The 288,358-nt window shown below is 36.2% G+C and overlaps 16 protein-coding genes across 21 annotated transcripts; 8 read left to right on the forward strand and 8 right to left on the reverse strand.

Annotated features, from left to right (window-relative positions):
- The first annotated feature begins 1,600 nt into the window (after positions 1-1,600).
- LOC137026797 (dynein light chain 1, cytoplasmic) lies at positions 1,601-5,390 on the forward strand. Its single transcript, XM_067394309.1, has 3 exons — positions 1,601-1,734; positions 2,436-2,580; positions 4,514-5,390. The coding sequence occupies exons 2-3, from the start codon at positions 2,449-2,451 to the stop codon at positions 4,649-4,651; spliced, it is 270 nt and encodes an 89-aa protein (XP_067250410.1). The 5' UTR covers positions 1,601-1,734; positions 2,436-2,448; the 3' UTR covers positions 4,652-5,390.
- A 262-nt stretch (positions 5,391-5,652) lies between these two features.
- On the reverse strand, positions 5,653-10,845 carry rpl6 (ribosomal protein L6). The gene is made up of 6 exons (XM_067394308.1): positions 10,683-10,845; positions 10,502-10,600; positions 7,676-7,819; positions 7,268-7,316; positions 5,914-6,098; positions 5,653-5,835 (listed from the first exon to the last, which is right to left on the reverse strand). Exons 1-6 carry the CDS (start codon positions 10,827-10,829, stop codon positions 5,683-5,685), a joined length of 777 nt encoding a protein of 258 aa, XP_067250409.1. The 5' UTR covers positions 10,830-10,845; the 3' UTR covers positions 5,653-5,682.
- A 2,306-nt stretch (positions 10,846-13,151) lies between these two features.
- acaa2 (acetyl-CoA acyltransferase 2) lies at positions 13,152-22,806 on the reverse strand. Its single transcript, XM_067393458.1, has 10 exons — positions 22,714-22,806; positions 22,018-22,184; positions 19,522-19,650; positions 19,328-19,444; positions 17,745-17,892; positions 17,496-17,671; positions 16,149-16,278; positions 15,993-16,063; positions 15,678-15,832; positions 13,152-13,734 (listed from the first exon to the last, which is right to left on the reverse strand). The coding sequence occupies exons 1-10, from the start codon at positions 22,727-22,729 to the stop codon at positions 13,650-13,652; spliced, it is 1,194 nt and encodes a 397-aa protein (XP_067249559.1). The 5' UTR covers positions 22,730-22,806; the 3' UTR covers positions 13,152-13,649.
- A 199-nt stretch (positions 22,807-23,005) lies between these two features.
- On the forward strand, positions 23,006-26,512 carry mrpl40 (mitochondrial ribosomal protein L40). Of its 2 annotated transcripts, none has more exons than XM_067393460.1 (4): positions 23,006-23,150; positions 23,249-23,323; positions 23,536-23,691; positions 26,047-26,512. In XM_067393460.1, exons 1-4 carry the CDS (start codon positions 23,095-23,097, stop codon positions 26,354-26,356), a joined length of 597 nt encoding a protein of 198 aa, XP_067249561.1. In that variant the 5' UTR covers positions 23,006-23,094; the 3' UTR covers positions 26,357-26,512. The 2 variants fall into 2 exon arrangements, with proteins under 2 accessions (XP_067249561.1, XP_067249560.1); XM_067393459.1 differs by having other exon boundaries at positions 23,246-23,323; positions 26,047-26,510.
- A 196-nt stretch (positions 26,513-26,708) lies between these two features.
- Positions 26,709-29,525, reverse strand: c9h22orf39 (chromosome 9 C22orf39 homolog). Its single transcript, XM_067393461.1, has 3 exons — positions 29,451-29,525; positions 27,837-28,004; positions 26,709-27,181 (listed from the first exon to the last, which is right to left on the reverse strand). The coding sequence occupies exons 1-3, from the start codon at positions 29,475-29,477 to the stop codon at positions 27,050-27,052; spliced, it is 327 nt and encodes a 108-aa protein (XP_067249562.1). The 5' UTR covers positions 29,478-29,525; the 3' UTR covers positions 26,709-27,049.
- Positions 29,526-29,722: 197 nt separating this feature from the next.
- gle1 (GLE1 RNA export mediator) lies at positions 29,723-48,798 on the forward strand. The gene is made up of 16 exons (XM_067393462.1): positions 29,723-29,888; positions 30,478-30,720; positions 32,394-32,546; positions 32,760-32,908; positions 33,007-33,067; positions 34,469-34,723; positions 36,100-36,328; positions 37,731-37,843; positions 37,953-38,022; positions 39,349-39,491; positions 39,569-39,759; positions 43,936-44,065; positions 44,362-44,466; positions 44,722-44,804; positions 46,742-46,805; positions 48,052-48,798. The coding sequence occupies exons 1-16, from the start codon at positions 29,790-29,792 to the stop codon at positions 48,118-48,120; spliced, it is 2,157 nt and encodes a 718-aa protein (XP_067249563.1). The 5' UTR covers positions 29,723-29,789; the 3' UTR covers positions 48,121-48,798.
- Positions 48,799-50,150: 1,352 nt separating this feature from the next.
- si:ch211-51h9.7 (uncharacterized protein LOC558400 homolog) lies at positions 50,151-53,136 on the forward strand. Its single transcript, XM_067394311.1, has 2 exons — positions 50,151-50,635; positions 52,957-53,136. The coding sequence occupies exons 1-2, from the start codon at positions 50,275-50,277 to the stop codon at positions 53,109-53,111; spliced, it is 516 nt and encodes a 171-aa protein (XP_067250412.1). The 5' UTR covers positions 50,151-50,274; the 3' UTR covers positions 53,112-53,136.
- A 94-nt stretch (positions 53,137-53,230) lies between these two features.
- Positions 53,231-57,573, reverse strand: seta (SET nuclear proto-oncogene a). The gene is made up of 8 exons (XM_067394310.1): positions 57,286-57,573; positions 56,393-56,450; positions 55,941-56,083; positions 55,766-55,869; positions 55,573-55,686; positions 55,325-55,495; positions 54,356-54,478; positions 53,231-54,056 (listed from the first exon to the last, which is right to left on the reverse strand). Exons 1-8 carry the CDS (start codon positions 57,356-57,358, stop codon positions 54,033-54,035), a joined length of 810 nt encoding a protein of 269 aa, XP_067250411.1. The 5' UTR covers positions 57,359-57,573; the 3' UTR covers positions 53,231-54,032.
- A 1,549-nt stretch (positions 57,574-59,122) lies between these two features.
- On the reverse strand, positions 59,123-63,332 carry zdhhc12a (zinc finger DHHC-type palmitoyltransferase 12a). The gene is made up of 5 exons (XM_067394313.1): positions 63,081-63,332; positions 62,768-62,904; positions 62,595-62,690; positions 62,339-62,505; positions 59,123-60,831 (listed from the first exon to the last, which is right to left on the reverse strand). The coding sequence occupies exons 1-5, from the start codon at positions 63,175-63,177 to the stop codon at positions 60,516-60,518; spliced, it is 813 nt and encodes a 270-aa protein (XP_067250414.1). The 5' UTR covers positions 63,178-63,332; the 3' UTR covers positions 59,123-60,515.
- Positions 63,333-64,818: 1,486 nt separating this feature from the next.
- Positions 64,819-72,376, reverse strand: slc25a25a (solute carrier family 25 member 25a). The gene is made up of 10 exons (XM_067394312.1): positions 72,121-72,376; positions 71,182-71,308; positions 71,011-71,098; positions 70,633-70,744; positions 69,081-69,239; positions 68,265-68,417; positions 66,856-66,963; positions 66,494-66,661; positions 66,115-66,265; positions 64,819-66,033 (listed from the first exon to the last, which is right to left on the reverse strand). The coding sequence occupies exons 1-10, from the start codon at positions 72,277-72,279 to the stop codon at positions 65,849-65,851; spliced, it is 1,410 nt and encodes a 469-aa protein (XP_067250413.1). The 5' UTR covers positions 72,280-72,376; the 3' UTR covers positions 64,819-65,848.
- A 10,157-nt stretch (positions 72,377-82,533) lies between these two features.
- On the forward strand, positions 82,534-91,583 carry naif1 (nuclear apoptosis inducing factor 1). The gene is made up of 3 exons (XM_067393464.1): positions 82,534-83,154; positions 86,611-86,658; positions 90,658-91,583. Exons 1-3 carry the CDS (start codon positions 82,557-82,559, stop codon positions 91,128-91,130), a joined length of 1,119 nt encoding a protein of 372 aa, XP_067249565.1. The 5' UTR covers positions 82,534-82,556; the 3' UTR covers positions 91,131-91,583.
- Positions 91,584-93,784: 2,201 nt separating this feature from the next.
- Positions 93,785-127,250, forward strand: eeig1a (estrogen-induced osteoclastogenesis regulator 1a). 3 transcript variants are annotated; one of them, XM_067394314.1, is made up of 12 exons: positions 93,785-93,890; positions 94,153-94,416; positions 116,381-116,501; positions 116,784-116,813; positions 120,391-120,507; positions 121,463-121,509; positions 121,639-121,790; positions 121,959-122,060; positions 124,504-124,672; positions 124,823-124,944; positions 125,223-125,292; positions 125,382-127,250. In XM_067394314.1, exons 2-12 carry the CDS (start codon positions 94,271-94,273, stop codon positions 125,425-125,427), a joined length of 1,122 nt encoding a protein of 373 aa, XP_067250415.1. In that variant the 5' UTR covers positions 93,785-93,890; positions 94,153-94,270; the 3' UTR covers positions 125,428-127,250. The 3 variants fall into 3 exon arrangements, with proteins under 3 accessions (XP_067250415.1, XP_067250417.1, XP_067250416.1); XM_067394316.1 differs by having other exon boundaries at positions 121,639-121,769; XM_067394315.1 differs by having other exon boundaries at positions 93,865-94,004.
- Positions 127,251-127,442: 192 nt separating this feature from the next.
- Positions 127,443-135,291, reverse strand: LOC137026804 (uncharacterized). Its single transcript, XM_067394318.1, has 4 exons — positions 134,472-135,291; positions 134,195-134,304; positions 130,858-131,073; positions 127,443-129,194 (listed from the first exon to the last, which is right to left on the reverse strand). Exons 1-4 carry the CDS (start codon positions 134,789-134,791, stop codon positions 129,061-129,063), a joined length of 780 nt encoding a protein of 259 aa, XP_067250419.1. The 5' UTR covers positions 134,792-135,291; the 3' UTR covers positions 127,443-129,060.
- Positions 135,292-138,072: 2,781 nt separating this feature from the next.
- sh3glb2a (SH3-domain GRB2-like endophilin B2a) lies at positions 138,073-163,055 on the forward strand. Of its 3 annotated transcripts, XM_067394319.1 has the most exons (12): positions 138,073-138,213; positions 138,470-138,611; positions 139,897-140,025; positions 148,970-149,103; positions 150,157-150,249; positions 155,388-155,450; positions 155,759-155,782; positions 156,813-156,902; positions 158,085-158,185; positions 160,066-160,080; positions 160,160-160,370; positions 160,866-163,055. In XM_067394319.1, the coding sequence occupies exons 1-12, from the start codon at positions 138,151-138,153 to the stop codon at positions 160,971-160,973; spliced, it is 1,173 nt and encodes a 390-aa protein (XP_067250420.1). In that variant the 5' UTR covers positions 138,073-138,150; the 3' UTR covers positions 160,974-163,055. The 3 variants fall into 3 exon arrangements, with proteins under 3 accessions (XP_067250420.1, XP_067250422.1, XP_067250421.1); XM_067394321.1 differs by lacking the exon at positions 160,066-160,080 and having other exon boundaries at positions 160,163-160,370; XM_067394320.1 differs by lacking the exon at positions 160,066-160,080 and having other exon boundaries at positions 160,866-163,054.
- Positions 163,056-163,193: 138 nt separating this feature from the next.
- Positions 163,194-172,141, reverse strand: prrt1b (proline rich transmembrane protein 1B). Its single transcript, XM_067394323.1, has 4 exons — positions 171,997-172,141; positions 169,450-170,015; positions 164,507-164,635; positions 163,194-164,424 (listed from the first exon to the last, which is right to left on the reverse strand). Exons 1-4 carry the CDS (start codon positions 172,004-172,006, stop codon positions 164,278-164,280), a joined length of 852 nt encoding a protein of 283 aa, XP_067250424.1. The 5' UTR covers positions 172,007-172,141; the 3' UTR covers positions 163,194-164,277.
- A 10,358-nt stretch (positions 172,142-182,499) lies between these two features.
- On the forward strand, positions 182,500-220,766 carry crb2b (crumbs cell polarity complex component 2b). Its single transcript, XM_067393465.1, has 13 exons — positions 182,500-182,630; positions 192,839-193,534; positions 197,259-197,454; positions 197,795-197,934; positions 198,571-198,753; positions 198,826-198,939; positions 205,980-206,906; positions 208,270-208,823; positions 210,296-210,461; positions 216,255-217,122; positions 218,355-218,471; positions 218,686-218,812; positions 219,961-220,766. Exons 1-13 carry the CDS (start codon positions 182,564-182,566, stop codon positions 220,180-220,182), a joined length of 4,377 nt encoding a protein of 1,458 aa, XP_067249566.1. The 5' UTR covers positions 182,500-182,563; the 3' UTR covers positions 220,183-220,766.
- The last annotated feature ends 67,592 nt before the right edge of the window (positions 220,767-288,358 follow it).

Here is a 288,358-nt window from a genome sequence, read left to right on the forward strand (position 1 = left end):
ATATATTTAAAAGCATGCCTTTAAAAAAAAATATTTTGTCTAAAGATACAATAAATTTTCAAATTTTCAGTTTTCTGACTATTATTTCAGGTCAGGTTTTACAGCAGTGTTTTCCTGTATTTTGGATGATATAAATACAGCCTTGTTGAGCAGAAGAGACTTTCTTCAAAAACATGATAAAGTCTTACAGACCTAAACTTTTGTTAATTTTACTCCACACTTGTGGTATTAAAGTTTGGTCTCATCTGATAATAGTGTCATGGACCAACAATTCCTGATCATAAATGGCAGTAGCTGGATTTCATGATGAAGAGTTGTTCACAAAAAGATCTCCAGGTTCTGTCCTGTTTATTTCACACTTGCTCATTAAAATAAACTCTGTGTTTACAGATCAACCATGCCGAAGATTGAGGTCCATGATTCAGAGATGAGTGCTGAGATGCAGCGTGAGGCTCTTCAGGTCGCTCTTCTGGCTGTGAATACGTACGAAGAGGGAAATGACATTGCTAACTACATCAAGAAGGTTGGTTCTACACTGTAAAAAAAAATCCCAGTAAAATATACGGTAAAAAAGCTGTGGTTGCCAGAACTTTACCGTAAAAAATACAGTAGCAACTTAAAAAAGAATCTGTTAAATTTACGGTAAAATAATGCATTTCATTAACTGATATGTTAATTTACCAACCTAATGAAGTACTAATATCTGTTTTGTACCTTTATAATACACTGACAGTCACCAAAAACAGTGGTGATAAGAGTCACATGATGAATCAAAGCTCATCGCAAGCAGTTTTTCCACAAGCTGAGGAAGACAATACTAATATATAGAAGGTGCACACAGTGTCATTCACACACACACTAAACACCATCATGGTAACATGCATGACATTTTAAAAATGCAATAAACATTAATTTAACAACATTAGATGTAACATAAAAACCTAATGTACTTAATTGATTAGAAAAAAACTAAGAAGAAACAGAGTTATTTCAACAAAAATATATCAAATGTGAAGTGTCACGCAGGGAATTGTGGGAATGTCAATTTACGTTTTTTTCACTGTAAATTTTACAATGAATTGATATTTTTCACTTCCAAAAACTGTGAATTTTACGGTAAAGTTACATTAAATGTACCGTTAGATCTATTACAGTTATTCACCGTATATAGTACTGAAACTTTCTGTAAACCAATTGATTGGTTAATTTTTTAAAGTAAATGTAGGAATAACTTTGACATTGTTAGTCAAATCTGAAGGTGAACGCTATTTGATTGTCCAATCAAAGTTTATTCTTTTTTGGCTTATAATACCTTTTTCCAGATTCATTTGTCTGCTGTGAATAAATTTTCACCTCAGTTTTGTTTTTTCAATATTTATGTACTTATTAAAACCTTTTTTAAGAATAAACATCTCCGCGATCACGTTTCCACACTTCTCCCGCCCTTCTTCCGGAGAATTCCCTCTCTGTTGCTATGGAGACCAGCGAAGCGTCTTGAACGCAATGCATGACGGTCTGAAATAAAATGCAGGGATACATTGCAGCGAGACTCTCGCAGAGCGGACCAATCACAGAGCCGGGCCTGGCAGCGACAGTCAATGGGAAATCAGAGTGGGAGGAGCCAACAGCAGTTACACACCTACATTACTTTGGTCAAGCACACAGCGGGAGCATCACAGGCGCTGCGAGCGACTCTATCTTCTCTCTGTGTCCAGAAATCTGCACATAAATAAGGTAAAACTTTTATATTTATCAATTTCTACTGCATATTAGCCTGTACAACTAAATATCTGGTGTTTTTTTTTTCGTTCAGAGTAAGCAATATTGTACCTAGTTGACTGCACACCTATATTTAATTCAGCTACGGACTTAAACATAAATTAAATAATAATAATAAAGATTTATCAGAATTTAAATAAAAAGATGCAAAAGTCTTTCACCTAACATAAAAAAGGTGTGAAGTCGTTCTCATTTCTAAAAATAACCATTAATTTATATTCTACTAATAAATATACGTATCATGTGATTTTATAAAACCATTAAAAAAATCAAATTACATTAACATTATTTCAAAATGAGCATAAGTTTGGTGAAATCTGTGTTGCTGAGTACAGGCTTTAGTTCAGGTGTCCATGGCAACAGTAACCTGGCAAAATATGCCACGTGATGTTATGCAATAAAGATGGAATAATGGCAGTGGAGCATCTCATGTGCTGATATTATATAACGCCCATCGTCCGCCCGGCTGGTGCGCCCTGACTCTGATGGCTGGTCATCTTTAACCAGTTTCACCAGCAGATGCTTGAGAATTGTGGGATTGGGGCAGGGCAGAAAGCATTATGGGCACTTAAGAGGGTGCGTCAGATGGTGTTGTTTGGGCGTTCTCAGATTTAATTAATTCATTCCTCATGAAATGGCTCTCTCTCTGTTTTTAGCTACAGAACAACCATGTCTGACAGAAAGGCCGTGATCAAAAATGCGGACATGTCCGAGGAGATGCAGCAGGACGCTGTGGAGTGCGCCACACAGGCGCTGGAGAAGTACAACATTGAGAAGGACATCGCTGCCTATATCAAGAAGGTAAACACCGGTTTGTTGGACTTGAGTGTTGTCGCGATACTGGAATTTACAAATTCGATACGATACCTTAATAAATATCGATTTTCGATAAGTGCCATATATACTGCCATACAGATATTTTTATTAATTCTTTTGATAATTTTGTTGAAATAGCTTTCATACAGCACAGGGAGTGGGGATGTACCGATGTGAACATTTTGGCAGATAACCGATAATTATTTATATTTGAAAGCCGATAACCGATATATATTGGCTGATAAATCTAAATCCAGATTTTTATATAATTTTTTAATTACAAAAACAAAAGTCTCAGCATTAAAAGCCATGTCCCAAACACACAATTATAATATTAGGTAGCCTATATTACAGGCATGCGCTGTACATGTTGCACTTAAATGTATTTTACATTCTGAAGTGATTTCCATTATATTTTAAGCAATTCAAAACCATAATTACAAACAGTGTGCATCCATCCATTATTTATTGGCTTTAATATACCGGCCAAATTTTCTTTCCTGGCCGATAACGATAACATTAAAAATGAACATATGATACCGATATTGTGGCCGATATATCGTGCATCCCTAACAAGGAGGCTTTATTTGAATCTTTGAACCAAATTTACACAAAAAAGGCAAGTAAACAGTCAGTAATAAAATAAGAACAAATAAACAAATTGCAAATGATAACACAAATAAATACAATAGAATAAAAAGAGAAATTATGAAATAAATACATTTTTAAGAGTCAGTAGTATTTAGGTTAGAAATACTAGTGTAATCGGATGTAAAATAACACTAGTTAGTCTAAATATTAAATACATATTAATGCTTAAAATTAAGTGGGAGTTTACACAACACTGTTTTCACCTAAAAACGTCAATATTTTTGTGTTTTGGCCATTCATTTACATGAAAATGGCATTTTGGGGAAAACAGGTTTCACAATGCAAGATTTTGAGAACAATATGGTATCAAATTTGTGAAAACTGTGACGTCATGCACATGTGTAGTGTTTCTTTACAAAGTGACATCGCCATCTACTGGCCTGACAGCAGAATACAGCGTTTTTAGTTGTTTTAGCCGATCCGTTTTAACGATTGTGTCATCTGTACATGAAAAATGCGAAGGGAAAACTTTTCCATTTTTAGTATTATTGTCATGTAAACATAACCCTAAGATTACAATAGTTATTCAGTCAAGAGCAGCAAGTGATTTTCTCTTTGTCTTTTGTTCTTTGATTAACATTAATGACAGACAGCAGAAGGTTTATTAGGCTGCTGTCACTTTAAGAGCTTATGCGCAGATCCAATATACTGTTTTTTTCTTCACTATTTACATTCCAAAATGGACTAATTACCTGAATTCACGACAAGACGGGCATTTCTGACATAATTTTGTGCATTTGACCATATTTGAAGCACAATAAACCACAAAAAATAATTAAATTTGGTACTGGCGAGCTGTTTGAGAGGCAGCTTTATTTGCATGACACTTATAGATCAGTGGTGCGCGCACCTTTGGCGTGAGTGCGAAACCTGCGTAAAGTAAAATTATGCACAATACAAGCCTTATTTAATCGGAGCGAATGAGATGAGTGAGAGGAGAAGGTGTCCCTTCGCTGTCTAAAAGAAGAGAGTGAGAACACAGCTGGTATTTGTGTATCGACACTGCAGAAAATGAGCACTGGGACAGTTTCAGTATTATTGCCTATCCAAATATAGATATTTTTGACACTAAGGCTTATATTTAGCAGTGAACAAGTGGTTGTGAACACTTTATTCAGGTTATTGGTGATGTCAACCCAAAATCAATGTTTTTGGTCTTATTGTGCATGCTTCCTTGGTTATAAATCCCAAATATTCTTCATGTCTTTGAGTAAATGGGTTGTGAACAGCATTTCATATTGACTTTAAATGTATTCTTTCCAAACAGGAGTTTGACAAAAAGTACAACCCCACCTGGCATTGCATCGTGGGAAGGAACTTCGGCAGTTATGTGACCCACGAGACCAAACATTTCATCTACTTCTACCTGGGTCAGGTGGCCATCCTGCTCTTCAAATCGGGCTGAGCGACGGCAACATGATTTAACAGACCATTAACGAACTGACTGTACTGACGAGGCTAACCATTCCTGTACTGGGACCTGCCTTCTCTCGGCTGCTTCTCCTTTCATTCTGATTATTGTTTAGAAAACGGCCATGTGAGAGGGAAATGCCATAAAGAAACAATTGTATTTATTTTTGTTTTCTATACGCGGTTTGAACGTTTTATGTCACCTCCGTTTTTTTAATTAAAGCAAAATGGTTTGGCTGTTCGCCTGGAGTTTCGTGTCTGAAGGTTTATGGGGCAAAATCTTAAGATGGAGTCAGATGGGACTGGTGTTGAATCATTGGTTCTCAGCCGTTTTGAGTCCATTACCCAACATGATTCAGTTTTCTTAAAACAGAAATAGGAACAATTGTTACTGAGGGGAAAAGAGAAATATAAATTCTTGAATTTTGTTTTTAACACTAAGTTAATATAGATTTTGAGTTATTATTCACTTGAATAATTTAAATAATGTGCTACTGCACATAACTCTTCTAAATACAGATCTCCACTTAAGTCTAAAAATCACATCTTTGTAATCTGCGGTGGATGGATTTGCTTATCAAGTCCAACACTTACATTAAACTTAAGCTTGAAAAGTTACATTTGTGCATCTTATGGGACATGAACAATTATACAAGCTAGGCATAACTTGTTAGGAAACATTGACTTGTACATTCATGTCAACATATACATTATATGCATAAGATTTTACCTAGTGTGCATGCATCATAAAACCTAAAAATAGCCACTAAAGATGAATGCTCAAAAGCAGACTGATGTAGAAACTCAAAAGTGCCACTGCTCATAACAATTTACTCATTTTAAGCTGACTGCAATGGAACATTTGCAAAGCTATTTTTAGAATAATAAATTACATGCAAACTTCAAAACATGGTGTTCCAGCAAAGCTGCTTTCACACAAACTGACTAATGCAGAATGATTTCTTATGAAAAACAAAATAATACAAGGAACAGAGATTGATCTGGGTTGAGGTTTTATTTAGCATTTTAGAAAACCAGTTTGTGTGGATAGACTCCATTAGTTAGGGAGAATGTGGAGTGCAGGTATTCCCTGAGGTGAGGAACCTGCTTGATCAGCGGAAGCAGCTGAGAATCCACTGCCTTCTGGTCTGTCTTGCGCTGCTCCGTCAACTGGTATTTCTGCAAAAACCACAAAACAAAAACATCAGAACAATTCTCAGACACCTCAGTCAAAAGCAGCCGGACAGAGCGTTTTACCTCCTTCTCTGTGTCAAAGATTTCCCCCTCCTGGTGCTTGGGCTTCCTCAACTTCTTCTTCTTGAAGTAAGAATCGGTCAGCGTTCTGGGGACCTTGACGCCAGAGATGTCCACCTTGGTGTTTGTGGCGATGCAGAACTTCTGGTGAGCTCTACGCAGAGGCACTCGGTTCACGGCCAGAGGACCTGAGAGAGACAAGAGCCGGCGATCAATTATTCACACCCTCAAACTCAACAGAGCTGCACAACATGGATACAGAACAACAGTCCTGGTCCGCTTAGCGTTCACATTTTAACACTAAAGGCATAGAGATGCATTCACAACCTGATTAGTCAGATTTTGACATTTTTTGTGATGGAACTTAACATCCAAAACAATACTGTGTGCTCGATGCATGCGTGTTGCCAACAGATGGTATTTTCACCAGCTGAGAACTTGTGAAGAGCTTAAAATGTGTTAAGTGACAATGACAAGAAAAAACAAGTATGCTTGAGCATTTTGGGGTTGCATGTTTTGTTTACACATCTTTGGTCTGTGTTGCATTCATATTTTAGTCGAACCGCACCAGAGTTCATTTGAAAGTGGAATGAGAAAGATGGGTCTCAGTCCGGTTTTAAACAAACTCTGGTGCGGGTTCGAATGCACACCAGGAGGCAATGTTCACACTCATTCAAGTGAACTGCACTAACAGAGGAATCACACAAGGGTTTGTTTTAATCAAACCAAACAAGAGAGAAATCCCTTTAGTGTTTGGGAAATAAACTTTGGATGTTCATACTAGGCCACATTCACACTTTTGGACCAATTCATTATATAGAACCGATAAGAAATGCATTGTTATACTAATCGTACTGTAAAGTTTTACTGTAGAATACTAGTAATTTTACCAATTACAATATTAAGTGTGATATACTAGTATTTCTTCCATACTATTATATTCAAACCATAAAGCATCAAGCTTTTATTTTGATATAAATAAATGTGCTGCTCAGGGTTGCCAGGTTCACACAACAAAACCAGCGCAATTGCTACTTAAAACTAGCCTAATCATGTTTTAGGAGGATCCCCAGGTAAAAATCCTGTTCCGGGGGGTAAAATCTTTATTTTTGGCAGGTTTCCCCTGCATTCGAGGCTAAATATCACGTTATTTGGGGTCACTTCGACCTGAAGACATGAAAAACAACCTGCAGTAAAAGTAGCCCAGTTCCATGCATGTAAATGACGCACTTCACTCTAAAACCTGAAAACTGCAGCCTGCATGATTTAATAATCACACCAAGCCATATTGGATTTTATTTCGCTATATGGTGCAGCACAACCCCACATCTACAGAAAATCAACTCAATCCACTCACCAGTGACGAGGAGGAGGCCGCTGTCCAGCTGCTTGAGGAAGACCACACGCTGCAGAAGAAGAAACATTCACAGTTAACAGGCTGCTGACGTCTGCTGCAGTCCACATCTGAACCTCTTTTGCAATTCAAATATCAAGTGCGACTTGTCACCCCAATTCAGCAGAGTAAAGCGAACAGGAGTGTTTGTGTGGGAGCAGAGCATCTGCGCAGGTCGCGGTGTTTTGCATGTAGGCGTTTCGCCCCTTGATTTGCTATACATGTATGCATGTGAACAACAATGGCTGTGTTTGGATGATAAATTCTGAGATTTGTGTGCTGATATTGAAGACAGATTTCCATGCTTGGAGAGGGAAACAAGGGACTAGTTAAATTCCACAATACTGATGTTTATAGATTGAGAACCTGTACCTTTCCACGGTGGCGTCCGGTCAGCAGGATCAGGACCGTTCCAGGGGTGATGGATTTGCGCAGTTTCCTCCGGTGCTGACTGAAGGGCTTGATGCCGTGACTCCGCAGCTTACGGCGCACATCTTCTGTGGGGTAGTAACGGGGCTGGACACAGAACACAGGAAAGAGACGTGAACATGTGTTGAATGCAATAGACCTTAGTCAGGTTAGACACCATAAATTGCCAAACAACAGTACAATCTATAGAACACACTGTATTCTCTCCTTCACAGCCTCATTTTCATTCCTGTCAAAAAAAGAAATATGGTGCCATTTCAGCTGCTATGACTGAATTGGCCAAAGCCTCCGAATCTGCATATTTTTGCATTAAGAAAAGGATCAGAAAGTAATATTTTTGTAAGTAAAATCATGTATCTGATTATTAACTTCAAGGAGATAATACACAAAATTTAAAAACACAAAGTGAGGAAATCAACACTTAATTCAAGAGAAATTTTAATTGAATATATCATATGAAATTTATTAGAGCATATAATCTGAAAATTACTAACATCAACTCTTTAAAATCATTGGAGGGAATTAAATTCCTTTGAACATTACCAAACTTTGAACTTAATTTATGAAACGTATATATTCAATTTCAACAATTCAACTTTCTTGCTGCAATAGTACATCAATGGATGTGCATTTAACAAAATTCAGTCCTAAAGGTTTGTGAGATTTGTTTTTTTTTTTAACACCATGCCAGCTTCTGTGGCCATTTTCATGGCAAGAAAAATGATAAAACTATATCAAGTGTTAATTTTTTGACAAAAACTCCAACTATTTGGTTTAAAAACATTGTCAAAAGCTTTAACTGAAAACAAGTGTCTCACAGGCTTAATAAAACATGTTTCAATGACAGAGTTTTGACAACATTTTGGTAGATCTTCTGGTATTAAAAACTTGTCTCATCCAGGAATGGTCTATTCTGCAACAGGTATAAACAATCTGGTGTGTGACATACAGAAAAATACTATATGGAAGCTTGTTTCCACCACAGAATGAAAGTTTAAAAAGTAATTGTGACTATTGCGCAATTCAGATTTTTCTCAGAATTGAGAAACTCACAATTTTTCCACCCTCAGAACTGTTTATATCTCACAATTCTGACTTTATAACTCTCAAATCTGAGGAAAAAAGTCAGAATTGTGAGATATAATCTCGCAATTCTGAGGAAATAAAGCTGAAAAAAGTAGCAATTACCTTTTTTATCTTTTTAATTGCGAGGAGGAAACAATCTTCCATAAAGACTAAACGTAAGACAATTATAACTCGTATATAATAAACGGCATTTATTTAACAAAATTGAGTTTCCACCTAAATCAGTATTGTATCTGGTCAGTATTGAAAAGTCGATTTCTGTCATGTTTTCTCCCTTTCTTTCCAAAACACAGAACGCAATATCCGCTCAACCAATCACAGCGTACCATTCCACGCGCTGTAAACAGTAATGGCGGTGCTCTGAATACAGCCGGCTTCCTAGTTTTCCTTATCTGCTTTGTACTTTATGGTCAACAAAAACAGAAAAATTAACAATTTTGACAGAATTGATGAACCTGTAGGGGTTTTTGCGGTGGGGAAAAAACGCAAGTCGCTGAAATGTAATCATGTACGTGAGGAGATTAAGAAGATGAGGCACTCGGTCAAGATGTTGCTTGTTCCACGACAGCATCAAACTTCGGTCACGGTCCCCAAAACTGAATCATGAACAGTTTTTAAAAGCCATTTTTAATACCAATGTACTCAGTAAATATGTTTATTTAACCACGCAGTGGCGCCAGACACTCTTTAATCGGTAATGACAAATAATTAATTTATATAACATTAACAAGAATTCATTTTGGGAGTGACGAGTGAATGTATTTTTAGTCAAATGCATGTATATAAGATTAGTATTGACAAAGTTCAGACGCTGTCATATGTGAATCAACTCTGTTGTGTATTTTCAATATGAAAAATAACATATTGATGGATTAATTAAAAAAATGTTTGAAAATCAATCTAAATTTGAATGTTTAATGTTTTTATAACCAAAAGATGCTATATGAAAGGTATTGGTAAAGAATACATTTATACTCAAATTAATCCAAATGGATTTATAGTGTTTTGGAACCAAACTCTTCATATACGCTACCCTCCAAAAGTTTGGAAATGTCCTAGAAAAGTGGGGTTTGATAATATTGGCATGAATCCTTTTTAATTTGTGATAATTTTGCACTGATAAGGGACAACACAAACTATGAAAACATTTTATTACATAAACAGTTTATACATAGAAAAAAAAAAAATATTTTAGATTAAAAATATCCACCATTAGCAGCTCACTGACCTAATCGAATTGGTTCATTGTATTCTAAACTTAATTGGCAATCAATTGTTGAAGCTATTAAGGTGTGCTGACCCAAAAATCTTTAACAAACCTGGGTCAAGTTTAAACCAGTAACCAGCATCACAGCTGGCAAAGGGGCATGTCTGACTTGGACATGTATATATTGCCATTATTATGTAATCAAAATTAAATTATTGCTGGTCTTCAATGATAATGTCAAGTTACTGTAATGTATTTGCACCAAAAAATGAGGATTTATGCTGATATCGTCCAAAACCACACGTGTTTCCAAACTTTTGGAGGGCAGTTTATATTAAAAAAAAACCTGATCATCATCAGCCCTCAGGATCAAAATGGATGAATACAAAAACATTAAAATTGTTGCGCTCACATTAAAAACAAAAAACAACCAATCCAGACCCCAACTCTTAGGGATTTGGTCATAAAGGTCTCACCATTTTGCGCAGTTTGACAACACGGCTGCCTCCATTTTTATCCCCACCAACAGTCTTGACCACAGTGCTGGGTGCCTTTTCCTTTATTTTCTTTTCAACCTGAAACATCAAGACAGAGCTTTAGAAAACAGCTGATGACGGGGCGAAACTGATCCTTGAGCAGAGATCAGCAAACTCTCACCTTCGTCACAGGAGCTTTAGTCTTCTTCTTGTACATGGCTCGCCGAGCGTACATGGCAGAGCGGGAATAGCGGCCGATGCCCCTGACCAGCACAGGGTTACGGCTGCAGTGTTTACGGGCAACCTTCTTCTTATCGCCCTCTGCCATCTGAGAAAATGAGAGATGTTAAAATATGCATGCATAAAAAAGAGATTTTAAAAATTAATAACATACATCAGACAATAGTTGTGCTCTGAAATGACTGTCAATTTAGTTATATAGTATTTTTCACATGACATCTCAACATAAGCACAGCCATTTACTAATTCTTCTCACAAATATAGTGAAGTTTATCTGAACTGCTGCATTTAGACTGTTAATCATGCAACTTGTTAAATCTATGGACACCCTCATTTTATATATATATATATATATATATATATATATATATATATATATATATTATATATACATATATATATATATATATTTTCAGCATGGTGTTCCTGCAGTAACTCAACGTGACCTGTTGTAGCAATGCTAACATGCTAAAGTACACACATAAACACATTTATAAACTAACAAGCGTCATTATGGAGTCGGTTTAACGCTTTGTTCATATGACAACCCGTAACATATGACTTTATGGTCTTTAATAATAATATAAACACATAAATCCCGTTTCTGTTCGCGTGCACCCGGTTTCAGGCCTTAGCGCGCGCCGATCATTCATAACAATCGTTAAAACATACATCACATCCACTAATATTCGCAGTTACTCGCGTTATATGTATGTTAAAACATTCATATATGGTCCAGAGTGAAATATCACGCGCTGATTAATAAGATTAATGCAGATTGTATTTGGACAAAACAGACACGAAAGCCACAATTACCTTCAGCTAGAAAAAAAGACCGACATCCGGGCATTTGACGTATTTATAGTCGTGACGTGTTACGCTCGGCGTGCTTCTTCTGGTCTTAAAGGCGCACGCGCTTCTGTGGAGACATGACGGGCGCGCGAGTGACGCTCATCGGGCGAGAATGTAAATACAGTAAAACATTTGTAATATTCTTGTGTCTTTTGTGAAATAGGAGCAGATTTGTATGTTGTAGAAGTGAATTAAAGCAATAAAGCAGCTTTAGAATCAGAAGGTCAAGTTAAGTGATATAGTGATTTATGATTTTAATTAAATAAATGTAGCCTTGGTGAGCAGACGAAACTTCTTTTAAAAACATTAAAAATCTTAGTGGTTCCAAACTTTTGGACTGTACTGTATATATATTTATATATATGGTTGATCATATATATACATATTTATCAGCGCATATATATATATATATATATATATATATATATATATATATATATATATATATATATATATATATATATATATTTAATTTATTTCATAATAAATACAGAAAATACAATAATATTGTGAAATATTATTACAATTTAAAATTATAGTTTTCTATTTTAACATACTTTAAAATATAATTTATTTCTGTGATCAAAGCTGAATTTTCAGCATCATTACTCCAGTCTTCAGTGTCACATGATCCTTCAGAAATCATTCTAATATGATGATTTGATGCTCAGTTATTATCAATGCTGGAAACAGTTGTGTTGATTAATATTTTTTGAAACCTGTGATACTTTTTCAGGATTCTTCGATGAATAAAAGGTTAAAAAGAACAGCATTTATTCAAAATATAAATCTTTTCTAACAATATAAATCTTTACTATCACTTTTTATCAATTTAACACATCTGTGCTGAGTAAAAGTATTAATTTCCTTCAAAAAAAAAAAAGAAGAAAAGAAAAAATTACTGACCCCAAACTTTTGAACGGTTGTGTATATTGTTACAAAATATTTCTATTTTAAATAAATGCCGATATTTTTTCACATTTTATTCATCAAAGAATCCTGAAAAAGTATCACAGGTTATAAAATAATATTAAGCAGCGCAACTGTTTCCAACACTGATAATAAATCGTCATATTAGAATGATTTCTGAAGGATCATGTGACACTGAAGACTGGAGTAATGATGCTGAAAATTCAGCTTTGATCACAGGATATAAATTATATTTTAAAGTATGTTAAAATAGAAAACCATAATTTTAAATTGTAATAATATTTCACAATATTTTATTTTTTTCTGTATTAATTATTAAATAAATGCAGCCTTAATGAGCATAAGAGACTTTTTTCAAAAACATTAAAAATAGTAATGTTTCCAAGCTTTTGACTGGTAAGTGTATATATAAGACAACGCTGAATTAATGAACTCAAACTGAATCAGAAAACTGATTTAGAATAAGAATATCCTTTAATCTCCTCAAAGTCAGTTATTTAAAGACTGGTTGTGCATCCAAAGGTCATCTGAATCCATGTGCCTTGGCTAATCCACCTTTGTGATTGTAGTATGTAAAACTCCACCTATGTATTAATAAATCTGCATGCCAAGAGGGAAAAAGTAAAGGCTGAGCATTACACATGTCGTATTATACAGCTCATTCTTTATTGATATGAACAGTCAGGGTTCGGGTGGGTGAATATGAAAAGATTTCACTCACAACATGTTTAGTAAACATTCTATACAAAACCATCTAGTGAAGTCCATAATCAAGAGTTTATTTGAAGTTGAGTGAATATATTACATTTCTGGAAAACAGCAGAAGTGCATGGAGATGGTTAATCCAGCAGGATGTTGAATTAGGCACAAAGACAAAACTCCAGCAAGGCACATTGCTTCCGGCATCACTGAACTGTAACCAAACATTCAGGAACCGCTGCATCACTGCTTCACGTGGACATGCCAATCATATGATCCTGGAGACATTTTACAAGAACAATAATAAACTTTTTATTCCACATTTGTGGACAGATTTTCCTTTACAGATTTTGGGACGGTGTGAATTAGGTTTTGAATTTGACTTGATTTGCTCGCAGTGAGTATCCTCAACATGTTTGTAATGTTCTCAGTTTGTGTTTTCCAGGACAATTGCGATTCCCTGACCGCCACCAATGCAGGCAGAGCCGATTGCATACTTTCCACCACGTCTCCTGTGATAGAGAATAGAACACATCACATGACTTCATGCAGTATAGATACAGCAATGCATGATCAGGATTACACATCCTAAAAATAATACACTCAAAACCCTTTTTACTGCCATGATGTGACTACTTCGGAGCTATTTCTAAACTTAAAGGGTTAGTTGATTCAAAAATTAAATTTCTGTCATTAATTACTCACCCTCATGTCGTTCCACACACGTAAGAACACAAATTAAGATATTTTTTATGAAATCCGAGAGGTTAATGACTCTTCCATCAATATAATCAACACTTTCAAGGTCCAGAAAGGTACTAAAGACATCGTTAAAACAGTCATGTGACTGCAGTGGTTCAACATTAATGTTATGAAGCGGCGAGAATACTTTTTGTGCACAAAAACAAAACAAAAATAACTTTATTCAACAATCTCTTCTTTTCTGTCATTCTCATATGTTGTTTACGTCCAGCACTTCCGGGTTCTGCGTCAGAACGCCGACTCATCATTGTCCGTCAGCATCACACGCATGCGTCGTGCTGATCACGTGATCAGCTTTGGCCAATACTGAGCCGGCATTCAGACATAAACACGGAAGCGCAGTTGCACCTTCATACGGATAATGACAGGGAAGGGAAGATATTGTTGAATAAAGTCGTTATTTTTGTTTTGTTTTTGCACACAAAAAGTATTCTCGTCGCTTCATAACATTAAGGTTGAACCACTGCAGTCACATGACTGTTTTAACGATGTCTTTAGTACCTTTCTGGACCTTAAATGTGGTCATATACCTCTCAGATTTCATCAAAAATATCTTAATTTGTGTTCTGAAGATGAACGAAGGTCTTACGGGTGTGGAACGACATGAGGGTGAGTAATTTAATTTTTGGGTGAACTAACCCTTTAAAACCTACGTATTTAATTTTGCTTATTAACTATAAACACTCTTATTGTATTATTATTCTTTTCTGATTTTTAATATAAGGTCTGATGCGTTTAATGTATGTTTTTGTTGTCTTTGATGTACTCTTTGATGTACTCTAGCATTAAATTGTGGTGTTAACCACTTGCAAGTAGCATTGCATAAACAATTGCTAAAATATCTTTTTGATAAGTAATTTCAGAGGCAAATTGCATTACATTTTACAAAGGTTATCATAATAATATGCCAAATTGCATTACATTTTAAAAAGATTTCTTCATAACAACATGCATCAGTGAATGATGCACATTTAGACCAATAAGTTCATGTTGACATTTAACAGTGTCCATGTAAATATGTGTCACACTAGCTATGTATCTATCCACCTATTTTTATGCAAATTTTGAGATATTGCATTAAAAAAAAGGATAGATGGAAATGCCAAGATGCACATAAATTCTAAAAAAATAATCATAAAATAAAAAGTATGCACTCAATTGAGGCGGATTATTTTTTATCCGATAAGAAAACGTGCACAAACTACAATAGAAACATATTTACTGAATAAATCCATAAACGTGCGACAGCAACAAAAAAAACCTCCTGTGCCTTCAACAGAGGCTGTGATTGGATAACTGGACTAACCAGCGGACCAATCGCATCACAGCCTCTCAAACGTTAATTTGATCAATCTGAAACGCCTGAGCCAAAGTCTGTGACCAAAATGATCTGGTTTAATCCCCCCCAGAAGCGTCTCTCACGATTGCGACCAGCATCCGAATGCAAGAAAACACGACAGCATTTATTGTGTTTCATCTGCCGCTCTGAGACAAACTCATTTATGATTGAGGAAATAAAGAGTCACGTTGGCTTGCAGCATCTCCCATTTTTATTACAGATTTCTTGCACCAAATTCCCATCAAGTGATAATTTTGCGATGGAAACATAGCTTTATTCGCAAACGTTTTATGCCATATTCCACATCAAATTCACCACTTTAAAATGAAACACCGCTATTGTGAGCGTCTTTACCTGAGCTCATGAACGAGATGCGCAGTGATTCTTGCCCCAGAGGCTCCGAGCGGGTGTCCAATAGCGATGGCTCCTCCGTTAACGTTGGTCTTCTCGGGGTCCAAGCCCAAAGCTTTAGCCACTGCCAGATACTGAGGAGCAAACGCTTCATTGACCTGACAGACAGATATATGAAACCCTGGATTAAATCTGCGTGATCATCGCCAACTAAATCCACTCTAGTTAACATTTAAGTGGCCGTTATATGGAGTTAAAAGAGATATCAACACATGCATAGTGTGATGAGCCTATTTAAAGTATGTTATTATATCATACCTCCACCAGGTCCATGTCTTTGAGTGAAAGACCAGCCTTCTTCAGGGCTTCAGTGATGGCAGGTACAGGCCCTGTTGCATTTACAAATCATTATACAGTTATTTATTTTCTTCCCCACTGAGTATATAAGAATATGTTGGTGGATATTGCACTCACCAATTCCCATGATGCTGGGATCACAGCCTGAGACATGATAGGCCACAATTCTAGCCAATGGGGTGAGTTTGTGAGCCTTCAGAGCGTCCTCACTGGCTATGACAACAGCAGCAGCTCCATCAGACACGCCCTGTGGGTGGAGCCAACGACATCATAAAAGACATGCAAATACACACTGCAAAACACAGAATGACTACAGTGGCACTGTTTAGTTACATTATTTATATATATTATATATATATATATATATATATATATATATATATATATATATATATATATATATATATATATATATATATATACACATATATACACACATATATATATATATATATATATATATATATACAAGGTTGGTAAAAGGTTGTTTTTTTAAGTTTTTCTCATCAAGCCTGCATTTATTTGATCATAAATACAGTAAAAACATTAATATTGTGAAATATTATTACAATTTAATATAACGTTTTTGATGGAAGCTTGTTTCCACCATAAAATAAAAATATAAAAATTAATTGCGACTTTTTCTCTCACAATTCTGACTTTTTTTTTGCAATTACGAGATGTAAACTCACAATTGCGAGTTATGAAGTCAGAATTTCGTGATATAAAGTCAGAATTGCGATCGCAATTCTGCGAAAAAAAAGTTTAAATCTCACAATTCTGACTTTATTCCTCACAATTGTTAGATATAAAAAGTCTGAAGTAGGACTTGTGAGATATAGTCAGAACTGCGTGATAAAAACTTACAATTGCGAGAAAAAAAAGTCAGAATTGTGAGAAAAAAATTTGCAATTATTTGCTTTATTATTTTTTATTTAGTGGCAGAAACAAGCTTCCATAGTTTTTTATGTTACTATATGTTAAAATGTAATTTATTTCTGTGATCAAATCTGAATTTTCAGCATCATTACTCCAGTCTTCAGTGTCACATGATCCTTCAGAAATCATTCTAATATGATGATTTCATAGTTATTATCAATGTTGAAAACAGTTCTGCTGCTTCATATTTTTGTATACCTATACACAATCAAAGTTTGAGGTTAAGATTGAGAAAAAAAGAAAAATAAATAAAATAAATACTTATATTCAGCAAGGACCAATTTGACCATTAAATTGATCAAAAGTAATATTAAACATTTTTAATACTTCAAAAATAAAATAAATTCTGTAATTTTTAACTTTCTATTCATCAAAAAATCCTGAAAAAAATAAATAAATCACAGTTCCCACAAAAATATGAACTGTTTTCAACATTGATAATAATTAGAAATGTTTCTTGAGCATCAAATCACAAAATTAAAATGCCGTTTAGAAGCACACTGGTGTTTGTTCAGTTCCACCCACCGAAGCATTGGCCGCAGTGACGGTTCCTCCTTTCTTAAAGACGGTCGGCAGCTTCGCCATCTGCTCCAGTGTGGTCTGTGGACGGGGGTGTTCGTCAGTTGTCATGGCCACTTTCCCTTTCTTGGCTTTCACATCGATGGGTGCGATCTCAGCGTTGTAATAGCCAGCCTCATGAGCTGCAGCAGAGAGAGAGATGTGTGTGAGTGTGTGTGAACCGGCGCAGGGCCGCTGTGAGGTCGATACGCTCACCTGCTTTCCACCTCTGCTGCGTCCGATAGGCGTACTGGTCACAGTCGTCGCGTGTGATCTGGTATTTCTCTGCCAGGTTTTCTGCCGTGATGCCCATGGGGAGCTTGATGTTCAGATCGGTGAGTCCAGCCCACAGCGTGTCTTCCAGCTGATTCACACACACACACACACACACACACACACACACAGACACACACACACATACACACACACGTTATTAAGTCTCAGAAGAGCTCCCAAAGAAGTCCACTTTAAAATCTGACACTAAATATAAACACAAATTGTTTTTCACTTCCTACTATCTGACATTTTTTGATTGAGGCAGACTCACTTCTCAAATCTCTTTAACTAGTAATAAAAAATGTGATTACTGAAGAAATATGAGAGATTTTGAATGATTAATAAGGTTTAGTCTGCTTTCCTCTGCTTATTTTATTAATGTCGTCCATTTTATTTTATTTATTTTTTTTTAAATCATGTCTATTTACAATTTTATTTTTTATTTTATTCATTTATTTATTTTGCTTATGTATGGGTGTTTTTCCACTTCTTGCATGTGTGTTTTCTTATTATTTTTACAGTTTTCTGTAGATGCTCTTTAATGTTCGTTTAAAGGTGTTTGCACAGTAAAACTAAAATTAACGATATTAAGGTTTTCAACATCTTTTGACCAATGAATTTCCATGACTCATCGTCATTTGTCAATACTAGATAGTAATTTTTAAAAATCATTTTATTGCACTCACTAAAAGCCGATTTAAATTCATTATTGGAGCCTCAATATTAAAGTGGTCATGATATCAAATACGTCAATCAAATATATTTGCATATGACCGCCTCCACAGCAAGACTTCAACCAATAGTTATACATCATCTCACCATAGGCCTGCCCACTGGCATTCGGTCACATTTTAAACAGCTTGTTTGCATATTTGACTTCAGAAGGATCCCAGCATCGGAAAGAATTGGTCGGAAATTGGTCAGAGGATTATATGTTTGCTCGGAGCATTTTGTGCAATGCACAGCAAAATCCCCAGAGTTAAATCAACTCTGCTCTGAGTACATATAGTCTCTAAATAGTGTTAAAGTAACACTGAAGCAGAGCTAAAGTTAATGAGATAATTATACAATTAATTAAGTGATGATTGAACATTAGTGATGAACACCTGCTGTTAACAAGCAGAATCACTGAAGAAAAGAGAAAAACAAAAACTTTAACTCTGCTTCACCGTTACTTTAACACTATTTAGAGAGGGACCATATGTACTGTAAGCAGAGCTGATTTAACTCTGGGGATTTTGCTGTGTAGCAAGTGGGCTTTAATTCTGTTTCCTATGCAATTATGTTAGCCAATCATAACATTGCCTGTTTACTGACAAGCCTTAAAGGAGCCGTGCCTTAAAAAACAATCGTTTCAGACAGAGGGTCAGAATGAGGGTTGAAAATAATATTTTTTTCCCAAATATATATATATATATATATATATATATATATATATATATATATATATATATATATATATATAAAATCCATGACATGACCCTTAAATTCAGAATCAGTAAACTTCAAGTGATGATCCTTACCTTCAAATCAACTCCAAACTTGGTTCCGAAGCGGATGTTCCTGACGGCATAAGGAGCTTGGCTCATGCTCTCTGAGCCTCCACACAGGACAACCTCTGACTCTTTAAGGCAGATCTCCTACAGCACAACACACACTGATCAGCATCTCCTGTCAGGACATTATTGCACCGTTTCGGTTTCATATGGGCTCGTACCTGTGCTCCATTGATTATGGACTGGAATCCAGACCCGCAGAGGCGGTTGACAGTCAGCGCCGGCACTGGGATGGGAACACCAGCCCGCAGACCCACGTGACGCGCGATATAAGCGGCGTCAGCAGAGCTCTGAATGACAGAGAGAGAGAAAATGAACTTGAGAAGACCAGACCTTCTCCACTGTGTCATCAGTCTGATATGTGCAAACGTTATCATGGATCAGTGGTGTCATAATGCTGTGATCAAGCGTAAAATGCTGAGCTGTAATAAATTGGGATATATGATATATTGGTGAGCATATTGTCAAATTAGTCTGGATTAATAATAAATATGAATTGGCATGTTACAAAAGTATCAGTCATCCATCCCGTCATAATGTTTGATGCTTAATTTTACTTGTATGATTTGTCTATTTATGTATGTATGCACACACATATACATACATACATACACAGATTTTATCATATATATATATATATATATATATATTAGATGAATGACTGCTACTTTTGTTACAATTTTAATATTATATCAAATAAATATTATAAATAATAAAATAAAATTATAAATGTAAAATATATATGCAAATGAGGCATTATCTCATTAAATATGCATATATTTGCATATATTTTCAGAACAGAAATCTGAACACTGGATGAAGCCGGGTTCAAAATTCATGTTTTATTTTATTGACATAATAGAGTTAATGGTTTTTACAGATTTTGGATCTCTCTTTTTATGTCAACAGCCAGAAAAAATAAATACATTTTGACCACATTTTGCCTTCAGAATAAGAATAAAACTGTAAATTTTGTTGTATGTAAAGCTGCTGAAGAACACTTAAAGGCATAATATGTATGATTTTGGGATTAAAATATCCAAAAATCACTAGAACAATGTTATATATTTTGTTGACTAGTGTACTTTCATTATGTTTCCAACAATGTTTAAATCCAGAGAAAAGTCTGTCGCCTATCAATGACATCATACCTGCGTTACCCTCGTTACCTGCGTTATCAAAGACACTTTAATATATTTTAGATATATTTTATTAGACAGGTGACCAACTGTTTGGATACATTCATTGACAGAAAACTAATCATGTTTTATAACTTAGCATGTCAAAATTTTATTTAAAAGTGGACTAATCCTTTAAATCTCGTTTTCTTGATTTACCACGGCTAATATCGATCTATCTTACTGCAGTGTGCAACAAGTGTTTCATAGTAGCTGCCGAGCGAACGCATTAGCATTATAACAACTTTCAACAATCAAATGCATCTAATATGATAAAACAGAGCTCCATTACTCCACATACGCTTGAGCGGAAGAAGCGGAAGCTGCGTTTGCAGCATAATAAAAGCTCCACTGCTCTCGAGTTGTGTGTCACAATCGTCTCTCATTAGCAAAATGATTCCGCGAAAATCAAGGCGTCATCAAGCTACACCTTTGTTTTGAATAAGCGAATTGTGCCTTTAAAAAGGTGCAATATGTAATATTTTCTGTCCGCTAGAGGCCTGTTCAAAACAAAGGCGTAGTTTGATGACGCCAAGTTTGAGCGAGGAATCTTGGGACATGTGTTCTCCACCTCACAGCCGGTGGAAAACAATCGGGATAGGACTCGGGATGAAATCATGTTCATGGATTATTAACGTTACTGTAGTGTGAAGCAGAGCAGGAGTGAGTGTTGTGGAGCTGAACGAGGAGCTGGAGCGATTGATCAACACACTCCTCATGAGCAGCGGGACTTTTATTATGACACAGTCGCCGGCGCCGCTTCCGCTTTTCCGGTCATGAGTATGAGGAAACGCAGCTTTGTTTATCATATTAGATACATTTGAGAGTGTTGAAAATGATATTATAACGTTACTGTGTGCGTTCACTCGGCGGCTGCTGTGAGACACTGTTACACACTGCAGTAAGATAGATCCATTTTACAATATCAGATTAAATGCTGGATGATTGTGTTGATAAATGACATGCAATTAATTTTAAACGTATTGTATGATGGAGAAAATGCTGTATTACTGTTACTAAAAATAAAGCTGCATCTGATTATGCTATGTTAGCTACTTCACAAAATAGTGTTTTTCTCTGAAGCATGGTAAAGCATGAGACTCAAGAAAATTAGATTTAAACAATAAGACTAAACTTGTTGAGCTATATAACAATAATTAGTTTTCTGTCTATAAATGTAACCAAACAGTTGTTCCCTTGTCTATTAAAACATGTAAAACCTTGGTTAAAATTTAAATTTTCTCACGATTTACAAATCGTTGCAAACATTTGGGATATTGCAAGTACTCAAGTGAAGAAAATATATAACACTGGCCTAGTGGTTTTTGGATATTTTACAGCAAAAATCTTACATATTGCTCCTTTAAATGTGTATTTTGGATGTTTTCTTTCCACTAGTCTGAAAGAAGACAAGTTATTGAAGCAAAATAATCCAAAATTTCAAAATTGGCCAGTCTTAGAATACATATCATATCTCACCTGCATGACATTTCCTACGATGACACTGTTGACCAGCTCCGGAGCCACATTCCCAGCAGCCAGAGCAGCTTTTGCGGCATGTTCCGCCAGATCCGTAGCGCTGTGGTCCTTCAGAACTCCTCCATACGTGCCGAACGGTGTCCTCTTGGCCGAGACGATGAACACACCTAGAAGAGAGATGCAGTTTCCAGCAGTTCATATCAAGAAAATAAACACTTAACAATATACAAAAGATACTTTAAAATACCTCATGATAAAGAGTAAACAAGAGTTGTAATGTGTGTCACTCACCTCACCTTTAGCCTAATTCTGTCAGTTATGACTTTCATACACAGTTTGACTTTTCTATGACTTTTATACAGTTTGACTTTTTTATGACTTTTATACACAGAACAGGTCAATCTTTTTACTTGCTTATATTAAGCTATGATTTATAATGATGATTCAAAATTTAATCTTTGAATCTCTCAATAATTAGCTGAAGACAAAATTCCTTTAAATAAACAGAAACTTAGCTGCACTTCTATTAATATTTCAAAGAAAATAAAACGAGAAAATAAATTCCAATAGGAAACAGAAGGGAAAAGTGACATTGAAGTTCGTGTATAAGTGGAAAAGCGGATAAAACAAACAAATCATTCGAATAGTTTTAATATAACGCGTTAATTCAAAGTAAAACATATAAAGTTTGTTTACCTCTCAGGAGAGACATGTTAGTGATTGCAGTTGTGATGGTGCTTTTGATCGTTTGAGCGAAACACACCGCGCCGACCTTTCACCCAATAACCCTCAACATTCACTTCACAACATTCGACGAATCTATCAAATATTACATTACGCTAAAAAATGTATCATTTTACACATAAACTTACATTAAATTATCTATGTAATAAATATTATATTTAATATGCCAAATATCGTCCAAGGATTTTTTAAAAATGAAAATATAAGAATGTGGAAAGTGCGTATGTAAAACGGATGTGTTTTTACCATGACCTACAGATCCACATTGGACACCGGAAGGTGTAAAACGGTTTTAATTTCTCATATTTGATGTTTGTAAAGTCGATGTAAATTATGGCGGGGATTGTGTGTCGTACTGTAAGCCGGATTATATCGAGTCAAGCATCATGGTATGTATTTAACTGTAATGTATGTGCGCCTGATGATAATATTAGTATTTCTCTCATAGAGGTCATGATGATGATGATAAATCACTCTTTTACAGCAGCAGCTCTGTAGTTGCAGTCAGACAAAGTCACTGGTTCACATCAATGCTTTCCTTGAAAACATCTGTGCCATTAAGGTCAGTGCAGATACTAATATTAAACACTATTTCCTACTAAATCATCATATTTCTTCTCAAATATACTTGCTGAAGTTTCTTGCATACCATGTGACTGTCATATTTCATGTGTTTACTGTAGAAAATATAGCAGTTTGGCCTGGAAACTATGAATTTGCCATGTTATGGTGTTTAACTGTATGAAACATTGATCTTTCTGTCTGATCCAACAGAGCAGAGCCCAAGAAGAAGAAGAAGGTGGACCCGCGGCGAGAGATGATGATGAAAGAGCGTCTGAAGAAGAAGCTTAAACGGCTGGAGAAAGTTCCTCCAGAACTGATTCCCATTGAAGACTTCATTACATCAGCTAAGAGCTTCGACGAGACCAGGTAAAATACTGGGAATTTAAGGGAATTAATGGGAATTTACGGGAATTTATGAGAATTTATGGGACATTTTGGGAAATGTATATAAATGTATAATATTTATATAAAATGTATCGTATACAAACATAAATATAAACAATTTGTTTGGTCATAACATGAAATTTCTTTTTCGCATTCAATTAATTCTAATTTAGTAAATATGTAAAATAAATATTTTGCAGCAATTGTTATGTGTTATTTATTTCAGTGTCACATGATCCTTCAGAAATCATTCTAATATGCTGATCTGATTCTCTGTTATTATCATTGATGGAAACAATTGTGCTGCTTAATATTTTTTTGGGACCTGTAATACTATTTTCAGGATTCACTGATGAATAAAAAGTTAAAAAGAACAGCATTTATTCAAAATAGAAATCTATTCTAACAATATCACTTTAATATCACTTATCAATTATCAATTTCACACATCCTTGCTGAATAAAAGTATTAATTTCTTTAAAAAAAAAAAGAAGAAAAAAAAGGAAAAAATTACTGACCCCAAAATTTAACGGTAGTGTATAATGTTTCAAAAGATTTCTATTTTAAATAAATGCTGTCCTTTAAATTTTTATTCATCAAAGAATCCTGAAAAAAGTATCACAGGTTATAAAAAATATTAACCAGCACAAGAGTTTCCAACATTGATAATTGCGTATCAAATCATCATATCAGAATGATTTCTGAAGGATCATGTGACACTGAAGACTGGAGTAATGATGCTGATGTATATTAAAATAGAAAACCATTATTTTAAATTGTGGTTATATTTCACAATATTACAGTTTTTTTACTGTAGTGTGCTGTGTGAATGTCAGGGTAAAAATTTAACTAAAATTGCATTAAATATGGTTTTTTTAATCAAAATTATGCTGCAAGATGTTATTTCAACTACATTTAAGAACCCTGTTATAGGCTAACCTGCAATTTTGCCCATTAGTTTCTGAAAGTTTCTGGCTTTGAAAATTCCCGTAATTTTGCAACCCTAGTCAGAGTTCACCTTATGTTCACTATTATTTGATCAAAAATACAATGAAATACTTGTGAAATATTTAATGTCACCCCACTTTTTGCACATAGACGTGAAAATACACTATCCAGACTTAAATAGATGAATGCTTTGTAATACAGACTGAAGGTTGGTCTCTTTTTAAAGAAGACACTCTGTAGATTATTGAAGTGAAAGCACTTAAAAAATGAGAGTGTAAAAAAGTTTTAACAGTTTATTTTATACAAAAAAAATGCCATACAGTCAAAGCTAAAGCCATGACTAAGTTGTCCTCCAAATTTGAAGTTGGTATCACAAAAATTGAAGTTCCTATGAGATTTTGTTTAGGCAATAAAACACAGACAGTTAAGAAGTTAAAATAACTGATTTCTATTTTAATATATTTAAAAATATATATATTACATTTCTAATTTATGAAAATAAAATATGTAATAGGAAAAAAAGACAACAAAACAATGACAGTGAAAGGGTTAAAATAACTGATTTCTATTTTAAAATATATTTCTAATTTATGATAATAAAATATGTGATAGGAAAAAAGGGAATAAAACAATGTGTAAAAGAGGTTAAAATAACTGATTTCTATTTTAGTATATTTAAAAAAAATTATATATATATATATATATATATATATATATATATATATATATATATATATATATATATATATATATATATAATATAAAATTCTTATTTTATTATTGTAAATTATGTGACAGGATCAAAAGGCAATAAAATACTGACAGTGAAAGGGTTAAAATAACTGATTTCTATTTTAATATATTTAAAATTTATTTTATTTCTGTCCTGACAAAACCTGGAAAAAAGTATCATGATTTCCTTAAAATTATTAAGCAGCAAAAACTGTTTTCAACATTGATAATAACCATTATTAATAACTGAGCATCAAATCATCATATTAGAATGATTTCTGAAGGATCATGTGACACTGGAGTAATGATGCTGAAAATTCAGCTTTGATCACTGGATATAAATTACATTTTACTATATATTCACTCAGAAAAATTGCTATTTCAAATAGTAATAATCTTTCACAATATTACTGTTTTTACTGTATTTTTAATAAAATAAATGCAGTCTTGATGAGCAAAAGAGACTTCAAAAACATTTTTAAAAACTTTTGACCAGTAGTGTAGCCACCAAAATGTTAAATTTCTTATATTACTCACTTTTTAATTACTGATTTTTCAAGAAATAATGGGTATAAATAATAGACTAAAGGTTATATACATTCTGGAACTTGTGATTTGAATGAAGCTCAAACTAATCAGATTTCGTTCACACTCCAGGATCCGCGAGGCTCCCAAACTCTCTTTTGAGGAGAGCGAGCGCAGAGCCCATCTGCTGAAGGAGTGGTCCCGATTCAAGCGCACTCAGCATCAGACAGAGATGGACGTCATCCAGGAGGCTCTGGAGGCTCAGAGGCAAGCGCTGGACGAGCTGAAGCTGGAATCAGAAGAGCTTTATAAAGCAGCAGTCAGCCCAGATACAGACGTGTTCCCTTTCCAGCACGAGGGTCCCTGTTACACACCTCCAATTACAAACTATGAGGCTCCAGAGGGCAAATTCAATGACATTACGCGAGTGTACACGCAGTGAGGCTCTGTGTCACCTGAGAAGAGGATAAAAGTGTTGGTTTTTTGCAGAGAAACAGACTGTGAGAATGACTTTACTTCATCAGCTCCATTAAATCATGTTGCAAATGAACATTTGTCAACACACCTGGAACACAAGGACAGAAAAATAAAGTTTTTGCAAGACTTGATGTGTCTTTAAATCATTTGTTTCAATATTCATAGCTTTATTGGGATAATTAGCTTAATGCCAGTGATTTTGATGACTTTCAGGTGGTCAGTGTCACATAATTATCTATTTACATATTCATTTCAGGTCCACAGTGAAACAAACTCTTGTAAAAACATTTAATGTCTTCATTCATAAACACAATTATAGAATTAAATACTTGAACTGCAAAATTATGGCTTTTGGACTGAAAGAGTTCATGATAAAATTGGGATATATTGAGTTTAAATGGAAAATAATCAAAACATGTTGGACAATATCTAATATTTCCGTGCTACATTGACTCTTTCATTTTATTAATTCCATATTTAAGTGTTGCACTAACTCAACCGGGAAAATCAGATCTACAACAGAACAGACATGCGTCGGTCCAGGAGAGGTAGTGTGAGGAGATTCCCAGCCGGAAGTCCATACGACTCAAGTACTTGGTTCTTGCATCACAAACAGTCCCGTATGATCTGCATCGGTGCGCGGCGTGTGTGAATGTGTTTAAGAGTCCTGTGGTTTGTCCTGGTTGAGAGGGAGATGCCAGTCAGCCGGAGGGGTTTTCCGAAGCTCCCAGACCGGAGTGAACTTCCTCTGCTCGGCGACCCGTTTCCTCTCGCTCTCCTGGAGGGACTCCTAATGTTGCGTATGAGATGATGAACACAAAGTAAGAGAGAAGTGGCAGAATAAACAGCAATGTGACCCAAATGCATGATCCTTCAGAAATCATTCTAATATGATGATTTGCTGTTCAGTTATCAATTTTTTGCTTCTTAATATTTTTGTGGAAACCTTGAGACATTTTTATAGTATTCTTTGATGAACAGAAACAGTAGCATTTATTTGAAATAAAAATCTTTTGTAGCATTATTAATGTCTTTACTATCACTTTTGATCAATTTAAAGCAGCATAAAAGCATTAATTAAATCATACCCAAACTTTTGAATGATAGTGTATCACAATTTCCACAACAATATGAAACATTTTCAACATTGATAATAATCAGAAATGTTTCTTGAGCAGCAGATCATCATATTAGAATGATTTCTGAAGGATCATGTGACACTGAAGACTGGAGTAATGATGCTGAAAATTCAGCTTTGATCACAGGATATAAATTATAGTTTACAATATATTCATATAGAAAACAGTTATTTTAAATTGTAATAATATTTCACTATTTTTCCAGTATCAAATAAATACAGACTTGGTGAGCAGAAAAATCCTCTTTCAAGAACATTTAAACAATCGTAATAGCTCCATAAGTGCAAGTCAAACCCATCGCCTCACCTTGGCTTGTGTGCTGTGGTTTTTCTCCCACTCTTTGCAGGTGTAATAGTCTTGTTTCCACTGCTGGCAGTCTGGTGATTTGCCGTAGGTGTAGTATTCATGAAATCTGTTGAATAAACTCTTGCAGTGCTTGAATTCACTCCAGTAGACGTCACAGGAGCGTGGTGGCTGTGGCCAAGAATTAAAACACACTCATAAATATATATATACAGTCCAAAAGTTTGGAACCACTAAGATTTTTAATGTTTTTAAAATAAGTTTTGTCTGCTCACCAAGGCTACATTCATTTAATTAAAAATACAGTAATATTGTGAAATATTATTACAATTTAAAATAACTGTGTGCTACTTAAATATATTTGACAAAGTAATTTATTCCTGTGATCAAAGCTGAATTTTCAGCATCATTACTCCAGTCTTCAGTGTCACATGATCCATCAGAAATCATTCTAATATGATGATTTGCTGCTCAATAAACATTTAATGTGTACAATTGTACAAAATATTTGTGTACAATATTTTTTTTCAGGATTATTTGATGAATAGAAAGTTCAAAAGAACAGTGTTTATCTGAAATCTAATCTTCTGTAAGATTATAAATGTCTTTACTGCCACTTTTGATTGATTTAATGCATCCTTGCTGAATAAAAGTATTAATTTCTTTAATTTCTTTTCAAAAAAATCAAAATCAAAATTCTTACTGACCCCAAACTTTTGAACGGTAGTGTATAATGCTACAGAAGCTTTGGATTTCAGATAAATGCTGTTCTTTTGAACTTTCTATTCATCAAGGAATCCTGAAAAAAAAAGTACACAACTGTTTTCAACATTGAAAATAATCATAAATGTTTATTGAGCAGCAAATCATCATATTAGAATGATTTCTGAAGGATCATGTGACACTGAAGACTGGAGTAACGATGCTGAAAATTCAGCTTAGCATCACAGGAATAAATTACTTTGTCAAATATATTTAAATAGTACACAGTTATTTTAAATTGTAATAATATTTCACAATATTACTGTTTTTTACTGTATTTTTAATTAAATAAATGTAGCCTTGGTGAGCAGACGAAACTTCTTTTAAAAACATTACAAATATTAGTGGTTCCAAACTTTTGGACTGTACTGTATATATATATATATATATATATATATATATATATATAATATATATATATATATATATATATATATATATATATATATATATATATATATATATATGGGCCAAACAAAAGTCATATGGCAGAATAACAAAAGTACTGTAGTTGCACCATGCTAAAATTATGGCATTAAATATTAATTTGGTAATAATAATAAAGGTACTGAGTGATTACACTTACAAAATGAGCTATTTAGTGGTACTGCCACAGCAAAAGCATTTATTATTTATACAGAATAACATGGTAATTTACACCAAAAGCCATTGTATTTTTGTTGTTAGTGACAAACCTGCACCAATGACTTTACTAGGGTAGGGTTAAGTAGTGCACTTCATTATGCTATACACGTGTGATATTATAGAACATATACCATATTTATAAAGCAAACGCACTCAACATTAATCAACATTTCTATAGAAAATATAGACAAATATTGATGTTAGACTGACCCTCCACAGTGAGTGTGACCCTGCCATACTGCGCGCTCTTCTTCTCTGGTGACTTTTATCGGCGTTTTAGTTCTCCACTGCCATCTACTGACGATGTGAAATAAACTGATATTGGCTTTAAAATTAAATAAACATTTTATCCTGGTTATGCGTAAATATGTCTGTAATTATATGTTTGTACTTAAGGTGTAGTGTATGTTTAATTTTTGAATAGTTTATTTAATTTGTCATCCAGACTTTTATTTTGTAGTCGTCCGGCGGAAGCTGCGGTGACACCGGCGGTTTGTTTAGGCTAAATCGGTGAATTAGTGAATTATTGAGGGGTAAAACTCTCCTAAAATGCCTTCTGAAAATATGCGATGGGAAACTTTGGAGGCCTTGAAAAACTCTCCGAAGGGAAAGCTCAATTACAGCACAGACTGGGTGGAAAAAGGAGAGGTAAAACATGCTAACGAATTCATAATGTGTTATTTAGCTCATATTTTAGCATACTAACAAAAACCAACCATAATGCTTACTATTTTTGTATGCTAGTCTGTGAAATACCTTTTAAATATTATAATATAAATATATTAATCAGAATACCATGGTATTATTATATGATACTATCACTTTACCATGGTACGTCGTTGTAAAGGATCTAAATTTACTCTGTTGGAGCCGAAAATACATTATTTCATAATAATAATAATAAACTTAATTTATCCAGCTCTTTTCATATTATCATATTTCATATTATCATATTTCATACATCATATTTAAAAAAAAAAATGCTTTTACTTATTTCCACCATGGAATAACAAATAAAAAAGGTAATTGCGACACTTTATCTTACAATTCTGAAGAGATCACTTTCTAATTTCTAGAATTGTGAGATAAAATTAACTTCTTTTTATATCTTTAGCTTCCAACTAAAGAGAAAAGATTAATAATAAAAGCTTAAGTTGTTTAAAATATTCTCCAATCAATCATTAAAGTCTGTTTTGTCCTGTAATCTTATTTCTTTTCCCATCTTGTTGTTTTTCAGGATCTTCTGGCAGGTTGTATTGAAGTGTCCAGTCTGTCTCCTCTGTCAGGACAGATCCTAAAGAGACTGAGTCCTCGGCCGCTTCTCAGGACCTGCTCTCTGACCTCATGCGTTCGTGATACGAGTCCTGGGCTTTCTGAGGATGCTGCCGCCTGCGGTTCGCTTCCCATCAGCCCCAGACAGATTTCATCCCCCAGCTCTCCACCTCCGGTCTCCATCCACGCGGAGGAGGATGAGGAGAAGGTGACGTCCTCGCTTTCTTCTTCTAATGCATTTACATTCATTTATCAGGCTTACATAAGTGATTTCTCTTAAAGAGATGGTAATGTGCAAAAGTGTTAGAACCGGCGTCCAAATTTCAGTGAAAACTAAATGCAACTAAAACTAGTAGTTTTTTTAGGAATTGCAACATAAATTGTATTAATTAGTGACAGATTTGGTAATCGACCACACTTTTATCTGCCGGTGTGATTAGATTATGTCTATTGTTTAACCATTAGAAGTTTATCTAGGATTCCTAAAGGTTTTGTTTTTTTCTCCAGAACTCCATGTGCCAATATTTCTCAAATAAACTCACCAATATGAAAATATATGGAACAGAATCCATATATTTTTGTGACTGCTTCAAGCTCTGTCACTGCTTTACAAGGAAAAACAGCTAAATTAATTTGCTGTAGAGCTGTTTAATCCAGTTAATCCACTGCATCCAGAATAAAAGTTTCTGTTTATATAATATATATGTGTGTGTACTAGGGCTGCACAATGATTAATCGTGATTAATTGTATAATCGCAAAATAAAAGTCTGTGTTTACGTAATATATGTGTGTGTTCTGTGTATATTAATTATGTATATATAAATACACACACATACATATATATATTTAAGAAAAAAAATTATATTTATATATAAAATATTTATATTTAATATAATATATATGTATATTTATTTATACATGTATATATTTCTTAAATTTGTACATGTATGTGCAATGCATGTATTTATAAATACATAATTATTATACACAGAACACACACATATATTACGTAAACACAGACTTTTATTTTGCACATGATTAATCGCTGTGCAGCCCTAGTGTGTACTATGTATATTTATATGTATTTATTTTCTATTTATAAACACATACATGTATATATTTAAAATCAATTATACATATATAATTTAAATTAATATAAATGTATACATGTAAATGTTTCTTATATGTATATAAAGACAAAGTACACACACATACAGCATTATGTAAACACAAACCTTTATTTTGGATGCGAATAATTGTTAAAAAGTTTGTTGTCACAGGGAAAAAAATGCATTTTGTTGCAAATAGTAACTAAAATTAATAAACATGCAACAAACATGCGTGATATTTATTTCATTGGGGAAAAAAGCTGACATTATGCAATGAGTTTTTTGTCTTTGTTATACTCATTTACAGGTTCATAATTTAGTTTATGGGGTCTACTATAATGTTTACATCATTTAATGTTCAAATAATAGTTAATAAATGTTAGATCTTATTGTGAATGATTCATCCATGCATATGTTAACTTTTTTTTATTTTTTTTATCAAAATGTCATAACGGGATCTTCCAAGGAAAACAAACACACTTCTCTCTGCTGATGTATGCAGAATTTCTCCTATCATTTAGTCTGTTTAAACCCCGCCCACTCAAGCTCACTCTCATCTGCCTCTGTTTTAGAGTGCCACGCCCACATCTGAACATCCAATCAACAACTGATGCATAGAACCAAGACCCCGCCCTCTATTTTTTCTTTTTGATAATCCAATCCTCATGCATATCTTTTGTTCTGTTTCATACTTGACTTAGAGAGTATTTTGTACAGTTGCTGGTCATTTTTGAGATTGTAGGACTGATTGTTCCTTATTTTTCATGTTAGAAAGTGGAGCGAATAAAGGGGGCTCCTGTTGTGTGTCTCAGTCCGGACGCGAGCGTCAGCTCAACTCCAGCGATCTCCGTCCTGTCACCCAGAGCCACACAGATGGCCGGCTGCATCCGCATGTGTGAGCAGAAACACAAGGCCAAAGCAAAGGTACAATACACACTTGGGCTGCGTTAATGGTTTCTGAAGGATCATGTGACACTGAAGACTGGAGTAATGATGCTGAAAATTCAGCTTTGATCACAGAAATAAATTACACTATACTATATATTCACATAGAAAATGATAAAATGTATTCCCATAATCTTGCAGTAATTAAGGAGCCACTGATGGAGGTGTGTGTGTGTGTGTTTTCTCTCACAGACGGAGCTGAGCCTCAGACAGGAGCAGCAGGAGCGGCTGGTGGCCACAGTTACCAACCAGGAGTCTGAGCAACTCAAACGCTTCGAGGAGTTAATGGAGCTCAAACAGAGAAAGGAGTACCAGAGTATGAGGGACATGATGGAGAAAGAGTACGTGACCCCTGATCTGATGTTTGTTAGAGTGAATGCGTTTGAATCATGTACAGAATTAGTTGAAATAGATTGTAATTGTGTTTTGTGTTTTGAAGGACGCAGGAGAGTCTCGGCCGGCAGGAGAAGCTGCGAGAGGAACACAGACACCGAACGAAAGTGAGATTATTAGGATTTAATTAGGGCTTAAAATTCAAGATATGCATTAGTTTTTGTCTCATATTTATATCATGATATAGTAAAGCAATATCACACTAGTCCGGAATAGCATGAGTGCAAATGTGACACTGATTTTATACAACAGTTCAATAAATAAGAAGTTAATATTGTGTTATATTTTAACTGCTTTTGCTCAATTTTGCCAGCGAAAATGTTACCTTGAAAGCCAGAGCAGTTGTTGTGAGTCTCTAAACAACATTTATTGTCACTGCAAAATTTGTTTCTGAATTGATCCGTGTTTTGAGTGAATCAGTTGCGTTAATCAAGGATTCAATGACCTATTCATAAAGAGAGTCATTTACTTAATTCTGGACTGAATCAGCTGTTTGAACGAATAAAACGATTAAATGACTCACTCATTTGGACATTTACCGCCACCTACTGGCAATTTTAATTTCTTATTTAGAGTATAATTTAATTTCCATATTAATAAAAAACCTATTACAGGTATAGTTCACCCAAAAATCAAAATACACAAACTTTTAGTCCATTGAGGGCTAAAAGTTTATTTATGTGTAGTAAATTCTGTTGAATCAAATAAAAAATGTTTTCATAAAGCTACTTTTTATAATGTCTATGTGATGCTTTTGTCATTTAACGCAATTATGACTTTAAATGATCTTTTGGGGGTTATCGCCACATCATGAAATTAATTAGATAAAACATTTTATCGCTTGACAGCCCTAGATTTGATATTACAGAAATCTTCAAGATTCAGTTCAAGTTTAGCTCTATCATCAGCATCTGTGACATAAAGTCAATTACCACAGAAAATAATTCAGACTTCATTTTTCAAATAAACAAAAAGTATGATTAAAACAGTTTAAACCTGTCTAAAATCAGAAATGTGTAAAATTAGTAGTTTTGATATGAGTTATAGCAACATATGTTTTTCCATTACTTTAACAAGATTATTTAATTCCTTTTAACTTTATAAATATTCAACTTTCAACAAGATTTAAAAAGAAAATGAGTTGAAATAACTCATGCAACCAGTTTGATTATACGTAAACATTTAATACAGCAACTTAAGTTGAATTAGGTGGATATTTTTTACAGTGCACAACATGTTGATATTAAATATACTGAATTTATAAACAGCAGCTATAATGTATAGTGTATAATCTACATATCATAGCTTTCCCAGAAGCATCAATCCCTTATGTTTAACTGTACGTCGATTTGATTTAGACTGTAAAATTTTACATCCATTAGGTTTGGCTGCAGGTTTCACTGTAAAAAAATCTTGGTTTATATGGTAAATAAAGAGTAGTAAGTAAATAGCAACACCTGGAATATTACACCCATGTCGGTCTAAAAACCTTGTATTTTGTGTTACAGATCCTGAATCTGCGGCTGCGTGAGATGGAGCAGCAGCGCCTGCGGGAGGCGGAGCTTGAGCGCCAGCGGCAGGTGGAGGGCAGAGAGCGGCACAGAGCTATTAATGCAATACAGGAGGAAGTGCTACAGCTCAACCAGCTCTTACAGCCACGCCCATCCACACATACAGACCCCGCCCTTGACCACGCCCCCTACATCACCCGCGGCAACCAGCTCTGCTCGCAGGTGTCAGAGGTGGTGCCGGCCTCCGCAGACGTGAGTCGACATATACCTCTCTCTCTCTCTCTCTCTCTCTCTCTCTCTCTCTCTCTATATATATATATATATATATATATATATATATATATATATATATATATATATATATATATATATATACAGTTGCAAGAAAAAGTATGTGAACCACTTGCAGAATCTGTGAAAATGTGAATGATTTTAATAAAATAAGAGAGATCATACAAAATGCATGTTATTTTTTATTTATAAAAGATATAAAAGATGTTTGCATTTAGTTCACAAGACAAAAAAAATAGCTGAATTTATTAAAATAACTCCATTCATAAGTATGTGAACCATCGATTCTCAATACTGTGTGTGGTTACCTGATGATCCACGACTGTTTGTGTGTTTTGTGATGGTTGTTCATGAGTCTCTTGTTTGTCCTGAGCAGTTAAACTGAACTCTGTTCTTCAGAAAAATCCTCCAGATCCTGCAGATTCTTCAGTTTTCCAGCATCTTCTGCATATTTGAACCCTTTCCAGCAGTGACTGAATGATTTTGAGATCTGTCTTTTCACACTGAGGACAACTGAGGGACTCAAACTCAACTATTAAAAAAGGTTCAAACATTCACTGAAGCTTCAGAAGGAAACACGATGAGTTAAGAGTCGGGGTGTGAAAACTTTTGAATTGAAATATGAAGGTAAATTATACTTAATTTTTCTTCCGGGAAACATGCAAGTATCTTCTGTTGGTTCCGAAGGGCAGTACTAAATGAAAAACAAAGATAATTTAATAAAATAAGAAAAATTGTGACATCTTCATCCTGTTTAAAAGTTTTCACACCCCGACTCTTAATGCATCGTGTTTCCTTCTGGAGCATCAGTGAACGTTTGAACCTTTTTTAATAGTTTGAGTCTCTCAGTTGTCCTCAGTGTGAAAAGACAGATCTCAAAATCATTCAGTCACTGCTGGAAAGGGTTCAAATATGCAGAAGATGCTGGAAAACTGAAGAATCTGCAGGACCTGGAGGATTTTTCTGAAGAACAGAGCTCAGTTTAACTGCTCAGGACAAACAAGAGACTCATGAACAACCATCACAAAACACAAAACAGTCGTGGATCATCAGGTAACCACACACAGTGTTGAGAATCAGTGGTTCACAAACTTTTGAATGGGGTTATTTTAATAAATTCAGCTATTGTTTTGTCTTGTGAATTATATGTAAACATCTTTTATGTAAAATATCTTACTCAGAACAGAACTAAATAAAAATCTTATTTTATTAAAATCATTCACATTTTCACAGATTCTGCAAGTGGTTCACATACTTTTTCTTGCAACTGTATTTCAAGTCGCTTTGGATAAAAGTGTCTGCCAAGTGCATAAATGTAACATGTAAACTGTTCTCAGGGTCAGTTTCCCAGCGTGGAGGATTTGACTGTGGCGGAGCGAGCGCTACAGGAAATGAGGTCTTTGGTCAGAGGCCTGCAGAACGAGGTGGCACAGGCTGCTGAGAGGAAGAAGAGGGAACAGGAGGAAGAGGAGGAGGAGAAGAAGAGGCAGGCTGAGCTGAAAGCCCAGCAAGAGGAGCAAAAGAAAAATGTAGTGCTGTCCGCTAAAGAGAAAACCAAAAAAGAAGGTGAGGGAGCGAGTGAACATTTATGAAAGTTCATTCTCATGTCATTCCAAACCTGTATGAATTTCTTTCTTCTGTGGAGCGCATTAGATGTTTTGGTAAAACTTTGCAATAAGGTCTCAAAGTAAATTATTTAAAGGTGCAATATGTAATATTTTTGCAGTAAAATATCCAAAAACCACTAGGCCAGTGTTATATGTTTTGTTCACTTGAGTACTTACAATATCCCAAATGTTTCCAACTATTTGTAAATCGTTAGAAAATTGCAATTTTAACCAAGGCTGCGGGACGTGTGAGGAGTCGCCTGTCAGTTGCGTCATGCCCGCGTTACCCTCGGTTTCCGCTTTTATTTTGTAGAAACCATGGAAACACCAAAGACGCTTTAATATTTACATGTTTTAATAGACAAGGGAACAACTGTTTTGAAATATTTATAGACAGAAAACTAATTGTTATATAGCTCAACACGTTTAGTCTCACTGTTTAAATCTAATTTTCTTGATGTTTTGCGAGTAACATGCTTTACCATGTCTCAGAGAAAAACACTATTTTGTGAAGTAGCTAACATAGCATAATCAGATGCAGCTTTATTTTTAGTAACAGTAATACAGCATTTTCTCCATCATACAATACATTTTAAAATGAATTGCATGCCATATATCAACACAATCATCCAGCATTTAATATGATATTGTAAAATGGATCTATCTTACTGCAGTGTGTAACAGTGTCTCACAGCAGCCGCCGAGTGAACGCACAGAGTAACGTTATAACATCATTTTCAACACACTCAAATGTATCTGATATGATAAACAGAGCTGCGTTTCCTCATACTCATGACCGGAAAAGCAGAAGCGGCGCCGGCGACTGTGTCATAATAAAAGTCCTGCTGCTCGTGAGGCGTGTGTTGATCAATCGCTCCAGCTCCTCGTTCAGCTCCACAACACTCGCTCCTGCTCTGCTTCACACTACAGTAACGTTAATAATCACATCCATGAACATGATTTCTTCCCGAGTCCTATCCTGATTATTTTGCACCGGCTGTGAGGTGTAGACCACATGTCCCAAGATTCCGCGCTCAAACTTGCCGTCATCAAGCTACGCCTTTGTTTTGAATAGACCTCTAGCGGACAGAAATCTTACATAATGCACCTTTAAGTAACATGAACTAAAAGATGTTGTAAAGAATATCCTTTTGAATGCAGTGGCCGCAGGTTTGACGTCATGATGTTTGGATATGTAACACTGTAGAAGAAATTATGCTTTTGACGTCCATAAGCATGTGATTGGAGAGCCGCAGTGGATTATTATTTAGATTTGGTGACTTCAGAAGACTTGAAATATAGTGCACAAAGTGTAACGTTATCATGACATGAATTTGACTTGCTTTTCATCTCCTCTGCAGGTTTGCAGACAAGAGCAGATGAAAGCACTTTAAAATGGTACAACACACTGCAGGATTCGGCCAATCAGTGCGCTCAGGCTTTTGAAGACCTCGGCAAAGCCAAAGACACGCAGGTCAGACGCCCGTCAGCTCTGAGGAGATTTTACTGGATATTGTATGCTGTTGTACTGAATATTGAATAACTATCTTCCCCTTCTGTTTATATATTATGAACGTGTGCAGACGAAGAAATTAAAAATGGAGCTCCAAAAGGCTGCAGCCACACCTGTAAGCCAGATCGCAAACAGCTCAGGTGAGAAACACACTGATCACTTAATCAAACTGATTTAATAATCAACACTCTGACTTGTATACAAACATTTTAAGGCACTTTTATATTTTGAATGATGTTATGTTTCTGTTTGATGGCAGGTGCAATTCAAATAATGTTTAGTGAAGTTTTGTTCATACATCAACTGAAAACATTACATAATAAGATCGATATTGAGATTTAACTCTAAAAGTTTCCAGCCACCGTCAGCATTTTTGATCATTTTCACAATTTCATGTCCCCCATAATATTTTGTTGTATGAATGTCTGAACATGCAATTTATCGAAAGAAAGAACAGGTTTATTCTAGCTTCATGTATTATTTCTTTTAATCAGCACTTGAATGTAGGTAAATTTCATTAAAAAAAATGAAAATCGCTTTTTTGTTTCTGCTCCTGTTTGATCCAGAGCTTTGGTACCCTTTTAGAAGATGTATAATAGCGCCACCTACTGTATAACAGTGAAAACATGGAAATCAGAAAAATCTGTCAATGTCAGGGAAAGAATTAAAGTATTAGTGCTCTTCAGAATTAAAGGACACCAGAATAAAAATATTCATCAATCTGAAACTGATATTACAGAATTATTTTAGATGAATATATTTTCACTTTGTCACTGACTAGATATATTTAAAACAATGTATGCCACTTTTTACTGGTAACATAAGGCATTTGTCCTTATCAGGAACCACAAATATTCCCCCATTGCATTATTGTACATTATATTCAACATTATATATAGTAAACTAATGTAATACTGACACTAAAAACTTTGTAAACTTGAACTTTTTCTTCAGTCAAGAAAGAGATGCATTGTTTCAGGTTCATTGAAAGGATTAGTTCACTTCATAATTAAAATTTCCTGATAATTTACTCACCTCCATGTCATCCAAGATGTTCACGTCTGTCTTTCTTCAGTCAAAAAGAAATGAAGGTTTTTGAGGAAAACATTCCAGGATTTCTCTCCATATAGTGGACTTCACTGGGGTTCAACGGGTTGAAGGTCCAAATGTCAGTTTCAGTGCAGCTTCAAAGAGCTCTACATGATCCCAGACGAGGAATAAGAGTCTAATCTAGAGAAACCATCGCTCATTTTCTAAAAAAAAATATAATAATTTATATACATTTTAACCACAAATGCTCGTCCTGCACTGCTCTGCGATGCACCAGGCATTACGTAATCACTAATGTTAATCACTAATTAAACATCACTGTCTCACTCAATGATTTTTGGCCCCCCGAAACCATTTTTGCTGTTTCCTCTGACAATTTTACATGTTACTTTTCTTTAAACATGGTTTTCATGTAGGTTCCCCGCTGAAGGAGGCCTTTGAGAAGATCGATAAGCTGTTGTCAGGACGTCCAGTGACGTCCGCTGGAAAGACCGTGACGACGTCGCAGCATCCGCAGGGTCTGGAGTTTGTCCTTTATAGACTGGCAGAAAAGTTTGTGGTGAGGCAGATTTTCATGTGAACAAACAAGGAGATATTTGAAGGCAAATAAAGTTGATTGTAATAATGCATTCACAGAAACAAGGAGAAGAGGAGGTGGCGTCTAATCATGCGGCAGCGTTCCCCATCGCCGCTGTGGCGTCAGGCATATGGGAACTGCATCCTAAAATTGGAGACCTTATACTCGCCCACCTACACAAGAAGTGCCCGTATGCTGTGCCACACTACCCACAAATGGAAAGTGGCATGTCTGTGGAGGATTACCAGAAGTAAGAATAATGCTTGATCACTTGGATCTACTAAACGAGAGAAACTTGTGGCGTTTTACGATACAATTAAAGGGTTAGTTCACTCAAAAAAAGGAAATTCCTCACCCTCATGTCGTTCCACACCCGTAAGACCTTCATTCATCTTCAGAACACAAATTAAGATATTTTTGATAAAATCTGAGAGAAGAATAAGAAACAAAACAAAAATAATGACTTTATTCAACATTTTTTTGTAGCAGACTGACAGGGAAGAGAAAAAATGGTTGAATAAAGTCATTATTAAGACATTTGTAATTGTAAGGATTTTTATTATTTTTGTTCTCCCCTAAAACGAATCGTGCAGACCAAACCCTAAGTGCTAGAGACTTGAAACTTGGCGAAATGTTAGTCCTCAATTTGGGGAGAACCTCACAAGACATGACCCCAATTGGCCAATAGGGGGCACTACAGCAACCAAAAGTAACGTATCTCCTAGACCGTTTGTCCTAGAATCAAGTGTCTTCTATCATTGGAATCCTTGGCTCAAGACGGACAACACGTATTTACCCTTTGAGTCGCTATAACAGGGTCATTTAGAAAATGGGTGTGGCTAAATATACCCAAAAGCCTATAAAGCCTAAACGAAAACTCAGAACTTCACAAAAATTGGTGAGCACATGCAGCATATGACTCTGAAGAAGCACACCAATTTTTGTGTAGATCGCACCATAGGTGGCGCTATAACTGTTAAAAATCTTTAAAAAACATTTTTAATGGTTTTAGCTTAAAATGTATTTAACTGTGGGTGTGGTTGACTTATTTTCATGGGAGTCACATCTTTAGACTGCTGAAACCTTGCCAAGTAAAACGATACCAGACTTGCCAGGTTGGGATTTGGTGCTTAAAAAACTATTGTGAATATCTTTGAAACCGTTAATCCGATTGAGACGAAACCAGCTTAGGAAACATGGAACCTAAGTTGATTCACTTAAAGTATGTCAAAATTTTGATAGGAAGAGGCAAAAAATCCAATCAAAAACATTCTTGGGTCATTTTTTTGTTCCCTCATATATACAAATATCTGTAACTTCAACACGAAATTAGATATTTTCACCAAAATTAAGACGCAAATGTATGGGCACACTCTGAGGACACACAAAAAAGTGGTGGAGATCAGGCAATAGGAGGCGCTATAACTGTCAAAAAAACTTTTTTTTCCTTACTGGATTGCTTGAATTGGCTGTAATGATCTTTTCCATCTATGATCTAAGTGTTTACATGCTTGCTGAATAAAATATAATACCTTTTTATGAGCTTAAAGCCCTTAAAATGCTTGAACCCTGGTAAATGCTGCTTGCAGCTTTAATTTTTGTTGTTTTTGCGCACAAAAAGTATTCTCGTCGCTTTATAACATTAAGGTTGAACCACTGCAGTCACGTCGACTGTTTTAATGAAATGTCAAATGTGGTAATTTCGTTGCTTTCTATGGGAGATAAAAAAAAAAAAACTCTCAGATTTCATCAAAAATATCTCAATTTGTGTTATGAAGATGAACGAAGGTCTTACGGGTGTGGAACGACATGAGGGTGAGTAATTAATGACACAATTTTCATTTTTGGGTGAACTAACCCTTTAATGTGTTCTTGAATTCTGTCTGCACTGGTGTTAAGTTGTTTATCCATGCATCATGTACCCCCTTTTTTTAACCCACCTATATTACATAATCACCAATTGGACCAATAATTGGCCAAATGGTAATTCAAAGGTGTTTATCAGCCTTTTCTGGAAAGTTCTCTTTGGTGAGCTGTTTCAGACTCCCGGAACGGACTTCGTTTTGGCATAGCAACAGTTTGGCCCTGTTTCCACCAGGGTATTAAGATGCGTTTTGGTCGATCAGATCACATGTGGACGACTCTAAAAGTGTAAATGGGGCTTATCCACTTTTGAAAACTTCCAAAGGTAGTCAAAAATGCATTGCTTTCGTAGTGTAAACGCTCATGTGGTCGAATGTGTTCAAACAGCCATAAAAGACCGTCTACTGACCTAATGCGTAACATTATGGGAAGTGCGCTAGCCAGACGGGACTTAAACTTTGTCTGATCAGAAAAAGGCCATACATTTACCCTCCCCTTGAAGAAATCAGGACTGAAGTGGTTGAACGTAGACAAAAGAGGCACCAGGTGTAAACGGGTATGTCTCCCTCGTACACTTGTGATCCGATTGACCAAAAAGCATCTTAATACCAGGTGTAAATGGGGCCTTACAATCTTCTTTTATCCCTTTCTTGACCATGTGACTAAAAACCAAATGTGAGACATTCAAACTACCCAATCATCAGATTACAGCTTCCCCCAGCGTTCTAAAGGTGTGACAATTAGCAGCCTCTGATGTACACACATCTTCATCACCATCAGCACCTCTGTGCTTTTGGGAATCACAAATGGCCCTTTTGGTAAGAAAGAGGGGGTTGGAAGAGGAAAACAGATGTCTTTGTTGATTTTCAACCCTGTAATATAAAGTTTCCATCTATTTGGATTACACTATTTTAACATAAACAAACAAATAATCTTAATATGATGCAGATTTTTCAGTAATACTACATACATGAAACGATTAAGATTTCTGCACTCAGAAAAAAAATCATGCATTTGATTTTATTTAAATAATCATATTTTCAAAATACGTTTATTCAAATAGCGCAGAATCAGCATAAATCAGTTCATTGTGTAAAAATTGTTTAATTTATTCTATTAAAAAGTATTAACATGGTTAAAATATGGCTAGATGTTGAAGAAGCAATATTCAATAGTTAAACTAAGATTGAAACCATTTGGAATTATTAACCCTTATAGGGTCTTTAGGGTCTTTTTTGACTCCAAATGACATTTGCTCAAATAAAAAAAAAAAATGTTCTCTTTGTCCAAATGGCATGAAACTTTGTACGGTGGTCAACACTTTTTAGATCTATAAATAAATAAAGAAAATAGGAATGATATCTTGTTTTTATATTAGTGTAAAAAAGGTCTCCAGAGACCTAAGGCAACAAAATGTAATTTTGTAACAAAATAATTGTTGTTGTTTTTTTTTTTTAAAGAAATGTAATTTTACTATAAAGGACCCACATTTCTAACTTTCATTCATGGGGTTAACATGGATAATTTGACATGGTTTAGTGTAAGAATTTTGCCCATCTTTTGGAAAATGATGTTTTAAAATTAAAAAATGATCACTTTATCCAGTAGATGGCAGCAGAGCTCCACTATGTGCTGTTTGAATGACTGAAAGACATCTTTTCACAAGTATTTTCAGCTGGATTCATATCTAAATATTATGAAATCACTATTATGACAATAAAAATTACTTTGTGTTGAAATTTAGCATCTTTTTGTACTGAAAAAAATATTTTTTTCAATAATGTTGATTTTAAAGTGAATTTGTCCATTTTCTTATAATAACAATATTGAAAAACTGATTTTTTTTTTTTTAGTACAAAAAAAAATGCTAAACTTTGACAAAAAGTAACTCTTATTGTCATAATATTTAGATATGAATCCAGCTGAAAAAACTTGTGAAAAGATGTCTTTCAGTCAGTCAAATAGCAAATAGTGGAGCTCTGCTGCCATCTACTGGATAAAGTGATCATTTTTTACTTTTAAAACATCATTTTCCAAAAGATGGGCAAAAATCTAGATGGACACTAAACCATGTCAAACTATCCATGTTATCCCCATGAATTAAAGTTAGAAATGTGGGTCTTTTATAAAGTGAATTTTACATAAAAAGCTGTTTTTGTAGAAAAATAAATATTTTATTTATTTATATAAATTTAAAAGATATGTTAAATCCTTGAAAAACTGCACAAATGTGGAGTAAAAACATTAATAATCAGAGTAAAATTACATTTGTTTTAAACGATTATTTTGTTACAAAATCAAATTTTGTTGCCTGGGGTCTCTGGAGACACCAAAGACCCCAAACAAAGAACACACAAGGGTTAATGATAAATATAAACCTGGTTAATGTGCATTTAAAACACATTATTTACTAGCACTATTACAGAAATCTGACCTGTGAGACTGACAAATATGCATTACATTAAGTTTAACAGTGTGTTTATGTAAAAATGTATTTAAATCTTAAATCTAGGCCTAAATATTTTTGATGTGTAAAGCATTATGAATGTACCTTGCCCATCAGGATTCTGGGATACCGTGTGGAAGACTCCAAAGTGGAAGGGCAGGACAGCTTCCTGAAGAGAATGTCAGGAATGATTCGTCTCTATGCGGCAATAATCCAGATGAGATGGCCTTATACCGGCAAACAAGGGGTTCGTGATGGTCCTTGACATGCTTTAACCCTTTAAAGCCAATCAGTTTTAGTTTTTTGTTTTTAAATATACCTTTAGACAAAATATTTTTAAATATGTGTTTTTTGTTGAGTATCATTTTTGATACATCCGTTGTGAAATTACACTAAAAAAATCTAAACTATTAATCAGACAACAGAAGGCATGTCGTTGATTGTGTCTTAGAAATTTGCATATGCTATATAGGGTTAACATAGCGATTCATGAAACTGAATATCTAATATAAGCATACCTCTTCATCTTCTCTGGTCCGACAGCCTCATCCTCATGGGTTGAATCACGGCTGGCGCTGGCTGGCCCAAATTCTCAACATGGAGCCGATCGCTGACACCACAGCAACTATTCTCTTCGACTTCCTGGAGGTAAATTCATCTTCCTTTTGCAAACACTTTGTTTTAAGGTGGCGAAGTTACACGTTACTACATGTGTTTACTATAGTAATTACAGTAGATTATGCATAATTACAAGTAACTAACCCTAAATCAAACCCTAACCATAACTCTATAGTAAGTACATGTAGTTAATTAATATTACTTAGTACTAACATCACCTTAAAATAAAGTGATTGTTTTTGTGATTGTTCACACTCAATATTTTTGCTATCTGTGACTCTTCAGGTCTGTGGAAATGCCCTAATGAAACAATATCGCGGCCAGTTCTGGAAACTGATGTTGCTTATCAATGAAGAATTCTTCCCAAGGTATTTATACCTGTCTTGGTGAAGACATTTCCATATTATACTTTAACTGTGATGTTTTATTGCCTTCTAAATGCATAAAACACCCTTATTCTTTATATATCATTCATCCAGAAATGAACCTAAAGAAACAGGCCTCCAAATCTTCTTTTAGTGAACAGTAGCCAGCGGTGGTGTAGTCTACGTGATACGCAGTTATACGCCGTATACACACTAGGAATGTTCAAGGATTTCCGTATACCCACTTAAAAATCGAGAGGATACGTAACCATCCAATAAATCACAATACGAATTGTGGTTTGTTGTTTTTGACATGAAACAAAGTTTCATATTTCAAATTCTGCCCATTTTACACTGAAAAAAAACAAAACAAATACCGCTGTATCGCCTCATCAGTTCAAGAGAAGCGGCAGCATGAAGCGCACATGAACTGATTCTCTCCTCCGTTTTCATACTAGTTACAGCGCAAAATAAACATGAACGAACTTCTAAAAGGTATGTTAAAAGATACAGAACAACTTAATAAAATCCATATCATGTCTTGTGTATTAGCGTAATCAGGTGAAAACTGCGGAAAGACGCTTGTAAACAATGTCACGTAATGTCAGATTTAGGCTAACGTTACCTCAGAAGAGATTTCAATATTCAGTGAATAAACTCGTGACCAAAAAATTAACTCTAGAGAGGAGCATTTAGCTAAATATATGCCCCATATTACATATTAATTATATTTTTTAATGTCCTTTATTGATGTCCTATATAATGAATGTTTGAATAAATCCGTCAAGTTGACAGCCACCATTTAAATGTTTATATTTCAAAAAATAAATTTAAATTTTTTTTTTTTAAAGTAGGCCTATTATAACTTTAATATTACAAAAATGTCCTTTTGTAGTTTAAGTTTGTATACAAATCAGTTAATTTTACCTTCAATATGAATGTAGTACCAACTATATATTTTACAGCATTAGTTGAGAGATTTATTTTTTTTTTCTTGTGAAAATTTGCCATGAACTGTACCTGATATACAGTATATCCAAAATAACTGACACTAAATCGGCTGGAATATGGCTGGATTAAAATGAACCCAAAATATGTAACCCAGAATTTTGTAAAAATAGTTGCAACTTGAACTCTTAATTGTGCATTGAAACTTGCCAGCTGATAATGCTCCAGGGACCATATTCATAACATCTAAGGCTATCTTAACTGGCTGAGTTAGATGGTGATTGACATTAAACAGTAGAAAATCAGTCAAACGAAGCTCGGGCACACCGGATAACACGTCAGCAGCGTCACTGCGGAGTTGTGAACGCGGATTGACAACAGACCCGGAAGAGAAGACAATGCTAAATAAAGTCGTAGTTTTTGTTATTTTTGGACCTAAATGTATTTTCGATGCTTCAAGAAATTCTAACTAATCCACTGATGTCACATGGACTACTTTGATGATGTTTTTATTACCTTTCTGGACATGGACAGTATACCGTACGAGCGATGGGAATTTCACAGTATACTCACTACAAAAAACTGGACTACACCACTGGTAGCCAGCGGTTCTTAGAATGTGTAACACTCTCATGTGAAGTGTAAATGCTAGGGGTGTGACGAGATCGTGCCACGAGATCTCGTGAGATTAAAATGTGACATTGTCGAGGTGAAAAAAGTCAGCTCACAATTCTGACTTTATAACTTTTATAACCTGCAGTTCTGACTTTTTCCTCAGAAATGTGATACAAACTGGGAAAAAGTCAGAATTGCGAGATTTATTTTTTTATATATATAAAAGCATCGGATAAATGTATGCAGTAATGAATCATGTTTAATATCAGAATTGTAAACAGAAATGTGTCTCAGTGATTAAATCACCAAAAATAAATAGTAATACCAGGTGTAAACTGCTCTCTTACTGATTAAACTAAACCTTTTTACTCCCTCAGAATTGAAGCGGTCACCAGCACTGGTCAGATGGGCTCCGTCACCAGACTCAAACAGTTTCTAGAGGTGAGCGTCAGCTGATTCTTTAATAGAGTCATTCCACGAAACCCGTACGATTTCGACTTTAATACATTTTGGTAAAAAATCAAAAAATGTTTCGAGTTTTCTGAACACCACACAACATTAATGACATATTTAACTTCCATATTTTCCCATCTCGGGCATCAAATCCCTATTATTGTAGGTCAATATTTTAAGTTATGGACACTATGGGAGCTCTCTGAATATTATTATAAAATGTATTTGTGATTAAAATCAACATTTTCATATTAATCAGACGTCCCTCACACTAATTCAGTAATTGCAAATATAAAAGTTACATAAAATCTCACACACTTTTGCTACTAAAGCCTGAAATGGGCACTTTTTGTGTCACAAACCTCATCGTTTTTCAGAATTTGAACTAAAATCAGTATTCTTATGATTGCTCTGAACATTTCAGACAGAGTTCAACTAACTTTAAATTACTTTTTCATAAACTTAACAAGAAAATAATAATAAAAATGTAGGTGTGACGGGGTTGCGATTTTTTTTTTGCCCAAATTAGCCACTGCTCTAAATCTAGTGAATAAATAGAGACCACATGACATGCATGATATTAAGAAATCATGAATAATGTTGAAATAACAAGGATAGTTTTCACAAGTAATAGTTTTCTATCTTTAATTGATGTAACAGGGTTGAGTCGTTCAGCCTGACAAACACAATTTCACAACATAATTTAGTTGTAATTATTAAAGAAGGTGGTAACTTGCATGTGTCTGCTCACAGTAATGTTGTTCAGGAGACTTCTTTGATGTCACTTCCTATTGATGATAAGTATCAGTTCATTATGGTTTGTGTAACGGGGTTGAGGGGTTACTGAGGTACGGAGCTTAATGATGTGATTTTAATGAATAATCATGAATTTACAGCAAAAAAGCACAGATGGATATTTATGGGAATGGCAAAATTAATTTCTTATTTTATTATTCATATCCGAAGTACACTATCATAGAAGGCCTTTAGGGACGTGACAAAATAGGTGGTGTCAGCTGAAAAAACAAAATAATTTCTAATATGACAATAAAATGCATGTCATGTTTTTAAACATTATTAAAGGAGACATTTCAATTAATACAAAAAGCTTTTAAAAATATATTTTGGTGACCCAATAGATGAAATACACTGAAAAAAGGTCAGATGGACTCCGTTTCGTGGAATAACTGATGCACACTGAATACTCACTGCTTCTGTTCTTTCTCTTTCCTAGACGTCTTTAAGAACCAAGCAGATTTCCGCTCCTAAAAACGAGCTGGGCTCTGCCTTCTTCAGGTCCTGAGTCATGGAAATGTGTCAATATTCTAACCCAAAGTATACTAACTCTAAGACTGAAATGAAGTATAAGCCGTGGACGAATGTGTTCATGTGAGAGTTGAGGATTCATTTAATAGAGCATCATGCCATCTTAAGTTCAAGTTTGTTTCTTTTATCTGAGCATGTAATATGATCTCATATTTCTGAATTTGTTTTAATCCATGTGGGTGTCTTCCATCCATTCAATGTCAATCTCATGAAAACAATCCCCCGACCTAAGTTTATTTTTTAGTGTTTTAGACAAATGATTGTTAACTGTAATGAACTTCCCTAAAAGCATAAGCCTTATTTTTGGACTGTGATGATGGAGTGTAATCTAGGATGAAATGTACTGTATATTGATGCGGATATTTATGGTTTTATATGGCGTAAGGATTAAACAAGTACACCAAGTGTATTATGATATTTTTCATGTGTGTTTTCAAATCTAATGGATCAGAAAGTGGCTTTCTTTTGTATTTACTGTAGTAGAGAAAGTGCTGCTGTACTCGTTTCTGTTCTGCATAAACTTTTGAGCTCTGTGACCTTAAAAAGCCCATATTGTTGTTTAAGAAGCATTTCTATAAAAGGTTTCAGCATACTTTCTGAAATGTGCTCCTAAGATCATGAACTTTATTCATTATTATAACAAATATTATTTACAGAATGGCAGGAAAATGAACCGAATGGAAATGTTAGTTGTTTTTAGTCACACAAAACAATTAATACCACAAAACATAACAGAATTCATCAGATTAATTTATAATAGAAGACCGGGAATAAAAAAGGTAATTTTTTTTATCGCACAATTCTTCTTTTTTTTTTCAAAATTGCGAGTTTGTATCTCACTATTTTTTTTATTTTGGTAAGATACAAAACTCGCACTTGCAAGTTTTAAAGTCAGAATTGCAAAATTTCTGAGGAAAAAAGTCAGATTTGTGAGGTAAAAGTCGCAATTATTTTTTATTCCCTGGCAGAAATACGCTTTCATAGCTCAATTACTTAACAATATGACAACAAAAAAGGAAGAAAAAAACCATTATACACACACACACACACATGTATATATATATATATATATAGAGAGAGAGAGAGAGAGAGAGAGAGATTGATTGATTTGAATGCGTTTTTGGTTGCTTTGTTTTGGTTGTACTTATATTGTTTAAGTTTTCGTTTTATGTGTGTGTGTGTGTATGTGTAAATATATTATTAAAAAGGAAGAAAAAAAATTACATTAAAATAAAATTTAAAACTACAGATTGATTGATTTCAATCAATCAATCTGTATATATATATATATATATATATATATATATATATATATAATGTATATGTATATTTGTGTGTGTGTGTGTGTGTGTATGGTTTTTTTTTTCTTCCTTTTTGTTGTCATATTGTTAAGTAATTGAGCTATGAAAGAGTATTTCTGCCAGGGAATAAAAAATAAAGGTAATTGCGACTTTTACCTCACAAATCTGACTTTTTTCCTCGGAAAATTCGCAATTCTGACTTTAAAACTTGCAAGTGCGAGTTTTGTATCTTACCAAAATAAAAAATAAAAAAATTGAGATATAAACTCGAAATTTTGAAAAAAAAAAAAAAGTCAGAATTGTGCGATTTATTTTTTTTTTTTTACCTTTATTTCCTGTCTTCCATAATATAAATATTATAAATTAATATAATGAATTCTGTGATGTTTTGTGGTATTAATTGTTTTGTGTGATTAAAAAAAAACGACTAACATTTCCATTTTCTTGCCATTCTGTAAATAATATTTGTTATAATAATGAATAAAGTTCATGATCTTGACTGGAGCATTCAAAACAAAGAAATAATTTAAATTGAACCATACTTACTTCATTTACGTTTAAAAATAAAATGTAATATTTTATCCGTTGTATTTTATCAAGACACATGATCAGGTCCCCAAATAATTTGCATATGCATGTAATTAATTAATTCATCCCGCCTTTAGGGGGCGCTGTCATCATTCACGCAGTGATTTTGCGTGTTTATTTCAGCGGTAGGCAGTTGGAAACTGATTCGCTTTTTAAAAAACTCTTTTATTTTACTCCACGTGTTTTAAATCTTGTTATTTCCGTTACACGTCATTGGCGGGAAAGTGTTCCGTTCTCTCAGGATGGTTCTGATCAAGTTTCCCGCCGTGCTGTGTGTTGTGGCGCTGTTGTGTGAGCGGGTTCGGTTCGGGCTGGGGTGTTCGGGGCTGCTGCTCTGCCGCTCCTGCGGGCACGAGGTGGCGGAAGACACGGACCTGAGGTTCGTGCCCAGCCGCCTGGCACTGTCGCACCGGAACGACACGGTGATCGGAGGGAAGCGCGTCGCCGTTCAGCTGTTCGAGAATCCTCAAGGCTTCCAGTTTGAAGTCGTGACTTTTAAGAGAGCAGATGTGCTGAAGCACTGGCCGGCGGACAGTCACTTCACCTGGTATCCGGGTCACGCGTGGACCGTCGCCACCTGCCCGCGGTGCAAAACACACCTAGGTGCGTGTTTGTTTATATATATATATATATATATATATATATATATATATATATATATATATATATATATATATATATATATATATATATATATATATATATATATATATATATATATAATATATATAATATATATATAATATATATATATAATATATATATATATATATATATATAATATATATATATAATATATAATATATATATAATATATATGAGTGTTTACACTGATCAGACATAACATTATGAGCTCTGACTGAGTAACACTGATTCTCTCTTCATCACGGCACCTGATATATTAGGCAGCAAGTGAACATTTTGTCCTCAAAGTTTGTGTTAGAAGCAGGAAAAATGGTCAAGCTTAAGGATTTGAGAGTTTGACAAGAACCAAATTGTGATGGCTAGATGACTGGGTCAGAGCATCTCCAAAACTGCAGCTCTTGTGGGGTGTTCCCGGTCTGCAGTGGTCAGTATCTATCAAAAGTGCTCCAACAGTGTTGAACTGGGTCCAACAGATGAGCTCAAATTGCTCAAGAAGTTAATGCTGGTTCTGATAGAAAGGTGTCAGAATACACAGTGCATCAGTTTGTTGTGTATGGAGCTGCAGACCAGTCAGGGTGCCCATGCTGACCCCTGTCCACCGCCGAAAGAGCCAACAGTGAGCATCAGAACTGGACCACGGAGCAATGGAAGAAGGTGGCCTGGTCTGATGAATCACGTTTTCTTTCATGTGGATGTTACTTTGACACGCACCACCTATCTAAGCATTGTTGAGACCATGTACACCCTTTCATGGAAACGGTATTCCCTGGTGTCTGTGGCCTCTTTCAGCAGGATAATGCTCCTGACACAAAGCAAAACGTGTTCAGGAATGGTTTGAGGAGCACAACAACGAGTTTGAGACTTCAAATTCTCCAGATCTCAATCCAATCGAGCATCTGTGGGATGTGCTGAACAAACAAGTCCTCGCATCTTACAGGATCTGCTGCTAACATCTTGGTGTCAGATCCCACAGCACACCTTTAGGGGTCTAGACTAGAGGAGTCCATGCCTCGACGGGTCAGGGCTGTTTTGGCAGAAAAAGGGGGAACCAACACATTATTAGGAAGGTGCTCATAATGTTATGCCTGATGGGTGTATCATTTTAGCTTTGGGGAGATTAATTGCTAATTGTAGTCCATTACTGAATCTAAATTACATGACACAACTTGCAGCAAGTAACATAATCCATTACATTACACTTTTAAGGTAAAATAATCATACTTCTTTTTGACCTAACTTTTTTGTCACATTGTTTATTCTTTATTAACAATATGAAATGCATTAAATGTTACATCAGGGTTTCCCAGACTGGGGTTTGCGAGTTTAATTAAAAGCTATCAAATAATTAAATAATTCAAAAATAAAAATTATTTTATGGTCTTAAAGGGTTAGTTCACCCAAAAATGAAAATTCTGTCATTAATGACTCACCCTCATGCCGTTCCACACCCGTAAGACCTTCTTTCATCTTCAGAACACTTAAGATATTTTTGATGAAATCCGATGGCTCTGTGAGGCCTTCATAGCCAGCAATGACATTTCCTCTCTCAAGATCCATTAATGTACTAAAAACATTTTTAAATCAGTTCATGTGAGTACAGTGGATCAATATTAATATTATAAAGCCACGAGAATATTTTTGGTGCACCAAAAAAAACAAAATAACTTTTCAATAATATAGTAATGGGCTGATTTCAAAACGCTGCCCGAGAGCTTTATGAATCGAATCAGTGATTCAGAGCGCTAAAGTCACATGATTTCAGCAGTTTAGCCGTTTGATAGGAGATCCGAGTCATTGATTTGATCCGTAAAGCTCCGAAGCAGTGTTCTGAAATCGTCCATCACTAGATATTGTTGAATAAAGTCTTTTTTTTTTTTTTTTTGGCGCACAAAAAGTATTCTCGTTACTTCATAACATTAAGGTTAGTCACATGACCTGTTTTAAATACATCTTTAGTAGCTTTCTGGACATTGAAAGTGTTAATTGTCTTGCTGGCAATGGAGGCCTCACTGAGCCATCGGATTTCATCAAAAATATCTTAATTTGTGTCTTACGGGTGTGGAACAACATGAGGGTGAGTAATGACAGGATTTTCATTTTTGGGTGAACTAACCCTTTAAAAGCTATTAAATCATTCAAAAATAAAATTGTTTTATGATCTTAATTGAGACTACATGCATTATATTCTACTTGGAAAAAAATGTCACTACTTAAATTAACTTTAAAACAAGAATTAAACTCTGCAATTGATATAACACGGTTTCTTCTCTTCGATCAAGGTTGGGCGTTTCAGCCCAGTGATTGGCCCAGGACGGTGAACCGAGAAGAGTTCGAAGGTTCGGACCAGACATTTGTGGCGCTCATAGTTGACAGACTTCTGCAGGAACACTTTGCATCCACACTACTGATGACACCCAAATCTTTTAGAAGTTGACGATTAGCCAGGCCACATTTTAATAAAGATATTTTTATGGGAATTATTTTATATGACTAGAATGCCTTGTTTTTGCCTTGACCGACATGAAATTAAAACAGAAAACAACCTTTATTGCATTTTCTTTGCAACTGGATGAATCCCAAAACAGTGTTTTATTGAACAAAACCAACTGAACAGTTTAAAGTGTGTCTTACGGTAATACAACCACTACACAAAGTTTGTTGAGGCAGTAGGGGAAAAGTTACAAGCATGATTTCATTTTTTTTTTTTTTGGGAATATTTTATTTTATCAAAAATGTAATCCATTTCAAATCTGGTGAATGTCTGTAAAACAAGACGAGATAAAAATCAAAGACTCAATGATGGGGTCCACATACCCTCTCTTTCCTCAGCCCTCCTGAACAGACATGGTTACAAGAGAGACTACTGATGTCCAACCATGAAGGGTTTTAACACCAAGAAATAAAGTAACAAAACTGTGGAGAACGCTAGAGCTAGCAGATCACTGCGCACCATGGCTTCTGTTCAATTAACCACACAAAACTTTAACAGGAAGAAAATTATACATATTTGTACATATATATATTTATAAAAAACAAACAGAAAACACTATTCGCAAGTCTACTCCAGACGGCGTGCAGCCAATAACTACAGTGTTTTGCTTTTTACCTCGAAATGCATTTGGAAATTGAGATGGTAGATGCCATGTCGGCAAGATTTTGCAGTCAGTTTATTGTGAGTCTGTTCGGGGGGGACTTCAACATGGCAAGTTCAGGATAGAGGAAAGATGGAGCTCAAAACCAAAAACAATCTGAAGAGGAAAAAGAAGCATCTCGCTCCCCAAAAATAACAAAAAAGCCAAAGAAGCAATTTGGAAACAGGACTGGGAAATGTGGATAATTTTCCTCCAATTCATCTTCAGTCATCCTCACCATCATCATCCTGAAATAAAAGACAATTTAATTAGTAGAGGCACTTTTTTATATATTTTATTTTATATATATAGCGAGAGATTGCAGTTTCTTAAAGATGGTTTTAAACATTTAAATCGAAAACTTTTAAACATTCATTAGAAAATGGCCAACAAACTGATGTCACAAATATATAACATGGGAACATATTTCTGTCACTCTTGCAAATGAGCAAAAATATATATTCTTTAAAAAGAAGAATATCTATATAAATTATTATATATATATATATATATATATATATATATATATATTAAAAAAAAAAAGTACCTCTCCATCATCATCCTCCTCTTCCTCTCCGTCATCTTCTCCCTCTTCATCAATATCATCCAGACCTTCCTCATCTTCCTCCTCATCCTCACCCTCTCCTTCCTCATCCTCCATGTCTGGGACCTGCATAGAGTTGAAGAGATGAGTTTAGATTTGAATTGCAAATGAATTACTCATAATTTCCATTTAGCTCCATAAAAAGGAAGAATCGTCCAGCCACATCATTTAAAGGATTAGTTCACTTTCAAATTGAAATGTCCTGATAATTTAATGGACTTTACTGGACTTCAAACGGTTGAAGGTCAAAATTAGTTTCATTGCAGCTTCAAAGCATTAAACATGATCCCAGACGAGGAGTAAGAGTCTTATCTAAAGAAACCATCGCTCATTTTCTAAAAAAAAGTTACAATTTTATACATTTTAACCATAAATGCTCATCTTGAACAAGCTATCTTTTTTATTAGTATTCTAGCAGTGTAGACACTGCTAAGTGTGTTACTGCCCTCCTTAGGTCAAAGTTTGAACTAAATTGTCATATACAATATTCTAGTGCAAGTATATAACAATTAGTTCAAGATGAGCATTTATGGTTAAAATGTATAAAAAAAAAAAAAACTTTAGAAAATGAGTGATGTTTTCTCTAGATAAAACCCTTATTTCTCATCTGGGATCATGTAGATCTCTTTGAAGCTTAACTCTAATTTTGACCTTCATCCGTTTGGGCTCCATTGAAGTCCACTATATGGAGAATAATCCTGGAATGTTTTCATCAAAAACCTTAATTTCTTTTCGACTGAAGAAAGAAAGTCAGGAACATCTTGGATGACATGGGGGTGAGTAAATTATCAGGGAACTTTAATTTGAAAGTGAACTAATCCTTTAACCAACTGAAATGGAAACTTTAGAAGACAAAATAATGCGCATGATTTCAATCTCAACTTTTTATTTGCATGTGGCTGCAAATCTCACCAAATAGTACTGTAGGGGATTTGGCCAGATGTCGTCTTTAATGACTTCGCCCAACTCGTCCGCCCCTGAATCGGCGTGATCGGTAAACCAGGTGAAGAAACTCTCAGGTTCTTCATGTTGCCTCTTCTTGCCCGCTTTACTCTGTGTCTGACTGGCCCGACTTGTGAGATCCTGCAAAAGAATTAAAAGGTTTCAGAATTAAAAGCACAAGAGTTAAGAACTCTTTAACAAACAAACATCATCCATACTTTTCCGGGTTTCCATTTGATCTCTGTCGACTTTGAGGTTGGGTCTCCACTTTCGTTCAGGTGAATTTCTTTGGAGAGGACTTTGTTCTCGAAATACATGTTTTCATCGAAATACTAAAACGCAACAGAAGAGATGGTGAGTTATGAAAACAAAAGCTCTTAAGCTACAAAAATCACTTTTTCAACCACTTACAAAATCTATTCTGTAGCCGGATTTGATGTCTTCAAACTCTGTGACCTCTACTCTGGTCAGATAGTGAAGCGCCTCCTCGTCCTCCTCCCCAAGAAGAGCTGAGACTACAAAACCAAACAATATTACTCATTGAACACAGTGTAAAGCAAGTACAAGAGTTTGCACAGGATCTTACCTTGTGGGTGGTTGACAAATGTTGTGACCCAAAAGTTGGGGATTTTAGCGATGAGTTCCGACCTCTTCTGGAAAAACGGCTGGCGGAGTTTGTTGTATTTCTGTTCAACTTTGAGAATTTCCTCACTCGCCTGCTCATTCAGTCTGGACGAGATCAGAAATTAAAATTATATCCATTCACAAGCATTACCGCGGTAATGAATTGAAGACTTCAGATGCAAAAGCCATTGAAATTCTTATAAAAATGCACATTTTTATCAAGCTTGTATGTTTACGTTTAGTTATTTGACTTTAAAGGCAATGAAAAGGACCTATTAAAGTGAAACTACTGAACCTAAACATATGAGCTTGATAAAAAGACTCATTTTAGAAGAAAATTGTAGATCTCAAGTCTTCAATTTATACCGCGATACTGAATCTATACCGCGGTATAATTAATGCGTTCAATCATACCTGTCAATTTCATTCTGTACTTCATCAATGTGCTCGATGGCTTCTTGTTGTTCTTTTTCTAAACAAATAGAAAGGAATAAAAAAAAAATACAATTAAACGCAAAGCAGCACATTACATACGTTCCTCGTGTTTAAACCGTAATAAACTACTGCAAGACTACCAAATTCGCACGCGTTTCAACGCTTACAAAACACATCAATGCATAATTTCCTAAAAACAACCGTATTATTAACAATACATTTTCTGTGACGCGAATACAATCCGATGCATTGAACTCAGAGGGAGCCGCGCAGATGCCGCGTGGTTTAAATGTGCACCGAATCGCTCGCGCTGCACCTGCTTCCGTCGCGAGTCCAATATCACCTGAGCGTCTAAAGTCGCTTCAGCCTTAATTTCCATTATCATTCACCCTTTAAAGTGCATAAACAACCATTAGTTTGTGGTACATCATGGCGGAGACGTGGCTCGGCTAAGCTAAAGCTAAAGCACAACAACAATAAAGCAGCGCGCGGACGCTTCCGCTTCGCATGTTTCACGCTCTTTAACCGCATGCGTTTCTTCGAAAAATACATTTGGGAGCATTGTAAAACAAACTCTCGCGCTTTTAATTTTTTTCCCCCTTTTTAAAACAATGTTTTTTTGTTTGTGCTCAAATGGGGCTTTGTGGCGCGCTTACGGCCAGAAATCAAACATGGCCTCCGCCGCCGGCTGCTGCCGTCCCTCCGAGAACATCCAACCAGACCCACGGCCAATCACAAGCACTGCACACCGCCACTGTCTACATCAACGAGTCATACGCGAGCTGCTGCTAATTAACTAGCGAAAATAGCGAATAAAAGCTCTCTGGCGAGAGAAGAGAAAGTGAAAATGGCCGCCGATCGTTCTCGCTTACCCGAGGTCTCGTCCCCGCCGTCGTGGTTGGAGTTCAGTTCCTTTTTACTGACTTTAGCCGCTGAAGCAGACATGATTTCACTGATCACGAAGAGAGGAGTTTTCAGTGAGAATCAAGCGAATTTTAAACTCGTTGAGGTAGAAGATCGTCCTCCTTGAAGTCTGTTTCTGTAGACTGTGATAGGACAAGAACAGAAATGAGTGAGCCCGCGCTGCTCCACACACAAACTTACAGCAACGCAGATTCTCACGCGCTCTCTTTCGGACAGAACGCGCCCCACACGAGCTCGAAAAATCAACTCCGCCCCTTCCAGAACAACCCGCCGAGCTCGACGTTGGTCTCCGGAGCTGGCCTCTGATTGGGCGGTGGCATGGGAGGCGGGGCGGTGCGTGGAACCGCCACAAAAAGGGCGGGATTTTAACGAAGCTCTCATAACAGGTCATTTGAATGTAGTTAAAATGGTGCTAGACAACACAGGAGTGTGTTTAAAGGTGCAATATGTAAGATTTTTGCAGTAAAATATCCAAAAACCACTAGGACGGTGTTATATATTTTGTTCACTTCAGTATCCCAAATGTTTGCAACTATTGAGAGAAAATTCTAATTTTAAAGGGTTAGTTCGCCCAAAAATGAAAATTCTGTCATTGATTGCTCCCGCTCATGTCGTTCCACACTAATCTTCGGAACACAAATTAAGATATTTTTGATGAAATCTGATGGCTCAGTGAGGCCTGCAATGACATTTCCTCTCTCAAGATCCATTAATGTACTAAAAACATTTAAATCATTTCATGTGAGTACAGTGGTTCAATCTTAATATTATAAAGCGATGAGAATATTTTTGGTGCGCCAAAAAAACCAAAATAACGACTTATATAGTGATGGCTGATTAACAAAACACTGCTTCAGGAAGCTTCAGAGCGTTATGAATCAGCGTGTCGGTGGTTTGACACGCGATCCGAATCATGATTTGATAAGCTGATTCATAAAGCTTATTTTGGGTTTTTTGGCACACCAAAAATATTCTCATCACTTTATCTCCATCATACAATATGTTTTAAATGAATTGCATGCGATTTATCAACACAAGCACAATCCAGCATTTAATATGATATTGTAAAAGGGATCTATCTTACTGCAGTGTGTAACAGTGTCTCACAGCAGCCGCCGAGCGAACGCTCAGAGTAACGTTATAATATCATTTTCAACACACTCAAATGTATCTATTATGATAAACAGAGCTGCGTTTCCTCATACTCATGACCGGAAAAGCAGAAGCGGCGCCGGCGACTGTGTCAGAATAAAAGTCCCGCTGCTCGTGAGGCGTGTGTTGATCAATCGCTCCAGCTCCTCGTTCAGCTCCACAACACTCACTCCTGCTCTGCTTCACACTACAGTAACGTTAATAATCACATCCATGAACATGATTTCTTCCCGAGTCCTATCCCGATTGTTTCCACCAGCTGTGAAATTAAGAAATGGGCTACAAGCCACAAAATGGGTTCTTAACCTTTGACCCCAAGGCCCCCCATTGTCTACAATATTCAAAGTTTTATAGCTAAAAGAATTTAAAAAATATTTTTACTCACAATTTCTACTTAATAATGAGGGGAATTAAAATAAATGTCTGGATTTCTAGCTCATTTTAATGTGTTTTAAAATGTACCCTTTAATACTTAATTTTAAATCATCGTTAAGTCTCACAAATCCAAGTTTGTAGTTCATTTCAAGACAGACATGGCTGAAAGTGTTTTAGTAATCACTCACTTCGTTCAGTGAAGTATTTGTTCTAGCTTAGAAAATCATTAATTTGTGAGTCAATAAACATTGTGTGCAAAAGTTTATTTATTCACATATAAAAGTAACGTCACAAACCAATTAAAACTCTTGAGAACGATACAAACAGTCCCTCATTACGTGATCAGAACCATGTCACAGATGCACATTATGCAACTAATGAGTAGAAAATAGTTTAGAAAACTGACTTTATCTTAAAAACAAGGAAAACTAGAAAGTTTTAAAAGCTTCCTAACAAGTTTTATCATGTTGTTAGCATGTCTTAGCATTATTTTGCATTTTGTTAACATGTTATAGTACACTGCTTAGTACATGAATTAGCACGTCACAAACATTTTGACGTGTTGCTAGCATGAGTTAGCATATCTTACTGAATTGCTAACATGTTTTAACATTTTGCTAACATGAATAAACATGTTGTTAAAATGTTTTAAAATTTTGCTAACATGTTTGAACACATTGCTAATGTTTTAACATGTCGCGAGGATGAGTGTGTCGTTTTAACACACTGTTAACATAAATTAGCATGTTGCTAGCATGTTTTAACACTGCTAGCATATTTTAACACATTAATGTTTTTATATGTTGCAAACATGGAGTATGTTGCTAGCATCCTTTTTATCACATTGCTAACATGATTTAGCATTGGTGTTATCATGTTTTAACACATTGCTAACATGAATTAGCATGCTGGTAACATGATTTAACATGTTGCTAACATGTTTTAACACATTGCTAATGTTTTAACATGTTATTAACATGTTGCAAGCATGACGTTTTAACACAGTTAACATGAATTAGCATGTTTTAACACATTGTTAACATGAATTAGCATGTTGTTTGCATGTTTTAACACGCTGCTAATGTTTTAACCTGTTGTTAAAATGGTGCAAGCATGAAAGAGAACGTTGTAACATGATTTATAACATTGTTTACATGATTTAACATTGCTAGCATGACTTAGCATGTTTGAGCACTTTGTTAGTGTTTTAGCATTTTGCTAACATGAATTAGCATATTGCTAGCACGATTTAACACATTGCAAACATGAATTAACATGTTAACATGTTTTAACACATTGCTAATGTTTTAACATGTTGCTAGCATGATTTAGCATGTCGTTAACAAGTTTTAACACGCTGCTAACATGAATTAGCATGTTGTTAGCATGTTTTAACACATTGTTAGCATGTTTTAACACGTTGCTAACATGTTTTAGCACATTTTGTTTTAGCATGTTGGTAATGTGAAAGAACAACCAGTAACTGAGGCACATAATGATCAAAAGGCTAGTTAATCGATCAAGTAGACACTGTACATGTTCCCTGCAGGTTTACAACATCAAGTATATCACCATACACACATCACATTAGTTTTAGTAAAACACAATCAATGTTGAGCTCAATTAAACACATTTCCCTCATAAACATCAGTCATACAGTCGTGTGAGTGCGTCTGATGTAGATCCTCTCCCACGCTACGGTCCTACAGACGCAGAAGAAGTCCCACAGGTTGCAGATCACTCCTCTGTCGAACGGGTTCTCCTCCGAATCACAGTGTTTGAGGTACAGGATCCGGTGGCGGGACATGAACTCCCAGGTGGTGGTGTTAGCGGAGGCCAGGTACAGGTGAATGCAGAGCAGGATGAACACCACCACTGAAAACACCCCCGTCACGCCGATCGCCCCGAGCAGGAATCCGTTCTGAGAGAACCACTGCTGCCAGGTGGGTGCAAACACCACGCCAGACCTGAGACACACGCTTGAGGTTAATCCACAGTTGCACTGATGCTTTATAACTCTTCATTCTGCACTGTGAATTATTAGTATTTCACAGCATCTTGGTGTTAACTGATAAAACATCTTAATCTGATCAATAGAGTACAGTGTGTAATGAGGGGAAAGTGTTAATCAGCTTAATGAATTGATCAATAAACTAGTGCACGCTTTGCTGTTTGCTGTACAGTATATAATGCATAATTCAATCTTTTAAATGCCACAAACTGCCAAATATGATCATCCTCATGCGAAGTGAAATTTAAATGTATACATGAAATATATTTTAATATTGCGAAAAATTAATATTTTAAATATGTGCAAAAATGTATTTGGAAAATATTTTGTTTTTCCAATTATATTGCATCATTATGTATTTTTTTTCTACTCACTATAGTACTGCACTGTTATATGTATTATATTTATTTATTTAGATTTAGATCAAAATTTATTTTAATACAATTTTTTATTTTAATGTATTTTAATAATTCATGTATTTAAATCTTAAATTTTATTTTAGTTTTATTATTTATTCCTTATTTTTACTATATTTTTTACATATTTTATTTATTTAAATCAATTTGGATTTAATTATTTCAATAATTTTAAGTTATTTTAATCACATTTATTATTGATTTATTCATCGATTTATTCACTTAAAATTTGATTCATTTACTTGAATCGTATTTTTATTTTAATCAAATGTATTTAGTGCATTTAATCTGAGTTTTATTGTTTATTTTTACTTGATTTTTTTTTTACATATTTCATTTATTATTAATTTAAATAAATTTGGATTTGTTGCATTATTTTTAAGTTATTTTAAATATACTTATATTTATTCACATAAAATGTGATTTATTTACTTGAATATTTTTTTATTTTAATCAAATGTATTTAGTTAATCTATTTTTATTATTTAACCGTTCTGTAAATTTTTCTAATAATGTATATGAATCATTTTTAAAATGTATTTTAATCACATTTATCTAGTTAAGTCAAATTTGATTTATTTACTTGAATCAATTTCATTTATTTTAATAAAATGTGTTTAGTTAGTTTAATCTTATTTTTACTTTTTACAATTTTACACTGTTTTCTAATAATGCATACATCTATAAAAATTGCATTATTTATTTACTTGCGTAAAATGTTATTTAGCTTTGTGAATCTTTTTTATTTCAAAATGTATTTTTATTATTATTATATTAAACGTTTTCCTGGATTTTTTTTTGCTAATAATGCATAATAAAACCTATTCTTTAAATATGTGAAACTGTGCATTATGCAATGCAAAACATTTCAAACTGACCTTATTACATTGTTTAATTCACAAAGTGGGTCAACTTTGGAAATAAATGTTTACAATATGCCGTGGTAACTTTGTGTTAAAACATCTTTACATGTACTATATTTAAAAATATACTAAATGAATAAATGCTCTGGCAGTTAAAGATACAGCGAATGCATGTTCTGCTCACCATGCAGTCTGTAGACCCCAAGATACAGCAGCAAACTGCACACACAGATACAGCAGGAACCATCGGTGATTCCTCTCACCAACACAGTTGTCGATCCAGGGGCAGTGATGGTCAAAACGCCTCACACAGCGCTTACATGTCCTACAGTGCCTGGCCCTCATTGGTTGCTGGTTTGTGTAAAAAGAGAAACAAGAAAGCCTGGTATGCAAACTCAGTGTTACAGTGATTATAGTGTGCATCAATGTTATGGCAGTACCAGTAAAAAGCAGTATCCGCAGCGCCGCTGCTTTAAGGAGCTTTGCTCTTGAGGAATCATCTCCTCCAGTTCTTCATCACCATCCACTGACGTTCCCTGAAAGAGTCCAAATATCTGCATAGTTATTATGTGAGCAAGATATGATCTTAAACAGACTTTATCTTCTTGATTACCTTTGTGTCGCTGTCAGTCAGAACAAACCCAGGATCCATCAGAGACACAGTGAAGTACAGCAGAACTGAGAGCAGAACTAAAGCGCTGAACATCACAGGATGCAGTAGATCTCCTCGCTCCTGACATTTCCGAAGATCTGCATGAGAACATGATTTTTAGATATTTAATAGGACATAGCCTAGATATAGACTTAAATACACACAAAGCAGTGGCTCAGGTTTGTATTTAAATAGTAAATGGCAATACTATTGTATTCTTTTACTATCTTTCACACACACAATGAAATCACACTTATTAAAAATGTAAATGTACCTGTGTTATGCAGAAAAAGCACTAATGTTGTGAGCCAGGTCAGAATGACATGCGCAGTTCGCACTAAACAGCCTGATTTAAACATGTTTTTAAACATCCTGCCTCACGTGAAAACACCCAAAACATGGCTAGATTAAATATACAAGTACTATTCTGTGTGTACTCTTATAATAAAAGACATCAACATAAAGTAAACCATTTCAGACACATCTAATCGCTGGACATCATGTATGTTTTTATTTCTCCGGTTTTGTGACACTTCCGCGTTTGAGCGGTTGATTAGATTCCAAAATAAAAGTCATTTTCCGACGTCCAGATTTCAAAATAAGATTCTCCGCCAATTCTATTTAATGTGTATTATTCTACAAATACGTGGTTTAAAAATTTAATTAATAAATAAATGAGTTTTTAGTTCATTAAAATCACTTAAAATGCCAATGTCGTGAAGAATTATAGAATTATACCAGATTTGAACTGCAGATGGCAGTGTTCAAACACTTATCAGGACAAAGAAGAGGCATGAAATGGACACTAATTTAGTAGTAGTTTCATGATAAAGCAGAGATATGATCTCTTTAACAGTTCAGAGAACAGGTAGGACTGAACCTGTAATCTTGTAGGTCAGATGTTAAACTATGATTTTGGCTATACACGTTATGTGAAGAGCAATGGCAGATTCTTTATCAACCATGATTGAGCTAATATGAGTGTTTAATTTTATTGCCTAGCTTAAATATGTAATAAAATTCATATAAAAAGCTATTAACTGTAATTGTTTTAACAGTGAAATATTGGTCAGAGTAAATTATCAGAACAGTAACTGTTTTAAATCGACAATTCTTAATTATTTTAGTATATAAACTTGCAACAATTTAAATTTAATTAAGTATTTTTTTTAAATAATTAATAAACATTATTGTAACACATTAGTAGCGAGTTATGTACAAAGCTGCTGTCTGTAACTTTTTTTTGAGTGTTCAAAATTTACAAAAATTATACAATGAGCGAGTAAACAATAAATCCATTTTCCAAACCGTGATTTTGTCTTACCCTGAATCACTACGGCACACGTTTAATAAGTGTTTATATTCGGACTATTTTAGACTGGTTCGGGTCGTACCGCTGCGGAGTAACACAGTACCCGCGTGACGCTTCATAGACATAAACCGACGAAAGTAGAGCGGCAAAAGTTACGGACTGCAGCTCTAACATTGCTAACACTACAATGTATTAACTAATATTATCTTGTTAAAGTATTTAATCATCTTTGTTAACATTAGTTATCTGTTCATGTTAACGCTGGTCCATTAAATAATAACGTTTGATTTTAATAATTCGTTTTTACAGCGCCTCATACTGGCCTGGCATGTATACTACATAATTTTGAGTCGTTTCAGTGGTTTTGTATGCAAATATTTCTTGAAAAAAATACTATAGTAAATTGTAGTATACTGTATATATTATAGTATTTACAACTTTGTTAATGAATGCTACTGCATACTGTAGTATTAACTATAGTGAACTGATAAATGTAATAATGTAGTATACTTTAAACTGTAGTATAATATACCCTTAATTGTAGAAAACTGTATTGCGTAATTTGTTTATATTACTATATTTGTTTTGTTATCACAGCAACTATAGAATTAACTCAAATTCAAGTACTTTAGTATTTTTTCACCTGAAGTAAACGTTATTGTGAAACGTTAAAGACATTACTGAACAACAAAAATACCACAGACATAATATGAATGTCACGTTTTTATTGAAAAAATAAATTACATTTAAGGACATTTTTTTTAAATGATCTAAAACAAACTAAAATAAGAGCCACTTTGACTGAAACAAATACTGTTACAATAAACCTCAAATCAAATCAATTCCCAAGAACATAAAGCAGTTTCCAGATAAGTTTCCACAAACCGTCTCAAACCTGTGCATTTATATGTTGAAATGAGTGAACTCAAAACCTTCAATACCCAACCAATACTGCAAGTAAGCGTATCATGTGCATTTATTACTTGAACATATGGTCCCATTAACAAACATTCACACCCTTCGACAACGTTGCAAGATACAGTCATTACAGCGTCACATTCACAATTGACTAAAGCAATTAAAGTGCATTTGCTTACAAATTAACCAGACATTCTCTTACATTAAGGCAAAAGTGAAGAACATAACTGTGCCGATTTAAAATAACAGCTTAAATTAGACAGAAGTAGAACTAAAATAACCAGAATTAAGATTAAATTACACAACAGTACAGTTTAACTGCTGAAAAACACTGGCTTTAACGGAGACACTGTGCAGCGAACACATTCATGCCACAACATAAATAAATACCTGGTTAAAGATGTATAAATCTATTACTTTAGTCAATATAAAAGCAGCATTAGTAAGAAAGTGGGCAGTGCAACTTCAGTCAGCATCAAATAATGCATTTCACAGACAAACTGTTCTGTGTTTGTAGTGTCGATTCAATTGCATTGCCCAACTGGATCATAAACAGCACTTGATTCATTCTCAGTGGCACTTACGTATGCATACATACACACATACATCACACTCACACACACACACAGTGGTCACATGAATACATTTGGTCCCCGATTTCAGCTTTCCAACGTCTTTTCTACAGATTTAGTACACTAAATAAATAACGAGATGTAATCAACAGCGTCATCCTCCACCCTCACATTCACAGAATGAGATCGTCCACACCTCAAGGTTCAAATCCCTGAGATTTAGTCCTTTTCCATCAAGCCTCATCTCGACTGCACTCCTAACGTCGTCTTGATGTGTTCGTACACCACATAGCTGATGCTGACCGCGGGGATGACCTTCAGGAAGTTTGGGGTCAGGCCCCGATAGAGACCCGTGGGGCCCTCGGTCTTCATGATCTGCTTGAAGAGTCCCGACATTGAGACCTGGGAAGCGCCCTCGACCGTAGCTGCAGAAATAAACACACGGCGTGAGAACAATATTCATTCAAACGCAGGCATAAAGATGCATGATAAAGCCTGGAGCTCACCTTGCGCCTGCATGCGTGTTCGTACCAGAGCCAGCGGGTAGCTGGCAAGCTGACCGCACGTGCTGGAAACCGTACCACACGCCAGAAGCACAAAGACGCCCGGATCCGCATTTTCCGTGCCGTAGCGCTGAAGCCAGCTGTTCTTTAACGTCTATAAAGAGCAAATTAAGGGAATTAAAATGAGCATTTTCTGTTCATGAGCGACAGCACCAGACTACTAGAACATGTTTTAATGCTTAAATGTTCATTATTTTCCCCATATTCTCCATTGTTGTACCATAACCACCAGTTTCAACACTCTACTAACTAACTCAACCAGGCCCCGCCCCTTTATTCTGTGCATTAATTATTTAAATGAGGAATATTGTGATCTGCTCACCTCATAGACTGCCAGGTCGATGCCAGCGTACGGGATGATGCCCAGCATGTTGGGTACGTAGCCTTTGTAAAACGCAGCCATTCCCTCCGTCTTCAGGATCTGTTTGGCGCAGTCTGAGATGCCCTTGTACTGGCCGGTCTTTCTTAACGCCAGACGAGTTTTGAGAACCTGAAGAGAAGAGCATTACAGATGTAAGTTTACCTTTTTTAATTGTATCCAGATGTAATTAGAGGCTGCATATGAAGCACAACCTTTAAATTTGAGTAGAGCGTAAAACATCTTAACGCTGCTGACTTTAAGCAAGATGTATGCATTTTCTTTTGACTCTACGCTGAAATATGACGGGTTTTACGACGACTCACCTCCATGGGGTAAATGGAGCTCTGAGCAATGACTCCTGCCAGGGAACCTGCTACAAAACGTTCCGTGATCCCTAGAGTTTCCCGATTGCTTCCCATCAGCCGTTTGATCTGTCAAGGAATAAATGTGATTAATTTAATGCAACAGCTTTTGAGTGGCATGATACAAACAAAGTAGGCATGTGATCAGCTAAGGACAAAAAAGCAAAGAAAGTACTATTCAATAGGACTATATAATAATTATTAATATTTTTTATAAATTAAATAAATAAATTACTATTGCTATAATACTGTAAAAAAACAAGCATATAATAAAAAAAAAATATATATATATAATGATTTTATTTTACAGGACAGTAAATTACAATAGTAATATTTATGGCAAATGAATTGCCTTATTTTAGTATTACTGATGTTTTTGTGTTTTATAATTATATATATATATATATATATATATATATATATATATATATATATATATATATATATATATATATAAATATATATATATAAATATATAAATATATATATATAAATATATATATATAAATATATAAGTATAAATATATAAATATATAAGTATAAATATATAAATATATATATATATAAATATAAATATATAAATATATATATATAAATTATATATATATATTTATTTTTTTTTTTAAATTACATTTTATTTTTATATTTTCGTTTTATTTTTATTTTGACCAAAATATTATTATTTCTGTGTTACTTTTAGTTAGTTTTAGTTAGTTTTCACTTCAAATTAAACCAAACAAAACAAATATTTGATATATAATTTTTTTTTTAATGTTTTTTATAAATAATGTTTTTTATTAATATTTTTATTTTGATATTATTGATTATTTTATTTAATATTTTAAATTACATTTTATATTTATATTTTATATTCTTTAATTTTTGTTAAAATCATATTAAATCTGTTTTTGTCATTTTTATTAGTTTTCTTATATTTTTTTATTTGAACATTTAAATATTTTATTTAAATTTTAAGTTAATTATTTTATTTTATCACTTCAGCTTATATTGTCATTTTTATTAGTTTTTTTAAGTTTTTTATTTGAATATATTAACATTTTATTTAAATTTTAAAGTTAATTATTATCACTTTATCGCATATTATATATATAAAAAAGAAAAAAAGATAAGTAAAGAAGTAAAATAAAAAAATTAAAAATATATATTTTATATAATAAATATATATATATATATATATTTTTTTTTTTTTCTTCTTCTTTACTTCATTTTAAGCTTAAGTAATGAAAATGTATTTTTAAGGTTATTACTTTAGTTTTAAGTTGGTTTTCAAACATGCAGAAATTTTTTCACGTTTCTCAGGTCGGATATTTACATCCCTGAGAGGAAGTGCATCAGCTCTCGTCCATTACCTGCTCATAAGCCATGAATTTGAGGGCCGACTCGGGTGCGATTTTGATGACGTTGATGCCGTTGCCCCTCCATAACGCACGCATCCCTCCTTCCTTGATCATCTGGGCGAGACCGCTCATAATACACATGTTGTTCCCATGAGTACCATGTACCTGAGACAGAAGGTGAAAGGTTAGAACAGTGTGTCAGTAATATCATCTGTTATTACACTTCATGGTTTCAGTGGTCAGATCACTCAGACATCCCTCACATGAGGGGGAGCAAAGTTGAATATTTCGAAAAATGTCAGTGAAAGGTTTTAGACCGAGCCACTGAACAATCAAAGTCCGATTGAGTAACAGCTGACGTAAACATGACACAGATCTTCACTATCGCACTGCCGTGACAAAGTCAAACCAAAGGTGATCTTGCAAAACACTATCTCGTATCTGACCAATCAGAGCACAACATAGAGCTTGACCGCTCTGATTCTGGTCGGTCGCTTGCATAATCCGTATAACTACTCGGTTACCCGGAACATACATTTATGATACTGATTAACTACGCTTATGATTCTTAGGTAACAAAACCAATTGTTCTGACTTAAACAGAACGGCCATATGATTATGAAACCAGTTTCTGGGTCAATCTTACAAAATAGGTTTGCCCTGATAAAAACTACATTAATGGCATTTCGGTGGTTCTTCAGTCTAGTGTGATCCATCTTGTCTAGATTTAAAAGTGTACATGCATTACACAACGTTAATCTAGTTCTCTTGAACTCTTAGATTTTGCTTTTTGCAGGTAATGTGAAGGTGTGTGCATCATCATCGTACCTGCATGAGGACTTTGAGTCGGTCGAGCGGCGCAGTGAAGGTTCGTGACACGGCTCCAGCTCCTCCACCAGCAACCAGATGTCTCCACCACATCCCTGTCATGTGCTCCTCAGACGTGAACTCATCTGGTACCATCAGGTTCTCTCCCACGTCAAAGATCTGCAAGGAAACGGATCACTGACACTGTTAAAAAGCAACTGACACTGAACACAGGACATAATTAAGCACTAGTATTATAACCACTAAATGACGACTAGTATTTTGCACTGAAGTGCAATGCCCTTGGTGTGTGCGTCAGAGTGTTTTGACCCGACCAGTGACGCAGTCAAACATTTTTGGGGGCACCAAGGTGTCATTTGATCCAAAAAAATCCATTATGGACTTTACAAACCCTCGCAAACTTGCGCACATTGCATCAGATTTCAGAGTCCGTCTCAAAGTGCACTGAACTTGCGAGGACAAAGGCTGCAGGACAGTTTAAACTGGCGTTAAATAAGAGTCTAAAGTAGGTCACTGATATTGGAGGATTAGTTCAAATTCAAATCAGAATTGATTTACTCACCTCCATGTCATCCAAGATGCTTAAGTCTTTCTTTCTTCAGTCAAAAAGGATTTTTCTCCAGGGGGACCAACAGGATGAAGGTCCAAATGTCAGTTTCAGTGCAGCTTCAAAGAGCTCTACATGATCCCAGACGAGGAATAAGAGTCTAATCTAGAGAAACAATCACTCATTTTCTAAAAAAATAAATAAAAATGTATGCACTTTTAACCATAAATGCTCATCTACGTCACGCGTGACCTTTCCAACATGATTACGTAATGCGTGGCGCATCAGAGAGCATTCGTGGTTAAAAAGTATATAAATTACATTTTTTTTTACAGATTGTTTTTCTTGATAAGACTCGTATTCCTCGTCTGGGATCATGTAGAGCTCTTTGAAGCTGCACTGAAACTGACATTTGGACCTTCAACCCGTTGAACCCCAGTGAAGTCCACTATATGGAGAAAAATCCTGGAATGTTTTCCTCAAAAACCTTCATTTCTTTCCAAATCAAGAAAGAAAGACATGAACATCTTGGATGACATGGGAGAAATTCAAATTATGAAGTGAACAAATCCTTTAACAATCAAACGACTAGACCAAATCTCAAACTTGTGCAACAGTCAACAGACTGGAGGGAACAGTTAGTCCCGGTTTAATTTGGGGACTCGGACATCTGATTTGCACATTGTAATGGCTGGATTTATGCACAAACTGTAGAAGTCAGCACACAGACTAGTTAAGATTTAGTAGCTGCAACATTACACCTATTAAACTGGAGCGCGTCCTAGATCACCGTGTTCCCGTCGATATTTTAGGCACAGTCACGTTAAGACTGTCACCAACTATATATCATATTAAGGACTACACCCTAAAACTAATTTATACACCTTTTAAGGAATCTAAATGATTTCCCTGCAGACATGTTAATCAGCTTCCCATGTTAATCGCATGAATAAAGCAGCTTTTTAGGTTGTTTTTGAAGCATTTGAGGATTTGGAGAAAACTTACAGTCGAGTGTTTCCAGTACAGGATGATTTCGGGAATGTTCTCTGCAGGCTGCAGTGTGGGATACTTTTTCCATTCATTCCAGTCAATAGTCATGGTGCCATTTTTGTCCATGCTACATGTGGAAAAAGATTTAAAGAAGATCGTTTAGGGCCTGGAAACAAGCTATGTGATTTACAATGAATTTAAAAGGTGATTAAAAACTTCCAACATAGCTCTGACTCAGATCATTAAGAGATAAAATGATAAACAAAGGGTTTGGTTCCTCTGTAATGTAATAAAAATACTATAATAATGCATATGAATTTATGAATTAGTCAAAGCTCTAATAGAAACACATCATGGCAATATTTCCCATTTGTTATCCAAACAATATTTCACCTATTAAGGACTCTCTCCGCTTGCTGCAGGGAAATATGGACTCCAAGATCTCTCAAGGAGCTCACAATGTCATTGGCGCTCACTTGACCTGGAACACAATGATTAATATCAGTTAATTTAAATCACCGTGTTGAGAGTTTGTAAATCAAGTATTGCATTGAGGTATAATACCTGCATTCTTTCTATCCAGGCTTTTGAAGACAAGCTTCAGGTCTTTCTCGTGGTCTTGGAGGTAGTGAACAAACTCTTCAAAGTCCAGCTGCCCATCAGGCTCTTTCACGTCAGTTTTCAATATTTTCTGTGGGGGAATAGATGACAATTTTCAATGCAACCAAATCTAGTGTGCAAATATCCAATGCATCCAGTGCAAGGTTAGTGTGTGAATACAAACAGCTGGCAAACTAGAACAGAGAGAATTTTAGTGTCGTATTACATGGAAAACTGAGCAGATCAAATGAGCTCTGACACAATACAAGATCTATGAAACCCAGGAAAAAGTGTCTAGGTTTAAATAACATGAACTACTGACCATTAGGGGACTTTAACTCATAATCAGATCAGATTCTCCTGTCATTGTATTTACTGTTTTCTCTAGAAAATCTGTTCTTGAGATTATAATCATGTTTGTAAACTCATCCAGCTGATTGCAGCAGCTCTCAGACAATCATAATCGATTCACTTATGGATCTGTCAATTCTGATTGTGTTGTTGAAACTGCACCAGTAGGAGCGCTATACATTCTGCCCTTCAATTCAATGACGACGACAGTGAGGTATAATAAATCTACAAGTCTACTATTACTTTTACAAGACTGTTGTGTTATAGTACCGTGGTATTGATGTGGCTATAATAACACAGAACACATTATTGATGCACTTTAATTAGTCGATAGTACTAGGCGCTTTGGGGAAACTCCAAATATGGTCAATTTGACGGAAGCGCGCGCACAGGAAAGAGGAACGAGCAGCGGAAACGTCATGCGTCAAAAATGTGTAGTTTCTTTAAAAAAAAAAAAAAAAAAAGGAAGTAAACTTTTGTATTATATTCACCGTCACATTAAATTGAGTAACATATATAGAACGATTAGAAAAATATTTTTAATCATTTTACCTTCTTCCATTTTCGGTATGTGGAGAATTCCTGCGACGGCAGAAGGACGCTGAGAGACTTGAGCGACTTCAGCTCGGACGGTAATCCATTCGATTCAAAATACTCCACCTCGACATGATCTGAATTATGGACAGGCACATAAAGGCACAGGCACAACATCTTGAAAATAATAAAAGTCTTCGACAATAAATAAATAAATAATACAGGAACACTTTCGCCTGTCGGCGGTGAAACGCTGAAATGCCGGTAAAGCGCCTGATCATGCCGAGAAAAGTCCTTAGACCCGCCCACTGAGTGAAGGGCGGCGGGCTCTGATTGGTCAGCGGATTTACGCATTTGAACATTTGAAAGCGTCAGAGTCTCAAAGACCAATCACGGGTGAGGGCCATTGGGGTCGTATGTAAATAAGGCCGCTCCTCTTTCACTACTCCATACCAGCATGAGCTGCCAGAAGAGCCATGTGACATGATGTGAAATTTCAATGGAATTGACTCAAGTCAATGGAATTTCCTCAAGTGAAACTCCACAGGGAAACCGACAAAGACCTGTAACATGTTGGACAGATAAAAGAGTTAATAATAAAAATAAACTTTATTGACCTCCTAAAGTTACTTGAAATAAAATGTTTATCATTTGGTTTACTGTAAAAAATAAATAAATAAAAATGAATAAAGCTATATTCTTAAAAAAAAACAAGAACTAATAAAAGTGACAAAATACTAATTTAACTCTATATATATAAACATGGCCTGAAAATAAGTCTGAAATAAAGCTTTATGTTTTATGTTTGTGGCTGTTTTCATTCAGCTAATTTCTTTATTAATTTACATAAATGTGAACATAAAGTCTATGTGGTTGCATATGTGACCCTGATCCACAAAATCAGTCATAAGGGTCAATTTTTTTAAATTGGTATTTATACATCACCTGAAAACTTAATAAAAAAACTTTCCATTGATGTATGGTTTGTTAGGATAGGACAATATTTGGCTAAGATCTGGAATCTGAGGGTGCAAAAAATCAAAATATTGAGAAAATCACCTTTATAGTTGTCCTTAGCAATGCATTTCCACTCACAAAAATACATTTTTGATTTATTTACGGTAGGACATTTACAGAATATCTTCATGGAACATGATCTTTACTTAATATCCTAATGATTTTGGGCAAAAAAAGAATAATCAATCATTTTGTAGCTATTGCTACAAATATACCCGTGTGACTTATGACTGGATTTGTGGTCCAGGGTCACATATTTGAACAGTTTCGTATTTGTATTGACCCGTTTCATATTAAATAACTACAAAAATTACTGCACTCACTTTCATGAGAGGTCTTCTTCCCTTCTACCTCACTGTATGTGCATTTGCATATGTTAATTAACCCTGTGCATATAGAAAACGTAAAAAAAAAATGCACTAAAAATAACTGAAGCCAAATGTAATTCGAGTTTTTTTTTTTTTTTTTTAAAAAGAACTAATTAGAGTTAGTACAGGATATTTTTCTGGTTAGTAGCACCAATTAACGTTAATAGGCCCAAATATAAACGGCGACTCTGTAGGCGACGCTGCACTTTGTGAGGCATAATCCTGCAGCAAAGCTGTCTGCTCCAGTTGCAGAATTACGTCAGAGTCTGGTCAAGGATAAGTGTCCGTGCCAAAACTTACTCCAGAGAGATTTATAAGGTATCTGTGCAGAGGGGGACACCAACCTGTTAACCATCTGTAACCTGCATAGAGGGGATGTTTGCACACTGCAGGGGAAAGGCCTGGTATATAAAAAGACTGGTTGTTAGACCTCTTCAAATGCCAAAATTATTAACTATAAATAATTATTTTGACAGTTATCATTTCATCCACTACACGTGTATCTTGTATAACAACATCCATTTCCCTTTAAAAATTCAATTCTTCATTTATTTGGCAATCCGACTAGTCACAAGGTTTATCTCACAATTTTGCCTTTTTTTCTCACAATTGTGAGATTACATCTCACAATCCTGCGATAAAAAATCAGCATTGCAGGATATAAAGTTGCCATTGCGAGAGAAAAATATCGCAATTTATAAAATAAAAAGTTGCAATTGCCTTCTTTTTTAATTCAGTGGCAGAAGCAAGCATCCATGAGTACAATGACCAGTGTTGGGGAAAGTTACTTTTAAAAGTAATGTGTTACAATATTGTGTTACTTCCTAAAAAAGTAACTAAATGTGTTACTAAGTTACCTTTTGTGGAACTTAGTTACTTTTGCATTACTTTTTCTCACCTGGGCTGGGCTTTCTTGTTTGTTTGGGTTTTTTTTTTATTTAAAAAAAAAAAAAAAAAGGTTCTGTTTTTGGAAAAATTAGGCCCTTTCACACCAAAAGTGAAATGAATAAGCCTCAGGCTGAAGGAAATGCAAATTCACGCCTGTACAGTAGAGGGCGCAGCTCAAACAAAACTTTCAGCTGTTCTGCCATTCTGGATCGCAGAAGAATAGGACGCAGGAGAAGAAAATTCAACAACAACAAAAAAAGAAACACAAATGTACAGAGCCCCGCACATGACATGCAAGAAAAAAAGTAAATCATGTGCATGATTTACTAATTCGTTTCCTCGATTTGTTAAATCATGCGCATGTTTTACTATTTCGTTTCCTCGATTTACTAAATTGTGTGCACGATTTACTATTTCGTTTGTTAAATTTACTAAATTGTGTGTGCTTTTTACTATTACGCACCCTTGATTTACTAAATTGTGTGCACGATTTACTATTTCGCTTGTTAAATTTACTAAATTGTGTGTGCTTTTTACTATTACGCACCCTTGATTTACTAAATTGTGTGCACGATTTACTATTTCGTTTGTTAAATTTACTAAATTGTGTGTGCTTTTTACTATTACGCACCCTTGATTTACTAAATTGTGTGCACGATTTACTATTTCGCTTGTTAAATTTACTAAATTGTGTGTGCTTTTTACTATTACGCACCCTTGATTTACTAAATTGTGTGCACGATTTACTATTTCGCTTGTTAAATTTACTAAATTGTGTGTGCTTTTTACTATTACGCACCCTTGATTTACTAAATTGTGTGCACGATTTACTATTTCGTTTGTTAAATTTACTAAATTGTGTGTGCTTTTTACTATTACGCACCCTTGATCTGCACACAATTTAATATTTCATTCCCTCGATTTGCGAAGTCATGTACACGTTTTACTATTACGTTCCCTCAATTTACTAAATTGTGCACACTTTTTACTATTTAATTTCCTTGATTTGCTAAATCGTGCACAATTTATAAATCGAGGGAACAAATAAGTAAATCATGCGCATGATTTAACCTACTATTTTTTTCCTGCATGTCATGTGTGGGGCTCCGTACAAATCTGATGTTTAACTAAAGTAATTGTGGCTTATTAGTATGGTTGAACTGGATCGATAACTTATCAACAAAGACATTGGTTAATAAAGTGAGATTAAATACATAAAGTATATTTGTTTTAACATATTTAATTGCATAATATTTACTAGATAGCATTTCAATGATTCATTTTGAGGAATGCTGACTCTGTTTTTGTGCAAGTGAGATGAGTAAATGCTCACATTTAATCTAGAACTGCAATAAGCATCATGTGTACACACAATGCCTCACTTATTCCCGATTTCTCTCAACATGGGGACAGGAGAGGTGTCAGTCAATAGATGAGAAAAACAAAGCAACTTGCAGTACTTATTTGAAAAAGTAACTCAGATATTTTGTTGTAAATTTAAAAGCAATGCATTACTTTATTTACTTGAAAAAGTAATCTGATTACATAACTCACGTTATGCATTACCCGAAACATTGCATATGAAGCAATTATTGAGTGTGCATTGTTTTGAACATGTTTTTTTTTACTATGGGTGTTGTATTTACGTTACTACCAAACCAAAATAGGTAATTTCTTAACATGCATCAGAAGAGCTCAGTATCTTTGTAACACAATCCAGCTTGAGGAAAGTAGTGCACTCATGTACTGTATGCAGCGTCGCATCAGGCTTGCCTTGTGATTGAATTTGACTCCTGTGCGCTCTAAAAACTAATTTTAGCCGAGTCACACAGCGGGGATCACTAAACACATGCAGGGGGATAGACGCAGGCTTTGGGAGTCAGTACAGAGCTCTTATTTCGTCAGACAGGGTTGAGAGAAAGACAACTGCTCCTGTGTGAAATGACATTAGCTTGTGATGTGTGATTCATTCAAGACCTTTAGTCACTGCAAACCCTAATAAGTTGGCAGAACTCAATTTTTTGTACGTTAAACACTTAATTTCAACATTTATTCTCCTTATGCATTCTGACGCAATACATGCTAGAGATTTGCCGCACTTATACAGTTTATGTTCAGCTTATTATAATCATTTACCGAGTTCACTTAACTTTTTTATATTAGGTACAATACACTTTCAGTAATATTTGAGTGGAAATAATTCATTTAATTCAGGTTTACAGTGTTTCTCTGGAACTGCACTGAAATAAATGTGGTGCAGGATTTACTTTGAAGCAGCTTTCACTCAATTGCTATTAATTCTCACAAATAATTACAAAGGCAAGTAGCACAATTAAACATAAAATTATGAAGTAGACAGACTGAAATGGTATTTTAATATGGATGCATTACTTCACTGTAAAAAATAACCATGATTTTAACAGTAAAAGACTGTAAAAATGCTGCGGTGAAAAACTGTCAATTGGTTTACAGAAAGTTTCCGTACTATATACGGTGAATAACTGTAATAGATCTAACAGTATATTTGATGTAATTTTACGGTAAAATACCGTTAAATTCACAGTTTTTGGAAGTGAAAAATAACAATTCATTGTAAAATTTACAGTGAAAAACGTAAATTGACATTCCCACAATTCCCTGCGTGACACTTCACATTTGATATATTTTCGTTGAAATAACTCTGTTTCTTCTTAGTTTTTTTCTAATCAATTAAGTACATTAGGGTTTTATGTTACATCTAATGTTGTTAAATTAATGTTTATTGCATTTTTAAAATGTCATGCATGTTACCATGATGGTGTTTAGTGTGTGAATGACACTGTGTGCACCTTCTATATGTTAGTGTTGTCCTTCTCAGCTTGTGGAAAAACTGCTAGTGATGAACTCTGATTCATCATGTGACTCTCATCACCACTGTGTTTGGTGACTGTCAGTGTATTATAAAGACACAAAACAGATATTAGTACTTCGTTAGGTTGGTAAATTAACATATCAGTTAATGAAATGCGTTATTTTACCGTAAAATATATATTTTTTTTTACGTTGCTACTGTATTTTTTACGGTAAAGTTCTGGCAACCACAGCTGCTGGTTTTTTACCGTAAATTTTTCTGGGATTTTTTTTACAGTGTTGAGTGAGAGTAAAAACTGTCCTTAATATTCATATTGCAAGTTTTAAAAGTAACAAAAGTGTTTAATGAATGGTTTTCACAAGCATAAATTACCTTATGGTGATTACATTTTACATAGAAGTGCATTACTCATTTGCAGTGTTAAATAAGCTTCAGTTGAGTGTCATTTGACTCGCTTTGATGAAGAAAAATATTTTTAATAAGTCATGATCACGAGTGAAATGTGTACTTTGTGCTTTTAAGGTCTATAAATAAAATTTATAAATGCATAAATACTCCAATAATAATAATGAAGTAAAATTATTCAGGTACACAAATTATCAAACAAAGTTGTTTTTCAGGTTTCAGCGTTCTGATCAATGGACCGGCCAATCGTGATAAGGCCCCCTCCTCAGAAAAACAAGTTCTAACCGTTTATCTGTTTATGTCACGTACAAATACACACTTTATATGAAGATAAACGGCTCATTCATAAAGAGCTCCATACATTCAAACTTATAGAGCTATTAAAGGTGTATATTAACCACAGTACAGAGCCAAGGTCAAGTTCCAAATCTGTGTGCATCACGCTGAGCGTCCTGTGTTTGTTTTGATCTGGAACTGGATTACGTCTGAAAGCGTCTGATCCCTTGAAGTGCATCCGATAAACTTTACCTGGAGGTCAGATTGACAGCTGAAAAACAGGATGTGCTATCTCTCGTTTTACGTGCAATTACCAGCCTCACTGTCACTGTTTGTCTCTCAATAACAGGACACTGGATCAACAACCATTCTGCTGAGATTTTCAAACGCTCTTATCAACAGAAACAGGAGAAAAGTGCTGGATAGAGGCTGTTACTGATATCACAGATCTGATTTACTGAACAGAACAGAACAAAAACAATACAACAACACATTTTCACAGTTTTATAGGTAATGCACTGCCGTTCAAAAGATTTTTTAATGTTCTTAAATAAGTCTCTTCTGCTCGCAAATGCTGCATTTATTTGATCAAAAATACAGAAAAATAGTGAAAAATAGTGAAATATTATTATAATTTAAAATAGCTGTTTTATATGTGAATATACAGTAAGCTGTTATTTATATCCAGTGATCAAAGCTGAATTTTCAGCATCATTACTCCAGTCTTCATTGTCACATCCTTCAGAAATCATTCTAATATGATGATTTGATGCTCAAGAAACATTTTTGATGTTCATGTTTGTGGAAATCATGATGGATTTAATTTTTCATGATACTTTGGTGAATAGAGTGGCATTTATTTGAAATAGAAACATTTTTAACATTATAAATGATTTTTTGATCAATTGAACGTGTCCTTGTTGTATAAAAACATATTTCTTTTAGAAGTTGAAGCAACATTCATGCACACTTGAAAGCAAAGCCCCTCAGCATTGTTATTTTGAAGGTAAAGTTCATGTCGACCTTGTCATGTTGATGTATTGCAATCAAAAACACAAATTCATATTCATAGATTGTACACCAGAAACAATGATAAGCATGAACATCACTGGATTCATTCATTGGCCGTGTGCCTTGGACTTTCTTGTTCTCTGAGTTTTGCATTCAGAGTTTTGCTTGAAGTGTCTGGAAGTGTTTAAGTGTGTCCGTATGACCGTAAGACCGAAACACAAAGTCCTGCCAGGTCCGTGAATACCAGTGAAAGCCTTTGAAAAAGATGAGGCAAGAGCCAGTGATGGAGAGCATCACGATCACACAGCGAAGGGCGGCCCTCGTCTCTCATGTGACTCTGTGTTCCAGTATTTGTATAACATGTTCTGTTGCGCTGGCCAATACTAGAGTTCAAGAACACTGTAGTTCCCAATTGCTTAAGAAGATGTTTATGAATGACATCTGCTGCTAAGATGACGGCACATGCTAGTGGATGAGTTGAATCAACTCCACAGCAACTACATCAATTTATCCACTAACCATTCAGAAACGTCCAGTTTCATTCTAAAAGTTGTAACTTCTTCCTGAGTCTCTCCATCAGTGTCGACTCCGGTTTGAACAATGTAAGGCTGAACACCGTTACTGATAATCCTCATTTTGGCTGCGTGAGATTCTCCAGCTTTGTTGTTGTTGAGCTGTTAAAGCTCCGCCCTCTTCTGGAAAGGGGGCTGGGAGCAGCAGCTCATTTGCATTTAAAGGGACATACACAAAAACGGTGTGTTTTTGCTCACACCCAAATAGGGGCAAATTTGATCTGTGTGGTATTTTGAGCTGAAACTTCAGACACATTCTGGAGACACTTTTATTATATCTTGTGAAAGGGGCATTATAGGACCCCTTTAAAAAGTTAAATAAGCTTCATTGGAGTGTAATTTGACTTAATGTCAAAAAAATATTTTTAATTTTAAGTCATGATCATGAGCGAAATATGTGCTTTTATGATCTATAATTTATAAATGCGCAAATACTCTCACCCTAAAAAAATAATGAACTTAAATTTGGGTCAAATATGGACAAACCCAACCGTTGGGTTAAAAATTTAATTAAAAAATGTAACCCAATGGTTGGGTTTGTCCATTTTTGACCCAAATTTAAGTTGAAACAACATAGCATTTTTTTGTCAAATAAAAGACAAAATACCAAAAAGTATAATAATGAAGTATAATTGTACGATAGGCCACCATATCGGCATCAGCTGATATGTTCATTTTTAATGTTATCGTTATCAGCCTTATACACTTAAAATGTTTGGTTAAAAACAACCCAAGTTGGGTTGAAAATGGACAAACCCAGCGGTTGGGTTAAATGTTTGCCCAATGTGCTGGGTAGTTTTATTAAACCCAACTACTGATTAAAAATGACTATATGTCTGGCTTAAAATGAATCCAAAATAGGTGAGAAATTAAAAATCAGACACATAATTACTAGAGGCAACAATAATAATCAAAAGCTGTACATTTATTAATAAGCAATTTAATAAATGTTTATTGTTTATTATTCATTATCTTATTAATAAATGCTAATTTCCAGCATATTTTGGGTTCATTTTAAGCAAGCAATACAGTAATTTTTATACAACAGCTGAGTTAAATAAAAACTACCCAGCAGGTTGGGCAAACATTTAACCTAACTACTGGGTTAAAACAACCCAAATGCTGGGTTTCTCCATTTTCAACCCAACTTGGGTTGTTTTTAACCCAGCATTGTTTAGAGTGTAAGAAAATTTGGCCAATATATTAAAACCGATAAATAATGGATTTTTTCCTTCAGTTGAGACACTTCAGATGCAAACTGTCTGCCATGATGGTTATGAATTGCTTGAAATATGATTAAAATCACTTCAAAAAGGAAAATACAGTAACGTACAACATGTACAGCACAAATATGTCATATAAGCTACATAATATTATAATGAGAACATTATAATTCTGTGCTGAGACTTTTGTTTTTGTAATCAGACTCTCAAAAATTATATGAAAAATCTTGAATATATCGGTTATCGGCTTAAATATAAAGAATTATCAGTATTGGACAAAATTTTCATATCAGTGCATCCCTAATAATTACACTGAAAAAAAAACTGATGTAGGGTTTAATGTAAAACTCTGAATTTGCTAAATTAAACAAAAAATCACAAGTAACATATTGAATTAATGATCAAATTTTAAAGTAGAAAGACTGAAATAGTATTTTCTTGTCACACATACTCCAATAATCCTGGGTTTTATTCACAGCTTTCGCTTTTTTATTTTTACTGATTTTTAAAGTGTATTTTTACGTTTAAAAAAAAAAACCATAAAAAAAAAGAACGAGATCAATGCATTTCCACTGCTGTCTTAAAGAGATGATGATAGATTTGCTCTATTCCAGGAGCTTCATTTGCATGCATGACCTCAATTTTGCTCCAAAAAGTCTGCGAACAAGGGCCAACTTCTTAGAAATCGTCAAATGAAAACAATAAAGCATTAAATTACTGCAGGTTTAACTTCCAGTCAGAAAGCGAGGGCAACTGCTTGAGGATATAGTACAATGTAAATAGTTTGGTGGTTGATTCATTTTGAATCCCAAACAGATGCTAGTTTTGATAGTAAACAATACAGAAATGAGTGGATCACTTCAGAAAGCATCCTTATGTACATCCAATCTTTAACAGCAGAACATCATGTTGGTGTGTTCACTACTGTGTGTTTGCTCTTATAAGGCCGCACTTCTTATTTCATTTCAATAGGTGACTTTATTCGAAGAATTCAGTTTTCTGAATCTGAATTCTCAGAACGGTCATGCTTGATCTGTTTCAGTCCACTGCTATTATTTCTGTAGCCAATGTCAAAGACATAGCCCGTTTTTATGTGATTCATTAACTTCAAAGCTCTGGTATGGACCTGTTCTGTAAAAATTGCTTTATAAGTTTGAACACTTTCTCAATAACTGCTTAGAAATGCCACAGGTCAAATCTTTATAGATGGACATATTCACACAAGTATGACAATACTGGGAACATCCTGTCATGTTCTTAAAACTATTTTTAGACTTTGTTTTGCCAACAGTCTGAGAGAAACTTGTTTCAGTGTGATATGAGGGCTGTTTATTATGTGACACTTTTGGTTTCCTGGCCTCCCATCCTATACAAATACAGTCCAGAAACTTCTGTTCATTGGTGCGATGAAAACAAGCCTCAAAATTCACTTATATGGATGTAATGGATGGATTGTTATTTTTGCACTTTATAAGTAGTAAGAAAGCAAACCAACATGTAAATATGAAACTGCTTGTTTGTTTATTCAGTATTAAAGAAAGTAGGATAAATTAGCATAATAATAAGCTAGCCATGTCCCTACACCCTGTTTTACAATGTTTATATTGATAAATATCACAACACACTACGGATTCTCACATTTTACGTTTTATTCTTCAATTTTATAACGAGAAATTACTCAAAAAGTACATATATTTGTTATTAAAGAGCTCCCTCATCTGGCTGACGATAAATCTAGCCGCGCAAACGTAAGGTGTGATTGATCACAGCTTCCACCAATGAAAAGAAAGATCGTCACCGTCGCTGGCGAATCTAAACCAATGGGAATCGCAAGAAGCGACGAATGGGGCGGGACTTCAGCCATTTGCGGCCGCCAACGTTGTTGTTGGAGGAGAAGTCGATTCAAGAAGCCATTACGCTGCGCAATTGTGTCAGGACAAAAAACTTACTATTTTTACGTATTCTACGCAATTTTATAAAACCCCTGCGTCCAATTAAAAACGTAATGGCATCTCAGGCCAAAAAGAGAAAAACTAATTTCTCCGAAAGGGAGGTGGAGATCATCGTGGAGGAGATGGAGAAACAAAAACACATTTTGGTCAATCACTTTAACGCGGGCGTCACGCACATCGCTAAGAACTGCGCGTGGATGGAGATTCTGAAGCGCGTGAACGCCGTCAGCACCTGTCTGCGCGAGCTCGCCGAGGTCAAGAAGAAATGGTCCGATCTCAAGACGGAGGTGCGGCGCAAAGTGGCCCAGGCGCGCGCAGCCATGGAGGGAACGGGCGACTGCACCACCGTGCCCGTGATCCTGACCTCCATGCAGCAGCGCATCTGCAATCTGCTGGGAGAAGCGACCATCATCAGCCTGCCTGCGGCGGAAGCAGGCGCGGAGATTGCGGTGCCCATCAGCTCCGCAGCCACAGTCACGTTAACGCAAAGTAAGACACTAGCGTTACCGCTGCGTAACTTTAAATGCGTAGAATCTAAAAGAGCCCGACTTAACACTTTACTTCCGTTATTTTCACCTGGTAAAAACACTTTACGCCATGAACTACAGGAAAAAATAGATTTTAACTATAGATTTCATAATACTTCCCACTTGAACAATCACAAAATTCTTTTTTTTTTTTTCTTCTGAAATGTTGTTTTAATATGCAAAAGAGATATTATCTTTGTGCGGTCTTCATTTGGGGTCTTTGGGGTCTCCAGAGACACCAGGCAACAAAATGTAATTTTGTAACAAAATACTTGTTTTTTTAAACAAATGTAATTTTACTCTGTTTATTAATGTTTTCACTCCACATTTGTGCAGTTTTTGGAGGATTTATCATATTTTTTTTTAATTTATATAAATAAATTAAAACAATTAAATAGTTTTTTTATACAAAAACCGCTTTTTATGTAAAATTCACTTTATAAAAGACCCATATTTCTATTTCTAATTTCATTCATGGGGATAACATGGATAATTTGACATGGTTTAGTTTAAGATTTTTGCCCATCTTTTGGAAAATGCAGTTTTAAAAGTGAAAAAAAAAACACATCACTTTATCCAGTAGATGGCAGCAGAGCTCCACTATGTGCTGTTTGACTGACTGAAAGACATCTTTTCACAAGTTTTTTTTTTCAGTTGGATTCATATCTAAATATTCTGAAATCACAATTATAACAATAAAGGCTACTTTTTGTCAAAGTTTATTATTTTTTGTAATGAAATATCAGTTTTTCTATACTGTTACATTATGATGAGACTCCACTTAGAAACTGGACAAAATTCATCCTCAAAATCAACATTTTTGGGGAAAAAAATGCTTAACTTTGTCAAAAAGTAATTTTTATTGTCATAATTGTGATTTTCATTTTATTTAGATATAAATCCAACTGAAAATACTTGTGAAAAGATGTCTTTCAGTCAGTCAAATAACACATAGCATATAGTGGAGCTCTGCAGCCACCTACTGGTAAAAGTGATTTATTATTTTTTTTTTTTTACTTTTAAAACAGCATTTTCCAAAAGATGGGCAAAAATCTTACACTAAACCATGTTATCCCCATGAATGAAAGTTAGAAATGTGGGTCTTTTATAAAGTGAATTTTACATAAAAAGCTGTTTTTTTATATATATAAAAAAAAATATTTATATAAATTTAAAAGATAAGACAAATCCTCCAAAAACTGCACAAATATGTAAACAGATACATTAATAAACAGAGTAAAATTACATTTGTTTTTTAAAAAACAATTAATTTGTTACAAAATTACATTTTGTTGCCTGGTGTCTGTGGAGACTTTTTTTTTTACACTAACATAAAAACAATATATCACTCCAATTTTTTATTTTATTTGTAGTTCTAGAAAGTGTTAACAACTGTAACAACAAAAGTTTCATGTCATTTGGACAAAGAGAACATTTTTTAAAATTTGAGCAAACATCGTTTGGTGTCTAAAAAGACCCCAAACACCCTATAAGGGTTAAATATGCACTCATTTGCAGTGTTGGGTGTAATTAAATACTGTCATTTAATTACTTTTCCCTTGAAAACGTAAAGTAAGGCATTAGGGGAGAGTGGGGTAAGATGAACCAGTGGGTAAGTTGACCCACCCCCCTGTATCTTGGCAACCGTACCATTTTATTGTCATGTGACCATATATTTTAAAACCACTCATCATTTCTTTCAGACTGTGAAAAGGAGAAGCACATGTGAGGAGTGGAAGTGCTTGTTACTTTAAAAACTGTTTTTGGCTTGTAAAAGTAAAATTTTAACATTTTAGATGTTTCTTCAAAGCAAATTTGTCCAGGTCTAAAAATATTTATGATGCATATTGGTGATTTAGCGACGTATAAAACAATGCAAGTCATTTAGCTAAATATTATTCTGAATTGGTAAGAAAGCTAGCTTTTCCTAAATTGGCAGCTGTGGGGCAAAGTGAGCCAAATGCTGTGGGGTAAATTGAGCCAACGTTTTAACTTACCCCACCATAAGGCAATGAATTTAAGTTAAATCTGTAATATAAACTGGTGTCATTTCAATGTAATATTACGCGACTGGTTAAGTTTATATTTATTTTCGAGTGTATAAGTACACCAAATCCTTCTCTGATATGAACCAGAGGATGTTTAATCATATATATCTTTCCACCTGTCGACCATGTTAGGCCATTAGAGACTACATGGCAGAAAAACTACCATGTCAAGAACCTTTTGACTAAAATTTTTTAGTTTCAGTGACATTTATTCATTCTTATTTAGCTTTAATTTAAATTTACTCAACAAACTCTCTGTTTAGTCTGTTTATGGGAAAGTTACAAGTTTGATGTTCAACATATTGTTTCAGAAATGCAAACATACTGAAATTTCAACTTCATTTGGTTGGTTTTTTGTTGTTTAATTTAGCTTTAAAAATAAATGTTAAATGCATTTACAAAAAATATTTGTAAAAAGAAATCTGATTATTAAATTAGTTTTTAAAATAAGTACATTATCTTTAAAATTTCCCATGGGTTTGATTCAGATTCAGTTAGATGGTCAGTTTACACCCACCTACTGACTCGGCTCAACTTACCCCTAAACTGGGGTAAATTGAGCCAGAGGAACACTTTTTTTTTTTTTTTTAAGAAGCTATATTTTTAGAACCCTTTGTCATAGATGCATTCTGATAATTTAAAATGATAGGAAACATCCTGAAATTACTTTAAATACTTCCATTGTACTTCTGCCTCATTTTCCCTTATCTTGAGGACCAAAGTGTGACCAAAAAGTGGCTAATATTTCTTTAATTTTATTAGTTACTTCTGATGTAATTGCATTAAATACTGTATAGACTATAGAACAATAATATACAAATTTAACATTAATGTTTTTCAAAATGTATGTTTTTAATGTAACCTCCATTTAAATGCTTAAATCCGTAATTAATGAATGATAATCTATGGAAATTTATCCAACACTGCTAATTTGCATAATTAATCTGAGCATTCCTATTTCATTTTGTTGACATATTTGAATTAAAGGTTTCTCTTTTTACCACTTCATAAATCAGAAAATTTGTCAACAGCCGGAAAAAAAGGAATACAATTTTATATAAATCAGGCAAAATATAGTAGTCAACATTTGAAGTGGATCAAAACTTTATCAAAGTTGTCCTAAAACCTTCTTCTTAGGACAACTTAGTTTTTAGGACAAATTTGAATAACTTTTTTGATCCACTTCAAATGTTGACTATATAAATGAAAAAAACTCTCTGTAAAAACCTTCAGAATATAGATTCTGATGAAAGATTTCTGAGGAAAAAATAACATATTTTGAGAAAACGACCATTTTATAATTTAAATTTTGAGTTTACACTTTTACAAATGCATTTCGATGCCGTATAAATGTGATTGTCTCTTCACAGGTATTCAACCAGCGGCTGCAGCAGCATGTGAGATCAAAACTCTTGAAGGTATGGTTTTACTTTTACACATAATTTTCTGTTTTTAAAATATTAAAGTCGAAATTAAATGGAAGTTGTGATAGACATAATTATATGTAAGTGAAACGGTTACTGGAACAAGAACAAATGTAAGGTGGCGCTTGAGTTTGTCCGTGGGGATTTGATTAGATGGTTCTGGTTTGCTATAGAGTGCAACAGTCAGGTTCCAAAAGTAAAAACTCCATGCATTTTATCCACATTTTTAATGATCACTTATAAACCTTTTACTACAACCTTACTGTGAACTACAAGATTGTTAATTGATGGTATTTGCTTCTGTTGAAGCCATCAGCCTGCATTATTTCAGCTTATTTTTTAAATAATCATGTTTAGCAGTGGAATTCCTGGTGAAAAACTACATTACCCATGATGCTGTACAGAAAATTACTCCAATCAGTGAGTCAAAAAAGCAACATGCTCCAAAATAGCTCTTTAGCTCCATCCTCTCCCATGAAGCACTGCGAATGACATAATCGAGTGATTCTTGCGGAAGCTCAAATGTGATTCGTAACACGAGAATGAACCTCATTGGTTCTTGCGGAAGCTCAAACGTGATGCGTAACGCGAGAATGAACCTCATTGGTTCTTGAGGAAGCTCAAACGTGATGCGTAACACAAGAATGAACCTCATTGGTTCTTGCGGAAGCTCAAATGTGATGCGTAACACGAGAATGAACCTCATTAGTTCTTGCGGAAGCTCAAACGTGATGCGTAACACGAGAATGAACCTCATTGGTTCTTGAGGAAGCTCAAACGTGATGCGTAACACGAGAATGAACCTCATTGGTTCTTGAGGAAGCTCAAACGTGATGCGTAACGCGAGAATGAACCTCATTGGTTCTTGCGGAAGCTCAAATGTGATGCGTAACACGAGAATGAACCTCATTGGTTCTTGCGGAAGCTCAAACGTGATGCGTAACGCGAGAATGAACCTCATTGGTTCTTGCGGAAGCTCAAATGTGATGCGTAACACGAGAATGAACCTCATTGGTTCTTGAGGAAGCTCAAACGTGATGCGTAACGCGAGAATGAACCTCACTGGTTCTTGAGGAAGCTCAAACGTGATGCGTAACACGAGAATGAACCTCATTGGTTCTTGAGGAAGCTCAAACGTGATGCGTAACGCGAGAATGAACCTCACTGGTTCTTGAGGAAGCTGAAACGTGATGCGTAACACGAGAATGAACCTCATTGGTTCTTGCGGAAGCTCAAACGTGATGCGTAACACGAGAATGAACCTCATTGGTTCTTGAGGAAGCTGAAACGTGATGCGTAACACGAGAATGAACCTCATTGGTTCTTGAGGAAGCTGAAACGTGATGCGTAACGCGAGAATGAACCTCATTGGTTCTTGAGGAAGCTCAAACGTGATGCTTAACACAAGAATGAACCTCATTGGTTCTTGCGGAAGCTCAAAGGTGATGCGTAACGCGAGAATGAACCTCAATGGTTCTTGCGGAAGCTCAAATGTGATGCGTAACGCGAGAATGAACCTCATTGGTTCTTGAGGAAGCTCAAACGTGATGCGTAACACAAGAATGAACCTCATTGGTTCTTGAGGAAGCTCAAACGTGATGCGTAACACAAGAATGAACCTCATTGGTTCTTGCGGAAGCTCAAAGGTGATGCCTAACGCAAGAATGAACCTCATTGGTTCTTGAGGAAGCTCAAACGTGATGCGTAACACGAGAATGAACCTCATTGGTTCTTGCGGAAGCTCAAAGGTGATGCCTAACGCGAGAATGAACCTCATTGGTTCTTGAGGAAGCTCAAACGTGATGCGTAACGCGAGAATGAACCTCATTGGTTCTTGCGGAAGCTCAAATGTGATGCGTAACACGAGAATGAACCTCATTGGTTCTTGAGGAAGCTCAAAGGTGATGCGTAACACAAGAATGAACCTCATTGGTTCTTGGGGAAGCTCAAACGTGATGCGTAACACGAGAATGAACCTCATTGGTTCTTGAGGAAGCTCAAACGTGATGCGTAACACGAGAATGAACCTCATTGGTTCTTGAGGAAGCTCAAACGTGATGCGTAACGCGAGAATGAACCTCATTGGTTCTTGCGGAAGCTCAAATGTGATGCGTAACACGAGAATGAACCTCATTGGTTCTTGCGGAAGCTCAAACGTGATGCGTAACGCGAGAATGAACCTCATTGGTTCTTGCGGAAGCTCAAATGTGATGCGTAACACGAGAATGAACCTCATTGGTTCTTGAGGAAGCTCAAACGTGATGCGTAACGCGAGAATGAACCTCATTGGTTCTTGAGGAAGCTCAAACGTGATGCGTAACACGAGAATGAACCTCATTGGTTCTTGAGGAAGCTGAAACGTGATGCGTAACACGAGAATGAACCTCATTGGTTCTTGCGGAAGCTCAAACGTGATGCGTAACGCGAGAATGAACCTCATTGGTTCTTGAGGAAGCTCAAACGTGATGCTTAACACAAGAATGAACCTCATTGGTTCTTGCGGAAGCTCAAAGGTGATGCGTAACGCGAGAATGAACCTCATTGGTTCTTGCGGAAGCTCAAATGTGATGCGTAACGCGAGAATGAACCTCATTGGTTCTTGAGGAAGCTCAAACGTGATGCGTAACACGAGAATGAACCTCATTGGTTCTTGCGGAAGCTCAAAGGTGATGCCTAACGCGAGAATGAACCTCATTGGTTCTTGAGGAAGCTCAAACGTGATGCGTAACACAAGAATGAACCTCATTGGTTCTTGCGGAAGCTCAAAGGTGATGCGTAACACAAGAATGAACCTCATTGGTTCTTGGGGAAGCTCAAACGTGATGCGTAACACGAGAATGAACCTCATTGGTTCTTGCGGAAGCTCAAATGTGATGCGTAACACGAGAATGAACCTCATTGGTTCTTGCGGAAGCTCAAATGTGATGCGTAACACGAGAATGAACCTCATTGGTTCTTGCGGAAGCTCAAACGTGATGCGTAACACAAGAATGAACCTCATTGGTTCTTGAGGAAGCTCAAACGTGATGCGTAACGCGAGAATGAACCTCATTGGTTCTTGAGGAAGCTCAAACGTGATGCGTAACACGAGAATGAACCTCATTGGTTCTTGAGGAAGCTCAAACGTGATGCGTAACACGAGAATGAACCTCATTGGTTCTTGAGGAAGCTCAAACGTGATGCGTAACGCGAGAATGAACCTCATTGGTTCTTGAGGAAGCTCAAACGTGATGCGTAACGCGAGAATGAACCTCATTGGTTCTTGAGGAAGCTCAAACGTGATGCGTAACGCGAGAATGAACCTCATTGGTTCTTGAGGAAGCTCAAACGTGATGCGTAACACAAGAATGAACCTCATTGGTTCTTGAGGAAGCTCAAACGTGATGCGTAACACAAGAATGAACCTCATTGGTTCTTGCGGAAGCTCAAAGGTGATGCGTAACGCGAGAATGAACCTCATTGGTTCTTGAGGAAGCTCAAACGTGATGCGTAACACGAGAATGAACCTCATTGGTTCTTGCGGAAGCTCAAACGTGATGCGTAACACGAGAATGAACCTCATTGGTTCTTGAGGAAGCTCAAACGTGATGCGTAACGCGAGAATGAACCTCATTGGCTCTTGTTGAAGCTCAAACGTGATGCGTAACACGAGAATGAACCTCATTGGTTCTTGCGGAAGCTCAAACGTGATGCGTAACGCGAGAATGAACCTCATTGGTTCTTGAGGAAGCTCAAACGTGCTACGTAACGCGAGAATGAACCTCATTGGCTCTTGTTGAAGCTCAAACGTGATGCGTAACATGAGAATGAACCTCATTGGTTCTTGTGGAAGCTCAAACGTGCTGCTTTTTATGAACTTTTTGAAGCGTCAAAGTGGTAGCTGTCAATGAAATCTCTCAGATTTCATTAACAATATCTTCATTTGTGTTCCGAAGATGAATGAAAATTTGGGTGAACTATCCCTTTAAGATGTGTGATATTATGCCCCTGCAGCTGAGACGACGTACCACACACTGGAGGAGGGCATGGTGGAGTATTGCACCACCGAGACGCCCGTGACCGTCACTGCAGAGGCGCCGGTGGAGATGCTGGCAGCGCAGGCCGAATGTTCCGCCAAACCTCAGGAACTGAAGAGCCGCATCGCACTCAACTCAGCCAGACTGCTCCAGGAGCACCGCGTCACCAACCTGCACGTGCGCGAGATCGCCCAGCACCTGGAGAACCAGAACGACCTGCTCCAGATGATCCGGCGCTCGCAGGAGGCCCAGGCCTGCGCTCAAGAGAGACAAGCCCAGGCTCTGGAAGGCACGCAGGCCGCTCTGCTGGCTCTCATTCAGATGTTCAGACCGGCTCTGAAGGACCTGAGAAAGTTTCTGCAGAACGCTAACAGCCTGAACACGGCGACCGCCACAGAAACTGGAGAAGGAGTGGAAAACATGTCGGCGAAGCCTGAAGACAGACAGTAGAGCAGAACGTGTGACAGGTCTGGTCTAGAATAGACTGTAAATTATTGTACAGCACGGTGCCTCAAAGAGTTTGTGCTTGTATGTGTGAATGTTTCAGGGATAAAGTGAAATGAGGACTTTTACTAGCGTTTTAAAGAAGTGGCCAAAATCTAAATATCCAAAATGTACGTTTTACTTTAAAAAGAGCCTTTTTTTTTAAATTTAGTTTGAAGTGAAACATCTTTTCAGTTTAACTTCAACTGTGGGTTTTATTTTTACATTTGGTTCCTTAAAAAACAAATAGATGGCAATGAATTTGACATGATTTTCTACATTTTGTTTATTTAATTGATCCTAAAATGAACAAAAGCATTGCATGCAGTGAATGCAAACTCTAAAACACAAATCAGAGATGTACAGAAAGCACACTTTCTCCTATTTATGTACTGATGGCTCCTTTTACAGGTGAGGCCTTGGAAGACTTTGTGGAGGATTTTGTTTCTTTAGTTTTTGACAATAACATTTTTATTTATGTATGTTAAATAAAGAAACTCTCCACACATGTATGAGTCTATATTTGTGTTTTATTGATGCTAAAGCCTCCTTATTTCCCTGTGATCGAAAGTCCAGATCTCCGACAGGCTTTACTATCAATATATCCATGTACAGTCCAAGGCGTCACGTTATTGCTTGACAAAACACAAGTATTTTTTTAAGGTATTTGTATTTTACTCAAATATTAATGAAACTGAATAACTATTTTTACTTAGTTATGCTGTTGTATATTTTTAATCTCAGTCTCTTGGTCCATTTATTTTTTTAAAAGTTTTTTTTTTTTTTACTTTGCGGTAGGACTACATATCTACAATTATGTTTTTATTTTGATTATATGTTGTTAATTTTACTTTGAATCAATCCCTACTACACTCAATATAATATAATTTCCTTTTTTGGGGGGTTGTTTTGCTACGGTTTTTGAGTTGCAGCTTTCATCTAGTTTACTTTACTGCCACTAGAGGGAGACAAAGTGCGCTATATTTCATGAAGAAATTAGCTTTTTTCTTCAGTTCTTCTTGGTGGAAGGGGGAAAAATCTTTGTGTGTTTGTGTATATATACACACTGCCCTCCAAAAGTTTGGAAACGCCCTAGAAAAGTGGGGTTTTGGACAATATTGGCATGAATCCTTTTTAATTTGTGGTAATTTTGCACTGATAAGGGACAACACAAACTACGAAAACATATTTTATTACATAAACAGTTTATACATAGAAAAAAACTTCCAAAAATATCCACCGTTAGCAGCTCACTGACCTAAACTAAATGGTTCATTGTATTCTAAACTTAATTGGCAATCAATTGTTGAAGCTATTAAGGTGTGCTGACCCCAAAATCTGTTACAAACCTGGGCCAAGTTTAAACCAGTAACCAGCATCACAGCTGGCAAAGGGACGTGTCTGACTTTGATATGTATATATTGCCATTATTATGTAATCAAAATGAAAATTGTTATTGCTGGTCTTCAATGATAATGTCAAGTTACTGTAATGTATTTGCACCAAAAAATAAGGATTTATGCTAATATCGTCCAAAACCACACTTTGCCATGGGTGTTTCCAAACTTTTGGAGGGCACATATATATATATATATATATATATGGCATACAAAATAAAAGTTTGAGTTTGCATAATATATGTGAGTACTGTGTGTAATTAATATATATATATTATATATATATATAAATACACACAAATTACTGTATATATTTAAGAGAAATATGTTATGTACAATATATATATATAAATTATATAAAAATATACATAAATACATATACTTGTAAATATTTCTCAAATATATACATAAATGATTGTATTTATATATACATAGTAATTACACAGTACACCCGCATATATTATGCAAACTGAAACTTTTATTTTGTATGCTATTATTTATATATATATATATATATATATATATATATATATATATATATACATATATAAATTGGGAATGAAAATATGCTATCTATTGATATATATAAATCACTGCTGTAAAATCGATTAATTGCGATTAATCGCATCTAACAAAAGTTTCATATATATATATAGAGAGAGAGAGAGAGTGTCTGCATATATATATATATATATATACATTGTGAATGTAAATATGCTATCTATTGATATAATAATCAATATAAATCAGTGCTGTAAAATCGATTAATTGCGATTAATCACATCTAACATAAAAGTTTCTTATATATATATATATATATATATATATATATATATATATATATATATATATATATATATATATATATTAGTGTCTGCATTTATAGACTCGCATATACATAATTATAATAAAATGTATACTCACATATAATATAAACACAATATATATAATGGCGATATATATGGGCGATTATATTACGATTAAACTGATATGTGCCTATATTGAAAAGAAAAAAAAAAAAAAAAAAATATATATATATATATATATATATATATATATATATATATATATATATATATATATATATATATATATATATATATGTTTTTTTAAATAGCCTGAAAGAGACTGTGTGTTTGTTTGTGTGTGTGTGTGTGTGTGTGTGTGTGTGTGTGAGAGTGTGTGTGAGAGAGAGAGAGAGAGAGAGAGAGCGAGAGATGAAGGGCGGTGCTTCCTAATCCCTGTAGAAAAGCTAAACACGCAGTGATCCGGGGGACAGAATCACATCCAAACACCGGAGGCACGGAGGACGGACAGAAACACTAAAGACGTGAGTTCACGCGATCCGCGCTAACGTTTGTAACGTCTGAAAGGTTGACCGTTTCTTCGCGCGCCGCCGCGGCACGTGCACGAGAGAAAATCTGAGGCGTTAGTTTATTCGCGGGTGTGTGAACTAAACAAACCTGACAAGATCAACGTTTTTTTCTAAGTGATAATGAATCATGTTCTTTAAATACAAGTTTATTGATCTCTTAATATGTTAGTGTTCATCTGTTCTCATGTTTGTTGTGATTTGTGTTTTTTCCCCACAGATGATCAATGAAAACATGATCCCACAGAGAGAGTTTCCACTGCCAGATTAAACCGCTTTACAGCGTTCAGCTCCACCGTTGAATTTCTGTCGAGTCAAATAATTCAGAGCTCGAGTTCATGGCGTTTCTAGTCAAGAAGAAGAAGTTTAAGTTTCAGACTCATGTCACTCTGGAGGAGCTGACAGCAGTGCCGTTTGTCAATGGGGTTTTGTTCTGTAAGATCAGGCTGCTGGATGGAGGAGACTTCACTGCGGCATCATCCAGGTAAAACACTTAAGGATCTTCATTTGTTTATTTTTGTAGTTCTGGATCTACAAACAATAGCCTATTGATGGGATGGTGTCAGATGATAATACCATATTCATGGCCTATTTAAAAGATTACAAATGAACTACAACTACAGAAAGTCCTGTAAAGTACCAGTGAACTACCATAGGGGGTTTCTTTCTTTAATGTAAATACTATGGTGCATTAATTTCAGTACCATGGTATATATAAAGTACTGTGATATTGCCATCTAATAGATTATATTGCTACTTGTTGCTCTAAGTACTACAATCTTAAAACGAAAGGTTCTTCCTCATGCATTGTTTAGTATTATTTATATTTTATTCATATTTTGAATTAGGTTTTGTTCTTTATATTTTCTGTTTATTTTAATTGTAATTAAAGTTTTGTTGTGTTTTTTTAATTTCATTAGTTTTTAAAGAAAAATGTCTATAGTTTTTTTTATAAAATTTTGTTTCAGTTTTTGTTATTTTAGCACATCAAGTTAAAATAATTGAAAATGAGAATTTACTTTATTAACTAGCTTAAATAAAATTTAAAGTTTAAGTTTTTATTCATTTTGTTTATTTTATATCATGTAATGACATTTTTTATGGTATAAAAAAGACTTATTTTTATTGTCAAGAAGCATTTTTTTGACTGTAAGATTCTTGATTTGCTATATGATTCAATGAGATTAAAACATTCTTTGTTACAATTTAGAGTCTTCCTAACATTGGTTATAAAGTAACAATTCTAAAGTGTTGTGGGTGGTTGCCAGAGCGTTGCTAAGATGCTTTTTTGCTGATAGGTTATAAAGTAACAATTCTAAAGTGGTTCCCAGGGCGTTGCTAAGATGCTTTTTTGCTGATGGGTTCTAAAGAAACAATTCTAAAGTGTTGTGGATGGTTGCCAGGGCATTGATAAGATGCTTTTTTGTTGATGGGTTCAAAAGTAAACGTTCTAAAGCATTGTGGGTGGTTGCTAGGGTGTTGCTAAGATGTTTTTTTGCTGACGGATTCTAAAGTAACAATTCTAAAGCGTTTTGGGTGGTTGCCAGGACGTTGCTAAGATGCTTTTTTTCCTGATGGGTTCTAAAGTAACAATTCTGAAGTGTTGTGGGTGGTTGCTAGGGCGTTGCTAAGGTGCTTTTTTTGCATGTTGCTGTGTGGTTGATCGGGTATTTAGGAAAGTTGCAGTGCTTCTTTGATGCTTTCTGCATTATTTGAGGAATCATTTATGTCTGTCGAGGACTGATACTAATTAAAGGGCATTGTTCAGATCCCTAACCCTTGACATAAACATAATAGTGATGCTTACCTTTTTTACCAGCTCTACTGATCTGTTTCTCAGTTCAAGACCATCAGCTCGGTTTCTACTGTACTGATCTGCTTGTATGAGACGGTTGCATGAGGATGTCGATCATGGCATGTGATCAGAGGGAAGTGAAGACAGACGCACATGTACAAGATCACTTCCAGATGCAGTGTCTGTTGAATTCTTGTAGTGTGATACTACTGTCTATATTTTCCACTTCATCCTTTTTTAGTGTCATCACCAGCTCAGTAATGGTGATCTTGATCATGCATTTTATTGTTTTCCTTTGTTTACTCGTGACTCAAACACTGTAGACTCTCACATTACAGAAACACTGAGTTTAGGTGTCCTATAAATGGACTAGTAAAGAATGGTTGTAAAGTCAGTCTTAATCTATGCATAATAAAATCTTTATTTGAGTGTGATGATTCACAGGTGGTCAGAAAGCTAGGCTGTTGTTTTTCAGGCTGTCCGGTGTCTTTTCTCCTCTTTGCTCATCACACTCAGAATAACAGGAAAGGCTCACTATCAGTATCACTATCACTATCCTTTGCTATCCGTTTCACCCGTTTCACTTAAAGTGGGCCTCACAACAGCCGCTTGCGCTCGAAAAAGAGCATGCAGCATGTAGCACACACACACCAGGGGCAGAAATTAATGGGTGCTTGGGGCAAAAATGCCACCACAGTTAATAAAAATGCTTCCAGAAACCAAGAAACGGTGCAAAAAAAAGTCTGTATAAGTTCTTGTTTTTAATAGTAATAATCAATATCACAAGAGCAAAAGTGCTGTTTTTCCAGAATATCAGCACGTTTAAAAATGTGATATTGATTTTATACAACAATTCAATAAACAATAAGATAATAGGCAATTAGGTGACTTACATTTTAGACACAATATTGTCTGTTTTGCCAATAAAAATAGTTCCAAACAGTAGAGCCATTGCGCTTCTCATAGCAACACTGTTTCAGTTTCATTACTGCATGAATCAGTGTGTTTGAACGAATCGTTCTAATGAATGACTCAACTCACTCAGTCACTTCTGAATCAGCCATTTTGAATGAATCCTTTGAGTGAATGATTCAGGGACTAACTCATTAAAGGGGCGGTTGTTTATGATTTCACTTTTAACTTTTGCATAAACAACATCTGCAAAGTTACAGCACTCAAAGTTCAATGCAAAGGGAGATATATTTTTTTTTACAGAATTCTCTGTTTAAGGACTACAACAAACCCCAAAATTTACATAAACCCGATTGTCAATTCAACACTGGATTTGCACAAAAGATGAACATGACGGCACATGCTAGTGGATGAGTTGAATCAACTCCACAGCAACTACATCAATTTATCCACTAACCATTCAGAAACGTCCAGTTTCATTCTAAAAGTTGTAACTTCTTCCTGAGTCTCTCCATCAGTGTCGACTCCGGTTTGAACACCGTTACTGACAATCCTCATTTTGGCTGCGTGAGATTCTCCAGCTTTGTTGTTGTTGAGCTGTTAAAGCTCCGCCCTCTTCTGGAAAGGGGGCCAGGAGCAGCAGCTCATTTGCATTTAAAGGGACAAAAAACAGCTTGTTTTTGCTCACACCCAAATAGGGGCAAATTTGACAAGCTATAATAAATGATCTGTGGGGTATTTTGAGCTGAAACTTCACAGACACAATCCAGGGATACCAGAGACGTATATTACATCTTGTGAAAGGGGCATTATAGGTCACCTTTAAATGAAGCATAAACTTTGCCTTTAGTGTTTGTCCATCTGTGACATGAATGAAACACAACTGAGATCTCCATTAAGCCTATTGAGGTATGAATCAGCAACCTCCGAGCAATGCAATTGTTTTGCATGGGATATTCAGCAAGAAAAAGCACTGATTTTATTTCAAAAGTTACATTTTGATGAAAGGACAAACGTTTTGCACTGAGCAGTAAATCATTTGCATTAAGACCAGGAACATGCTTTAAAGTAGTTTTGATTTCATGTTGACTCGACTGAATTTGGCTGAATTGTGGTTGTGGTCTGGCACTGGCTCTCTCATAAACTGACCCAAGCACTCATTTATTTCTTGTCCTTTTAACATTCTCATTCATGTCTCTCACATTCTCCTGTCTCTCTCTCTCTCTCTCTCTCTCTCTCACACACACACACACCTCTCACAGCACATAAAACTGCTTTTGTTTTCAGTTGAATCCTGGGTTGGTTGGCAGGAGGAAGTCAAATGGCAGTGCGTGGAGACAGTAGACGGACAGAGACGTCAGTGAACATGAGTGAGAGGAAGTTTAGATGAGAATGTATTTTGTCTTGCTCACTTTCAGCCGGTTTAGTTTAGCATCCAGCTGTTTGCAGGACTTGAGTTTGTTGATATCCAAACAGAAACATCAGACAGGGAAAGTTGCTTGATGTTTTGCAGGAAGTTTGTTGCTAAATGGGGTGTTTGGATTCACACGGTTTCAGACAGACGACAGGAAAATTAGACAGGAAGCAGGAAGAATGAGGCCATCAGCTTTTTTCTGCATCAGGACAATAAATTAGATGCATTTCCCAATGATATATCTAAATTAATTTATATTGTAATTTAATATTTTATATTTTTCATCTATCTATCTATCTATCTATCTATCTATCTATCTATCTATCTATCTATCTATCTATCTATATATATATATATATATATATATATATATATTTATTGTGTACTTTTATTTTTATGTATTTATTTTTATGTATTTATTTTTAACTTTGACTCTAAGTACATGCTGACTAGAAGAAATAATATATATGTAAAATAATAGTAAATAGTACCAAAATAGCTACTAACAATACAGGTGCTGGTCATATAATTAGAATATCATCAAAAAGCTGATTTATTTCACTAATTCCATTCAAAAAGTGAAACTTGTATATTATATTCATTCATTACGCACAGACTGATATATTTCAAATGTTTATTTCTTTTAATTTTGATGATTATAAATGACAACTAAGGAAAATCCCAAATTCAGTATCTCAGAAAATTAGAATATTGTGAAAAGGTTCAATATTGAAGACACCTGGTGCCACACTCTTATCAGCTAATTAACTCAAAACACCAGCAAAGGCCTTTAAATGGTCTCTCAGTCTAGTTCTGTAGGCTACACAATCATGGGGAAGACTGCTGACTTGACAGTTGTCCAAAAGACGACCATTGACACCTTGCACAAGGAGGGCAAGAGACAAAAGATCATTGCAAAAGAGACTGGCTGTTCACAGAGCTCTGTGTCCAAGCTCATTAATAGAGAGGCGAAGGGAAGGAAAAGATGTGGTAGAAAAAAAGTGTACAAGCAATAGGGATAACCGCACCCTGTAGAGGATTGTGAAACAAAACCCATTCAAAAATGTGAGCGAGATTCACAAAGAGTGGATTGCAGCTGGAGTCAATGCTTCAAGAACCACTACGCACAGACGTATGCAAGACATGGGTTTCAGCTGTCGCATGACAACAACAGACAGCGTCAGAAGCGTCTTGCCTGGGCTAAAGACAAAAAGGACTGGACTGCTGCTGAGTGGTCCAAAGTTATGTTCTGTGCTGAAAGTAAATTTTGCATTTCCTTTGGAAATCAGGGTCCCAGAGTCTGGAGGAAGAGAGGAGAGGCACACAATCCACGTTGCTTGAGGTCCAGTGTAAAGTTTCCACAGTCAGTGATGGTTTGAGGTGCCATGTCATCTGCTGGTGTTGGTCCACTGTGTTTTCTGAGGTCCAAGGTCAACGCAGCCGTATACCAGGAATTTTTAGAGCACTTCATGCTTCCTGCTGCTGACCAACTTTATGGAGATGCAGATTTCATTTTCCAACAGGACTTGGCACCTGCACACAATGCCAAAGCTACCAGTACCTGGTTTAAGGACCATGGTATCCCTGTTCTTAATTGGCCATTAAACTCGCCTGACCTTAACCCCATAGAAAATCTATGGGGTATTGTGAAGAGGAAGATGCGATATGCCAGACCCAACAATGCAGAAGAGCTGAAGGCCACTATCAGAGCAACCTGGGCTCTCATAACACCTGAGCAGTGCCACAGACTGAACGACTCCATGCCACGCCGCATTGCTGCAGTAATTCAGGCAAAAGGAGCCCCAACTAAGTATTGAGTGCTGTACATGCTCATACTTTTCATGTTCATACTTTTCAGTTGGCCATGATTTCTAAAAATCCTTTCTTTGTATTGGTCTTAAGTAATATTCTAATTTTCTGAGATAGTGAATTTGGGATTTTCCTTAGTTGGCAGTTATAATCATCAAAATTAAAAGAAATAAACATTTGAAATGTATCAGTCTGTGTGTAATGAATGAATATAATATACAAGTTTCACTTTTTGAATGGAATTAGTGAAATAAATCAACTTTTTGATAATATTCATATTATATAACCAGCACTTGTAATCAAGACATGCTTTTCTATACTTTTTTTCACAAAGTGAGCACAATGAAGAATTGTAGTTAGTCATTTTCATTTATTTGCACCAATATAACAAGTCATAGCCATAAACAGCATTCTGTACCTGCATATATTGCTACTAAAACATTTTAATAAATGGAAAGCAATGCCTCGCAGGCACTTCTGTAAACATTTTTGGAGAAAATCATTGCATTCTGAATTAATTTATTGAAACTGACAGTTTGAATTGATTCATGAACTCTTAAGACATAAGATAAAAAAAATAGTGTCTGACCTACTTTTAAATGGCTGTAACTTTTGTCAAAATACCTACCAGACACATAAATGCAGATTGTTATACATAGAAATGTAGTATTTTCTATGAATAGTATGGCTCTCATAGGAATGTTGGGTGGGCCGAATCATCGCCTGTCTCAGCCGTTATCCAGCCTCATAATTAGGAGGGTTTGGCCTGCAGTTAAGTTAAAAGCCTCATACGCCTGCATGAGCGCTGGGACAGTATGGCTTTAGAAGGTTTACTAATTTCATACATTGACCAACAGATGATATTTATAGCAGATATGCAGTTATGTAACCATCTGCCAAAAGCCTCTTCATTTGTATTTACTGTAATTCATACTTTTCATGCTGTAACTGTCCTGCCACACGCCTCATGCTTGATTCATGATTCACAAGGAGAATTCACTCAAAATCATATCCGAGAATGTGGCTGAACATGTTGCTTGAATGCGTTTTTAATTTGTGCATTTCTTTTCAGAGTTTCAGAGTATGGATTTTTTTCTAAAATGCTGCATAACAATCTGGGCTGCGTTTCTCAAAAGCATTGTGAGCTAAATTGATCGTCGAGATCATTGGTGGAAATGATTCTACGATCCACTCAGGCTCATGATGCTTTTGGGAAACGCAGTCCTTTCGTTTTAAGGCAGGTCTGCTGTGCCGCCCTTTATGAAAGGTTAACCATAAAAAGCACAAATCACTGGGTGTATGATACCGGCCCTGAAGCCACATGTGCAATATTCCTCTAATTTGTGAAACCTGCATGTTTTACCCAGCATGCTCTGAGTTTGTAAGTCCTGACAGGCTGTAGTTCTGTTTAATCAGGCAGCCGCTGCTGTTACAAGTTCTCATGATTACAGCGCTTCAAAGATGAACGCTTCTGCCACATGCATCGATGAATAATGCAGATATTTCTATTTAAATTAGATTGTTTTAGCTCTAATGCAAAAAATAAACAAACAATAACTGTTGTCAGCAATTTAAATGCAAAAATCTTGTTCAATGCATTTTTGTCAAGGCAATTACAGACATCTCGTTCAGAAATGTTAACTTTTTTTCGTCGTTTAATTTTATTTATGATTTTAAATGACTCTTAAAGGAATGGTTCACCCCAAAATGTAAATTCTGTGCTTTTTTTCTATAGCGCTTTATACAATACAGATTGTTTCAAAGCAGCTTTGCAGTGATAAACAGGAAAAAAATGATTCAATGATGCAAAAAGTGCTCAATTCTGCTGTAAAACCGCTCTAAAAAGACATTAGTAATTGTTCATCTAAAATCAGTTCAGTGTTTCTTCAGATTGGTTCAATAACTGCATAAACCTGATAAATTATGAACTGAGTTCAATTCATCCATAAAGCATTTCTGGAAAAAACAGCGATGTCATCAGTCATCAGTTCTCATCCAATAGTGTAAGTGCATTCATTCAAGTCAGTAATATTGTTAAATATTAAGTTTCCCCAACTAAGCAAGCCAAAAGCGACAGTGGCAAAGAACCCAAACTCCATCCGTGACAGAAATAGAGAAAGAAAAACCTTGCGAGAAATCTCTCCTCTGGCCAGATGAACCAACATGATGCAATGAACAGATGATGCAGTGCATTACAAAAAAACCCTTCAATATTAAATTGTTCAGACTCTGTTCATCTAGATCAGTGGTTCCCAAACTTTTTAGCTTCGAGTACCCCCTGAAGGGATTACCATCCTTCTGCGTACCTCCTCTCTTCCACTTCGACTGCAGTCACACCTTTACCATTAAGGGACAATATTTGCCCCCTAAATTGATTTTCCAGTGCAAATTTTTACTTTTATGAATGACTTTATAAAATAAATAATGTTTAAAATAAAAAATGTTCAATAGAGAAATATGCAATGATGGTAAATCTAAGTAGGCTAAAACTTTTAAATATTAAACTAAAACCGCCACTAGGTGGCAGTGAGTCACTGTTTTTATGAGTGAGTCATTGAATCATTCATTCAGTAACGAAGCAAGTGGCTGTGAATGAATCATTGAATAATTCACTCGCACAATTCGTTCAAAGCTGCAGAATTGTTCGCGAAACATGTGTGTTGTAGTTCTGCTGTGGTTTTCGTTAGAACTATTATTTCATTGCAAAATGGAGTAAATACTGACAGTACTGTGTTTAAAATTTACGTTTTTTGACCTGTTGTATAATAATGTCACGTTTGCAGTCATGTGGATATTTGGGAACAATTGCATTCTTGCTCATCATTAAATACAAGAACTCACACAAAGTATGTTTTTGTATCGAAATTAATCCATTATCTGTGTCTATATTTGTTCTTCATGCGAGTAAGTGCTAAATCCCCACTTTTACAAAGGTGCATTGAGAACGACAGTAATTTAGCGCGATTTAAGGCAGCAGATTCGGCACGCAATCTATCATATGCATGCTGCTTGTGTGGATACAGTCATTTTTGACTGCAAATGATGAGGTAATCTGATTAAATGTACTGGATTTACAGCATTTTGGCAGTTAGAAATGCATGCTCGGTTTTAATTTAAGGTAGATTTAAATGAACTACTCAGCATTTTGTTCGCGTACCCCATTTTGGGAACCACTGATCTAGTTTAAACAACAATATTGTGAATCTAACATGCATTTTTATGTAGGTTCAAAGTAATAGTTCCAGGTCTATTAGTTAAGTAATAAATTTAAACTATTTGCAATAATATATTTTTAAAATATATTCTCTCTTATTTGTTTGTCAAAAATGCAACACATTTCTTGTCTCGTTGCATTCAGTTATGAATTACATTAATCATATCACAATAATAAAATAATAGCATGTTTTCAAAAACTCAAAACTGCAAAATTTCATAAAAATGTTGAGTAGTTTGCATCACTTGGACAAGACTTGATTTGTGGATCTGTGTAAGCAGCAGATCTGGAAACTGTTGACCGTTCGCAGCTGTATCTTCCTGGATCATACGTCTTACATGACATGTTTTCAATGTTTCCATCCACTTATTTTTATGCAATTTTTCAGTTATTGCATAAAAAAACCCTGGATGGAAACGACAAGATGCACATAATTTCTACAAATGTGCATAAATTTGTGCACTCAACTGAAACGGATGTTTTTATCTGATAAGAATAAACTACGATGGAAACTCATTCACTGGATAAATTCATCAATGCGCAGCTAATAACTAATAATAATGTTTTTTTGCCTTTAACAGAGGATGTGATTGGATAACTGGATTAACCAGCGGATCAAGCGCATCCTTTTATGCAATATTCCAAATATGCACATAAGTCTGGATGAAATTATGCACATAAGTCTTGCTATTATTGATGTAAAGTATGCATCATACATGCACATATGCAACATTTCTCTCTTCTTGCCTGTCCTCAATACAGTATCTACACAGAGAGGACATTGTCAGGACTTCAGTCTGTCTAGTCTTTTTATCTCTGCTGTTTACCAGCAACATCAGAGAAGTGGCCAACATCACAAAACAACAGGGATAAGACGCTTCAGATAGGATTCGGCCCCTTGGGAGCGAGAGAAATCCCTTGTTGCAATTAAATTTGAACATTGAACCTCACAAACATAATCTGCTTTGCGTTCTGCACATGTGCATGATGTTTGAAGGCCGTAAACAAGCACGACATGGACTTATCGTGATTGAAAGCAGATATTTTGCTTGCTCTTGTAATGAGAGTCTTTAAGCAGCTGGCCTGTTCAGAGGGTCAGTCGTTGCCCTTTACGACTCGTTCTTGTAGCTCTGAACTGTAAACGTCTTTGTGCAGCTCGCGTTATGTAATCGCACATTTGGATTTATCGTTCGTGTTTCCGAAGGCTCACTCCCCGATGTTCGATAGATATAAATACACAACAAGGGCTCTTTGGAAACAGCCTTGGAGTTTCTCTCCGTCCAGTTTTGCGGTTATGCAACTGGGTTTGTAAATCATGCGAAGTCAGCCGCCTGATCAGAGTTGTGCTGCGACCTTTTGACCTCTGCTTTTTAAAAGTCGCATGTGATCTTCATTGATTGACACAGATAGAGTTCAGAATGGTCAGTTAGTCACGTGTGAGGGTGATTGATTTAATTCAATATATTGATTTAATACCACATAGTTTTAACCTCAGTGACTGTGCATGGATAGTTTTATGCATATTTTATTTTTTTAATCTCCAGTTTCAATCTGATTGACTTTTCGCAGTTTCTTGGGGCCGATTTGTGCAGGTTCATATCAGTACGCTGGGAAACTTGCCATTGTACTTTTTTTTTTTTTTTTTTTAAGATGCTGTCTCCTTTTTAAGTGGGCAGTTTATGAGCAGAATAAACTGGATTAATATATTACATTTCTAACAATCTGTATTTATGCATCAAGTAGGTATTTTGATCAAATTTATAGCCATAAACTGGACTAAATGTGGACTAAATTTTATGCTGATAGTCAAAAGTCTCTACATAATGGACTACATAATTATGTATTATGACTTGAAAATGAAAAAAAAAAAATAATAATTTTTCCTGGACTTTTGGGTCAAATTCCACATTGCAGAAATGGTGGCAGTTAAATTGCATGAATTTTTTTTTTTTATATATATATTTTGTAATTCATATTTTTTTTATTATATAATAATTTTTATTTGCAAGAAGGAATGTAATTGTTTGTACAGACAAAACTTTTTACAATTTTAATCTCTCCAGAACCAACCACCCAGAACAAGTTACTTAATAATTAAAAATAAAGAAATAGAGAAATAACAGAATAATATAAAATATTAATTATTGTTAAAAATAAATAACAAATACATATAATAAATAAAATATGAATATTATTATGAATAAAGAAATGGATAAATAAAATAATAATATAAAATTATAATATTTATTTTAAATAAATAACTTGCATATAATAAAACATATTATGAATAAAGAAATAGATAAAAACAAATAAGAATATGAAATAATAATAATAATTATTTTAAATAAAGAAATATATAAATAAAAACAAGTGTATAAAATAATAATTATAAAACATTGTAATACATAAATTATGCAATATAATAAAAATATAGGAGTATTGCTATGACTAATACTAAAGAAATAGATCAATAAAAACAAGAATATAAAAAAATTAAATAAATGTTATACATATAAAAACATGGATCTTATGAATAATAATAATAAAGAAAAAGATAAAAAATCTAAAATAGTAATGATAATGTTTATGATAATGATAATGAAAGTGTAAATAAATGATGTACATATAATTAATATATATGCATATTATGAATACAAAAAACGAATAATTATTGAAAAAACAACAACAAATGAATAGATAAATCTGTAGTTACATTCAGTAATCAGCATGGTCACTCCTTACACATTTACAAGAATAAAGTAAATAAGTGAGGATTTGTATAGAAAAGGATGCATATTCTTTTTGAATGATAGTTTTTGTCTGAGCATCACTGCTGGTTGAATCTCATTTCTCCATCTGTAGTGCAGAGGAGACACTTAAGCTCCAGCATGTGTTAGTGTTTGAGCGCTTTGGATCCTGATGGGTTTGATGTGAACCTTATTAAATCAACTTCCTCTCCAGAATATGATTTGGCCCCTGTGCTGTTGCGGGGGCCTGGGGCCGGTCATCTGAACACAGCTGGTCCTCCTCATCCGATCCGGAGGCGAGCGGGTTCAAGTTGGCAGAGAGGGAGAAGGAACATATTTATTTATTGGACAGACCGGCTATCACTTCCTGATTTGTTCGGCTATCGCTGGTTGAAAAAAAAACAAAGATGGAATTTGATACATTTCATAATTAGAAATATATCTAATGCCATTTTCACAGCTTGGGATGATTTTGTGCTCAAATCAGCGCTAGACATGATGATATATTATAGTTACGTTATGCATATGTAAAGGCTCATGATTGTCCGGGAGTGGAGTGACCTTGTTGATTGATGCATAGAGATTTATCTATTTAATTATTATTTTTTTATAATTATTTATAATAATATTTCTATATTTTATTATAAGTATATAACTTTGTATTTTTTAATATTATTTTATGTAATTTTTTTGTGTATTTATTTTTAATCATTATAACTTTAAGTCTGTTCTGGTTTGGGAGAGATTGTAATTGTTAAAAGTATAGTCTTATTACAATTCTTCTCACACATAAAAATCATTATATAATAATAAACTTACGTAGCAGATATTCTTAATGTTATATATTTGTATAGCAATATATTTGTTTATTGCAATTTTGACTTTTCTCGCAATTGCGAGTTTATATCACACAATTCAGATTTTTATTGCAATTTTGACTTTTTTTCTTGCAATTCTGACTTTTTCCTAACAATTCTGACTTTTCTCGCAATTCTGACTTTTCTCGCAATTGTGAGTTTATATCTCGCAATTCTGACTTTTTTCTTGCAATAGCGAGTTTATATCTCGCAATTCTGACTTTTTTCTCGCAATAGCGAGTTTATATCTCACAATTCTGACTTTTTTCTCGCAATTCAGACTTCTCACAATTGCGAGACTTTTTTTCTTACAATTCTGACTTTTTTCCCTTGCAATTTGGACTTCTTCTCACAGTTGCGAATTTATATCTCGCAATTCTGACTTTTTTTCCGCGCAATTCAGACTTTTCTCTAACAGTTCTGACTTTTTTTCTCACAGTTGCGAGTTTGTCTCGCAATTCAGACTTTTCTCGCAATTCTGCCTGTTTTCTCACAATTCTGACTTCTTGCAATTGTGAGTTTATATCTCGCAATTCAGACTTTTTTCTCGCAATTCAGACTTTTCTCGCAATTCTGACTTTTCTCGCAATTCTGACTTTTCTCGCAATTCTGACTTTTCTCGTAATTCTGACTTCTTGCAATTGTGAGTTTATATCTCGCAATTCTGACTTTTTTCTCGCAATTCTGACTTTTCTCGCAATTCTGACTTTTCTCGCAATTCTGACTTTTTTCTCACAATTCTGACTTGCAATTGTGAGTTTATATCTCGCAATTCTGACTTTTTTCTCGCAACAGCGAGTTTATATCTCGCAATTCAGACTTTTCACAATTGCGAGACATTTTTTCTTACAATTCTGACTTTTTTCCGTGCAATTTGGACTTTTTTTCTCTCACAGTTGCGAATTTATATCTCGCAATTCAGACTTTTCTCGCAATTCTGACTTCTTGAAATTGTGAGTTTATATCTTGCAATTCTGACTTTTTTCCTCGCAATTCAGACTTTTCTAAAAATTGCAAGACTTTATCTGTTACAATTCTGACTTTTTTCCTTGCAATTTGGACTTTTTTTTTTTCTCACAGTTGCGAGTTTATATCTCGCAATTCTGACTTTTTTTCCGCGCAATTCAAACTTTTCTCTCAATTCAGACTTTTCGCGCAATTCGGACTTCTTGCAATTGTGAGTTTATATCTCGCAATTCTAACTTTATAACTCAATTGCGAGTTTATATTTTACAATTCTGATTTCTTTTCTCAAAATTGTATGATATAAATTTGCATTTTATATAGTCAGAATTGCACAACTGCGAGTTTATGGCCCAGTTTCAATGACAGGGCTTCAATTCTGACTTTATAACTCGAGTTTAAATCTCACAATTCTCTGAAAAAAAAAAAAAAAGGTGCTGAAAAAAAGATGTATACTTGCAATTACAAGAAAAAAGTCAGAATTGTGAGGTAAAAATTTACTGTTAACTTTTTTACTTTTTATTCAGTGGTGGAAATGAACTTCCATACAAACTAATTTCAATGATGTACAGCTGTTATATAAAAAGTTATATGCTTAGTTAATATCCTGAATTCAGTTAAGCAGACACAAAGAACATGATAGGCAGCAATTACAACTTGTGCTCATAATGATTACAATATAAAGATAACATTGATTTCAATCTTTGTTTTTTCCTTGCAGTTACTGCTGGATGTGTTGTTGTTGCTCATTTGATTGATATTTGATTTTGAATATATTTTTGATCAAACCCCTTGTGCTAAGTATTAAACAGCACTTTCCCTGCTGAAATGAGCCTAACCCTCTGTACGTTTCACCTTCCCTTATCCTGTCATCCAACACGCACGGGAAGCCAGCGGCTCTGTGTCCACTAGAAGATAGTATAGGAAAGTCTGCGATGACGTCAGGCCGACTGATTGGAGCGCGTCGCTTTGGGATGTTTGTCCAAGCGCTGTCAGGGTCTGACACAGGGCCGAGCTACAGGATGGGAGATAAGAATCCGGTTTCAGTGCAGCACATTTCTGCTCGACTGACTCATCTGCAAAAACAGGGGTACACAGGCAGTGAAGAGGTTCACACGACTACAGGCCTCACGAAACCTGAGTACATTCAGTCTGGAATCTGACATCAGCAGTCAGTCACATGGGCTGCGTTCAGAATACAAATTTAATCTGAAATATTTATTACATACTGTCAGAAAAGTTTAGGGTCAGTAATAGTTTTTTTTTTTTCTTTTTGCATGTAAATCAATAGTTTTATTCTTCAAGGATGCTTTAAATTGATCAAAGTATGTTAGCATACTCAAGCAGAGGTGTTTATATGAATATCAGTATTAAACCATTCATGGGTGTTGTGATGGTTTAAGTTTAAAGCACATGTTAAGCTGTGGTCTGGATGAGCTGGATTTCAGTGGTACTCGTGTTGCTAGTGAACTCGAGTAGGCCATTGTGAGCATTGTGTTGGTGCCGCTGAGAGGCCGTGTACTTTGGGTCAGGGGGAGGATCTGTCCTCTTTCAGGGTTTCTTCTCTTTAATGAAGCCTCTCTCTTTTGTTTTCTATTCTGATTTTCACCCCCCCAGAGTGTGCAGCACGCTACATCTTAAGAGAAACCATCCACACTCAGAGTTACTGTGTGTTGTGTAGATGAATATTCAGTGCATTAGCTGTGGTACCTGCCCTGACAGCAGTGATCCAACACTTTTGATTTATGATCCATGCATTAATAAAAAAAAATATGCAATTCATACTTGAATGCACCTTCATGAGCAAATTTTTATATACACTACAGTTTAAAAGATTTTTTTTTTTCTGCTCGACTCGATTTCGAAAGAAATTAATACTTTTATTCAGAACAGACACATTAAATTGATTAAAAATGACAGTAAAGACATTTATAATGTTCCAAAACATTGCTGTTAATAATATTGATTAATAATAATCAGAAATGTTTTTAGAGAAGCAAATCAACATATTAGAATGATTTCTGAAGGATCATGTGACACTGAAGACTGAGTAGTAATGATGCTGAAAATTCAGATTTGATCACAGGAATAAATTACATTTTATACTATAATATATTAGAAAACAGTTATTCTAAATTGTAATAATATTTGATCAAATAAATGCCGCCTTGGTGAGCAAAAGAAACTTCTTTAAAAAACATTTTAAAAAATTTACCGAAATCATATCTTTTTATGGGTAGTTTATTTTTGTATGGGTTTAATAATTATCCACCGTTCTGAGAAAAAGATAATTTTACGAATTTCTTAAACAGAGAAACCGCAAGAAAATGTCAGGACATTTATGATTTCATGCATTCATGATATTTACAAAAAAATATTTAAAATATTAAAAAAGTGATTAAGCTTGTGTGTATTCAATATTAAAAAAAAAAAAAAAGTGTATGAGATCAATAGAAATATAAAAAAAAATAATAACACTGCAAAAATGATGAAAATAAACTACTTAAGCTTTAGGTTTAAAAATATCTTTTCCTTTTTATCTTTATTTGCCACTGATCATTTACTGATAACATGTGCTTTGTGAATCTTACCCACCTGCCTGTGATTCTTCTCTGCCAGCAAACCTTTCCTTCCTGCCAGGCTGAATCTCCACATGAATTATTCCACATGAATCTCGCTCATGGATCTTTTGTACGCTCTAAATTGTCCCGAGTCTGCCAACAATTGGTCCATTCAGGAGCGCTTGATTGGGTTTGCTTTTGGCCGGCGTGGGAGAGAGTCGAGCCGAGAGCATGAAAGGAGAAAACGCAAGGACGCACAAAGCCTGTTGTGTTGTTGATTGTGGCACTATTTATTATAAGATTGTTGCTGTGAAAATGTTATATGCATGGATGATTGGAATTTAGTGCAGTAACTCATTAAAATACTAGATTATGAAGAAAATGTGGTGATTGTGCATGCAAAACTTGCTGCTCAAGGTGTTGTGTATGGTTGCTAGGGTGTTGCTTACTGGCTCAAGCTTCCCTTTCTCTTTCCTCCTCTGTTCCGTCAGTGTTACTGTGGACGCAAGGTGATTGTGGTTACTACGGTGATAGAACAAAGTACCACGGCCCCTGGAATGTTGTGAAAGAATGTGGCGGGTGGGGGGAGAATAAACCACTCCGGCGCTGATAACAGAAGAACCGGACAATACCAAACCCTCTGATGACCCTGAACGGGTCTTTCGGGCATTTCAATAGTGCTTCATAAACAATAAGCAGATGTTGTTGCAGACAATGAGGGTTCTTGGAATCAATGTGTGTGTGTATTTGTGTTTGTTTATATCGCCAACGATAAAAAATATTCGTAAATCATTTTACAGTTAGTGAGATTTTTCTTATGCCTCTTCTGCTCACCAAGGCTGCATTAATTTGATCAAAAATACAGTAAAAAAAAGATAAATATTATTACAATTTAAAATGACAGTTTTCTATCTGAACATATTTTAAAATGTAATTTATTTCTGTGATCAAAAGCTGAATTTTCAGCATCATTACTCCAGTCTTCATCCTTCAGAAATCATTCTAATATGCTGATTTGCTGCTCAAGAAACATTTCTGATTATTATCAATGTTGAAAACGGTTGTGCTGCTTCATATTTTTGTGGAAACTGTGATACATTTTATTTTTCAGGATGCTTTGATAAATAGAAATTTCAAAAGAACAGCATTTATTTGAAATAGAAATCTTTTGTAAAATTATAAATATCTTTACTGTCACTTTTGATCAATTGAATGCATCCTTGATGAATAAAAGTATTAATTTCTTAAAAAAAATCTTTTATCTTTAGATTTAAAAAACTTTTGAACAAGCAGTATATATGCAAAATAATACTACAAAAAATGCAGAAATATGTTTTGCACACACATACACACATATAAATATATATATTTTACACAACCTCTAATTTCCCTTTGAATTCTTGTTAATCTGACCTTATTAGACCCATTTGACAGATATTATTGAGATTTTAATCCATCTGTGGTATCAGACATGTTCATAAATGAGACTAGTTATTTTATTTTATTCTAAATGTTTTTAAATGTGTTATGGTTTGGGTTAATTTAGTTAATTTGCTTTATATAGAAATGTGTTTGTGGTGTGACCTGACAAACGTGTATGAGTGCAAGTAAACATGCAGTTTGTTTTAGTCCCAGAACATGAAACATGAACATTAGTCACACACTAATGCCACTCCTAAGTGCGGTATGAAGAGTGTGTGTGAGAGAGAGAGTGTGAAGAAGGATTAGAAACAGATGCTGGCGTTGGCGATAAGCCACATTACAGCTCTCTGAGCGTTTCGTAGATGACGATGTCTGCTCTGGTTCTGTCCTGAAACTCAGATGTGTGTTTATATTCACCAAATCCATGATGACATTCTGTTTTAATATCATTCAACAGGTTTATTTTGTCCATCCACTCAAACTTGGATTTTTCACAACATTGTTTCTAGGATGTTCTTAGTGGTTTTAATATGTTACTATGTGGTTGCCGGGCAATTGCTTTGTGTAATGTAACATTGGCCATTCTAATTCAAATCCATCTGATAGGCTGCCTCTGTGGTTTTCTTAGCAAAACTGAGTTGTATTATTAGACATATATTTGCATAGCAGATGGTCAGAAGCTCATGAATATTCAGTACTGTTTGTTCATGGTTCTCTTTACATTCTCAAAGACAATCATGAGTTTGTGTGCTTGTATTTGTGTGTATATTTGTAGTGTTGGGTTCAGGTCCACCTTATTCAAGTCTTTAACCAACCGAGTCCGAGTCGAGCCTGAGTCTTTAACTAATCAAATCCAAGTCGAGTCTTTAACCAATCGAGCCCAAGTCGAGTCTTTAACCAATCAAGTCAGAATTGAGTCTGAGTCCTTAACCAGTCGAGTCCAAATCAAGCCTGAGTCTTTAACTAATCGAGTCCAGGTCGAGTCTTTAACCAGTCGAGTCCAGGTCGAGTCTTTAACCAGTCGAGTCCAAGTCGAGTCTTTAACCAATCGAGTCCAAGTCGAGTCTTTAACCAATCGAGTCCAAGTCGAGTCTTTAACCAATCAAGTCCAAGTCGAGTATTTAACCAATCAAGTCCAAGTCGAGTATTTAACCAATCAAATCCAAGTCGAGTCTTTAACCAATCAAGTCCAAGTCGAGTATTTAACCAATCAAATCAGAATTGAGTCTGAGTCCTTAACCAGTCGAGTCCAAATCAAGCCTGAGTCTTTAACTAATCGAGTCCAGGTCGAGTCTTTAACCAGTCGAGTCCAGGTCGAGTCTTTAACCAGTCGAGTCCAAGTCGAGTCTTTAACCAATCGAGTCCAAGTCGAGTCTTTAACCAATCGAGTCCAAGTCGAGTCTTTAACCAATCAAGTCCAAGTCGAGTATTTAACCAATCAAGTCCAAGTCGAGTATTTAACCAATCAAGTCCAAGTCGAGTATTTAACCAATCAAGTCCAAGTCGAGTCTTTAACCAATCAAGTCCAAGTCGAGTATTTAACCAATCAAGTCAGAATCAAGTCTGAGTCTTTAACCAATCGAATGTGAGACGAGTCTGAATCTTTAATCAATTGAATCAGAATCAAGTCTTCAACCAATCAAATCTGAGTTGAGTCTTTAACCAAATGAGTGCAAATCAAGCCTGAGTCTTTAACTAATCAAATCCGAGTTGTCTATAACCAATCGAGTCCAGGCCGAGTCTTTAACCAATCAAGCCCGAATTGAGTCTTTAACCAATCAAGTCAGAATTGAGTCTGAGTCTTTAACGAGTCGAGTCCAAATCAAGCCTGAGTCTTTAACTAATCAAATCTGAGTCGAGTCTTTAACCAATCGAGTCAGTATCGAGTCCGAGTCTTTAACTAATCAAATCTGAGTCGAGTCTTTAACCAATTGAGTCAGAATCGAGTCTGAATCTTTAACCAATCAAGTCCGAGTCGATCTTGAGTCTTATAACCAATCATGTTTGAGTATGAGTCTTTAACCAATCGTGTCCGAGTCAAGTCTGAGTCTTTAACCATTCGAGTCAGAATCAAGTCTGAGTCTTTAACTAATCAAATCTGAGTTGAGTCTTTAACCAATCGAGTCCGAGCTGAGTCTTTAACCAATCGAATCAGAATCGAGTCTTTAACCAATCGAGTCTGAGTCGAGTCTTTAACCAATCAAGTCAGAATCAAGTCTGAGTCTTTAACCAGTTGAGCCCAAATCAAGCCTGAGTCTTTAACTAATCAAATCCGAGTTGAGTCTATAACCAATGGAGTCCTGAGTCAAGTCTGAGTCTTAAACCAGTCGAGTCCAGGTCGAGTCTTTAACCAATCGAGCCCGAGTTGAGTCTTTAACCAATCGAGTCCGAGTCGAGTCTTTAACTAATCAAGTCAGAATTGAGTCTGAGTCCTTAACCAGTCAAGTCCAAATCAAGCCTGAGTCTTTAACCAATCGAGTCCGAGTCGAGTCTTTAACTAATCAAGTCAGAATTGAGTCTGAGTCCTTAACCAGTCAAGTCCAAATCAAGCCTGAGTCTTTAACTAATCGAGTCCAGGTCGAGTCTTTAACCAGTAGAGTCCAAGTCAAGTCTTTAACCAATCAAGTCCAAGTCAAGTCTTTAACCAATCAAGTCCAAGTCAAGTCTTTAACCAATCAAGTCCAAGTCAAGTCTTTAACCAATCAAGTCCAAGTCGAGTCTTTAACCAATCAAGTCCAAATCAAGCCTGAGTCTTTAACTAATCAAATCCGAGTTGAGTCTTTAACCAGTCGAGTGAGAATCGAGTCTGAGTCTTTAACTAATCAAATCCGAGTTGACTCTATAACCAATCGAGTCTGAGTCAAGTCTGAATCTTTAACCAATCAAGTCAGAGTCGATCTTGAGTCTTATAACCAATCATGTTTGAGTATGAGTCTTTAACCAATCGTGTCCGAGTCAAGTCTGAATCTTTAACCAATCAAGTCAGAGTCGATCTTGAGTCTTATAACCAATCATGTTTGAGTATGAGTCTTTAACCAATTGTGTCCGAGTCAAGTCTGAGTCTTTAACCATTCAAGTCAGAATCGAGTCTGAGTCTTTAACTAATCAAATCCGAGTTGAGTCTTTAACCAATTGAGTCCAAGCTGAGTCTTTAACCAATCGAATCAGAATCGAGTCTTTAACCAATCGAGTCTGAGTCGAGTCTTTAACCAATCGAGTCAGAATCAAGTCTGAGTCTTTAACCAGTCGAGTCCAAATCAAGCCCTAGTCTTTAACTAATCAAATCCGAGTTGAGTCTATAACCAGTCGAGTCGATCTTGAGTCTTATAACCAATCATGTCCGAGTATGAGTCTTTAACCAATCGTGTCCGAGTCAAGCCTGAGTCTTTAACCAATCATGTCCAAATCAAGTCTAAATCTTTAACCAATCAATTCTGAGTCGAGTCTGAGTCTTTAACAAATCGAGTCCAAGTCGAGTCTTTAACCAGTCGAGTCCAAGTCGAGTCTGAGTCTTTAACCAATCAATTCTGAGTCGAGTCTGGGTGTTTAACCACTGTAGTTTAATCAATCTAGTCTGAGTCGAGCCTGAATCTTTATAAATCTTATATAAAAGTCTGCCATGCCGTCAAAAATAAAAGTCACAAAAACAAGCGCAATTTACATCACTTCAGAGTTCAGAGTCCGAATGCAACCAGGAAAACGGCCCTAGGGGAACATTAGTTCTCGAGGAACCACCCTGGTGGCTAGTTCCTATAACTAAGTTCCTGGAACGACATGGTGCGAAAGCCCCTATTATTATTACATGCATATGTTAACTTTTTATTATTTTTTAAAGGAGAAACTAAACCAATGTATAGTTGACATTTGAGGCTTAATGCTATAGAAAAGCAATAAAAAAAAAATGTTGTTTGTTGTGTGTTTTCAGCTTGTTTTTTGTATAATAACATAATCTGGCATGCAGTTGCATCAAACAATGGTATAAAGCTATTCAAAACAACATTCAATGTAACCGTGATCATCGTAATTAATAATCGCAGTTACAATTTCAAGGGAATAATCGACAATTATGATTTTTGTCATAATCCTGCAGCCCTATTACATATTCATATGTTCATATGTTATTGATGCCTTCATTATTTAATGTATATGTATTTAATGTATTGTGGGAAAAAAGTTCTTATTACAGGCACCATTTAAATGTTTAAATTTCAACAACGAATTGGAGTAGAAACAGTTATATACTTAATGCAGTTTTTGTATCAGCTTTTTATGTGCAATTTAAATGTCTATATGCAACTTGATTTTTAAATCAATTTGATTAATTTATTACGAAGTAATTTGTTTCATTTTTTGACTAAATGAAAACTTTGCTGTTTTGGTAAAAAAATCATTTAGATGCATGACTAGTAGGAACAGAAGCTGGTGGTGTGTCAGTCATTGACCACATGTGATATAATATCATGTGAATATCATTCACTATTATACTGAAGCAAATTCCCTTCGGTTTAGTTAAGGAACGTGAGGTTTAATCGATCCCAGTTCCTTGCCTTTGAAGGTCTGGATCATTTCCAGTCACAAACGGCCTCAAACACTTTACTACTCGACCAGCCATTACAAACAGACCCACAGCTTGAAACATTAGCAGAGAGTCGATATCACAACCAACATCAACATATCATCCCCGCTCAGTCGGGATTCCGACTCGAGCATGTGTCTGAAATAACAGTGCTGAATCTTTGTTCTCTCGCCCACAGAGAAGAAGTCCACGAGAACGCCGTTCGCTGGAGGAAGAGGTTCTCCTTTGTATGCAAAATGAGCGCCAACCCCAACACGGGTGTTCTGGACCCCTGTGTGTGTCGCGTCTCTGTGAGGAAGGTAGGTTGAATTCATCAAGGATCGGTCTCAATAAAGTGAGGTTAAATTTGAGGTCTTAACTCCCGCAGGACTTGTGGGTGGAAAGCATGCCGAGTTTGAGTAGACCTTGGAACTAAAATTAAAGCCGAAGGTTTTCGCACATGTTGTCAGCTTGAAGTGTTGCTCATGAAAAGTGTGTTTGGGTGAGGTTGTGTTAAAGTATGTTGGGATAAACATTGATGCCGTTCAGTGCGTCTGACTGTCCCGTCACTGAACTTCACACTCTTCCTGTTTTCATTACAGGAACTCAAAGGAGGAAAAGCATATTCAAAGGTGAGTGAAAGCATCCACATCTTTCCTTTCTGTACATTTATATATAGAACTATGATTGTGCAATTTAACATTCAATGGTTCACAAAAACAATTTATACTTGAAGAATGAATAGTACTTTTGGGAAATCTCTTTAAAATGATGTTTACTCGCATGAGATGAAGAGACTAATGTAGACACAACTATTCAAAAGAGTTTTTTTGAAAGAAATTAATGCTTTTATTCAGCAAGGATGCATTCTTTTTAAATTTCTATAAAAAAAAAATCAAATAATCTGGAAAAAAATGCATCACGGTTTCTACAAAAATATTGAAAATATTAAGGAATGTTTCTTGGGCAGCAAATCATCTTATTAGAATCATTTCTGAAGGATCATGTGACACTAAAGACTGGAGTAATGATGCTGAAAATTCATCTTTGATCACAGAAATTAATTATATCTTAAAATATATTCACATAGAAAACAGTTCTTTTAAATTGTAAAAATATTTCACAATATTGCTGTTTTTACTGTATTTTTGATCAAATAAATGCAGCCTTTGAAGAGACTTCTTTAAGAAAAAGTGATTAATATTATATTCTTTTTTTCTTTTTATGCCCAATATATATTTTTAAATATTATATTTAAATTATTAAAATAAAATAATAATTATTTATTTAAATTATTATTTTAAAAAATAATATTTAAATTATATTTTACAATTACAAATGCAATTTAAAAATTCAGGTATCTATGGAAGCTTGTTTCTGTCATGCAATAAAAAAATAAAAAAGGTAATTGCGATGTGTTTTTTTTATATATATATATATATATATATATAATATATATAATTATAAAATCAAAATTCAGAATTTTTTTCTCAGAATTGCGAGATATAAAGTCATAAATGTGAGATATAAACTTGCAATTGCGTGTTCTAATGTCCAATTGTGAGGGAAAAAATAAGTGTATTTATATCTCACTATTCTGAGATAAAAAGTCACAATTAGCTTTTTTATTTTTTTATTTAGTGCCGGAAACAAACTTACATAGGTATCGGTACTTGGTATTGGCAAGTACCAAAAATGAAAGTATCGGTATTGGACTCGTTGTGGAAAAAGTGGTATTGGTGCATCCCTAGTGTTTATTAATGGTTTGATATGTTTTATTAGTGGTGTTTGAATCAAACATCATCATTATTACATGTTTATTTGCATAAAATATATACCATGTGTAATATATGGTAGATTATTATCTAAATGTAGTGAAATGTCTATGACTTTGTCGCATTAAAGGGTCTATAAAGTGCTGTGCCATTTGAAATCAAGCAGTCAAATAGCAAATTACATTTACGAAATACTGGAAATGCCTCTTTTCATTTTTCGTCGCTCAATGACCCTTGAGTTGAAATCCTCTCAGCTTTGTCCTTGAGATGTACAATCCTCATTAAAATCTCATAAAGAAATCTAGTTCATCAGTGCTCTCATGCTGTCAATGCATGTCATGTGAAAGGACCTTTACAAGGTGTATTTGGAGTCATACATCACATTAACACCGTCAACATCATATTAAACTTTACAGCGTTATCGTGCACAGGAGCCACTATCTCTCCATACCATATTGTAAACACATTTGTCTGGCTTGTCACAAGATTTACACGCTCATTATGATGCCATGGTCATTTGACCGCAGTCTTCAGGCATGTGACACTTATCTTACATAAGCAATGCTTATTACTGCTCACATAAAAGACCATTCAAAGTCAAGGCCTGACCTGGCGTTACTCATAAAAGTGCTCTAGATAGCACACAGAGGTGGAGAATGTTTCATTCTTCAGCAGTTAATCGACTTTTCCTTGTATTTTCCCTGCAGCAGGGCTAAGTTTGTATTTCCCTGATCTAAAAATACTCGTGAAGGGCTCTTTAAATACATGCATCTGGCAACAGTAGGTGTTCAGGGAAATGAACCCTGAGGGGATCCGGCGAGCAGCTCTGAGACCTGACAATAAGTCAACAGGATGTTTAACTAGCAGCTGTCTACTAAACATTCACCTAACGCTCAGACGTGCAACAGGAATGCTGCTTTGTTGGTGTCAGAGTATCAACTTAATGAATGTACTGTTAGTCGCTCTAGTTGAGAAAAGTCTGTTAATTGAACCAGGCATTTATAAGTTTAGACTTGGATGATACTTAAAGGTGACCTATAATGCCCTTTTCACAAGATATTCTGGAGACACCAGAGACTTTTATTATGTGTCTGTGAAGTTTCAGCTCAAAATCCCCCACAGATCATTTATTATAGCTTGTCAAATTTGCCTTTTATTTGGGTGTGAGCAAAAACATGCAGTTTTTGTGTGTGTCCCTTTAAATGCAAATGAGCTGCTGCTGCCGGCCCCCTTTCCAGAAGAGGGCGGAGTTTTAACAGCTCAACAAAGCTGGAGAATCTCACGCAGACAAAATGAGGATTGTCCGTAACGGTGTTCAGCCTTACATTGTTCAAACCGGAGTCGACACTGATGGAGAGACTCAGGAAGAAGTTACTGGACGTTTCATTCTTTGTTCTCGGGGGCGGGGTTTATGTGAATTTTAGGGTTTGTAATGTCAAAACCCAGGAATATTTCTGTAAAAGAAACTATCTCTCTTTGCATTGAACTTTGAGCGTCGTAACTTTGCAGATGTTGTTTATGCTCAAACACCAACATTACACACTAACTAAAGTTATCACTCCTTTAAGATTTTCAACTGTTGCACAATAAAACAGAAAATGAAAACAATCCTACAGATTTTTTTTTTAAAGAAATAAATACTTTCATTCAGCAAGGATGCATTAAATTGAACAAAATAACAAAATATATCACAGTAAAGATGTTTATAATGTCACGAAAGATTTCTATTTCAAATAAATGCTGTTCTTTTGAACTTTCTATTAATCAAAGAATCCTGAAAAATAAAATGTATCCACACAAATATGAAGCAGCACAACTGTTTTTAATATTGATAATAATCAGAAATTTTCTTGAGCAGCAAATCATCATATTAGAATGATTTCTGAAGGATCATGTGACACTGAAGACTGGAGTAGTAATGATGAAAATTCAGCTTTGATCACAGGAATAAATTACAGTTTACTGTATATTCACATAGAAAACAGTTATTTTAATTTGTATTAATATTTAACAATATTTCTATTTTTACTGTATTTTTTTATCAAATAAATCTTGGTGAGCAGAAGAGACTTCTTTCAAAAACAACAAAAAAAATCTTACTGAAGAAGTAGATTTTTTTTGTGTTTTCTGTCACATTATCTGTGAAAAATATGATTCATTTTGTCATCACTGGGATATTCCGGTATGGACAGATCAGGAATTTCCCTGTAGCCCAGTTCAATCTTATAATCATATTAGTTATGAAAAGGCAAATATTCAGCAAACTGCTTGGCTGGGAAAGAGCAGAGGACAAGCCTGACGTGCACCATATGCTCTATACCGCTGCCAAACTATAATCAGCACACATTTCACATTTGCTGTGGCATGATGGGAATCCTGTGCTTATAAACAAAAGCAAATGTCAACTGTGTCTGTATGCGTCTGATCTTCCCAGCTGGGCTTTGCTGATCTGAACATGGCGGAGTTTGCTGGTTCAGGCTCCACCGCGCGCTGCTGTCTGCTGGAGGGATACGACACCAAGAACACCCGCCAGGACAACTCCATCCTGAAGGTCAGAGGTCAAACTGGAGCTGACATTCTGCATCCTTTTTTTTTCTTTTTTTTTTTTCTTTATTAGAAACAGTATTTTCTATCAGGTATACAGAAAAGAGATCAAATTAAAAGTACCAACAAGGACAACAAACAAATAAATAAAACAGAAACGTAAAATTTTTATAAACGTGCCAACAGGTGTGCAAATATAAGGGACAGTAAACAAATTCAAGAAATTAATTCATTTTAAATAAATAAATATATATATATATATATATATATATATATATATATATATATATATATATATATATATATATATTATTTGTTTGTTTGTTTGTTTGAAATTAATTAATTTCTTGAATTTGTTTACTGTCCCTTATATTTGCACCCCTGTTGGCTTGTTTTTAAAAATATATTAAATTTCAGTTTGTTTATTTGTTCATTTATTTATTTTTATTTTTTGTTGGTATCTCTTGTATTTTTACCCCTATTTATTTTTTATTCATTTAAATAAAACTAATTACAGAATTAAATAGATTATTGCAATTATGCATTGTAATAACAAACTGAAATTTAATATATTTTTAAAATCAAGCCAGCCGGGGTCAAAATACAAGGGACGGTAGATTTCAATTCAAAGAAACGACTACAATAAATAAATAAATAAATGAATAAATGAATAAGGAAGAAATTAAACAAACTTAACACTTTTAAAAAGAGAATTCGATAACACACCAGGCTTGTAAACATGTATGTGACCACATGCACATTTCTACTCTTTCCTATATGATTTGTTAGTCGTGGTTATGCAATATTCTTGAAACTGGACTCCATCTTGACTCAAAAGTATTCAACTGAAGTCTAAGGTTGCAAGTTAAGCAAGCTTAAATAAGGTTGTAAGTTAAGCAAGCATAATAAAAGTTAAAATTGATCTGTGAAAATCAAACATGTTCTTTCCCGTCCATTTGAAGGTGACCATTGGAATGACTCTCTTATCTGGAGATCCGTGTTTTAAAACGTGAGTGTCACTTTTCATTGTCTGCTGCTGTAATGTGGGCTCTGGCGCCCCCTTTAGGATCATAAATGACAATACAACAAGTTTGTGACTGATTTAACGAGTGTCTGAAATGTGTTTTTGTATGATTAGTCCACCAAGCACAGCCAAATGTATATCTGTGGCCGGTCAGGACCCTTCCCTGCAGCTGGACTGCAAAGGAGAAGGAACAGCTGAAGTTTTGCCTCGACTGACTAAACAGAGACCATCGATACTCGGCTCTGGTAAAAGTCTCATCATTAAAGGTGTATTTCATTACAGACATGATATGAGAGTCATTTATTTGTCAGTAGTAATATGATTAATAAATAAGCAGTTTAATTAAGTTTGAGCATGATAAAGCTCTGAGATGTCCTTCCAGCAGGAGTTATTTCATTTTGAATCATTATTTTGTCTGTTTTGTTTTCATTTAGCTCTTTCTGAGGAGGTGGATCAGTATCAGAGTCCCGATGAATCGTTTCACACGGGTCATTCACGCAACTCAAGTTATGCCAGTCAGCAAAGCAAACTCTCAGGTGTGTGTGTGTGTGTGTGTGTGTGTCTGCACTGACCGTCTCTTCGCAATAAAGGAATCCTCAGTGAATTCTGTACGTATTCTTGCGTGTCAGGAAGATTCAGGAAGTGCGCCTACAGCTTCCTGTCTTTTTTGCATGCTTCAGGTCCCTGCGCTTCCAACACCCTGCTATTGTGTGGGAATGTTTGTTTAACATACTCCTACTGACACTGCAGGAGTGCAAAAACAGCTACAGCGTGTGTGTGTACTTTTGAAGCCAGTTATTGCTGCATGATAATTCACTCGACATATGCAGTGCCTGTCTTTGATATGACAGGGTTTGTCTTTGCATTTAAGTTTATTTTCACACATGATTTTGACTGATGATGACAATGCTCTTCCAAAGGAAAATTGTCAAAGAGATAATCTCTTTCCCTGTTTTTTTTTTTATTTATTTATTTATTTTTTTAATACTTTCTCGGTAATACTTTCCAATAACGTCTCATTTGTTAACATCAGTTAATTCATCAGCTAACATGAACTAATAATGAGCAATACATTTGTTACAGTATTTAATAATCTTTATGTTAGTTAAAAAACAACTGTTCATTGTTAGTTCATTAAATAATAATAACAGATACTCTTTTGGATTTTAATAACGTATTAGTAAATGTTTAATGTAACATGAATTAAAATTAATAAATGCTTTAGAATTATTTTTCTTGTTAACTAATGTTAACAAATGAAACCTTATTGTGAAGTGTTAACACTATCTCATTGTTTATTTGCTGTCATCTGATGTTTGATTGATATTCTTTCTCTGTATCTTGTAATTGTCATTTATCACTTTACTTCAAACAAAAGGTCAAATTTTTTACTCAGGAGAAGTTAAAAACTGGTTGAAATTAAGTCTGAAATTAAATTTAGAGATTCTACTAAAGCATCATGAAACAAACTTATGGAAGCTTGTTTCCATCAATCAATAAAAAAAGGTAATTATGACTTTTTTCCTTACAGTTGTGCGATATAAACTCCCAGTTTTGACTTTTTTTCTTGTAATTTTGACTTCTTTCTTGCAATTGCGATATAAACTTGCAATTCTGACTTTTTTTCTCACAACTATTTTTTTCTTGTAATTCTGACTTTTTTCTTGTAATTACGATATAAACTAAATTCTGACTTTTTCTTGTAATTCTGACTTTTTTCTTGTAATTCTGACTTTCTTGTTATTGCGATATAAACACAATTCTGACTTTTTCTTGTAATTGCGATATAGACTCAATTCTGACTTTTTCTTGTAATTGCGATATAAACTCAATTCTGACTTTTTCTTGTAATTTCGATAACACAATTCTGACTTTTTCTTGTAATTTCGATATAAACTCAATTCTGACTTTTTCTTGTAATTGCGATATAAACTCAATTCTGACTTTTTCTTGTAATTTCGATATAAACTCAATTCTGACTTTTTCTTGTAATTTCGATATAAACTCAATTCTGACTTTTTCTTGTAATTGCGATATAGACTCAATTCTGACTTTTTCTTGTAATTGCGATATAAACACAATTCTGACTTTTTCTTGTAATTGCGATATAAACTCAATTCTGACTTTTTCTTGTAATTGCGATATAAACTCAATTCTGACTTTTTCTTGTAATTGCGATATAAACTCAATTCTGACTTTTTCTTGTAATTTCGATATAAACTCAATTCTGACTTTTTCTTGTAATTGCGATATAAACTCAATTCTGACTTTTTCTTGTAATTTCGATATAAACTCAATTCTGACTTTTTTTCTTGCAACTGATATAAACTCAATTCTGACTTTTTTCTCGCAACTCTTTCTTTTTTCTTGTAATTCTGACTTTTTTTCTTGTAGTTGCAATATAAACTCAATTGTGACTTTTTTTCTTGCAACTGTGATATAAACTTGCAATTCTGACTTTTTTTCTTGTAATTCTGACTTTTTTATTGTAATTCTGACTTTTTTCTTGCAATTGTGATAAACTCTTAATTCTGACTTTTTCTCACAATTGCAAGATATAAACTCACAATTCTGATTTCTTAACTCACAATTGCAAGTTTATATCACGTAATTCTGAAAAAAAAAGTCAGAATTGCGAGATGTATACTCATAATTGTGAGGGAAAAAGTCAGAATTGTGAGATAAAAAGTCGCAATTACCCTTTTTTATTTTTTATTCAGTGACGGAAACAAGCTTCCATACAAACTTGCACTCAACTTCTACTTCGAATCCACAAAAAAAGCCATTGATAGAACTTTAGAGGTCAAATTCATGTTTTCAGGGTTTACTATGCACACTTTCTGCTTTCTTTCTACTTAGTAAGTTGATGCTGCAGCACTTTTCATGTGGAGGTTGACACGGTGCATGATGAAACCCTTGTTTATTGAGCGTGCATGTGTGTAGTCTACTGACTCTCTCTCTCTCTGTGTGTGTGTACAGGCTACAGCACTGAACACTCCTGCTCCTCCAGTCTGTCAGATTTGACTCATCGCAGAAACACATCTACAGGCAGCAGCGTGAGCACAGACGTCCCTTCTGAGAGCGACACCCGCCCCGACCGGCCTCTACGACCTCCGCGGCCCATCTTACCCTCCAACAGACCTCCACGGTACGTCCACGTCAGCCTGGCCTGAAAGGGCAGATACATAAACGTCCGGCATTATTATGTACACACTGATGTATGTAGTCATGAAATATTGTCCCTCCACTTGAATGTCCCACAGTAAATGTAACTGGTATTTCCTTCTGTTTATTCCAGGAGGAAACAAGATTCGGTCGAGGATCAGCCGACCTGGGTCAACGACACGCGCATAGACGCAGATGACATCGTTGAGAAGATCGTCCAGAGCCAGAACTTCTCTGACATCAGTAACATGGAAGGTGAGAGTTTCAGATCCCTCCATCTCAGCTGATCAGGGATGTGTTTTACATTTGTAGGAAAAATACTCATGGCTGCTTGCATTATCAATCATTTCCAATCAATCGTTCCCTTTTTCTGTGCATTTTTATTGCATTTATGTACGTTATTTATTTTTTTATGTAATAAGATGTTGACAAAATCCATTTACAAGTGCTGACAGCAGATAATTGCAGGTGTAAACAGCAGTGTGTCGTTGTTATGCACTCACTTCTCCTCTGCTCTGTGTGTCTGTGTTCAGATAGTAACCTGAGGCTGTTTGTGAGCAGAGACGGAACGACAGCTCTGAGCGGGATCCAGCTGGGAAACAGGTGATTCAACACAAACACACTGGATTGTGCTTGTTCTGCTGCTGCAAAAACACTAAACATACTGATCAAACTCTGTGTTGTGTTCTCAGGGTCTCTGCTGGGGTGTTTGAGCCAGTCGTCATTGAAAGCCATTAGATTTATTCCCAGTGTGTGTCTTGTTTTGTCACTGGAACAATCACACAAACTCTGATCTATTCAAATCACCTCCTGAATTTTCACTAGTCTAAAATGTTTAAGTGCCAAACCACTGCAGATGCCTGAATCAAACCACTGCACAACAGAAGAACATTCTGGACACATTACAAGTTTTTCCACCACCTGTCATGACACAAGTATGTTGTCTACTTACAGCCGCATATATGTGTGATTTGTCTGGTCTGTTTCTTTGTCTACCGAATGAGGTTTCTGTGGAAGCTTGTTTCTGCTATGAAAGAAGAAATAAAAAAGGTAAATGCTACTTTATATCTCACAATTCTTACTTTTTTCTCAGAATTGTGAGTTTATATCTCAAAAAAATCACTTTTCCCCCTATAATTGGACTTTATAACATGCAAGTTTATAACTCACAATTCTGAGAAAAAAAGTCAGAATTGTGATATAGACTTGCAGTTGGATGTTATAAAGTTAGAATTGTGAGATAAGTCACAATTGCCTTTTAATTATTTTATTTAGTGGTGGAAACAAGCTTCCATGAGTTTTACATCTGTAAGTGCACATGTATTTTTTCCGAACACTAAGTTTTGACATTGACGGGCTCTTCAGGGGCTGTAATGTGTGACGTGGGTTTTTCCTGGAGCATCAGCTGGTCTGAATGCTGTGAAAGGACCAGAGATGCTCTCTGACCCACTGGACGTCTCGTCTGTTGTGTTGTTTTTCTGTGTTGCTGTGCAACACTAAACTCCCTCCCTACATTCTAGTGTTATACACACCAGTTTAATGCACTTTACAGGACAATCTCACAAAAACACGTCCAGCTCATAAAGTGCCTCAAAATCAGAAGGACAAGAAAGTGTATTTTCCACAAAGAAAATGACACCTATTTTAGGACCATTAAGATTTTTTTTTTGATTGCATCATCAATGATAATTGAGCATTTTTGTAATTCCCATTATTCTTTATTACCTTCTCAATACTTTACTGTAGTCTTTTTTTTTCATTGTTTTTCATTGTATTGTAATATTTTTTTTTTAATAAGCTTAAATTATCATAAAGAATAAAGTCACAAATCTTAATGGAATTAATAATACACTCTAAAAATGCTGGGTTAAAAACAACCCAAGTTGGGTTTAAAATGGACAACCCCAGCGATTGGGTTGTTTTAGCTCAATGGTTGGCTTAAATGTTTGCCCAACATGCTGGGAGGTTTTATTTAATTTAACTATTAATTAAAAATGACTATATATCTGGCTTAAAATGAACCCAAAATAAGTTGGAAATTAAAAATCAGACATAATTACTAGAGGCAATAATAATAATCAAAAAGTGAACATTTATTAATAAGTAATTTAATAAATGTTTATTGTTTAATCATTATTTATTAAACATATTAATAAATGTTAATTTCCAGCATACTTTGGGATCATTTTAAGCAAGAAATACAGTCATTTATAAACAATAGTTGAGTTAAATAAAACTACCCAGCAGGTTGGGCAGACTGGGTTTGTCCATTTTCAACCCAACTTGGGTTGTTTTTAAGCCAGTATTTTTTTTAGAATGTAGTCTTTCTGATTTTGATTTTGGGATGAAATATGACTTGGACGTTTCTTGAGAGATTTCATGAGATTCACTCTTACGCCCAAACTTGTGGGGCCAAAATGCACACGACTAAATACAAAATACATAATATTTCTAAATACACTGCAAGAATTGACTTTCATACATAGTATTGTGGTCTTATTTCCAGCACAAACATCTACAGATTCTTAAATCAAGATACATTTACTGGAGAAGCAAAGTGACTTCAAATATGAAGTCTTGTTTAATGAAAAATGTCTTAAAATAAAATTATTTTATTCTTAAAACAAGAAAAAATATCTGCCAATGGAGTCAGAAAAATAATCTTAATTCAAAGGGAAAACAAGATTATTTTTCTGACTCCATTGGCAGATATTTGTTCTCATTTTAAGCATAAATTTTATTTTAAGACATTTTTTATTAAACAAGACTTAATATTTTAAGTCATTTTGCTTGTCCAGTAAATGTATCTTGATTTAAGAATCTTAAGATGTTTGTGCTGGAAAACAAGACCACAATACTATATAAGAAGGTCATACACAACATCATAATCATGATTCCAGCCACTGCTGGTTCATGCACAGTAAAGTTTGTCTTTACTGTCGTTGTCAAAGTGAGTTTCTCCGCCCTCAACTTCCCTTGAAATCTTTAAACTGACTCATTTTTCCAGTACAGAGGAACTCCACACCATCCCCAGATTTTCCAGAACCAGCTGGCTGGTTATTTTCCTTCACAAAAAATCCCTAGAGACATATTGTGCTGGAGTTTCACAGTAAGACAAAGTGTATTTTTGCGTTTCTCAAGTGCACTTGATAAGCTGTGACTCTTTCGGTGCTGCTCATATGAACTGAGTGCTTGTAGAAATCTTTATTCAAAGCACATAGGGTTTTTTAAACTTTTAAACCGTTAATGAGAAAATACTTACTTGGCAACAAACATTAATTTTAGCACTTCAGCATCTTGGCCTGCTAAATCGCGATCATGAGCACTCGACTCGACTCGAGCACAATGACGTTCATCCGTTCAGCACCGAACACTGAGATCTCTACATGTTCTTTAACCGTAGAGCGGGTTAGAGAGCACAAAATGCACAAGGCCTTCATATCTCTCGCAAATAAGCTAACATTTTAATGCTTTATTAATAAAATAGACCTATAACTTAATAAATGTCTATAATTTCAGTGAAATTCACTTGTATTTCTATATGTAGTGCACTATTTTTGTGAATCTCAAATGTGGTTTTAATCAATAAATTTTAAGAAACTCTTTTACCCATACTATTTTCTTGTCACGTGTCATTATGGATGTGATCGATTAATCTTCCATGTTTTTTGTTCACCAATTAGCATAGTCCTGCTTTTATCTCTCTAAGAGGTAAAACAAAAAATCACATTTTTAGTCCTTTTTTTGTGTAATGAGTTCATTTTGACTACCATTTAAAAGTTTTTTTTTTTTTTTTTTGGTTCATAAAGAAGTCTCTTCTGCTCATATGCGTTTATTTGATCAAAAAATACAGTAAAAATAGTGAAATATTTTTACAATTTAAAATGGCTGTTTTTTATGTGACTATATAGTAAAATATAATTTATTCCTGTGATCAAAACTGAATTTTCAGCATCATTACTCCAGTCTTCAGTGTCACATGATCCTTCAGAAATCATTCTAATATGCTGATCTGCTGCTCAAGAAACATTTATGATTATTATCAATGTTAAAAACTGCTTTATATTTTTGTTTTCAGGATTCTTTGCTGAATAGAACAGCTTTTATTTGAAAAACTCTTTTGTGACATTATAAATATCTGTATTGACACTTTTGTTCAATTTAATGCATCCTTACATTACAAAGTTAGCCTACTAATTTGTAAAAAATAAAATTGTAGGTCACACCTCAGCAAACAAATTCAATTTCCATGTATATGCTTTTGAAATGTATGAAATGGTGAGAGTTATGTAACACATGATATCCCATCGGAGTGTATTTTACAGTGCTGCGGCGTGTCATCGGTCCGGCTCTCACTTGCAGTCAGATACATCACAGTGTGTCTCTCAGTGAGCAGCGGCGCTTTCTCCTGACGGTCAGCTGACAGCAGATCATACACCAAACACTGTCTTCTGGAGCTATCTGAACACCATTACTAGTCCTGAACGGCCGAAGCGCACATGATCCTGCAGGTACAAGAGAGGACATTAAAGGGATAGTTCACCCAAAAATGCAAATTCTGCCATCATTTACTCACCCTCAAGTTGTTCCAAAGCTGTATGAATTTCTTTCTTCAGCTGAACACAGAAGAAGATATTTTGAAGAATGTTGGTAACCAAAAACTTGATGGTCCCCATTGACTTCCATTGTATTGAAGTCAATGTTTGGTTTTCAACATTTTTCAAAAATTCATACAGGTTTGGAACAACTTGAGAGTGAATAAATGATGACAGAATTTTCATTTTTGGGTGACATTTCATTATTACCAATATGCAATTCTGTGCATGATATAGGCCTAGTATAATGCCTTTACATGCTGAAAAAACAGTTACAAATATGGGATTAACCATTTATGGACACTTGTTTCCGTATGGAAGAGGATTAGGGCCAAGCAATAATAAAAAAAATAAAACCATCTAGAGATTAAAGTTGTTAAATTTCGAGAAAAAAGTCGAAATAAAATGTTGAGAATAAACTCATTAAATTACAAGAAAAAACTTGTTAAATTTCAAGAAAAAAGTCGAGATAAAATGTTGAGTATAAACTCGTTAAATTTCGAGAAAAAACTTGTTACATTTCGAGGAAAAGTGAAGATAAAATGTTGAGAATAAAGTTATTAAATTAAGAGAAAAAAGTCTTTAAATTACGAGAACAAATTCGGTAAATTTGAGAAAAAAGTCATTTTATCTCGACTTTTTTCTCATAATTTAACGACGTTTTTCTCGTAATTTAATGACTTTATTCTCAACATTTTATCTTGACTTTTTTCTCGAAATTTAACACGTTTTTTCTCATAATTTAACAAGTTTATTCTCAACATTTTATCTCGACTTTTTTCTTGAAATTTAATGATTTTTTTTTTCTCGTAATTTAACTAGTTTATTCTCAACATTTTATCGACTTTTTTTTTTAAATTTAATGATTTTTTTCTCGAAATTTAACAACTTTAATCTCGAGATGATTTTATTTTTTTATTATTGCTTGGCCCTAATCCTCTTCCGTATTTCCGACACAGAATAAGTAATAAATAAAAAAAAAAAAGGTAATTGTGACTTTTCAATTCTGACGTTTTTTCCCCCCTCACAATTCTGAAAAGAAAAGCTCAAAACTTGCATTTGCAAGAAAAAAAGGTAAGAATTGTGGGATAAGTAGCTTTTATAGAGCCACTGAATAAAAAATAAAAGTAATTCTGACTTTTGTCTCACAATTCTGACTTTTCTCTGAATTGTGAGATATAAACTTGTAGTAGGGATTTATAAAGTCAGAACTGATATAAACGTGAAATTCTGCCTTTTTTCTCCCAATTGTGAATTTATATCTCACAATTCTTCCCTCAAAATTGTAAGATATAAACTTGCATAATGAATTGCGAGTTATAAAGTCAGAATTGAGATAAATACAATAGTCTTTTTCCCCTTGCAATTGGCATTATAACACACAATTCTGACTTTATATCCAAGGAAAAAAAAGTCAGAATTGTGAGATAAAAAGTCGCAATTACCTTTTTTATTTATGTCAGAAACAAGCTTCCATACATAACCATTCATTATAATAAGTTTGAACTTGTTGATTCGGTTGTAATGCCCTCTACTGGACTTCAACATTACTACAAGCTCATCAGTGAATGACCTATGATGAAGTAAGCCGTCACACTGAGGCAGAGGATGATGAGGAGGATGGTGCCGGGACCCACGTCCACCGGCGCACAGGCGTTCGGACACACACATGGGCTCTCCACCCACATCTGCAGGGGCGCACCAACGCTGAAGCTCTGGCTGGATGTGATGGAGTGATTCGGGCTGCATCGGTAATGAACTACAGTCTGAGGCTCGCTATCAGAAAACACTGAGTGAGACACAATCAACAGCTGAATGTATGACACATATATATTGCTTTTAGAGAGCATGAAACTTTTTTCTCTCTGAATTATGAAGGAGGATGAGTGAAACTTAAAGATCTTGTGAAATCGTTTAAGGAGTGCAGTTGTGCAAACAGGCTATTTCTTATTGAAACGGGATATATTGAAGGTCTCATTAGTTAATTAAATAACCTTTTGTTTTTATAGCCATGAAACATGATTTTCATTATGTAGAGAGAGTAATTTATTGGACAAAAAATTGGGCACAACCATAAGTGAAAGATATTATTGCTCCAGCTAGATAAATGCTGAAATGTTTAAATGCATTTATAGAATATCTGCAAAAAAAACAAAACAAAAAAAACAAAACAATTGTTGACTTTTAGTAGCGAAATGCTCAAAATGGCAGACATAAATTAAAAGACACAATATTTCAATTTTAAACAAAACAAAATTTTAGAAAAAAATTAAGACTTTTTTTAAGATATATGCAATTTAATTAATAGTAAAATTACATCAAATTGAATTGAAATGAATAATTGAACGATCCTGAATCAATTATTCAATTAAATTGCGCAAGGATTATATAATTAAATTATATGAAATTTTACTATTAAATCACGTAAAAAAAAAACTTAATTTTTTGAGTGTAAGATAATAAATTAATAAATGACTTTTAAGTGGATTTACTTTCCTTTATTAATTTACCAAATCTGTTTCAAATGTCATTGGACAGTTGATAAGACACTGAATAAAGCCCCAGCTTGCGTACGCTAGTGTACACGCACAGTCGAAAGCACAGCCTTGCATAGTGTACTTCACTTGACTCGTACGCGTACACAGGTGTTCGACGCATGTGCAGTTTTGAGCAATCTCTCGCCACGAGTTACAACCCATGTAAACATCTTTGTATTCTTTCATGCTAGAGTTGTACAAATAAAGGTACTTTCTAACCTCTTCAGACAATCTCTTGTCTATGTAGGGCTCCATTGTCGCAGTAGCTTGCATGAGTTCCAGTCTGTTCTGTTCATGCAGTTTTTCTTCAACTACCTTTTGAATTGACGCCTCCAGGGCACGGTTGCCACCTTGTGGATAAACTATTTACTGCAAAAAAAATTAAATGCGCATGTGCGATGTGGTGTGTGTACAGTATGTGCGTGCTCTTCAGTATTGAAAGCCAGGAGATCCAAAAACATGAATTTTAACATGTTAACAACACATAAAATGTGTATTTCACACATATTTAACAGGTATTTCATGTATTAAATATGTGCTGTTTGCGTGTGAAAAATCTGCATTAAATACGCGCAAACAACATGTATTTAACATTAAATAGTGTGAAATACACATCTTTTACATGTTGTTGACGTGGTAAAATTCACATTTTTGAACCTTTTGGCCTTCCATACTTATAATGAAATTCGCGTCACGTGCACTGATTTTTCATGCACAAACAACAGGCTTGTTCAGCGTGATGCAGCGCTGCACAGACCGATCGGCGGCTAACTTGAAGAAGTGCATGCCCGTAAGAAATTTTGTCCGACTTGAGACAGCGCCGACACTATCGAGTATCACTATCAGTATCGAGCCCGATACTGACAATAAAGTACCCGTCACTCTCACTGTAATTCTTTCTTGCCCTCTTTGCAAAAAAAAAAATATTTTATAGCTTTGTAAGAGATGCTTTTTTGCTAAACCTGAAAAGTATTAAACAGTAGCATTTAGAAGTTATATTAACTAATAATATAATTTTCTACCATATACAATTGAATGCACCTAGCTAACAACAACTTCTTTGTTCTGGTTTAACCTCACTCCAGTCTAAACTAACTGATTTTATAGGTAGGCCTAATTTACTACACATTGTCATTTAAATAACCTGAAAATATAGTGGATTATTAAGGCTAATTTTATTAACCACTCTTGCTAGATGGGGTAAGCACACTTATGTTCTCATTTCAGAGTTGTTCGAGTAAATGATTCATTATAGACCGTGTGGACAGATCAGTTGTTGTCATGATTCATTCAAATGAATCTGTTCAAATGAGTCATTAGGTCACGAATCGGACATTAGCGGACGTTGACGCATTGTGTGCGAATCGCGACTGTTATTAGGACATCGCAAAACATTTGTCAACACAGAAAACACTTCACCACTGGATAGGATTTTCTTTTTGTTTGCTGAAAGTGTGGTTTATGTCAGCTGCACGTGCAGGGCGCCTGTCAGAGAAGATGACGTTCTTTGAGCACAATTCACACCCAGCGGTTATTCAGGAAAAACATTCTCCGAATGCGCCTCGTGATACATGGATTCGGTCTTACGAACTTTTAGCATTGTGTCAGTTGATTTAGATTATTATGTGTGAGGTAGAGAGAGTACAAAGACGGTGCTTACTTTGAAGAAGAAGAGAGCTCGAACGCACGAGGGAGGATCTCTGCTCGTTATGTCCGTTAGCACTGCAGTCGTCTCCTTCCATTTTACAGTCGAATGGTGGCTAGAACAGCTCCAGGTTCAAGGTCAATACGGAATGGATTAATCTGCATTTTTTTAACGCGTTATTTTTTCTCAGATTAATTAATCGAAATTAACGCGTTACTTTGACAGCCTATAGTAAAAACAGATGCTGTAGGCAGCACATACAGTATTGAATGAAAATGTCTCTGAAACATCAGTGTATTAGTCAAATATTGCATTTATTTCACTTCAGCTGTGAGAAAGTATGCAAACGCAACGTGAGCGTCACTACGAGCAGCAGAAAGTGTCCGACTTCACGTCCCAGTTTTCAGCTCCTGCACGCGGCTATACTCACCGATCGGTTGCATCCAGTTAAAGCTGATGTTGAACACACATGTATTTAACGCATGAAATACATGTTACATATGCATGAAATACACACCTTTTGCGTGTTGTTGACATGTTAAAATGCACGTGCTTTTGAACCTTTTGGCCTTCCATACTTCTGATGATGAAATTTGCGTCACGCGCACTGATGCACACTGACCCTCACGTACCAGTAAAAAGTGAAGTATACTTTGGGCTTAAGAGCCCCAGCTGCCTTAAATGTAAGTGAATAATGAATTAAAGACATCCTGGATGCAGTAACTTACTGTAATAAGACACAGAGAGCGTCTTCTTTGAGTCGTCATAGCTGAATTTATTGCCCTCATGTCTGCCGTAGTTCAAGTATTGATCGATGTACATGTTGTCCTGATGAATCCTAAAATCAGCTTCCATGAGTTTCACTTTACATAATAATAACATTATTCCACATCTCAAGATATTGCTAATGAGTTGACAATTAAATATTCTGAGCTTGTAAATGATCATGATATTTTTTTGTGTTTACCACTAAGCAAAAATCCATTTTAAATGTGATGAACTCACCTTCTAATGACACAAGCAGCCACATCGGTGCAGTCAGAGACGGTGAAGTGCTCGGGCTGTGAGAAGGCCAGACACGGGCTGAAGGACAGCAGCACGTCCGTGTTTTGTGGCGCTGATGGCAGGGGTTTGAGCCGCTGTATGAACCCGTCCTCGTCCGCCACTGAGCCCAGATCGATGAGCCCGGATCCGTCCCGCATCAGACATTTACACTGATTCACTTTAATACAGCCACTCTGTTTCAGCTCAGATGGAAGATCCGCTCTTATGAGGCCTAAAGAAAAATAAACCACAGTCAGAATAGAGAGAACCATAGCGAACATTCACCATTACTGAGTCTGACCACTAACTAGAGCCGCAGCACTGGTCAGTTAACACACTAGTGATGATAATGCACATCAATGTGTCAGATTCCAGCACCGCAACAACAGAAGAGCTCATATCTATCTATCTATCTATCTATCTATCTATCTATCTATCTATCTATCTATCTATCTATCTATCTATCTATCTATCTATCTATCTATCTATCTATCTATCTATCTATCTATTTCATGTGTTTACACTCATTTTAGGGGTACATCATATTATTACACAACATGAAACATGAATATTGTTTTTTTGGTAGAAAGCACATATTATGACTAGAACCACCATATGTCGCATCTGCTCTTGTTGTCTGCACTTCTATGTAGGTGTTGAGGTGCGTGGGGAAAAACACTATAATCCTCATCAGTGGCTGTGCATGTGCACTTTAAAGTGTTACAGGTTCACCCAAAAATGAAAATAATGTCATTTATTACTCACCCTCATGTCGTTCTACACCCGTAAGACCTTCGTTCATCTTCAGAACACAAATTAAGATATTTTTGATGAAATCTGAGAGGTATATGACTTGTCCATTGACAGCATTATAATCAACACTTTCAAGGTCCAGAAAAGTACTAAAGACATCGTTAAAACAGTCATGTGACTGCAGTGGTTCAACCTTAATGTTATGAAGCGACGAAAATACTTTTTGTGCACAAAAACAAACAAAAATAACGACTTGATTCAACAATATCTTCTCTTCCCTGTCATTATCTTACGCAGGTGACACAGTAAGCAACGGCACTTCCGTGTTTACGTCCGAATGCCGGCTCAGTATTGGCCAAAGCTGATCATGTGATCAGCATGACACATGCATGTGATTGTGACGCATGAGCCGACCAATAACGAGTTGGCATTCTGACGTAGAACCTGGAAGCGCTGGACGTAAACAACGCATGAGAATGACACAGAAGAGAAGAGATTGTTGAATAAAGTCCTTATTTTTGTTTTGTTTTTGCACACTAAAAGTATTATCATCTCTTCATAACATTAAGGTTGAACCACTGCAGTCACATGACTGTTTTAACAATGTCTTTAGTACCTTTCTGGACCTTGAAAGTGTTGATTATATTGATGGACAAGCCATAAACCTCTCGGATTTAATCAGAAATACCTTAATTTGTGTTCTTACGGGTGTGGAACGACATGAGGGTGAGTATAATGACTGAATTTTCATGTTTGGGTGAACTAACCCTTCAACAAAGTGGAAAGTGCTAATTGTGATTCATTATATTTAAATGAATTCTAAACCTTTCTGTCTTCTATGCAGCTCATTTTCACCCACTAACACACCTTGTCAAAGCGTACCTTTTCCATGCTGGTGTCTGATAATAATTCAGAGCCTCAAACAACCAGAACATGAAACTTTTATGTGCATCATGAATATTTAATATTTATTGAAATGTCCCATTGCTAATGTATATACAGTGCACACTATTGAGTAACAATGGAATTTGAAAAACATTATGTAATGCAAAACATTTCCTAAAGTACTACATTGTTGTCACATGACCTCTCTATGTTGCAATTCAGCAAATGCAAGTAAAAATAACAACTATTTCACATTTTATTCCACATTTGTGTTCATTTGTGACAATATGAGGCAGAATTCAGAATAAAATGCTACCATACTACTTCTTTCATATCTGTATATATGATTTTGTGGTTCACAGTAACCAGCAGAGTGTGCAAAAAGCATATTTTTTTCCATTAAAGTAATGCATAGGTCACCTACTGTAGATATTCAGGCATACACAAAATGCATAGTAGCCTATACTGTATACTGCAAAAATAAGACTATGATGATGGCCTAATAAACATGTCCAAGCCAGCTGTGTAGATGTTTCTTTCTTTGGTGTGGTTTTACTTTAAATCTGTAAAATAATTTACTTAGGCTAATTATTACCCACATCAATCACTTTATTCTTCAGAATTATATACAGGTTCATTTGTGCACTTTAAAGGATTAGTCTACTTTCAAATAAACATTTCATGATAATTTACTCACCTCCATGTCATCTAAGATGTTCATGTCTTTCTTTCTTCAGTCGAGAAGAAATTAAGGTTTTTGAGGAAAACATTCCAGGATTTTTCTCCTTATAGTGGACTTCAATGGACTCCAAATGGTTGAAGGTCAAAATGACAGTTTCAGTATAGCTTCAAAGAGCTTTAAACGATCCCAGACGAGGAATAAGAGTCTTATATAGTAAAACGATCGGTCATTTTCTAAAAAAATTTTTTAAGAATAATATATTTTTAACCATAAATGCACATCTTGAAATAGCTCTCTTCTTCTTCTCTATTAGAATTCCGGCAGTGTAGACACTGCTAAGTGTATTACTGCCCCCCTCAGGTCAAAGTTTGAACTAAACTGTCATATACAATATTCTGGTGCAAGTATATAACAATTATTACAAACTTTAACCTGTGGAGGGCAGTAATACACTTAACAGTGTCTACACTGCCAGAATTCAAATAGAGAAGAAGAAGAGAGCTAGTTCAAGATGAGCATTTATGGTTAAAAGTGTATTTTTTTTTATTTATTTATTTTTTTTTTTCGAAAATGACCAATCGTTTCGCTAGATAAGACTCTTATTCCTCGTCTGGTATCATTTAAAGCTCTTTGAAGCTGCACTGAAACTGTCATTTTGACCTTCAATCATTTGGGCTCCACTGAAGTCCACTACAAGGAGAAAAATCCTGGAATGTTTTCATCAAAAACCTTAATTTCTTTTCGACTGAAGAAAGAAAGACATGAAAATCTTGGATGACATGGGGGTGAGTATTATAATTTGAAAGTGAACTAATCCTTTAAACACACACGCTTGCCCATAGAAATATAATGGCAATTTGCATGAAAACAGTTTTACAAATAGGCAGGGAGAAGTCTGTAATTATTTTAAATAATATTTATCTTATCCACTTCTCAGTGTCTATCCATAACTAAATAAATTGTCCTGAAAGGCGCCAAAACGACCGCATCACATCACGTGATATCTGTTACTTTTCTCAGTGCTGCTAGAATGGACCAATCACAGCGTGAGTCTGGTCAGCGATATTGTCATTTTATAAATATTGATTTAATGGATTTTTATCAGCTATTAATCCTTATAGGTAACTATTCAAACGATTATACTCATCCACGCACAAATGTTTACAATAGTAAATAATAAAAACTGATTTTTTAATGTTACTCAGCGCCCCATAGCGGAAGCTTATAGAAACGGTTGGAGAGACACAAACACACACTCACACTCGGCCTCTGCGGAGCGCCTGATGCTGCGGGGATTCCGCCTCTTTCTCCTCTTACAACATGGATTTCAACGTGAGGAAACTCGCTTCAGATGCCGGAATATTCTTCTCTCGGGCTGTTCAGGTAAGAAGGGCCGTTTATGGATAAATATATGAATTTAAACGAGTGTCGGTGACAGTTGATGTGCAGCGCGTGACTCTGCGTTTACACCACAAACACGAAACCGTTTCTCAGATATCATATGATACACTTAAATCCAATCATCGGTGTTTAACAACAGCTAAATGGTCGTATTGAAACATTTTAAGGTATTTGTTATTATTTTGATGCGTTAATTTCCTCTCAGGAATATTACAGATTGTCGGTACTTTTGCTCCAGTTCACAGAGGAGAAACTGGGACAGGCTGAGAAGACCGAGCTGGACACTCACTTTGAGAATCTGCTGTCCAGAGCTGACTGCACCAAAAACTGGACCGAGAAGATCTACAGACAGACCGAAGTTTTACTGCAGCCAAACCCTGGTAAGCAGGTGTCCAAACCTCAAACACTCCTACTGTAAATCACGTGGTCTGGAATAAACATCTTATTAAGGCTTTAATCAAACATGCACTGCTGTGTGGGATGGTAATGACATTATTCAGTTTTTGGAGAAAATGCATGGAGCTAGCTGTCAATTAACATCTAAAAATGATGATAAATCAGTTTATGGAATAAAATTATCAATTATGGACTGGTGTAGTAGTAAATTAATAAAGAAATGCTCGGATTGTCATGTAAAGATCTTAAAATTGATGCATTTCTGAGGTTGAAACTTCCCTTCCAGTCATTTCCATCACAAAACATAGAAAATGTTTGCGTGATGATGATAATGACGGCAGTGTTAGGAAGGCAATTCTTTACGAGTTAAATATGAATAAGTATTTTATATGTAATATCTTAAATAAATACGTAATACCCAATTAATTGAAAGTATCTTAATAAAATCTGGGAAGGGAACAAGCCCAAAATACTTAAAAATCCATTACTGATTAAAAATTATATGACGAAAATTGTAGTTGGTAATCTGTTAGATTACACTTTTTAATTGTTATACAGTCGGATTACTTTTAACCAAACTTTTTTTTTAATCACATAAATTTGAATATAATTATTTTGTATCATATTCATATCTACAAAAAATAAAAAACTATATATTAAAAAGCAATATAAAATATAATCAACAACATGAACAACCTCTAGCTGGGGTTTGTGAGTTTATGAAAAGCTGATAATTAATAAAAAAATCAAAATAAAACACTTGAACACTAAAAAAATTAATATTTTATTTGTTTACCTGCATGTCATGTGAAAATTAACCAACATCAGAGAAACAATAAATTATAATTTACTGCCGTCGTGCAAATAATATGTAATTATTTAATCAATAAAAGTGCTGTAAAACGATTAATCGCGATTAATCGCATCCAAAATAAAAGTTTTATTACATAATATGTGTGTTCTTATGTATATATAAACACACACACATGCATTATATATACATGTAAGTATTTCTTTAAATATGTGTATTTATATATACATAATAAGTACACACGTATTATGTAATCAAACTTTTATTTGGATGCGATTTATCGCGATTAATCGTTTGAAAGCACTACTATAAAATAGTAACTATAGTCTGATTATGGGTATTTTAAAATGTAATATAATCGAATTAAAAGTACGGAATTTTTGTAATCTGATTACATAATCCAGATTACATGTAATCCGTTACTACCCTGCACTGATTATTGTCTGTTTGTGCGACAGGTTCTCGAATCGAAGAGTTCCTGTATGAAAAGCTTGACCGGAAGGTTCCACCGCGGGCCACTAATGGAGAGATATTAGGACAGTTCATGCTGGAGGCAGCGAAGGAGTTTGGACCAGGAACCCCGTATGGTAAATGATGTTCACCATTCATTTGTTTTTGAGGCTTCAAAATGTGCATTCATGCATCCATTTTTTATTAGCAAATGTTGCATCTTTGCAATACTCAGCGTTGGATTGTTCCAAAATGCTGGCAAGAGTAAATGCTTGATTTGTTTTGTCTGATAAACTGAGGAGAAATCCATTGATTTGGTTCTCAAATGTTGCTCTTAATTTAATTCATTCCCCTCCAGATCAGTAACATTATTTATTCTAAAGCTGCTTTTGTAGATGTAATATGAAAACACAATAGGTTAGTGAGCGATGCGCTCTTTAAGTGGAGGAATAATTAAACGGCACAGACTGTGATGTTGAAGTTTTTCACTGTGATTGAATTGATTTCACAGTCTCTGATGGTTTTTCCCTGCAGGCTGTGTGGAAACAGCCAAACCAATAAATCTCAATGCATTCTCCTTTCTGTTCCCCGTCGCAGTGATCAATAGCGTCAGAGGTCAGAGCAGTCTCTGATGTCATATCCTGTCCAGCATTCTTCCACAGAGATTTTTCCTTTATAACTTTCAGTAGATATGAAGAAGCACCAAAGGTGCAATCAAAATACCATAATAATAATTTCGTGCAAAATTCATCTGTCACTATGAGCAAAACCATGGTAAAAGAATTTAAAAGAAAAAATATATATCCAACTTTATATACAGGGTCATAAGTACGTCCAACTTTATTTGCATACATGCAATATACTTGCGTAAAGTAACATGCGCTGCATAATATATAGCAAATCTCAGCTGTTTGATTGTATCATTGTAAAATATAACTATATTATTGCACAGCTCTAATCTGATAAATGCGACTTTAAAGGTGCCATCGAACGTTTTTTTTACAAGATGTAATATAAGTTTAAGGTGTCCCCTGAATGTGTCTGTGAAGTTTCAGCTCAAAATACCCCATAGATTTTTTTTAATTAATTTTTTTAACTGCCTATTTTGGGGCATCATTAACTATGCACCGATTCAGGGGCTACTGGCCCTTTAAATCTCACGCTCCCTGCCCATCGAGCTCGCGACTCTATAATACAGGGCATTTACAAAGTTCACACAGCTAATATAACCCTCAAATGGATTTTCACAAGATGTTCGTCATGTATGCTGCATGCATGCTTCGGGTCATGTGAGTATAGTATTTATTTGGGTGTTTATATTTGATTCTGAACGAGTTTGATAGTGCTCCGTGGCTAAAGCTAACATTACACACTATTATATATAAAAGAATGAAGAAAAAATAATTTATTTATAAAGAATGAAGTTGTGTTTATGCATTATAAAGACTGCAAGTGTTTAATAATGAAAATAGCGACAGCTCTTGTCTCCGTGAATACAGTAAGAAGCGATGGTAACTTTAACCACATTTAACAGTACATTAGCAACATGCTAACGAACATTTAGAAAGACAATTTACAAATATCACTAAAAATATCATGATATCATGGATCATGTCAGCTATTATTGCTCCATCTGCCATTTTTCACTATTGTTCTTGCTTGCTTACCTAGTCTGATGATTCAGCTGTGCACAGATCCAGACGTTAACACTCTGAGGTCTGAAGGTATCGCCGGCGATACCACCGTGGTTTTTTTCTTATCAGTGTGAAAGAGACTAAAAATACTCCGTCAATGTTGCACATACAATTAAGAGTTATACACCATTTTAATCTGTGGAATATCTTCTTTCATTTGTGTACACTCAGAGTAAAAACAGAATGTTGTGCTTTTTGTAAAATAAAGAAAACTAACATGATGCGTGATCTCTCCTCTCCCTCTGAACGAACTCCAATCTGATAGTTCTCAGAAAATGAACTGTAACTTAGTGAATACTAATGACAAAAAAATTACACTTATGTCTAAAAAAACGTTAAGATGTCAGGTTTTAAATCATGTAAGTCAAATCGAAAACAAACCTTCTTTGTTTATGTAATCTGTATGAAAAGAGAGCCATGTCAGAAATCCGTGATTCAGCTCATTATCTGCTAATGCGGCCACGCCCACGGAGCCAGCGCTATTCAGACGCTAATTCAGTCAATACATGCATTCATCGTCTCAATCGTGTATTTATTGTCTTGAAAAGTGTTTATCTGGATGTAAAAGTCATGGTTAGCGATCTCTAGAAGACATGCAGTTACTTCCTGTTTACTTTTCTTCTACAGATGAATTTTAGATGAGTTTTTGTTTCTTTAGCGCCCTCCGGCTGCTGTTGGAAACTCCATTCATGGAATAGCCTCTTCTTCTTTTAGATGAATTTGTGGACTAAAAATACACAGAGCGCCCTCCGACTTCAAGGATGAATTGAAAACACCAGCGCTCATAGTAATGACAATGAATATTAAGTTAATATAACTCCTCTGTACAGAAAATTGACATAAGCATATGAGAATCCAATATTTCTCCAAATGTGCATGCTTTTAAACTAAAAGTCTATATCTATATCTTTTTGCATCACAGAAATACATTATATTTTAAAGTATAATATAAAATCATTACTTTATATTGTAATAATATTTTTCTGTATGTTTCATATATCATAATGAGCTTGAGACATCACAGAAGGTTTTTTTTCACAGCCTACCTGACTGAAATGCCTCATTAATATGCAAGTCATTTCAGCTCATTACTATCCAATTCTTTTGTCTTCTCAGGTGAGAATGGCCCATTTTCAGTGGTGATTCACGCCTCCTCGCATACTGTGTTTCTTGGCAAAAAGTGTCTTACAAAAACTAAATCAATATATTGTTTTATATGAAGGAGTAGGCAGCATAATTTTTACATAATTTTGAAGCAAAAACTCTAGTCTACAACCTCCAATACCCTAAAGTCTTATGAACACAGATTTATTATACTTTTTTTGGCCTTATTTCAGTGACTTAAGTTTTTTGTTTTTTCAACAACCACGCATAAATGTTATTCCTTCAAAAACACAAACATGTACATACATGTTCCTCACATATTATTGTAGCCTAGTTTGTGCTGAATACAGTGTAATGACACTTTTTCCATTAATATGTTTATGAACAACTGAAAAAAGCACAAATGTCAGGGCATGTCAAAAGTTCTCCAAGCCCCAAATCAGCCTCAGACTCCAGAGGGTTAATACTGGCTGCCCTTGTGTAATGCCTTGAACATGGGCTGGCATATGCAAATATTGGGGACGTACACCCTGACTGTTACGTAACAGTCGGTATTATGTTGAGATTCGCCTGTTCTTCAGAGGTTTTTTAAACAAATGAGATTTATATAAGAAGGAGAAAACAATGAAGTTTGAAACTCAATGTATGTCTTGTCCATGTACTGAACTCTTGTTATTCAGCTATGCCAAGATAAATTCAATTTTTTAATTCTAGGGCACCTTTAAGGCATGATGTTAAGATATTATAAACACTAACATAATGATTTTCCTTAAAGCTTCTTGAAAACAATTTGTATTGTCAAAAATGCCATACAAATAAATTTGACGACTAAGTTAAATATGGATTGGTTTAGATAATATAAGTAAATAGCAAATATTATTCCCATTTTTACAAGGTCTAAAATAAGTCTCTGTTGTCCTCAGAATGTGTCTGTGAAGTTTCAGCTCAAAATACCCCACAGATGATTTTTATAGCATGTTAAAATTCCCATTTTTGGGGCTGAACAAAAACACGCCGTTTTTGTGTTTCCCTTTAAATGCAAATGAGCTGTTGCTCCCTGCCTGCTTTCCAGAAGAGGGCGGAGCTTCAAGAGCTAATGCAACAACAAAACAGGACAATCTCATGCACTGAAAATGTCAGAAACTGTTAGAAAATATATGTTCAAACCCTCGAACACTGATGGCTACAGAAATGTAAAAGTGAATTTTGCATAATATAATAGGTCCCCTTTAAGGTTTTGTTTTGTTTACTTCCATATTCTAAATGCTGCTTCTTCTAATATCTAATAGATCCATTCAGTGGAGAGGGAACTGGGCCGTTCTTGTTAGTCTGTTCTCAAACTGAAGTGCACTTAGTGGTTTTAAATGGCTCATTAATGTCCCGTGACTAACCACATGCTTTTAGGATGGCCTGTAGTGCGAGTGGAAACGCACAGTTTATGTCTGTAAGTACAGGACTAATGCAAAGTATAGAAAATCCTGAAGTGTCTATTTGTAATATTAATGGATGAGTTTTTTTGCAACCTCTTGACTGCGTTTGCAGTAGGCCATTAATTAGGTTGCTTATGTCAAGATTTTAAAAGGTTTTTCTAATTCAATGCATTTTTAATTACAAATTATATTATCAGCATAACAGTTGAGAATGTTTCAGTATTTCACTTTAATGACGGCAGCACTGGCGCTACATGAACAAAACCTGATGATCATGTTCTCTAGCAGGATTTGAGATGATCCACAGAGCATCAAGAACATCTAACCGTCTGTACAAAGAGTCACATGATCAATGCATTGACTTTTTGATTTGATTAGTTTCATGGAAAGCTTTATTTTTAGGTTAAAACAAGATTAGATGATTCGATTCAATTTCGCAGTTAAAACCACAGACTGTGCTGTAGATGTAAAGAGGAGTTCAGTATTAATTATTGATTCAGTGGGCCGAGCAGCTGCTCTGACTAATGTGTGTTTGTGAACGTCACTCTCTCAACCAGCTGTGACATAATTCGTTTGCGTCCCAATTTTGCATCCACATCAAATCTCTCCATTGATTGCGATCAGCAGACCTCCGAAATTGCATAATAATTCCTCCTATGGATCTAAATCATTGTACATTTCTATATTAAAGGGGTCATGAACTGCATTATTTTATAATGTTTCCTGGAGTGCACTTATAATGTTAGTATGATTTTCACATCAAAAATGGTCATAATTTTTCCTACCCTGATTTTAGCCTCTGATTTGAACGCTTTGTTTGAAGTGGCGTGCCTGCTGTGAGACTTCAGTGTAAGCGCCCACTGCTGTGATTGGCTGACATCTTTGCATATGAAAATAGCTTAGTGTTACATGTGGAACACTGTCGAAAACCTTTAGCATGTTTTACTATTGCAGTTCTCAAGATTTAGTAATCGTGAAAAGTGTTGATTAGAGCATTATATTTAGATTGTGGCATGAAAGGTTGCACAGACTTTACAGACATGTTGTTGAGTGCATATCATCATTGTAACTCAATTTCTGCACACTAACGATTGCTTTCATCATAACTAACAGTGCAAACGCAATGTAACTAAGAGATTGATTGATCCTCACAGGAGTTTTGGCGAGAGTCCAGAACACTCACGCTGTTTGATTGACAGCTCCAGCGACTGTAAAGGAAGCGTTCTTTGATCGCTTTCTATGGATAATTTAATCACAGTTTGAAAAGCAGATTGCTTTCATCCTACTAAGACAAACAATGTGAAGTTGACCATTTAGTCACTGGTTTGAACTGCTGAACATAATCGATTTTGAGACAAAGAACATCTGACTGTACATGAATTATAACATATTCGAAATCACTGGTGATTTTGGTTAGACATGTAGACATAATCCGTGCATGTCAAACAATCAAAGCAATAGTGACCGTAGTTTTTTTGGACTTAAAAGGAAGTTTTCAGTTCTAAAACTTAGAGAATATTCTTGCAGTATGATGACCTCACTGTAAAAAAAATCTGTAGTTTTTACAAAATACTGTAAATTTTACAGTATAAAACTGTAATTTAAGAAAATTTGAATGTAAACCAATAAATTCAACAATGCACACTACTACTAAAATCTGTTTTGTACCTTTAACATTTACTGACAAGCACCATAATAATGCAGGTGGTAAAACACCATCAATGCAATAAACTTTCATTAAACAGAAGATGTAACATAAAACCCTAGTGAACATAACTGATAACAAAAACTATTAAGAAACATGATTATTTAAACAAAATATTTTAAAATGTGGAGCGTCACACAGGGAATTGTGGGAACATCAGTTTACAGATTTTGACTGTAAATTACTCATTGATTTTGTCTTTTTTTTTACTTATAAAAAGTGTAAAATTTACAGCATTTTACTGTGAAAATTGCATGAATGTCTGGTTTCCCTGTATATAATACAGGAACTTACTGTTAACCTATTTTCTTCTGTAGCATTTTTACAATATTTTCCAGTTAAAATCACATTAATTTTTTACAGTGCTGTTATATGTCAAAAGCTTAAGGAAAATTTGATTTCTCAATTCATGACCCCTTTAATAACAAATGGCAAACAGAGTTGGATCTATACACCATGAGGAAATGCAGTGAAATCAGTCCCAATGTTGGGAGAAATCCTATATATATTTTATATAATCTGCTATAGTTGTATTATACATACACTGCATGAAAATAGCCACAAAAGCTGGCATGACATTAAAAAACAAATAACTCTTCATCGATTGCAATACAGTAAATGTCAAGTCATCTTCATTTATATAGCGCTTTTCACAATACAGTTGTTTCAAAACAGCTTCACACTGATAATAGGAAAATTAATGGACAGAGATCGTTTTGGAGCTAATGTAGGTTTTTGATTGAATCACCATTGTAAAAATTAATTATTAACTTAGGGGTTGCTTAAATGACACCTTTCCTACTGAAAACTGAAGACCTTTAATGCGTTCTTGCCGTTCATTTACATATTTAGTCTATAGGTTTGCGCATTTGAATGTGTGTTTGCACAGACGCTTGGTCTTTTTTACAAAGTGACATTGCCAAATTATCTGTCTGGTCCGCATAATACAGAAAAATTAGTTGTGTCCGTGGATCTGTGCGAACTGGAATAATTTGTATAACGTTTTATCTATACATAGGGAAAGGAAAGGGAAGGAAGCCTTGGCAGGGGATAGTTTAGTTCACACATGACAATTATTTATTTATTTGTGCGGGAATTTTTTTTGGGTGGGAATGGAGTAAATAGGGCTGCACGATTAATCGCAGTTAACCCGAAATCGCACTTAAACCGGTTGGCTTAGTGCGATTATGAAATCACAAAGGCTGCGATTAATTTTTTTTTCTTAAATTTTATGCACAACTTGCCAATGTAGCACAGCTCTGTAATGAGTAGTAAGTGCTGCTCCATCTGAAAGCACTGCGAGTTTGAGTCGCTTAAACATGCATTTGAAAAAGCAACACGCGTCAAACATCTTTCCGAACATGAACCTCTTGTCCAACAAAAGACCTTTTAATAACGTTTTTACTCCAAACTCACTTCATAATGTCAGTCGAGTGCTTGAAAACATCCTTCTGTAAGATCATGTTGCTTCTTGCACAGAACAAGGCATAAAAGAATAATATTTCATAGTATTTTATACAGTGATAAAGGTTATGTTGATTAGCATTGCATTATAAATATGGGGCCCTATGAAATCCATTTTATTTTTTCCCAAATTCCGTTTTATTTTTTCCCAATTTTTTTTTTTTTTTTTTTTCCATTTTAATTTTTCTGGATTCTGTTTTTTCCATTTTATTTATTTTTTTGACTCCATTTTAATGGTTAAATTAAATGTTAGTAATCAAAAAACATGTATAATTAATTGAAATAATGAATCTTGTCCAATTTACCAACTATTTAATAAAAGTTTAACAACAAAAAAAAAATTTAGGGCCCTATGATAAATGTTTTATTCTTTCCCCTCAAATTTTATTTTTACCAAATTCTGTTTTCTGGATTCCATTGTAATGGTTTAATTCAATTTTAATAATCAAAAAGCATGTCTAATTAATTGAATTCTTAAAATCAACAATATTTATTAATTAAAAAATATATTTCTATGTTTTTTTTATTTTTTTTTCAGAAGTTCTGTTGTGTATTTAAATTTTTCTGGCAATCAAATGAACGCATACCATTTAATTTATCTCTTAATCATGAAATTAAACTTTTTTTGTCAAACAATGTGCTGCACAACAGAGCTTTACTGTTAAAATTAAAACATGGAAGAAACACTGAGATTGTTTAAAAATATATTTTAACAATTTATTGTTAAATTAATTTATCTAAATTCTACTGTACAACAGTAATATGTTTCTGTCAAGTTAAATCGAACTTTTATTTTGACTGTTTGCCTAGAGCTTTAAGTTTCTCTGTGTTTGTGACGGTAGTTTGCTCAAATGAAGCGGTTAAATGCTGATGAAGTGACTTTCAGAGCAGCTCTGGAGATGAATTTGTGCATTCATATAGTGAGGCCACAGAGGACGAAAACACCGCGAGCGTCGCATGTGCTTCAGCGTGCGTGCGCCTGCGCGATTGAGTGTGAGGCGGTGTGAGGTAAATTAAACTGCGCTTCTGCATCATTCATTTCAGAGGCACACAGGCATGCAGGATTCATGTTTAAATGTCTTTTTGCGGTTTAATATTCACAGACACTAGTCTATATCACAATTTAATTTAAGTGTGCTGACCTGCTTTTAATTCATTCATCAAAAATTTGACAAATTCCGTGACATTCCGCGTTATATTGTAAATTCCGTTTTTATGAATGGATTCCGTGATTCCGTCTGCGATTCCGTGATCGTGGAAATTATAGGGCCCTATAAATATGCTTTATTATCATGAAAATACCCAAGAAAGCTTGAAGAACTCAGATAAACCATATATTTTTGTGTTTATTAGTCATGTTTAATCAAAGCGTTTTAGTCTTCTGTTTATTGAGCTACAGCAATAATATACCCATAGGCATTTCCTGGAACTACATGCATTATATTTCTTTCCGGGGCATATTTGGAGTTTCTGCGGGAGAGCGCCCTCTGGCTTTCAGATGGAGCAGCATTTCACTTCGTACTTCACTGACAAGCTTGCTCATAAAAAAAAAAAAAAAATCGCAGCCAATTGCCAAATCAGGTGCATCTTATTTTCAATTAATCGTGCAGCCCTAGAAGTAATTCTTCTCAGTCCAGCTCAGAATCTGCCCACGCTGTGACTCATCTGTGCTTTGGTTGTGTAGGAAGCACCCTGATCAAAGTGGGCGACTGCCAGAGGAGGCTGGGTGGCGCTGAGAGAGAGTTTCTGCAGACGTCTTCCATCAGCTTCCTTACACCCCTGCGCAACTTTCTGGAAGGAGATTGGAGGACCATTTCTGTGAGTTTGACTAATGATTTTCAGTGCTTCCCACAGGTTTGAAATATACTTGCGGTGGTAGCCGGGCGAAAAATCCTCCTATTACCCACGGCACAAAAATGGTCTACTACATGTGACAAACAAATAATGTGTGGTTTTTATTAGTATTTTTATTCATTGAAATTAATTTTAATTACATAGCATATTACATTTAATGACATACTAATATTATGCATTATTATGCATTGTAAATTAAGCAAAATTACAGCATTTAAATGGTTCACCTTTTCCTATGTTCTCCTTGCTGTCATATAGTGTCTCTCTCAGTGAATGGGACACAGATTTTACTAATAAAATTTATAAAATGAATAATATATGTGTTAAATAATGTTCTTATTCTTTTCTTCCTGTGGGGGAGACTACAATAATTTACTATGAATTAAATGGAAATCAAATTAAATACAATTTATTGTGTAACCAAAATACCAATAATGCCCAAAAGAAAAAGAAAAAACTTGGTGTGTGACTTTTAATTATAAACAAGCCCGAAATACACTGGGACTCTTATTTTGAAATGTCTGTACTATTGCAGGCTGATCCTTCAGATTCTTACAATCGTCTAAAACATTTTATATAAAGGCCATGAAGTAGACTTTGTAATAATTCATCAACTTGAGTTCATTAGCAATCGCTTGGCATAAATCTGCGCTTTTCATTCATTGAGAATCACTTTGAAGCAGACTGAAGCGCTGTTGCGCGAGCTTGACTTTGCAAAATGCAGCTCCTGTGGGAATGTCAGTGGGAGTAAACAGTTCTGACGCACACGTAACGAGCAGGTATGAAACGACTAGTTTATCGATCGCGGATGGTTTAATTATCTTGAGCGGATGTAAAAGTATAAGAGGATAAAAATAATAAAAGCAAAAATGTGTCTCCAAATATACTTGGGCGGCCGTTATTATACTTGGGCGGCCCACCCAAGTAAAGTCTATGTGTGGGAAGCACTGGATTTGAAAGATGGTATCTCCGTTAGTTTGCATGATTCTGATGCTTTGACAAATGTTCTCCTCACAGAAAGAGCGGCGACTCCTGGAGAACCGGCGCTTGGATCTCGACGCCTGTAAAGCTCGCCTCAAGAAGGCCAAAGCAGCAGAGGCCAAAGCTGCGGTGAGACTCCTCTAATGCATTATTTACACTTTTCTCTACTCATTTTCTGTCTTTTCTCTAGGGATGGGAATCATGGGGGATTTAGCATTTATGATTCTGGTTCATTAAAATTGTATTATTGAACTGAATTGAATCTGCAATTAACTGAACTGAGCTGAATCATAATGGGCATCCTGAGGTAGAAACAATAAAGCAAATGGAAAATAATTAGCGTAGCTGCTGTTCATAACAATTCAAGCAAAAGATAATCATGTGCATTTCACATCAAGATTTCAACTGCAAGAGAGAGTCCTGAACATTATCAGGAAGGTTATTTCAGAGTAGTGTTGCTTTCGTCAACAAAAATTATGACTAAATCTCGTCGTCAACGAACCTTTATCACGTGACGAAAACGAGACGTGACGTAAATGCTGGTCATGTGACCATGACTATAATTAAATGTATAATGCAATATTGTTGATGAATAAAAACGAGACTAAATGTGGCTTACAAAATAAAAGGCCGATATATATATATATATATAGGGAAATATGTAGATTTCACATGCTCATAACTTCATGAAAAATGCACAGATCATAGAAAATGCCCATCATTCATTTAAAGCAGATTCTTACGAAATGAATTCAAAATCAACATAATATATTGCGTTGTTCACAATATATTACACAGGAAATTATTTAACATACTTGGCTAAAAATGTGTCTCATCTTTCCGGTATGCAGTGTGTATCCAATGATCCCGGACCCATCCATGTTCATTTTCCAACGTGGAATAACACATAATAGGTATCATCTTAAAGCTTAGAAACTCAGTTTTTTAATGCATCTAACCATTTTGAAAAACTCCTAATGAATGCTGAGAACTGCCTTTTAAACCAGTTTACCGTCCGTGGGCACCATCTAGCTGCGAAAAGATGAATAACACATTCAGCTCACATTTAGGAGAGCATCACCAAAAAAGAATTTTTCTCTGATCTTATTGCTTTCCTGAGTTATTCCATGTCAAAAAAAAAAAAATATTTAAAAAAATATATATATTTTTTGTCTTATCAGCAGTTTTTCAGTATGAAAATATCTAAATATAATTTATATTTTCTAAAAAATTAAAAAGTGTTCTATCAAATGATACCTATCTTTTGACTCTCCTTGCTACAGTTTTGGAGTTATGAGTCTTTACTTTTGTATGTCGCTCAGAAAAAAAAAAACTCTAAAAAAGTCTTCAGGTCTTAAAGGGATAAGAGACATCTATTATTGTTACCATATCAAGCTAACAATAATATAGTAAGATAACCTTGTTTAAAATGGGTTTGGCTAAAAGAAAATTTTGGTTTCGTCTATACTACTAGGTACTATACTATATTAACTGGGTTAAATAGAATTGCATTACTAAAAAGAGACTAAAATACAAATGCTCAGACTTTTAGTTGGCTAAAACTTGACTAGACTAAAAAGAGAATGAACGTGACTAAAACTAATAATGAACGTGACTAAAACTAATAACCTATAATAATATGATGGTAGGCATGTGACTGTATCAAATTTTCATGTTGCGATTAATTGATGAAGCTTTTATCATGGTATACGGTATTATCACGATATTAAAATAAGTTGCAAAACCATTTTTATCATATTTTAACAGGTTTAAGAACTCTTTTTGTAATAAAACAAAAACAACTCTGACTGAAATTTTCAAACAGATTAAAATGCAAAAGAATTAGGCTATAAAGAACAACAGATAACACTTTACTCTATTTAATGCATTAACTAAGATTGAGCAATAGCTACATTTGTTACAGAAAGTGTTATTTTTTGTTAATGTTAGTTTAGAAACACAATTGATCATTGTTAGTTTTATCTCAGGTCCATTAAATAAGTTATTTTGATTTTAGTAATGTTATTAAATAGTAACTAAGAAATTAACATTAATTAATAATAATTAATACTTTATAAGTATTTTTATTGTCAGTTTAGTGATAATGAATTACCACGTTAACTAATGAAGCTGTATGTTTTCAAAGTTTTACTGAACCATAACAAATAATCAGAACATTTCTAATCATTAGGGCATGTTGTAGTCCAGATTAAAATATAACAATGTTTAGGTTTGAAAATAAATATCCTTTTAAGTCTTTTTTAAGTATTCAGTATTTGGTGCTGTGATGAACAACACTGAGATTACAAAAAAATGAATGGCTGTTTGAAGCATTTTAAAAACTTCACTAGCGCAGTTACTTTGTTTGCACGGTTTCCGTGGTAACCGCTGCATTTCTGCTGTTCCATCAGCGCCCTCTGCTGTCAGAGAGTGAACGCGCACTTTCATTCAGCTCGTCTCCTTCACTCGTTCCGTCATGTGCTTCTCGTGCACGTTGGGATTGTTTACATCTGAGCGCGTGTCCTTTTGACGCAGAATACAGCGGTGTTGTGCATTTTATACGATTCATGGGTAAAGTATTCTTAATTACCTTATAAAAAAAATTAATAATTGGTAATACATTATTATTTACGGTATTCTGAAGTGCTGACAATTACAATATCGTGCATATTCATTATCACGATTTATCGCATTACCGAATATCGGCACAAGTCTATATGATGGATTATAGGGCGATTAGAAGATTGGTTAAATACACAGGAGCGAAACCATTTAGAGCCTTATAGGTCATTATTAGCAATACTTTATAATCGATACGGAACTTAATAGGTAACCAGTGTGGAGATGATAAAATTGTGATCATATATGATCATATCTTCTTGACCTGGTAGGACCTCTAGCAGCTGCACTTTGGACTAATTGTAGCTTATTTATTGAGGAAGCAGGACAACCATCTAATAATGCATTACAGTAATCTAGTCTAGACGTGATGAATGCATGAACTAACTTTTCTGCATCAGAAACAGATAACATATTCTGTAGCTTAGAGATGTTTCTGAGGTGGAAGAAGGCTGTTTTTGTAACATGAAACATGATTTTCGAAAGACAAGTTGCTGTCTAATATAACACCCAGGTCTTTAACTGTAGAGGATAAAGTCACAGTTTTGGTTCAAAGAGTAACACCTGTCTTATCTGAATTTAATAGAAGATCATACAGTCTTTTACATCTTTAACACACTCTGTTAATTTAGAGGTTAATCCTAAGGGATTAATTTTAGAGATTACATCTGGTCATGATGAAATGTATAATCAAGTATCATTCGCATAGCAGTGGAAACTAATTCCATGTTTTCTAATAATATTAATGACACTATTATCTTGCTACAGTTGCTTTAAAGTGAAATTTTCATTTGAAGTTTGCATCATTAATTTCTTTCCTGTTTATTACTGAATCTGCTTTAAAACAATTTCTATTGGATAAAGTGCTATATGCTTTATTCTAAAATAAAGGTGACTTGACTAAAAGGGTTAGTTCACCCAAAAATGAAAATAATGTCATTAATTACTCACCCTCATGTCGTTCCACACCCGTAAGACCTTCGTTAAGATAATTTTGATTAAGATATTTTTGATGAAATCTGATTGCTCAGTGAGGCCTGCATTGACAGCAAGATAATTAACACTTTCAGATGCCCAGAAAGATACTAAAGACATATTTTAAACAGTTCATTTGACTACAGTTGTTCAACTTTAATGTTATGAAGCGATGAGAATACTTTTTGTGCACCAAAAAAACTAAATAACTTTATTCAACAATATCTAGTGATGGGTGATTTCAAAACACTGCTTCATGAAGCTTTACGAATCTTTTGTTTCAAATCAGTGATTCGGAGTGCGTATCAAACTGACAAAGTCATGTGATTTCAGTAAACGAGGCTTTGTTACTTAATAAGTGTTTTGAAATTTCAACGGTTCACCACGGGGGGGGCGTGACTTTGGCAGTTTGATACACTCTCCGAACCACTGATTCGAAACAAATGATTCGTAAAGCTTCATGAAGCAGTGTTTTGAAATCACCCATCACTAGATATTGTGGAATAAAGTTTAGTTTTTTTGGCACAAAAAGTATTCTTGTCGCTTCATAACATTAAGGTTGAACCACTGTAATCACATGACCTGTCTTTAGTAGCTTTCTGTGCATCTGAAATGGAAAATTATCTTGCTGTCAATGCAGGCCTCACTGAGCCATAGGATTTTATCAAAAACATCTTAATTTGTGTTCTAAAGATGAACGAAGGTCTTATGTGTGTGGAACGACATAAGGGTTAGTAATTAATGACATTATTTTCATTTTGTGGTGAACTAACCCTTTAATTATTCTGGTTCCTTAACGGTTCCTTTACTAATTTTAAGGAAGAAGTAATGGACAATAATTGGAAAACAAGTTTTACTGGATTTACTGACCTTAGTTTTTGTCAAATGATGAAATCAACAGAACAGTCATGCCAAATCAGAAATAAATAGTATAATTCTTGAGGAAAAATTCTTAATAAGAACCAGTTCTCGATTCCCATCCCTCTCATTCCCCTTCCTTTATGCTTTGATGACGTAACGTGATATGGGTCTCTTCCTCGTGTTTGTTGTGAAATGTGAATATTGAGTGATTTCTCCCGTTTACGCTACGAGCACTAACTGTGTGTCTCTGCTTTAACCTTCACAGTGTGAGGGAGAAGTGAGTATCGCAGTGAATTTCCTCATTATGCATTTTTCTGCCTTTTTTACATTTTTTTGAATGGCAGTGACATAAAGACACTGCAGGAACTGCATAATATATAATATGATGGAATTACATGTATCTGAGTAAACATTAAAAATCCAAAATGCACTGAAGCAATTTTAATTTTTGCAATAATTACAGTGCTCATTTGTTCCATCATGTCATCATATATACCCACTCTAATTGTTTTGGGATTTATTAATGCAACAAAATGTATAGATAATGCACATTATTTCAGTTCACTTATTTCTTCATTTCACCATTCAGCAAGATCCGATGCTTTTATTCTCATATTTATTTTAAAGATCTTTGAATCTATCTGTTGTTCTGATGCATGGCATTTAGAAGCTTCTCACAATGACCAGCATCTCTCATCCCATAGTTCAATGGTGCCAGTCAGTCTCTTACCTAAAATATCTGCTGCATTATGTGTTTGTTGATTGTGTTTTGGCATGCGGTGTGTATCAAAGTGTGTTCCTGTCTGTTTCAGGCCGCTCCAGACTTTCAAGAGACCCGGCCGCGTAATTATGTGCTGTCTGCCAGTGCATCTGCGGTAAGAACATCTTGTGGTCTTCACTGTCTGAGACGTCCACCTCCACACACATATATATGCACATACTCTATAACATTTTTAGTATTAATATTCATGAGAGAATTCATTATTCTGACATGCTGTTCTGTAGAGTTTGATTATTTTACCATGACACAAATCTAAATTGTTCTTCCTTGTTTACAGTAACCACTATAACCAAACTAATCTCATATTCGAATGCACTCTTATTGATCAGTTTTATTACACATTTATAGTGTGGTCAGCATTCTGAATTATATTATCTGCATTTTTCTCTCTCATCTGATTAGCTCTGGAATGAGGAGCTTGATAAAGTAAGTGTGACATCAACACATATATATTGATGTTTATTAATATATATTCTGTCATGTTTTCTGGTTTGGTTGTCATTAATTGGTCAGGTCATCACAGATCACTTTGTACACGCTACTTATGTCTTAAGGGAATTAAGTTGGTTTGAAATTAGATTTGACTGAATCTCATGATGAAATGTCGGGTCATATTTCAGAATAATAAATTAAATATTGTGCATAAAATACAAGATACAATATTTATGATACAAGTTTTAATAGTGATAATTTTCATAACTATGCCAAAAAACAATTGGTTTCAGTAATGAGAATCATTTTTTGTGCTTTTTTTAAACTAAATTCAGAGGAAATTGAGAAAATAAAGTTTAATAATAAAATCATGTAATATATTTATTTTACTGATGCACTAATAGCCGATACTGATAACGATACGATGATAATTTCATTATAATTAATAATTAATCATTATATTTTTAATTATTATACTTTGAAAGAAATGCTAATTGAAAACTGTGTTGTCCATTTCATCAACTTGTTTCAGAGTAACTGGTATCGGTTATAAACATATAAATGCATTACTCAAATTAATAATAACACACATTAACCAAATTCTGAAGATTAAATTAATATTTTTTTAACTTTCTGAATGTTGATTCATATTATTACTATTAATATTGAACATCAAACTAGTTTCTTAGCATTTTCTTTACACAAAGCACAAATGCAATGCATTTTCCTGCCCTCTTTTGATTGACAGAATATAACAGCCTTGACTATCGGCTCTTTTTAAATCAGTTTTTTTTTTTTTGAAAATTTGCTTTTTTCTGCAGATTCCGATTATTGGCAGATATATATTGTGCATCTCTAAAATAAATTAATATAATATAATAATATATTATTATTAAATATGTTATTTCCTTCTTATTTTTTTTTTCATTTGACTGTGGATTGAAATATGAACTTGAGATTCATTTTTGTGTTTTCATTATATCAGAGTTTAAATGCAAATGTTGCTTATGTCTCTCTCGTGCAGGCGGAGCATGAATTGCGTGTCGCTCAGACAGAGTTTGACAGACAGGCTGAGGTCACCAGACTGCTCTTGGAGGGCATCAGCAGCACACACGTGAGTCGTGTTTACACACTGCATGCTGCATTAACATGCTGGACACACACATAGATTCCACATAGTTCTGGAATCAGATACTTAAGGTTGTGAAACGGATACTTGTTATAAAATTAAAAGTTTGATTCCACTTATTGATTACTGCATGTGCATTTTAATGTGATTTTAAACCATTCAATATAGTCATTCAAGAAACCTCTCCTATTGTGCATGAACACTGAATTTAGCTCTCTTTCGTGTCTTATTGCACTTGAACAGACAAATACACACAAAATTGTCAAAATATCATAAGCACAGTCAGTTTTGTCTTAAATGAATGTAAACGGTTGAGAAAGAAAATGAGTGTAACAGTATATTGGATCTGTGCAGCTCTTAAAGTAACAGTAGCCTAATAAACCTGCTGCCATCTGTGTCATTAATGTTAATCAAAGAAAAAGAGAAAATCACTCTCTGATCTTGACTGAATAACATTTGTAACTTTAATAAGTCTATATATTGTTTATAAAGTGAAGAATGCAGTGTTATTTTACATTTGATTTCAAGTTCTGTACTTGAATATTAGACCTACCTGAACAACTTGCATTTTTGTTCAGTTGTATTTATTTTGGTATATTGCTATTTAATGTTCTTCTTTTGTTACTGACTGTTTACTTGTCTTTAATCATTTTTAAATTTATATTAGTTGTTTTTGCTGTAGTATTTGTTGTTAAAACTATAGACAAAGTTTCTTATGTAAGTGTTTTTATTCAGCTGCAACAAAATGTTTTGCAAAAAGACAGAATAAATAAGCAAAAAATACTTTTTTTTTTTTTTTTTTTCTTCACCTTTTTGGAAACTAAACTGGGAATCAAAAAGAATCGGAATTGCTGAAATTCAAACGATACCCAACCCTACACACACCTGATCAGAAGTGTTTGTTTGAATAGTTTAACATCAAATAAACAAGACACTTTTAGTGGATAACCCTCACTGCCAGGATTGGCTTGAAGGCTTAAAAGTATGCACACTTTGAAACTCAAAGAATATCAAAACATTACTCAGTAATGGTTAAATAATAGTTCAAAGACTCTGACAACAAGCTTAAATATCTATTCTCCTACAGCCAAATTAAGTGCAGTCTGTGTTTGCACAGCATGTTGAGGGTTTTAAAGAGGTATAATTATGTCTTTTGTGTCTGTGCAGGTGAATCATCTGCGCTGCCTTTGTGAGTTTGTGGAAGCGCAGACAGTGTATTACAACCAGTGCCACAAATACATGCAGGAGCTGCAGAGAGAGCTGGGCAGGTGGGCATACGTCATATTTAACGCTGTTTAGCATGCACAAAATCCAGTTTGGGTCATTGAACAATTTTCCAAAATGAAACTCAACAGTTCTAAAAAAATATAACAGTAAATGGTAACCAGTGCTTCCTACACGACTTTACTTGGGCGGGCCGCCCACGTATTATAACAGCCGCCCAAGTATATTTGGAGACACATTTTTGCTTTTATTATTTTTATCCTCTTTTACTTTTATATCTGCGCAAGATAATGAAACCATCCGCGATCGATAAACTAGTCGTTTCGCACCTGCTCGTTACGTATGCGTCAGAACTGTTGACATTCCCACAGGAGCTGCATTTTGCAAAGCCACAAGGGGGCGCTGTTGCGCGTTCTAAAAGCTCGCGCAACAGCGCTTCAGACTCTATGTTCAGATTGCTTCAGTGTGATTCTCAATCGATGAAAAGCGCAGATTTATGCCAAGCGATTGCTAATGAACTCAAGTTGGTGAATTATTACAATGTGTACTTCATGGCCTTTATATAAAATGTTTTAGACGATTGTAAGAATCTGAAGGATCAGCCTGCAATAGTACAGACATTTCAAAATAAGAGTCCCAGTGTATTTTGGGCTTGTTTATAATTAAAAGTCACACGCCAAGTTTTTTCTTTTGGGCATTATTGGTATTTTGGTTACACAATAAATTGTATTTAATTTGATTTCCATTTAATTCATAGTAAATTATTGTAGTCTCCCCCACAGGAAGAAAAGACTAAGAACATTATTTGACACATATATTATTAATTTTATACATTTTACTAGTAAAATCTGTGTCCCATTCACTGAGAGAGACACTATATGACAGCAAGGAGAACATAGGAAAAGGTGAACCATTTAAATGCTGTAATTTTGCATAATTTACAATGCATAATAATGCATAATATTAGTATGTAATTAAATGTAATATGTTATTTAATTAAAATTAATTTCAATGAATCAAAATACTGATAAAAATCACACATTATTTGTTTGTCACATGTAGTAGACCATTTTTGTGCCTTGGGTAATAGGAGTATTTTTCGCCCGGCTACCACCGCAAGTATATTTCAAACCTGTGGGAAGCACTGGGTAACACTTTACAATAAGGTCTCATTTGTTAACACTTTTTAATGCATTAGCAATACATAACAACCAATTCAACGCTAGATTTGCACAAAAGATGAACATGACGGCACATGCTAGTGGATGAGTTGAATAAACTCCACAGCAACTACATAAATGTATCCACTAACCATTCAGAAACGTCCAGTTTCATTCTAAAAGTTGTAACTTCTTCCTGAGTCTCTCCATCAGTGTCGACTCCGGTTTGAACAATGTAAGGCTGAACACCGTTACTGACAATCCTCATTTTGGCTGCGTGAGATTCTCCAGCTTTGTTGTTGTTGAGCTGTTAAAGCTCCGCCCTTTTCTGGAAAGGGGGTGGGAGCAGCAGCTCATTTGCATTTAAAGGGACACACACCAAAAAACGGAATGTTTTTGCTCACACCCAAATAGGGGCATATTTGACAAGCTATATTAATCTGTATGGAATTTTGAGCTGAAAATTCACAGACACAATCTGGGGACACCAGAGACTTATATTACATCTTGTGAAAAGGGGCATTATAGGTCCCCTTTAATATGTGCTTTATAAGTACTTTTAAACAGCCAGTATCTTAGTAAAATGCTTGCTAATATGCAACTAGCTAATAGTGAGAAATGGGCCCTAAACTAAAGTGCTCTAAAGATTTCTATAAGAGGAAAACTTTACAGTGGAAATTACGACTTGGTGTACTTTCCTTATTTGATTTGTAGATAATGACATTTTTCTAAACAACTGATTTACTTTTCCCATCTGCTTGCAGTTCCAGTGGAGACATGTGAGTTTTGATTTTGTCATCTTGTTAGTGGCCACACAAGTCAGCAGAGCATCTCATCCATTAATCTTCTCTCTTTCAGAAGATGCCCCGACTCATTGGAGGTGAATTCCCACGCCGTCGGCAGCCCCACAGACCCGTCCGCCTTCCTGCCACTTAATTCTCCATCTCCAGACACAAACGCTCTTCAGATTGAAGAAGTGCAGCCGCCCGCCAGCGGCACACGCAAGGCCAAAGTCCTGTATGCCTACGACGCTGGAGATTCCAGTGAGCTCTCGCTGCTGGCTGATGAGGTGAGCAGATGTTTGTTGGAAGATAAAAAATATCACCACATAATATTGTAGCCTCAAGTCCCGCCCTAAATTATTTCACACTGAATAATTGTGAATGTTGTAATGATTTAAGGCATTATAGTTTATAAGTGCATTGAATGTATTAATATAGCACTTTTCACAATACACATCGTTTCAAAGCAATTTTACAGACGATATTTGCTATATAGTGTATATTGCTTCACATGAATGTACTGTATATACGTAGGTAAAGTAGGATCTGCTATATATCCAGTTTTTAATACATATAGTTTACTGTTGGTCTTATTGAATTTTCAAACATATTCACAATAATTTTGCTTGTGACAAAATTTAACATCATGAATATAGTGAAAAACAGACTATTGTTGAATATTAGAATTTTCACTATATCGCTCAGCCCTTCTGTTTAGTTAAAAAGCATTAAGACTCTAAACTGATTAAATATGTTTCTCCATCCTCTGATTGGACGATCAGCTCATCACAGTGTACACAGTGCCTGGAATGGACTCTGATTGGCTGATCGGAGAGAGAGGAAACCAGAAAGGGAAGGTGCCTGTTACATATCTGGAGCTGTTGAGCTAAAGAGGCGAGAAGCAAACACACACTCTTCCACGTACTGACACACAGTTTCCAGCTTTAACACCCAAACAGAATCATGGACTCTGATGAGAACAACCCATTTAGTAAAAAGGAAACTGTTGTGTTTACATGCATGTCAGGGGGCTTCGTTTCTGTTTGACTTCAATATTTAAGATTTACAATGTCTTTGAGAGTTTTGACATGATTTTGGAGAAGCTCATGAATATTGGCAGACATTGAGTGGGAATCAGGTCATCACAGTAATATTAAAATCCCTATTTATTTAGTATTTTTTAATATTGAACATCAAACCCTTATTGAATTATTAAATGATGTTAATACCCAATAATTCATAGAACATATAATTCTTTAAATTTCAGACTAACATTAAATATTCACCACTACAAATCCTAATAATTCATTCACAAATGCCTGATTATGAGCACATGCATGTATGTGCCTGTTTTCTGCACTAGTAACTGTTCTGTGGTCAGTCAGAATGTCTTTTCTGCCTTCAATATAAAGTTAATGATCTTTATTCAGGTTCTCCTGAAGCTGACCGCTGATCTAAGCTCAATATTAGATGTTCATCTACACCGTCTAAGTACTAACATATTTGCACTGTTTGGCGAGTTAGTTTCGTATAAAGCCAAAATTAAAGGAATAGTTCACCCAAAAATTAAAATGATCCCATGATTTACTCACCCTCAAGCCATCCTAGGTGTATATGAGTACCTTCTTTCAGACGAACGCAATAAGAGATGCTTTTAAAAATATTCTGGCTCTTCCAAGCTTTATAATGGTAGTGAATGGGGGTTGAGATTTTGAAGCCCCCCCAAAAAATCTCAAAAAATCTTAAAAATAATCCATACGGCTCCAGGGGGTTAATAAAAGGCCTTCTGAAGCGAAGCGATGGGTTTTTGTAAAAAAATAGCCATATTTAAAACTTTATAGAAGTCTAAAATGAGAAATTTTAAAGAGAAATGTCAGACGATTTCACCTTTATTAACCTCCTGGAGCCATATGGATTATTTTCATGATGGATGGATGCATTTTTGGGGCTTCAAAATCTCGCCCCCCATTCACTATCATAAAGCTTGGAAGAGCCTTTAAATTTTTATCTCCGATTGTGTTCATCTGAAAGAAGATAGTCATATACATCTAGGATGGCTTGAGGATGAGTAAATCATTTCATTTTTGAGTGAACTATCCCTTTAAACAGCCTTAACCGCATCTCATACAGACAGACATAATGTAACAAGCTCAGCGTTGATCACTACAAATAACGTCTACAGCAGCATCGCTGTTAAAAATATTCAATTCAGTGTCCAGAATATGAATGTTGAGCTCAAGCCTTAAATTCTTCTTCGGCAAAACTTGTTTTTCATGCATGAGGAAGACTGTGCACTAATATCTGCTCGGGACATTTACTGCTGTAAGTGCCACTTAAGTATCTTTTTTAATCTCTTTTAATTAGACAAAACGTAAACAAATTTAGTATCTCCATTTTAAGGCTCAATTTGACATGATTTATTGTAACTATTATTGTTTTGAAAATGTGCTGTTGCCACATTCCATTCCACATTCCAACTATTCTGACTGATGTAATTATAATAATATTTTTATTTATGTTGTTTCTGAAAGCCAAAGTTGCTCAGTGTGTTAATTGATACTTGATTGATTTATGCCATCATGAACTCGCTGCAGTGCACAACACTCTTATATGACGCCTATTAATGTATTTATTTTAAATTAATTTTAATTGATTGAGTTTGGCTTTATAGCTTACTTCCTGTTTATTTATTTTTTAGTGCCAAAGTGCAGCTAAACATTATTTAGATTTTGTGATGTTATTTAGATATTGTTCAATGTGCAGTATTTATTGTATTATTTTACATCTGATGTTTTTATTGTTTTATTTTATTGTAAATTGTTGTGGTTTATGTATAATGGTCAACCCATATAAGCCAAAAACCATGTAAGCTGCAGTGACGCCCTCTGTTGGTCACTTCTTGTTTTTCCAGCTTTCTTTTGCTATTCGTTGTATTTAATGCAGGCTCTCCAAAACATGCTGAGAGAATCTGGCTTAATAATGTAATAAAAGTCATTTTATTGATTATATATATCTCTTTCAAGGTCTTCAATGATAATTTATAAACATGATTAGCTTTTTTTATTGAATGATGCAGGATGCAGCTTCACACAATAGTGGTTTTTACAAATATTTAGAGACTGTACACATAATTCTGTTTGTTAGCAATTGTAGATGATGGTAGTCTTTACTTAACAAAGTCAACAAAGGCACAAGCTTTATTACCAGTGACAGGAAGGTCTTTCATTTCCGATTCTAGGAACAAATGCCATAATCAGAGGTGGTAGTCAATACTTTTAAGACCTTTGAATGTAAATACAAACTCTATCAATGATTTCCTTCCTTTCCTTCTTTGATTCAATGAAGTCAGGGGTGAATCTTTTTACAATGTAAGACTTTAGTGTTTAAATAGCTCACAACTTTTACCAGCTTTTAATATGAGTATCACTTCTATATACAGGAGTTTCAGTTTTCTGTATTTGCTGCATATTGTACACAAACAGTCAAAAGTCTGGACAGATGTTTTGATTGGTATGCAATTCCCATAATTCCATTTGTATTGTTTCAGAATTGTAATGACTTGATTTATTACTATTTTCCACATTTTAGAATAATAGTAAAGAATGAGAAGTGACACCTTCAAACAACATCTGCATGCCGTAAAACTAGTTTATTCGCAGCAATTACACTATCGTTCAAAAGCTTGGGGGCAGTAAGGTTAGTTTTTAAAGGAAAATACTTTTATTCAGCAAGAATACATCAAAAAAGTGACAAAGACGTTTATAATGTTACAAACATTTCTATTTCAAATAAATGCACTTTCTATTTATCAGAGAATCCTGAAAAATAATATGTATCATGTTTTCAACAAAAGTATGAAGCAGCACAACTGTTTTCATCATTATTAATAATCATAAATGAGCAGCAAATCAGCATATTAGAATGATTTCTTAAGGATCTTGTGACACTGAAGACTGGAGAAATTATGCTGAAAATTCAGATCCCAGAAATAAATTAAATTTTACAATATATTCAAATAGAAAACGGTTATATTAACCCTAAATTGTAATAATATTTCACTGTTTTTATTGTATTTTTGATCAAATAAACAGCTTTGGTGAGCAGAAGAGACATCTTTCAAAAACATTATACATTTTTGCCAACTCCAAACTTTTGAACGGTAGTGTACATAACTGTTTTATCTGTCAGTAGTTTCTATACACAGAGCACTATCACTACATATATAATCCAGCCCACAAAAACAAATATGCCAAACATCAAACTGAACATGACAAGCAGACGAGCCTTCTGGGATGTTTTCTCAGCTTCACGGATATCACCCCTGGTCAACGCTGCACGCGTCTGCAGAGAGGTCAGAGGTCAGGATTAATGAATATCATTTGTATTTGTATTCGTATTCATGCATTGTCTTTCAGGTGCTCACTTCATAAGAGTACATGACTGCGACGAGGCCGCTCATGAGACAGCAGAAGATGGTCACCAGCAGAGACTCGACCAGGTAGTCTTTCGGTAAGGCCGGCTGCTCCTCTCCCAGTGGCGGCCCGTTCATGTACTGAAATCAAGTATTAGACATTTAGATCCAAACCGTAAGAATAACCAATAACTAGACCTGAAGCTTCAGACTTACAATGTAATCATTAGTTATTTGGTTGATGCTTTTTATCCAAAGTGACTCATGGTTTACTTATAACCAAGAGTAATCTGAATTTAAAGTGACGTGACGTGTAGCGTCAATTTGTGCTCTGCATTTCACCCATCCAAGTGACGCACACACATTAATGTTTAAATAATGAACCTTAATGTAAAGGGTTACCAAGATTTTAAGAGACAACGGTAACACTTTACAATAAGATCCATTAGTTAATGTTAGTCAATGCATTAACGAACAATACATTTGTTACAGTAATTTATTAATCTCTAATAAAAATACATCTGCTCATTATAAAATATCATTAACAGATAAACGTTTGATTTTAATAATGTATTATTAAATGTTGAAATTACATTATGATTAATAAATGCTTTAAATGTATTTTTATTGTTAGTTCATGTTAACAAATGGAAACTTACTTTAAAATAATAGCTAGACAATGATAAAAGATGAACTCTTGTGGTTTTATTCATTTAGTAATTCATGTAGAGATTATACCATACTAAACACCCATACTAAATTTCTCAGCCAATATGATAACTGTTTATTCAGAATATCTGCAGAATAACGATTATTCAGAATGATATCTGCAGATAACGGTAACCGATCGTTCAGAATATCTGCCGACAATAATTATTCCGAATGATATCTGCCGATGACTGATTATTCAGAATGATATCTGCAGATACTGGTAACTGATTGTTCAGAATATCTGCCAAAAATGATCATTCAGAATTATATCTGCCAATAACCGATTATATGATATCTGCTAATAACCGATTATTCAGAATATCTTCCGATAACAATAACCGATTATTCAGAATATCTGCCGATAGCCGATTACTCAGAATGTTATCTGCAGATAACCGATTATTCAGAATGTTATCTGCAGATAACCGTTTATTCAGAATGATATCTGCAGATACTGGTAACCGATTGTTCAGAATGTTATCTGCAGATACTGGTAACCGATCGTTCAGAATATCTGCCGACAATAATTATTCTGAATGATATCTGCAGGTAACCGATTATTCAGAATGATATCTGCAGATACTGGTAACCGATTGTTCAGAATATCTGCCAAAAATGATCATTCAGAATTATATCTGCCAATAACCGATTATATGATATCTGCCAATAACCGATTATTCAGAATATCTGCCGATAGCCGATTACTCAGAATGATATCTGCAGATAACCGATTGTTCAGAATGTTATCTGCAGATAACCGATTATTCAGAATATCTGCAGATACTGGTAACCGATTATTCAGAATATCTGCCGATAGCCGATTACTCAGAATGATATCTGCAGATAACCGATTATTCAGAATGATATCTGCAGATACTGGTAACCGATTGTTCAGAATATCTGCCAATAATGAGCATTCAGAATTATATCTGCCAATAACCGATTATTCAGAATATCTTCCGATAACAATAACTGATTATTCAGAATATCTGCCGATAGCCGATTACTCAGAATGATATCTGCAGATAACCGATTATTCAGAATGTTATCTGAAGATAACCGATTATTCAGAATGATATCTGCAGATACTGGTAACCGATTGTTCAGAATATCTGCCAAAAATGATCATTCAGAATTATATCTGCCAATAACCGATTATATGATATCTGCCAATAACCGATTATTCAGAATATCTGCCGATAGCCGATTACTCAGAATGATATCTGCAGATAACCGATTATTCAGAATGATATCTGCCGATAGCCGATTACTCAGAATGATATCTGCAGATAACCGATTGTTCAGAATGTTATCTGCAGATAACGATTATTCAGAATGATATCTGCAGATACTGGTAACCGATTGTTCAGAATATCTGCCAAAAATGATCATTCAGAATTATATCTGCCAATAACCGATTATATGATATCTGCCAATAACCGATTATTCAGAATATCTGCCGATAGCCGATTACTCAGAATGATATCTGCAGATAACCGATTATTCAGAATGATATCTGCAGATACTGGTAACCGATTGTTCAGAATATCTGCCAATAATGAGCATTCAGAATTATATCTGCCAATAACCGATTATTCAGAATATCTTCCGATAACAATAACTGATTATTCAGAATATCTGCCGATAGCCGATTACTCAGAATGATATCTGCAGATAACCGATTATTCAGAATGTTATCTGAAGATAACAGATTATTCAGAATGTTATCTGCGGATAGTGGTAACCGGTCGTTCAGAATATCTGCCAATAATGATCATTCAGAATTATATCTGCCAATAACCGATTATTCAGAAAATCTGCTGATAGCTGATTACTCAGAATGATATCTGCAGATACTGGTAACCGATTGTTCAGAATATCTGCCAATAATGAGCATTCAGAATTATATCTGCCAATAACCGATTATTCAGAATATCTTCCGATAACAATAACTGATTATTCAGAATATCTGCCGATAGCCGATTACTCAGAATGATATCTGCAGATAACCGATTATTCAGAATGTTATCTGAAGATAACCGATTATTCAGAATGATATCTGCAGATACTGGTAACCGATTGTTCAGAATATCTGCCAAAAATGATCATTCAGAATTATATCTGCCAATAACCGATTATATGATATCTGCCAATAACCGATTATTCAGAATATCTGCCGATAGCCGATTACTCAGAATGATATCTGCAGATAACCGATTATTCAGAATGATATCTGCCGATAGCCGATTACTCAGAATGATATCTGCAGATAACCGATTGTTCAGAATGTTATCTGCAGATAACGATTATTCAGAATGATATCTGCAGATACTGGTAACCGATTGTTCAGAATATCTGCCAAAAATGATCATTCAGAATTATATCTGCCAATAACCGATTATATGATATCTGCCAATAACCGATTATTCAGAATATCTGCCGATAGCCGATTACTCAGAATGATATCTGCAGATAACCGATTATTCAGAATGATATCTGCAGATACTGGTAACCGATTGTTCAGAATATCTGCCAATAATGAGCATTCAGAATTATATCTGCCAATAACCGATTATTCAGAATATCTTCCGATAACAATAACTGATTATTCAGAATATCTGCCGATAGCCGATTACTCAGAATGATATCTGCAGATAACCGATTATTCAGAATGTTATCTGAAGATAACAGATTATTCAGAATGTTATCTGCGGATAGTGGTAACCGGTCGTTCAGAATATCTGCCAATAATGATCATTCAGAATTCTATCTGCCAATAACCGATTATTCAGAAAATCTGCTGATAGCTGATTACTCAGAATGATATCTGCCGATAACCGATTACTCTGAATGTTATCTGCAGATAACCGATTATTCAGAATGATCTCTGCAGATACCAGTAACCGATTGTTCAGAATATCTGCCGATAATAATTATCCAGAATGATCTCTGCAGACCGATTGTTCAGAATATCTGCCGATAATGATTATTCAGAATGAAATCTGTCGTTACCAATAACAGATTATTCAGAATATCTTCTGATAATGATGACCGATTATTCAGAATATCTGATGATAACCGATTATTTAGAATGATATCTGCCAATACGATAATCGATTATTCAGAATATCTGCCGATAACTGATTATTCAGCATGATATCTGCTTATATGATAATCGATTATTCCGAATATCTGCTGATACAATAATCGATTATTCCAAATATCTGCCAATACCGAGAATCGATTATTCAGAATATCTGCCGATACCAATAACGAATCTTAACTGAGCGATTCTTGTATGCTGTTCACGTTTAGCGCTTCCACGTTCTATGTCAGAATGCCGATTATTGGCCGGCTCCTGCGTCAGCATCACACACATGCGTCCTCCTGCTCACATGAACAGCGTCAGCCAATAATGAGTTTGCATTCTGATGTCGGAATAAAGTCGTTATTTTTTTGTATTTTTGCCACTTCATAACATTAAGGTTGAACCATTGTAGTCACATGGACTATTTTAACAATGTTATTACTACTTTTCTGGACCTTGAATGACAGTAATTTTGTTGCTTTCTATGGAGGATAAAAAAACTCAGATTTCATTAAAAATATCTTAATTTGTGTTCCGAAGATGAACAAGGACTTGTGGGTTTTTGAACGACATGAGGGTGAATGAAAATTTTCATTTTTGAGTGAACTAACACTTTAATGTGATACATATGTGTCAGTCATGCATAAATGAAACAGGTCAGATTTCTTTAATAGTACTAATAAACTGAATGCATTTTAAATGCACAGTAACCAAGTTTATATAATTTTCATCAATAAATCAGTTTTTTTCAATCTCATACATTTTAACTATTTGAATGTTGGTTTGTGGAAGCCATATTTAACCATTTTCATACTTTTTAACTGAATAAATGTAATAGTTTTATTTTTAACAGATTTATGCTGATTCTAAACAATTTGAATAAATGCATTTTAAGAAAATATGATTTAAATAAGTTAATAATAAACTATGCCATGATTATTTTTTTTATGTATGAATGCCAAATATGCATCACATTAAGTTTATTAGTTTGTTAAAACTATGTAATCCAAATGGATGGGAATTTTATGTGCAATTCAAATACCTAAATCTTAAATTTAGGCCTAAATATTTTTTGCATGTTTTGGGTCACATGACTAGAGTTAATCAGCTTTAAATTTATGAGTTCATGAGTTTAGAGGTAAAACCATGATCTTACTATAGTGTAGGACGGGTACGTGGACGGTGGGAGGAAGGAGGGCTGGTAGAAAGCCGGCGGATTGGCTCCAGGTTGACAGGTGATGACGGGGTGGTTGGGGTAATGCATCATCGGTGACGGGAACATGAGGCCGGCTGTTTTAGGATCTGGTGGGCTGTATGGAGGTGGATTCATTGAGATGCTGGTGGCTGGACCGTCACCTCCAGGAGGCCCCGGGACTCCCTCCATGGTCACCCTGTCCAGCGTGTACGCAGGGTGGAGGGTGTGTGTGCTGTCCGTGTCGAATGCTGGGTTCAGCGTCCGGTTGCTGTCTGTCTCGTACGCCATATGGGCCGTTTGGTTGCTGTCCGTGTCGTACGCGGGATGGGTCGTTTGGATGCTGTCGCCGTCGGTCACCGGGTGGCCCGTCTGGATGCTGTCCGTGTCGTTTGTTGGGCCGGTGGTAAGGATGCTGACCGAGTCGTATGCTGGAACGCTGGGTAAGATCGAGGGCTCTCTCCTTGCAGATGAATCAGGAGGCCTTTGATGAAACCGTCTTGAATCATCGGGGAAGTTCGGAGGAGTGGCTGATGAACGGAAGAGACAGATGGAAGGTTAAATGTGATGATGTTTTCAGATTTATTTTAAAATACACTACTGTCCAAAACTTTGGGGTCAGTGAGATTTGTTTTAAGTCTCTCACAGTCTAAAAAATGCTGGGTTAGAATCAACCCAAGTTGGGTTGAAAATGGACAAATCAGAAGTTGGGTTAAATGTTTGACCAACCTGATTTAACTCAACTATTGTTTAAAAATTACTGTATTTCTTGCTTAAAATGAACCAAAATAGGTTGGAAATTAAAAATCAGACATAATTACTAGAAGCAACGATAATAATCAAAAGGTGAACATTTATTAATAAGCAATTTAATAAATGTTTGTTTAATTATCATACATTCAACTTATTAATAAACATATTTTGGGTTCATTTTAAGACAGAAATACAGTCATTTTTAAACAATAGTTGAGATAAATAAAACTGCCCAGCACGTTGGCCAAACATTTAACCCAACCACTGGGTTTGTACATTTTCAACCCAACTTGGGTTGTTTTTAACCCAGCATTTTTTAAAGGCATACTCACCAAAGCTGCATTTATTTGTTAAAAATACAGTTAAAAACAGTGAAATATTAGTATAGCTGTTTTTTTATGTGAATATATTGTAAAATATAACAAACTCATGTAATCAAAGTTGATTTTTCAGCATCATTACTCCAGTCTTCAGTGTCACATGATCCTTCAGAAATCAATCTAATATGACGATTTGCTGCTCAAGAAACATTTCGGTAAGAATTTCAATTGTTAACATTAGTTAAAAATATTAGTTAACATGAACCAACAATGCACAATACTTCTACGGCATTTATTAATCTTTAATTTCAACATTTTTACTAACTAATGTTCACAAAGATTAATAAATGCTTAAAATATATTACTCATTGCTAGTTTATATTTGCTAATGCATAAACTAATGTTAACAAAAGAGATGTTATTGGAAAGTGTTTCCAACATTATTATCAATGCTGAAAACTTCTTATTTTCTTATTTTTGTGGAAACTGAGATAAATTTTATTTTTCAGGAATATTTGATGAATAGACAGTTCAAAAGAACAGCATTTATTTGAAAAATATATATTTTTTGTCTTTCTGGTCACTTTTGATTAATTTAATGCATCTTTGATGAATAAAAGTAATAATTGTTTCCAAAAAAACCCCCCCCCAAACTTTACTTTCAGCTGCCCAAACATTTCAAATTCTGACTCAAATGTTTGAGGAATCCACAAGAATGCTTTGATATATGCAGTTTTCTTTAGAAAATACACAAATCTAGTTATTCTTGTTCGTTTGTTTAGGTGCTGCTGCACTCATCACCTGTAATATTCCTCCTGAGAGAGAGAGAGAGTTATTTGAAACCTCAGTCTTGGCCTGAAGGAAACTCAGCTCGAGGAGAAAACTTCACCTCCAAACCAGCCCATGAATTATTCACTCCTGATATACAAACCCTTCAGGTGAGACGCTCTCTGGTGACCCATTTTTATTCTTCAAATGAAGAACTATTTCATTTACGTGATCTCTAAATGCTGGTCAAACCTCAGTGAGGCTCTAATTCTCGGTTAATGCACTGTGAACTAACATTAAGAATGAACAATTGTATTTTTATAAACTAACATTGATAAAGGTTAATAAATGCTGTAATAATATAGAGCTTATAGTAAATGTTAACAAATTATTGTAAAATATCATTTGTAGGTTACCTTTTTAATATTTTTGTTTCATAAAATGTACTTCATAATTGTTTGACATGCTCAAACAAAAGCAGATCTCTTATCAAAACTCTTGTTTTCCTTCTCATCCCGTCCGTGTTTTTTATAAACAGACGGATTTACACAACTACCAACGCTCTTGGACGCTTTCCAACCTCCTCAGAGTTCTGATGTGACGACGAACAGAAGTTTTCCTGAATTTGATCAGGACTGAAAGAGTAAATGATAAAGGCTGGTCATTTTACCTGTGTCCATCAGCGACGGTCACAGTTCATCAGGAAGCAGAATAATCCTGTGGGAAAAATCCAGCGGGAGTGTGTTGATGTTGAGGGTGAGACGTGCATGTGTGAAATGGCTGTGGCCTCTCTCTCTCTCTCTCTGAACAGGATCATGTTTGTTTAATAATTGACGACTGATGCCTTGTGCTCGCGTGTTTATGAGTGTCCTTGTGAGCATACCTGCACGTGTTCATCTGTTATTGTAAACAAATGTCATGCATAAAATAATGTAATATGTGTATACATATATATACACATAATAGATAAATATATATATAATTTTTACATACAGTACAGTCCAAAAGTTTGGAACCACTAAGATTTTTAATGTTTTTAAAAGAAGTTTCGTCTGCTCACCAAGGCTACATTTATTTAATTAAAAATACAGTAAAAAACAGTAATATTGTGAAATATTATTACAATTTAAAATAACTGTGTACTATTTAAATATATTTGACAAAGTAAAAATTTTCAGCATCATTACTCCAGCCTTCAGTGTCACATGATCCTTCAGAAATCATTCTAATATGCTGATCTGCTGCTCAATAAACATTTATGATTATTTTCAATGTTGAAAACAGTTGTGTACTTTTTTTTTCAGGATTCCTTGATGAATAGAAAGTTCAAAAGAACAGCATTTATCTGAAATCCAAAGCTTCTGTAGCATTATACACTACCGTTCAAAAGTTTGGGGTCAGTAAGAATTTTGATTTTGATTTTTTTGAAAAGAAATGAAAGAAATTAATACTTTTATTCAGCAAGGATGCATTAAATCAATCAAAAGTGGCAGTAAAGACATTTATAATGTTACAAAAGATTAGATTTCAGATAAACACTGTTCTTTTAAACTTTCTGTTCATCAAATAATCCTGAAAAAAAATATTGTACACAAATATTTTGTACAATTGTACACATTAAATGTTTCTTGAGCAGCAGATCAGCATATTAGAATGATTTCTGAAGGATCATGTGACCCTGAAGACTGGAGTAATGATGCTGAAAATTCAGCTTTGCATCACAGGAATAAATTACTTTGTGAAATATATTAAAATAGAAAACAGTTATTTTACATTGTAATAATATTTCACAATATTACTGTTTTTACTGTATTTTTAATTAAATAAATGTAGCCTTGGTGAGCAGACGAAACTTCTTTTAAAAACATTAAAAATCTTAGTGGTTCCAAACTTTTGGACTGTATTGTATCCACACATGCAGTTCCGGTCAAAAGTCACATTACTATTTTGAATGTTTTTGAAAGAGTTCTCATATAATAAAGGCTGCATTTATTTTTATCAAAAACACAGAAAACCGTAATATTGTGAAATATTGTTACAATTTAAAATACCTGTTTTCTATTTGAATAAATGTTAAAATGTAATTTATATCCTGTGATCAAAGCTGAATTTTCAGCATCATTACTCCAGTCTTCAGTGTCACATGATCCTTCAGAAATCATTCTAATATGCTGATTTATTATCAATGTTGGAAACAGTTGTACTGCTTAATATTTTTTTCTTAGAACCTGTGATACTTTTTTCAGGATTCATTGCTGAATAAAAAGTTAAAAAGAACAGCATTTATTCAAATTAGAAAACATCTGTATACCAGCCTCTTGCTTTCCAACCAAACGCCCACAAGCGCTGTAGTGCAGTGACTAACAGTTACCAACAGGGGGCGCTAATTAGCCCGAATGATTAATGCTTCCTTTAACGCACTGTTGCCTAGACTGGTTAAAAAGATGACTTTGGAATGCTGTGGTGGTGATTTGTTATTAAAGTGTCACTTCTAATTCCAGACTTAGTTCATCCCTGCAGGATGTCTATTATATGCACACAATTGTGGAATATATTGATATGCACACACATAAAGTCTGTAATACTGATGAATGCATGTTTGTTTTATAATATTGTGAGCTTGAGTTGTGATCATCTCCTACATTGTTGCAGATCTGTTGGGGATGTTGTTTACTGAATCACACCAGCGTGAAGAGACTCGTGCAACAGGTAAACATGGTTTAATAAGAGTTTGAGAGAATGATATACATTATAAAAATTAGTTTCCCACAGTGGAAAAAAAAGTCAGAACTGCTTTCAGAACAACATGAGGGTGAGAAATGACTGACTCTCCAGTTAATTGTTCCATTGCGGTTTTTTTTTCTTAAAGTAAATAATTGTTTTAAAGTCAATTGTGTTAAAATATGAATATGTTGGTAAAATTGTAACCTTTATACAATAGTTTCAAAGCAGCTTCACAGTAATAAACAGGAAAATAACAGTGATTATTTTGTAAAATTCATCAATTATGAAACAAATTCAGCTGTAAAGTAGATCTACAGAAGATAAGTGTCATTATTCAGCTCAGTTCAATATTTTCATTTCAGTTGTTTTCAATAACAGGAAATGTTGCAGAGTTAGGGGTGCGTTGACACTTGTAGTTCAGTTCGTTTGGTTAATTTAGTCCGGACCAAAAAAGGAAAAAAAAAACATTTATTCCTGGTCCGAATAGCGTTCCGATTGGCAATTTTATCACCAAACCAAAAGATACCGAACTTTAATGCATAGGGATACATTCACAACCTGATTGGTCGGATTTTATTGCTTTTTTTGAGCCGAAACTTACCGATCGCACTAACCGGATGCTCCAGGCAGTTGGACATAGTGGTGTATTAGAGGTAAAAAATTATATAAATACTGTTCGGTTTCTTGCACAAACTGATCGTTTCGTGTCTTAGGACATCAATGTGTCGTCACGGGCCGCAGGGTTTAATTTGGATTTGTCTGTGCATGTTTTTTTTTTTGTTTTTTTTTACTCTCATAGATTGTGTTCCCATTGACACGCACTATACGACTGACAGACGGCAACGGTTGGAGTTAAAAATCATCATTTGTGTTCTTATGAAGAAACAAAGTCACCTATGTCTTGGATGCCCTGGGGGTAAGCAGATAAACATCACATTTTCATTTTTGGGTGAACTATCCCTTTAACCTGTTAACTGTCACCCCCACTTTTTTTTTTTTTTTTTTTTTTTTTTTTAAGAGAAGAAAATGCACTATCCAAACTTAAATGGTTGTAATTCAAGAACACTTTGGAGTATAGACATAAGGCTGGTCTTGTTTTAAAGAATTTGGCAGATTATTGTAGAAGTGAAATAACTTATGTAAATGAAACAGACAAAATGTTATAGAAGTTTAAGTTTATGAAAATGTAAAATGTAAAAATATAATATTTTATATAAAATATATATTTTACAAAACAAGTTTTACTCTAAAGCTGCAAGGAAATCAAAGCCAAAATTCTGAACAAGTTGTGTTTGAAATTTCAGGTTGATATCTCAAAAAATGAGCTTTCAGTAAGATTTTGTTTGGGCGCAGTACCACACTTTTTCACTAGATGACACCCAAGCTCCATTACTGACCATATAAAGGCGCCTCCATTTCCATATATGGTTTGAGTGATCTGAACCATTTCCATTATTTTCATACAATTTATGAAGTACAATCCTATATAGAAGTAGTATGGGAAGTTTGGCAGAATTTGATATGAATTCAGCCTCTAATAAACATAAAAATAACATGAATGTGGGTTATAGATCGCCGCCACAATCATAAATGTATTTTTTTTTTTCTATTAAAAACATTTTCAGACCTTTTTTTTCTCAAAAAAATTGAATGGATGTTATCTTTTGAACTCTTGGCATGAAAACAAACATGTTTCAACCAATCTTTGATGATTTTTCGTGTTCATATTTCAAAATAAAGGTCTGAACATGCCTTATGAGTATGAAAATATGCTTGTTGCAAATTGATAAATTACTGCTCTTCTGTAATTTATTTTGAAAATCACCAAATATGAAAATTCTAAGCTTTCAAATGATAGTTTGTCAAGATTAGTTTAGGTTTAGTATAGAATATTACTGTTTTAAATATGTAATGGCTGTGGGCCCACCGGTGGGCCAGTGACATTTAACAGTAAAATACCCTAATTGAACTGAAGCTTAATCCTGGCTTAGCCAAAGCCCTGTCTGTGAAACCGGCCCTTAATCTACTATAGATTTAGTCGACTAAAATCTTATGATATACATTGGAAACAATTTCCAATGACTAAAATATGACTAAAACTAAATAGCATTTTAGTCCAAAGACTATGGCTAAAACTAAATCAAAATTTGCTGTCAAAATTAACACTGGTCCATATAGATCCTTTTCTTGGGTGGATCAGAACACTGAGCTGATTTACTCTGATCTCAGGTTTTTGTGTGTCTCCCTCAATCAGGTGCTCATATTTCTGCTCTGACTCGGAGCCGAGCGTCCGTATGAAACACCGTCAGACTCTGACTCAGAGATTATTAAACCTGGAGCTGAATAAACTCCAGCATATGATCTCAAAACACTCATCATGACACATCATGAGTCAGTTCATCTCCTCATTTCAGCTTGAAATTGCTAAAGAAAAGTCACACACAATCCCCAAACCACCATGCTGTCCACCTGCTGTTCTTTGTGAACGGATGATTCGGCTCCTTTTGGTGCTTTTTGAGGTAATCCGATTATACCGGTTAAACCTCTTTTTTTTTCGTTGATTTCTTCAACCAAGAAGATTCATTAATTGCCCCTGTTATTAAAGCAGAACAATACAGTAGCAACATTTTAGATTTTATGAACTGAACTGTATATTAACTGATTCATATTTACACCTACCAAAGTACTAAAATCTGTTTTGCACCTTTATGATATACTGACAAGCACCATAATAACACATGTGGTAAAGAGAAAGTCACATGATGAATCAAAGTTCATCACAAGTAGCTTATTTCACAAGCTGAGATAAATATTAATAATATATAGAAGGTACACCGTATCATAAACACAAAACACATGGTAATACACACACTGTAAAAAATCTTCTTAGCTATTTGTGTTGGAAAACAAGTCAAAATATTCTTAAATCAAGACACATTTACTGGAGAAGTAAAATGACTGAAGATATTAAAGTCTTGTTTAATGAAAAATGAAGTTTGTGCTTAAAAATATCTGCCAATGTGGTCAGAAAAATAACAACTGTTAACTGCACTGGCTGTTTTATCTCATATTTTGATGCATCAGTGATTGGATATAAACGTTGAGTTCAGAGTGATTCTGTTTTGGTTCACAAATGCTTATGCTGTGTAATAAAAGTGGAGGGAAAAACTTCAGGGATGTTGAATGAGGTGAAACATCCACGCCGTGGAATTCCTTCAGACTGACATTCATGTGGGATGAGATTGTTGTTACATCTGGGGGTTTAAGAAACAAGATAAATCTGCTGAGCAGAAGAGATAAGAGCCCGTTTTAACTCTGCGGAAAGATGTTTTCATTGTTCTGGCCTTTACATAATGAACTGAACCTTAGTGTAAAGTGTTACAGGGGAAATCTTTTGAAAACGGCCTGAAATAGTTCCTTATAAATAGAAATATAGTGACATATTTATTTATATAGATTAAGCCATTTTTAGCCAAATAATATCATTAGATTATATTCCAAAGCCTCTATAGTCTTCTTTTTGAGTATCTGCTATACAATTAAAACAATTCTCAATCAGAAAATCCTAGTAAATTTCACAAATAATTACAAAGAAATGGCAAGTAAAAAATTAAAGATTTTAAAGGCAACTTTTCTTTCAGTGTATTTTAAGTGCAGATCTTTCCAGAGGGACCTGCGATGATCTCTGAGACACTATATGGTTTTGTAAATGTCTCAAACCTTCATAAAATCATGTTTAACCTTTTAATACGGAAGAGGATTAGGACCAAGCAATAATAAAAAAATAAAGCCATCTCGAGATTAAAGTTGTTAAATTTTGAGAAAAAAGTCCAGATAAAATGTTGAGAATAAAGTCATTAAATTACAAGAAAAAAGTTGTTAAATTACGAGAACAAATTTGTTAAATTATGAGAAAATGTCGTTAAATTATGAGAAAAATGTTAAATTTCGAGAAAAAAGTCGAGATAAAATGTTGAGAATAAAGTCAATAAATTACAAGAAAAAAGTCGTTAAATTACAAGAACAAATTCGTTAAATTATGAGAAAAATGTCCTAAAAATTTCGAGAAAAAAGTCGAGCTAAAATGTTGAGAATAAACTTGTTAAATTCTGAGAAAAAACTCATTAAATTATAATTTTTTTCAACATTTTATCTCGACTTTTTTTCTCGAAATTTAACAAGTTTTTTTCTCGTAATTTGATGACTTTATTCTCAATATTTTATCTCGATTTTTTTTTCTCGTAATTTAACTTTTTTTTCTTGTAATTTAATGACTTTATTCTCAACATTTTATCTCGATTTTTTTTCTCGTAATTTAAAACTTTTTTTTCTTGTAATTTAATGACTTTATTCTCAACATTTTATCTTGATTTTTTTCTCGAAATTTAACGTTTTTTTCTCATAATTTAACGACTTTTTTCTCGTAATTTAATTAGTTTATTCTCAACGTTTTATTTTGACATTTTTCTCGAAATTTAACGGGTTTTTTCTCGAAATTTAACAACTTTAATCTCGAGATGGTTTTAATTTTTTATTATTGCTTGGCCCTAATCCTCTTCCATATTTTAAAGCTACTGTATCATATTTGATACACAAATTTCTAAGGCCAAGTGATCAAATCAACTTCATGATTTCTGTCATCTGATTGATAATTTAGACTTTTTTTTTTTTTATCAAGTAAAAGTTTTTAGTGTAATTATACCTCAGCTCGTGTCTTTCTGCTGTCAAATCTTTACCAGTTTTTATAAATTGAATGTTAGAATAACTTTGATATTGTTAGTAACATTTCAAGATGAACACTTACTGGACTGAAGAGACTTTATTCTGGTCTGGATAATCAAGTAAGTTTTAATGTTAAAAATATGTTAGTATCAAATATGATCATCAGTCTTTTGAGGAAGGTTTATTTGTTCATCTCTCAATCATCATTGTGTTGCATTTTATTATAGGTTTCAAAACTACGGAGATTTTTTTATAAAACTAAGCATTTAAATATCATCTTACTATGACATTATTGGCACATATTAATATTTATATGCATTTTATGTAAGTATCTGCTATACTGTTATAAAGATTTCACTGATTTACATTACAAGCATCAGAATTTCATCTTGCGTTTTAGCCGTATAAATATCAGCATCTGCACCAAATTTCATATTTTTGCTCAGTTTCGGCCTCTGAATAAAATTGAGCTGTTTTTTCCTTCTATATCATGCTATATGAGCAATAAAAGCCTACTGTGGTAAATATGATACCACACAAAAACACAAGTGAAAACTTTGAATTTTTTTTTTTTTTAAAATAGTCCGAAAAATTGATTTTCTTCTTCTTCAGTGGAATAGTTTTAGACAGAATCTGACCATTCAGGCTTTACAATGTTAATTGGCAGGATAATATGCAGAAATAGAAATAGGCTGCTGATAAAGTGATTGTTGCTGATGTTATGCAGCTCAAAAGATGTCTTATTTTGTTAAATATGAAGTTCTCTGAGGCTGATAAAATCCTGATGGCTCAATCTCAGTCTTTCTGTGGTCACTCCTAGCGGTGATCCGGTCGTGTGTGTGTGTGTGTGTTTTCACTCATCATCAGGGCTTCATTATCTGCTGACTGCTGCTTTATCCTTTAATTAAAGTTCATGCTGTAATAATAATGATATTAGTCAGATGTAGAGCTGAGTGAGATGGGGATTATTACAACACTCTTCCCACTGTCAGTTACACAGGATTGCTTTCTTAAAGGACAGCTTCCTTATTATGCATATACATATTCTATTCAATGATTTAATAATTACATTTTTCCCATATGTAATGTTAAATTACAATCCAATCACCAAAAGGATTTTTACAGCTTCAATAAAAGTGCACTGACAGTTTTCATGAACTCTTCAGGCTTCGTTCAGACTGCAGGCAAAAGTGGCCTGAATCCGATTTGGATCTGGTTTTGTTCATAACAGTGTGAACAGCACAAACCACATGGAATGTGATCCATATGCGGTGCAAAATCAGGTACAGGTCGGATGTTTTTCATTGTGACCTCATACTGGAATTCATAATTCATATGTGGTTTTTATGCTGCATTAGGCCGATGTAAAACTCCATTATACAACATTTCAACACGGTTCATTTCAGGTTGAACACCTTACACAAGAATGTGTTGTAAAGCTCTTAATCTCCCTCATTTGAATAAAATGTCTGGAACTTTTTCAGAAGGATCCTGAAGAGAGGAAAACCCCGCTGGAGTTTAATGAGGGTCCCGTGAGGAATGCAGATTGGAGTCGGGCATGTGGTGTTGGTCTTTACACCATCGGCTGAATAGTTTAATTAACCAGCGTCTGCTCTTGGGTGTCAGCGTGGGTGTTTATGGGATCAGATGAGCGGGATCAGACCTGTATTAATGTCAACGCTAATAGATCTGAGTAAACGGGCAGGTGACATGACAGCAGCTGTGTTCAGAATATATATTTTTTATCATATCTTTTATTTGTTTTACTCTAAATTTTAAAAAATGTATGTGAAAATAAAGTTGTAAGGGGCAGTCAAGTTATCATCTAGAAGATAAAGATAAATGCATTATTTTAAATGTTCAAATGTGTCTTTAGTTAGTGTGTAATGTTGCTGTACATCAACAACATCTGCAAAGTTACGACAATGCAAAGGGAGATATTTTCTTTTACAGAAATCGCTTTTTAAAGACTACAACAAATGGCTGTTAGAGACTACAACGAGCTTCTTCCCAGGTTGGTGACATCAAAAACCCCAAAATTTACATAAACCCCGCCCCCGAGAACACGCAAAAAAGGGGGTGGGGCCATGTTGGGCTGCTTTAGAGAAGAGGAAGAGTTGTTTTTGTAAATGCCGTCATTTTACACCGGACTGCTTCACAAACGAGGCTCAATTCAACACAAAAGATGAACATGACGGCACATGCTAGTGGATGAGTTGAATCAACTCCACAGCAACGACATCAATTTATCCACTAACCATTCAGAAACGTCTAAAAGTTGTAACTTCTTCCTGAGTCTCTCCATCAGTGTCGACTCCGGTTTGAACAATGTAAGGCTGAACACTTTCCTCATTTTGGCTGCGTGAGATTCTCCGGCTTTGTTGTTGTTGAGCTGCTAAAGCTCCGCCCTCTTCTGGAAAGGGGGTGGGAGCAGCAGCTCATTTGCATTTAAAGGGACACACACAAAAATGGTGTGTTTTTGTTCACTCCCAAATAGGGGACATTCTAAAACGCTTAACGTGAAAAAGGCTTAACGTGGCTTAATGTAGGACAGTGTAAGACAGTGATTTTAACAGACCAAACTTACTAAATATCATTATAATAAAGTATACTATGTGCAAAAAATCAGATGAGCCCAAAATATGATCTTAACGCGTTTTATAACACGTTAAGCTAAGTTTGGTCTGTTAAAATCACTGTCTTAGTACATTAAGCCACGTTAAGCTCTTTCTTATAACGGTTTTCTATGGGAGAAAAAAGCTTAACGTGTTATAAAACGCGTTAAGATCATATTTTGGGCTCATCTGATTTTTTGCACATAGTATACTTTATTATAATGATATTTAGTAAGTTTGGTCTGTTAAAATCACTGTCTTAGTACATTAAGCCACGTTAAGCCTTTTTCACGTTAAGCGTTTTAGAATGTCCCCCAAAGGGAGGCAAATTTGACAAGCTATAATAAATGATCTGTGGGGGATTTTGTGCTGAAACTTCACACACACATTCTGGAGACACCAGAGACTTATTTTACATCTTGTGAAAAGGGCATTATAGGACCCCTTTTAATAAAACTAAAGACATAGAAAACATTTTTCTTACTTGAAATAAAATAAAATAAAAAAAATATATATAATTTTTCACAAAATTTCTAATTTCTCACTAAAATTACTGAACAAATTAAATAAACTAAAATGAAAACTGAAAATATTAAAAATAAAATCTAATTCAAAATATTAGCATTTTAATGATACTAACATTGCTCTTAATATTTGCGATTTTGGTTCAACTTAATCTAAAACTACTTTAAACAACTTTTTCTATTATTGTTTTATTATTATTCATCGCTATTATTCATGCATTTCATACTGAGATGAAATTGTGAACAATTGCAACATTCTCTCTCTACTCTGTCAACTACCTCAGTTTTGTCAGGTTTAACAGCTGAATTAGCTTAAACTAACACTCATTTGTGCTGAAGGTCATGTAAAAGTGGTCAGAGGTAATGACCATCTGCTCCTGAAGAGAGAGAGAGAGAGGGAGGAGTTCAATCAAAGTGTGAGAGAAAGAGACAGAGATGGAGATTTAACAGATCAGCAGACAGGAGTTTGTTAGGAGCAGGATAAAGGATTCCGCCGGGAAAGATCCACACCGTGTTTTCCATCATACCGCAGGAGAGTAACACCAGCAGCGAAGTGAACCAGAGAGACAGATAACAGACAGAACTGAAATCACGGTCATGATGTGCGAATATTTACACAAGTGCCCGCAGGTTTAGAGCATCACTTCAGGACATGGAGTTTGGGCGGATTTATTTACGATATAAAAGAGCAGCTCTGCTGTCACTGATGTTCAAACTGGGTAAGACACGTCTTTTATGTTTATGATTTCATATCTAAAGCTCATTTGAGTAATGGAAAAACTGTGTTTAGGGTTCAGTGACATTTAAGTTTAGGGGCTTTTTTTAAAAGAAATTAATACTTTTATTCAGCAAGAATCTATTAAATTGATAAAAAATGACAGGCTAAAGACATTTATAATGTTTCAGAAGATTTATATCTCAAATAAATGCTCTTCTTTTGAACTTTCTATTAAAAAAAAACAAAATTTCTAACATTGATGTTTTCAACATTGATAATAATCATAAATGTTTCTTCAGCAGCAAATCATCATATTAGAATGATTTCTGAAGGATCATGTGACACTGAAGACTGGAGTAATGATGCTGAAAATTAAGCTTTTGATCACAAAAATTTATTAGATTTTACAATATATTTACATAGAGAACAGTTCTTTTAAATTGTAAAAATATTTCACTATTTTTACTGTATGTTTGATCAAATAAATGCAGCCTTGTTGAGCAGAAGAGACTTTTAACAACAAAAACATTAAAAAACAACAGTTGTGTAGAATCGAGCTTATAGAAAACAGGTAGTTCATGTATAACATATTCTTAAATTTTGTATGATTATAGAGGAATGCAAAATATAGCATGCCACACTACAGGACACTGTTGTCACAGCTTGACTTACAGCAAATATACAGCATTATATTACTAATAGACTTTATGTATGTTTTGTCTTGGTTCTCTATAGCCTGTAATTAAACGCTTCAATGCATCAAGTGGCTCTGTGCAGAGTTCTGCATGATGAAGTCCAGCATCTGCAGATGGCAGGTTGTTTTGTCCTGTAGGCAGAAGCGTTTACTGTGAGAGAGAGTTGGAGTGGTGGTGTCGTAAGAGAAGAGGTGCAGTAATTGTGAATTAGCGCATGTAGAGGACAAGAGCAGCCATCTGGCCGTCAGATCGTTCAGAATGAGTGATAATCAGAGAAGCCCCTCACTGAGACACACACGATCAGCATTCACACAAACACTCATTCAGCTGCTGCTGAGCTGCTGTCACACGGGCCGAGGGAAAAACAGCATGAAAACATGTAAATTCTAGTAATGCATCATTTAATTGGTGTCTGTGTTACTGTTTGTGGATGAATTACAAAGAAAACTTTCTGTACATCACCACCACACTGCTAGGATGATAGGAAAAGAAGTACACTTTAGACGAATGAAATTTATGGTAAACTAAATTATACTTTAGATTTATATAATGTCATTCCTATTGAAACTTGAAAGTCATGTATTTTAATTTGACATTATTACAAAGTGCGCTTCTTAAAAGAGTGCTTAAGTGTGTGAAGAAAGTCTACTCTCTTTAAGTGCACTTACGTGGCCTTCTGTTGTATTAATATTATGTTATCTATTATATATATACTTTTAAGATTTGAAGTATAGTACAGATTTAATACAGTTAAGTGCCCTTTTTTCACAGGTGTTGCCAGAGTTTTGCTTTTTAGTTACTTTTAGTTAGTGTTGCTAGGTGGTTCTGCATTGTTAGGCTGTTTAGGATGCTGTGGTTGGTTGCAAGGGCGTTGCTACAGTAGACTGTTTTTGGGATGTTGTGGGTGATTGCTAGGGTGTTGCCTGGTAGTTTATATAGTGTTGTGGTTGCTAGGCTGTTTCTAGGGTGTTGTGGGTGGTTGCTAGGGCATTGCTAGGCTGTTTCAAGGGTGTAGTGGGTGGTTGCTAGGGCATTGCTAGGCTGTTTCTGGATGCTGAGGATGATTGCTAGGGTGTTTATAGGCTGTTTCAAGGGTGTTGTAGTTGGTTGCTAAGGCATTCCTAGGCTGTTTCTAGGATGTTGTGGGTGTTTGCTAGGGCGTTGCTTGGTGGTTTATAGGATGTTGTTAGTGGTTGCTAGAGTGTTGCTAGGCTGTTTTAGTGCGTTGTGGGTGGTTGCTAGGGCATTTCAAGGCTTTTTCTAGGATGTTGTGGATGATTGCCAGGGCGTTGCATGGCTGTTTCTAGGGTGTTGTGGATGGTTGCTAGGGCATTGCTAGGTAGTTTCTAGGGTGTTATGGGTGCTTGCTAGGGCATTGCTAGGGTGTTTCTAGGCTGTTGTGGGTGGATATGACTCCGGTTCCTCCTTTAATGTCCATATGTGGGATCTTTCCGCCTGTTTTCTGGTACAGAAGGTGAAAATTGTACATCTTATTACTTAGTAAAATAACACACATGACTGGAGGAATCATTCATGTCTGGATGATTCACACTCCGTTAGCTTGAGCAACAGTAAACATGATGTTTGCCCCTAATGAGCTGTTTGTCACAGTTCCTCATTATTAGCTTATGAATGAAACAGTAGCGTGTCGTCATGCCGTTCAGATGAGTGTGTCTCATTGTTCTGCTGGGAGTTTCAGTGTAAGTGATTTTTGGAGCTCCACCCTAATGAAGCTGTGACCCATTTCTGCACTTGCGGGAAGCCTGAATCCTGGGTACTTTTGGGCAGATTGAAAGCGCAGGGCAAGACGTGCGGCATAGTTGACCATCGCCATGGAAACCCCGCCGGAGAGCGCTGCCACTTCACTCTTTGTGTTTAAGTGGAATAGCAGCTCACATTTGTTTTGACTGAATGTGCTGCATTGAATCTTTAAGCTCTGATGAAGCCGTGACCATGACTGGATGGACTTAGTCTGTGTTTGAAAACAACATGTAAAATTCTTTATCCATGGAGTTATTGTTGTTTTCCAAGTATGTAGTTACATTAAACCCATCTCCAGAAATTTGTTTGTTTTTTCCAGGATAGAGGGATGTTTCCTGGATTGGCATCGGAAATCGCTTATTTCAGATATTATAGATGAAATGAGACTCAAAACACATCCTTTAGACTCCAACTGGAGGAGTTATATATATATATATATATTATTAGGGGTGCAACGGTTCAGATTACTCACGGTTCAGTTTGTATCACAGTTTTAGGCTCACGGTTTCGGTACGGTTCAGTATGTGCTATGTTCTGGTAAAAAATGACTACTGTCAAATAAAAAAAAAAAAGGAACAAATAATCAAACAGCACAAATAAATACAGTAAACCAAAGATACAAATAAATAAAGCTTTTCAGGTTTTTCATGTATCCAGTTTTCAGGTACAGAAATTGAATATAGTAGCTAATAAAATGTAAAACAACATTGCATATAATTAGTAAGTTAATATTCAGTACTTGTCTTAAAGGGACTTTGTTATATCAGAGATGGCAGAGAGAATTATTCATTCCATTGTCTGTTTAACATCCCACCGCTGTATGGCCAGATGATATGAAAACTGTGTTTTTCGGCTGGATAAAGCAAACCAGCGTCTCGCTAGTAAAGTTTTAATGGATGAGGATTGCAATCAAAGGAAAGACGAATGCACGAGTTTGTTATATTGATGTGCAAACATATCATGTATGAGCACTCTCAACACACTGATCACGCATTGTATTTATGCACAGACACATTTCAGTACATTCACATTGTTTTCACACAAAAATTCAGGATAAGTTTTGATTTGTCCTGTGTATGTTGCAGTGTTTAGTAATTCTGAATGGATCCGTTTACTGTAGTATGTGTAGTCAGCTCAAGGCGGTTGGTTTAGGTGTTTTGGCATTGCCTTGTGGTCCTGTTCAGTATCACAACTTGATTTGTCTAAAATGTAAACAAACACTTTGCTGTTCCACATACTATAAATACACTGTGAATTCTGAATGTTTTTTTGCTGTGATTTTTTTTTTTTTTTTTTTTAAATCTAAATTTACTTTGAAAAATACAGTTTTGTGAAAATCACACTTCAATCTGATGGTTTACTTTGCTGGATATAGGCAATGATGGCAAAATGGACGTGTTAAACAAGATAAATGGTGTATGCTTAATTTTAATATTTATTTTTAGAAAAACATCCCTTTTGAATGGTAGTGTGTGTGTGTGTGTGTGTGTGTGTGTGTGTGTGTGTGTGTGTGTGTGTGTGTGTGTGTGTGTTTCCTCCCTGGTCTCTCTTCTGTTCGTGAGAGTCTGTACCAGTCTCTGGATCATCCGTCTCTCTGCAGCGGCTCAGAGGAGGTTCATCTCTGAGAGCTGTCGGACACAGAGCGGTCACAGGGCGTCAGGGTCAGATAACTCACTCAGGATAAAGATCACAGCAGTCCTCCTTCACACCAACAAGAGCACTGCGAGGATTAAAGCAGACAATAATGGGTGTATGTTATGTGTTTCTCAAGTCAGAATGAGTTTTTGATAAAGTCCAGGAGCAGCACACACTTTAATTGAAATCCTTTATCTTTACAAACGAGATCATTTGGTTTTCTTCTAGACACATATTATTTAAAAAGACATTTAAAATAATATTAAAAGTTAGATAGTACATCTTGCTTCACCTGCATTCAAACCGTATTCTCACTTAAAGCAATATATCGGCTGGATGATTGTTTATATTGTTTGATGTAATATCTGATTTGAATCTGTGAATTATGTAAAAATAACTTGAATGTCCTTTGAAGATTCTTAATATTGAACATGGCGCCACAAATTTGACTCTCATTTGTTCGGGAGTTGGTAATAACTGCAGTTGGTTGAAATATGCAATATATTTTTGACTAGGTATGACAAAGAAAACATGACAGAAACAGCCTGTAAATGAAATGCCTTTAAGCAAGAGACTCTCTGTACCTGTGTGTTCATTACACACTGCTTTAGAGTTTAATCAAAACAGGATTTGGGCAAACTTCAGCTCAAGGTTGTTTGTAATATATGTTTGTGTGCAGTTATCTGTGTGGATTGTAGTATTAGGGTCACTTACACTTTTCTAATGGCTGTTTATTGGTCTGCTGTAGAGTTTAAATACTGGAAAACACTACAGGTGGAGAACTGGATGTTGATCAGGCCTAAATTAGCTACTGTAACCATTATTTAATGACATTTAAAGTGATAGTCCGCCCAAAAATTAAAATGTTGTCATCATTTACTCACACTCAAACTGATCCAGTTTCTTTCTTCTGCTGAACACAAAAGAAGATATTTTGAATGTTGGCAACCAACAGTTGATGAACCCCATTGACTTCCATAGAATTTCTTTTTCCTATAGTGGAAGTCAATGGGGACCATCAACTGTTTGATTACTACTCAGTATTATGTCTTGTTTTCCAGTTCAGATATCTAATTATTCTTAAATTAAGATGCATTTACTAGAGAAGCAGATATTAAGTCTTATTGAAAAATGTATCAAAATAAAGTGATTTAATGCTTAAAACAAGGAAAATAATCGGTTACACTTTATTTTAAGGTGACGTATTATTTTTTGCTTCTCAAATAAACGCATACTCAAATAAGTACTAAGTAATCTTAATTAACTACATGTACTCACTATAGAGTTACAGCTTTCCTGTAGCTCAGTGGTTAGAGCGTGGCACTAGCAATGCCAAGGTCATGGGTTCGATCCCAGGGATTGCACATACTCAGATACAAATGTATAGTATAATGCAATGTAAGTTGCTTTGGATAAAAGCGTCTGCCAAATGCATAAATGTAAATGTAAATGTAAATGTAGTTAGAGTTTGGTTTAGGGTTAGTTACTTATAATTATGCATAATTTACTGTTATTATAGAGTGAGTACCTGTAGTAACGTGTAACTACGTCGCCTTAAAATAAAGTGTTACCAAATAATCTTGTTTTCCCATTTAATCGCAAGCTCACTTCATTTAGAAAAAAATAGTGCTGTCAAATCGATTAATTGCATCTAACAAAAGTTGTGTATGTATATACAAACCTGATTCCAAAAAAGTTGGGACACTGTACAAATTGTGAATAAAAACAGAATGCAATGATGTGGAAATTTCAAATTTCAATATTTTATTCAGAATACAACACAGATAACATATCAAATGTTAAAACTGAGAAAATGTATCATTTTAAGGGAAAAAATAAGTTGATTTTAAATTTCACGGCATCAACACATCTCAAAAAAGTTGGGACAAGGCCATGTTTACCACTGTGTGGCATCCCCTCTTCTTTTTATAACAGTCTGCAAACGTCTGGGGACTGAGGAGACAAGTTGCGAGGAATAGGAATGTGGTCCCATTCTTGTCTAATACAGGCTTCTAGTTCTAGTTGCTCAACTGTCTTAGGTCTTCTTTGTCGCCAAATGTTTTCTATGGGTGAAAGATCTTGACTGCAGGCTGGCCATTTCAGTACCCGGATCCTTCTTCTACGCAGCCACGATGTTGTAATTGATGCAGTATGTGGTCTGACATTGTCATGTTGGAAAATGCAAGGTCTTCCCTGAAAGAGACGACGTCTGGATGGGAGCATATGTTGTTCTAGAACTTGGATATACCTTTCAGCATTGATGGTGCCTTTCCAGATGTGTAAGCTGCCCATGCCACACGCACTCATGCAACCCCATACCATCAGAGATGCAGGCTTCTGAACTGAGCGCTGATAACAACTTGGGTTGTCCTTGTCCTCTTTAGTCCGGATGACACAGCGTTCCAGTTTTCCAAAAAGAACTTCAGATTATGATTCGTCTGACCACAGAACAGTTTTCCACTTTGCCACAGTCCATTTTAAATGAGCCTCGGCCCAAAGAGAAGCCTGCGCTTCTGGATCATGTTTAGATATGGCTTCTTTTTTGACCTATAGAGTTTTAGCCGGCAACGGCGAATGGCACGGTGGATTGTGTTCATCAACAATGTTTTCTGGAAGTATTCCTGAGCCCATGTTGTGATTTCCATTACAGTAGCATTCCTGTATGTGATGCAGTGCCGTCTAAGGACCCGAAGATCACGGGCATCCAGTATAGTTTTCCGGCCTTGACCATTACACACAGAGATTGTTCCAGATTCTCTGAATCTTTGGATGATATTATGCACTGTAGATGAGGATAACTTCTTCTAAACTCTTTGCAATTTTTCTCTGAGAAACTCCTTTCTGATATTGCTCCACTATTTTCCGCCGCAGCATTGGGGGAATTGGTGATCCTCTGCCCATCTTGACTTCTGAGAGACACTGCCACTCTGAGAGGCTCTTTTTATACCCAATCATGTTGCCAATTGACCTAATACATTGCAAATTGGTCCTCCAGCTGTTCCTTATATGTACATTTAACTTTTCCAGCCTCTTATTGCTACCTGTCCCAACTTTTTTGGAATGTGTAGCTCTCATGAAATCCAAAATGAGCCAATATTTGACATGACAGCACTAAAAAAAACACATTTTTGCCATGTATCCATGTTAAAAGATTAAGTTTGCTGATTAGATGCTCTTGAGTTGAAGAGAAGCAAATAATACTGAATGGAATGTGTTTATTAAAGGATCTATAGCGGCCCCAGTATTGTTTTTCTCTGGACGGGGGTCTGATACAGTCTTCTGTCCTGAGGGTTCATACCATACGTCTCTTTGAGGGGGGTTGAGGACTCTTCTACTGCTCTGAGAATTTTTTCAATTGACTTTATTTTAAAGTGAAGCTTCTGAAGCCCATCCGTAAGCTCTGCCTGCCCCGTCTAGACTTCAGATCTCCCCTTTTATTTGAACAACAATATCTATTCTTTTTATTGACAGCTGTGGCTGACAATGTACGGAAGAACTGTATTGGTTCAGATCAGTGTTCAAGTCTCTTTGTAAAGCTCACCTCTCTCTCTCTCCCTCTCCTCTCAGACCAGATGATCCTGGATTAGAGGAGACTGTAGGTCATTCACAGTCACTACCAGACCTCTTGACACAGTTTCTCTCCCTGCTCTCGTCTATTGAAAGTGTGACTGGCGTCCTTCACTTCTGAATCAGTATTTTTATCTTGTTTTCCTGCAAAAAATGTCTGAACATCCTTTAAAGAAAATCAATTTCCTGTTGAGAAGCAAAATCGTGTACAATATTAAGACGTGTTTTTAGAGTTTACTATGATATTTGTAGTGATTTCTCAAATGTAGCAGATTATTTCATTAACCCGAATCAGCACTAGACTTCATCGAACAGATCTCAGGCTGTTATTGAGGCTTTGTGAATGATTGACAGGTGTATTTAGGTATCACGTGCATGTGGACGGATTAGTCTCAGTGAGTGGTGGTCGGTCAAGCTGACACAATCCATTGATGGAGCATCTGGTGGAGGTTAAGTCAGAGTTGGTAAGATGGTTTAGACCATGCGCCCATCTGCCGGTGGAGGTGATAGTGAGGATGAAAGCCCCTTTATGCCACTGGAATCGCAGGCTGAATTTCCAGTTACACGTCAGATGTGTATGTTTAGTAGTGCTGTCATACGCTGCACTCGTCCTGAATGTCGCTTCAGGCCCCTGCAGCTCTCATCTGAGATTTTGGTGACATTATCCCAGGCATTCAAGTAAGGGTTCATCAAGTCTTTCTTTAAGAGGCTTTAGGATGAATCTTCTGTACTCTCCTCACTTACTCTTACTTTGTAACGCAGTACTGTAGATGGTGTGGTATAGAGGATAAATCTCCAGCTGGTTAGACAAACAGGGATTACCTAAAAAATGTTCAAATTCATGAGAGAATTTGATTTGAATTGGCCACAACACACAAGTGGAATTTGAATTGGAAAGACAAGAGGAGATTCAATACGAGATTAAATATTCTTCCACCCTGATGATGATATATAAAATTCTATCGTTCGTTTGTTTGTTCGTTCGTTCGTTCTATCTATCGATCTATCATTCTATCTATTGTTCTATCTATTGATTGATCTATCAATCTATCTATCTATTGATCTATCGTTCTATCTATCTATTGTTCATTCCTTCTATCTATCTATCTATCTATCTATCTATCTATCTATCTATTGTTCATTCCTTCTATCTATCTATCTATCTATCTATCTATCTATCTATCTATCTATCTATCTATCGATTGTTCTATCGTTCTATCTGTCTATTGTTCGTTTGTTCCATCTATCATTCTATCGTTCGTTCGTTCGTTCATTCGTTCTATCTATCTATCGATCTATCATTCTATCTATTGTTCTATCTATCTATTGTTCATTCCTTCTATCTATCTATCTATCTATCTATCTATCTATCGATCTATCAATCTATTGATCTATCTATCTATCTATCTATCTATCTATCGTTCATTCGTTCGTTTGTTCATTTGTTCTATCTATCTATCATTCTATCGTTCTATCATTTGTTTGTTCATTCTATCGATCGATCTATCGTTCTATCATTTATTAGTTAGAACGATAGATAGAACAATAGATAGAACGAACGAACAATAGACAGATAGAACGATAGAACAATCGATAGATAGAGAGAACTAGCGAGCAAATGATAGAATGATAGATAGAACGAACGAACAATAGATAGAACGATAGATCAATCGATAGATAGAACAAACGAACAATAGATAGATAGTTCTATCTATCATTCTACCATTTGCTCGCTAGTTCTATCTATCTATCGAGCGTTCTATCTGTCTATTGTTCGTTTGTTCTATCTATCGTTCTATCTATCTATCTATCTATTGTTCATTCGTTTTATCTATTGATCTTTCGTTCTAACTATCGTTCTATCTATCGATTTATCTATCTATCTATTGTTCGTTCATTCTATCTATCGGTCTATCATTTGTTCATTCATTTTATCTATCGATCTAACGTTCTATTTATTGTTCTGTCTATCTATCGATTGATCTATCAGTCGATCTATCGTTCTATCTATCTATTGTTCTATCTATCTAAATCAACATTCACAGTTTATCTTTATATTCTTTTTTTAACTCGTATGTTGCATTCAAATTAATTTCTTCATTTTATTTCTTCTTGCATTCATTGCAATTCTACCTGTGCTACCTAAATTCTTAGATTTAGAATTAAACTGGGACTTTCTCAGATCAGTTTTGACTGGTGCACAATCTTTCTTTGCACAACTGGAATGTGAGAAAGTACATAACAACTTCCCACACACTTGACCTTTGACCTCAGGTTGCTCCAGTCTAGGGCACAGGTGTCAAACTCAGTTCCTGGAGGGCCACAGCCCAGCAGAGTTTAGTTCCATCCCTCATTCAGCTAATCAAGTCCTTCAGGCTTATTTGAAAGCTACAGGTGTGTTTGTTGGAGCAGGGTTGGAACTAAACTCAGCAGGACTGCAGCAGTTTGACACCCTTACTCTAGGCTGACTGTCTCCGCAGTGTGTGTATGCAAGTCATCTTTGTATAGAAACATCTGCTAATGATGACAGCTTTTTGGTTTGTACCCACAGGTCTGTTCTGCACTGTCACATCTGAAGTGTGTCTGTCATCTCCATGCCAAAACAACGGCACCTGCATACCTACCTTGGGCGGCTACCATTGTGTCTGCCGTCTCACGCCGCCTATATATGCAGGAGTAAACTGTGAGATTTTATACGACCCGTGTGAACATGCAGACTGTCCCTCCACATGCATCAGCACTCCAGGAATGGAGAACTACACCTGTCTGTGTCCCGACGGGTTTGACGGACCCAACTGCACCCAGAACATCAATGAATGTGAGAGCAGCCCCTGCATGGGAGTCAAGAGCTACTGCGTGGATGGAGTTAACGGATATTCCTGCCACTGTCCCAGCGGATACAGCGGGGACGACTGCAGGACGAAGGTGCGAGACTGTGCGGATGACCCGTGCTACAATAACGCCACCTGCATGTGGGCACCAGACGGGTACGAGTGCCGGTGTGCCGCAGGCTTTCGGGGTCAAAACTGTGAAGAAGACATCGATGAGTGTGTATCGCAGCCCTGCAGGAACGGCGCCATCTGTCAGGACGGTGTTGATGTGTATCACTGCTACTGTGTACCTGGTTTCCAAGGTTACCACTGTGACATTGACATCAACGAGTGCGCATCCCAACCCTGTGAGAACAACGGGACGTGCATCAACGGGAAGGACCGCTACATCTGCGAGTGTCTCATTGGGTTTACAGGTGAGGACTGTCACATTACTGTGGCTCTAAATTTTTTTTTTATTTTGCAACAAAGTCAAGTCAAGTCAAGTCAAATTTATTTATATAGCGCTTTTACAATTGGTAATTGTTTCAAAGCAGCTTTACATATTAGAAGCACAGAAAAAAAGGGAAGTGGTTAAAACTGTACAAACAAGCGTGGTAATATGTAACATATACAAGATGGTGCTACATTAAGCCAATGTCGGCTGACTTCCAGGGGTGGAAAAAACCCCCTAGGAGAAAAACCCAGCGTGCTAGCACTGGGAAAAAAGTCCTAGGAGGGAAACAACCCCTTGGAAGATATATATATGTAAATGTATATGGAGATCAAAATCTGAATTGTACATTTTTATTATAGAGATTTAATAAAGAACACAACACACAACACATCATGAAGACAACAACCAAAATATGTGGTTACAAAATAAGATAGTTATAATACATGAGACTCTGAAAAGAACTAAAGTATATTAATTTATCTTCTAAGTATTACACCATAGAAGAGTCTGCTCAGCTTTGACTATTTTATTTATAATAATTTTGAAATATTTTTATATTTGAGTTTCTTTGATATTTTCTCAGCCGACTTCAATGCAAATATTTATTTATAATAATTTTGAAGTATTTTTATATTTGAGTTTCTTTGATATTTTCTCAGCCGATTTCAATGCAAATATTTATTTATAATAATTTTGAAGTATTTTTATATTTGAGTTTCTTTGATATTTTCTCAGCCGACTTCAATGCAAATATTTATTTATAATAATTTTGAAATATTTTTATATTTGAGTTTCTTTGATATTTTCTCAGCCGACTTCAATGCAAATATTTATTTATAATAATTTTGAAATATTTTTATATTTGAGTTTCTTTGATATTTTCTCAGCCAACTTCAATGCAAATATTTATTTATAATAATTTTGAAATATTTTTATATTTGAGTTTCTTTGATATTTTCTCAGCCGACTTCAATGCAAAAATTTATTTATAATAATTTTGAAATATTTTTATATTTGAGTTTCTTTGATATTTTCTCAGCCGACTTCAATGCAAATATTTATTTATAATAATTTTGAAATATTTTTATATTTGAGTTTCTTTGATATTTTCTCAGCCGACTTCAATGCAAATATTTATTTATAATAATTTTGAAATATTTTTATATTTGAGTTTCTTTGATATTTTCTCAGCCGACTTCAATGCAAATATTTATTTATAATAATTTTGAAGTATTTTTATATTTGAGTTTCTTTGATATTTTCTCAGCCGACTTCAATGCAAATATTTATTTATAATAATTTTGAAATATTTTTATATTTGAGTTTCTTTGATATTTTCTCAGCCGACTTCAATGCAAATATTTTTAATAATTTTGAAATATTTTTATATTTGAGTTTCTTTGATATTTTCTCAGCCAACTTCAATGCAAATATTTATTTATAATAATTTTGAAATAATTTTATATTTGAGTTTCTTTGATATTTTCTCAGCCGACTTCAATGCAAAAATTTATTTATAATAATTTTGAAATATTTTTAGATTTTAGTTTCTTTGATATTTTCTCAGCCGACTTCAATGCAAAAATTTATTTATAATAATTTTGAAATATTTTTAGATTTTAGTTTCTTTGATATTTTCTCAGCTGACTTCAATGCAAATATTTATTATAATAATTTTTAAATATTTTTATATTTGAGTTTCTTTGATATTTTCTCAGCCGACTTCAATAAAAATTTGTATTTATAATAATTTTAAAATATTTTTATATTTCAGTTTCTTTGAACATTCTCACAGTCGACTTTCCTGCATTTATTTATCATTTTGAAATATTTTTATATTTGAGTTTCTTTGATATTTTCTCAGCCGACTTCAATGCAAATATTTATTTATAATAATTTAGAAATATTTTTATATTTGAGTTTCTTTGATATTTTCTCAGCCGAATTCAATGCAAATATTTATTTATTATTTTGAAATATTTTTATATTTGAGTTTCTTTGATATTTTCTCAGCCGACTTCAATGCAAATATTTATTTATAATAATTTTTTAAATATTTTATATTTCAGTTTCTTTGATATTTTCTCAGCTGACTTCAATGCAAATATTTATTTATAATAATTTTGAAATATTTTTATATTTGAGTTTCTTTGATATTTTCTCAGCCGACTTCAATGCAAAAATTTATTTATAATTTTGAAATATTTTTAGATTTGAGTTTCTTTGAACATTCTCACAGTCGACTTTCCTGCATTTATTTATTATTTTGAAATATTTTTATATTTGAGTTTCTTTGATATTTTCTCAGCCGACTTCAATGCAAAAATTTATTTATAATAATTTTGAAATATTTTTAGATTTTAGTTTCTTTGATATTTTCTCAGCCGACTTCAATGCAAAAATTTATTTATAATAATTTTGAAATATTTTTAGATTTTAGTTTCTTTGATATTTTCTCAGCTGACTTCAATGCAAATATTTATTATAATAATTTTTAAATATTTTTATATTTGAGTTTCTTTGATATTTTCTCAGCCGACTTCAATAAAAATTTGTATTTATAATCATTTTAAAATATTTTTATATTTCAGTTTCTTTGAACATTCTCACAGTCGACTTTCCTGCATTTATTTATCATTTTGAAATATTTTTATATTTGAGTTTCTTTGATATTTTCTCAGCCGACTTCAATGCAAATATTTATTTATAATAATTTAGAAATATTTTTATATTTGAGTTTCTTTGATATTTTCTCAGCCGAATTCAATGCAAATATTTATTTATTATTTTGAAATATTTTTATATTTGAGTTTCTTTGATATTTTCTCAGCCGACTTCAATGCAAATATTTATTTATAATAATTTTTTAAATATTTTATATTTCAGTTTCTTTGATATTTTCTCAGCTGACTTCAATGCAAATATTTATTTATAATAATTTTGAAATATTTTTATATTTGAGTTTCTTTGATATTTTCTCAGCCGACTTCAATGCAAAAATTTATTTATAATTTTGAAATATTTTTAGATTTTAGTTTCTTTGAACATTCTCACAGTCGACTTTCCTGCATTTATTTATCATTTTGAAATATTTTTATATTTGAGTTTTTTTGATATTTTCTCAGCCGACTTCAATGCAAATATTTATTTATAATAATTCTCACAGTCTACTTTCTTGCATTTATTTATTTATTTATTATAATTATTTTATAATATTGCTATATTTGTGTACTGGAAATATTAATTAATTAATTAAATAAAATGTAAATGCAAAAAAATCTATTTATTTATTTATAACAATTCTTTAAAAAATCGTATATTCTTTGAATGTCCGCTCAGTCATTTTATTTTAAATTAATTATTTAATTTATATATTTGCTATATATTTGTATCATTATTATTATATTAAAATTTTAGTTTTACAAAGTAAATTCTTTTCGTATACAATTTATATTTCTCTACAAAAACAATTTCAGACATTTAAGCAGAAAAAGGTTTTGAACGGCATCTAAAAAGATGAAATTAAATAAAGATCATTAAAAAAGTTCAGACAAACTTACTATACTGAATGATTCCCATACTCATACTGCCCCATTAGAAGATAAACAATGTCCTAAAAAGTGTGTTTCTGTTATATTGTAAATACAACATCATTGCCAACACAAGCCAGTACAGCTCAGTCTGTGTGTTGAATCGTCCTGCAGGACTGAACTGTGAAGTTGACATTGATGAATGTGAGGCGGATCCCTGTCAGAACGGCGCCACCTGCCACGATCACGTGGGTCTGTACACCTGTGAGTGTGTGCCGGGATACGAGGGCATTAACTGTGAGCTGGACATCAACGAGTGTGAAAGTTCACCCTGCCAACATGGAGGGACGTGTCTGGATATGGTCAACAGGTGAGTGTTTGAGCAATCTGAGGTTCGTCATCTGATTGGTTGAATTCTACAGGAACCATGAATATGCAAATTAGTCCCCGCCTCCACTCAATCACAGCAGCTTATATGTTTGAACCAGAAACTCATTCAAAATGGCCGGTTTCAAACCAAGTTTTTTAGACTATCTGCAGTTTTAAGGAGAAAATACTCAAAAACAACATATAAACAACATTAAAAACACTAAAACATGGATGCTGATGTACAGATGTTTGTCCTTTAAAACAGTGCAAACCACAGCTAGAGTGTAACGATCTTTTTGATGGTGTTTTCGTCACTCATCAGACTGTGTTCTGAATCACAGCTATGAGTGTGACTGCAGCGGCACTGGATTCATGGGCTCTTTCTGTGAAGAAGACATCCCCGAGTGTGTGTCGGGCCCTTGCCAGCATGGCGCCACCTGCCAGGAAGGAGTTAACCAGTATACCTGCCTCTGTTGGCCAGGTAACGTAATTAATTTAACCTATTCTATCTTAACTTTGTGTTTATTTATGCATTCAAAGGCTCATTTTATTGCATTACAGTAATAATGTCTCAGAATTATAGTGTGATAAAAGCAATGCGCTTCTTCAGTGATGATCTTTTACACCACACTGCCACCTAGAGAAACATAGAGGCCATTGCAAAGAGAACCATAAGATCCAAATGGATGGATGTATTTTGTATATAGTGTATATATATGAAATGCATGGTTTTATTAAAGTAGATGTCTGTAAAATAAGTCAGATTGTGTTAAAAATGCATTGTTGACAGAAAAAAAACACTCAAAATGATATAAACTTGTATTGGTTCCTCACTCCACAACACATCTGGTATTCATTAACACTAGAAGTCCCAGAGATTTGTAACTCTCCTTTAGCCAAGTGGATGCTAACTGGCTAGTCTTTTGGCTATCATTAGCATCAATTCATGTGTAAATATGGTCATTACCTGAGCAATCTGCAGGGGGGTTGGGGGTGTGTGTGTGAATGGTTGCTGGTGGCTTGTTTGTATGTGTGGGGGAGGGAGGGCTGCTAAAAGCAGAGAACTGAGTAGGTATGAAGTCAGCCCTCCTCAAGTTTCTTATGTTATTTATTTCAGGCTATGAAGGTGAGAACTGTGAGCTTGATGTGGACGAGTGTGACGCCCGTCCGTGTGAAAATGACGGCGAATGTTTCCAGAGATCCGACTCCAGACACTACAGAGTTTTGCCAGAACTGGACCGTGAGTTCAGCTACGAGAGCGCAGCAGGATTCCTGTGCCACTGCCGCACTGGATTCACAGGTGAGAAACACTGCTGACGGCTGCTCAGAGACTCAAAGAGCTGCTGGTGACACGAGCGTCTCTGTTTTTCAGGTGAAAACTGTTCAGTTAACGTGAACGAATGCGAGTCTGCGCCGTGTGAAAACGGAGGCACCTGTGAAGATCTCGTCAATGCATTTAAGTGCTCGTGTCCTCCGGGGTTCACAGGTGTGTTATCCTTTTCTTTAAAAAATCTAAATAATGCAAATATATCTAAATGCACAACATTTAGGCCAAAAAACAAAACAAAACTATACACACAATTCACTGCAGTTTCCAGCTGAAATTAACATTATAGTGCCATTAAAACATCAAGAACATTTATTCCTTTTTACACATTTTTGATTACAGGTGCAGATTATCACATAGAGACTTATTTTCTCAAATGACCTCAAAACACTTTTACCATGATTTGCAAACGTGATTTGCATCACACTCCATATCTGTGGCTTTTCTGACGTACTGAACTTGCTCACACAGCTACACTGCAAAAAAATGATTTTTCTCGTTTTCCAGTACAAATATCTAAACATCCTTAAATCAAGATACATTTACTTGAGAAGCAAAATGAAGTAAGGTAACAAGTGTTGTTTTTTTGGAATAGTTAAATGACCAAAATGTAGTAGATAGGTCACCCAAAAATATATTCTGTTCTGATGTTTTGAAGAATGTTGGTAACCAGTTTCTGATCCTCATTGACTTCCATAGTGGTCGATAAGTGGACCAGCAAGTGTGTGGTCATATTTTTTCATTAAACAAGACTTATCTTAAAGGAATAGTTCACCCAAAAATTAAAATGATCCCATGATTTACTCACCCGCAAGCCATCCTAGGTGTATATGACTGTCTTCTTTCAGACGAACACAAGTGAAGTATTCTGGCTCTTCCAAACTTTATAATTGGAGTGAATAGTAACCGAGATTTCGAAGCCCAAAGAAGCACATCCATCCATCCATCCATCATAAAAGTAATCCATGCGACTCCAGGGGGTTTTTGTAAGCAAAATATCCATAATTATAACTTTATAAAGTATATTAAATGGCTTCCGGTAACCGCCTTGGCCTCTGGTAAACAATCCCTTTAAGTAATTTTGCTTCTTAAGTGAATTTATTCTAATTTAAAGGTGCAATATGTAAGAATTTTGCAGTAAAATATCCAAAAACCTCTAGGCTAGTGTTATATATTTTCTTCACTTGAGTACTTACAATATCCCAAATGTTTCCAACTATTTGTAAATCGTGAGAAAATTGCAATTTGTGTGAGGAGTCGCCTGTCAATGGCGTCATACCCGCGTTATCCTCGGTTTCTGGTTTTATTTTGTAGAAACCATGGAAATGCCAAAGACGCTTTAATATTTACATGTTTTAATAGGCAAGAGAACATCTGTTTGGTTACATTTATAGACAGAAAACTAATTATTGTTATATAGCTCAACACGTTTAGTCTTATTGTTTAAATCTAATTTTCTTGATTTTTTTGCGATGCTTTACCATGTCTCAGAGAAAAACACTATTTTGTGAAGTAGCTAACATAGCATAATCCGATGCAGCTTTATTTTTAGTAACAGTAATACAGCATTTTCTTTCTATATCATACAATACGTTTTAAAATTAATTGCATGCCATTTATCAACACAATCATCCAGTATTTAATATGATATTGTAAAATGGATCTATCTTACTGCAGTGTGTAACAGTGTCTCACAGCAGCCGGCGAGTGAACGCACAGAGTAACGTTATAACATCATTTTCAACACTCTCAAATGTATCTAATATGATAAACAGAGCTGCGTTACCTCATACTCATGACCGGAAAAGCAGAAGCGGCGCCGGCGACTGTGTCATAATAAAAGTCCCGCTGCTCGTGAGGCGTGTGTTGATCAATCGCTCCAGCTCCTCGTTCAGCTCCACAACACTCGCTCCTGCTCTGCTTCACACTACAGTAACGTTAATAATCCATGAACATGATTTCATCCCGAGTCATATCCCTATTGTTTCCCCCGGTTGTAAAGTGGAGACCACATGTCCCAAGATTCCGGTCTCAAACTTGGCATCATCAAACTACGCCTTTGTTTTGAACAGGCCTCTAGCGACCTCTAGCGGACAGAAATCTTACATATTGCACCTTTAAGAATGTTTAGATATTTTTACTGGAAAACGAGGGGAAAATACAGAGGAAGAAAATATTTTTTTTGCACTTGCGATGTGGAGCATTTGGATACGAGTCCCGTGAAACATGAGTCACGATAAAAGAGCTCAAAGATTTAAATGTCAACCATGCTTCAGCAAATGTGTTTTTATCTCATGTTTGCTTTTGTTAACACTATCCGTTACATTTGGTGTAGGTGGATTGTTATTTTTAGGGACTTTTTTCCAGTGAGCCTGGGTTGTAAATGCAAAACATAACTATTTTTTGATTGTATTTGTAAGTAAATAAATAAAACGAATGGAAAACAAGCTCAGTCAGTAGAGCATAGTGCTAGAAACACCAAAGGCATTGGCTTGAATCACAAAGAAAACAGAAAAATCTAAGTCTAAGTTTCTAATCTAAGTTTCTAAGTCATGATGTGGAGTTTTAGTTCACAACTTAGTTCACGACCTTGGCTTGCTTAGTTGGGGACACTTGACATTTGATATTCAACAGTGCTTTGAACTGCCTGCATTGACACTATTCTTTAAGAGCTGCTGTGCAGCCAAAATGTATGTACCATCAATGTAAAGCTGCTTTGACACAATGTGCATTGTAAAAAGCGAATAAATAAATAAAGGCGAATTGACTTGACTTGACAACAGATTACATATGCTAAAAAGCAAATCTGTAATTTACATTTAGATATTCAAACAAGATTATTTTACACTAATAAATAAAAAATGTAGGACTCCCAGCTTGGTTTTAATCACAGAGATCTTGTTCGAAATCACACATGATGTAACTCAGAGACTTTAAGAAAACAAATCCTGTTGTAATGGTGTTTCAGCTTCAGTCTGAGTGTCTGCTGATGCTTACAGGAGAGCTGCTTAAGAGAAGAAAAACAAACACCCACAGCTTGACTAATAACTTCAGGATGCCAGATTTCAGTAGTCTAGTTTCGTTTAGTTCATTTCCAGTGATCATTTTCCAGAGTAAATTAAATTCTGATAGCTTGTATTAAATGGGAACCCATTTTTACAAGATGTAATTTAAGTCTCAGGTGTCAAATGTCTCATGGATCGTTTTCTGAGCGCACTTATCTGAAGCACACACACAGACAGCTGGCTGTCAGACGTCTCGTGAGTAACATCTCTTTCACATTTGTTGTGTTTAAACTGTCAAATACACACAAGGTTCTTGTTCACCGTTGTTGTTTGCGAAAACAAAATGGCGGCACCGTGGGTGGAAACGTGCAGATTAAGGGGCGGTAATATTATAACAAGATCACTAGAGGAGCGAAATCTGAGCAACTCGTTTGTTTTCACATGCTTGCAGAGAAAAGCTTGCCAAAACAAAGTTACTGGGTTGACCTTTTTCATGCTTTCTGGATTAGTAGATATACCGATTATAGCACTTAAACATGGAAAAAGTCAGATTTTCATAATATAAAATAATTCAGTGAGAACAGTTTAGCAGACTACTAATATAAAATGCATATGCAAATATCAGCGGTCACTCTTTCTCCCAATAATATATCTTGTTAAGATGATATTAAATGCTTAGTTTTATGATCAAAGCTCAAAAATCAAACATTGACTACTTCTTAATCATTATTATTGATTAATAATTATTAATATTTGGTTGGTCCTCTCTTGTTTTTGCATGTGTTCATAATTTCTGGCCAAAAATGACGTCCCGCAGTTTATCAAGTTTCATTGTGTTATTATCACAAATGAATCAATCGACTCCAAGCACAACTATGCAAAATGCTTACACGATATTTGAATAAAGGAGGTTTTCCTAGGCTGGTCATCACTGCTGTACTAGTGTTTACAAATCTGTGGAGACCTGAAAAGTCGTGTAGTGCGTTCCAGGCTTTCCAGGCCTGAAATCATCCCACACGGACACGGACTCACATCACATCTCCAGTAATGAGTTGGCATGGAAAGTGATCGCTCACGCCGGCCGGGCAGACAGACATTCCTGATGTCAGCACTGACAGGAGCCAGCTGGGAAGGGAGGGGAAGCTCTGTAGATTATTATCCCGGCAGGGCAGCTCATCCTTCGCAATCAATCCTGGACGCTTGGTACCGAGAGGTCGGTCGGCTGTGGGTGTGCGCTTATGAAGCTAGAAATAAAGGAGCACTGGGAGAAGTAGGAAAAAACTGTAGGACGTCTGCATTGGAAACTGTCACTTCTGTGTCAGTGTCTGCTGCGGCTCGTCTTGTTGAGGAGAGAGACTCCGGCCCGGACGTTTGGCAGGATGAGAGGACTAATAGTGAAAGTCATTTGCAGTGGGCTGCTTCTCCTGACAGGTAAAGTGTCGGAGCTTTCTGAAAGTCTGCAGGATCTCTGCATTAATGTCGAATTAACCTGAGGAGGGCTCATAATTCTCCTGGCCATGAAGATCGACTGCTTCCTTCCTTTGAAATAAAGTGTGCGGTTCTTCTGTAATTTATGATGAATATCAGATATAAACTGTAGAGCGTGTTCTAAGTGAAAACCACAAATAAAGACGCTTCCTGTTCACTGCAACAAGTGATTTTCTCACTCAGTATTTTGGTTTTGTATTCCAGTACACATATGTACAATGACATATGAGAAGAAATCGTGTTTTTGTGGGGGGAAAAGCATCAAAATATAGTGATTTTATGCTTTAAAAAAGAAAAAAATAATCTTGTCATGACGTCATTTCCCCCCCTTTGAATTAAGTGCATTTTTCTTGTTAAATTTTATTTTTGATGAATTTCTACAGAAAACAAGACTCTTATTTTGTGTCATTTTGCATATCTTTATTTAAGAATTTTGATATTTATGCATCTGGGGTCAGAAAAATAAACTTGTTTTCCCTTTGCATTACAATTTTTGAGAAAACAAGACTCTTATTTTATTGTATTGCATGTTAAGTAAATGTATCTTGATTTAAGAATTTAGATATTTGTACTGAAATCTACTATAAAAAAAAAGCTCTCCATGTCTGCTCTAGGTTTGTATTGTTCTAGTTTACTCTTAAAATTCAGTATTGTGGTATTGCTAACATTGTTGGTTGTTTTTTTTTCCTCATATGCATGATAACATCATCATATGCATGATAAATTTAACAGTAGTGCAACTTTTTGCATTCTGCATAACATGCTTAAATCAAGTCTGTATCATTAGTATATAGTGCTTTTCACAATACACATTGTTTCCAAGCAGCTTCTCAGTTATCTTAGTTTCATGTTTAATATTTCCAGGAAATGCAAAATATATAACAAGCAACTACTAGAACCCTTTAACAGTTTGCACTGGCAGACATTGATTACGATAACTCGCAGGAGTGATTGCATAATAGCAGACTTCTTCAGTTGTGTGCTGGTGAACTTTCAGTGCATACATGTTTTGTATAGTTTGGTCGAATTTGCTGGTGCAATATTATTATTCACAGCAGTATTTAACAGTACGCTAAACAGACTAAATAAACTTCAGTTAAGTTGAAGTAACTGTTCTAAACATATGCCGGCATGCCAATCCCTTTACCAGGATTACATTACTAAAAGGCTTAAAGTAAATGCAATTAAAAGTCAATTTATTTGCTTTTATCTGATTTTATTCTGTAAGTAATTGATTAAGGTTTCTGCTTAAAGTCAGGAAGTCTTAAGTTTTCTTAATTTGTTTAATATAATTAGTTTTAGTATAACTCTTAAACACAGGATCTCTAAAATCATCACATAAATAAGTTGCATAGGGCTGCATAATTCATCCAAATAAAACTGGAATCATGATATGGCTTGTTGTGAATATCAGTTTAATTAAATAAATATATGCATTGCATGTTTCAAAATGAAGCGTGGCACTGTGTTCTTACATGCTAGCAGCTCATGATCCACGGTCCATGGTTTAAATTCTAAAAATGAAGAAATTAATACAGTAAATTACTAATGTTAATATTGTAATTGTACAGTTGAAGTGTAAGATAAAAATGATATTTTTATATTTAAATATTATATTAAGTTTACTTAAAATATTTTTTATTGTAGTGAAATATTGCAATAGTAATATTTCTTATTTTTATTTAGTATTGTATATTTGTTATGTATTATTATTATTATTATTATTATTATCACTAACAACAACAATAATTATTACATTTTTTTATGTTATATTTTAATATTATATTACTTAAATACTCATTTTTAATTTTACAGTGAATTACTACAATAGTATTATTTCTTATTTTTATTTAGTATTATTGTGTATTTTTTGTAATGCTCTTATTGACAACAACAAGAACAACAATACTAAAACGTATTATTAATGATTTATATTATAATTATATTTTTATATTACTTAAATACTAATTTTTTATTTTACAGTGAAATATTACAATAGTGATATTTCTTTTTTTGTATTATTGTATATTTTATGGATAGACAATAAAGCTTTTTGAATTTAATTGAATGTATTATTATTATATAAACAAGATTAATAATAATAAAATGTATTATTATTATTGTATAATTTTGTTATATTTATATTATTATATAATATTATGTAAATACTCATTTTTTATTTTACAGTGAAATCTTACAATAGGAATAGTACTTATAGTATTATCTTTATTATATTATCATCAACAACAATAAAAAAGATAATAATACAAATTATTATTATATTTTTGTATTTATATTTGTATTTGTATATTACTTAAATACTTAATTTTTATTTTACAGTGAAATATTACAATAGTAATATTTCTTATTTTTATTATTATTTTTTATTTAGTATTATTGTATATTTTTTGTATTATTATTAGCAATAGTAATTCTTATTATTATTATTTTATAGACATACTGATATATATTCATAAATTTTTTGCTAAACTGTGCAGCACTACAAACAAGCAGAGCAAACCATGATGTAAAATTTTAAATCACAATTTTGATCAAAAAAATTTTCATTAGATTTTTAGATTTTCCCCGAATCGTGCAACCCTAGTGTTGCACATAAAAAGCTTTTGAATAAGACTAAAGTTTATTCAGCTTGAATGTCTGTGCCTAAAGCATCACATAACCTCTGACTCTGTAATCCCCCTGCAGGTGTTGTGTGTGAGATTAACGTGGACGAGTGTGAGAGCGACCCGTGTCAGAACGGAGCCATGTGTAAGGATGCCATTAATGACTACATATGTTCCTGTCCACCTCCTGCGCCGGACCAGCTGCCCTGGGGCGGCCGTGACTGTGACGTCGCATTGACCGGCTGTGTGGATGACCCCTGCCAGAACGGCGCCACCTGTGTGCCATCACTGCATGAAGATGAGCATCGACACACCTGCAGATGCCCTTCTGGTTTCCATGGTGACACATGCGAAACCTCCACCACCTTCTCCATCACAGCGAGAGGATATCTGGTCGTGGAGGTTCCGCACCGCAACAGGACCCGCAGGCAGGCGGGATCGCAAGGGCCGAGCGTCCAGCTGAGGTTCAGGACGACCTTGCCGGATGCAATTCTCTTCTACCGGGGAAGCCAAGAGCACTTTTTCATACTGGAGCTAATTGGTGGAAATCTTCTCTCCAGAGCCGAATCGGGAGATTTGAAGCTCGCTGTGCAGTTAAGCGGGGATTTCAGTGACGGACTCTGGCGTGAAGTCTCTGTTAGTGTGGATGAGAGACTGACTCTGACCCTGCTGTCAGAGAACAGGACAGCTGAGGATGGAGGTCACAACCAGCTTCTGTCCTTCCAGCCGCACGGTTTGGAGAAAGCGTACATCGGCGGGGTTCCACCGGAATACTTGAACAACACTGAGAACAGGATGGGATTCGTCGGCTGTTTTGAGGATCTGCTCGTGGATTCTCAGCTGGTTCTTCCTCAGAACTTCAGCTCAGAGCCGGATGTGCAGATGGGCTGTGAGAGGAGGGAACGGTGCCGTCCGGACCCCTGCTCTGAGCGTGGTCACTGCGTGGATCTGTGGAGCGACTACATGTGCCACTGCCGCAGGCCATTTTATGGACACAACTGTTCAGAAGGTGAGCTTTCTTTTTGAATGATTAAATTATGTGCCAATGATTATATCAGGCATAACATTATGACACTGACAGGTGAAGTGAATAATTCTCTCTTCATCACGGCACCTGATATATTAGGCAGCAAGTGAACATTTTGTCCTCAAAGTTGATGTGTTAGAAGCAGGAAAAATGGGCAAGCATAAGGATTTGAGAGAGTTTGACAAGGACCAGATTGTGATGGATAGACGACTGGATCAGAGCATCCCCAAAACTGCAGCTCTTGTGGGGTGTTCCCGGTCTGCAGTGGTCAGTATCTATCAAAAGTGCTCCAACAGTGGTGAACTGGCAACAGGGTCATGGGTGAAGGCTGACCCGTGTGGTCCGATCCAACAGACGAGCTCCTGTAGTTCAGATTGCTCAAGAAGTTAATGCTGGTTCTGATTGAAAGGTGTCAGAATACACAGAGCATCAGTTTGTTGTGTATGGAGCTGCATAGCTGCAGACCAGTCAGGGTGCCCATGCTGACCCCTGTCCACCGCCGAAAGAGCCAACAGTGAGCATCAGAACTGGACCACGGAGCAATGGAAGAAGTTGACCTGGTCTGATGAATCAGGTTTTCTTTTACATCACGTGGATGGCTGGGTGCATCGCTAACCTGGGGAACACATGGCACCAGGATGCACTATGGGAAGAAGGCAAGCCGGCGGAGGCAGTGTGATGCTTTGAGAATCCTTGGGTCCTGCCATCCATGTGGATGTTACCTTGACACGTACCACCTACCTAAGCATTGTTGCAGACCATGTACACCCTTTCATGGAAACTGTTTTCCCTGGTGTCTGTGGCCTCTTTCAGCAGGATAATGCTCCTGACACAAAGCACAAATGGTTCAGGAATGGTTAGAGGAGCACAACAGCGAGTTTGAGGTGTTGACTTGGCCTCCAAATTCCCCCGATCTCAATCCAATCGAGCACCTGTGGGATGTGCTGAACAAACAAGTCCGATCCATGGAGACTCCACCTCGCATCTTACAGGACTTACAGGATCTGCTGCTAACATCTTGGTGCAGATACCACAGCACACCTTCAGGGGTCTAGAGGAGTCCATGCCTCGACGGGTCAGGACTGTTTTGGCAGCAAAAGGGGGACCAACACAATATTAGGAAGGTGGTCATAATGTTATGCCTGTTATATATTTTGGTGGAACTGTCTTTCTTGTGTCATGAAATTATTGTTAGTTATATCTTAGTTGTCCTAAAGTAGGCTTTATCAACTATAACTTCTTATTTTTGAGGTGTACATGTTTTCTTGAGATTGGCCTGTATGTTCTGGATGCTTTCATAATCACAGTGGTGTTTACTAAAAACTTTGCCCGTCTCTCCCAACAGAGCACTCTTCATGGACGTTCAGTCATGAGCGCAACAGAAGCTTCGCTGCGTTTCCCATCACCCAGAAGCACGGCGCTAACCTGACTGTGTCCTTGTGGCTGAAAACACGTCAGATAAATGGCCTGGTCTTTCAGCTCCAGCATGAGAATCAAGCATACTTTACTCTTTTTCTTAAAAATGGCTCAATGTATGTTGCGATATACAACTCCGTCAGAAGGGCCTCCAACTTCCTAACCGATGGGGAGAAGGTTTTTGTGGCTATTAAAAAAGAACAAGGCGTTATAGTATTTAATCAAACGCAGCAGATTTCTGTCAGTCACAGTGATTTCGAGGTAGAAGCAGGAGATGTGGCATATCTTGGTGGACTTCCTGAAGGTGAGACCAATGTACCGTGGGGCGGATATTTCAAGGGCTGTATGCAGGACGTCCGCATAGACGACACACAGCTGTACATGTACACGGGGAGCATCAGCCAGAAACCACAACATCCAAGCTACTTACCAAGAAACTCGTCTAATGTGCTGGAGGGTTGTGTGGGCGACCAGACGTGTAAGGTAAGATAAGATATGTACTACTGTTTGGGGTCAGTTTTAAGAAATTAATATTTTTATTCAGCAGCGATGCATTCAGTTGATCAAAAGTGACAGAAAAGACATTAATAATGTTACGAAGGATTCTATTTTAAAATAGATGAGTAAAGTTCGTTGGGAAAAACTTTTATGTTGGCTTGACAAAGCCGTATAAAAGTTTGAAAGTTTTATAAGCTTTAAATTTAGTGAAGTGGAAAGAGAAAGACAGACATTGCATTAGCATTAACATGTTTTATCGTGTTGCTAGCAATTAGCATGTCGTTTGCATGTTTTAATATGTTGGTAGCATATTTTAGCATGTTGCTAGCAAGAATTAGCATGCCGTTTGCATGTTTTAATATGTTGGTAGCATATTTTATCATTTGTTAGCAAGAATTAGCATGTTGCTAGCATGTTTTATGACATTGCTAACATGATTTAGCACATTGCTAGCATAAATTAGCATGTTTTAACACATTGCTAACATGAATTAACATGTTAATAGAGTAAAATAGTATTGTTTACTATTGTTAACATGAATTAGCATGTTGTTAGCATGCATTAATACATTATTAGCATTAGTTACCAAAATGTTAGCTGGTTTTACCACATTGCTAGCATGATTTAACATGTTAGTATCGTAAATTTGCATTGTTTACCATTGTTAACATGAATTAGCATGTTGTTAGCATGCGTTAATACATTACTAGCATGAGTTACCAAAATGTTAGCAGGTTTTACCACATTGCTAGCATGATTTAACATGTTAGTATCGTAAATTTGCATTGTTTACCATTGTTATCATGGATTAGCATGTTGTTAGCATTCGTTAATATATTACTAGCACGAGTCACCAAAATGTTAGCAGGTTTTACCACATTGCTAGCATGATTTAACATGTTAGTATCGTAAATTAGCATTGTTTACCATTGTTAACATGAATTAGCATGTTGTTAGCATGTTTGCTAGAATGTTTTATCACGTTGCTAACATTAATTTCGAGCCAATAATAATGCTGTTCTTTTAAACTTTCTATTCATCAAAGAATCCAGGAAAACACAATGTATCATGGTATCAACGCTGTTAATATTCAGAAATGTTTCTTGAGCAGCAGATCAGCATATTAGAATGATTTCTGAGGGATCATGTGACACTGAAGACTGGAGTAATGATGCTGAAAATTCAGCTTTGATCACTGGATATAAATTACATTTTAAAATATATTAAAATAGAAAGCAGTTATTTTCAATTAAAAAATATTTCACTATTTTTACTGTATTTTTGGTCACATAAATGCAGCCTTGGTGAACAGAAGATATTCTTTCAAAAACAAATCTTTCCAATGGTAGTGTTGCTGAAAGTATCACATCTTTACATTCTTGAACTTAACATTATTCACTTTTCTGGTGCTTGTCTGGACTTCTCAGACTTTGTTAAATTACAAATGGTCTTTTCAGATGAAGCCCTGTCAGAATGGAGGGAAATGTCGGGTCATCTGGAATGACTTTGTGTGCTCATGTCCGCTGAACTACTCCGGGAAGACGTGTGACACATGCGTGTGGTGTGTTAGTGACCCGTGTGACTCTGGGACTCGATGTGTGGACTTGCCTGATGGTTATGAGTGTGAGTATCTGACTTGTTGAGGGTTCAGTGTCAGCTGTTTTGTTTTGACTTTTACATGTTTCTCAGTATTTAAGAAAACAGATAATAAAACTCGCAGACGAAACCCAAGAGTCACTTAGAAAAAAGAAACATTTAAAACTGAAATTATATTTCAGGTCACTTTGACCCGCAATGCATTTTTTTGAAAGATCTTGTTAACCTACGATGTTTTCCTTGAAATTTCATTGAATTTGACTCATAAAAAGGCATAAAAATTATGTATTTTGTTGTGTCAGTTTCTCATCTCCCCTATGAAGAGATGTACCCTTTATGCATTTTGCAGACACTTATATTTCAAGAAATGTATGTGCATTGAAGGTGTACATTTTCTTCAGTTCATGCATGCAAATTTTGCCTGAAATTTAACCTGTTATCTTGGCGTTTTTAGTGCCATGCTCTAATGTTTGAACTTCAGGAAAGCACCTAAAAAATAAAAATAAAATAAAAAATAATCTATAAAATAAAAAAGAAGGTAAATAAATACAGTTTTGTTGTGTAATTTTTGATGCATTGATTTAAATCCAATTAGATTCAATTTGACACTGGAACCAGGGTCATCATACTTTATTTTTGTTATTTGAAATAAAATAAAATATTACATAATTTCTCCAGTATTCTGTCAAAATAAAAGCTTTTTGATTTGAAATGTTAAACTTAGGGTTTGAACATTCCAAAGTGTCTGGTCAAAAAAAAAAAAAAATATTGAAAGAATTTAAGACATAAATATTAGTATTTAAACGTGTAGCCTAAAATAAAAATGTTAATATTATCACATTAATTTTTTTTTATTGAATATTCTTTTTTCTTTTTTGTAATTACAACAGTAATATATTTCTGTCATTTTTATAAGTAGAGTTAAAACTAATAAAAATAGTAACTGTTCAAATTGCAAAATATGACAAAATAATCACAATTAAATTTTTTGGCAATCATGTAATATTTTAACTTGTAATGTAAAATACAAATTTTAATATTACCACGTACATATTTTTAGTGAATAGTCATAGTTTATTGTAATTTACAACAGTGATATTTCTGTCACTTTTTATAATTAGAGGTAAAACTAATAATAATAACAACAGTAACAGTTTAAATTGCAATATACGACAAAATAATCACAGTTTAATTTTTTTGCAGTCATATAGCCCTATATAAAAAATTATTTTTAACTTGTATTGTAAAATACAAATTTTTAATATCACATATTTTTTTTATTGAATATTCATACTTTAAAGTCAAAGTCAAATTTATTTATATAGCGCTTTTACAATTGGTAATTGTTTCAAAGCAGCTTTACATATTAGAAGCACAGAAAAAAAGGGAAGTGGTTAAAACTGTACAAACAAGCGTGGTAATATGTAACATATACAAGATGGTGCTACATTAAGCCAATGTCGGCTGACTTCCAGGGGTGGAAAAAACCCCCTAGGAGAAAAACCCAGCGTGCTAGCACTGGGAAAAAAGTCCTAGGAGGGAAAAAACCCCTTGGAAGATATATATATGTAAATGTATATGGAGATCAAAATCTGAATTGTACATTTTTATTATAGAGATTAAAAATCGATTATATATAAATATATGCAAGCGGATACGGGGATCCTGGGCTACGTTGTAGTCAGGTCCAGACGCAGGTTCTCCATCTGACCTGGATACGGCCTGGATCCAGCACCCGGCAAACCTCAGGATAAGCAGAGAGACAGATATTAGCGTAGATGCCATTCTTGTTCTGATGTACAGGTATATCTAGTGTTATAGGAAATGTTCTCGGTTCCGGCCGACCTAATTATTGCAGCGTAACAATCCTTTAACGGATTTGAAAAATGTTAATGTATTGATGATGTGTTATGTGTATGCAAGAGCAAAGAGATGTGTTTTTAGTCTAGATTTAAACTGACAGAGTGTGTCTGCTTCCCGAACAATGCTAGGAAGATTGTTCCAGAGTTTAGGTGCTAAATAGGAAAATGATCTGCCGCCTTCAGTTGATTTTGATATTCTGGGTATTATCAACTGGCCTAAATTCTGAGATCGCAATAAACGTGAAGGACTATAATGCATTAAGAGCTCACTTAGGTACTGGGGAGCTAAACCATTTAGAGCTTTATAAGTAAGTAGCAAGATTTTAAAATCTATACGATGTTTAATAGGGAGCCAATGTAATGTTGACAGAACTGGGCTAATATGGTCATACTTTCTGGTTCTAGTAAGAACTCTAGCTGCCGCATTTTGAACCAACTGTAGTTTGTTTAAAAGCCGAGCAGAACAACCACCCAGTAGAGCGTTACAATAATCTAGTCTTGAGGTCATGAATGCATGAACCAACTGTTCCGCATTTGTCATTGAGAGCATATGTCGTAATTTAGATATATTTTTTAGATGGAAGAAGGCGGTTTTACAGATACTAGAAACATGACTTTCAAATGAAAGATTGGTATCAAAGAGCACACCCAGGTTCCTAACTGAGGACGAAGGTTTAATGGAGCACCCGTCAAGTGTTAGAGAGTATTCAAGGTTTTTTCGTGAGGAAGTTTTTGGTCCAAAGATTAGGAAATCAGTTTTTTCTGAATTTAATAATAAGAAATTTCTTGTCATCCAGTTTTTAATGTCAGCTATGCATTCTGTTAGTTTTGTGAATTTGTAGGTTTCGTCAGGGCGCGAGGAAATATAGAGCTGAGTATCGTCAGCGTAGCAGTGAAAACTAACACCATTCTTCCTAATTATCTCTCCTAAGGGCAGCATGTACAGAGTGAAAAGCAACGGTCCTAATACTGAGCCTTGTGGTACCCCATATTTAACCTGTGATCGATACGACATCTCTTCATTAACTACCACAGACTGATAACGGTCAGATAAGTATGATTTGAACCATGCCAAAGCAATTCCACTAATGCCAATATAGTTTTCAAGTCTTTTAAAAGAATGTTATGATCGATAGTGTCAAAAGCAGCACTGAGATCTAATAACACTAATAGAGAAATACAGCCACGATCGGATGATAGGAGTAGATCGTTTGTAACTCTAACGAGAGCAGTCTCAGTACTATGGTATGGTCTAAATCCTGACTGGAAATCCTCACAGATTCCATTTCTTTCTAAAAAGGAACACAGTTGTGTTGAAACTGCCTTTTCTAGTATCTTTGACAGAAAAGGTAGATTCGAGATTGGCCTGTAATTTACTATATCTCTCGGATCTAGTTGAGGTTTTTTAATAAGAGGTTTGATAATAGCCTGCTTAAAGGTTTTTGGCACGTGTCCTAGTGTTAAAGATGAATTAATTATATCAAGAAGTGGACCTACGACCTCTGGAAGCATTTCTTTCAGTAGTTTAGTCGGCATTGGGTCTAACATACATGTCGTTGATTTTGATGATTTGATAAGTTTAGATAATTCTTCCTCTCCTATAGCGGCGAATGATTCTAGTTTTACCTCAGGGACACTACAGTGCACTGTCTGAAGAGAAACTGTAGACGGTTGCATGTTTATAATTTTCTCTCTAATATTATCAATCTTGCAAGTAAAGAAGTTCATAAAGTCATTACTGCTGTGCTCTATGGAAACGTCAGCAGTTGAATCTCTGTTTCTAGTTAATTTAGCCACTGTGTCAAATAAATACCTAGGATTATGTTTGTTTTCTATTAAGAGATTTGAAAAATAAGTAGATCTAGCATTTCTTATGGCTGTTCTGTACTCAATCATTTTTTCTTTCCACGAAAGGCGAAAAACTTCTAGTTTTGTTTTCTTCCAACTACGTTCAGCTTTTCTAACAGCTCGTTTTAGAGCCCGAGTGTGCTCATCATACCACGGCGTTGGATTAGTTTCCTTAATCTTCTTTAGACGTAAAGGAGCGACCGCATCTAATGTGCTGGAAAAGAGAGAGCCAATAGTTTCTGTTGCAGCATCGAGTTCTTCTATGTTGTCAGGTATACTAAGGCGATGAAACTGCTCGGGGAGATTATTTATAAAGCAATCTTTAGTGGCAGACGTGATTTTTCTACAATATTTATGGCTGGGTGGTGGTTTTGTAGCCTTGGCTAATTGTATTATACACGAGACTAAATAATGATCTGATATATCATCGCTCTGCTGTAGAATTTCAACAGCATCAATATCTATTCCATGCGACAGTATTAGATCTAGGGTATGATTACGACAATGAGTGGGTCCTGACACGTGTTGTTTAACTCCAATAGAGTTTAAAATATCTGCAAATGCCAATCCAAATGCGTCTTTATTATTATCTACATGGATATTAAAATCACCAACAACAAGGACTTTATCCGCAGCCAGTACTAACTCTGATAGAAACTCAGCAAATTCTTTGATAAAGTCAGTATGGTGCCCTGGTGGCCTGTATACAGTAGCCAGCACAAATGTCAACTTACATAATGTTACATAAAGCACCATCACTTCAAAGGAATTATATTTGAAATTCTTTTGAATGATTCTGAATATATTACTATAAATTACAGCAACCTTTGCCTTTCTGTCGAGGATTGTGTCGATAATCATAACCTTGAGGACTAGATTCATTTAAAGTAATGTAATCGTCTGGTTTTAGCCAGGTTTCTGTCAAACACAGCAAGTCTAGTTTATTGTCTGTGATAATTTCATTTACAATAAGTGCTTTTGAAGAAATAGATCTAATATTCAGTAACCCAAGCTTTATCATTTGTTTATCTGATTTATCTGTGATTTTCATTTTTTGAACATCAATTAAATTTTTACCCTTAAAAGGTTTTGGAAGTTTTTTGTATTTACTAGTTCGAGGTACAGACACAGTCTCTATGTGATAATATCTAGGTGAAAGTGTTTCTATGTGCTGTGAATTATCTGAGTTATGTGACGTGAGGCGGCTAGCAGACGGTCGGTTTAGCCAGTTTGTCTGCGTCCTGATCTGGGCCCTGGTTTGTCATGTTTCAGCTCTAAGACTATTTGCCAAATTTCTAGAGAGAAGAGCAGCACCATCCCGGGAGGGATGAATACCATCTCTTTTCAACAGATCAGGTCTGCCCCAAAAGCTTTTCCAATTGTCTATGAAACCTATATTATTCTGCGCACACCACTTAGACAGCCAGCCATTGAGTGATGATAACCTGCTAACTATCTCATCACTCCGACGAACAGGAAGAGGGCCAGAACAAATTACTTTTGCTGACATTGAATTTGCGAGTTCACACACCTCTTTAATGTTAATTTTAGTGATCTCCGACTGGCGAAGTCGAAACATCATTTGTGCCGACGTGGATAATGATTTTAGAATATTTACGTTTAGCATTAGCCAGCACTTTTAAATTTGCTTTGATGTCAGGTGCTCTGGCCCCCGGCAAACATGTGACTATGGTGGCTTTAATTTACAACAGTAATATATTTCTGTTATTTTTTAATAATTAGAAAAAAAAAACAGTAACAGTTCATTTTTTTGCCAGTCATGTAATATTTTAACTTGTATAAAATACAAATTTTAATATTATCATGTAATTTTTTTTATTGAATAGTCATGGTTTTTATATTGTAATTTAAAACAGAAGCTATTTTTATAATTAGAGTTATAACTAATAATAATAATAATAATAATAATAAAATGCTTATATAAAAATAATAAAATAAAATGTTTACTTGCATATCATGACTAAGATCAGAGAACCGTGAACATGCAAATGTGTTGTTAAATTACTGACACAAATAATTTATGTCTGAGGGGTTCAGCTGATGAGAAAGTTTGTGAATCCCTGCATTAATATATTTCTTCTCATTGCAGGTTTAGCCAACGCCACATTTGAGAGCAATGCTTTGAAGTTCAGTGCCAACGGCTCCTTGCTCGCCCCTGTGACACACATCTCAATGGAGCTGCGGACGCGTGAGGAGAACGGGACGCTGTTACGCGCCTCCAACCGTCTGGAGTTCTTCTGCATGGGGCTCCTGAACTCCTCGCTGATCGTGAAGTTCCGTGAGGGTAACAGTCTGGATGTGCACGCTTTCACCAGCGACGTCCCCGTGTCGGACGGAGAATGGCATCAAGTGGAGCTCTACACGTCCAGCTCGCGGATCGCAGCGTCCCGTTGGCTCCTCACCGTGGACGGACAGCCGGCCGGATCCAGCCTTGCGGCAGCTGGCAGCGCAGACTTCTTCAACTTCTCCACCGTGTGGCTGGCGCAGAACTACACCGGCTGTTTGGGCGAGGTGCGAATTGGTGGGGTTTATTTACCGTTTTCCGGACGCCTGGAGGAAGAGGCGCCGCAAGCGTCACAGTTCATCCGAGTTGGCGGGATGGCGGAGCCTCAGCTGGGATGCACCAGCACCCGCTTGTGTCTTTCCGAGCCGTGCCAGAACAACGGCACGTGTACAGACCTCTTCAATCTCTTTGACTGCAAATGTGCCCCGGGATGGACGGGCGAACGCTGCCAGGAGAACGTAGACGAGTGCGGCCAACGGCCCTGTGTCCGGGGAGAGTGCCGGGATCTGCCGGGGGACTATGAGTGCGAGTGCCCTGCCGGATACGGTGGGAAGAACTGCCAGGAGGTGGACAAATGCCAGGAGCATCGCTGTGAGAACGGAGGCTCCTGTGTGACTACAGACACAGGATGCACCTGCGTCTGTCCACCTGATCACACGGGACCGCTCTGCCAGTGAGTGAGATTGGGTCCTGATCTTAAAATGCTTTTATATTTATATATATTTTTTAAATATGTCTATACGGTTTTTATGACTTTTTTAAGTTTAAGTTAACGTTTATTCTATTTTAAAGGATTAGTTCACTTCAGAATGAAAATTTCCTGGTCATTTACTCACCCCCATGTCTTCCTAGATGTTCATGTCTTTCTTTCTTCAGTTGAAAAAAATTAAGGTTCCAGGATTTTTCTCCATATAGTGGACTTCACTGGGGTTCAACGGGTTGAAGGTCCAAATGTCAGTTTCAGTGCAGCTTCAAAGAGCTCTACATGATCCCAGACGAGGAATAAGAGACTTATCTAGAGAAACCATCTGCCATTTTCTAAAAAAAAAAAAAATTATATACATTTTAACCACAAATGCTCATCTTGCACTGCTATTTGATGCTCCACACATTACCTAATCATGTTGGAAAGGTCACGCGTGACGTAAGTACCGATCCAGTGTTTACAAAGCGAACATGCAAAGACTTAGACAAATGACCTTTACAAAAAAAAGGTAAAACAACAATGTTGGATTTTGAAGTTGGAGGAGAAAATGAGATGGCGTTTTTCGCCCTACTGTGGCACTTCCACCTACATCACGCGTGACCTTTCCAAGAGCTAGAGCAAGACGAGCATTTGTGGTTATTTGTGTTTTTTTTGTGTGTTTTTTTGGAAAATGGCCGATGGTTTCTCTAGATGAGACTCTTATTCCTCGTCTGGGATCATGTAGAGCTCTTTGAAGCTGCACTGAAACTGACATTTGGACCTTCAACCCGTTGAACCCCAGTGAAGTCCACTATATGGAGAAAAATCCTGGAATGTTTTCCTCAAAAACCTTCATTTCTTTCCAATTGAAGAAAGAAAGACATGAACATCTTGGATGACATGGGGGTGAGTAAATTATCAGGAAATTTTCATTCTGAATTGAACTAATCCTTTAAGTGTCATGTTTAATGGTTTTAGTAAACTAATCCTGTTAGCGAGATCTACATTATTCTAATAACTGCTGAAGAAACTTCAAGTTTGCTTTAAAGAATGTGAAATCTGAGAATTGTGCTGAACTTATCTGGCAAATTGATCCATATTTAAAGAAAAGAACCCTGATTTGATTGAATTTAATATCTATAAAGTCTTGTTGAATTTTCACATTATGAATTTTGTCAATTCTTTTACTGATTTATAACTCAATGCGTCTCATCCATCAGATGGCGTTTCCCTCGCCGTCAGTGTGAGGTGGATTCAGAGTGTGAGAATGGCGGCATTTGCACTGAGGGATTCTGGGGAACGAACTTTACCTGCAGACCAGGCTTCAGTGGAGAGAGGTGAGACGAGACATCAGACACGCTCATCACATGTTCATTATTATGCCTAATGGCTTAATATGGCTTACTAAAACAACACATGGATCAACATTCTATTTAAAATTTTCAATGGACTAGGGAAGACAACAACTAGGGTTTGAAAGGAATACAATTCCTGGCACAAAAAAGTGTAAATGTGGAAACTGTAGTTGGACTGATGACTTCTGTTTTCCAGATGTGAAGTGGATATAGATGAATGTGAGTCGGACCCTTGTCTTAATGGAGGCAGGTGTGTAAACAGAGCCAATCACTTCCTCTGCGAATGTGTGTCGAACTTCACCGGAGAAAACTGTGAGAATATGGTGAGCTCTTAGTTCTTGTTTCATCAATCTTGTAGGGCATTGGTTCCCAAACACATTCCTGTAGGCCAACACTGCATGTTTTCCATGTCTCCTTAATCAGACACACCTGATTCAGATCGTCAGCTCATTAGTCGAGACTTCAAGACCTGAAATGGGTGTGTCAGACAAAGAGAGATACAAAATATGCAGTGTTGGGGCCTCCAGGAACGTGGTTGGGAACCATTAAATTTTTCTGTTTAAATGTATCTCGATTGTTTTCTTTATTTTTCTGAATTCCATTTTAATGGTTAAATTGCATTTTAGTAATCAAAAAGCATGTCTAATTAATTGATATCATGAAAGTTGTACTATTTAAGAAAAATTCATTAAAAGTTTAACAGAAATTACATTTTTAGTTTTATTTTTTCTAAAATTTTCCATTTTTTTCTGTTTTCATTTTTCTGGATTCCATTTTAATGTTTAAATTGCATTTTAGTAATCAAAAAGCGTGTCTAAATAATTGATATCATGAAAATTGTACTATTTAAGAAAAATTCATTAAAAGTTTAACAGAAATTACATTTTAGGGCCCTATGAAATCCTTTTTATTTTTTCCCCATTTATTTTTTTTTTTTCCTGATTAAATTTTTCTGTATTCTGTCTGAATGAAATCTTGAAACTCATAATTTAACAGCAATTTATTTAGGGCCCTATGAAGTTTTATTTTTTCTGGATTCCATTTTAATGGTTAAATTAAAATGTAGTAATCAAAAAACATGTCTAATTAATTGAAGTTATGATGACACATAATTTAACAGCAATTTATTAAAAAAAAGTGTAACAAAAACTACGCTTTAGGGCTGTTTTTTTTTTTTCTTTGTTTGTTTGTTTTTTCTTCCAAATTCCTTGTTTTCCGTTTTAGTTTTTCTGGATTCCTATTTAATGGCAATGATCAAAAAGCATGTCTAATCGAACTCATAAAAGTTTAACAATTTAATAACATGTTAAAAATGTTTACAATGATAGGGCTCTAAGAAATGTTTTATTTTCAGAGATTCGTTTTTATGTTAAATAAAAAAAATAAAAACTTTCTGGATTCCGTGATTCTGTCCGCATTTTCTGCATTGTGGAATCACAGGGCCCTAACGGTCCTCCGTCTCGTCCTGTAGAAGCAGCTGCAGATGGAGCGCGTCCCGTGGCTGGTGGTGGCCGTCCCGCTGGCGAGTCTCGCTGTCCTGCTGGCAACGGTGGGGTTGGTTTGCATGGTTCTCACCACCCGGAAGAAGCGGCAGTCGGAGGGCACCTACAGCCCCAGTCAACAGGAAGTCGCAGGAGCCCGGATGGAGATGGGCAGCGTGCTTAAAGTGCCCCCTGAAGAAAGACTGATCTGACACTGGTTGCCACACATGTAACCATGTCATCATGACATCTGAAAGAGGCAAAGCCAACAGGTTTGGCTTTTATGTGTCAAGGCACGTTGAGCAGAGCTACATGTGCCTTCAGTGGAAGGACAGTGGAGAAAAACCCGGCGGTTCTCCATGGGTTCACTACGAATAAGAAAGCAGTGGATTGCTGTAGTTCAGCTGGGGAAATTTGGATCTACATTGATGATTTTTCACAGAAAGCAAGACTTAAAATCCAAGTCATTTTGCTCCAAGTAAACGTATCTTGTTTTAAAAAAGACTAAGCAAGAAAAACATTTTTGCAGTGCACTGAAATATAAACTGTGACCACTTTCCGTATATACAATCATTTCATTCATAGTTTTCAGTCAAGTGACTGAAAACAGGCCTGTCAATTTTCATTTTGTCAAGCTACTAATATTTAGATCATCTCTCTGAAGAAGAAAAACAAAGACGTGAACAAACTGCAAGTTCATATACAGAACCTTCCTCACCAAAAACAGCGGACATTTTAAAACACTTACAGTAACTTGGTCGGTGACAATAGCCTCGTGGGCAGCACCGACATGTAGCGCAGTTGCATTTCAGGCGTCCCGAGTTCGAGTCTCCAAATTTCTGTGTTCTGCTGTACACAAAGGAAGATATTTGGAAGAATGTTTATAATGTTTGCCCCCCATTGACTGCCATAGTAGGAAACAAAAAATACTATGGTAGTCAATAGGGGGCGAGATCTGTTTGGTTACAAGCATTCTTCCAAATATCTTTCTTTGTGTACAGCAGAACAAAGAAATTTGGGGACGCCTGAAGAGTAACTGCGCTACATGTCGGTGCTGCCCACGAGGCTATTGTCGTGCAGTATCATGCTTCACAGTGTCAGGGTTAAATTAATGGTACTTGTGTATAATGTAGCTTGTGGATAAAGGTGTAATGACACTGTTATTGTACTTAAATGTGGCCATCATTTAATATTTTTCAACCTCATGTATAAAGAAAAGCATGTATTTATGCTAACATGTACAAGAGTATGATATCCTTGAACACGAGACACAAATACTAAAGCTAAAATGTGATATTTTATTAATGATTGTAAAGAAAAGAAAGATATTTTAAACAGTATTTTGTATGTCAAAAGACCTTTTATATAGAGGCATGTTTTGGGATGTTTTATATAAAAAAAATCAAAGCATACACTGTGTGCCTTGCTGATATACCCAAAAAGTCAAGAATTTGGTTTTCAGAATCCATTCCTTTAGCAAGGTTTTTATAAAATGCGTTTTGTGACAAATGTTGTGCTACACTGGATTGATTTTAGATAAGTTGATCAAATGATATAACAGAGATATAATGAACAGAACAGAAGGTTTTTCTGTATAAATGGTCAGTATTTTGGTTCAAATCCACTTGTGTTTCCACTGAATTGACAGATACAGTATTCTGTGTTTTTCTGCTGTTACAGTATTACTGTGAGATGATGACTGTTTGTATATTTTTATATTATGTTGTGTCATTTATACTGTTTCTTTCTACTTGATGTACATTTTTAAATCTTATTAGAGGACAAAACAGTCATTTTATATTGCTGTATGTGACATTAATGAATGAGGCATTTGAGTGGGTGAAAAAGACACATCAAATTAAAATGTATTTTATTTAATTTTATTACATGAACCGTCCATCTGCAAATGCATTTGAGCTCATTTATCATTATATTTCATTTTTCACTCAAACTGTGATTTTTAATACATGTATGAAGGGAATGTAAAAATGTAACTGCAATAAGGTTCCATTAGTTAACATTGGTTAATGCATTAACGAACAAAGAGCAACACATGTATTTATTAATCTTAATGTCAACATCAACTCTTCATAGTTAGTTAATGTCAGCTCAGGTCCATTAAATAATACAATCAGATACAACTTTTGATTTTAATTATGTATTAGTAAATGTTGAAATTAACATAAACTAAGATTAATAAATGCTTTAGGCATATTATTTATTGTTAGTTAATGTTAACTAATATAGTCAACTAATGTTACCAAATAGAACCTTATTGTAAAGTGTTACCAAAATGCAAGTCACTTTGGATAAAAGTGTGTTTAAAATACATAAACATGTGTGAAAATCTAACATGGCTCATATTTCTTTTTGTTTCAACATAAAAATTTAAGGCAGCAACTGAACTTAAGTTTTTAAGTATAATCAAATTAGCCCAACCAACCACCACCATAAAAACCATTTCAGTTGATCAAAGTGCTCACAGTAAAAAAAAAAAAAAAAAAAATCTCTGAGGAAGTCATGCAAACCTTGTTTGCTATAATTCAGGCAAATGTATCAGTTCATTCCAGCTAATTAGACTGAGGTACCTGATAAAGATTGAAACTCTCACTGAATTGTATGGCAAAACCGTTTCCATGATCTCCACACATCTGAAGGGAGTCACACAGAACATTCCACTGAGTTCAGAGAGAAACTCCCTTAGACAAAGAAAACAACTGACACCACCTCAACTCATTATTAAGCTATTGACTTCATTTCACAAAAGATGTGCTTTCATTTTAGAGCATAAACCATGAAGACAAGATATGCTGAATGATTTTTTCATTTAAAAAATGTGATTCTTAAAGTCCCTGTAAAGTCAATTCTGAGAAGTGTTTCTAAACACAGCATGGCCCCGCCCCTAACTATAATAACTGTCGATGACGCACTGGAGCCACGGAGCATGGCCCCGCCCCTAACTATAATAACTGTCAATGACGCACTGGAGCCACGGAGCATGGCCCCGCCCCTAACTATAAAAACTGTCGATGACGCACTGGAGCCACGGAGCATGGCCCCGCCCCTAACTATAGTAACTGTCAATGACGCACTGGAGGTACAGAGCGTGGCCCCGCCCCTAACTATAATAACTGTCGATGACGCACTGGAGCCACGGAGCATGGCCCCGCCCCTAACTATAATAACTGTCAATGACGCACTGGAGCCACAGAGCGTGGCCCCGCCCCTAACTATAATAGCTGTCGATGACACACTGGAGCCACGGAGCATGGCCCCGCCCCTAACACTATAATAACTGTCGATCACACACTGAAGCCACAGAGCATGGCCCCGCCCCTAACACTATAATAACTGTCAATGACGCACTGGAGCCACAGAGCGTGGCCCCGCCCCTAACTATAATAGCTGTCAATGACGCACTGGAGGCACCGAGCATGGCCCCGCCCCTAACTATAATAACTGTCAATGACGCACTGGAGGCACCGAGCATGGCCCCGCCCCTAACTATAATAACTGTCAATGACGCACTGGAGCCACCGAGCATGGCCCCGCCCCTAACTATAATAACTGTCAATGACGCACTGGAGCCACGGAGCATGGCCCCGCCCCTAACTATAATAACTGTCAATGACGCACTGGAGGTACAGAGCGTGGCCCTGCCCCTAACTATAATAACTGTCAATGACGCACTGGAGGTACAGAGCGTGGCCCCGCCCCTAACTATAATAACTGTCAATGACGCACTGGAGGTACAGAGCGTGGCCCCGCCCCTAACTATAATAACTGTCAATGACGCACTGGAGGTACAGAGCGTGGCCCCGCCTCTAACTATAATAACTGTCAATGACGCACTGGAGGTACGGAGCGTGGCCCCGCCCCTAACTATAATAACTGTCAATGACGCACTGGAGGTACGGAGCATGGCCCTGCCCCTAACTATAATAACTGTCAATGACGCACTGGAGGTACAGAGCGTGGCCCCGCCTCTAACTTTAATAACTGTCAATGACGCACTGGAGCCACGGAGCATGGCCCCGCCCCTAACTTTTATAACTGTCAATGACGCACTGGAGGCACCGAGCATGGCCCCGCCCCTAACTATTATAACTGTCAATGACGCACTGGAGGTACAGAGCGTGGCCCCGCCCCTAACTATAATAACTGTCAATGACGCACTGGAGGTACAGAGCGTGGCCCCGCCCCTAACTATAATAACTGTCAATGACGCACTGGAGGTACAGAGCGTGGCCCCGCCCCTAACTATAATAACTGTCAATGACGCACTGGAGGTACAGAGCGTGGCCCCGCCTCTAACTTTAATAACTGTCAATGACGCACTGGAGCCACGGAGCATGGCCCCGCCCCTAACTTTTATAACTGTCAATGACGCACTGGAGGCACCGAGCATGGCCCCGCCCCTAACTATTATAACTGTCAATGACGCACTGGAGGTACAGAGCGTGGCCCCGCCCCTAACTATAATAACTGTCAATGACGCACTGGAGGTACAGAGCATGGCCCCGCCCCTAACTATTATAAATGTCGATGACGCACTGGAGGCACGGAGCATGGCCCCGCCCCTAACACTATCATAACTGTCGATGACGCACTGGAGCCACGGAGCATGGCCCCGCCCCTAACTATAATAACTGTCAATGACGCACTGGAGGTACAGAGCGTGGCCCCGCCCCTAACTATAATAACTGTCAATGACGCACTGGAGGTACAGAGCGTGGCCCCGCCCCTAACTATAATAACTGTCAATGACGCACTGGAGGTACAGAGCGTGGCCCCGCCCCTAACTATAATAACTGTCAATGACGCACTGGAGGTACAGAGCGTGGCCCCGCCTCTAACTATAATAACTGTCAATGACGCACTGGAGGTACGGAGCGTGGCCCTGCCCCTAACTATAATAACTGTCAATGACGCACTGGAGGTACAGAGCGTGGCCCCGCCCCTAACTATAATAACTGTCAATGACGCACTGGAGGTACAGAGCATGGCCCCGCCCCTAACTATTATAAATGTCGATGACGCACTGGAGGCACGGAGCATGGCCCCGCCCCTAACACTATCATAACTGTCGATGACGCACTGGAGCCATGGAGCATGGCCCCGCCCCTAACTATAATAACTGTCAATGACGCACTGGAGGTACAGAGCGTGGCCCCGCCCCTAACTATAATAACTGTCAATGACGCACTGGAGGTACAGAGCGTGGCCCCGCCCCTAACTATAATAACTGTCAATGACGCACTGGAGGCACCGAGCATGGCCCCGCCCCTAACTATAATAACTGTCAATGACGCACTGGAGGCACCGAGCATGGCCCCGCCCCTAACTATTATAACTGTCAATGACGCACTGGAGGCACCGAGCATGGCCCCGCCCCTAACTATAATAACTGTCAATGACGCACTGGAGGCACCGAGCATGGCCCCGCCCCTAACTATAATAACTGTCAATGACGCACTGGAGGCACCGAGCATGGCCCCGCCCCTAACTTTTATAACTGTCAATGACGCACTGGAGGTACAGAGCGTGGCCCCGCCCCTAACTATAATAACTGTCAATGACGCACTGGAGGTACAGAGCGTGGCCCCGCCCCTAACTATAATAACTGTCAATGACGCACTGGAGGTACAGAGCGTGGCCCCGCCCCTAACTATAATAACTGTCAATGACGCACCGGAGGTACAGAGCATGGCCCCGCCCCTAACTATTATAAATGTCGATGACGCACTGGAGGCACGGAGCATGGCCCCGCCCCTAACACTATCATAACTGTCGATGACGCACTGGAGCCATGGAGCATGGTCCCGCCCCTAACTATAATAACTGTCAATGACGCACTGGAGGTACAGAGCGTGGCCCCGCCCCTAACTATAATAACTGTCAATGACGCACTGGAGGTACAGAGCGTGGCCCCGCCCCTAACTATAATAACTGTCAATGACGCACTGGAGGCACCGAGCATGGCCCCGCCCCTAACTATAATAACTGTCAATGACGCACTGGAGGCACCGAGCATGGCCCCGCCCCTAACTATTATAACTGTCAATGACGCACTGGAGGCACCGAGCATGGCCCCGCCCCTAACTATAATAACTGTCAATGACGCACTGGAGGCACCGAGCATGGCCCCGCCCCTAACTATAATAACTGTCAATGACGCACTGGAGGCACAGAGCATGGCCCCTCCCCTAACACTATCATAACTGTCGATGACGCACTGGAGCCACGGAGCATGGCCCCGCCCCTAACTATAATAACTGTCAATGACGCACTGGAGGTACAGAGCGTGGCCCCGCCCCTAACTATAATAACTGTCAATGACGCACTGGAGGTACAGAGTGTGGCCCCGCCCCTAACTATAATAACTGTCAATGACGCACTGGAGGCACCGAGCATGGCCCCGCCCCTAACTATAATAACTGTCAATGACGCACTGGAGGCACCGAGCATGGCCCCGCCCCTAACTATTATAACTGTCAATGATGCACTGGAGGCACCGAGCATGGCCCCGCCCCTAACTATAATAACTGTCAATGACGCACTGGAGGCACCGAGCATGGCCCCGCCCCTAACTATTATAACTGTCAATGACGCACTGGAGGCACCGAGCATGGCCCCGCCCCTAACTATAATAACTGTCAATGACGCACTGGAGGCACCGAGCATGGCCCCGCCCCTAACTATTATAACTGTCAATGACGCACTGGAGGTACAGAGCGTGGGCCCCGCCCCTAACTATAATAACTGTCAATGATGCACTGGAGGTACAGAGCGTGGCCCCGCCCCTAACTATAATAACTGTCGATGACGCACTGGAGGCACCGAACATGGCCCCACCTCTAACTATAATAACTGTCGATGACGCACTGGAGGCACCGAACATGGCCCCACCTCTAACTATAATAACTGTCGATGACGCACTGGAGGCACCGAACATGGCCCCACCCCTAACTATAATAACTGTCAATGACGCACTGGAGGTACGGAGCGTGGCCCCGCCCCTAACTATAATAACTGTCAATGACGCACTGGAGGTACAGAGCGTGGCCCCGCCTCTAACTTTAATAACTGTCAATGACGCACTGGAGCCACGGAGCATGGCCCCGCCCCTAACTTTTATAACTGTCAATGACGCACTGGAGGTACAGAGCGTGGCCCCGCCCCTAACTATAATAACTGTCAATGACGCACTGGAGGTACAGAGCGTGGCCCCGCCCCTAACTATAATAACTGTCAATGACGCACTGGAGGTACAGAGCATGGCCCCGCCCCTAACTATTATAAATGTCGATGACGCACTGGAGGCAAGGAGCATGGCCCCGCCCCTAACACTATCATAACTGTCGATGACGCACTGGAGCCACGGAGCATGGCCCCGCCCCTAACTATAATAACTGTCAATGACGCACTGGAGGTACAGAGCGTGGCCCCGCCCCTAACTATAATAACTGTCAATGACGCACTGGAGGTACAGAGCGTGGCCCCGCCCCTAACTATAATAACTGTCAATGACGCACTGGAGGCACCGAGCATGGCCCCGCCCCTAACTATAATAACTGTCAATGACGCACTGGAGGCACCGAGTATGGCCCCGCCCCTAACTATTATAACTGTCAATGACGCACTGGAGGCACCGAGCATGGCCCCGCCCCTAACTATAATAACTGTCAATGACGCACTGGAGGCACCGAGCATGGCCCCGCCCCTAACTATAATAACTGTCAATGACGCACTGGAGGTACAGAGCGTGGCCCCGCCCCTAACTATAATAACTGTCAATGACGCACTGGAGGCACCGAGCATGGCCCCGCCCCTAACTATAATAACTGTCAATGACGCACTGGAGGCACCGAGCATGGCCCCGCCCCTAACTATTATAACTGTCAATGACGCACTGGAGGCACCGAGCATGGCCCCGCCCCTAACTATAATAACTGTCAATGACGCACTGGAGGCACCGAGCATGGCCCCGCCCCTAACTATTATAACTGTCAATGACGCACTGGAGGCACCGAGCATGGCCCCGCCCCTAACTATAATAACTGTCAATGACGCACTGGAGGCACCGAGCATGGCCCCGCCCCTAACTATTATAACTGTCAATGACGCACTGGAGGTACAGAGCGTGGCCCCGCCCCTAACTATAATAACTGTCAATGACGCACTGGAGGTACAGAGCGTGGCCCCGCCCCTAACTATAATAACTGTCGATGACGCACTGGAGGCACCGAACATGGCCCCACCTCTAACTATAATAACTGTCGATGACGCACTGGAGGCACCGAACATGGCCCCACCTCTAACTATAATAACTGTCGATGACGCACTGGAGGCACCGAACATGGCCCCACCTCTAACTATAATAACTGTCGATGACGCACTGGAGCCACGGAGCATGGCCCCGCCCCTAACTATTATAAATGTCGATGACGCACTGGAGGCACGGAGCATGGCCCCGCCCCTAACACTATAATAACTGTCGATGACGCACTGGAGCCACGGAGCATGGCCCCGCCCCTAACACTATTATAACTGTCAATGACGCACTGGAGGCACCGAGCATGGCCCCGCCCCTAACTATAATAACTGTCAATGACGCACTGGAGGCACCGAGCATGGCCCCGCCCCTAACTATTATAACTGTCAATGACACACTGGAGGTACAGAGCGTGGCCCCGCCCCTAACTATAATAACTGTCAATGACGCACTGGAGGTACAGAGCGTGGCCCCGCCCCTAACTATAATAACTGTCGATGACGCACTGGAGGCACCGAACATGGCCCCACCTCTAACTATAATAACTGTCGATGACGCACTGGAGGCACCGAACATGGCCCCACCTCTAACTATAATAACTGTCGATGACGCACTGGAGGCACCGAACATGGCCCCACCTCTAACTATAATAACTGTCGATGACGCACTGGAGCCACGGAGCATGGCCCCGCCCCTAACTATAATAACTGTCGATGACGCACTGGAGCCACGGAGCATGGCCCCGCCCCTAACTATAATAACTGTCGATGACGCACTGGAGCCACGGAGCATGGCCCCGCCCCTAACTATAATAACTGTCGATGACGCACTGGAGCCACGGAGCATGGCCCCGCCCCTAACTATAATAACTGTCGATGACGCACTGGAGCCACGGAGCATGGCCCCGCCCCCTAACACTATAATAACTACAACGTATTAGCATCAGTGGCTCGTCCACTCAATCGCGAGTTACTGTCATTATCATTACTACAGCCTTCATTTTGCTAGCCAACTATGTTTTCGGCACACAAATGCATATTACCTGATTGCGATAATATACAAAACAGCTCTGTCTCCTTATTTAAGGTTCCTAAAAATGATGATGGTGGATTAATTTTGTGAAGAGCCATCTTAATGGAGAGCTGACAGTCACCACCACTAACATCCACCTCTGGAGTGATAATTTAACACCGGATAGTCTTACAAACTTTCATCAGAGACAACTGGGATTCACTGATAATCTGCTGTTATTGGTGAATGGGGCTGAACTAACTATCTCCCGCCTCGTCCTTTATCCTCCCGTCCCGCCGACAACCGATGATATGGGGCCGGACCGACTATCTCTCCTGTCCCGGCCTTCATCCTCCTGTCTCACAGCGCCAACATCTGCCACAGTTGGCAGTACCTGCCCACCAATGAGTGTAAGTTGCCTTGTGTGCTTATATTATAATTTGTAGGTAGTCCACAGTAACTACTACATTTTGCAAACCTCCAATTTTAAAGTTGGAGGAGAAAATGAGATGGAGTTTTTCGCCCTACTGCGGTACTTCCACCTACATCACGCATGACCTTTGCAACGTGATTACGTAATGTGTGGCACATCACGGAGCAGACAAGCATTTGTGGTTAATGCACACCTTACAACCAATCAGAATCGAGGATTTAGACAGACCATGGTATAATGTTATCAAATAAGACCTTATTGTAAAGTTTTAACTAATGATACTAAAAGGCTTACTTTTTGACATTTTTCTTTTCATTTTTTTGGTGAAATACGAAAAGGTTGACAGGTTTCGTGAGATTCAACTATATGAGATCTTTGCATTGCATGTCTACCACTCCTGCACCAAATCTTTCACTTTGTGTGAGTAAATGTGTGCTCCTATAAAATGCCTGTTCTCTCACTCTTTGCGGATGCGCTGCACGCTTTTCTCTGAGAGAGAAAGAGAGAGCTGGAGGGAGGGGGGCTTGATGTGACAGGCTTGACAGACTCATGGATGAGGGTGGAGGGGTTTCAGCTGGTAAGTATCATGTCAGATATGATGGCTCTCGCTCTGTCTCTAATGAGGGAGATCACCGTCTCCCACACCGTGTCAGGAAGCACCGACAAATCATCCGCGCGTCACGCCGGGGCCCGGAGATGATATGTTGACAAATGCAGAGAGTTCACTCTTTTAATTGACACTAAGAGAGGGAAACGCTCCCTCTGCCGGGAGACAAGCGTGAAAAACAATGCACGGGAGCAAAGAGGAGGGATCTGGAGGGAGAGAGAAGTGTCGGATGTGCATTGTTGGCACGGGATGTCATTCTCGGTGTTTGCGTTCAGACACCCTGCCATGATTAGAGGTGCGTTTCTCTAGGGCTGTCAGCTGTAAAACAGCACTCGGCATTGATACTGAGGGGAATATGTGGATGATTGAGGGATTTTCTAAACATACAGGCATTGGCCGTTCATTTGCGAATGTGTTTGAGGTAAACAGAGGGCTGTTGTTGGGATGACACACGTGGAGCTTGGAAATACCTTCAGAAGAACCATATATATTCTCAGACATGCTTGTGGAAGATAAAGTGCCCCTATAGATGTGCATGTTTTTCCTCAGGCACAGCACTTTTTACAATAATATGCTAGTATAAACTGCATGATATTTATACACCTGCAGATGTTGGAAGTAAGGTGACCATGTGATTATTGGGAGGTCGAAGAAGAGAGACAAATTTAGGCCTACTAATAGATATTAATATTGATTTACATTTGTTGGAAAGCCTATTTGCAGTGACATTGAATGTGACCGGCTCTGTGACTGGGACTAATTTGCCCAGGTTGAATGTAACTGACCCACCAATTCAGTCTACTAAATACAGCCTAATGGAACTGAATATAACAGAGTAGGTAAAATGCCATTTATAGCCCCTATACTAAAATAAATGTCCTTAAGTAGCTGATACTGTGCATCTTGAAGTTATATTTTTCTGGCAGCTTCGAGCAGGACTTTCTTATGTGTCTAGAAGTCACTTTTCAGGTCCACACTGGTTCCCAGGTGGTCATCCTAGTTGGAAGGCCCATTTAGCACTGTGCATTTTCAACAGCAGACGGCAGAATAAACACATGCGCTCACTGGCCTATGTGTCAAGCGCAGGGGTGTCCAAAGTCTGTCCTGGAGGCGCCACAGAGTTTAACTCCAACTTGCCCCAACACACCTGCTTGAAAGTTTCTAGTATGCCTAGTGAGATCTTGATTAGCTGCTCCAGGTGTGTTTAACTGGGGTTGGAGATAAACTTTGCAGGACAGTGGCCATCTAGCGGCAGGATTGGACACCCCTGGTCTAGTGCCTTGAGGGGGAAAAGCTTTGAAGTTACTCTTAAATCATGCTATTTGGGAGTGTACCTTTGTAATGCCATGGTATTCTGTGAAGTAGTGGAAAAAATGATATGCTGACCATCGGTACAACCACAGCACTCTAAGGGAGAGAAAGAAAGAAGAGAATTACCACAACAAATGAATTCAAGTACTTTACTATAGTATGGTTAAAAAAACACTACTACTATAAATCACTATAGTATTTTTTCCATGATACATGTCTTTTACAGCATTTAATAGTCTCACGTTTAAGCTGAATTGCTAACCTTTCATTTTCCTCATTACTGGGTAAAAAATATCTGTCAATAAAAATATTCCAGAGTTTCCAACTCACTAACATGAAGCTGGACGCCAAATCCGCGGCCTCACCTCAGACGTGAATCCACGTGCGCGCCAGCCTCTTTCCCGCCTATTCACAGGATTTCCAACACTCTCGCGCCTCATTTTGCCCACATATGGAGATATCTCATGACTTATTTGAATACATACATAGGACACAATTTCAGCCTAATGGTTTAGGGTCAGTCTAGCATATAATTGTATATCTTGTTATTATGCTTGCTGTTCCCCGGATGCTAAATTGGCTCAGTGGGTGTGAATGTGGTGCCAAGGAAGCAGATTCGAGGTAACCTTCAATGTCTCCTGTCATCGCTGTTGTCTTAGACACAAAGAATGCCTCTTTAAACACTGAAACCGGCATTCTTAACTGCTGTTTTCTCACTGCTGTCATTTTTTCGTGTGATTATTTTGTTTTTGAGAGGAAAGCATGCAGCACATATTTACATACCTAAAGTTGTTCGCGTGGATGATGTCTGGATGTTCGTTAACAGTAGCCTATTTCGCTACAAAGGTATTTCCAGTTGTTTTTTTAGTTTTTTTTTTACTTCTAAGCAAAGAACGAAAAAGAACTTTGTGTGTTTTGATATATTTATAGACAGAAAACTAATTATTGTTATATAGCTCAACACGTTTAGTCTTATTTTTTAAATCTAATTTTCTTGATTTTTTGCGATGCTTTACCATGCCTCAGAGAAAAACACTTTTTTGTGAAGTAGCTAACATAGCATAATCAGAAGCTATTTTTTTTTAGTAACAGTAATACAACATTTTCTCCATCATACAGTATGTTTTAAAATTAATTGCATGCCATATATCAACACAATCATCCAGCATTTAATATGATATTCTAAACTCAATCTATCTTACTGCAGTGTGTAACAGTGTCTCACAGCAGCCGCCAAGCGAACGCACAGAGTAACGTTATAACATCATTTTCAACACACTAAAATGTATCTGATATGATGAACAGAGCTGCGTTACCTCATACTCATGACGGAAAAGCAGAAGCGGCGCTGGCGACTGTGTCATAATAAAAGTCCTGCTGCTCGTGAGGTGTGTGTTGATCAATCGCTCCAGCTCCTCGTTCAGCTCCACAACACTCACTCCTGCTCTGCTTCACACTACAGTAACGTTAATAATCACATCCATGAACATGATTTCTTCCCGAGTCATATCCCTATTCTTTTGCACTGTCCGTTAAGGTGGAGCACACATGTCCCAAGATTCTGCGCTCAAACTTGGCGTCATCAAGCTACACCTTTGTTTTGAATAGGCCTCTAGCGACCTCTAGCGGACAGAAAATATTACATACTGCACCTTTAAAGGATTAGTTCACTTTCAAACGCACCCTCAAGCCATCCTATATGACTTTCTTTTTTCTGATGAACACAATCGGAGAAATATTAATAAATATCTTGATGCATTAAGCTTTATAATGGCAGTGAACAAGGTTCACGAGTATGAGCTGAAGAAAGTGTATCCATCCACATCCATCCATCAAACGTGTACTCCCCATGGCTCCAGGAGGTTAATAAAATCCTTCTGAAGTGAAGCGATGCGTTTGTGTAAAAGAATATCCATATTTAACAAGTTATGAAGTAAAATTTCTAGCTTCTGCCAGACCACCTTCCGTATTAAAGTTACGAAGAAAGTGTAAACTGGCGTAGTGAAGGCGTAGGATGTAGCGTAAGCTTTGTGAACTGCACGAGTTTTACTCTCTCTTCCTATGTTGAATACAGAATGCGGTCTGGCGGAAGCTAGATATTTTACTTCATAACTTGTTAAATATGGATATACTTTTACACAAATGCATCATTTCGTTTCAGAAGGCTTTTATTAGAGCATGTGGAGTACACGTTTATGATGGATGAAAGCACTTTCTTCAGCTCATGCTCCCGATCTCGCCTCATGTTCACGTTCACGCGAGAGTGACAAAATACTTTATGGTAATTCAAAAACAATCTATATATTATGACTTTATAAGCTAATTTCGAAAATTACCCACCTCCACTGAGATTTCTTGTACTGAATTTGCAAAACTACTGCGCTGGTGAGCGTTGTAGTCCAGAGCTGCGCTTGGAGTATTTACGACAGTGTCATTCACTGAAGGAACCTCTAGGGGGAGCTTCGCAAATCTTACTGAGTTCCGCTTTAAATATATCTTGTTTTAAGGATGTTTATGCTTACATCAGTGTATATAAGTGTATTTTGCACTGACATTTTCAAGTAAACTTTGCAAGTTGAGGAGCAAGACTGAGCATCCAGGTAATCCTGTTTTTTATCTATATGAAGTGTCCTCAGAAAACTTCTATTATTGTCCAGGAGATGGCGCTGTTGATCTGTGCATGACTGTTTCAACACATCGATGGAAACACATCTTGTGTGGTTTAGTAGGTACCAGGCAAACTGTTTTACTGCATAACAGCACTTCTTTATATGTTTCTAAGATTAATAATGACCAACAGTCCTAGATTCTCCAGTATAACGTGTGTTGATCAGCCATTAATCGATTCTCTTTCTGGAGCTTTTAACATCTTTTCCATCTGAATTGTAGGAATGGATTTTCAGAGGGAAGTGTGGCTAGTGTTGTTGAAGACAGGTGAGCAATTACGCAGAACATAGGCGTGCATCTTCTGCGTCACTCCGGTGAACCGAAAGCCCGCAAAATCCACGGCAGCGATCACTAACGGACCCTATTAACCAGCCATCACGCACCTGCAGCCGGGCATGCTAGAGATAATTAGACCATTCTGCATACTGTGACAACTTCTGCTGAAACTCATCCCTAAAACCTGCTCATTATATACGCCGGCCATCCTTTGGGTACAGCAAAGCGCTGGTCTAATTGTCACATCAATTTACACCGTTTTTAAGGTAATGTGAACGTTAACAGAAGGACAAGTAAAACGTTATAAAGCGATGCTTCAGCTGGTGTGTCAGCTACAATGAAAAACACAATAGTTGAGCACATATTGTGAGCAGGCCTGAAACAGTTGCCTTTGTCATTCCACAAGTCATTTGTGCACATGATGTGGTATATATAAGAGTTATTTCTTATTTTAGTCTTACATCTTTTTTTTTGTTTTGTTCTGTATCTTTTTTTTTTTTTTTTTAAGGTTACGTTTGAGCATCTGCTGTATATTGTGCAAAAGATCCTGAGGAGATTCATCAGTCTTGTGAAATCGGCAGCATAAATAAGTCTGGAATGGATGGATGTGAACGAAAGTAAAGTGATTCGCTCAGAATATTGTTCTATATTGTTATATATTAACTTAAATAACTTAGAAATAGATCTATGAATGTAATAGGCAGATATAGTAGTATTAGAAGTATTGCATAAATGTGTAAATTTAACCACAGGCTTATGTTTCCACAGGGGATTATTTTAGGAGGCCGCAGCCAAGCCAAAAATCTCATGCCATGTTTTGTCTTTGGTTTGTAAACACACTTTTGTGTTATCTGCTGATGTCCTCGCTCATGTTGGATTTGAATAATTGATGAATCTTAAAGTGATTGAATGGCAACTGGGGTGCTGATAAAGGAGCGGCGAGAGGAAGGGACCTTTGTGCATTTCCTGTGTCTCAGGGGGCTGCGCTGAGATTCGCTGCTTACTCAGTAGTGAAACCTTCATATCCAAGTGTTTTGTGCTGACAAAGGGCAAATGGGATTCTGTTTTACAGCAAACGATGCAAGATTGCACTATTGCGCTTCAAAAGAGCGCCAGGCATGAGGGAAAAAAACAAATGGTGGGTTTCCTTGTCGTCAACCGCTTTACTTTGCATAAAATTGTAGATGAGTGAAAATCAATGAATTGCAAGTTTAATTTTCTCATTGTATCTCTGATGCAGGCACTTAAATCTCATGTCTGAGGAGGAAACTTGTGGTCTGGTTGGTCAGGTAACACTTTCCAATAAGGTTATTAGTTAACATTAGATAATGCATTAAATAAAATAATTAACAACGGGCAATACATTTATTATAGTATACCTTTGTTAACATTAAAACAAATTCTACGTAATAACAATACAATAAAAAGTTCATTGTTGGTTCTTGTCAGCTTATGGCCATTAAATATTGTTAACACATACAACTCAATTTAAGTATTAGTAAATGGTGAAATTAACATTAACTAAGATTTATAAATGCTTTAGAAGTATTTGTCACTGTTCATGTTAACAAATTGAAACTTAAAGTAAAGAGTTACCCTTTTTTCATTTTCATGAAGCATAAAAAGCATGTAATTTAATGTCTTTATTTTCGTAAGGTTATGACATTTCTCAGTCTATTAACTAAACTAACCCATTAGCCATCTGTTATTATCCATCTGAGGAATATTTGCCTGTTCACATAGTCTAGTTTTCAGGTTTGCATTGGTCTTTTGCATTTTGTTAAATATACATTGCTATATTTGTTAATTTACACAAGAATAAGGTTCAGCATGGTCAAATACACCAAAGAAGTCAAAGTTCCCCAATGTAAATCAATACCTAATAGTAATATAGATGCTTTTTAAGTCTTCTTAATTAGGTCCCACGGGAACTGAGATCTTCTCCTCACGCCGTGCCATCGCTTAAGCTGGTTTTAGCATCAGAACTGATACTCTCTGACCGCGCATCGACACAATAGACACAAGGCTTCCGATGTGTATAGGTGCGAACGAGGTCCATGTTATGAGATGTAAAAACGTGCCGACAGGAAATCGATGTACTCCCCTGCCGATACACGGGCCGCCATCACTCCAGCTGCCTCGCAAGCAGCCGGCCGAGCCCACATCGCTCCTGACACTCCTCACACCAGCGCCGTGGCAGATGGCGACCAGGAGCGGAGGGGGAATACTGCTGCTAAACACAACCAGCCAAGGGCTGGCCGAGCCAGGCCTCCCCCCCCCTGCCCGCTCTCCCTTGGGTGGGGTTCTGAGAAGACCCTCCACCATCCCCTGATCCAGGATTCAGGCCACTACAGATGGGCTTATGGGCTGCAGTATTCAGTTGAGCCGGGAGGGAATGCGATGCCCAAATCTATGCTAATAGTGTTTACTGACAATTGCTGATTTTGGCAGCTTGGAGATCCGTAACAGGCTGCGTTATGAATTCTTGTGTGTGTGTGTGTTTGTGTGATTCAACGGGAATCGATATCCTTCCACCTCACTCTCCCTCCAAGCAGTCAGGCTGCTTTGTGAACTTTGACAGCTCTTGAAAACTCCTGCAAATGATTATCAATGGCTGTGTATTAGCAGGAGACTCAAACAAGGGGGTGAGTGAAGTGCAATAACATAATATCGGGGGTGAGAGGCAGGTCAAGGTGAGCTAGGGCGCTAACCTCAGCAGTTTACGAGAAGGAAATTCATAAAATTGAGATACCCGCTCGCTCTAGGGCTAACAAACAAGCAGTTGTCGGCCGCGATGCAGATGGCACGCAGCCTCCCACTGTTTTGTGTTTCCATTTCGCGTTTCATCGCCGTAATGCATTGGGCGACCGAGAGGTAATGACCCCCAAACCGCTTACAGGTCTTTCTGTCAAACAGATTACTGTCAGCTCTCATTGATTTGTGTTGCCTTTAAAAATGGCCCGTTTCCCTTCTCGCTAACGGATCAGATCTGTAATTGGGCCCGGCCTAAATGATTCAGATGAGGTGCCTGTCTCGGTCCTGCTCTCTGGTTTCCCTCGTCAGTTTCGCCCCCTCCTCTTTCATTAGCAATTCAGCAGACTTGCTAAAACCACGGGGTGCCCCATTCCCGTCACCCCTGACTCAATGAGTCAAAGCCCCCGTCCTGCACAAAGACATAGTCAATCTGTGCAACAAATCACCCAAAATGGTGCCATTGGTCTCTCTCTGAAGAGCAGTTATGGAAACCGAAATGGAACCTAGGACTCGTCGGAACGTAGTAAACGCCCGATATCTGCTCTAATTGGATAGAAAAATGAAGCCACATATTCATATTTGCTTATTTGTTGCTCCAAATGAGTCCATAGAAACTCCCTAATAGCACTCCACAAACAGACGGGGAGCGAAATTCGACGGTCATTGTCACAGGGAAGAATCGTACGTCTGCGGGGTAATTGCTTTACCTGTTATCACCCTTGCATCCTTACTGACAGGGACGTGTTCACAGATACCAGAACCGGCCAAGGCATAAGAGAGCATTTTAAAAAGGTATGTATTTGTTTTCACGTAGTGCTTTGAGACCCCACATGACAGTGTAGGGCTTGAATGCATTTTCTGAATTTGAATTGAATTGCAAATTCAGAAGAAGCAGAATTAAATTGCATTGAAATTTGATGAAATTCACAGAACTATTTAGTTAGACAGGACAAACATGACAAAGTCTCGTTTGAAAGTCGGGAAAAGTTTAAAACAGTAGTATATATATAGATAGATGCAAATTCACACTATTTAATTGAAAGGGAGCCAATTCTGTAATTCTGGGTTTTGCATGACCCAGGTGCTTCCTGTGTGTTCACCAGCAATTTTGAGCAACCTCTTAGTTTCCTTGTCTGGTTGAGCTGGTCAGGCTGAGATACCAGTTAACCACCTGTTTTCTTTTTCAGCAGGGTTTCCCCCAGTAAAACACTCTTGTATCTCCTCCGACATGCACTGTATGCACAACAAATAGTGTTATTTCTGGTGGACAAAGAGAATGGACTCTAGTGGACCCGGCATCAACTATGAGGCACAGTCAAGAAGCGTCAGTCCAAACAGCATTTTGGTCTCCACGTCCTTCACACTGGTGTGTGTATGTGTAAATAAACACTATCTCAGTTTGTGTTTACAGCACATCTCCATGTGTGAAAGAGTCTGGTCTCCCCTAACAGAAGTGCAGGGCTGTGGTGGAAAGCTTTGCCCTCCAGTGGTTATAAAACATGCAGGCCTCTCGGCCGAACCTGGCCTCCCTTCAGACCAATGAATAATAGCACAAAGTGAAGCTACTAAATCATTGAAATGACTGCAGCTTGTCTGTCCAGTTAGCGCTTCTCCCAGAAACGCTTGATCAATGGCAGAGAAGAGAAATCACAGAGCGATAAGATGCAACGCTGCTCTCATTCGGATTACTTGAACTCTGACGGCCTCGAGAAAATCACGGCTTTGTTAGCACTCATATTTAATAAAAGAAATCAGAGAATCATTGGTTTAAGTAGCTAGACATCTATCAGGAGCCCTGTGTTGGTGTTTCGAGGCACTAAATTGGTCCACTGACCTAGCTGTGAAGGCGTTTGAGAAGGCAATGGATGAAGGTCACTCGACTAAAGTTCTTCCAGAAACGCTTGATCAATGGCAGAGAAGAGAAATCACAGAGCGATAAGATGCAACACAGCTCTTGTTTGGATTACTTAAACTCTGATGGCCTCGAGAAACCACGGCTTTGTTAGTGCTCATATTTACCAAAAGTAATCAGATAATCATTGGTTTAAGTAGCTAAACATCTATCTGGAGCTCAGTGTTGGTGTTTCCAGGCACTAAATTGGTCCACTGACCTAGCCGTGAAGGCGTTTGAGAAGGAAATGGGCGAAGGTCACTCGACCAAAGTCGACTGAGGCTCGCGGTAGCGAAGGAAAGGGGATTGGTTGAGCTCAGCCCTCTAGAATGTGATGATTTATTTACGTTCAGAGACAATATGAATAATGTATCTGTGAAAAGGAACATGAATTTCTTTAGTACTAATTGTGGAGAAGGCTGGGCGCTCGTCGGACGGGAGGGGGGACTGGAGGACCCCCAAGATCAGAGGGGCGAGAGCCTCAAAGATGCCTGTCCTGCAGCCACCGCCATCGACTTGCAAATCAGCAGAAGGAGGCTAATTAGCGGCAAGCTAATGAAACCGCCATTCGGGGCATCGCTGAGGAAGAAAAAAAGGACACAGAGAAGAATCAGGGATCCCTTTCTCAGCGATATCGCTGGCGCCATTTGAAGTTGATTTCAGAGCACATCAATATGTGAACAAAGTTGAGGAGAGCGAGCGAGAGAGAGATACAGTATGAAATTAGCATTCATTTGAAGAATGGAGACTGTTATTTACTGGCTTGCTTTTGGCACATTTGCAACTCTTGGGAGCGACTTTTCTATGGCGTCTCAACGCCGCATACAAAATTCACAACCATGGGAGACAGGGGATGTAATGGCAACTTCTTGAAATCTCTCTTTCACTCTCCAGCGCTCTCTCTTTTGCTCTTTCATGCACACACTGCTCTCCCTCACTGGTGTTTTTTAATGTTGGGACTGTTGCAGAATGTTTGTTGCTGTGTGCGCCATCTCAGATCTGACACAATTTCTATTGCATTGAGCTCATGTGCATCAGCCGACGTGAGTCAGTGGTGAACCTGCTGAAAAACTGGTGGACCGAGGCAGATTGCAAAGCTTCGCTGGTGGTGTGGTCACATTAGCGGCATTTCGGTAAAATTGTCAGTAGTGTAGCGAAATATGACACAATTCAGACAGATATCACTTTCTCTTTTGGTTCCCCAAAGAGCCTTTTAGTGAAAAGTTCTAAAAAGAACAATTGTTTCCTTGGTTTGAGGAACATTCTAATATTCTAAAGAACCTTTTTTGCAATGGAAAGTTTCCATGTATACGTTAAAGGTTCTTTATGGAACCATGAATGCCAATAAAGAACCTTTATTTGTGAGTGTGGTGCATGAGAGAACTTTTTGTGTGTTTGTGTGTGTAAGAGAGCTGCATTGGCATGTGCTAGAGTCTGGTGTCTTTTGAAGACGTTGTGTTGCTCTCGGTAACACTGAAAGCCTACGGCATCTGCAGGGTCTCTGAGAATGTTTTTGAACATCAGTCACCACATATGTGGTCACAGCCTCAGGGAAACACAACATACACGCTCACTAACATCTCACAGTCCCTCGCGTAACTATATTGCACTTACAAATGTACATAAAGTTTGTCACCTTTAAATATTTTGAGTATTTAACATCTAATTCTCACTTATGACAGTACACATTATCATTCAAAAGTGTTTTTTATTTTTATTTTTTATTAATAGGCTACTTTTCAGTGATCAGTATTTCTGTTCCAAATAAAAGCTGTTTTTTGGAACTTTTTATTCATCAAGGAAACATGAAAAACTAGTTCCAAAATTCCACAAAAATTAGAATGTTTTTCTTCCAGCAAATTATAATGATTTCTGAAGGATCATGTGACACTGAAGACTGGAGTTATGATGCTGATTAAATTCAGCTTTGATCATGGGAATAAATTACATTTTAAAATATATTCACATAGAAAACAATTATTTAAAATTGTAATAATATATTGCAATATTGCTGTTTTTTTACTGAACAAACTTACTACATTATAGAAGTATAGATAGGTGTGACAAAAATTAGACCTACAATACTAGCCTAACAGAATCTGAACAAAAAATTTAATATTCAATAATGTTGACAATTTGTAAGAACATTAAAAAATGCAGTTACTGTTGAAGGATAATTGTTTTGCTGTTTGCTGACATAATTTATGCTGTTTTTTATGTTGTGTGGCGATGTTACTTGATGTGTTGATTTTCATTATTATTGAGGTTTGTGTGTGTCTACATAAACTTTGCACATAATGTCTGTACTTTTGTTAGATACACACAAGCAAAAACTGCAAATGCAATTTATTATCGTTTGATGAGAACTTCTCAGACATTTTGCATTATATAATATCATCACAAACTTAAAAATGAATTTAATCTTTTATATGTTTCTAAATTTGAAATAATAATTTGGCAATATGAATGCAAAAACACTTGTCATCCTTAAAACATAATTAATGCAATTAATATTAATGCATAATGTGCCTTGATTTCATTGTGTACGGGATTAAAATCAGTGTAACTTCTGTTACCACAGAAGAACATCCATAAATATCAATGAAGATCCTCCTTGTTTTCCTCTGTGAGTGTTTAGCATGTCTCTCATGCGCTCACAATTAAACACACACATGCTGCAAGTTGAGAATTTAGGTTGCTCACTCGAACACCTCCCTGTTCCTCTCCGGCCTGCCTCTCTCTCTCTCTCTCTTTCTCTCTCTCCTCTGGGACGTTAAGGCTGAGATGGATGGTGAGCACAGCTCAAACAGACTGATTTATGGGGGTCCGTTTCGCCTGCAGGCCCCCTGAGGACCCCGCTCTCCGCTGGTTGCGGTCGAGGGCCTGTCTTCCCCACCCTGAAGACTCGAAGGCTCTTCCGTGACTGCGCTGATGCCAGACACCAAACGGCCACTTCTCAACCACCCCCATTTGTCACCGGGGGCGGCTGGGGAGCTCCCTTAAACAGGAGGAGAAGAAAGAGACAGAGCGAGCAATGGAGGAAAAGAAATAGACCTGTCTCTCCTCTCCTCCGCTAGCATTGATCTCAGTGGAAAGCCTTTTTATTCTCAGAGTTTTGTTTGTCGGCGTGAGAGGTAGAACGTGGTCCCTTTGCCACCAACCACGGCCATTATATTCCATTAAAAATGAGTAAGTGTCAGGAAATTAGAAAAGGCAGAGAGAGATTTCATTAGTTCAAAGAGCTTTTATGGTTTAAAATGTCTGTGAAGATGTAAAATCCATACTACCGATCCTTTTTTTTTTTTTTTTTTACACAAGAATGATGCTATCATATTGTGCATATGAGGCATATTCATAACAATTAATTTAAACATGAAAGCAACTAAAAAATGCCAAGTCTCTGCCACTATTTTTCTACTTTTTGGACTGTAGATGTGTTTAAAAAAAAGAGAGAGGGAGAGTATGAGTAGACAGCTTTAGGAAGAGCTTTTGACATTTTGCTGCACAATGTCTAATGCGGTGTTTTCAATTCATGCTGCCATCTTTGGATATTTACTCCTGAAATGCACATGTCAACTTTAGTGGCTGGTGCATGGGAAAAATCCCTTATTATTGATTGCATGGAGTTTCTACATAGCAAGATGTGCCCATTGGTCAGTAATGTTGCTGTATATTAAATCATCTCCACATGGATCCAAAAATCATTTTTTGTTTAATCTTTGAAACACAAATAAAGTTATTTTAAAGGGGACCTATTATGCCCCTTTTACAAGATGTAATATAAGTCTCTGGTGTCTCCAGAATGTGTGTGTGAAGTTTCAGCTCAAAATCCCCCACAGATCATTTATTATAGCTTGTCAAATTTGCCTCTATTGGGTGTGAGCAAAAACACACCGTTTTTGTGTGTGTCCTTTTAAATGCAAATGAGCTGCTGCTCCAAAAGAGGGCGGAGCTTGAACAGCTCAACAACAACAAAGCTGGAGAATCTCACGCAGCCAAAATGAGGATTGTCAGTAATTGTGTTCAGCCTTACATTGTTCAAACCGGAGTCGACACTGATGGAGAGACCCAGGAAGAAGTTACAACTTTTAGAATGAAACTGGACGTCTCTGAATGATTAGTGGATAAATTTATATGAGTTGATTCAACTCATCCACTAGCATGTGTCGTCATGTTCATCTTTGTGTTGAATTGACCCTCGTTTGTGAAGCAGTCTGGCGTAAAATGACAAGCGGTACATGACAACAACACTTTACACTACTACAACAACTCTTCCTCCTCTCTAAAGCAGCACAACATGGCCATGTGTGTTCTTGGGGGCGGGTTTATGTAAATTTTGGGGTTTGTGATGTCAAGAAGCTCAAGAAGCTTGTTGTAGTCCCTACCAGCCGTTTGTTGTAGTCCTTAAACAGCAAATTCTGTAAAAGAAAATATCTTCTTTGCATTGAACTTGTAACTTTGCAGATGTTGTTTAAGCTCAAACAGCAACATTACACACTAACTAAAGTTAAAAAAGTGAAATCATTATCGAACACCCTTTGAGGTTTAATTAAGGTTCAAATCCCGGTAAACTTAGAAGATCGAAAAAAAAAAATTGTAAAATGAATCTATGAAGTTTTCTGAAGAGATACTATCGCTTTATAAAATGAACAAATTTATGAAAGATCATGTGAAAAACTCAATGTGAAAAATCTGGCAATTAATGGGTTAATCACGTTGAGCGACCTGTTACAGAAGATGCATATATCACACTGTCTCTGTAAATGTATTTTCACATCCTAAGCTCAAACAAGCCCAAGTGGATTTCAGCTCCATAAACATCATCCTCAAAATGTAAATAAAATGTAAATAAACATGGGATTAATGCTGTATCTTCTCCACTCAACATGCCTCTAGGGTTCACAAAATCAGACATTTTAATGGGGACATGAAATATTAAGATAGTTTGAGTATTCTGGCATGATGTCTTGGTGTCTTTCTCTTGCATATCAGAAATAGCATGCACATGTTTATGCATGTTTTTACAAATTATGAAACTTTTCTGTTCTGCTGTCCCCAGTTCTCATTCAGCTCTATTTCCACAGGTTTTTCATGCTCAGAACTGGATTCACGACTGGTTTGGTACATTTTTCCTAGCATTAAAGTACTTCGCATTTTTACAAAGCATCTTTACATTTAAACGAACATATAATGCACTGAACACCATCTCTATATCATCTACAGATCACAAAGGACTGACAGAACTTGAAGAGCTTGACCAAGGCATGTTGTGCAGAAATAAACAAAAGCCAGAGGAGTCCGTTGGGCCGCCTTCAACTCCGTTCCGTGTTTCCAGAGAACAACTGCAGCAGTTTATAACCACCATTTTGTGTCTCCCCAGACCCCAGAAGGCACAAGGCCCAATTGCAGTGAAATTTAATGTGGCTATAAGACATAAATCATCTTTTACGCGTCCAGACGAGCAGGTAGCGATATTAAGAGCGTCTCTGCTGTTCTGCCGGTGATATAAATAATTTATGGTGCCCCCACTCGAAGCCGGGTGTTTATTTTGTCCCACGCAGAGTGTGTATTCCTCAGACGGCGTTTTAGAGGAGGCCCTGTCACTCGCCGTAATGAACCCCCCTGTGAGAGCGCAGGCGGCTGTGGTCATCGCTCTCTGACCGACACACACACACACGCACAGTAAAGATTCTCCGGTACACAGACACATTTATAACAGGAAAAGTATGTTCATATTTCTCTCGGAAACTGGTGCTGAGGAAGCTCTTTGTTCAGATGCATACGTGCGCATGCCGTACATAGACATGTAAAGCCGCTGGGAAGTGTGGTCATTGCTCTCTGACCAGCAGGTGACCAGGCTGCCCTCACTGCCTGCTTCTCTTTCTTGTTTCATCCATCATGGTTCCAGCAGATTGTGGTGGATGATGGCGGAGAACGAGCTGGTGAATGAATTCAGAGGGGCATTAGTGGTGTGTTAGTGAGCTCCGGTGATGGAAGGTTCTTCACAAAACTGAAAGCACTAAGAAAAGAGCATCATGTTTTATTTTAATTGTCATATTTAAGCAGTAAGAGTCAATATTTTATTTTTGCATAGAAGAACCATTTTTGGTTCCCCAGTTCTTAGAAGAACCATTTTTTTCTTAGTGTGAAGAACATTTTAATAATCTAAAGAATCTTTTTTTCCACTATAAAGAACCTTTTATGCAATGGAAAAGTTCCATGTATGTTAAAGGTTCTTCATGGAACTATAGATGCCATTAAAGGAGATATTTTTAAAGGGATAGTTCACCCAAAAATGAAACCATCCTAGGTGTATATGACTTTCTTCTTTCAGACGAACACAATCGTAGATATATTTAAAAATATCCTGGCTCTTCCAAGCTTTATAATGGGAGTGAATAGGAGGCAAGATTTGGGGCAAGCCCCAAAAAATGCATCCATCCATCATAAAAGTAATCCATACGACTCCAGGGGGTTAATAAAGGCCTTCTGAAGCAAAGTGATGTATTTTTGTAAGAAAAATATCAATATTTCTAACTTTATAAACTAAAATCACTGTCTTGCGTATGTGAGTCAAGTCCAGCGGAAGAGTGAACTTTGACGTATGGACGAACACGGAAACGCAAAGGATAGAGCAAAACAAAACAAAACATATGCTGGAATTCGACTTTTGTGAACTCCCGGACGGATGTTATCGGAAGCTAGTGATTATAGTCTAGTAAGTTATAAATATGGATATTTTTCTTACAAAAACACAATGCTTCGCTTCCGAAGGCCTTTATTAACCCTCTGGAGCCGTATGGATTACTTTTATGATGGATGGATGTACTGTTTTAGGCTTCAAAATATTGGTTTACCATTCACTGCCATTATAAAGTTTGGAAGAGCCAGAATATTTTTTAATATAACTCCGATTGTGTTTGACTTAAAGGATTAGTTCACTTTTAAATAAGATTTTCCTGATAATTTACTCTCCTCCATGTCATCCAAGATGTTCATGTCTTTCTTTCTTCAGTCGAAAAGAAATGAAGGTTTTTGATGAAAACATTCCAGGATTTTTCTCCATATAGTGGACTTCACTGGGGTTCAACGGGTTGAAGGTCCAAATGTCAGTTTCAGTGCAGCTTCAAAGAGCTCTACATGATCCCAGACGAGGAAAAAGAGTCTTATCTAGAGAAACCATCGGCCATTTTCTTAAAAATAAATAAATAAATTATACAAGTTTTAACCATAAATGCTCATCTTGAACTCTTCTTCTCTTTTTGAATTCCAGCAGTGTAGACGCTGTTAAGTGTATTACTGCCCTCCACAGGTCAAAGTTTGAACTAATTGTTATAAACTTGCACTAGAATATTGTATATGACAATTTAGTTCAAACTTTGACCTGAGGGGGGCAGTAATACACTTAGCAGTGTCTACACTGCCGGAATTCTAAAATGACGAAGAAGAAGAGAGCTAGTTCAAGATGAGCATTTATGGTTAAAACATATAAAATTTTAAAAAAAGTTTAGAAAATGAGAGATCGTTTCTCTAGATAAGACCCTTATTTCTAGTCTGGGATCGCTGTAAACTGTAATTTTGACCTTCAACCGTTTTCATCAAAAACCTTAATTTCTTTTCAACTGAAAAAAGAAAGATATGCACATCTTGGATGACATGGAGGTGAGTAAATTATAAGGAAATTTTAATTAGAAAGTGAACTAATCCTTTAAGGAAGATAGTCATATACACCTAGGATGGCTTGAGGGTGAGTAAATTATGGGATCATTTTCATTTTTGGGTGAACTATCCCTTTAACCTGTCTGTGTAAAGATGCTTTTGTTGTTTTTGTGAAATAACCATGCAGGTAAACGCAGCCGCTGTGTGATAGTTTCAGGTCTGTGTGCTGCTGGGTGGTGCAGTTCAGTGAAAAATAAATGTGGAGGATTGTGTTGGAGATGATTTGAAAGCTTTGTGTGCTTTAGTTTGCAGTCAGCAGTAAAGCTAGCTTTCTTCTGCCTCTCTCTCAGGAGGCATTTCAACAATAAAGCGTTGCGTGGCGGATCGTAAAAGTACAATACTTACAGCACAATATCCATTCATGCTTCCAGATCAGCCTCAAAAGAAATGTTTCGAATCCTTGAGGTTTAATTCTTCTGGGAATGGGCAGAGAATGGGGTGAAAGGCTGGAAAGAGAACGAGAGAGAGAGAGAGGAGACTACAGTGTCGTCTTCCTCCTCAGACACCACAGCAGCGGGACCCGCGGCTCTTTAAAGCATTCCCAGAAGGCATCTGATATGCATTGAACTCTGGGGTGCCTCTGGCTACACTTTCTCAGCAGCTTAGACATCATAAAGTATTTAGGTGCTCTTAACACACACAGGTAAGTAACCAAACATTCAGAGCTCAACTTAGAGGCGGATGAAACATTCAAGGTTCAAGCCCTGTCATGCTCTCCTTTGATACGTCAGTTCGTTTGGAAGGAAAAAACAAAACAGGAATGACCAAATCACCATATCCATCACCAAGACAGCTTTTTAATTGTTTTGACCTGAAAAGTGTAATATTTAGAGAATTCTGCTATTTGCAATAAGTAGCTTTATCATTCTCTATGGGATGTTAGAAAGACATTCAGTAGATGGTTGCACATTAGCTCTTATCAAGACGTTTATTAGATGTTTGTACACAAGTATAAACTGGACCGTTCAAGCAGTGCTGAAAAAAGCCAATGTGAAACACGATACACTCTTAAAGGGATAGTTCAACCAAAAATGAAAATTATCCCATGATATACTCACCCTTAATCGGAGCTATATTAAAAAATATTCTGGCTCTTCCTTTATAATGGGAGTGAATGGTAACCGATATTTTGAATAATAAAAAAGTGCATTCATCAATCATAAAAATAATCCATACGGCTCCAGATGGTTAATGAAGGCCTTCTGAAGTGAAGCGATGAGTTTTTGTAAGAAAAATATAAATTTTTAAAACTTTATACACTATAATCACTACCTAACGTCCGTCCGCGCATTCACGAGAGAGTAGGACGTAGGAGTAGCGCTAGCTTAGGTGAGAGTAAATGCCTCTCGCGGTTCAAATAAATAAGGCTAGACAACAAACTCAAGCTCCTCTGACATTTCTCTATAAAAATTCTCGTCTAAGACTAATTTGTGACCGGTGTTTTGTTTTGTTCTATCCATTTGTCAATACATCATGAGTCGGGTTAGAGGTCACTCTTTGACCAGAACTAGACTTGTGTATCCGTTACCAGAAGCCAGTTATTATAAAGTTATAAATAAGGTTATTTTTCTTACAAAATGTTTATTAAAGGTGCTGTAGAACGTCTTTTTAAAAGATGTAATATAAGTCTAAGGTGTCCCCTGAATGTGTCTGTGAAGTTTCAGGTCAAAATACCACATAGATTTTTTTTAATTAATTTTTTTAACTGCCAATTTTAGGGAATCATTAACTATGCACCGATTTAGGCTGCGGCCCCTTTAAATGCTCATGCTCTCCGCCCCCTCCCGAGCTCTCGACTATTAAACAGTGCATAAACAAAGTTCACACAGCTAATATAACCCTCAAAATTGTTCTTTACAAAGTGTTCGTCATGCAGCATGTCTAATCGCGTAAGTATGGTATTTATTTGGATGTTTACATTTGATTCTGAATGAGTTTGAGGCTGTGCTCAGTGGCTAAAGCTAACATTACACAGTGTTGGAGAGATTTATAAAGAATGAAGTTGTGTTTATGAATTATACAGACCGCAAGTGTTTAAAAAATGAAAATAATGACAGTCTTGACTCCGTGAATACAGTAATAAACGATGGTAACTTTAACCACATTTAACAGTACATTAGCAACATGCTAACAAAACATTTAGAAAGACAATTTACAAATATCACTAAAAATATCATGATATCATGGATCATGTCAGTTATTATTGCTCCATCTGCCATTTTTCGCTATTGTTCTTGCTTGCTTACCTAGTCTGATGATTCAGCTGTGCACAGATCCAGACATTAATACTGGCTGCCCTTGTGTAATGCCTTGACCATGGGCTGGCATATGCAAATATTGGGGCGTACATATTAATGATTACGTAACAGTCGGTGTTATGTTGAGATTCGCCTGTTCTTCAGAGGTCTTTTAAACAAATGAGATTTACATAAGAAGGAGGAAACAATGGAGTTTGAGACTCACTGTATGTCATTTCCATGTACTGAACTCTTATTATTTAACTATGCCAAGATAAATTCAATTTTAAATTCTAGGGCACCTTTAACTCCCTTGATCCGTATGGATCCCTTGATTCGTTATTTTTATGATGGATGGATACGCTTTTATGGGTTTCAAAATCTTGGTTATTATTCACTACCATTATGAAGCTTGGAAGAGGCAGAATATATTTTAATATAACTCCGATTGTGTTTGACTGAAAGAAAATAGTCATATACACCTAGGATGGTTTGAGGGTGAGTAAATTATGGGATAATTTACATTTTTGGGTGAACTATTCCTTTAAGGCTGCTCTGAAGTGTCCATGTGCCTGCTCCAAATATATTTATATTTCTATATTATATCTTAACACTGTATTTGTGTAGTTGTGTTTAAAATATGTCACTTTGACCCACATTACCCCTCCTCTTAGAAACGTTAGTACTGACATGTAATGCAACTTTAAGACAACATGTTTGTTTTATAATTGCATGTTTTTATTAATATTTTATTTAAAGCATTACTTTAATAACATTACTACTGTGGCATCAAACAGTTCCTGTAAATGCACCTTTTCGTGGTACAGTATGCCACTCAGGTGCTTATGCCACATTTGCAGTTTAACTCCCATATTGCTTGTAATAGCTTCAGTTGCATGACTATCTATTCATTCTTTCTCCATATATGTTGTTTCAGGTCATCTACTGTCATGGTGGAGGATCAGTTTAAAGAGAATCTTTATGAGCAAGAAAACAAGTTGGTTTATTGACAGACATCTCAAAGAAACTCTATCACTATACTGTGGTTTGTTCCAGAGCACAACACGTAAAGAATTTTATTCTTTCAAAAAAAACCCATAAAAACCCATTACTGAATACATTTCCACATGTAACTGTCTAAAACTCAACAGGTGAAGAGAAACTTTTAAACATTAAAATGTCCAAGTTACTGAAGGAGGGTGAAATTATTCAACACATGTAATTCGTTATAGTAGATGTTCTGTACAGATTCATTGTTGATTCAAATCATATTTCCATATATATCATTAAAATGTTTGGGGTCAGTGTGTTTTTGAAAAGTTTCTTATGTGCACCAAAGCTGCATTTATTTGATCAAAACTACAGTAAAAACAGCAATATTGTGACAGCATTACATTTTAAAATAACTGTTTTATATTTTTAACATATGTTTAAATGTAGTTTATTTATGTGATGCAATGCTGGATTTTTTGCAGACACTACTGTAGTCTTCAGTATTCTATTATTATTTGTTGAAAACTGCTTAATATATATATATACACAGCAAGATCTACTAAAAATGCCTCGAGTGCAGCTCTCATAGCAATGCTCAATATTCTGTTCTATAAGACGCTCTACACTGTGACAACAATTTCACAGAAACTCCAAAAACTCTCTAAAACCTCTCAATATTCGAACGCTCCGAAGCATCATCTCTCATATGGCAGTTTCCCCCTCAGGCCAGCCAGCCAATCAGGTCGCCCCCCTCCCCTCAGAGGCTCCTGGGAATTGTTGGCAGCGCAGTGCGTTACGCTGGTGACAGAGCGCCGGGGTTGTCAGGACTCGGTCTCTCCTGCAGTCGTTTTGTTGTTCCTCTTGCTGATACCTGAGGGACCATTAAGCTGAAAATAATTGGCTGCAGATCTCCTCCAGCCATCGATCCTTTGTGTCAGTGAACTCTCTGACATATACAGTAGACAGACACACACATGGCAGAGAACCCACGCACTTATATCGCTCTTACCAACACTTGTGCATTTAAAGACTGCACACATTAATTGTGTCTAAAGGTTGAACTGATATAAATGTTTTTGATGAGCTGTTTTGTTTTATCTAGTGTCCAAGTGGCTCTTCAAGACTTAAAAAGAAGGGTAATGCTTTACAATAAGGTTAATAATGTATTAACTGACATGAACTCACAATGAGCAATACATTTATTACAGTAAGCCTATTTATTAATCTTTGTTAATGTTAGTTAATAAAAATCCAGCTGTTCATTGTATGATCATGTTAGTTCACAGTGCATTAACTAACGTTAACAAATACAATATTTGATTTCCATAATGTATTAGTAAACATTGAAATTAACATTAACTAAGATTAATAAATGCCGTTCATTCTTAGTTCATGTTATAAATACTAAAAAAGTTACATAAAGCATTATAAAAGACTATTTTAAGTGTTCTGAAGCCTGATGAGAAACAGACCCAAATTTTCTATCAGACTTGAAAAAAATTGGGCAAAAGGTTTTCACTTACATTCAAAATGTCTCCCATGTGAGATGTTTTTAATTGCCTGTGGATTTTTAAATTTTTTTTTTGAGGTGGACTTGTTTTATATATACATTTTTTAAGAATGAATTTTGACTTAAAGGTGCAGTATGTAGGATGTCTGTCCACTAGAGGTCGCTAGAGGCCTATTCAAAACAAAGGAGTAGCTTGATGACGCCAAGTTTGAGCGGAATCTTGGGATCATGTGGTCTCCACATCACAGATGGTGGAAAATAATCGGGATTGGAATCAGGAAGAAATCATGTTCATGGATTATATTAACGTTACTGTGGTATGAAGCAGAGCAGGAGCGAGTGTTGTGGAGCTGAACGAGGAGCTGGAGCGATTGATCAACACACGCCTCACGAGCAGCGGGACTTTTATTAAAAGTTGATAAATGGCATGCAATTCATTTTGTATGATGGAGAAAATTCTGTATTACTGTTACTAAAAATAAAGCTGCATCTGATTATGCTATGTTAGCTACTTGATAAAATAGTGTTGTTTTTTTTTGGATATTTTACAGCAAAAATCTTACATATTGCACCTTTAAGGCAGTAAGCAATGTCTGAGCAACGTTTTACAACACCTTAACAACATAACACTCAAGAAACACCATAGCAAATACAGGAGTATAGTATACACTTCCTACCGTAGTGTATGAATTGTAGTCTATGGTTCATCTGAATAAACTTTTAGTTTCAAACTACATACAGTAGCCTACAGCGTATTATTTTTTTAGAACTCGCACTATTTATGCTAATAATGGCATTTCATTGTGTATAAGTACGGGTATGGGAAAATTGTCAGGACACCTCTCATATTTTCTTCTGTATGATAAATAAAATGCATAAATGATTCAGTACATCCACTTTTAAATAAAAATTTCCTGATCATTTACTCACCCCCATGTCATCCAAGATGTTCATGTCTTTCTTCCTTCAGTCGAAAAGAAATGAAGGTTTTTGAGGAAAACATTCCAGGATTATTCTCCTTATAGTGGACTTGAATGGACTCCAAATGGTTGAAGGTCAAAATGACAGTTTCAGTGCAGCTTCAAAGAGCTTTAAACGATCCCAGACAAGGAATAAGAGTCTTATCTAGCGAAACGATTGGTCATTTAAAAAAAAAAAAAAATACAACTGTATATGTTTTATATAAATAGCTTCCGCTTTCCGCATTCTTCAAAAAGCTTACAAAATCCTGGAATGTTTTCATCAAAAACTTTAATTTATTTTCGACTGAAGAAAGAAAGACATGAACATCTTGGATGACATGGGGGTGAGTAAATTATGAGGAATTTTTTATTTAAAAGTGAACTAATCCTTTAAATCTTGCTTTTCACGCTGTGCCTCTGCTTTATGCTAATGTTTTGCTCCACTGTTGTCCATCAGAGGGCGCTGTTCTCCAGCAGCACACAGAACGTTAACAGCGACTCTGCCCTTGCGTAAAGTGCATTTATCTTCCGCTGTCTCCCTTTATGTTCATTCAGCCAACGGCGCTTGATTAAATCTCCAACCGTTTGTCATCATCTCTGGTCCCTTGACACACTCAAAGAAACGCCTCGACAAAGAGCTTCATGGCTGTTGTATATGAGCACCGCGCGGGCGCCGCCGGATGACGGAATTACTCAAAAGCATCCTGCCCTTAATGAAAACAGCCTGAGATTCATCAAGGACGCATGGCGTGTGTCGTGGTAATGAGGAGGATCTTCTTTCTTATACTCCTATTTTAGACGTACAGATATCAATTAACTCCTTGGCCATGTGCATTAGAAACAGGTCAGCCATAATAATCTAATGTGTTTGTTATATCTTACTGTATTACGCGCCGATTGTCACAGAGGCTTCCAGCGATCCGGTGTCAGATTAATTGGAGTTAATGGCGTCGTTGTGCATCTAAAAGAGTTAAAAGGGTATTTCTGTGCATGAGCATATCAGTACAAACATACGTTTGTCTTGTTTTCTATAATATCTAAAAAAAAGAAAAAGAAAAATTTAGCAAATGACTTAAAGGGATAGTTCACTTCACACAAAAATCATTTACTCTCCCTCAACTTGTTTCAACCCTGTTTAAAGTTCTTTTTTTTGCTGTACACAAAGGAAGATTTTTGAAAGAATGTTTGTAATCAAGCAGATCTCGCCCCCCATTGACTACCATAGTATTATTTTTCCTACTATGGTAGTCAATGGGGGGCAAGATCTGCTTGATGACAGAATTTTCATTTTTGGGTGAACTATCCCTTTAAAATGAAGAGAAATCAAACTTAAGTGCTTAAAATAAGAAAACCTGTCAAATTAACTTGATAATTCAAAGACAAAACAAGATTATATTTTTTCTTACCCCACTGACAGATATTTATTTCTCATTTTAAGCATGGACTTGCTAATTTTCAGTAAACAAGACTTAATATCTTCAGTCATTTTGCTTCTCAAGTAAATGCATCTTGATTTAAGAATGTTTAGATACAAAATACTGAGTTAGAAAATAATTTTTTTGCAGTGTTTATTAAATTTTAGAGTACATGGTACAATTTAAAGATTAATTATATTAAAGGGATAGTTTACCCAAAAATGAAAATTCTGTCATCGTTTACTCACCCTCAAGTTTTTCCAAATCTGTTTAAATTTCTTTGTTCTACTGAACACAAAGAAAGATATTTTGAAGAATGTTTTTAACCAAGCAGATCTCGCCCCCCATTGACTACCATAGTATTATTTTTCCTACTATGGTAGTCAATGGGGGGCAAGATCTGCTTGATGACAGAATTTTAATTTTTGGGTGAACTATCCCTTTAAAATTAAGAAAAATCAAACTTAAGTGCTTAACAAAGTAATTTAAAGATAATTCAAAGGCAAAACAAGATTGTATATTTTCTTACCCCACTGACAGATATTTGTTTTAAGCATGGATTTGCTCATTTTCAGTAAACAAGACCGAATATCTTCAGTCATTTTGCTTCTCAAGTAAATGCATCTTGATTTAAGAATGTTTAGATACAAAATACTGATTAAGAAAATCTTTTTAGAAGAGTGTTTGTAATTTTTGCCCCCCGTTGATTACCATAATAGGACAAAGAATAATGGGGGCGAGATCTGCTTGGTTACAAACATTCTTCCAAATATCTTTCTTTGTGTTTATCAGAACAAAGAAATGTATACAGGTTTGGAACAACTTGAGGGGGAGGAAATGATGACAGAATTTTCATTTTTGGGTGAACTATCCCTTTAAATAGGTTCTGAATGAACATATGTCTTGGGTTTCTCCTTCATTGTACATCTGTGGGATTTTGTCACCTGTTTTATGTTCCAGCATGTGTGCAAAATGGTGCATCTGATCACAGCAAGACACATTTGGAGCACAAACTTTTCGACTATTATAATAATATTTAGACTATTTGAGCACATCAAATCAGCACTATAAACAAATGCAAATCTTTAGACATCACAGATGTAAAGTATGTTTGCATTAGTTTAGTGCACTTTCAAAGTATGCATCTCTACTTTGTGTTTGTGCTGCAGCTATTAAACTAACTGTATTTCTTTATATTAATTGCTGTGTTTCAGGTCAGTGGTTCCTGCTCTTAATTGTGGTTGTAGAGAGCAGGGGTGAGGACGGCTGCCCGGGCCACGTTGCTGTGTTTTAATGGGGAGATGCGGTATAATAGCTTTGACCTCTGACCTTTTGTGGTGACTATAGCTCATTACGCTGATCGGTGAGTGTCAGAGTGGCATCTGAGAGCGAGCGAGCGTGTGTGTGCAGTAAGGTGGGTCACAGGAGCGACGCTGCCGGCACCTCACCCCTCATCTGCAAATAAAATACAATCACACACACATACTAATTAAAACCGGGAAGAAGGCCACTGTTTTTTACTCGTTGTCAGTTGCATTTCTCCATGCATGGATAGTCCAGTGCACGGTTCCAGGAAGTGGATTCAGAGACCAAAGTTCTTTGCTCAGTTCTCACTTTTTCTCTCATTGTTATAGTCTGTGCACACACACACACAGACACACACACTGCTGTAAACGCCTTCTTGTCATCAGTATTTCTCGGGCCCTGTCGCACTAATAAACGGTGTAATCGCAGAGGGGTTTGCAATATGTTTACGTGTGGATGCTGTTTGAGTGATGGAGAAAGGCTTGTTTTATTTTACACAACTTAATACTTTATCAAATATTGATTTATACTTGGGAATGCTTTGATGCAATGAGTGGCGTTCAAAAGTTTGGGCTCAGTAAATGTTTTTTTAAAGACTTTTATTCAGCAAGCATGCCTTGTATTAATCAAAAGTGACCCTCTTTGACATTGAATAGTTTGGGAAGCCCTGATTTATATGATAATATTCAGTTTGCTGTTCATTTACATGCTTTAACACAATGCAGATATTTGAGAGAATCAGTTATTGATTTAATTTATATTGTTTATTAATTTCAGAAACCTCGTTCTTCCTCTATTAACCCTTTGATTATTGAACATCACTTAATGAGTTCCTGTAAAAGTTCCCATACTTGTGAGTTCTTAAAGGGATAGTTCACCCAAAAATTATCCCATGATTTACTCACCTTCAAGCCATCCTAGGTGTATATGACTGTCTTCTTTCAGACCAACACAATCAGAGATATATTTAAAAACATTCTGGCTCTTCCAAGCTTTATAATGGCAGTGAATGGGGGGCGAGATTTTGAAGCCCTAAAAATGCATCCATCCATCATAAAAGTAATCCATACGGCTCCAATTCTCTCCCATTATAAAGCTTGGAAGAGCCAGGATATAATATTATTAAATATTTATATCCCTTTAACTTATCAACATCACATAGTAAATTCTTATAATTAACATCCGTGAAGTCTGGGATGTATATGTACGTTTTCTATAACCTGCAAAGTTTAAACCCTTGTTTCAGAGCAACTGTTGATTGACAGGTTGATTGATTGTCAGAGCGCATTAGTATTTACACTACAAATGTAAAGTGGTCGCAAGCGTCTCTGTGATCGGATCACCTGAGACGAATGTTAATACCAGGTTCAAAGAAGGTCAATTGTTTCCTCTTTCATCACTTTCCATCGTCTCCTCTCGGCCTCTCCTTTGCTCACCTCTAGACTGAGAGGATCAACTGAGCATCGAATGAAATCCTGTACGTATACTTATCTTAAGCAGCCGTAGCAAAATGGGGTTGCATGTTAATTTTGTGATTTGTTACAGTGACAAATGTGTTTTTGTAGATTGCATCCTGATTGCTTGGAGCAAAGCATCAATTTGCATCAAAACTGTGGGTCAGTGACCGCGCTCAACATGGAGAGGACGAGAGCCGTACACACCGAAGGATCCATGTGACCAGGCATTTAAAAATATTGATGATAGCTGATGGTGAGAAAATATACATTTCAGCACAGCGCTCAAAAACATCAATTAGATGCACATTTCCCCTTAGGAAGCAATCAACAATAACATACCAAGTGCCTGTAAATGGAATATTTTATGTTTCATTTACTGTCTTTAAATGGTCTTTGGAGACTCTCTCACATTAAATGGATAATACTCTGTAGTGTACATCGGTTTGTACACTAAAAAGGGCAGGGCCTGCAAAGATTTACCCAAGGCAGTGTATACATTAAAATAGCAGTATATCTTTATGCATGATGAGTCTCATTATTATCAGTGCAAAAGTATTGAATACCATCTCATAAAGCCCACAATATTTACATTTTATTCTATAGTTAATTAGTATTTTATTTTATTTCAAGTAAATGGCATGAATGCCTCCATGAACAACCAAGAAAGAAGATCTGTTCAACTCTACAGTGCTCAATTCTACTGTAAAATAAAAAATCAGAATGGCTCATTTTTAAAGGCTTGCCTGGTGATAATAGATCAGGATATCAGCAGTGTTTGTGTGACAGACTGTCTGTTTCTTTAGTGCGTCTTCTGTCCCCGGGCCCCTGCTGTTGGCTGGATCGGCCCTCAGTGCAGGTCTGGCCTTTTCTGAGACCTCTGGTCCTCGCTGACAGATGGAAGCTTTGTCACTCTTGCGTGCGACACTGGGGACCCGAGTCACAGGATACGAGCTGCTGTAGGGCTTTTTCATATGGAATTAAATGTCTCCAATTAGCACAAACTGTTTAGAATTGTAAATAATTCCATGTATTCCATGTGTCTCAGGAATATTCGATTCTGATTGGTCAATTGCTGCATTCTGAGGTCAGATGTCTCATGCAGCACATTTCCTACATAGCAGTGTTGCTATTGTAGATTAATTAAAGGGATAGTTCACCCAAAAATGAAAATTATCCCATGATTTACTCACCCTCAAGCCATCATAGATGTATATGACTATCTTCTTTCAGACGAACACAATCAGAGATATACTTAAAAATATTCTGGCTCTTCCAAGCTTTATAATGGTAGTGAATGGGGGGCGAGATTTTGACAGCGGTGTAAAGAGTACCTGAAAACCATACTTGAGTAAAAGTACAGATACCTTACAGTGAAAATTAAGTTACAAGTCACCAATTCCAAAACAACTTGAGCAAAAAGTCTTCAGTGTATCTGATTTTAACAGTACTTTAAGTATTTTACTCATACTGAATGTACACTCTAAAAAATGCTGGGTTCAAAACAACCCAAGTTGGGTTAAAAAAAGCACAAACCCAGCGATTGGGTTGTTTTTACCCAGCGGTTGGGTTAAATGTTTGCCCAACATGCTGGGGAGTTTTATTTACCAACTATTGTTTAAAAATTGCTATATGGCTAGCTTAAAATGAACCCAAAATAGTTGGGAAATTAAAAACCAGATGCAATTAGAGACAACAATAATAGACAAAAGGTGAATGTTTATTAATAAGCTTTAATATTTTATTAATATAAATTTAATAGTTTAATAGTTTATTAATATACATTTATTAATAAGAAATTTAATAAATGTTTATTGTTTAATAATTATTCATTGAACATTAATAAATGTCCATTTCCAACATAATTTGGGTTAATTTTAATTAAGCAATACAGTAATTTTTAAACAATAGTTGAGTTAAATAAAACTACCCAGCAGGTTGGGCAAACATTTAACCCTACCGCTGGGTTAAAACAACCCAATCGCTGGGTTTGTCCATTTTCAACCCAACTTGGGTTGTTTTTAACCCAGCATTTTTTGTGTGAGTGTAGGCTCAAAGATGCACTAGTCCTCAACAGAGACATGCTGGACATGCAATTGATTTGTAAGACGAGAAATCATGTTTATTTTCTAAAATCAAACTAAAATTGAACACCTAATTAATGTAATAAATGAAGGTCGACACAACATCTACAAAATCTCAAATCTCAGTTAAGCTCCAGTGCAAAAAAGGTAAACCAATATCCTTCAAAAAGGTCTTGTCAATATAATGGATAAATAAAATAATGTAAAATTAAATTAAATAGTCAAAACCTACTTGCAGTGGATGTGCTGGTTTCGGCCGCATCATGTCCTCATTTCATAAATCAAACACCTGCGATCAGCAACTACCTGCTAATGCACTTGCATTCACGTAAGTATCCTTGTTGGCAAGTATGGGTGAGTAAAGGCAAAACACACAAGATATAGTACCTTCAGTGCCCTTAGATGGCAATATCGCTTCTTTGTAACATAAACTGCTGCAGAAAAAGTTAGGTGCCATGCAAAATGTAATGTAGTGGAGTAAAAAGTACATTTACTTGTAAGCTTCAAAGCTTTACCAGTCTTTCGAATCAATGGTTGAAACTGCCAAAGTCATACCCCCAAGCGGTGAACCATTGAAATCTTGAAACACTTATGACGTAACGAAGCCTTGTTTACTGAAATCACGTGACTTTGGCAGTTTGATACGTGCTCCAAATCACTGATTCGAAACAAAAGATTTGTAAAGCTTCGAAGCTTCATGAAGCAGTGTTTTGAAATCATCCATCACTAGATATTGTTGAATAAAGTCATTTTGGTTTTTTTTGGCTCACAAAAAGTATTCTTGTCGCTTCATAAGATTAAGGTTGAACCACTGTAGTTGCATAAACTGTTTTAAGTATGTCTTTAGTAGCTTTCTGGACATCTGAAAGTGTTAATTATCTTGCTGTCAATGCAGGCCTCACTGAGCCATTGGATTTCATCAAAAATATCTTTATTTGTGTTCTGAGGATGAATGAAGATGAATGAATGTCTTATGGGTGTGGAACGACATGAGGGTGAGTAATTAATGACAGAAATTTCAGTTTTGGGTGAACTAACCCTTTAAGTACAGTAACTAATTACGTTTACTCAAATACTTTACACCTCTGGATTTTGAAGCCCAAAAAAAATGCATCCATCCATCATAAAAATATTCCATATGGCTCCAGGGGGTTAATAAAGGCCTTTTAAAGCAAAGCGATTAGTTTTATAAGAAAAATATCCATATTTAAAACTTTATTAACTATAATAACTAGCTTCCGGCAGACGATTTGTGGCGGAAGAGTAACCTCTGACCCGGCGCATGACATAATGACGAGTGCAGAGGATAGAGCAAAACAAAACACTGGTCATGAAACAAGATATTTTAAAATGTTTAAGGCTTTAAAGATGGTCATCTGCCATAAGCTTTAGTTTTAAATATGTATATTTTTTTTTACAAAACCCATTGCTTCATTTCGGAAGGCTTTTATTAACCCCCCTGGAGCCGTATGGGTTCCTTTTTTGATGGATGGATGCATTTTTTAGGCTTCAAAATCTCGCCCCCCCATTACAAAGCTTGGAAGAACCAGGATATTTTTTTTAAATATATCTCCGATTGTGTTTGTCTGAAAGAAGATAGTCATATTATACACCTAGAATGGCTTGAAGGTAAGTAAATCATGGGATAATTTTCATTTTTGGGTGAATTAACCATTAATATTTTGAATAATTTTTTTATATTTTGTTGAAAAAAAAACAAAAAAACAAAAACAAAGAAAAGTTGCTTTAAAATTGGGTCTCATGAAGAGAACATGCAGAATGTTGAAGATTAGAGTTTGATTTATTGTGTCCTGAAGAGGGAGACACAACTGAAGCTAAATGAAGCTGATGCTGTAGAAATAAGATTTTAGTCTTCATTCGTTCAGTCTGTGAGTTTGTGTGCAATGATGTTCTGACTCTTATACCTCTCCCTCTTTCTCTCCCTCTCTCTCTCTCTCTCTCCAGGACTCTTCTTCACAGTGCATTATTGATCTAAAGGGAGCTGAATAAAACATGGGCACATGTCCATTGTCAGCGAATGCACAGAGAATAGCTCAGTTGCGAGAATGAGGAATCCTCTGAACTAGCGGCTGAGAGGTACAAAATTCGACTTCCAAACGCCGCTGACCGACAGTCCTACTGCAAGAGACAAGCGTAAGTCCTGAAGTGTAGGTTGACGCGTTTCGCACCTCGTTGCACGTACGTACGGCTGATATTTATTGAAAGAGAACAAGGCTAAGATGCAGAGAGAGGGAAAATCAATGGCGCTTTCCCCAGCTCAGGTCTGGAGAGAGTAAAGCAGAAATCGCCGTTAAACTCCACCCGTATCAGCGAAGCTTTTCATCGATTTTTTATTTGGCTCCCAGCAGTTATCGCTCCTCCACGGGCTTCTACCGCCTGGTGGACCGGGGGCCCGGGCCCCGCAGAGTTCGCAGTGAACTGGCTGTTAACAGAATTAAACTCCTATTTAGTCTCTGTGGCAGCGAATACACGTACACAGCCTGCAGACAAGACCTGACAGCACATCTTATCCACTCCGCTGCAAGACTAACACGCTGCCAACATTCAGAGAGCCCACATATGTGTGCCAGCGAGCGGTTTGAGGGTGTGTGTGTGTGTGTGCTCGTGCGTGGGTGTGTGCATATAAACACGCGGCTGTGTTCATTTACTGAAGACTCTGGACATGTTATTGTGTTAATTGGTCATGGTTTTATGGAAGCTCGCAATTGCAATGCAAAACAAATCGACTCTCCATTAGAATGTCCGTCTCTTTGACAAACACAGACAGCTGGAACCCAGTTTAAGCTGCTCGTTTACCATCCGTGCATATTTTTTGGGTGCCGTACAAGGAGACAACTTAGGAAGAGCTTTTGACTTATTGCTGGGTAATGCACGCACCTGGCAACTTCACTGCTTAATAATTGCATTAGAACTGCACAGTATGTTGAAACAAACAACTGTGCATATAATAGACATCCTTTGAACAAATCTGTGCCTTAATGGGTTAACCAGTCATATGTTGTCAAGCTAGTGTTGCATACTTGCATTTTTGTGCTAAACTGTTTGTGGCAAGTTTATATAGTGATGATGAGAAAAATGTGGTTCATTATGTTGTCACTAGACTAGTTTAAGGCTGGATGTGATGATAATGACTGGTGTGAGTTCATGCCTTTTTACAAAATAGATAAACAGCCGATATATAAATTTATCTATCATTTTATCTATTGTTTTACCTGTCGGTCATTCTTTCCATCTATCTATCTGTCATTCTATCTATCTATCTACAATCCGAATTCCAGAAATGTTGGGATGTTTTTTTTTTAAATTTGAATAAAATGAAAACTAAAAGACTTTCAAATCACTTGAGCCAATATTTTATTCACAATAGAACATTATCCCATGATTTATTTACCTTCAAGCCATTCTAGGTGTATAATATGACTATCTTCTTTCAGACAAACACAATCGGAGATATATTTAAAAATATCCTGGTTCTTCCAAGCTTTGTAATGGGAGTGAATGGGGGGGGGGGGAGATTTTGAAGCCCAAAAAATGCATCCATCCATCAAAAAAGAAACCCATACGGCTCCAGGGGGGTTAATAAAGGCCTTCAGAAATGAAGCAATGAGTTTTGTAAAAAAAAAAAAAAAAAGTTTAACCCTTAAATGACTGTTTCGCATATCATTCTTACATATTCGGGTCTTTATCGACCCAGATCTATATCTAACACGGAAGGATCTCCACCTGTTGTAATAATATAAAACTCCTCTGATATTAGAGTAACAATTACAGAAGAATAAAATAAATCGTATTTTGTTACCTTTTGGAGCTTGAAAGGGCTCTGTTTGAGCAGATGTTATATGCCATCACCACTGTCCTCGTCAGAGCTCATTTCCCAGTAAATTCAGCAAATAATGGGCTAGTTTTATGTATGAGGTCACGAATATGAGCCCATTCGCGATCTCAAACGTATTCTCAGAATTATATAATTTTCAACATCTTCAAAATCAATATTTCGATCTCTAACAGCTTCACCAGATCCATCCAGTGACTGTTAGTCATATTTGATTGTGTTTAGTACTTGCTCTGCAGTAAATCGCTGAGCCATTTCATTTTTCTCTTATTATTTCGTTTTCTGTCTAAATGAGTCGTCACTTCAGCATTGTGTACCAGACATTGCCACCTTGTGGAATAAAGGTGAATTGCACTTATTCTGTCATCTAAGATTCAATTATTGTCGTGCAGAAAAAATTTATGTACACTCATACACACCTTGGGTCGTTTGCGACCCTATACAATTTTTACAAAAAAATGAATACAAAAATTGGCATTTTTTTATAATTTTATGATTTTTTTCTTGTTATATTCTTTATAATGAATTGATTGAGGAATACCAAGAAGATTGATGTCTAACTTTAAGAATTGAACGAGGAGGAGGGTAGTGAATGACGTCCCGGGTCACTAAAGACCCGAGGTATGCATTTAAGGGTTAAATGGAGAATTTTTACACTTTTATCCACTAAATGTGCTCATTTCAAATTTGATGCCTGCTACAGGTCTCAAAAAAGTTGGAACGGGGCAAAAAATGATGGAAAAAGCAAGAAATTTTGAAAAGATTCAGCTGGGAGAACATCTTCCTACTAATTAAGTTAATTGATATCAGGTCTATATCATGATTAGCTATAAAAGGGATGTCTTAGAGAGGCAGAGTCTCTCAGAAGTAAAGATGGGCACGAGTATTCCTGGGCCCATTTAGTAATGTCATTGACACAATCATGCTGATGAGTGATGCAGTGTCGTCTGAGGGTCCGAAGACCTTTATTGGATGCCTGTGGTCTTCGGGTCCTCAGACGACACTGCTTCACTCATCAGCATGATTGTGTCAATGACATTACTAAATGGGCCCAGGAATACTTCCAGAAACCACTGTCGGAAAACACAATCCGCCGTGCCATCTGCAGATGCCAACTAAAGCTCTATCATGCAAAAAACATGGTCCAGAAGCGCTGTCGTGTCCTGTGGGCCAAGGCTCACTTAAAATTGACTGTTTCAGAGTGGAAAAGTGTTCTATGGTCAGACAAGTCCAAATTTGACTTTCTTGTTGGAAATCATGGACACCGTGTCCTCCAGGCTAAAGAAGAAGGAGACCTTCCAGCGTGTTATCAGCGATCAGTTCAAAAGCCAGCATCTCTGATGGTACGGGGGTGCATAAGTGTATATGGTATGGGCAGCTTGCATGTTTTGGAAGGCACTATGAATGCTGAAGGTATATAAAAGCTTTAGAGCAACATATGCTTCCCTCCAGATGATGTCTGTTTCAGGGAAGGCCTTGTGTATTTCAGCAGGACAATGCAAAACCACATACTGCAGCTATTACAACAGCATGGCTTCGTTGTAGAAGAGTCCGGGTGCTGAATTGGCCTGCCTGCAGTCCAGATCTTTCACCTATAGAGAACATTTGGTGCATCATTAAGCGAAAAATACGTCAAAAACGACCAAGAACTCTTCAGCAGCTGGAAACCTGTATCAGGCAAGAATGGGACAAAATTCCAACACCAAAACTCCAGAAACCTAGTCTGGCTATCACCAGAACAAGTTCAATTTAAAATTGAACATTGGTCTGGGGAGTCTGTATGTATTTCCTACTGCACAAGAGGCGTGATCAATGAGCATTAGTCACGCAATTGGATAGTCCTTCAACCAATCAGATCAACGATCCGGGTGACGTACTTTGCAGAGCGATGCGAAACCTCCAGGCAGGTTTACCGTGTGTCTCAATCAGCTCCCTAGTTCAGTAGTCAGGGCACTGATCAGGGAATCAGCCACATTCACTTGCATGATATACTGATTCACGACCTAGGGAACTAGGGAGCGGATTGAGACACAGGTTTAGTTTGTATTGGTTTGTAGCATTGATCCGCGGTTTGCAGAAGCAGCAATGGCATCGAGCGATTTTTGCAGGTTGTGCAAAAAAACATGAAAGTGATCGGTATTTACACCTACTGAAGCAATTTGTTTGCTAACTAAAGAAGTCATTCAGCATCGTCGAGAGGTTAAAAGGCGACTCTGATACTGTTTTGGTTCAGTGTAAATGAACGCGGAATATAGCCGCCCTAAACTACGTCATTGTCATGACAACAAAAAATAATTCCAGTCAGCTCAGGCGGCGCGAGATTCAAGAAGCAGGGAGACGAAACATATAGAGTAAATAATAAAAATATTGTCTACCATCAAGGGGCACAGAAGTAAAAGAGTCCTGTACTCACATCGTGAAGCAAATCATTGTGTGTCATTAATCGCTGTTTGTAATCTTCCTATGAGACTGTCGGATCAACGCTCTGCTACATTTCTCTCAGATAAGGTAAATGCTTAACACAATCTGCGTCATTGTGATTGTGCATTGTTATTTTGGAGTGACGGGTAGATCAGATAGAGTTTGAAAGCTGCTTGCCGTCGCTTCTCTATTGTCATCGTCTTATACCCGCCAATAGCGAGCAAGGTTGATAAGCCAGTCTGTGATTGGTTCCCGCAAAAGTGTAACAGGAGCAGTAGAAATTAATGCACGGGTTTCCAGGCTGAGTTGCAGAGCAAAATCAAATCGCCGGCAGATCAGGCTGGGTTTACCCAGACTACCAGAAACCCATAACCTAGATGCTCAGATGTCTTCACACTGTTTTGAAAAGAAGAGGAGATGCTACACCATGGTAAACATGCCCCCATCCCAACTATTTTAAAATCCTGTGGTAGGCATCAAATTTGAAATGAGCTCATTTTGTGCATACAATTTTAAAATTTCTCAGATTAAACATTTATGTCATCTATGTTCTATTGTGAATAAAATATTGGCTCATGTGATTTGAAAGTCTTTTAGTTTTCATTTTATTCAAATTTAAAAAACGTCCCAACATTTCTGGAATTCAGGTTCTGTCTATCTGTCTGTCTGTCAATCATCTATCTACTGCTTGTTTCCATCCATCCATCCATCCATCCATCCATCCATCCATCCATCCATCCTCTGTTTAATCTCCTTTTATTATCATTGCTATTTAGCGGTTTAAGATGCTATGAAGATTTTTTTTGTTCTGTGGCCAATTTTATGATCAATTTCATGAAAATTTATGATACAGTATTTTTACATGTTCTGAATAAAATGTGAGTGGTGTTTGTCCATGCAAAACTAGGGTGTTGGGTGTGGTTGCCAGGGCGTTTCTATGCATTCTCAGGAGTGTTATGGGTGGTCGACTGGTGTGTGATCTCACTCAACTGTATGTTCAACTGCAAATATCTTGCAGTCGGCTCTTATTGCTCCACATCACACCTTTTTTGCTTTCAGACAGATTGCTTGTCATTGGCCTGCTGCAACTGGTCGGGACACACAGGTGTGCGGGTAATGGCTTTATTCAAATCCCTAACCAGAAGTTTGAGCCAGCAATATAGATGCTTAGCAAACATCACTAATTATATCATTTGCAATTTAAAAAACTATTTTTAGAAGTTGTAAATAAAAACGTAGATTATTGGAGTATGTTTTACAAGAACATACTATTTTAGTCTTTCCACTGAACACATTTCTTGCAATTTATTAGCAATTTTTGAACTTTTCTTCAGTGAATTTCATGCCATGTTTTGATATATTGAACCACAGAGTGTATGTAATGTATATTACACACGAATATGGCAAAAAGAGGCCTGTAGGCGTGACATGACACTGAACTTCAACTTAAACCCAGATTGGGAAAAGTGAGAGTTTGTTTAAGACCATTATTGTGTTTGGAGCAGAGGAAGGGGGAGAGGACAAGCCAAGCCGGCTCATTTGCATTCGATGGTTTGCCTAATATATGCAGGTCACTGACCCCCAGTGTGAGGGTTAGAGCATAGTGTGTGTGTGTGTGTGCAAGAGTGTGTGTCAGGCTTGTTAAGGAGCTGCAGCACACGCTTGCCAACTGTCTGCATCCCACCACACACACACTCTCACTAGCCTCTCAGGATTAGTAATAATGAGCGTGCCAAGTGTATTTATTCTATTTCAAGATTCAATACTGTAAAACACGTTTCCATTCTCAGACAGGGCCAATTAAACGCGTGTTACCGAGTTAACTGCGTAGCTGTTGTGAGATCCACATCATAAGCTGGCAGGAACCATGTGTGATATGTATATTTTTTATATCGGTGTATTCCCTGTAACATGATAGCTACATAAGAGCTACTACCAAGACAGTATTTTAAGGGATCATAGGTGTTCCAAAGAGCAGATAACAATGAACTGACTTCAGCTGAACAATGACACTATTGTCTTTTTAGAGCTGCTTTACCGCAGAATTGAATTCTGTTTGCATCATTGATTTATCACTGTAAAGCTGCTTTGAAACAATCTGTATTGTATAAAGTGTTATAGAAATAGAGGTGACTTGACTTGATAAGGTAAGATTTGCTTGAGCTCAAATGCAGAATTACATGTATCCTTCAGTGAAACACAGAAAGCAATCCCAGAATGCCCTAAAAAATCATTCAGGGTGGTGGATGAATTGAAATTTATTTTGATTATAAATAAAATTTTAATTAATTCAATACTGAAAGGTAACAAAAATAGTATGAAGTAATTACAATGGATTTTTATGCATTTTTATGTTTATTAGAACAACTATTTGTTTGAAAATTAATAATATATTATTAAAATAATAGAATAGAATAATATTTATTTAAAATGTATTGCATTGTTAGTTTAGCAATATGCAAACATCAAATTGGATCGGTGTTATTTTAAACTAAAAAATGCTGGGTTAAAAACAACCCAAGTTTGGTTAAATGTTTGCCCAACCTGCTGGGTTGTTTTATTTAATTCAACTATTGTTTAAAATTACTGTATTGCTTGCTGAAAATGAACCAATAATGTTTAATAAATTAACATTTATTAATGTTTAATGAATAATAATTAAACATTAATTAAATAGCTTATTAATAAATATTCACCTTTTGATTATTATTGTTGCTTCTAGTAATTATGTTTCGGTTTCTTAATTTCCAACCTATTTTGGGTTCATTTTAAGCAAGAAATACAGTAATTTTGAAACAATAGTTGAGTTAAATAAAACTACCCAGCAGGTTGAGGAAACATGTAACCCAACCTCTTTGTTTGTCCATTTTCAACCCAACTTGGGTTGTTTTTAACCCACCATTTTTTAGAGCGCATGGTGTCATCAACATACTTATATATATATATTTTATATATACATTTTTTTTTTAAATATTTTAAATTAGATTTGAATTTGTATTGTGTTTTTGCCATTTTTTTAAAATCGTTTTTAAATATGTCTATAGTTTTTATAATCTTTCCAGTTGTAATTATAAGTAAAACTAAATCAAAATGAGGAATGTTGTTTTGGCAACTAGGTGATGTTTCTTAAGTTTTTGTAATATTTTATTTTATTTTATTTTTTTTAGGGTTTAGTTAATAATAACCCTGCTCTGGAGTTGCTGCTTATGTAAATCATTAGTTTGGATGCTCCCTTAGAAGGGTGCTGCCTATGTATACAACTGACATCAAGGCAGCTCACTTGGTTTCAAAACTGAACTGATGTGAATAGAAAATAAAATGTATTTTCTTGATGCTCCAGTCAATGGCAATTGAGTGCAGCTGTACAGAATTCTGGGACTTTATATATAAAAATAAGATTCAAATGCACAGATGTAAAATCGGTATCTTTGCAGCTTGGCAGACTTGCAAATCACACAAGCTGATGCTTCGTACTCCGTCTTCACTCGAGTTGAACCGCGAACAGCAACAAGCAGCTCTGGGACTGACCTTTAGAATTTTAACAATATCTGCGCTAACTCACCTGCACAGTTGAGTAATATCCAGCCACGGTCGATCAGTGACACGGGGACAAATATATGCCACACTTCATGCTGCTCGTCAAGTAATGCAGCGCCAGGGACTGAGCTTAATATTTGGGGGAAGAAGAATCCTTGCTCTGAGATGTTGGAATTTGTCCGGTTGAACTACCGAGGTGAGAGCAAGAGGGCAAATGGAATATATGAATATATAGCATGTCTATAATTGCCATTTTTAATACTGTAACCCTTATATTCATCAATAATGAGGAGCTCATCGGCTCAGTTCATCAAATAAATTTGTGTTTTTCCACATGTATCACAGAGTAATTGGTGCAGAGGACGAGATGCAGATGTGTCTGAGGTCTGCTGGAGATTCAGTGGAGTGTTTGAGAGGAGGAGAGTCAGGCAGTGAGAGGTAATCCAGCCGGGGAGCAGGTCTGGAGGCCTAATCCCCCCTCAGAACAGCTCTGCCTGGGGCATACAGACACATAATCCTGCCCCGAGAGACCTTCAGCACTGCTGTCTTGTACTCTCTTTCTCTGCAGATCTATATCTAACTGTCTATCGTTCTGTCTGTCTGCTGTTTGTCTTATTGTTATCTATCTATCTATCTATCTATCTATCTATCTATCTATCTATCTATCTATCTATCTATCTATCTATCTATCGTTCTATCTATCTATCTATCGTTCTATCTATCGTTCTATCTATCGTTCTATCTATCGTTCTATCTATCATTCTATCTATCGTTCTATCTGATTTGGATCATTTTCATTATTCTCAGAAATGTAGTTCTCTAGATTGTCTTTGCTGTTTTACAGTAAATATTACCGTGAAGCCATGATTCATTTCATTTTAAAGGTTTAGTTCACCAAAAAATTAAAAATGTCATTAATTACTCGTCCTCGTGCCGTTCCAAAGCCGTAAGCCTTTTTAATGAAATCTGAGTGATTTCTGCCCCGAACCTGCTTGATGTGTGTGAACAAACCTCTTGAGGAAGCTCAAACGTGATGCGTAACACGAGAATGAACCTCATTGGTTCTTGAGGAAGCTCAAACGTGATGCGCAACACAAGAATGAACCTTATTGGTTCTTGAGGAAGCTCAAACGTGATTCGTAACAGGAGAATGAACCTCATTGGTTCTTGCTGAAGCTCAAACGTGATGCGTAACACGAGAATGAACCTCATTGGTTCTTGCTGAAGCTCAAATGTGCTGTGTAACATGAGAATGAACCTCATTGGTTCTTGAGGAAGCTCAAACGTACTACGTAACACGAGAATGAACCTCATTGGTTCTTGCTGAAGCTCAAACGTGATGCGTAACATGAGAATGAACCTCATTGGTTCTTGAGGTAGCTCAAACGTACTACGTAACACGAGAATGAACCTCATTGGTTCTTGAGGAAGCTCAAACGTGATGCGCAACACAAGAATGAACCTTATTGGTTCTTGAGGAAGCTCAAACGTGATTCGTAACAGGAGAATGAACCTCATTGGTTCTTGCTGAAGCTCAAACGTGATGCGTAACACGAGAATGAACCTCATTGGTTCTTGCTGAAGCTCAAATGTGCTGTGTAACATGAGAATGAACCTCATTGGTTCTTGAGGAAGCTCAAACGTACTACGTAACACGAGAATGAACCTCATTGGTTCTTGCTGAAGCTCAAACGTGATGCGTAACATGAGAATGAACCTCATTGGTTCTTGAGGTAGCTCAAACGTACTACGTAACACGAGAATGAACCTCATTGGTTCTTGAGGAAGCTCAAATATGATGTGTAACACGAGAATAATCGTCATTGGTTCTTGAGGAAGCTCAAACGTGCTGCGTAACATGAGAATGGACCTCATTGGTTCTTGAGGAAGCTCAAACGTGATTCGTAACACGAGAATGAACCTCATTGGTTCTTGCTGAAGCTCAAACGTGCTGCGTAACATGAGAATGGACCTCATTGGTTCTTGAGGAAGCTCAAACGTGATGCATAACACGAGAATGTACCTCATTGGTTCTTGAGGAAGCTCAAACGTGCTGCGTAACGAGAATGAACCTCATTGGTTCTTGCTGAAGCTCAAACGTGCTGCGTAACACGAGAATGAACCTCATTGGTTCTTGCTGAAGCTCAAACGTGCTGCGTAACATGAGAATGGACCTCATTGGTTCTTGCTGAAGCTCAAACGTGCTGCATAACACGAGAATGAACCTCATTGGTTCTTGCGGAAGCTCAAACGTGCTGCGTAACATGAGAATGGACCTCATTGGTTCTTGCTGAAGCTCAAACGTGCTGCATAACACGAGAATGAACCTCATTGGTTCTTGCGGAAGCTCAAACGTGATGCGTAACACGAGAATGAACCTCATTGGTTCTTGAGGAAGCTCAAACGTGATGCATAACACGAGAATGTACCTCATTGGTTCTTGAGGAAGCTCAAACGTGCTGCGTAACGAGAATGAACCTCATTGGTTCTTGCTGAAGCTCAAACGTGCTGCGTAACATGAGAATGGACCTCATTGGTTCTTGTAGAAGCTCAAACGTGCTGCGTAACACGAGAATGAACCTCATTGGTTCTTGCTGAAGCTCAAACGTGCTGCGTAACATGAGAATGGACCTCATTGGTTCTTGCTGAAGCTCAAACGTGCTGCATAACACGAGAATGAACCTCATTGGTTCTTGTGGAAGCTCAAACGTGCTGCGTAACGAGAATGAACCTCATTGGTTCTTGAGGAAGCTCAAACGTGCTGCGTAACAAGAGAATGAACCTCATTGGTTCTCGCACATCAAGCAAACATGCTTGAGCTTCAGTTTAACACAGCTGATGTGTGAGTTGATCAATGTTAATATGTGAATAAAACTCTAAATTCAATCTGTTCATCATATAAAGCAATTTGTGTGGATTAGTTTAGAAGCATCAAATTATCAGTTGCAGTCTATGAAGGGACAGAAATCTCTCAGATTTCATAAAAAATATCTTCATATGTGTTATAAAGATGAACGAAAATCTTTTGGAACGACATGAAGGTGAGTAAATGATAACTTTTATTTTTTGGTTAACTATACCTTTAATTACAGTCATCTTCGATTAAAGGCAGTACGACAAATGATGGTAAATGCTTCATGTAAATACTCTCTAAGTGTGAGAATGAAGAAAAATAACAAGATATTAATTTTGAAAAACACAGTGTGGAGGTTGTTTCAACAGATTCACATTTACATTTATACATTTGGCAGATGCTTTTATCCAAAGCAAGTTACACTGCATATAAGGTATACGTATTTTATGAATTCATACATTTTCTGGGTATTGAAGTCATGAACTCAGCTTTATTATCTACTGTATATTAAACAACATATCTTCAATCAACAACAAAAGAGAGGAAGAGAGAATTTGGCATATCTTCTGCAGTCTGCCATTGATTGCTGTGACTTTTCTCACTGTGAAGCAGCGTTTCTGTTTTTTCGTATAAGTGTGTGTGTGTGCGCAGCTGAGTGAGCAGATGACTGCTTGTACAGATTTGTCAGGCGTGTGTTCGACTGCTCCGTGGAGAGGCGAGGTTGAGACGGCCCTGACATGTGTGTCCGACAGTGAGCCGTTCCTGTGCTCCGCTCACACACACGACTGCCCAGCCTCCCCGATGTCATATACATTATGGAGCAGGCCACGGACAACACCTGCCGTACTACATTGTGAGAGTGTTTGTTAGAATTTCCCTGCCATTCCATTGAAAAATAGCATTTAAATTAGATTAAGCCAGGATTAGGCCAGTTAGGACATTTAAGTACCTTTTATAAATGTGCCTTATAAAGTCTTAAAATGGCCCTTGAATGTAGTGTTTTATAACGCGATGTAACACTTTAAGTCCAAATATGATGAAGATAGGCCAAGGGGTTCAAAATAGCATCACGATTTATTAAGCAAAGCATACTCAGGTGTAGCGCCTGGACCAATCAGGCACACAATTATTCATTATATTTAATGAATTACCCATAAACTCACTCTAACAAAGTTCTGTGAACCCATCCCCCTAAAACTGCAACCAACCTCCCAAATGTAGCTAAAACACACAGTCAGAACTAGGTGTCCTGTTACTACAACATTCTTTCGGATCGTAAAACTACCATGTATCTGTGACAAATAAACTCTCTTAATCCTATGTATTCTCTGTATAACCACTTGGGAAATGTATAAACATGTATCAAAGTTTCCCATCTCATGACTTTCCTTTTATAGGCTTTATTCTATGTATTCATTTTCTCTTTTGAACTATTTAATATTCCAGAGCTGCAATGTAAAGTTATCTGAAATCACACGGGTAGCATGTTTGGTATCTACAGACTCCAACTTTCGATTCCTATTTGGTAATTTATGTTATAACTCCATACCTGTGCAACACTTCAGTATTACAAGGATCTTTAATAGTTGTTGTTCAAAAACTCAGCTTGTTAATCTTTCTTGGTCATAAAAGCCCTGACAGGAGGTGTGTTGTCGCATGGAAATACAACACCTTCATTGGCTACATCAACTTTAAGAGGTTGGACTTTGACCAGAGGTTAAAAGCTAGAGAACAATGCCACTCCCTCTCTGTCCTTGCTTCTGGACCACTGAGCAGACGTCTCCTTGCTGCAGGCCTCGGCCTACAAACCAGCCATGTGTTCAGCATCCAACATAGAAAAGACTGGCAACAACTTCAGACGAAATCCTCAAGATCTCTCCTCAACCTGCCAATCCGACACTCCTCAGCCTAAAGGCATCTTACAAGTATCATACATTTTAACACTAAACAGTGATTTAGTATTGATTTGTAAGATTTACCTTTGTAAGTACCTCTGCCTTATAAAGGGTTAAAATGGCCCTTGAATGTAGTGTTTTATAATGCGATGTAACGCTTTAAGTCCAAATATGATGAAGATAGGCCAAGGGGTTCAAAATAGCATCACGATTTATTAAGCAAAGCATACTCAGGTAATCCAAAATATGAAAACTCAACTCAAACTCAGCATAGCACAAACAATACTAGAAGAAAGAACTGAGGAAACTGAGGGACTCACACAAAGATAACTAACTCAAAGTCTAGCGACCGAATTCGTGAGACCATGTCATTTGCCTGTCCTACGTTGTCTTTCTTGATTTTTTTTTTTTTGTGGGTTAAATGTTTGTTTTGTCCAGTTTAATTCTGTTTTTTAGTTGTGTTTTTGCTATCACACATTATATCACAGGGTGTTTATTTTGAAATTGACAGGATTTTGGATTTTGGACCATTTTGGACTTTTATTTTGTATTTACTGCGCGGCTTCGACGCGGCATCCATCAGAAATAGGCAAGGCGCCTATCTTTAGCGAAGCAGCGCGGCGAGCCACTTCTGGGCCACTTCTGAAATGTGCCGCGGCACGTCTGGTGTAAACCAAGCGGCAACCTCCCCCTTTCTCTCGTGAAGCCAATACGGAAGTAACTTAAACTGCGATTCATCGACTGGCCGCTAGGGACAGGCTCCAAAAGAGAGCAGAATCTCATAGAGTCCCATGTTAAATTGGCCAAGTTTATAGCAGAAAAAAACATGTTTACAAGTTGGTTCAAATTGTGGTTTTGGTCTATACTGTTATTTTTGCCCTTCATGACAACTCTGAGGGGGGTGAATTTTTTTATAACTTATCCGTTTAAATTATATTAAGCCTTAAAGTTCTGCATAATTAAGGGCGTGGTCACTTGAGTGACAGGTAGAGTGCGCTGCTGTCTGTGAGGCGTTACCTCAGCTGCCGCTGAATTTGGCATCTCAGCCGTTTTTGTGCTTTTTTTCTCGATTATTTTATACAATTATAAAATATGGCTTGCTGCATAATATTCGAGATGTGTGTCGTAGATGTGCATGCATGCGGAAGAGACAGAACACACGTTGTTGGATCGTGGCATTGGCTGAAAGTTTTGGTTGTGAGATTTACAACAATGACAATACCAGGAGGATATACAACTCTGACAGCACTGCTTGGATATTATAACTAAAACTGCTGCACTATTTTGAAAAAAAATATACTTTGGACACAGGCTCATTTGTTTGTTAGATACGATCGCTGCTCAGATTACATCCTTTCTTGAAGAACGATGACAGAGAGCAGATCATTCAGAAGAAATGTGAAATGTTTTTTTTTTTTGTTTTGCAATGGACATTTATATTTTACCCAAGTGCCAGATTGGATTCATCTCGCGATCTCTATTATAAAGGTATGAAGTCCCATTTGATGTTCCATGTTGTTATTTGCACACCCAACACAAATTACTGGTGTTGGAGCATCTATATCTTAAAAAAAACATCGTAAATTGACAGTAAACCTTTAGAACTTTCTGATGTTAAAACTTATCTTTATTAATAATTTAGATAGTATCTAGATAGATAGCTCCTTTGCTTGCTAACGTGGTCACGTCAAGCTAGGCGGGCGTGGTTTCAGCAACCAATCACATCAGCTCAAACCACCTCCCCGCCTCTTTGCCCATTTTCAGTTATACGGGAGTGACGTTCGGTGACGCGCAGCTAAGATGGCCGCGACCTCATTTTCGCTTCAAAACTGCTGTTCAGAACTGTATGGGTGACGTCACGGACGTTACGTCCATATTTTTTTACAGTCTATGGTGTAAACACAAGCATTGACTAGAGTGGCTGTGGATCAGCTCCGGTAGCCGCGTCGGGGACATTCTAAAACGCTTAACGTGAAAAAAGCTTAACGTGTACTAACCAACCAAACTCACTAAATATAATACTAATGAAGTATACTATGTGCAAAAAATCAGATGAGCCCAGAATATGATTTTAACGTGTTTAATAACACGTTAAGCCTTTTCCTCCCATAGAAAACCATTATAAGACTTAACCCACGTTAATGTACTAATGTTACGCATTAAGATCATATAGCCGTGTCGCAGCCGTAACGCACCGCAGACGCGTGCAGTGTAAACAAGGCTTAAGGAACACAGGAAACGGGTAACTAAGAGAAACAAACTAAAAGTCCATGAAAGCTCTCTTCCCTTTGTTTCCCCTCTCTGTCGCCCGCTGACCCTCCACAATAAAAGTTGTCCAGTTCAAGGTGCTTTGTTAGGAAAACTAACAAATTCACAGTAGGAACCAAGAAGCAATTTTTAGACCAATATAAGGTGTTCCAAAAAAAGAACAGTGGTTACAAACAAGTGCGCTTGTTAGTTTCCTTACCTTGTCATTTATCTGGCATCATTATGGGATGTGATCTATTTGTTCCATCAGTAACATCATTATCTGCTGGACTTTAGAGGCGGAAGTGTTTGTGTAAAACCAGGCCATCCCACCAAAGTCCAACATGCACTGAAGGAAAGCATATGTCTTCAATACAATGTGATCATTAGAAGTACCTCTGTACAGATCTGCTGCTCTTGACCTTCATCATGGAGTTAATTTAGGTTTATAAATTTGTTCGCGTGCCCTTTTGGTGGGGCAGTTTGAGTGAGGACACACCGATAATGAAGCCCTTCGTTTAGTGCTAACAAAAACCACCTCTGGTGGAAAAAACAGCGAGGATAATTTAGCCTTGTGTTACTCGGCCAAAACTCCTGAGAAACTTGGCCAAAACTCCTGAGAGGCCACGTTGCTCCCAAAGGTTCAAATAAATAAATAAGTAAATAGAGAGAGGTTTGACACCAAAGCATGCCTTTGTACCCTAGCCCTGAAAAAAGAAGGCAAAGGGTAAAAAAAATGGTATTGTTATGGTTCCCTGGCTTTTCTTCTTCAGAGCTCATGGGTCTCAGAGCGGGATGCCCAGCACGGGCTCTCTCTGCTGGGGGCAGTGCCCTAGGCCATCCCTTTTCTTCCTCTGGAGCTCAACTTGATCTTTGAACAGGGACATGAAAACACTGCGCTGACCAGGTTTAGAATCACGTAGACAGGCTTTTGACTACCAACATAAGGTCTGGCCCACATTGCAGCTTATTTGCACTATAAGTCTTTTATGCTTTCCTCTTCTCTAGAATACTTCCTAATCAGGTTGTCTAATAAACCTGGCATTGCATATTATGAATATCGTTGGCTCTTTGACAATTGTTGCCTCTTGTGTAAGTCGCTATGGGGAAAAAAAAGAGTCTGGTTAATGCATAAATCCAAACAGGAAGAGGCTGTGAGATCGACATGTGAAGTAAATACACAGCTTATTTTTTTATGCAAACTAGGAGTATATCAGTGTGCTTAATAATATTTAATGTGTTTGCTATTAAGTGTCTCATACACACTTCTTCCATGGAAATAGTGCCATGGTATCAGCAAACCGCTCTCAGAGTTGGTGTGCATCTCCACTGATCTACATTACCTGCCTACAGATAAACTACCATCTTTTTACAGCACATATTTTAACACCCAGGTATTTTTTCTAAGATTGGTCAGTGCAAGTTGCTTTCGGTTGAAACATCTCAAACATGCATTTTAGTCTAGGACTAGCTTAAGCCTTGTCTGTGAAACCTGGGATGAATGTTTTAGTTTATATGACTGTGACAATGCAGTAATGTGGCTGAGATTAAAAAATGAATGACCTATTTGACAATTTTTTAGGTTTGTATAGGGATAGAAGTGATTCTGTGCTCTAGATCGTGGTTCAGATTTTTGTTGTAAGGACAAAACACACACACATACACCCATACCCACCTGTGAACTCGTCATCTCTAACATTGTCAATGTCTGCTAGGGTCAGGGCCGGATTAACATAAGGGCTAGGTGGGGCTGAAGCCCCAGGGCCCGCGGGTAGAGGGGGCCCGTGATTGGCTGGAGGAAATGAGATTGACAAGTCATAGGTGTTTGATTTGTGTCTAATAAAATAACAAGAAAAAATGATTGGAAAATGTGCCTGACTGATAAATCATCGTCCAATCAAAATCACTTTACAATTCGTGCCATGACATCGGGAAACGCCTCTTTGCGTTATGCTATCTCATGTAGACTAGAAATTTGGCCTTTATTGCTTTTTCAGCCTCGCTGGTGTTCAAATGATTAAAAAAGTGGTGCGCAAAAAAGGAAAAATAAGCTTGAAAGGGAGAAAAAGGGATGCTAATCTTACAGCAAAAATACCAAAACTAACTTCTTCGGTTCACATAAAACATCCGAGCCAGTGGAAGACCCCGCGCGCAGCGGCAGCTCACAATTATCTTCACCCACCGACACCGTCGCCGATCTGTGTGCTTTAGACGTTGAAAAAGGTGAGATAGCAGCTGCAGCAAGTTATTATTCTTATAACGAGTTAAGCCCTATTCGGATAGTAATTGTTTCTCATGAAAACGTAAGGTGTTTTCAACATTTACAGTTTACGAGTCGATTGATTTTATTGCCGTTTGAATTCACAATGTCAGTGTTTTTCTCCCATCATCATCATCACCCGTGTAAAAAGCCTGAATTAACTTTCCTACTGTTTTTTTGACGAACACCAATGTCGAGTGACTTGTCTCCACTATCTGCCTTTGAAGCACATTCTATCAGTTGCAGTTCTGGTGCCTCCATCCGTACAACTCGACCTCGACACATTCACATCACACGTTAACACAGCGGTAGAGTTACTCACGGGACACTGCACAAAAGTTCTTTATTTGCATGTGCTTTAAAGCCCTGCCAGTTAAACATGTCATTCGTGTGCTGTTCTATGCGCTTTTTCTGACCCCATACACCCGAAGCGTGCACACAAACTTAAGCCTGTCAAACAGCACCTGACTACTGGACTAATTTCGCGTCAAGGTTTACATAAACACAGTTGGTTATGTCTGAAGTGAGTTGAGAAAATTGTCCCTTGTCCCTAAAGGGATAGTTCACCCCAAAAATTAAAATCCTGTCATCATACTCACTTTCAAGTTGTTTTAAACCTGAATGAGTTTCTTTCTTCTGTTGAACACAAAATAAACTATTTTGAAGAATGTGGGTAACCAAACAGTTGCTGGTCCCCATTCATTTCCATAGTAGGAAAAAAATATATATAATGTGGAAATCACTGGGGACCATCAACTGTTTGGTTACCCACATTCTTCAAAATAGTTTATTTTGTGTTAATAAGAAGAAAGAATTATTGTGTCAGCAATATATGCAATACAATTTCAAAATATGTTAAATATTTTATGTTAAATATATTTTAAAATATGTAAAATAGCATGGAATATTTAGTGTGCTTGTGCTTATATAAAATGATTTGATAAAATGAAATTTGTAAAAATATAAAAATAATAACAATAAAAAACAAATTCTTGTGGTACAAGACACTGTGGCTTGGCAATCATATGAAAGGGGGCCCTTGGTGTTGCTATAGCCCCAGGGCCCAATGTGTTCTTAATCCGGGCCTGGCTAGGGTGCACAGAATTGATTTTGTGTTTCAGGTTTGCTGAAATTGATTTTCTCAGTTTCATAGATCATTCTCACCACCAACATTTTGGCATGAGTGTCTATTGAATGAGGATGGTCAGGTGAAACTGAAGAGGGCAAAGAGATAAATGTTTTTCTGCTATCTTTAAAGCTGTTGTAAGTTATTTGTATATCAAGAAAATGTTGATTAAAATGATTTATAGGTCAGATAATTGTTGTTTTGCAGACTTTAGTATCTTGAGAGTATTGAGATCTTGAGGAGACACAGGAGAAACTTCTGAGAAACAGAGGACAAGTCTCCATTTGCACTCCATTTAATCTCATTGTTGTGTGCAGGTAGGAGATGCAATTGAGATTTTAAAGAGATCCAATTCATTCATTCAATCATTCATTCTGTAACACTAGATTAGGGAACACTATTCGCTATTAAACAATTGTTTATTAGCATGCATATTACTAGTATATTTGATTACTTATTAGTACTTATAAACCCGGCACTCAATCTAAAGTGTATCATTCATTAATTTATTCATGTAGGATAGCACTCAGTCTAATGTGTTACCATTAATTAATTAATTAATTAATTAATTAATTAATTAATTAATTAATTAATTAATTAACTCACTCACTCACTCACTCACTCACTCACTCACTCACTCACTCACTCACTCACTCACTAATTCAGGTAGAATAGCACTCAATCTAAAGTGTTACTATTCATTCATTCATTCACTCAATTATTAATTCAGGTAGAATAGCACTCAATCTAAAGTGTTACTATTCATTCATTCATTCATTCACTCAATCATTAATTCAGGTAGAATAGCACTCAATCTAAAGTGTTACTATTCATTCATTCATTCACTCAATTATTAATTCAGGTAGAATAGCACTCAGTCTAAAGTGTTACCATTAATTAATGAATTGATTAATTGAGGTATAATAGCTCTCAATCTAAAGCATTACCATTCATTCAGTCATTCACTCAATCATTAATTCAGGTAGAATATCACTCAATCTAAAGTGTTACCGTTCGTTCGTTCATTCGTTTATTCATTCATTCATTCAGGTAGAATAGCACTCAGTCTAAAGTGTTACCATTAATTAATGAATTAATGAATTGATTAATTTAGGTATTAATAGCTCTCAATCTAAAGCATTACCATTCATTCATTCATTCACTCAATCATTAATTCAGGTAGAATAGCACTCAATCTAAAGTGTTACCGTTTGTTCGTTTATTCGTTTATTCATTCATTCATTCATTCATTCATTCATTCATTCATTCAGGTAGAATAGCACTCAATCTAAAGTGTTACCATTCATTCATTCATTAATTAATTAATTCATTCATTCATTCAGGTAGAATAGCACTCAATCTAATGTGTTACCATTCATTCATTAATTCATTCATTCATTCATTCAGGTAGAATAGCACTCAATCTAATGTGTTACCATTCATTCATTAATTCATTCATTCATTCATTCACTCACTCACTCACTCACTCACTCACTAATTCAGGTAGAATAGCACTCAATCTAAAGTGTTACTATTCATTCATTCATTCACTCAATCATTAATTCAGGTAGAATATCACTCAATCTAAAGTGTTACCGTTCGTTCGTTTATTCGTTCATTCATTCATTCATTCATTCATTCATTCATTCATTCATTCATTCATTCATTCAGGTAGAATAGCACTCAATCTAAAGTGTTACCATTCATTCATTCATTAATTAATTAATTCATTCATTCATTCAGGTAGAATAGCACTCAATCTAATGTTACCATTCATTAATTAGTTAATTCATTCATTCAGGTAGAACAGCACTCAATCTAATGTGTTACCATTCATTCATTCATTCATTCATTCATTCACTCACTCACTCACTAATTCAGGTAGAATAGCACTCAATCTAAAGTGTTACTATTCATTCATTCATTCACTCAATCATTAATTCAGGTAGAATATCACTCAATCTAAAGTGTTACCGTTCGTTCGTTTATTCATTCATTCATTCATTCAGGTAGAATAGCACTCAATCTAAAGTTTTACAGTTCGTTCGTTCATTCATTCATTCATTCATTCTTTCAGGTATAATAGCTTTTAATCTAAAGCGTTACCATTCATTCATTCATTCATTCATTCACTCAATCATTAATTCAGGTAGAATAGCACTCAATCTAAAGTTTTACAGTTCGTTCGTTCATTCATTCATTCATTCATTCATTCATTCTTTCAGGTATAATAGCTTTTAATCTAAAGCGTTACCATTCATTCATTCATTCATTCACTCAATCAATCATTAATTCAGGTAGAATAGCACTCAATCTAAAGTGTTACCGTTCGTTCGTTAATTCGTTTATTCATTCATTCATTCAGGTAGAATAGCACTCAGTCTAAAGTGTTACCATTAATTAATGAATTGATTAATTGAGGTATTAATAGCTCTCAATCTAAAGCATTACCATTCATTCAGTCATTCACTCAATCATTAATTCAGGTAGAATAGCACTCAATCTAAAGTGTTACCGTTCGTTCGTTCATTCGTTTATTCATTCATTCATTCATTCATTCATTCATTCATTCATTCATTCATTCATTCAGGTAGAATAGCACTCAGTCTAAAGTGTTACCATTAATTAATGAATTAATGAATTGATTAATTGAGGTATTAATAGCTCTCAATCTAAAGCATTACCATTCATTCATTAATTCACTCAATCATTAATTCAGGTAGAATATCACTCAATCTAAAGTGTTACCGTTCGTTCGTTTATTCGTTTATTCATTCATTCATTCATTCATTCAGGTAGAATAGCACTCAATCTAAAGTGTTACCATTCATTCATTAATTAATTAATTCATTCATTCATTCAGGTAGAATAGCACTCAATCTAATGTGTTACCATTCATTCATTAATTCATTCATTCATTCACTCACTCACTCACTCACTCACTCACTCACTAATTCAGGTAGAATAGCACTCAATCTAAAGTGTTACTATTCATTCATTATTTCACTCAATCATTAATTCAGGTAGAATAGCACTCAATCTAAAGTGTTACCATTCGTTCGTTTATTCATTCATTCATTCATTCATTCAGGTAGAATAGCACTCAGTCTAAAGTGTTACCGTTAATTAATTAATTAATTAATTCAGGTATAATAGCTCTTAATCTAAAGCGTTACCATTCATTCATTCATTCATTCATTCACTCAATCATTAATTCAGGTAGAATAGCACTCAATCTAAAGTGTTACAGTTCGTTCGTTCATTCATTCATTCATTCATTCATTCATTCATTCTTTCAGGTATAATAGCTTTTAATCTAAAGCGTTACCATTCATTCATTCACTCAATCATTAATTCAGGTAGAATAGCACTCAATCTAAAGTGTTACCGTTCGTTCGTTCATTCGTTTATTCATTCATTCATTCATTCAGGTAGAATAGCACTCAGTCTAATGTGTTACCATTAATTAATGAATTGATTAATTGAGGTATAATAGCTCTCAATCTAAAGCATTACCATTCATTCATTCATTCACTCAATCATTAATTCAGGTAGAATATCACTCAATCTAAAGTGTTACCGTTCGTTCGTTCATTCGTTTATTCATTCATTCATTCAGGTAGAATAGCACTCAGTCTAAAGTGTTACCATTAATTAATGAATTAATGAATTGATTAATTGAGGTATTAATAGCTCTCAATCTAAAGCATTACCATTCATTCATTCATTCACTCAATCATTAATTAAGGTAGAATATCACTCAATCTAAAGTGTTACCGTTCGTTCGTTTATTCGTTTATTCATTCATTCATTCATTCATTCATTCATTCATTCAGGTAGAATAGCACTCAATCTAAAGTGTTACCATTAATTAATTAATTCATTCAGGTATAATAGCTCTTAATCTAAAGCGTTACCATTCATTCATTCATTCATTCACTCACTCAATCATTAATTCAGGTAGAATAGCACTCAATCTAAAGTGTTACAGTTCGTTCATTCATTCATTCATTCATTCATTCTTTCAGGTATAATAGCTTTTAATCTAAAGCGTTACCATTCATTCATTCATTCATTCATTCACTCAATCATTAATTCAGGTAGAATAGCACTCAATCTAAAGTGTTACCGTTTGTTCGTTTATTCATTAATTCAATAGCACTTAATCTAAAGGGTTAGCATTCATTCATTAATTTATTCATTTATTCAGGTAGAATAGCCCTCAAACTAAAGCATTACAATTAATTTATTTATTCAGGTTAATTAATTAATTCAGGTAGAATAGCACTCACTCTAAAGGGTTACCATTCATTCATTCATTCATTCATTCATTCATTCATTCATTCATTCATTCATTCATTCATTCATTCATTCATTCATTCATTCAGGTAGAATAGCCCTCAATATAAAGCATTAATTAATTAAGGTAGAATAGCACTCAATTTAAAGCATTACCATTAATGAATGAATGAATTCATTCATTAATTCATTCATTCATTCATTCATTCAGATAGAATAGCACACATAAAATATTGGTATAGTATATAGGTTTTCCACCGAGAGCCAGTATTTATTTAAATGCTGGAAACAGATTAAAAACTTGTTTATTGATGTTTTATAAAGATATATGTATAAAATGTGTTAGAACTTTTTTTTTTTACTTTTTTTTTTTTTTTTTATTAAAAGTACTAAAACTTCTTCAATGGAACTGAACAAAAAGTAGAAGGGCTTATAATCTCCCATCCATTTCCGTACAATTATTATTTCTAAAATAATTCCACATGAATATGTCCTGGATGTAAATAATCTTCTCATTGTTTGCAGATTCATTCCCAGCATGAGCGCTGATATTTCAACCGGTCTGTCCGCCGGGACGGTTCCAATACGGGCAGCAAGCGCGCATCCGGAGGTGAAGGCTGAAGTCTGAGCGCTGGAAATGTCACAGTGTGTAAAGCTCAGCTTCCTGTAGACCTGTCGTTCTTCCTGTCTTTCTCGCACACACGCAGACATGATGGGCAGCAGACGGGGAGCTATTGATTTGACAAGTTATTAAAGAGGAACAGAGCAGGCAGACGCATCAAGGGCCTGACACTGACATACTCTCCTCCTCTCGCTCTCGCTTTCTTTTTTCCTTCCTGCATCCCGTCTCCTTTCACTCTTTGACATTCTTCTGCGAAACGCTCTCATGGTACAATGTTCATTCGTATGCGTCTCTCAAACGCGTGTCTGTCTCTCTACACGGAAACACGGACAGTTTTGCTTGTATTTTTGAATGTCACCTTTCCACCCGCAGCCTGAATGCTCTTTCTCCAAAATCTCGGCGTCCTCGTGTGACACAGAGGGTGACAGTCGCTGATAGTCCATATGGAAATGGCTTTCAAAGTATAAGAAAAGACAAACTAACCAAGAAGCCCCTGACACGGCCTCACGTGTGGCTACATGACAGCATGTCAGTTACATGAGCCGCGTAACGTGCACACGTTCACACCATTGATGATTGATGCTGACCTTTGCTCACATCTCCTGTGTGTGAGTGTGTGTGCTGGGTTGTACTGTTGTAATGTGTTATCAGAGGAAAAGGTCAGCGCTGAGTTACTGAGAGATCGCCCATCTGTCGCTCTTTCTTTTCCTCCTCTGTCTCTCACCATGGGACTGTATCAGAGTTTACAATCTGTGCCCATACTGGCACCGCTGCTCTCGCTGACTTGCTCTGTCATTGCTCAGGAGATCTCATTTATGTTTGAAGTATCAACTTTGTCTCAGATGTTTCTCCTAGCATTCCAGATTAAAAAAAAGAAGCTCTATATAAAGACAGTATAAAACTAATTGTATTTAAATTTACAGGTCACCTACGTACGTCAAAGTCAATCACTCTTTAAAGATGGCGTGGTATGTTTGGACAGAATATGAGTTCTTTATTAAACTCATAAAAGACAAAAATACTAGATTCTTAACAACAAAGAAATGCCACTATTTATCACGACCTCGAAGCAGATATGAGTTTGAAATATCCAGAAAGACCTCATACATGGCTGATCCCAATTATAAGGGGCTTTCCTTGCCCTTAATGCTTGGATAACACACCTACGTCTCCTTCGATTAAAAATAATGGCTAGTGGCTGCAATATACATCTGTTGCCATGATTTTTTAAATGACTTATCGCAGGTTTTAGTCACATAACATTGGCTAATGGAAACACAGTCATTTCGCAATAGTTTTTTTTATCGACATTTAGAAAATATCACAAAAGATTGCTCAAATCTGTAATGGAAACCCGGCTGAGTCTTCAGTATTGCTCTCTGTTTAATTGCTGTGTGCAGGTTGAAGTAAAAGAGATCTCATTTGTGGGTCTGTGTGGTAAATGAGGGTGGTTATAGATTCTCTCTGAAAGCATCCATGTTGTTTTTGACATTATCAGTCCCTGTGGACCAAAAATAAAGTTTAAAGGGGACCTATTATGCCCCTTTTACAAGATGTAATATACAGTAAGTCTCTGTTGTCCCCAGAATGTGTTTGTGAAGTTTCAGCTCAAAATCCCCCACAGTTAATTTATTATAGCTTGTCAAATTTGCCTCTATTTGGGTGTGAGCAAAAACACGCCGTTTTTGTGTGTCCCTTTAAATGCAAATGAGCTGCTGCTCCCGCCCCCTTTCCAGAAGAGGGCGGAGCTTTAACAGCTCAACAACAACAAAGCTGGAGAATCTCACGCAGCCAAAATGAGGATTGTCAGTAACTGTGTTCAGCCTTACATTGTTCATTGAGTCGACACTGATGGAGAGACTCAGGAAGAAGTTACAACTTCTTGAAACTGGACGTTTCTGAATGGTTAGTGGATAAATTTATGTAGTTGATTCGACTAGCATGTGCCATCATGTTTATTTTTTGTGCAAATCCAGCGTTGAATTGACCCTCGTTTGTGAAGCAGTCCGGCGTAAAATGACGGCATGTCAACAACACTCTACTACAACAACTCTTCCTCTTCTCTAAAGCAGCCCAACATGGACTCACCCCCTTTGTTTCTTGTTACCGGGGGCGGGGTTTATGTAAATTTTAGGGTAAGTGATGTCACTAACTCGGGAAGAAGCTAGTTGTAGTCCTTAAACAGAATTTTTTAAAAGAAAATATCTCCCTTTGCATTGAACTTTGAGCGTTGTAACTTTGCAGATGTTGTTTATGATCAAACAGCAAAATTACACACTAACTAAAGTTAAAAAAGTGAAATCATAATCAACCACCCCTTTAAAAAAACAGCATAAAATGATCATCACTTTGAGTACTGAGGTTTGTCACTGCATTAACTCAAGAATGCACATACAGACCCTGCATGTTTGCAACCTATTGGCCAAACATTGAGAGTGGCATTTTGCCACACAAATCTTTGCTTTAACTTCCATGTTTGACCAATGCTGTCTATTTAGGCTCATTTCATTGGTTTTGGAACATTCAGTCTGGACATAATCACACAAGCGGATGTAACGGCAATCCTCCTGTCAGTCAAACTGTGCCCCAGGCCGGTCATTGACACTGTGGGTTCAGTGATGGCGTCTGGCGCTGACACCGTTAGTCATGGCGTTAATTCTCTGCTGTAAAGCGGTGATGAGACCACAGGGCCAGTTCGCCACTGCCTGCCCGCCTCTCTGGAGCTAATATCCACTGACATGCAAACACTCTACATCCACAACAGTGAGAAAGAGGCCAGCTGTGCATTTAAATATGCAATGACCTAGATTAGCATTGCCCCGCCCCCTTTTTTATTGCCTATCAGTGCTCATTAGATCAGGGCTGTTAGAGACACTGTGCTATAAAACACACGCTCACAATACAGTGATGAGCCACGAGAGACTGTGTTTTACAGTGAATTTACCACAGTTGAGGGGTGGTGTTAGGCTGTTTTTAATTTAAGCAAAGACACCAGTAATTAATACATAATTAAAAATAATCTTAAGTTTAATATTATAGTTTATGACTGGAACTCAAAATCTGAGAATTTTTAAACACATTATTAATAAACTAAAGCACTGTACGATTTTGGCTGTCTGAGACTAGATTAAATTCTGGCAGTGTCAGAACTTTTGAGACACAGTCCCACAGTCCTGCCTACGACAGCCGATGTCATGAGAAATCGATTCCCCCCCAGGAATCGGATCTTCTTTAGGACCCAGGCGTAAAAATTCTACCCATTAAAATTCTGTTGAACCAATGCGATCACTCAGGGTCCTAAAGGAGACATGATTCCTGGGGGGGGGACTTGATTTCATAACACACCATCAGAACAAAAACCAAAAGAAGTGCAGAACCTGATGACGTAATTAGTGAGACAACAACAAACCATCACTTGCTCCACACACACACACACACACACACACACACACACACACACACACACACACACACACACACACACACACACACACACACACACACACACACTTTTTAAGAAAAGCCATGATCAAAATTAACACTAGAGATTGTTTTTGTTGATTTAAAACTCCAAATGATTCTTCTTGTGATGATGATTCTTCTTCTTCCGTTTTAATGTATAGTATAATATAAGTTAAGATATTCATACTGACTGGATAATTACTGGGTAGCTACTTGGATGATTTGATGACGACTTGGATGCCAGGTTATATTATTAGGGCCTGAGCACCAGTGGTGTGAAGACCCTATTGTAATTGCTCGGTCAATTATTATTCTTCTCAGAAATGAATCACATTTTTGAGGGCCTAAACATGCTCAAAAACTCATGAAACTTTGCACACGCGTCAGAAGTGGGGAAAATGTACATCTGATATGGGTTTCAGAATTAGATTTGGCAAAATGGCTCTTTAGCACCACCTACAAAATTTCAAATAAGCGCCCTTTGCACTACGTTTCACGTACAGGTATGAAATTCGGTAGACAGATGTAACAGCCCAATACCTAAAAAAAAGTCCCTGGGTGCAAAAATCTGAAAACCCAACAGGAAGTGAGATATTTTTAATTTTTTCTGCAAACGTTTTGCAGTTTTTGCGATTTCCAGACGTTGAACTCCTCCTAGAGATTTTATCAGATATACATCATATTTGGTCAGCCTAATCTAAAGGCCTTTGTGACATTAAGTTTCGAAGATCTAGAGTTTTCGTTGAAGGGCGTGTCTGTGGCAGCCTGACAAAATTCGATGTTTTGCCATGAAACAAGAAGTTGTTGTAACTCAGGCATACAATGTCAGATCTGCTCCAAACTTCACATGTGTGATAAGAGTCCAAGCCTGAAGACATCTACATGGCAATCTTCATAGTCAAAGTACC

The sequence above is a fragment of the Chanodichthys erythropterus genome, chromosome 9, assembly GCF_024489055.1.
Source record: "Chanodichthys erythropterus isolate Z2021 chromosome 9, ASM2448905v1, whole genome shotgun sequence".
In the NCBI taxonomy this organism is placed as follows: domain Eukaryota; kingdom Metazoa; phylum Chordata; class Actinopteri; order Cypriniformes; family Xenocyprididae; genus Chanodichthys; species Chanodichthys erythropterus.

Excerpts from the sequence above, each read along its gene's own strand:
- acaa2 (XM_067393458.1), bottom strand. Across the intron at positions 19,445-19,521 it reads CCATAATCAATGGAGCACAG|GAGATCTGCCTTAAAGAGTC; the intron begins GTACGAGCCCAT and ends GTTGTGCTGTAG. Across the intron at positions 16,064-16,148 it reads TCCCAGCATCATGGGAATTG|GGCCTGTACCTGCCATCACT; the intron begins GTGAGTGCAATA and ends TAAATGCAACAG.
- LOC137026797 (XM_067394309.1), top strand. The coding sequence starts at position 2,449 with ATGTCTGACAGAAAGGCCGTGATCAAAAATGCGGACATGTCCGAGGAG. Across the intron at positions 2,581-4,513 it reads TCGCTGCCTATATCAAGAAG|GAGTTTGACAAAAAGTACAA; the intron begins GTAAACACCGGT and ends CTTTCCAAACAG.
- crb2b (XM_067393465.1), top strand. The coding sequence starts at position 182,564 with ATGGAGTTTGGGCGGATTTATTTACGATATAAAAGAGCAGCTCTGCTG. Across the intron at positions 182,631-192,838 it reads GTCACTGATGTTCAAACTGG|GTCTGTTCTGCACTGTCACA; the intron begins GTAAGACACGTC and ends TTGTACCCACAG. Across the intron at positions 217,123-218,354 it reads CACACGGGACCGCTCTGCCA|ATGGCGTTTCCCTCGCCGTC; the intron begins GTGAGTGAGATT and ends CTCATCCATCAG.
- LOC137026804 (XM_067394318.1), bottom strand. The coding sequence starts at position 134,791 with ATGTTCGCTATGGTTCTCTCTATTCTGACTGTGGTTTATTTTTCTTTA. Across the intron at positions 134,305-134,471 it reads GCTGCTTGTGTCATTAGAAG|GATTCATCAGGACAACATGT; the intron begins GTGAGTTCATCA and ends AGCTGATTTTAG. Across the intron at positions 129,195-130,857 it reads GACGGCTTACTTCATCATAG|GATCATGTGCGCTTCGGCCG; the intron begins GTCATTCACTGA and ends TTGTACCTGCAG.
- prrt1b (XM_067394323.1), bottom strand. Across the intron at positions 164,636-169,449 it reads CGTACCCGTCCTACACTATA|TACATGAACGGGCCGCCACT; the intron begins GTAAGATCATGG and ends ACTTGATTTCAG. Across the intron at positions 164,425-164,506 it reads CAGTCATGTACTCTTATGAA|ACGCGTGCAGCGTTGACCAG; the intron begins GTGAGCACCTGA and ends ACCTCTCTGCAG.
- mrpl40 (XM_067393459.1), top strand. The coding sequence starts at position 23,095 with ATGGCGGGGATTGTGTGTCGTACTGTAAGCCGGATTATATCGAGTCAA. Across the intron at positions 23,324-23,535 it reads AAAACATCTGTGCCATTAAG|AGCAGAGCCCAAGAAGAAGA; the intron begins GTCAGTGCAGAT and ends CTGATCCAACAG. Across the intron at positions 23,692-26,046 it reads AAGAGCTTCGACGAGACCAG|GATCCGCGAGGCTCCCAAAC; the intron begins GTAAAATACTGG and ends TTCACACTCCAG.
- sh3glb2a (XM_067394319.1), top strand. The coding sequence starts at position 138,151 with ATGGATTTCAACGTGAGGAAACTCGCTTCAGATGCCGGAATATTCTTC. Across the intron at positions 138,612-139,896 it reads TTTACTGCAGCCAAACCCTG|GTTCTCGAATCGAAGAGTTC; the intron begins GTAAGCAGGTGT and ends TTTGTGCGACAG. Across the intron at positions 160,371-160,865 it reads TCTCGCTGCTGGCTGATGAG|CTCATCACAGTGTACACAGT; the intron begins GTGAGCAGATGT and ends TTGGACGATCAG.
- zdhhc12a (XM_067394313.1), bottom strand. The coding sequence starts at position 63,177 with ATGTTTAAAAACATGTTTAAATCAGGCTGTTTAGTGCGAACTGCGCAT. Across the intron at positions 62,691-62,767 it reads TGACTGACAGCGACACAAAG|GGAACGTCAGTGGATGGTGA; the intron begins GTAATCAAGAAG and ends GGACTCTTTCAG. Across the intron at positions 62,506-62,594 it reads GCGGATACTGCTTTTTACTG|CAACCAATGAGGGCCAGGCA; the intron begins GTACTGCCATAA and ends TACACAAACCAG.
- gle1 (XM_067393462.1), top strand. The coding sequence starts at position 29,790 with ATGCCTTCTGAAAATATGCGATGGGAAACTTTGGAGGCCTTGAAAAAC. Across the intron at positions 32,909-33,006 it reads AGGGACATGATGGAGAAAGA|GACGCAGGAGAGTCTCGGCC; the intron begins GTACGTGACCCC and ends TGTGTTTTGAAG. Across the intron at positions 36,329-37,730 it reads AGAGAAAACCAAAAAAGAAG|GTTTGCAGACAAGAGCAGAT; the intron begins GTGAGGGAGCGA and ends TCTCCTCTGCAG.
- naif1 (XM_067393464.1), top strand. The coding sequence starts at position 82,557 with ATGGGGCGGGACTTCAGCCATTTGCGGCCGCCAACGTTGTTGTTGGAG. Across the intron at positions 83,155-86,610 it reads CACAGTCACGTTAACGCAAA|GTATTCAACCAGCGGCTGCA; the intron begins GTAAGACACTAG and ends GTCTCTTCACAG. Across the intron at positions 86,659-90,657 it reads TGAGATCAAAACTCTTGAAG|CTGAGACGACGTACCACACA; the intron begins GTATGGTTTTAC and ends ATGCCCCTGCAG.
- eeig1a (XM_067394314.1), top strand. The coding sequence starts at position 94,271 with ATGGCGTTTCTAGTCAAGAAGAAGAAGTTTAAGTTTCAGACTCATGTC. Across the intron at positions 94,417-116,380 it reads TTCACTGCGGCATCATCCAG|AGAAGAAGTCCACGAGAACG; the intron begins GTAAAACACTTA and ends TCTCGCCCACAG. Across the intron at positions 121,510-121,638 it reads GGAGATCCGTGTTTTAAAAC|TCCACCAAGCACAGCCAAAT; the intron begins GTGAGTGTCACT and ends TTGTATGATTAG.
- si:ch211-51h9.7 (XM_067394311.1), top strand. The coding sequence starts at position 50,275 with ATGGTTCTGATCAAGTTTCCCGCCGTGCTGTGTGTTGTGGCGCTGTTG. Across the intron at positions 50,636-52,956 it reads GCGGTGCAAAACACACCTAG|GTTGGGCGTTTCAGCCCAGT; the intron begins GTGCGTGTTTGT and ends TCTTCGATCAAG.
- seta (XM_067394310.1), bottom strand. The coding sequence starts at position 57,358 with ATGTCTGCTTCAGCGGCTAAAGTCAGTAAAAAGGAACTGAACTCCAAC. Across the intron at positions 56,084-56,392 it reads GTACAGAATGAAATTGACAG|ACTGAATGAGCAGGCGAGTG; the intron begins GTATGATTGAAC and ends GATCTCGTCCAG. Across the intron at positions 55,870-55,940 it reads ATTTGTCAACCACCCACAAG|TCTCAGCTCTTCTTGGGGAG; the intron begins GTAAGATCCTGT and ends TTGGTTTTGTAG.
- slc25a25a (XM_067394312.1), bottom strand. The coding sequence starts at position 72,279 with ATGTTGTGCCTGTGCCTTTATGTGCCTGTCCATAATTCAGATCATGTC. Across the intron at positions 69,240-70,632 it reads TGTACTGGAAACACTCGACT|ATCTTTGACGTGGGAGAGAA; the intron begins GTAAGTTTTCTC and ends GTTTCCTTGCAG. Across the intron at positions 68,418-69,080 it reads GACTCAAAGTCCTCATGCAG|GTACATGGTACTCATGGGAA; the intron begins GTACGATGATGA and ends CTTCTGTCTCAG.
- c9h22orf39 (XM_067393461.1), bottom strand. The coding sequence starts at position 29,477 with ATGGCAGGGTCACACTCACTGTGGAGG. Across the intron at positions 28,005-29,450 it reads GGTCACACTCACTGTGGAGG|CCACCACGCTCCTGTGACGT; the intron begins GTCAGTCTAACA and ends TCTTGGCCACAG. Across the intron at positions 27,182-27,836 it reads ACCACAGCACACAAGCCAAG|GAGTCCCTCCAGGAGAGCGA; the intron begins GTGAGGCGATGG and ends ACGCAACATTAG.
- rpl6 (XM_067394308.1), bottom strand. The coding sequence starts at position 10,829 with ATGGCAGAGGGCGATAAGAAGAAGGTTGCCCGTAAACACTGCAGCCGT. Across the intron at positions 6,099-7,267 it reads CGGCCTCCTCCTCGTCACTG|GTCCTCTGGCCGTGAACCGA; the intron begins GTGAGTGGATTG and ends TGTCTCTCTCAG. Across the intron at positions 5,836-5,913 it reads TCTTTGACACAGAGAAGGAG|AAATACCAGTTGACGGAGCA; the intron begins GTAAAACGCTCT and ends TGGTTTTTGCAG.